This window comes from Gopherus evgoodei, chromosome 7, assembly GCF_007399415.2.
Source record: "Gopherus evgoodei ecotype Sinaloan lineage chromosome 7, rGopEvg1_v1.p, whole genome shotgun sequence".
Taxonomy (NCBI): domain Eukaryota; kingdom Metazoa; phylum Chordata; order Testudines; family Testudinidae; genus Gopherus; species Gopherus evgoodei.
In genome coordinates, this window is record NC_044328.1 from 41,023,065 (window position 1) to 41,264,775 (window position 241,711).

Consider the following 241,711-nt stretch of genomic DNA (forward strand, 5'->3'; position numbering starts at 1 on the left):
CTTCCTCTCCCTGAATCACTGATACACCCTGAAAAACAAGTTTTCCCACTAGCCATCAAAGTTCCATTCACTAGTTACATCTTTTAAATAAATTATTCAAACACAGGAGATGAGCTGAGCTACAATATTGGGGCAGGAGGGTATAGAAAAAGGGGAAAGGAGTAATCCCCTTCTGGGGTTTTGGTTCAGACCCAATTATTTACACACATGCAAACTACCCCGCTTCTCTGAAATATTTAGAGACTCTCCAAACTGTTCAGATAACCAAGGATTTTTGTTAGCTAAGAGAATGATTCATGGCTGGGGATATGGCCAAATATTAGCCAAGAGGGATTTTGAGTAGTTCCGATACATGAGTGCACACAAAGGTACCATCCATGCTCAAGTAGCTCAACACTATACACTCGGATACACATATAAGATTCTGCGCATAATTTCACAGCAGAGGAATAAGCTCCCCCCACAATTCCATTCAGCTGTACCTGTTATTTTCCTCCTTCATAATTTAAAACCAAAGGGAAAAATTACATTAGTCTCCAGTAAGCATCTTCAGCAGTGTCCTTTCAGGGAGAGGGAGGAGGTTGCAGGAGGATTTGATGGGACTTTGGGAAACTTTCAGGCATACAAAGGTATATTTGTAGAATGGTACTGCATAGGCTATGTTTGGTAAGGCAGCGCTTGGTTTCACCCCCTCTTTTGGGTAGGGACACGGCTAACTTAAAGAGATGAACAATCCCAGCGGATTTATTTTTTCAAACATGTCTAAGATCTAAATCTGAGAAAGGATTCTCTTATAGACTTTAAAAACTACATCTCCCCAGGAAATTTTGTTGTTGTTGTGGTCTGTTGCTGCTGCTGCTGAAAGGGAGTTTCTACCAAGGTGTGTGTAACATACAAAATATGTGTGGATCTGTCACATGCTGATAGATAGATGTACACACACACACACACACCCTGTCTTCCATTCACTTTTACACACTGCACAAAGTGGAAGTTCCAATACTGTTTGTTTGGGTTTTGACAGATTCTGTTTTAGTTATATCCTTTCTGGCACATATGTTTAAACTGATACATTTAGCAGTACATTATTTAAACTACTGTCCCTGTTTTTGCCAGGCTTATTGGCCGCACATTGGAAAGTGTTACACATCTGACCCATATGGTCTGCAGCAACTATTGTTAGAGAACATGAGTCTAAGGTAATAAAAAATGATCACACTGAGTTGTGTGGGGATTCCCATCCTCACCCCATCCCACCCCCATTTGGAAGGGCCATTCTTATTTCCTCAGTGCAAATTAGATGTTCCTCTGAGCAGGTGATAAGCCAGTGAGTATTCCAGTGCCAAAAGTACATTTCAGTAGTTGTCCATCCGAATGTTTCCTGCAGAAAGAACCTGATTGTCAGCCCTAGTTTGTTTGGGGTGGGAGAGGCAGGGGGGTTGTGTGTGAGAAACAGACACTAAGAGCTTTATATTTTTAAAGTGAACTGCTACCCATTGTTAAGTCTAAAGGTGAGTTTATACGTACAATTAAATATCACTTGCAAAAATATCTTGTCTATGTTCAGCGGCTACCTTTAAATTGCAGATCTCTACAATGACATGCTAGATCATGACAAAATGGATAAATGAGGTGTTTTGAACTGAACCTTTCCATCCAAGCTTTGGTACTTTGAGGAGATCACAAATAAAAGTGATATTTCCTTTATATCTATATAGCACCTTTCATCCCCAAACCACTTTACAAACTGCAGCTGATAGATGGAAGACCATTGAGCCTGCATTTTCCAGTGTAAAGTTTCCTTTTACTGACTTGGGGAAAAAAAACAAATCACACCTTAATTATTTTTGGATGAAGCTTTTGAAATGTCTTATTAAAAGAACCAAACAAGAATATGTAGGAGTAGACACGTGTGCCACATGAAATAAGACAACTTAGAGTTCTACAGCCTAGCCAGAGATCAGTCACTGAAATACAGCCATTCTGGCTGCTTAGCAGCACACAGCTGTTTAATTTCAGTTCACCTCAGTTTAATCAATGCTCACTACAGTTCAACATGCTAAAACCTGCATCATCTTTGCTCTCACCCCCAATTGATGCATGAAGGGAGAGATCCTGTGCTCCCCTCAAGTGGCCTCCTCCCAGCTTTTCATATGGGTTGAAGTCCTTACAGTTCTTGTTTACAAATGATCTAGTTGGTGTCTTCCCTCCAGTTAAAATACTTCTGTACAAGACTCAGCATCTCAGAGGACCCATCTCACAGTGTAGTGAGGCACTGCAGCTATGCTGCCTCAGTTTTCCCACCATGTTCTTCAGCTCACCCTGGCCAGAACGATGACTTAGGCCTCCAGACAAACAGCATTTGAGGGTTCAACCCCTCCCAGGGTAACAGAGTCCTTTAGAGAAAGGACAACAAAGGAATCTTCACCCAGCAGCCAGCTCCTTCCTTAAAGTCCCAGCTGCCACAGCCTGGTTCAACACTCACTAACAGGCACCTGGGCTCTGAGCCAATCACCAGTAAAGTCCAGGCCCATGCACCTGCAAAGGGCTCTGGCCAGCCATTCTCCTCAGGCAGTTTCTGGCTAAGCTTCTTACCCCAGGATAGGAACACACTGTTTTCACTTCTTCCTAATCAGCCCTTCACAGCTGGGCTTTCCTCCACTTAAATCCCACATCCTACACAGGTGTAGCAGGGCAGGACTAATTGAACAGGGCTGACTGGCTCCAGGCCTCCTGATCCTTAAAGGAGCAGGCTAGCCTGTTACAGCTTTCTATGGGATCCCCTGCATCAGGGATCGGCAACCTTTGGCACATGGCCTGCCAGGGTAAGCCCCCTGGTGGGCTGAGATGGTGTGTTTACCTGGCCCATCCACAGGTTTGGCCAATCACAGCTCCCACTGGCCACGGTTCACTGCTCCAGGCCAATTCGGGGGCATCAGGAAGCAGTGGCAAGCACATCCCTCGCCCGCACTGCTTCCTGCAGCCCCCATTGGCCTGGGACAGTGAACCGGGGCCAATCAGAGTCACGATCGGCCAAACCTGCCTACGCATCAAGTAAACAAACTGGCCCGGCCCGCCAGGGGGCTTATCCTAGTGGGCCGCGTGCCTAAGGTTGCCGATCCCTGCCCTGCATGTTCATTGAAATCATATGACGGGTACAGTGATTTAATGAATTAGCCTTTTATTCTTGGAACTCTGGGTTCAGACTCTGACTTACTGTATGACATACGTGAAAATGAGTTAGTTCAGCTCCAAGCCTGGACATCAAAAACCCTCCCAGTTGCGATTTAGCACAACAGCATTTAGAATTGGACCAGCACTGAGCAATTCAGGTCAGGACTTTGGTGGGGGATGGCTGAGCAGTGTAGGGTAAATTTGCACAATGGCTGCTTACTCTGTATTTAGCTTCCAACTCTATTATGAGACAATCGTGTTTTTTAAAAATTGTTCTCGCGCACCTGGAGCACGTTCAGACCAATTTGCTAATGTGTTCTAGTCAAACAGTAACACTGGCAAGGAGTGGAAGCAGACTAAATTGGAATTTTAGGAGAGCCATGAAGGAGAATGGTTTATGGAATGGCTGAGGGAATGATGAAAGAAGCAAATAAAGCTAACAATGCACAGTCCCCAATGCAGGCTCAGAATAAACTGCAAATGTTGGAGATAAGAAATTTGCAAGGAAAGGATCCTGCAGGGACTCCGTTCTCATGCACTTCAAACTGGCAGGAGCTGGGAACACTTAAAGTGGTGGTCTCAGCTCCCCTGGGAATATTAGAAGAGGAAAAATAGCCTGTGTGGTGTGTTTATCTACATTGAACACCTGCTATGGAGACTAAGTGGCTCAGGTAATGGGATTAAACCCTCTCATGTCCAGATCACCAGTGTGAATCTAGCATTACATGGTACAGACCAAAAGTTATTACAATCTGATGGCGGCTAGGTGATGTCACAAACAATGACAACACCTGGTACCTTTAATTACAATCTAAGGATAGAGGACAAGGCCTGACGACGATATAGGCTCCTAGAGTCAGTCCCACCAGGTCAGAGAGGAGACAGTTTTAGAGTAGTATAGCAAAGCTTCTGCTACTCTCCTACATGTTCTGTTGAAAAATGGGAGTCTGTCAACAAAGCAACTTAGCTAGTATTTAATTCACATACATAAAAATGGAATGAACTATAAGAATTGCTGGCCAATATGAGCAGCATTATTGGAGCTCAGCAGCAGATGGTTGGGGTGTTGGGATGAGGCCAGTGTACAAGGAGAGATTCAGTCAGAATTACAGAGGCCACAGCTAAGATTGCACATTCCAAGCAAGCTCTCCCTGAACCAAGAAAGATTTAGGGCCCAGACTTTCAATCTGATTTTCACTTTCCTCCCATTTACTTTGCAATTAATTTCAGTAAAAGCCTGCAGATCAGAAAGGAGATTTTAATCACAGTTTCTCAGTAAGAACCAGCTACTCTGCCCAAGAGTGAAACAAAAAGCCCCACCTTTTAGATTAACAGTTGCAGCAAAACAAACAAAAAAAATCTCTCCACAGCAAGAAGGTTGAAAATCCATCTTATTTCACAACTCAGGGTCTATCAACATAAGGAAATTAAAACATTTGGGTGTTTGAAAAAAGTTAAAATGATAACAGAAAATTACTAAAACAATTCTAATACAGAAATGAATCAGCAGGAACAGGAGGAAAAATATGGTAATACAACAGTATGTTACATTTCCTTTTTATTTTTATTTCACAGTGGTTAGATAAAGACATCAAAACAATAGTGTCTCCACTTATTCATATTATTTTACCAGCAATTTTTCCATTATTGCTTTTCTTCCAACACAGACTCTCTCTCTCTCTCTATTCATTAAGACAGGCTAAAAGCCATTTTTTAAAAATCAGAGCTATCAAATAAATCAATAATGCTAAACTCTGATTTGTATTCTGAGTCTGGTTGTTGGAGGATATAAAGCTCTGAAGTGGAATACTGCGGATATGAGTTGTAATCCCTTTTATATTGTTGCCCATTTGCAAGCAATAACAGATTTTGGACTTTGGACAGTTTCCAACTGGAAGAAAAGTTGGTGATACAGACTCAGGGGATTTTCTAGTGCAATTTATTTATTTACAAATGTACACAAGTCTTTTTTACCTTGAACAGTGCTGGCCAGAACTGCACAAAATGAATTTCATTTGCAGAAAACCCCATGAATACAAAGTCAAGCCCAATAGCTCCCTCCTCTCTCTCTCGGGCGCTGTCCCTACTTTCTGCACACTTGCTGACCCTTACTGCTGGCTCTGCATTTTACTTCTTACCTAGGAAATCTCTTTACACAAAGCCACTCTTCTTTGGCTGCATGGAGCTGCATGGGCTAATTCAGGATGGCTTTGGCATTATACCTCCCTCTGCGCTGATGCTTTGTACTCCAAATGAATCTCAGACAGGTATCAGTATCCAATATTCAATATCCACTGGAGCAGACTCTCCTGCTAGTCTTCCTCCACCAAGATGATGCTTAACCCTCACAATGTCTTTAAGAACTTTCTGAGAGTTTCTGCAGTAACCAGACCTGATGGGGCTTTTGAACCTGATCCTCTATGTTTAATACTATCTATGGAGTGTTTCCATCAATTGTTCGTACTATGCATTTAATTAACACCTCTATCCTGTTCTAGGTTAATGCATTAGAACATCCAAGTCACAGAAGATCACAGCATCACAGTTCATATTAGTTTTGAGATTTTTAATTTTTTTTTTTTTTTTTTTTTTTTTACAGTTAAGGTGTCACACCACTTACAAAAATGCACCACATATCACCAAACTAGTGGGACAGGATTAGGGGGAAGAGAGATGAAGAAAAGATACACTAAATAGAGAGAAACATATTGTAAAAAATGTATGTAATTGTCAGAGGAAAATATAAAATTAATTTTATGAAATAATTCTTTTAAAATATGCACATTTGCCTGCAACATTTCTGAGCTTTAGCTGCATATTACTGTTCTTTTACAGCTTCAAAGAGTCTGCATATTTGAGATATATATCTATATGTATTTTAATAACCCCCCTTCAGAACCTTGATGTCACCCTCACCGCACACACAGCCTTACCACAGGAGTTGTTCAGTATGTGTGTTGGGCTCCTGGCACTGCTTGTATTGTCCTTGGAAAATAAAGCATTAGCAGCATGGTTCAAAATGTGTTTAAACACTGGGAGGTTTGCAAACAGTTCAGAAAAACGAAGGCAGGTAACATTTTGGGCCTATAACTGAAATGTCTCCCTTTAATTGACAGAAATGCAGGCACAGCTTTATTACACAGCAGATCAGATTACATATGGAGGGGCTGCCTCTTGTGTCTAATATAGCTTCACAAAAGTAAATAACTGTCAGGCTATTATGAAACACGATAATAGGCTTATGCAGGGCTTTCCCAAACACTTTTTTCACATCATCAAAACCCAGGCAACAAAACATCAGTAGGGAGGGAGGGCAGGTTCTTGGGTAGTACACTGTGGTGGTGAGAGAGTGCTACTCATCCATGTCGATTCTAATGGGGCCACCTGTCAGGATATGGTTTGCCATGTGATTGGTTTCCTCCTCCTCTTCCTCCATCCCAGCTGACCTGCGCATTCGTCTCCGACACCCCTGGGCACAGCGAGACCTCTCCTCCAGCACGCCACACACAAGGATGCGGCAGTGCAAGAACACTTCCTGCAGGATTGTGAAAAGGGAGGGAGCTGGCAGTGTGAAGAACCATGGGGCTGGCTGTCACATAAGTAGTGTTGCCAGCTCTCACAATATTATGTGATTTTTTTTTAATGATTCCCATCATCCATCCCAAACTTGCAAACTATTGTCCTTCTCCAAGATGGACACCATCTCCCATTACTAAAGGGACTGAAGCCACAGGCCGCCCTCACTGCCATGTCCCTTTAACCTTTAGAGGAGAAAATGAGGCTGCTCCCAGCAAAAATAGCAGCCCTGTTTGTTTGTAGCCTAACTGAGCTCAGAGAAGATGGTGGCCCCTTTAATCACTGTGTAAGGGGCAGGCAGGGGAAAGAGAACATGAAGGTGCTGGGAATGAAACTGAAGGGGCAATACACATAAGGGAGAATTTGTCAGGAAACAACAGGAAATTATGAGGAATCAGAGGACTGGGGGGAGCATAAGGCAGAGGGAGAGAGTGCAGTGGAATGTGGCATGAGCCGGGAGGGCAAATGTGAGGAGTAGAAGACTGTGAGGGGATAGGGAAGGCAAACAGGTCAATGTAGAGTGAGGGGGGACAGGAGACTCTGGGGGACCATGGAAGGAGGATGTGAGTAGCAGCTGTAATTTCTAGACAGCAAGGAAGAGGGAGTGATGGAATGGCAGCTCCCTGTGCCCCAGATGATAGGAGAGGATGGTAGAGTCCCTCTGAGTAGTGAGCAGGACGTCCTGCATTTTTGTGCGTGCAGGTAAGGTTAAATTTTGAACCTGATACTGCCAAGAACAGCTAAATAAAATTCAAACAGGTGTAGACACAAAAATAAGATAGAACAGAATCTGCAGTTATACCTCACTAGGTAGGCCAACAATTATAGGAGCTATGAATCTTCATGCTTCAGGACTAAGCTAAGTGCTTTCTGCTGTTAGGAAGAAATTGAGCCATAGTATTGCACAACTGTCAAGGCTTTCCTCGACCCCCCCACTTTCCTGTAAAAGCACCTGATCTAGGCTCTTAAACAGTGGCTCTCAAACTTTTTTATTGGTGACCCCTTTGACATAAGTCTCTGAGTGTGACCCCCCCTTTATGAATTAAAAAACATTTTTTAACATGTTTAACACCATTATAAATGCTGGGGACAAAGCGGGGTTTGGGGTGGAGATTGACAGCTCGAGACCCCCCATGTAATAACCTCACAACCCCCTGAGAAGTCCCCCAGTCTGAGAACCCCTGCTCTTAAAGGAAAGAACATGCTAGATTAGGCAGACCATCAATCTGTTCTGGTATGGCAATTACTATCCCTGACTCTAGTATTACTGTAATACTACACGCACAAAGAATCAGCCCCCTGCAATGGTGACCTATGGGGGGTGGGGGCAAAGGGTCACATGACCCTCCCCAAAATGCTGGAGTGGGGCGAGGCCGGCAGCCAGGGAGATGAAGGGGCAGGGCCAGAGCCTCTCCTCTTCTGGCCATGCTGCCTGGTGCGGCATGCAGTGGTTGCACTCTCCCAGACAGCCTCTGGCCACGCTGCTTGCCAGGCAGGCAGCATGGCTGGAGGCTGCCTGGAAGGGTGCAGCTGCTGCATGCCGCACCAGGCAGTGGCCCAGGCCAACAGGCTGCCTGTGAGAGTGCATTAGTGTGTGGCTCCACACATGCCAGGAGGACTGGAGCAGACTCTCCCCACCCCCCGCCAGGAAACATGGGGTCGGTAGGGGACGGGGAGAATGCAGAGCCCCTGGGCTGGGGGCAGGGATGAGTCACATGGGGGGGGATCATGTGGGGAGTGGGGCAGGGAGGAGTCACCCCTTTAGTTGGTGCCCCCTTTGTGTCCCTCCCACTAGTCACTCCCCCATGGACAGTCTCCCAATCCAGTTAGGGGCTGGTTTAATGTCTGCCTGAGAAGTAATTTTGTTTTGAGCTCACCTTGTTGTCTTTACCCACAAACTTGAACACAGGGACCTGGAAGTGCTTAGTAAGATGATCCTTTGACGTGTATTGTTTCACGGAGTCATCAGAAACACAACTGAAGAAAGGAGAGGGAGAAGGTTTAATAGCTTTCACAGAGGTGGAAAAAAAAGTATTCCAACCATTGTAGTCATCTAGTTACCATCCATATTACTTTGTCTTTGGCCACAGCAGAACATTCAAGAATGAAGACAAAAAACAACTGTGGTGACTGATAGCATCGCCAGCACAGCTCTGCAGCAAAGGGAACTGGCAGAATGCGCACAACTAATAATGCTGCATATACCTACAACCAGAACATCTGCCAGAGAATTGCAATCAAGTTTATCCTCAGTTCACCTTTCTGGGCACCAGAGTCTGCAATGATCAATAAAGATGTACAGATTCAGATATTTGCTGAATTATTTTAAAAAATAGGTCATAATTAAAGGGACACTGAGAAGATAAAAATCATTTACTTTAAAAGAAAATGTCCTTATCTGTGTTACTAAAATTTCTTAGATCATTAAAAACAGCATTTTTCAAATCTAATGTACTTTTCACTATTTATGCTTTTGTTTACTTTTTGCATTTCTTCAGCATAGCCTGTGAAACTATACTGATCAACTTCTCCATGTCTAGCCAATTTCACATTCAGCATCTCATGCTCTAGGACAATATGTTTGTGTTAGGGTTCACAGGAAGCCAGAAAGGGAAGCTGATAACAGTATTAAAATATGTTAAGGACTGGTACAAAGAGATGGTGATCAATTGTTCTCCACGTCCACTGAAGGCAGGACAAGAAATAATAAGCTGAATCTGTTGCAAGGGGAATTGAGGTTAGATTCCTTTCTAACTATAAGGATAGTTAAGTACTGGAACAGGCTTCCCAGGGAGGTTGTGGAATCCCATCCCTGTCATGGGAGGCTTTTAAGAACAGGTTAAACAAAAACTGCTCAGGGACAGTGTAGCATACTTGGTCCTGCCTCAAGACTGGGGTCTGGACTAGAAGACCTCTTGAGGTCCCTTCCAGCCCTATATTTCTATGAACACTACAGGAGAACGGTTAATTGTTTTTACAGAACTTAAATTTGAAGCCTGAACTATACAACAGTTTAGAGCTAGATATAGAACTAACAAAAAAATTGTAATGGTTTTTATTTAATAGAAGTTCTTGTTGATTATTACAATGCCATGCCAATTTAAAAAGGCACAAATTCTACTCTGCTGTTGTACTGTATTACAACACAGCATGTCCTCTTCCACAAACTAATCTCAGGAATGTGGATTTCGCATGTTATAAAAGAGGTTGTGATGGAAATGGTGGAGGGTAGAGGAACAAAACTTGAAATACTATAGCCTGACTTTTAAACAGACAGCCACAGTAAACTATTTTGATGAATTGTTGAAAATGATTACACAGTATAGTGTATTCATTTAAGAAAAAGAAAAATAATTAACTCTGTTTACGCAGAAATTTTCATTTAAAAACCTTTGGGATAGTCAGCCAGTTAGGTTCCTCAGCCTGCAGAATGTTGCTCTCTTTAGCAGAGTTCTGCATAAACTGGATTCAATAGCATGCATTGCACTATATAACTGTTGGAACGATCAGTTTGTCGAATTGAGGAGGGGTGAAAAAAAAAGACAAATACAAATTAATAAAAATCAGTGTTATTTAGTCCATCGTTTGTTTTATTTCAGGCCGTTCTCAAAATATGATCTAAGTATCTGGTTTACAATATGAGTTTAGAACTCCTAGAACTGCCCATCTGAACTGCCCACTCCTAGAACTGCAATATTCAGATGTCCCCATGGTGGACAAACATCAGATGGTATTGGATTGTTTATTATAAAGTGGCTTTTAAACTCATAGCTCCTAATTGACTATGAAGGAGCCAATTTAAAGAGTTTTTCTTTATATGATAATAATGAAAGGGCCACCTTTAAAGAGTGTTATTAACAGATTTATACTGGAACCGTCTTAAATTATTTGAGCTGGGTTAAATCAAGCCCTTCTTAAAAGTCCTAGACTATGATTTGATTATAATGGACCCACTTTAAACCACAGGGTCTTGGATATACATACTGGAGAGCTATAATATTTGTTTTCTCTACAACCAGCTTGTTGCTTTTTTAGAGGCACACGCAATAGGGATACTAAAAACATACTTTAAATATAAGTTTAGGGCTGCCCTGCTGGTCTAGTGACAGGATGTTGTACTGCAACACACAAGGGGTCTGAGCAGGGTTGCAGGAACAATTTCTATGGGGGGGGGTGCTGAAAGCCATTGAACCAAACTATAAACCCCATATATGATGGAAACCACGTCAGGCCTGGGGGCGTGACAGCACCCCCAGAACCCTAGTTCCAACACCCATGAGTCTGAGTTAATCCCCCAGGATTCAGTCAGGTTGCACTCAGCCTCTGAAGGGAGACAGCCCCTTTCAGAAGTGAGGTGGTGGGCTCCAAAGTAAGGTACATTCAGCACTTGTCAGCTGGGGGATTTGGGGTGGTGGAAAATAAGTAAGGGAAGGATGCTCCCTAAAAATATTTCAAGTCCTTATACAGTATTTTATTTAAGAATTTCTAAGTCACAGTTGCCTTGCAGACCTGATGGTGGTTAATTAGCTAAACTAATTAAAAGGCTTGTCTTTTATCTTTAGGATTTTGTCTATGGGGGGATTAAGGGATGTTGGATTGAGTACTATTTTGAGCAAGAATGAGCATTTTTTAGCATGGGCGAATCACTGGTATAGTCTATGAAGTTTACTTTTTAATTGATGCAAAAGCAGCTAAAACAGTATGCAGTGTGCCAATGCAGAGTAATTTGATAGGGAATAGTAATCTTGACAGGACTATACAGACTGAAGTCAGAATGGTGTCTGTTCCACCACACTTAATGTCATATCTTTTCTGTAAAGTTTTGTTGTCCTGTAAAGTATAAAAATAGCAGAGGGGTTGTTGGTACCACCTTCCTATGAAGAGAAAATGCCAGTGAATGCTTACAGGAGGAACCCCCTGGACCCATCATAGTCAAGTGCAAATCTGCCGCTGTAATGGATTAGAGACCTCACCATTCAATTCTCCTTTCTCCCCATTCAGTTCATGTTCCTCCTTTTTCCAATACTGACCATTTTCAGTAATGTTCTCAAGTGTTGGTGATTAATGGATGTTTGGAGTCCCAAGAATACAAGTGCCCAAAGTCATTGCTAGGAGATCTGATAAACAAGTAATTCCATTATGATTTGGTGCATAAAGCACAGAAGTAGAAGTGCATAAGTGACTTAAGTGCAGCTGATGCATCAAGCACAGAGTACAAGAGCCAACATGTAGCTTACCATTGGTTACCGAGAGAGAAGCACTACACACTGCTGCAGTAATAATTCATTAAAGTTAGACAAATTGAAGTAAAACACAAACACAAAGCAAAAAAAACACCCAACCCAAATCCTCCCTGCTACTTTTAAAATATCAGCCTATGAAACTTTTGCCTCATTAATTGTCATGGTGGATGACTTATTTCTTCAACAGACAGGTTATTGCATAAACCACTGTTATCTTTGCAGGGTGATGGGCAGACACTAGATTAGACTTAACTAATTACCAGAGTCCCTGAACTAGTAGCTGAATGTGTGCATCCTGGATATTACTTTTACTGGACTTTGTCCCCTGAGTCATAGCATACAACAGTCACAATACTGTGAAATTTGCATTAGGATGTTGCAATGCCATTCTGACTGGCAACATCACGATGCAAACATCCTGAGACAACATCATGCGAACACTAAAATGATTCTAAACATGTCAGAACATATGACAATCCTGTCAAAGCTGGGACCATCTTATGAAACATCAGAACACTCAGCAAAGCTACTTGGAACCTCTTGTGCCACTATCATTATTAGATGTCCCATTACAGACCTCGGAGGTCTGCTCTAAGCTTTTTATTAACATTCCCCTGAGGACTTGGCCCACTGGCAATTGCCAGAAAATTGCTCCCATAATTAAGTGACCTGTAGCCCACTGTGTCTATAGTGATAGCCAGACAGACCATTAGGTGGCAGGTGTAAGATGTGAGATAAGCTCAGCAAAGCCACTAGAAGCTCCAGTCATGGCGGAACTTTTGGCTCATAGGGTAAAAATGACTGCTAATGGAATACAAAGAGATTTGGTTCCACAGGCTTAGCTGCGCAGAGAATAAACCCAGTCACAGTAAAGGGATTCAATTCATTGGTTAAGTAAGCTTTAGTGTTTGGTCACCAGCTGGCACACAAAGAGGGCCACATGGTTTTTCTACAGGAGCCAAGTTATAGAGACAGATACACAACAACAATATGGAACAGTTATTTATGCTGCCTTCCTTTTGGTCTCTCCAGACTTTTTACTATGTGGGTGGTTTTGCATTGGTAGCAATGGCTGTTGGCAATTACTCTGAACATGTCCTGACCAGTAGTCTAGATTTTTCCTGTCTGTGGAGGAGTGATGGTGTTTTCTGTTTCCTCTATGTGCCCTGTGACCCAGATGGCAAATAGTATTGGGGTTAAATATCAGACAAACAAGGGAAGTAAAACTGTGACACTTGCCCATCTTGAATTAAGTAGTACTTCAGGATCTCATCAATTTTTGAGGTGGGGGTGGCGAAGCAGCTCTCTACCAGTGTCTCTAGCCCACTCACGTGCACCATGGGCTCGATCCCAAAGTACAGCGAGTCGCGAAGCTTGAGGGTGGGGAGAGAATCCCTGTAGGGCTCGTCAAACTCTTTGTCTTTGAAGATCTCGAGGGTAAAGGGGAAGATGCCCCGGTTGCGGCTCATGATTTCCAGAGGGGAGTTCTTCAGGTTGGTGACGTAGCCCTCAGAGATGGTGTACTGACGGGGGAACTCACAGGTCACAGGGATCAGCAGCTTGCTGGTGCGGACGATGATGTCCCCATTACTGCCAGGTGTCTGCTTGGGCAAGCCGGTCACCATATTGGTAGCAATGATTTTATCATTTACTACCTGCAGCACAACAATGGGAGGTGGGAAGGGGAGGAAGATCATCACAATACGAAGCAACTGGAAACATCAGGGATCAAACAGGATCTTTATTTTTTAAAATCTGTTTGATTTTGGACACAAGAGTCAGAGACTGGGTTTGTCTTGCTATTCCTGCTCTAACAAACTGCAGCCAATAAACTTATACGCTGCAGCCACAGTCACCCTCATCTTTAGTAGGAGCCATGGACACTATCTGATTACAATGAGGCACTTGGATAGAAACATTATGCTTGGACATGCAGTGTCCCTGGACTGGAGCTCTGTATTACAGATGGAGGCCAAGGCCATTCAACTGGCTACACTATTCACGCTGCGATAGGTGTAGCCCTCTGGCTCCTGAGAAGTTGCCAGTAATGGGGACACCCCTCCTGTGTTCCCTTCTGACTGCATTTCTGCAAACGAGTCAGCTACTGGGTAACAGAGCATAAAAACTGGCCTTTCCCTCAAGGAACAAGGTCAAGCCCACTCAGAGGCCCTACTTGAACTGAATGTAGTAGTCTCAGTTCAGTCCTCGATACTGCCAAATGTACATTACTAGGACCTAGCCAATAAGGGAGAGGGAACCAACCCTCACACACAGAGTTTGGTGGCCCCTCTAGACCTGGGCTGAGGTTGTTTGCATGGCAGCAGGAAAAGATTCTCTCCCATAGAAGATATGCATATAGCCAGTATTTTCTGTATTTGTCTCCCACAAATGCACAGTATTCACAGAGGCGAAAGTAACTTAAAGGACTTAACAGTGCTCTGGAGTCCTTAGGAGGGGGAGGGGCCTCTACTGGAAGAAGTGTGGCCTCTACCGGAAGAGGTGGGACCTTTGGAGCCCCAGGCACTTTAAATCACCCTTGGAAGGGGCCCCAGCCTCTGGAGGAGCTTTAAAAGGCCCAAGGCTCAACTGCAGTAGCAGAGCTGGGAGCCTCTGGCCCTTTAAATCACCGCCAGAGCCCCACTGCCGCTACCCCAGGGCTTCAGCAATGGGGCTTAGGTGGTGATTTAAAGGGCCCTGAAGGGTAGCAGCAGTGGAAGCCCCGAGCCCTTTAAATTGCCACCTGAGCTGCGCTGCTGGAGCCCCGGGGTAGCAGTGGCAGCTGGGGGTTCAGGTGGTGATTTAAAGGGCCTGGGGTTCCAGCTGCCACTACCCCCTGGAGCCCTGCTGCCAGAGCCCTGGGGTAGCGGTGGCAGTGCTGCAGTGGCAAGTTAAAGAGCCTGTGGCGGTAGCCGTGGCCGAGCCCCTGGCCCTTTAAATAGCCACCTGAATCCCGACACCGCTACCCCAGGGCTCTGGGAGGCTCCGGGGATGATTTAAAGGGCCCGGGGTGGTAGTGGCTACTCGAGTCCTGAACCCTTTAATTCGTCCCCAGAGCCCTGCTGCCGGAGCCCTGGGGAGGAGGCAGCGGCGGGGCTCCGGCGGCTATTTAAGGGGTCTGGGGCTGTGGTACCGGGGTGTACTGGCTTACTTTCACCTCTGGGTATTCATCTTATAAAATGGCTACTAGGAGCTTAGAGATCAGACTGTCTGAGAGAGGTTCTACCTGTGCAATAAGAAACTTTATGAAATGCATCCGAACCAGATACCCACGCAGCTCAGTCAGTTAAGAGTTTGGATTCACGACTCACATGACACACCCAAAGTGGGAAGGGTACTAACATTTACTGAGGGCTCAATCCTGCAGCACTTCCCCATATCAGTTCTCTTAGTGACCTCAGTACAGCTACTCATGTCAATGAGGATTGGGCCCCAGCTGACCCTACGCTTATCCCCAGTCCATACACGCGTAACGAGAACAATGATGATGACAAAGCTGATAGTGATGAGCATACGTACATCTACAACAGTGCCACAGGACTTCAAAGAGAAGTTGATGTTGACATGAGTGCCATTGGATACTCCTTTGCAGGAAGCATTGCTGAGAGAAAGATCCAGCCCTCCAACCAGATCCTTGGGGATGCTCACCTCAATGGAGGTGGACTTGCACAGCACTGGAACTGCAAGAAACCCCCCCAGCACAATGATCAGCACAGCAAATCTGCCAAGTGAGGTAGAGAAGGCCTCTGCATACCATTACTGGTAAGGTGACCAGATGTCCTGTTTTTGAAGGGACACTCCCATTTTTGGGACTTTTTCTTATATAGGTGCCTATTGCCCCCCATCCCCTGTCCCATTTTTTTCACAGTTGCTACCCTAATTACTGGGAATGCAGGGGAGAGTACATGTCCTATTTGTGACCAGGCTGCCTTTCACTCCCATTCCAGTGTTTCCTTAAATGGCCTTTTATTGGCCTACAACAGTTTGTTTTGATCTCTCTGCCCAGACAGGGGAACTGTAGATTTCATATTTCAGCTTTTTAGATGCCCCAAAGAGCAGTTTTTCCTCTTCATGGGGCAAATCTGTACCCATGAGTCTGAGAGCTGCATTTAATGTGCATCTCCTGCATTGCTGGGATCCGGTAGAGGTCTTTGCCCTTTTGTTCAGTTATGATTATTCAATACAAGTGATTTTTACCCTACTGTTTTCCAGACTAACACTAAGCATTTTAGTCAAAGTATCGTATCACATTATCTTCCTCATCTCTTTTAATTTCAGAGTGTTTTAAGTTATTGTGGAATATAGTGAGGTTTTGCTCTTCCCCCCACATTTCATTTTATGTCCTGTCCACACCCCAAACTTCCTCACTGTTCCAATCCATGTTTACCCCCCAAATTCTCCACTTGGCACATTGGAATCAAGCAATTGAAACAATTTCCATCCTGGCTGGACCAGCAGCAGAAGACAGAATTGAAGAGACTGAAGTTTTTGTGGGAGGAGCTTAATTACTGTTTTTCAAATTACTCTTATTTAGTCAAGGCCTGGATGATATCATTAACAGTGTAATGTTCTGGCAAGACCCCTGCATGTTACTGGCAGGGATTTTGTAACAACCCAAACAGAGCCATCCTTGAAGAATCTATCTCAGGTAGTATACAAGTCCCAGAACATGCTATAACAAGACTTTGGGAGGGGTTAATTCATCCTGTATAGATGTCCAGCCAGAATGGATGTGTTTGGAAAGACCATTAGAATCAATATTTAATGTAATACATTTGGTAATGATTAGCAAACTCATTCTTTGTCATGCCAAGCCACTTGGACATCCGGGATTTGAAAAATTCAACTTGAACATTTTTGAGTTTGAACTCTATTAAAGAGAAACTGGGGAAAGATGAGCAGAGATGGAGCAGAGTGAAAACAGGCTAGAGAGAAACTGTTAAAAAGAAGTGTGTATAGGAGAAAATATTTTTATTAAAAAATAAATACTATATGTACACCCTATACATAGAGAACCCACTTAATTTTAGGAGAGGCTTTCTGCTTCTTATGCATAGCCCAGATTTCCCCACTTAGCTGGAAAAGATAGAGAATTTGGGAATTATTTAGTTTTAAGTTACAGGACAAAACATTCTGCAAATTCACTAATTTGGCAGACTCAGGCAACTCAGAAAAATAATTTAACACTTCCCACTCCACAAGGTTTGCCTCTCTAATTCCAAGCTACTTGGGTCTGGGATACAACTAGCATCATTGAAGTATAATTTTTTCCCCCGAGTGAACATTTATGCTGTACAAGCAGCAATATTTTTAACAGTCACCGAGTCATTATAGAGAATAACAGTTTTATTAAAAGCCATCATTTTTGGTGTGATGTGCCAAATAACAAGCAATGTTCCCAGAGCCATGTGCTCTCTAACTGCCATCACTAAGAGGGAAGCAGAATTAAATAAAAAGGAAATCTCAGAGCTCCTGCTCTGTTAGAAAGACAAGATGGTGAGAAATAATCAATAATCAAACAGCACAGGACAAAAGAAAGGACAAATCTTATTTTCAAGATTCTACAGGGACACTGTGAAACCATTTCCACGGTCTCCAGAAAGCTAACACTGTGTAGAAGTGATGAACTCAGCCTTACTTTAGGACTTTTATTAACACTATCAACTAACCCTTTGACAAATGAGGAAGCCAAATGCTTTTAAACTGAGATAGGCCAGAGCAAGAGAGTTTGGATCCAGGTTGCATTTCTTCAAAGTTCAGGAGCATTTGGATCCAGGGTTTTGGTTTAGACACATCTCTATTTTTTAATGCTGTTACTTTGACATACTAAGTGGAGAGGAGAAGAAAATCCTTACCACCTGAGTTCTGGGCTAGGGCGGTGCAGCTTCTGTGTATTCTAGACTAAGTGGGAATCCATGAATCCATAGAACACTTAAAACTAGAACAGGTTTCACTACTATCAATAAATCAGCTTTGGATCCAAATTAACTCATCCCTCACTGGTAGAAGACTAAAAAAAAACAACAAAAAAAAGCAATGCCAACAACTCATTACTGATGAGCAACCACAAAGTAATGGAAGAATGTAACTTTGCCTACATTAGAGACATTTTTCAAAAAACTTGTCCCAGTATTGACAGTACTGGTTCAATTTCACCAACGATAACAAATCTTGAGCCCTAAAGTAGATGAGCTGCTGGTGTTTGAAGCACTTGAGTCATCTAATTCAGCTCACAGGAGGTCTAATCCACATACTGCTTACAATGCTGGCAGCACTGTGTCCCAAGACCAGTGTTCCCATCAGCTTCATATAGTTGCATATAATAAAATTCATGTGGGTTCAGAGTGTAGGAGAGGGCTCAGGGCTGGGGCAGAGGGTTGAGGTGCAGGGTTCTGGCTGGGGCTGTGGGCTCTGGGATGGGGCCAGGGATGAGGGCCTCAGGGCTGGGGCAGAAGGTTGGGGTGAAGGGTTCTGGCTGGAGCTGTGGGCTCTGGGATGGGGCCAGGGATGAGGGGCTCAGGGCTGGGGCAGAGGATTGGGGTGCAGCGGTGTGAGGGTGCTGGCTGGGGTGAGGGCTCTAGGATGGGGCTGGGGATGAGGGGCTCAGGGCTGGGGCAGAGGGTTGGAGTTGCAGGCTCTGGGTTGGGTGCAGGGGGTGAGGGCTCTGACCGGCAGTGCAGGCTCTGGGGTGGGGGCGGATGAAGGGTTTGGGGTGCAGGAGGGTGCTCCAGAGCAATGGCAGTGAGAGAGGACTCCCCCAGCTCTCTTTCCCCAACCACTACCTGGGCTGGGGGAAGAGGTGCCTCTCCCCGCTGCAGCAGCTCCGGGGCTGGAGCTGCAGGATTGGTGCTCCTCCCCAGGCCCTGTCAGAGCCAAGCCAGGGATGGGTTCTGGTCAGAGAAGGGGAGACCCGGCAGGGCTGGACCATGGCAGAATTGGGGCCAGGAGAGGGGCGCTCCGGCAGGTAAGGGCCGCCCGTCCCCCAGCCAGTTGGGGGCTTTGGCTAGGTTGGGGCCAGGGGAGAGGCGGCCCGTACTTGCCACGTCCTCAGTGCCCCTCCCCCAGCCCCAACTCTGCCATGGCTGGACCTGCCAGGGCGCCCCTCCCCTGGCCTGGAATTGCCTTCCCTGGCCAGTTGGGGGTCAGGCTAGGTTGGGGCTAGGGGAGGGGCACAGCAGGTCCCTGGGTGGGTTCCCTGAGCACCTGCACAGCGCTAAATAGGCTACTGCGTGGCCGCACAGCTTACAAGGAATTTAGCCCAAGACTATGGCCTATCATGATGATCAATATTGTATCCCTGTTTCCTTGTGCTCCCTGAGTCTGTCTGTTTTTCTCTGTTGTAGTTAGAACATAAAGTCTTTGGGTGCTAGGGCCATTTTTTTGTACAGCACCTAGCACAATGAGGGTCCATGACTCGGTCTCCTAGAGGCTACCACAATACAAATAAATTTTAAATTATTACAATAGCTATCCCTAGTTGTACATAGGATTTGTGTATGTCCGGGAGGAAAAAAGCATTTCAATTTCAAACTGTAGCAGGAATAAATGGGAGGGGAAAATTACTTTAAAAATTATAAACATTTCTTTGACTCGACTCCCTTTTTAAAAAAATGGCAGATGATACAATACCATGAATTACGCTGAAAGGGATTGCTACATGTAGAACTATTGATATGATACAGACAAACTGCTTCAGGTTTCTGTGCAAGTCTTCCACAGTTCATTACATCACCATAAACTTGATTAGAGGTAATAAAAGCTTGTATTTCTGCAGTTATAGAAAGGTTCTGTTAAATATCTGCTTTACACCATAAACTACTGTATGTGACCATACATTTGATTGAATTTAATAAAGTAAGATTGCTTGTTCTTTAAAATGCTGAATTCCTCCACAAAATGCCCTTAACATCTGACACTAATTGGCCCCATTGTAAAATAGTAATCTCAGAAAAGGCACCATTTACCCCTTTAAACCCCCAACCTGCCTTCATGCTAAATACTTGACTCCACAACACATGTTCTCCAGCTGGTGAGGGTGGGTGAGCAGAGGCATTATGAGCACTGGTGACCCTTCTACATCATCCAAGAGCCTAGGAGTATCCCCTTCAAGATGCACTTTAGCTCCAATGGATTAAAGATCTAAGGGTGCTTCCCTACTTTACCTACATTGCCCTGGGTTAGCTCTCTAGCAAATGATCTTTATTGCCCTACCTTGGCAGCTGTGGTTGTCCTCTGACAGAACAAGCCCCCTTGGGCACTCGCATTGGTATGTGTCCTCCACTGCAATACAGGTGTGGCTGCAGCCTCCATTGTTATTGTGGCAACCTTCAATTTCTAAGAGACAAAGTGTTGGAATTATTAATAATGTTTGAAATATTAACATGGGGAATCATCAAACACCTATTTAACCATAAATTCCTGTATTAAATCCAAAGTTTTATGCAGTTCCTCTAAATATGCCTGAAAAAGCCTAAATAAGAAGTCATTTACTACATCCAAACAGTAACAAAATATTTATAAGCATTTGATCAAGATGCTTATAAATGACCAAACACAAAGGTGCTCAAACCAATATTGGTCGGCTACAACGTGTTCAGGCAGGTACTAGCAATAAACTTTTTATATCCTTTAACAAACAAGGATGTCAGCGCCAATTACTGACTTCAGCTAAAAAAAACAGTTTGAGACAATTCACCCTTATGTACAGTCTTAATCCAGATAAGATTTACAATCACCTTTTTTCCCAAGACCATTTCTCCCCTCCTTTTTGATGTCCAACAGTTTTCCCATTATACCTGGGTTCACACAGGCTTGAACACTGGTGCGTGGGCTGGGGAAGGGCTGTGTTAGCTCATTTTAAGACAGATTCTCTTTGATTTAAAAGCACCTGCAGTCACCCCAACTGGTTAGAAGTCTTCTTTTTAGAAACTTCCCCTTATCTTATTAGTTATTCTTTGACCCAGACATCCTCCCTACTTTATTCCTTCTGGCCTTACCACTTACTATTTCCAAGGCTTTCCCTTCTACTTGCTAGGCAGGGTCTTTCTTTACCACACATACATATTTCCTTAATCAATCTTCAGCTCACTTTAATTTTTTAATTTTATACTTATCCTATAGAGAGAAACACTAAATGTCAATTTTTCAGCTTGCAGAGTATATTTCTGGCTGTATAAAGAGCATTTTGATTAGTTTAGAGCTTTGGCAGTAAGAACTGGGTGAGATTTTACTTCAAGAAAATTTTGTGGAAACCAAAAAAAAAAAGGCATTTGTAATGTTAACAGTCACTCCAGTTTGTCAGATTTCACATTTGCTATTACTCTCTGAGTTTAACAGGGCATTAGTAGAAGCTAATTACATTTTCCCATGTTTGCTGACTAAAAATGTGGTTCAATTACATTTTAAAAGGTGTAAAACATGCACTGTATTGGATTTTTTTTAGTCTTTAGGAAAGAAGGGTCCTACTGAACCTATACTAAGTAGTGCATTTTTCTAGTATTTGTCTGGTGGGTCTGTAGAACTAAAGCATTCATGCAAAAACAGCTTAGAACATGTGTGTTTGCAAACGAAGTGTGCCTGATGAGGGCTTACCTCAGTTTACATCTGTATAATCCCACTGATTTTAATCTTTGCCATTTGGAAGGACCCTTTTGTTCTTACTGCGGAAAATCAGAGCCAGGTGAAGTTTGGGGTCACATAGAATCTTAAGGTTGGAAGGGACCTCAGGAGGTCATCTAGTCCAACCCCATGCTCAAAGCAGGACCAGTCCCCAGATTTTTACCTCAGTTCCCCCAAATGGCCCCCTCAAGGACTGAACTCACAACCCTGGGTTTAGCAGGCCAATGCGCAAACCACTGCAATTTAATGCGTGAAATCAGGGCACAAATTAGCCAGTACCTCCAAGAGAGAGAGGAACTATTCCTCACACATCTCAACAGAGTCTTAATTCTGAATCACAATGACAACATATTTAGTATCTATCTATTTCTCTGCTAATTGTTCCAACACACATATAGCTACTCTCTACAACTATGAGTGACGTTTAGGATTGTAGGAGAAGCTTCAACAGAGTAAAAAAAACAAACCAAAAAACCCCACAACTCTCAACTATAACTGGGACTAACTGATATTTTCCCATCTACCAATCCCATCCCTATTTCACCTTTTGCCAGATTATGGCAATACAAAATCCTGCTCATCCCCTACAAGTGTCCCTATTGCCCTGTCCCATGCCTCATCATTTTGTTTCCATTCCTTCATCATTGTATGGGGTGATGATCAGAGGATTATGCACAGAGTAGCTGACAGCTGTGATGGTAAGGACTCATCACTACATGATTTGCACTCAGGTCATGTTTCAAGGTTATCTCCATCCTTCCTTAAAAGCCACTTATGTCTGCTAACAACGAATAAAAAATGTGTTAACAAATACAAATGTATGTTTTTATTGGAAACAATACTGGAGGAGTGGGAAGGAGCCTCTTCACCACTCTCTTCTAAGTGTTTCAGGAGTAAAATTATTGGCAAGTACAACAGTAACACAAGTTAATTTCACACCAGCTGAAAAATACCATGACTGACCAAATACTGTGGGATAATATTTATGCAGGAAATAATGTAATAATTGATGTAACTTTATGGAAGTAGGACTGTAGAAGGTGCAATTCAGAGCTGTAATTCCATGCAGCTGCCTTCATCCCTTTGCCTTTTAACTCACCTTCACAGGTTTTACCATCCTTTCCCAGTGTGCGCCCGATTCCACATTCACAGCGATAAGAGTTCTTCAGATTCACACAAAACTCACTGCAACCTCCATTATCTTGTTCACATTCATTCTCATCTGCAGGAAGCAAATACTGTAATACACAATTTTGCAACACACAGCCTGTAAAATGGGTCTGATGAACAGGGCTGCTGGTAAGAAATTGGACTTTATTTTCTGGCCTAACTCACACGAGCTAGGTCTAGGAATCAATACTCCTATCACATAACAGGGGTCGTAACTACTGACTGCAGCCAATATCTCTTCTACTCTGAGTCTGCCTTAGGAAGAAGGCTGAATATGAAGGAAAGACATGTCACTGTTTGTACACAGAAACTGTTTCACGGGGAGGATGACAGTATTTGAGAGGGGATGGAAAAGGTAAAGGTTACCTTTGAATCCTTTGGCTGAGACCCAAGAATTCCTCCTAATTTTTCCCATTTTACAACTACCCCTGAAGCCTGTAATTTCTCTTCCCTTTTGAGCTGAAAGGCTCACTCTTCATAGGGAATCCTGGTTCTTTAGACTTGGTTTACTCTTTGCCTGCATGCAATGAATACATTAAAGGGGGGTATGTGTGACAATTTTTCTAAGTCTAGGTAAAATGACAAAGTTATCAGTCAGTCAAGCTTGGATTTTCTCCACATAGCTTGCTAGTTATTATTTACTAGCTGACAGAAGCTAAAAATAAGGAAAATGTAGTTTTAAGAGACAGTACAGAGATGAGTTCTTTTAGGTAATATTAGTCCTCATGTACCCCACACAAACAGTTTGTAACTGGTGCCATAATCTGCTTCCACAAGTGATACAAGCTTGATGTTCTTAGCTTAAGGAATAAGCTGCAACCCATCCTTTACCCTTGAAGGGAAATGTTGAGTGAATTTAGGAGGCACGGAGATACTGCTTTTCATAGAGATAAGGCATGTTGATCAATTTCTCTCTTTTTTTTTTAATGCTGTTGGTTGAAATTTAGTGCTTATGAAAATGAGGGATGATTGGGCAGGCTAGAGATAGACATAAAGCAGGAAAAGGCTGTGCTGAGTTATTTCAATGGCTCTGGTAAAGGCTGTACACCTTCAACGTTATCCAGCCAGAGACTCTGTAAATCTAATCTTGTAATTCCACAAAATTCTGCCCACAGACTTTAATCCTGTCTTGCTTCTAGTTCTGCTTATCAAAGCAGAGATGATCAACATGGTGATTTTATGAAGACAAGTGTCACTGAGGGGATGAGGTTGACAGACAGTAATTTCAGCTATGACAATCTGGGATTGACTCAAGGTCTCCAAGAGGTGAAAAGTGAGTGTGTAAATAGTATTATTAACCCACTAGGATAGGTTGGTCTATGGCAGGAAGCCTAAATCCTAACTCATAATTTAGTTTGCAGGTGAATGTATTTAATTTAAGAAAACTGAAAAGAATTGCAGGATCAGCAGTTCAGAATGGGGATTCAACATTATATAACATCTGTAGTGTATTGCATAAGTCAGTCTAGTTCAGTGCTAGACAGAATTCCCAGATGCTGCTGTTTAGTTGTGGAGCTGCATTCCCAGCCCACAAGTGGCTGGAGAAGAGGGAATATCCTCAGTGAGAAAACAGATATGGGTAATTTTAGTATTAAGGCCAGACTGACTGTGTTCAAAATAAATTTCAACTTAATCACACCAAAGGATATTCATTAGAAAGATGAATGAGTCATATGGCTTTGAAGACTCCAGGCAGAACAACTGCAAATATTACTGCTGAGAGGTGGTTGTGGCATCTGGTTATCATGCAGAGGAAGTGCAGTATGGAAATCCTAGACAGCCCTGCCCATAGATCCACATCCATTGCTGTCCTTGACAGAATGTTAAACTCCAAAATTTTTAGGCAAGGGTGAGAAATCAGTGAGTTGGGATTTCCATTTTCGCCATTGTCATGGGAGACTCATCAGTGAATAGGCCCAGTCCTGCAAGTCAATGAGAGTTCTCACACAGATGGCTTGCTTGATTAGGTCCAATAAATGTTTTTAATTAAATGAAGAAAAGAAAAGTAATGTAGGAGGTAAAGACAGCGGAGTCAATCCTGCAACAGGGACAGGAGTACTAAGACTCCTCAGCAAAAATTGAGTGTGTAATCAAATTGTGCATATATTTGTTGTATATTTCCTTCTGTTTTTTAGCGCTAGGAATAAATCTCTGAGAAGGCATCTTTGTGGCTTAAATATCTGCTCCCAGATGCTTATTACACACTTGAGGAACCACATGCAGTTCATGTCAGAGACCTCAGTGGCTCATGAGATTAGTAATGGGTGTACACAGACTTTCACTTTGAGATCACTGGTGAACTCCAACCCATGTCAGCAGGGATGAAGTTATTACCATCTTCTGACTGTTCAGTGACTTACGTGAAATGGCCTGATGGCCTCAGTTCAGGAGTGAAAGATATTTACAATGCAAAACCCACTCTGACAATTATCAGTGTCAGCAAAGAAACCAACGGTTCTCTCCTCTTTAGAGCTGATCTCCCACAGCTTCAGATTGAAAGCATATTGGCAAGGCTTTAAATTTGGGAAAACTTGCACGACTGTTCTGTGGACATATAAAGGGAATCAGTCTGCAGGGCTGTCAGTCCAGCATTTTTCTCCAGTGCTAAATTCAGTGGGAAAAAATAACACCTCTGTCTGACAGTGTGAAGGTCAAAAGAAAACACCAGCTATTTGATCAATCTTCTTCCACCAGGTATTTACCATGGATTTAAGTTTTAATTGACAAGTACACACCACATAGTCTATGGACACAAGAAATATTAAAAAGAAAAATCCATACATATTTTGCAGACTAATGACAATATTGGAAAAGACTCATTCATCATTCAACTTTCACATCCATCATTATACCTAATCCCTTCACCATAATCAGACCATAATGAAAAAGCCCGGGAGCAGAGACAGATCTCACCACTAGTCCTGAAGGCCAACAGACTCAGGTTCTAGTGGGCCAGAAGAGAAGGAAGTTCCCGGGCGAGGCCCCTCCACTGAAAAAGCACCAGCCTCAGGCCACCTAAGTCCGGCAACTCTTACCTCTTGGTCACAGATTATCAAGCATAGACTCTTTGCCTCCAAGCTACATTTGCAGAGACAGAAATGTAAAAATCCAACAGGTGATATGAAGATACTGAGCTCCAAGCCCTGGATAGGGCCCTGCAATGACAGGACGATTGTCAGCATCACCAATCTTAGCATGTAGCACTATGACAGTGAATGTAACTGTTTGGAGGACTGAGGAATCCCACAGAGCCATGAAGGAAAAGCCTCTCATGACAGACTATGAACCTATTGCTGAATATGAATGAGCAGTGACCTTCCAAAGCAAATCACCACTGACAGCAAAGTTGCTGCCCTCTGATTAGCCCTTCATTAAACTAACAGCTGGTCCACACAGAACACAAATTCACCCTCAGTAATTATATGGCCTCAGGGACCCCAGGATAATGGTCAGTTAGGTGCTGAGTCAATGGTGGAAAACTCCAAAGGTGAGATCACTGACCTGAAAACAATGTGGACTTGTTACAAGCAACAAGGGGTAAAATTAGTCCCAAACATATCTGTCTCTCCATCTTTTTTTAAAAGCAATTAACTGGGAGATGAATAACTAAAAGAACAGAAAGAAAACATCAATAACTTATATAGTCCCTTTCTCCAGCTGGTCTCTCCTTACATTTTCTATGCCCCTCTGTTTCTGCCCTTACCAAGACAGGTCTGTCCATCAGGTCCCAGAGTTGTCCCCAAGGAACACATGCAGTCTCCGGTATCCAAGCAGGAGCCATGGCAATCCACCACATCACAGATATCATAGAAATCTACAGAATGACAAGAGCACTGTTGATCTAGAGTACTGAGAATCTAGACAACTAGTTCTACCATTAGTGCTATGAGTTTCATGCCCTCAGCTAAGTTGATAAATTACAAGCCTGGTCTACATTAGAAAAACACTGGTCTTATTAAATTGATTTTGAATTGATCTGTTTAATCTAGTGCAGACTAATGGAGAGACATTTAAACTGGTTTAAAACTCATTTAATTTGGACTATCTTAATTTACCAATGCAAAACTAGTTTTGGTAATTTACAGACACAATTTAAACCGATTTAAGTGAGGGTTAAACCATTTTAAGTATGTCTACATTAGAGGTTGGCACTAGTTTAACTAGACAGATTTAAAGAAACAGTTGCAACTTTTCTAATATAAACAAGTCTACAGTTTATGCTGCATCAGTCTGACAAGTTTTTTGTGCAAGAAGAAAAGAAATCAGATATCTTCTCTCACAGGTATAAAGACATCTTCTAGCCCAAAGGAAGTTTTCCTGTTTTTTATTTATGTGTTTATATAAAAATTCAGGTTCCACATCTTCCTGTTTTTCCTGGAAGACTTTGTGGATGACTGAAGAACTAGTAGGTTTATGGGTTTGATTACATGGGGAAAACAGAGACTTTTTAAAGTTATAATTAAATAGTTGAAAGTGTCCCACAGGATCTGGAACTCACCCCAAATCATGGAGATTTCTGGATTCTGTTGTCAACTCAGACCTCAGCCCAGTTCTGTGAAAGTCATAGGTAGGGCCCTACCAAATTCATGGTTCATTTTGGTCAATTTCATGGTCATCGGATTTAAAAAATCATAAATTTCATGATTTCAGATATTTAAATCTGAAATTTCATGGTGTTGTAACTGTAGGGGTCCTGATTCAAAAGCAGGTAGTGGGGGGTGGGTGTTGCAAGGTTATTGTAGAGGGTGTCGTGGTATTGCCACCTTTACTTCTGCACTGCTGCTGGCAGCGGCACTGCCTTCAGAGCTGGGCAGTCAGAGAGTGGCAGCTGTTGGCTGGGAGCCCAGCTCTGAAAGTAGCACCACTGCCAGGAGTAGTGCAGAAGTAAGGATGGCATGGTATGGTATTGCTACCCTTATTTCTGTGCTGCTGCCTTCAGAGCTTGGCCCTCGGACAGCAGCCACCACTGTCTGGCTGCCCATTTCCACCCAGGCTTCTGCATTGCTGCCGATGGTGCTGCCTTCAGAACTGGGTGCCTGGCCAGCAGCTGCCACTTTCTGGCCAGCTTTGAAGGTAGCACAGAAGTAAGGGTGGCAATACCATGGCCCTCCTACAATAACCTTGCAACACACACAAACACACCCTGCAACCCTCTTTTGGGTTGGGACTCCCAGTTTGAGAAACGCTGGTCTACCCTGTGAAGTCTGTATAGTATAGGGTAAAAGTATACAAAAGGCCAGAATTCACGCTGGAGACCAGATTTCACCGTCCATGATGCGTTTTTCACGGCTGTGAATTTGTTAGGGCCCTAGTCATAGGAGCTGGGCTAGTGCTGTTTTCATAGCCTAGGCTTTCCTTATTCTCTTTAGGATACCTAATTTCTAGGCACAAGGAAACTCCTCCACTTTTCAACTGTTTTGCAGCATTGTCATTGTGGAGTCCTCACTTCAGATATCAACAGTGTGAAAGGCCAAACCCTCTGGCCCCAGAACTCTCCTTTACTTGAGAGCTGGCAAGAAGCCCTACCCATGGTTTCTGCTGCCAGCTCTCCTCCTGCTTGAGGATGGAAATACCATTCACAGATTGTTAGGCCAGAACAGACCACTATGATCATCTTGTCTATCGACCAGAAGGGACCACTGTGATCTAATCAATCACCTTCTGTATAACACAGGCCATAGAAGATTTCCTACCTAGAGTCTGAGCTCAGGGCTTGGGGAAAGGCACAGAAAGCAGCCTGTTTTGCATGGCCACTGTGGGCTGGCACCGTACTGCAGTGCTGTGACTAAGAGGCTAATGTTGGAGTGGCACTTGGACTGTTTGCTGTGTTGGAGTGATTTCTGGGGGCATTCCTGCCTCTCCAACATCAGTAGGATTCCCCACCCCAAGGCAAGGGGTGGGAGTGAGGAACTAACTACCAGAGAGGGAAAATCACCAACACAGTTGTCACTCAGAGAATCACAGAAAAGAATAAAGAGATAGTCAAAGAAAAGAAAGGACTCTCATGGTTACTTACGCCCACAGTACACATGGAAGCATACACTAGGCTTGGTTAAGCGGTAGACATAATACCCGCCGGGACATGCCTTAACATCAATCGTGGTGTTCCAGAGACAGCAGTTCCCCTTAAAACTCGCACAGGCTTGTCTTTGGACAATGCCATCCAACTCCCTAGGGTGGCTGCCGTTTAGCCAGATGGGAGCATGTGTCCCGCAGTGGTTCTCTGGGATGCAGAAGGTAGGCATGGCATCACCAGCCATGCCAGTGAAGCGGTACCACTCCCCATCAATGTGGCTATCGCATGTAGGCTGGTCACGGGAACCATTTATCTGGTGATCAGTGTTCCTCCAAGGCTCATTCAGGCTGATATAGGCAGAACAAGGGTCCAGGGCTGAGTCATATGAGAAGAGAGAAGAGGGAGAAACCAGTGATAATCAAACCATGTTTACTGACTAGTAACTGTAGAAACCAGAAAATAATTTCAAATTTTATTTTTCCGTTCCTGATATAGCAGAATCTTCTTAATGGACAGAGATCCCAGAGACACAGGATGTTGCTGGAAAAGTGATTGTCCATTTACCAGAAGCTCAGAGGAATGAAGTATTCTTAAAGATCAACTTAATTAATTCCTTTAAAAACAACCAACGTAAAGGACCATTCGAGCACTTAAAACACTATATGACAGTAAGAATGACTTGCAGAGTAAATACTGTATAATGGGTACCTCGAGCATAGCAGAATGAAGTGATGTGGAAAGTCAAGTTCTGACTGGTGACTAAGCTTGCAGGGAACACCATATGGATGATTTAAGTGGATCAGACACCCCATGAATCCCTTATTTAAGCATAATTGAAATGCCTTGCATAGCATCAGTTCTTTGGCATTCATCCACTTGCTGGGGCCACATAAGTGTCTGACCCATTGGAGTAGATTCTAATTCTCCCCCAGACTTCAGAAGGAGGAGGATCGAATTCCAAGTGGATTTTGAAGCATTTATAAAATTCATAAAAAGCATTCAACAATAGCACAGTTCACTTTTTGTCGAGTACTAGTTTTTTATGGCTAGAAGTCAGAAATCATCACTAGAAGTAGCTGTTAGAATGCAAGCAACAGATAGGTGGTGAACATATTCATGTTACAGTTTTACAAATGGAAAATATCTGCCTGTTACCTTGTGTATGGATCTGGCCCAGAACCTACACAAGAGTCATTAGAATCCAATGTAACTGTAAACCCTCCTCAGGCAGTTCAAACTACTGTCCTTAGATTTAGCTTTCCATCACCCTGCCCCTTGTGTAGCCTTGTACTGTATGCCGGTGCAAAGTGAGTGCAAAGGGTTACCATGCTGACTTGCTAGGGTTTTACACCCACTTTGCCTAGCGTAAATTAGTACACAAGGGGCAAAGCAGTGGAAAAACTCAGGTCTCTGGCATTTGAAGACCCACGTGGACTTGCCCCAGACTACCCCAAGAAACTTGTCCACACTATTCCTTCTGCCCTTTAACACTATCCCTCCTTTAACTCAAAACATTCATTATGGTTGGTCTGACCATCTTCAGCTGCCATCTGAAACAGCCTTCCTATCATGTCTCTTCATATCTCACCTCAAAACCTACTGAATGGAGTGCTCTGAATTGGGACATGCTGGAAACCAGCATCTATTGACTTAAGTGGGAGATGTGTGTGTGCAAAATATCTAAAATGGAAGAATACTGTGCCACTGAAAACACAAAAATATTCAGTGCATTTTCATCTTTCCTGTATTTAGTCTGTTTCTAGACTAGAAGATTGGAACTTACATTTTCACAATATATGAAGACCTGATTAAGTACCACTAACCACGACTCAATTTGTCCTCTGTAAGCAGAATATATGCTAATATTTTCCTGACTAAGGAGAATTCATTACCTTCAGTAGCATTAGACTAATAAAGCCAGTCATTCTGATTAAGTACATCCCAGCCAAGTAGAATACATGGTCTCTCTCTCTCTTTAATATAGTTCTTCCATATATTCTGTACTTTCTCTTTCTGCTATTTATTATTTAATTTAGTTCTAAAGAATGGCATGATGCAGTTTATATGAAAGAGGCCGTTCAAAATCAACTATTGTTTTTAATAAAATGTTCTAGATACTGTCTTTGTACAGTACTTATTATTGCTTCACTTGCTCTGAAATGGGAACTATAAGTGCTTTGAGAAATGGTTTAAAGATTGTCTAATTTACCTGTATCCTCTGTAAATACCTGTTTCCTTCACTGAAATGCTATCTTGCACCTTCCTATAATACAAGACTCTTAAAGGAATCTCTCACTAAACATCCTTACACCATCTGCAATCACAGACTTGTCTCATTTGGCTTTGAGTTCAGTATAACAGAAAAAAACCCAACACCCAGCTGCAGGAGGGGTGCAAAGCTGTGAGAGGAAGCTGTAGGAGATCAGGTTTGGATTATGGAGGATAATTTTTAAAGAAGCTTTGGTACCATTGTTTTTAAGTGATGAGCAGAAGAACTAACAGAAAACTTGCTATCCCACGTGTATTCCTTAGCCCTGACAAGGACTGCAAAGAGAAGCCCTCATCAGGAATCTCAGATCTCTGAAGAAACTCACTATGCATTTTCTTTTTTCCAGAGATGCCACTCTTTTAAAGCCAGTATTCCCAAAGAGATTATTTTACCTCCCAAACAAGAACAGACTTGGACCCCACTTATTTAAGGTGTCTCAATCCTTGTTTTCTTACCAGCAGGATGAACTCATTTCATGGAGGAACTAGGCTGTCCCTGTATCCAGAACAGATAGGACTGAAATAGCCTCTTTCACACTTACCTGGTCTTTCTCGTCAATGCTTTAGTTTCAATGACTTTCTTATCTGGGGTTTAGGATGGATTACTGTCCAAGATTAAAAACTCTGTGCTGGCAACAAAAAGGTGGCAAAGTGAGGAATTCCCTGTCCACTTCCCAATTTAGCAGCACTGAAGTTACATACAATGCAATTAGCTTCTAAATAGTGTCTTTCATAGATGGGCTAAGAAAACACTTGCCACAGAGAGCTCGTCATTAGCTGAACAGATAAGAAAGGTTTTAAAGGCAAGATTTAGAGAATGGAACAATGCAGGGACTTGGAGGGGGAGAAGGGGGAATTCCAGACTGAGGAAGCAGTTCAAGCGAAAGAACACCCCCCACCCAGACTGTGGGCAGTTTCAGGCAGGAGGAGACAATAGTGACTCAAATATTCCTTAGCCCCTAGAACACTGAAGACTAATACAGCTATTTGCAGACAAACAGCTGCACGACCCTGCAGCTACTGCCTCAGCAGGCACAGTGCTAATGCCAAAGGGTTCTTTCCGACACTGAAGCTAGTGGAAAATTTTTTGTTTGTGTTTTTTTGGGAAGGAAATTTAATTTTTTTTTTCACAAAAGATGTGAAAAAGTATTTCAATTTTTTAAAATCAAAACTGCAATATTTTTACATTTCATTTTCACCCTCATCCCTTCAAACTCCCCTTTCCATTAGCTTTGTAGAGTGCTTTTGGAAATAGCATGGCCAACTTAATGGTAGGAGAACATTAACTTTCATTTAAGCATTTCAATTTGTAACCTTATTGATACTATTGATTTTTGTTTGTGCACTTTAACTTGTATAATTACGTAGCTCATACTCTAATAAGCATTCATGAGTCTGACATCTGGAGAAAGGTCAATCCTGTACATTTTGTGCAAGTGTCAGTTTCTGCTCTGAGAAGTAGTAGTAATGGGATACTGTAGTTGTCTGAACTGAGCTGTATTGCTAGATCATGTGAGCAACTAGCACAGTACCTGCCCACCCTAAAGAGAGTTGCCACCATTAATGAACATTAAATTTCCCCTGCTTTTAACTACAAATAAGTGGAGATGTTGCCTGTTTAAGCAGCGTCCAAACACTTTAGGACGCTCTGTGTAGAACAGGAGGCAGTAAAACTCCTCAAGATCTTTTGAATACTGATTCCTGGATCTACCACTCTTTTATCCAAAAGGCACACAAGGCCTCCCAACCTAAACCCAAAAATACCATGCACACACATACTCCTAAAAGCAGCACCAGTTGTGGTTACTCACCCACTGAAGATATTGGCTGAAACTTGACATAGACACAGAAGGAGAAAAACAAGTACTGGAACATCCCACTTAACCAAGTAAAAGTTGCACCTGAACAAAAACTCCCTGAAACTGCCTGTTCCCCCTCTGTCTTGCCTCACTGTCCTTCTCTCTGACTGCCTCTCCTAATGGTTTGTGTGTTTTGACTCCAAGCTCTGGGAAGTGTGGTGGCGCTAGTGCTATTGGAGGGTTTATCGGAGGAAGACGCCGAGGGGATGCTGGGCAACTTCAGCCTTGACCTGCACAAAGCAGCACTGCCCTTTACTGACCAATCTTGTTTTTAAACTCATCCCTTATTGTTTTCTTGAACTGACACCTCTAGTATCTTATCTAAAGGGGAATTATAATGGAGGGGACACCCGGACATCCTGGAAGGCTGGAAGAGAAGGGCAGATTGGTGCTAGCTGTTATCTCGGCTCCTTCCAAAAGTCATATGACTTCATGATGCTCATGATGCTCCCCCCAGTTAATCGCAGACAACTGGAAAGTTTTAACTGGAGTGGGTGGTGGAGGGAAAGACGAAAACTAAACCTCTCCTGCAGAGACTGCCCAGGACGGAGCACTGCTGTACTGGGAACTTCAATCAAAGTGAAGAGAGGTGTCCCATGATGGACACCTTCCACTGGAGAGCAAATATCCTGACTCCCTGAGTCATGAGTTTTGTACAGAGTCTGCTCAGTGCACAAAAAACATGCTACTGATATAAGTAAGTGCAGACTGGGGACATGCTGCTTCATTCAACCACACAGCAACAGAGTGGGGGAAAAACATCCACTGACTAAACAGGAAATGGGCGGGGGGAGTACAGTTAACCCTCTGAAGACCGCTTTACTACCTGAAAGTACTATCAACAGGTTGTTAGTCGATATACCTACCATCTACCCTCTTTTTACACTGAAAGTACTTAAGCAAAAGTCATTTTATTTTTCAATGTGCCTTTTTTACCCGTTAATCAGTGGTTGAAGCCAAGTTGGGTGTCTGTGACCATGTGTTCTGCAGTTTGTGAGAAACAAATGTGGTAGCTTCCAGCGCAGCACCCAAAAGTCAGCTTCTTGCTACACTCACCAGAGAAGATGGCAACTTAATGAGCAGAAAGGGGAATGTTCTCTCATTCCTTGACAAGCCATAGCCTGGCAGGCCAGGGTAGTGGGTGTGCAACTCCCCCCCACAGCTTCCTCCATGGGGGACCGAGTCTCACAAAATGTAGGCGGTACCCTCGGCCCTTGGACAGACTCACCTGGAGCGCTGTCCCCCCTATCCCGCCACCGGCCGGCAGAACCAGCCCAAATCCTCCAGCGTCTGCAGGCCAGGCTATAGCTCTTACTGAAGGGGACGAATTAGCAGCCTAAGTAGCCCATTTTAAACACCTGTGGGACCTTTGTGCCACGTGCTTTGCAGCTCCCTGCTCCCGTCCCAGGCAAGCAGCAGGCCTTCATCAGGCGCTGAGAGGGCCCAGTGCCCCCTGCGATGCTCAGAGCCAAGGTGTCTGGTACAGCTCCACCCCATTCAGAGACCCAGTTTGAACTGACCAGCAGTGATGTATCACAGGATCCTTCGCATTATGTCTTAATCGGTTCCAATTGGCTCATGTCAGAGCCTCTTAAAGGTACAGTTATCCCCAGCTCGAGGATTAGGTGAGCACATATCTTACCCCAGAGTCCCTGTGCCAGGCTGTGCATTGGTACAGAGATGAATTTGACACCCTGAAACTATAGATTCAAATCCCAGCAGGGGTGATTCAGCCATTCCTCCTCCTGATGTACATAATCTGAAACCAGCAGAGTTTACTGGGGAAAGACGGAGGCAGATATCAGGGAAAAACTGGTATTGAATATCTATGCAGAGCAAGGAGGTACCCAAGACCCTATACGTGTTGTAGAAAAAAAACTTTTCCTCTTTCTCTTGGGGGAAAAATTGCCTTTACCGGTGATATATTACTGTATATTGCTTCCCTGGCTGCTCACATCCATCCCAGCAGTGGCTGTCTGTATTTCAGGGGTGAAGCAACTTCCATATTTATATAGTTTGTAAATGCTTTTGAGATTTGTTGGGATGAAAGTTGCTATATTAATAACTGCTACAGCCCCCCCCCCAAAAAATCGGGTTGCCAAATTTCTACTCACAAAACTGAACATCCTTGCCCTGCCCCGCCCCTTCTCCAAGGTCTTGCCCCCTGCTCATTCCATCCTCCCGGCCCTGTCGCTCGCTCCCCCCCCCGCAGTTGACTCACTCATTTTCACCAGCTGGCTCAGGGGGCTGGGATGCGGGAGGAGGTGAGTGCTATGGCTAGGGTGCAGGTTCCAGGTTGGGGCCAGAAAGTAGGAGTTCTGGGTGTGGGCTCCATGCTAACTCTGAGGCAGTGGGTTGAGATACAACAGGGGGTGAGAGCTCCAGCGGGGCTGCAGACTCTGGGGTGGGGCTTGGGACGAAGGGTATGGGGTGCAGAAGGGTGCTCCAGGCTGGGATTGAGGGGTTCAGAGGACAGGAGGGAGATCAGGGGTGTGGGAGGGGGTGCAGGTTCTGGTCAGCATTTATCTCAAGCAGCTCTCAGAAGTAGTGGCATGTCACACCTCTGGCTCCTATGCAGAGGGGTGGCCAGGTGGTTCTGCGAGCTGCCCCATCTGCAGGCATTGCCCCCGCAGCTCCCATTAGCTGCAGTTCCCTGGCCAATGGGAGCTGCAGAGCTGGCACTTGGGGCAGGGGCAGCATGCAGCTCCCCCAGCTTCCCCTATGTGTAGGAGTCAGAGTGGGGACATGCTGCTGCTTCTGGGAGCTGCACAGAGCTATGGGAGGCAGGGAGCCTGCCTTAGCCCCGCTGACAGGCGCCACCAAGGTCCCTTTTTGATTGGGCTTTCCAGTTGAAAACCGGACACCTGGCAACCCTACCATAAAAAAGGTAAAACTTTTAGTGCATGTTGTAATAGGAGTTGTGAGATAATGCATAACGTCTTGCAACAGATGGGGAAGAAAAAGTAAAATTCACCATCCAAAGCCAGGGAGCACTGAGACTTTCTCTTCCGGGAATGAAAATGATCATTGCTAAACTAAAATTGAAGGGAGAATATTGCAGCAAGTCACTACTATTACAGTTTGCCATTTACATTCAGAAGCTGATTCATACTTGAATTCAAGGGTAAACAAAACTGACAAGTTTGAATTGAAATTCCTATTTGTGTTATAAATGTGTATATATATTATTTCTCTGCATACAGTTTCATTGCCTTCTGCAGCTCTTTTGTGTAGCAGCTATATTAATTTTGATAGTAGCACTCTGGAAATTTTATGTGAGTGACTGATGACTGTTAGCAATCACATCTCACATTCATTCAACTCCAAAGACTAAAAGGTCCCAGGCATAGCCCCAAAATGGTCTGTCAGGGAACCCAAGACCAGGAGATTCCAGCCTTTTGGATGACAAAACTATACCGAACCCCTGACCTCTCCTCTCTATTCCAGGGATTCAGTTTAAAGGTTTAAAGATGCAATGTGCTAAATTTGATCCAAATCTACCTTTGAATTTCTTCTGAATATGCAGGAAAGATATGGAGCTCATGCAAGTTGTGAAAAAGCCACCACCTGCATAGAGCTCTTCTGTCAACATACTCAAACCTGCCACCCACTTCCTCTCCCCCACAGCCTGGTCCACATGTAATCATGGATAAGCTAGAATTGTGACCCCCGAACCAGGGAAGGTTTAGGTCCAAACTAGGCTTGCCTGGAGCTATTGGTATATGGAGGCTGAAATTCAAGGGAGGAAAGGAAAGTGAAAGTGAAAGGCACCAGTACCCTTATTGACAGGGGGGTTGGAGCTTGCTTAGGCATCCATCCAATAGTGATGAGCTGCAGAGTCCTATCAAGGCACTTCCATAAGATAGTATTTATTCAAAGCATTGTCAGTGCAGAGGGCATGCTGCTGAGTGGTGAGGTATTTCCTGCCCAGTACCAGTTCATGACAGTTCAGGGCAGAGGAAATGTCTGAGCCATTTGAAGTGTATCCAATTACACTATTTTGCAGGTACCAGCCAGTACTCACCAGTTAAGATGCAATGCATTTGATTTACTAACCCTATACAGCCAGCTCAGCCTCCTCCTCTATTTAGTCAGATCGGAAAGGCTGATGCAGCTTCTCTACATAGGCGCATTCTCTCATTGCACCATTTCACTATTTGCCAATGTTGACTTTAGGTAACTTTGCCAGAAAAGAGAGTTACCTTTTCTGTAACTGGTGTTCTTCAAGATGTGTTGCTCATGTCTATTCCACAATAGGTGTGCATGCTCGCCACGTGCACTGGTGCTGGAAGTTTTTCCCCTAGCAGTACCCGTAGGGGGGAGCGCCCCAGCAACCCCTGGAGTGGCACCTCCATGGCACTGTATAAGGGACGCTGCACGCTCCCCCCACCCTCAGTTCCTTCTTGCCAGACAACTCCGACATAGGGGAAGGAGGGTGGGATGTGGAATGGACATGAGCAACACATCTTGAAGAACAGCAGTTACGGAAAAGGTAACTGTCTTTTCTCTTCGAGCGATTGCTCGTGTATTCCACAATAGGTGATTCCAAGCTATATCTGTTGGAGGTGAGAAGGATTTCACAAACTCTCGAAATGGAGAATGGCCCTGCCAAACCCAGCATCCTACGTGGTCTGAGAGACAATCACATAATGTGAGGTGAAGGTGTGAACTGAAGACCACATGGCAGTTCTACAAATGTCCTGAATGGGTACATGGACCAAAAAGGCAGCTGACGAGGCCTGTGCCCTAGTCAAGCGTGTCTTCACAATTGGTGGTGGAGGGATTCCTGCCAAGCAAGGGTGAAAATAACTTACAGGACTTACCAGTAGTGCTGGAGTCCTGAGGGGGGCAGGCCTCAACCGGAAGAGGCGTGGCCTCAATCAGAAGAGGTGGTGCCTCTCAAGATTTAAAGGCCCTGGGGCACCAGCTGTGGCTGGGAGCCCCAGGGCCTTTAAATCAACGCTGGGCTCCCAGCTGCAGAGGTGGCTGGGAGCCCCTGGGGCTCAGGGGAAATTAAAGAGCCCAGGGCTCCTGCCACTGCGGAGCTCCAGACCCTTTAAATCCAGCCCCAGCCCAGCTGCTGGTGGGCTTTAAAGGGCTCTGGGCTGACCGCAGCCGCAGCAGCCCAGAGCCCTTTAAATCTGGCCCCATCCTGGCCGCTGGAGCCGCAGGTGGGATTTAAAGGACTCTGGGCTGATCGCAGCCGCGGCAGCCCAGAGCCCTTTAAATCTGGCCCCAGCACCACCTCTGGGTGAAGAGACCACTCGTGTTGAGAGGAGAAGTCCCTGCTCAAGCGATCTGCCCAAGTGTTCCGAGCACCCCGCAGATAGAAGGCCTGTAGGCAGATGTCGTGGACTATACAAAAGCCCCACAGCCTGAAGGCTTGTAGAACATCAAGGCCATGTTGTCCATGAGGACCCTGACCACCTGGCCCTCCAGGTGCAAGCAGAAGATCATGCACGCCAGCCGTACCGCCCTGAGCTCCTGGATATTTATGTGGAGGGGTTAACTCCTGAGCTGACCACAGACTTTGGGTCTGAACATTCCCCCCATAGGCTCCCCATCCCAGGTCCAACGCGTCAGACACCAGTTCCAGCTCTGCCCCTGAATGGGACCCCTTGGAGCATGATTCTCAGGGAGGACCACCACCATAGGGAGTGATCACTGGCTCGGGCACCGTGAGGACTTTGTTGATCCTGTCCCTGGCCTGGGAGAACTCCGAGGCCAATCAGAGCTGGAGGGGCCTCATCCTGAATCTGTTGACACGGACCAAGTACGTGCACACACATGACCCAAGAACTGGAGGCACGCTCTGGCTGTTGTCACCGGAAACCTTGTGACCATGTCAATGAGCCCCTTCAGGGTCTTGAACCTGTCTGGTGGGAGGGATGCTCTGGCTAACGAGGCATCCAGGACCGATTCGATAAACTCTATGCGTTGTACTGGGACTAATATGGACTTGGTATTGTTTACCAACAGGCCCAAAGCGGTGCACGTGGACAGAAGGAGCACCATATAACCCTGCACCTGTGACTGGGAGCTGCCCTTTACCAACCAGTTGTCTATATAGGGGAAGATCTGGACCCCCCTACTGCCTTGAGGTAAGCTGCCACCACTGACATACATTTCGTGAATATCCTGGGGGCACTGACAGGCCAAATAGGAGGACTGTAAATTGGTAGTATTCCTGCCCCACCGTGAAAAGAAGGAAGCATCTGTGCCCCTCGAATATACGAATGTGGAAGTACTCGTCCTGCAGAGTGAGGGCAGTGTACCTGTTCCCGAGATCCAGGGAGGGGATGATGGAGGCCAGGGAGACCACACGGAACTTGAGCTTCACCATGTACTGGTTCAGGCCTTGCAGGGCCAAGATGGGCCTGAGCCCCCACTTTAGCCTTCGGGATAAGGAAATAGTGGGAGTAGTACCCCTTGCCTTTGAACTCTCCTGGTACCACTTCCACCACTCCTAGGCCCAGGAGCCACCCCACCTCCTGCTCGAGCAGAGCCTCGTGCGAGGAATCCCCCAAGAGAGATGGGGGGGGTTGGGCTGGGAGGAAGTAAACTGGAGGGTGTAGCCCTGGGTGATGGTGTTGAGGACCCCTCGGTCCGAAGTCAGCCGCGACAACTCTAGGAGGAAAGCACACAACTGATTGGGGAAGGGAAACTTTTTTGAGGGTGGATCCCTGATGAGAACTGGCAGGGAACCCCATCAAAACTGCCCTTTCCCTGCTTGCTTGCCTTTGGACACAGGCTAGGGGGCAGGCCGAGACTGCTTCTGTGGGCACCTCTTATAGTCCCACGACTTCTTATAAGAAGTCTCGTATTTTGAATGGGTGGCCTGAGTGGGAGTCTGCTGCAGCTTGAACTTAGGTTTAGTCAGAGCCAGAACACAGAGACCCAGAGTCTGGAGAATCGTGCTGGAGTCTTTCAGGCCATGCAGCTTTGTATCCATTTGTTCCACAAACAGAGCTTTGCCATCAAATGGGAGGTCCTGCAGGGACATCTGCGCCTTGCTGGACAGCCCAGAGAACAGGAGTCATGATGCCCTTCTCATGGACATTGCGGAAGCCATGGACCACACAGCCAAGTCTGCTGCATCCAAAGCTGCCTGCAGGGTTGCCCTGGCTACCACGGTGCCCTCCTCCACCAGCGCTTTGAACTTCTTCCTGTTGCGCTCCTTGAATTTGGGCAGGGAGCCCCACAGATTGAACTCATACCAGCCCAGGACAGCCTGGTGGTTTGCCACCGTAACTGGAGGCTTGAGGATGAATAAATTTTTCTTCCAAATGAGTCTAGCCTCCTTGAATCTTTATTTTTTGGGGTAGGGGCTGGCTGGCCCTGCCATTCCTAGTTGACCGACTCGACCACCAGGGAGTTAGGAACAGGATGGGCGTATAAGTATTCATGCCCCTTGGCAGGTACAAAATACTAACGTTCCACTCTTGGAGATAGGGGCCAATGAGGCTGGGATTTGTCACAGGACATTTGAAATTTTTGCCACCCCTTCATGGAGAGGCAAGGCCACTCTGCCAGGTGCCGAGGAGGACAGTACATTAAACAGGGAGCCCGAGGGTTCCTCCATCTCCTCTGCTTGGAGGTGGAGACTTCATGCCACCCTTTTCAAGAGTTCTTGGTGGGCCCTAAAGTCCTCCTGTGGGACGGAGGAAGGAAGGGCCACAATTGCCTGATCCGGGGAGGGTGAGGAGGCTGGCATGGTACTTTGTGTGTACACTGGCACTGGAAGGTCCACCACCTGGTTGGTCTCCGGGCATGGTGCCGAGGATGTATGTCCCATCGACTCCTTCCTCGGAGATCTGGAGAGGGAGGCTGATGGTCCTTCTGAGGCTCTGGCCACTGAGCGAGCCCCCACCAGGGACTGTGTTGGGGGCCATGGTGCCCACTGATACCATTGGGCCAGCCATGGGGCCCGGTGCCACTGCACCTGCTGTGGCACCAGCAAAGCCGGCTGTTTGACCTGGCTGGCCTGGCCCATTAATGGACAACTCTGAAGGGAGGCTGGGCTGACAGATGACCTGCCGCTGTCCCTGGACCAGGAGAAGTGGCGGCGCCGGGAACGATGCCAACCACGGGACCATGATCCTGATGTGGAGGACCAGTACCATCGGTAACAGCTGCTCCACAATTGGCTCCGGCGGGTGGCCCTGCGATGGCAAGATGCCAGTGATCGACATGTGGGGTCCTGGTGCGGGACGATGAACAGGAAAGCCATCGATGTTTGTGCCATAACCGGCTGCGATAGCCCCTCCAGGATGAGGACCTTTGGCCTCATCTGTCTTGGTCCTGGTGTTCGCTCCTCAAGGCAGGGCGGTGCCCAGCCAGACAGCCTGGTGCGCGTTTAGGGTGATCCATGTGGACTTTGCCCTGAATGGACGCTGGACAGTGAACGGCATGGGGAACGTTCCCTCGACTGGTACCTAGCCAAGGGTGACTGCGGAGATTCCAACGGCGACTTGCCTCTGGAGCACAGGGCTGACATCGGTGGTGCTCCCGGTACCGGCACAGACATAACATCTCAGGCCACCTGCAGGACCTCTGGTGTGGAGGGTATCTGGACATCTGGGGAGGCCTGCTCCGAATGGGCCAGGCTACTCCGCTCAACTTGAATCGGAGGCCTAGAGGCCGGTGGGGATCAAGGACTGCCCAACATGGGTCTAGCCTCTGTCCCGGGTTTACTCCAGTGCCGCAGTGAAGGCCTCTTCCTAGCCTTCTTGGCGTGCCCTGTGGACAGGGAGTGGTGCCGACTAGTCGATGGCGCTGAAGGGTCGCCATGCACTGACACCATGGTGCCTGGTGCTAACTTGAAGCGGCACGCCGGAGCTGGGGTCAACACCGACTCCATCAGAATAGCCGGAGCCTAATGTCTCTCTCTCTCTTGGTCAGAGGCTTAAACGACTTGCAAATCTTACAGCAATTGCTGAGATGGGTTTCCCCCAAACAGCGTAAACAGTCCATGTGCAGATCACTCACTGTCATAGATTGCCTACAAGTGTCACACAACTTAAAACCTGTGGCTTAGGGCATGCCCCGGCCTGGACACTTTAGCTAAACTAAACAACTACCGGTACCATACATTGCATGAACAAGCAGTTCTGGGGATGAGCTACAGCAAAGCTGGAGCAGTACAGTTCCAAAGCACCTTGACTGGCAGAAAGAAGGAACTGAGGGTGTGGGGAGCACGCAGCGCCTCTTCTACTGCGCCATGGAGGCGCCACTCTGGGGGTCACTAGGGCGCTCCCCTACGGGTACTGCTAGGGGGAAAACTTCCAGCACCAGTGTATGTGGTGAGCCTGCACGCCTATTGTGGAATACACATGAGCAATCACTCGAAGAAGAACCATCCTTGTAACACATGAAAGTTAGATGGAAACACTACACCAGTGGCTGTTTGAGCTAATGAAATCTTTCACTGCAGAAATGATCCTGGAAGGCCTGAGAGCCCCTGGCTGGCAGAACGTGGAAGAAAAAGCAGATCAGCACTTCCTGATGCTGGGAAGCCACTGAAAGTCTGACACATGCTGTAAGATCCCCATCCGCAGTTAACTGGAGGATGTGTGCTACAGATAAGCCTGGACATGGTGCCAAGATTAATTGAGAGTGTGTCAAGGACTTCTACTTAGATAGCTCTTGTTTCTGTAAACAAGCTGTCCCAGGACAGAGCACTCACGCTCCACCTAGACTGAATTCACAAGATTTTAAACAGCTCTTCATTTGGCACTACTATGGAACTTAAACCACACACATGTGAAGAAAAAGTAATCTAAATTTAAAGGTCACATTAAGATTAAAAACAAAGTGTTGACGAGCCAGTGCAGTCAGCCCTGAGTTTAGGATGGTTAGGGGGGAGGGAGAGGGAGGAGGAGGATTATTCTATTCCCTATTTGGCAAATATTCTATTGGAAATTCAATTATACTAATTAGCACCTACACAGCATTAATCCATAAAGATCAAAGCACTTTACATGGTAAATTAAGCATTACCCCCAATTTACAGATGGGGAAATTGAGGCACAGAGAACTTGAACTTGCCCAAGATCACAAAGCTAGGCAACGGCATAACTGGGACTAGAACCTACTCCTATTTCAGTATCCTGCCCCGTGGATCATGCAGGCAAGGCTACAGACTGGTACCTGCCTCTAATGCTCTAGATTTGGAATCCAAAATTTGCCACCCTTCTTATGTACATCAAAGAATGCTGTGGTTTGGCCTTCTGCACTCAAGGTTATAAAACAAGGATGTCAGTGTGAGATCAGGAATGATTATTTAGGGTGAACTGGCTAGAATTTCCAGGATTCAGTGGCAACATTGTTTTATGGGAAATGCTTACCATTGCTCTTTTTTAAAAATTAAGTTTCTAGCTTGCTAGGGAGCAAAATTAATATTAAGGCCACTGGCATACACAGTCTAACCACAAACACAGCATGGCTTTCAACTCAAACAAAAATATAAAAAGTAAGATGATCAAATAGCTCAGTTAGTAGAGGAAATCTAGCTGCTTTACTTGATGGGGTGTAGTACAAGATATCTTGGGCCAACAGCTTCACGATTTCTTACCAGCCTAGGGCAGTTCTAGCATATTACAGAAGAGACACTGGAGTTTGTATGTTAGAGAAGTGTGAACTGCAAAGGCAGCTGCTTGTTATAAAATGGATGACTAACAGCTTGTCTATGGAACAACATCACTGCTACCTATAAGGAGAGGGGAAAGGTTAGAGGCAACTCTGGATGGACAGACCTTCAGGTTAGGGTCACCCAGGGCAATGCAGAACTTGAATACCACCTCTCTTGTCCAGGGAAGGGGTATAACACTCCACTCCTTAAAAACAAATTTTTAAAAAGAACAGTCACATATCTTGGAAGTGATAAGCACGGTGCCTATTGTCTCAGCAAATGAGAATGAACTTGGGAGACAAAAGAGCAGATGAACTAAGGCAACAGCTCCCATAATTACAGCTGCTTCCATCTTGCCCATGACAAATTATACTGGAGCTGGTGCATGCAGTGTTGCGTTAGGCAATGTTGCCTATGCTTAAATTGGTAACAACTAGAAATTTCATTACTACCTGTTTGGCTTTTAAATAGAAGAGAAATTACATGCAAAAAAAGTGCCAGGAGCTCTGAGTTTTTTGGCACTTCTCAGACTGTAACCTGGTAATAGAACCCTCCTCCATGAGTCAATCAGATGTGCATTTTGATGGGGCTAATGGGCAGGGAGAATTATTCAGATAAGGACAACTTGCTGGGAACTAAGACTTACAGGAACACCAGAACAGACAACCAGCCCAGTAGAAGATTGTAGAATCAGTAACTTCACCTCAATTCCTCCCTCCCTCGCTCTGACTCTCCTCTGGAATGATAGACGAAGTAGGGAAAAAATTCCTTCATAGTATTTCCTTGCCCTGTGACTAGGGATTTTAAGCTTTTAATGGCTACCAAAAGTAGGCCCAGAATACTTTTGGATGCCACTTCTGCCCAATTCTTTATGTAAAGTATGTTCCAGATGGGTGTGTCTAGAAAAGGGAAGGGACTAATCTAACAACAGTATTGGAACAAGTTGCTGTTACCGTACAATTAAACTTTATAAAAATTGACCGTAATTACAGATAGGTAAAAACAGACACTTGCAACATGGTTTTAAAACCTAAAAGGGGCTCTCTCTGTGTGTGTGTGCGCGCTAGCCAATAATTTATTCCACAATCAAAACAGGAGAAAATCCTCTGGACTGAGATTGTAACCAGGACAAACGAAATACCCTGCTAATTATCTTAAACAGCCATGAATAGCAGGTAAATGTTTGTGTCAAACAAACTGCAACACAGCCACTAAAGTCTTAAAAGAGTTCAAATCTCTGAATGCCCAAATCCAATGTAAAACCTTTACAATTAAAAATGCTGGGATAGCTTGAGATCTAAGGACAGAGATTGCTGCATTCCAGATGAGCTACACCCTGGATATATTGTTATGTTGGAATTCCAGCTTGCCAAGATGTCCCCTGATTTCCTCAACCTCTACAGAGGCTATGTCTAGACTACCCGCCGTATCGGCGGGTTAAAATCCATTGCTCGGGGATCGATATATCGCGTCTCATCTAGACGCGATATATCGATCCCCGAGTGCGCTTATATTGATTCCGGAACTCCACCAACCCCAACGGAGTTGCGGAATCGACAGGGGGAGCCGTGGACATCGATCCCGCGCGGAGAGGATGGGTGAGTAATCCGATCTTAGATATTCGACTTCAGCTACGTTATTCACGTAGCTGAAGTTGCGTATCTAAGATCGATTTCCCCCTGTAGTGTAGACCAGCCCAGAGACGTATACTGTTCACAACAAAGGTGGTAACATTTGCACAAAGCTTTTACAGAAGCACTGTTGATGGCTCTCATGTGTGACATAAGATGGTGACAGCTCCATTTGAGTCTGAACAGGAAGGCTGGTGTCTGCAACAAAATGGCCTCAAACGAGATAAGGTCAGAGAAATGCAATTTGAATTAAAAGAAACAAGGGGAAATTAGGAGTTCAGCTGCTGTCTGAGGGATGCTCCCCCCTCAACTGAGGAAAATAAACATTTTTAAGAACACTTGAGTTCAAAAACTGAATAGTTATTTATTGTTCCAGAAGTACATTGCTTTATACATATTTCATAAATGATACAGGATTTTACACATGTTCAGTTTTTTTTTTTTGTAAGTAAGGATTTTTCTCCATACCCCTCCCTCACCCCAAACACACAGCAAGGTTTCAGCTACAAGACTGTTCATTTTCTTTCCCTTTAAAACTCGGCACGCAAACAGGATAAAACAGGTAAAAAATAATCCACAATGTAATTAAAACAAAAAGACAGGGAAAATGTGGGGAGAGAAAAAAAAAATTAGAAACATGCATCCATTCGGTCCAACATGCCACCGAGTGAGGAGAGGCAGCAACAATCCCATCTGTTTTTCCATATCTGCAAGGCACCTGGCATCTTAATATTGGTTTGGTTTTTTTTCTTTATTTAAGCATGGTTCTCCAAAAACTGGAGCCTCTCGTCAAGACACAGTGAGAAAAAAGAATGAACTGTCAAGAGAAACCTCCATCTTTTCTGTGTATTATGTGTGGAGCTTACAAATCAGCTAGTTTCAGGCAATGTGTTGGTTTTCCAACCCCAATGTCTTTTTTAAAATAAGAATTGGAGATGCAATTATAGCCATCCCTAAGAAATCTTGACCCTTCATCAGAGCATTGGAAGCTAGCTAAATAAGGGAGTAGGCTAGCAAATCAAAGTGGAATTCTGCATCCTTTGCTACAGGAACCTTGGCCTTCGACAAAGCCTGTAGAAATAGTAGTGTACAACAAATGAGACCATTTATCCCATTACACAAGCAGTCGAACTTCATCAAATTTAATTATTCCCATTCTGAAACTGCTTGGTTAAGTAAGAGTCATGATTCTGAGTCAATTTCCTAATCCTTGAAACCTTCAAGGTTTGGTCATCCAGGTGGCTACCAGATTTGGGGTGGGAAAGACCTTCCTTCCTTAAGACTGAGTATAAAAACTCTCATGCAATGTTGCCATTATTTCTAGAAGTAGCTCTAGAGCACTGGGACACTTCACACTTGAAGAAGATATTAAGGAATAATCCAAAGTGTCCATTATCAAACACTTAGAACAAAGATAGTTCCATTTCTGATTTGGATAAAACTCATCAGTGTAACAAACAAGTAATGGAAGAAGTCAGTGAAGGGAATGGGGGTGGGCAGGAGAAACTCATGATTTTCAGTAGAAAGCAGTCTTGCAGTAACTTTACAAAAAAAGACATCAGGTCTGACCAGGACTGTGTTTTAATGGTGATGGGGCTCACCGTCTGTTCGCCAGCCATAGCTCCAGATGGCTTGGTTTTTTGGTGCGTTTTGTTATTGGAGTGTGTCAAAAATAAAAAAAGGAAAATTTAAAAGAGCTCAGCAGGCTGCTGGTGCATTATTGAGAGGCAGACCCTGCAAAGCTGGAAGAAGACAGCCCCCCAGCATTACATTCTCATTATGAAAACCCCCAATCCTGTATTTGTACACCATTTTCATCCAGATACAAATGCTTGCATGTGACAATATTTGCCAAGCCCTTTTTGAGGCTAACATTCCACAATGCCCGATCTTCAGATTTCAGAGATTTTTCCCCCACGGTCCTTTGTTTTAAATTAAAGGTAAAAACCCTCCACCCCCACACTACCTCCCAGCTTTCACCTGCAATGCTTTAATTAAAAAGGCAAGAGCTATGAACAGGTTTTTGTTTTTTTTTTGCTGGGATTCAGACATTCTTTGCTGATCAGTCTTTATCATCGATTTGCTGGACAGGCAGGTGAACCTGCAGTGGGTCTCGAAGTCTCTTAAGATCCAATTCTGCCTAAAAGTAAAGTATAAAGAACAGGTTTCTTAAACATCTTCATCAGTGCCTGCCCTCCAATCCCCAGGTGCCATAAGAGTAAATATCCAAAGAGAAAGTCTTAAAGTCATAGTCTGAGTATCAGCAACAGATATTCTGGTCATTCTAGTCACTTATTGAAGGCTTTCTACACCTAGAACACTACTTATCTGTTCTGGTATTCAACCATTATAAAATTAACTTAGAAGCTAGAATCCATTGAGACAAACTAGTGTCTTAAAAAAACAAAAACAAAAAACAATACAAAAGTCAAGGAACTACCATTGTGTAGTCTTTGCAAAATGACACGCAATAGTTAGAATCATTTCTGACCAAGGACTGTCATTTTTGTTGAGTTTTCCTAAACCACCTGTAACCTCCTTGGGACAGGTGGTGTGCCCTACAATTCTTTTAATAAATCCACCCTCTACACCAATGCTGTTATATAAATTAGTAGTAGCAGCAATAAAAGACATCTGCTTTTTCAAGTTGTCCTGATAGAGGACGATCTGGTACAGCCACAGAGTGAACTGCTCAGACTTGTAGGTTCACCAAGTGGTACAGTCACCCAGTACCACTCATGGAATTACATAAAAGAGTGGTAAAGAAAGCAAGAACCTATAATCATCAGGCCACATAATGAAAGTCATTGTAACTGTCCCACTGCCTTCTAAAAGCACCTCCCACCCCCATTCTAATCAGCAGAAAACAACTGGTGCCTACTATATAGGGCTCTTGATGATTAAGACACACCCAGGGAGACATGAACTGAGTGGATGAAGAGTCTTCATCCCTTAGTAGATCCATAATGTGTAGGTGGACAGAAACAGAGCAAGGAGGAAATCTAGACTCAGATTCTCTGAGGCATGAAGTGCTTCAACCATCTCTAAAAAGATGTAAGGTTTGGCAATAGTTTCTCAGAAGCCCTTACAGATACTTTTTCAGACTCCATCTTTGAACAGCAGTTGCATCTGTTTCCTTATGCATAGTGCATGCCAAAATACCAAATCCATCTAATAGGTTATTGATGGCTGTGACAAGAAAGTAGACTGGAAACCCAAATTAAGACAGAGACTATCATTCTACTTTTGCTTGAAATGTACGCATCAATAATGGTTAAAAACACAAGTGGGAGGTGAATTATTTTGTTTTTACTCTGGCAAAACCTTGAATTACCTGAGCAATTGCATCCTTGAGTTGATTGTATTTCTCTAAGTCAAAACGTGTCTTTTTGGCTCCTTTATGGAAAAATAATAAGTACTGTCTGTCTCTGGCATCTGGGTAAACATACTCCTGCAGAGAGAGAGAGAGAGAGAGAGAGAGAGAGAGAGAGAGAGAGAGAGAGAGAGAGAGAGAGACAGAGAGAGACAGAGAGAGACAGAGAGAGAGAGAGAGAGAAGCGGAGCCAGAGGATGAGAGGCAGAGATAAGAATTAAAATTCCAAACACAGGCTGCTACTAGCTCAGCATATATTATATGTGCTTTCTGGAGAGGAGGGGCTGAATTGTTACTGGTGATTGAAGTGTGGGTTTGTTTGCTAAATGTAATTAGCCACTCCACTTCTCCAACACTTACCTGTCTCTGAAACTTAATCCTGACTTGCAGTAGTCCCCCATATGCCCTAAATTTGGGACTCTTGAGAAGGAAGAGTTATGTGCGCCAAACCATCAAACTGTGGGGTTATTTTGGGATGCTGTCATATGCGCATGTGATGAGGTATGCTCCCCCACACTGGCCATGCGAGAGCTGAATTGGGCCCAATCAATTAATTAGGCTGCAAAGAGGAGCTTTAAGATACAGACAGGTAATTAGAGAGAAGTACACCAGCTAGGGTGACCAGATAGCAAGTGTAAAAAATTAGGACAGGGGATGATGGGTAATAGGTGCCTATATAAAAGAAAAAGCCCCCAAAATCTGGACTGTTCCCTATACAATCGGGACATCTGGTCACCCTATCACCAGGTCCACTGCCTAGTTCCTAGCCTGTTTGGAGGAGAAGGTCATCAGAAAAGTGACTATATTTTACAGAAATTGGAGTGATATATTGTCTATCTATATTCCACTCTTGGGGTGCATGTGCCCTATGTGCTGGATATTAGAGTCTTTTGGTCAGTAGTGTCTGTTGGGGCTTCATCTGTGCCTTCCATGTCCTTGGGCTCCTGTACTGAGAGCACAGTGCGGAGTGGGTGCAACTGCCACCAAGTTCCTTCACCACTGCAGAATCCAGATGGTAAAGACTCCATAGTAACAGGGAAGAAGGGCGGGTTGTGAAATACAGTGGCCAATGACACTTATCTTCAGATACCCTCAGCATGGAGGCGGTATCTGATATCACTTGGACAGTCAGTCTTTGACTCAATGGTAGAAAGGTAGCACAGGTTTGTTAATTGTGCCAAGAACATGTTATATGTACGTTTACAGTTGAATCTGAGTCCCAGAGACTTGTGCCTGACAGTCCAGGTTCACTCATCTGTAACTAAGGTCTTGGATGGGAGGGATGGGGAAAAGGTACTTCCCTGCACAGCAGTGTTGGGGTCTTTCTACTACTTTACTGGTGTAAGAACATCCTGAGGGACTACAAGGCATATCTATGTGATGTTTGCTTGGCACATACTGAATTCCACTAGCCTTGCCTGCAACTAAGATGTTGTCTGGCATGCTGCAACATGAAGGGGTAGGACGTCATGTGTCAGACATAGGCAAGTCCTTATGGCAGTATGAAGATCCTCCTGAAGATGACTGAGGCTGGACATGGCGTCAAATTGTCTTGTGTCAGTGGAGTACTGCCTTTATGATTTCTGTGTAGGTTTGATTTTTAGACAGAGGGCATCTTTTCTTTGATTTTTAGACAGAGGGCAATAAAATTTTGACTATAATAAATGGATCTTTCCAAGTCTGCGATATGTTTGGTGGGGTCCATGAGAGCTTCGTTAATGGGAAATGCCACAGGTCAAGATACAGGGAAATGAATTCCCAAAAGTTTGAGAGGATTTTTATACCTCAAGAGAATTGGCTGTTCTCTCATCAGGTCTTGAAAGCCCTTGTAGCCTTCTGGATGAGACTGTGCAGCTAGGACCACTGTCTCATTTGGGGATGAGAACAAAATACCCATGGCTATTGCCTGACCCTTAGTTTGAAGGTGTTCCTCTGTGGAAAATTACTCATGGCTCACAGGTTCGTGTACTGCAAGCTGAAACACACTAGGTTCCTGGCATGGAGGAGGCTCTTGTTCTAGGAGGTGGTGCGGAAGTGTGATGACCTGGGCAGTGAAGACTCCAGAGGTTCCAATAGGGCCACATAGGAACACTGTATGGGAAAGGGGCTGGGCGACGAAGAAAGGAATTATGACATATGCCTAATCTCAATCTCTCCCTGAAACCTAGACCTCTCGGATTCATAATTTTCATAAGAAAAAGCCCTTGGAGAATAAGTAGGGAAGCCCTCCCCATTGTGTTTAAGTCAAAGCATGAAAGTGACCATTTCTGGCCTAAGGGAGGAGACTGCTGAAGTTGGAGTGTTAGGTTGCGTAGTGATACTAGAAGACATCAGAGCCCCAGGGAGGTACTCTGTGCTAATGAGATAGAAGGTATTGGTACCATGGTAGGAACGCTTAGTCAAGTAGATGGCAGAGAATATTCTAGTTCCTCTGAGAGCTGAAGATCCTTCAGTACTGCATGCTTCCCTGGTATCCAGGGGACAGTGCTGCAAACTTCATTTCAGGAGAAGGTAATATCAGGATTGTGCTTTGTACAGAAGTGAGTAGCACTGAAATAGCTGTACTAGGGAACCTGGTACCATAATCACTAGTGCCAAAGACCCTTGATTCTGAGCTAATCCCAAATGCCCTGGGCCTTGATTTCAATTCTCAAGGCAGTGCCAGAGCTCAGATCAGGCCATAGAGCCTCCACTGAATGAGAAAAGTGAGATGACTTAGATCTCTTCTTACTGGGAACTCCTGTTGGTGATCTGTCCCTGCTTTCCCTTTTTGTCGCAGGGCTCGGATTTTACATTTCTAGCTGAGTCCTAAGAAGGCATGGTCTTCAAAGACGAAACATGGGAGCTAATCGATGGGGAAGTCACAGGGCACTAATGGACTGAGATGAAATTTATCCAGAAGATCTGCACTGCCTGGATTGAAGGCTGATTGTATGGAGCAGTCCAATGAACGTTTTCAAATGTGCTTTCCTAGCTTTTAAGATCCTTAGAAAAGGACTTGCACATCACCAACGTGTCAAGGACGTGTCCTTCCCTTAAAAAAAAAAAAAAAGAAAAAAAGACATCTTACGTGACCATCATTTATTGGAACGGCCACTTTGCAACTAGGGCAAGACTTAAAGGCAGGAGGCTTAAGGAGAGGACATTATTAAGTTCCAGTACTGGCAAACTCCTGATCAGAAAAGAAAAAAATAAAAATTAAGAAATTTATAAAAACTATCAACATGTTGCCAATTGGTAACTACCAAACTATCTCAACCTAATTAACTCTAATATGTACACAAATATTTACAGAAAAGTAAGAAAAGGATGAGTAAAGAGGTGTATACTGAGAAGCTCCATCTTGGAGCCCTGAGTGGCGAGAAGGAACCGGGGGGAGTTGGGTCCACTGCGCTTCGGTACCGTCTGTACAGGAGCACAGGAACACTCAAAGCACATGCATGGTCCTAGTGGACACTGCTGGCTGCAAGACTCTGACAGATCACATGGGGGGCACATGCACTTAATATGAAATACATATAGACAAGCATTTGAATAAGAACTGCAGATCTGCAAGCAGGTGAGTATGAATGGGTTTTCCTACAACCTTGTAGTGCTGAGAAAGGGGGCGCAGACAGGCAGAAGGGGCAAGGAAGTAGGTCAGACAGAGAGTGAGCTGGATGGGCACTACAACTATTATTGTACTTCTCATCCATCCCCTCAAAGTGCTGCTCCTATTGCTCCTAGAAATACATGGGAGATCATAGACATGAGAAATTACTCTACTTCCCAGATTAGAAAGAACTGGGTAGTAAAACCAGGAAAAGAACCAATCAAACACAGTCTTCTAGCTTTCCTCCTATGCTCTATAAGGTAAGGACTCTCTTTGATCTACAGGAATAAGGTTTCAGGCTGCCTTAATTCCAAGTTATTGAAAGCTAATCACATGCACAGAGAACACCTACTGATAGCTCTGTTTTATCATGGCAGACTAATACATGACCAGCAAGATATTGCCTCAGTTATGAGTAGCTAGTGCATATCCAGTAATAGATGAGGGTAATTTTCATGTTCATGCCATCAGTAGTGAATGGGGAAGTTTGGTGTGTGTCGGGGGAGAGAAATAAGGGTATCGTGAACGGGGGCAGGAAGGTGTCCAAAGGGCATGCTTTTCAAAGCTTTGCATAAGCTAAATCTGTCATTAAGACAATGACAACACAGAGGGCATGTCTTACCTGACGTGTCATTACGAAGTAAGCATACATTGCCATAGCACTACCATAGGTGATAAAGTAGGTGACTGGCTCCATAATGTCCCAAGAGTACTCCCACCATGTGAGTCGGGCCAAAATCCCAAACTGAGTGGCCATGTAGGCCAGTCCACCCCACAGAACCCAGGTGGTCCTCTTCTCGGCTTTTCTGCTGATTTCCATCCTGACCTGCTGGACACAAACAGTTTTGTATTCTCAATATCTTATGGGGTTGAGACAGTCATTCTGAGATCAGGTAAAACATAAAGGCATACTTTCTATGAAAGTGGTTAGAGTTTACAGATGCTTGATTTGAGTGTTATAGTTTATGCAGAAAGAGCTCAGGGAACAAAAAACTAACTAGCCTCTTTTGGGTCAACATCTCACATATTCACTTTGCTTATAGAAACTTAGCCACAGCACCACTTATATTCTTGTCAGAAACATGGATGACTGTGTACGTATATGATAGTCATCACTACGCTGCTGGTGTGTGCTTTGATCCACCATTTTCAGTCTTTGTCTTTTAATATGTTTTATACTAATAGCTGCTCTGGAGATTGTTACAACTACTTACGATATATCCTACTTTTACTGTATCAAAATATTGCGTAGAAACCAACATGGTTCAAAATATTTATTAGCCTGTCATGTTTGCTTTATTTGTGTTTTCTTCCTTTCTCTTATCAAATTAAAGAAATAAAATGGCTTAAAAATGAAAACACTTTTTGCAAGAATGTTGAGTCTCTGTGTCTGGGGCCAATTTGGGAAGCAACTATGTTTAAAAACATCCTGTCAAATATTTTTACAAATCATTTAATTTTATTTTATTTTCAGTTCTATGCAGTGAATACTATTTATTTCTATGAAGACAACAGAATGGCTTTCTACTCATTGATTGAGTCAGTCTTTATGTTTCAAATGGTTTTTAAAGCTTAATGTACAATTAGTGCCACCATTTAAGATAGACTTCATTATAACCATGAAAGTAAATTGGCTCAGTGGATAAGTAGATTTCCATGGGAGATTTCACATCTCACCTTTTCCAGGGGTGCTAGCTGCTCCTTGAGGTCTTCTAGCCGCCCAATCAACTCCTTTTCCTTGTTCAATTGGTGTTCCTCAATGCATAGAGTGGTGTACAGCTGCTGAACCAATGTCTTAACATCATTCAGCGTGGTTGCATCTTCATGGCTTAAGAGGTCTAAAGAAAAAGAAGACTGCTTTATGTGTCTTGATCCACATTGGTTATCATGTACTCTTCAAAACAGCTATGGGAATCCAGGGATTTGCATTAGTATCTATTTGGCTTGCACAGAAAATTTATGGAACAGTCTATTGGAGAGCTGCAGCAATCGAGTTTTGAGCAAAGTTATGAAACTTTCAACCAAGAAAGCTATGCTTCCACACTAGATGCACCTAAAAACTGATACCAACTGCTATACTGCTTTATACCCAAATATTCCAGCATAGCCAATTAACAGAATAGTCTTTATCCCAACACCAGATATGGAATGTTTATTAAAAATCAAGCAAGCCAGTAAAGGAGAGTCATATCTAATTAAACACTAACTAGTATATATTCCATGTAGAAAATCTCAATAATTTAAACATTAAGGTTGAGAAATCAAGCACTGTAAAGCCATGAAAAGCAATGTTAAAAGATTGGAAGCTTAATTTTAATTCTGCTTACTTGTATTATGGCTGCCTTAAAATATGTTATCCAGTGTTAATTTGTCAATACACGTTAGAACAGAGGTGGACAAACTATGGCTCGGGGGTTGCATCTGTCCCTCCAGACGTTTTAATCCAGTCCTCGAGCTCCCGTTGGGGATCAGGGTCGGGGGCTTATCCTGCTCTAGCTGGAGATCAGGATTGAGGGCTTGCCCCTCTCCACGCAGCTCCTGGAAGCAGTGGCATGTCTCCCCGCCGGCTCCTATCCGTAGGAGCAGCCAGGGGGGCTCCGCACACTGCCACCAAACCCAAGCGCTGCCAATGGGAGCTGCAGGGGCAGTGCGCAGAACTGCCTGGCCACACCTCCACGTAGGAACTGGATGGGGGACATACTGCCACTTCTGGGAGCTGCTTGAGGTAAGTGCCGCCCAGACCCTGCACCCCTAACCGCCTCCCGTGCCCCAACTCCCTGTCCCAGGCCTGATCCCCCTCCTACCCTTGAACCCCTCAGTCCCAGCCCCAGACCATCCTCCTGTACCCCCAACCTCTCATCCCCAGCCCCATCCCAGAGCCCACATCCCCATCTGGAGCCCTCAACCCCTCCTGCATCCCAAGCCCCAATTTTATGAGCATTCATAGCCTGCCATACAATTTCCATACCCAGATGTGGCCCTCAACCCAGGCGCTGACTCCATGGGTGCTCCAGGGCTGAAGCACCCATGGGGAAAAATTGGTGGGTGCAGAGCACCCACTGACAGCTCCCCGACCCGCCCCAGCTCACCTCTGCCTCCACTCCGCCTCCTCCCCTGAGAGGGCCGCCACGTCCTACTTCTCCTCCCTCCCTCCCAGCGCTTGCGCCGCAAAACAGCTGTTTTGCTTGGCAAGTCTGGGAGGGAGGGGGGAGGTGGAGGAACACAGTGCGTTTGGGGAAGAGGTGGGGCCAGGATGGGGATTTGGGGAGGGATCCAATAGGGGCAGGGAGGGGGTGCCCTTGGGCCAAAAAGTTTGCCCACACCGGAGTTAGATGAAACTTAATGGTGGGGATTGTTGGTGAATATTAATTTTACAGCTATCAGCTAATCAAGGAATTCTCCCTTGTTGAATGAGTCAGAGGTGGAAATTTCAATTTGCATAGCTGATCTTAGACACCATCTGAACCAGCACTACTAATGTCTATCCTACCACACAGCTGAGCTATGTAAATTTAGCAGGTCAAGTGTTAGGTCTAGTCATCATCATGTATTAGAGTTGCATGAACAGTTCTACACTGGGACAAAACTTCTCTCAATGCAGAAAAGTACGTAATGGTATATTTGATTTAACAATGGGAAAAATGAGAAGTTAATGGGCAGATTAACTTTGTATAGTGTCTTAAGACTGGTTGAGAAGAGCTTGGAGTCTCACTGGTGTGGCAAACCCAGGACAAATAGCTACCAAAGGAGGGATAGTAATTAGTCCCAGAGGGGCTAAAAGGCCTCACTATTCACTGAGGGGAGATAGCCATAGAGAAGTAAGGTTCAGCTGGAACAGGGGTTGCCAGGGAACTAATTAGGTTCAGCTGGCCCAAATTGCTGGAGACTTTTTTAAATCCTCCCAGGCAGGGGAGGAGTGAGAGAAGCAGCCAGCGAGTAGGTGCAGCAAGATTCTGAATTCTTCCAGCCAGGAAGACTTACACTCTCCCCAGAAGGGGAGAAAAACAGAGCAAGGGACTACCTGAGAAAAGGATCAGCCAGACCCTGCGCGACCTGGAAGGACTTTACTTTGCCCAAGCCTGTATCTCCAAGGAAAAAGGGGACTGAGCCAGCAGAGGAGAAACAGGTACTTTGCCACACTGGTTTATGGTCAGAAGACACGTTCAAATTCTCACTCTCATTCCTTGGACCAGTAGGGGGAATGTGAGGAGGGAGATTCAGTATTCAGAAAGGGGAAATGACCCCTTCTGGCTCATTAAAGAGGTGAGCAGATGGACTCCAAAGGGAATTCTCCATTGACTCATCTGCTCAGAGACCACTCTAATGTGTGAATTTAAATAGTTGGAGCTTTTGTTTTACACAGCCATGCTACAGGATGACTCAAACTTGTAGGCTAACAATCTAATTATACTGGAGAGGTATCTACGGTACTAATGCACCAGTTCCATACTCGAACTGCTTACTAGCACAGTGGGGATGAGGATGCCACTCCCTCTCTGTTCATATAAAACATGTCTGAGTATGGACACTTATCTCCAGACACCCATTTCATCATCTCATTTTCTATAGCGGGGTTCTCAGCCTTATTCTTGCTCTGGGCTGGGGGACCCTTAGGCATAGGCATAGTTTTATTTCTATTTTTGAGGGGGGCTGGCAAGGGCTGGTGGAGCTCTAGCCAGCTCTGCAAAGCGGGATCCAGGGAGGCAGCCCCATCTCCACCCCCTGACTCACTCAGGAGGCTACCTGGCCTGTCTGGGTTGGGGGGGGCGGGTCTTAACCAAAAATAAAAATTAAAGGAGGGGGACTCAGTTCAAAAAGTTTCAAAACCACTAAGGGTGCAGTCAGAGGAGTAGCTGGGGTCTGTGTGGGGGCAGGGGGTATCTCAAGGTGCAGGGAGGGAACAGCTAAGGGCTGTGTGCAGTGAAGGATGCAGCTCAGGGTGCAGGGAGGGGATAGGTAGGGGCTGTGTACGGGCAGAGGAGATAGCTAAGGGCTGTGTACAGGCAAGCAGGGAGGGAGAAGCTCCCAGTGCAGATCTCAGCTTCAGCAGGAGTGTGGGGAGGGGGGGCACTGGGGCTCCCAGCTTCAGCCTTGCACCACTCCCAGCTTGTGGGGAGAGGTTTGCGGGTTTCAGGGGGGCATGGGAGCAGCTTCAGCCCTGCGCTGCTCCCAGCTTCAGCCCCACAGGGGGCCCTTGGGCTTAGGGCTCCGGGTTTCAGCCACGGAGCCCTGCGGCCCCCCTGAAAGATCTCATGGAGCCCCAGATTTTTAAATGGTACAGCTTGAGCTTTGGGAACTGTATAGAGGAGATTAAGTAGTACATCAGTACTTTCTCAGTATAATTTGCTGTAATGTCCCAAAGAGCATGGCTGTCCATGATATCCTGACCAGATAACCAATTTTTGAAATCTGGAAGTGTTAGGGGTAAACAGAAACTCAGATTAGCCCTTTTTCCTGTGACTGACATTTCCTAAAGATCAGATAATTTATGGTCCCTACTGTAGCCCCTTAACTTGGCCTTTGGAACCCATAAAACGTACAGTCAATTCCTTGATTTTGGGGAAGATCCCAGGTCAAATTCACTGGTCTAACAGGCAGTGTTGTTCAGATTACTACTAATAGCAGAGAGGGAATTTGTGATGGCCCCATCACCATCTCCCTACAGATGATCTGACTCCTTTTGTCAAGTAGCTTCTGGACAAAAGCAGCAGCCACACAATCTAAAAGGCCATCAGGTCTACTGGTGTTGGGACTAATTAATGTTATGTAACAAAATATATATACACTGACCAGAATGCACAAAAAAGTATCTATTGTCTGAGAGCCTAGCAGTCTTCAAGCCTGATCTTATTTGGAAACTTATCCTTGCAACAACAACAAAATTTTTTTTTCTTTAAGTCTTGGCTGCAGGACACAGATCAACACAAGTAGCCATGGCTCCACTAAACCTGCAACAGGATGCTGAAGAAGAGAGGAGTATACTGGAAGATTGCCATTTCTTTCCTCCTCTTCTATATATAAAGTTATTGCTGCTTTTGGGGACACTCCAAAAAATCTTCTTGCTAACCTCCCAAATCCTCAGGTGAGTCCTATTCATGGCAAGGTGGCTAATGCCAACTCTACTTAATGAGATGTAATATATTTTGCTACTGTCTCATCTTGAAAAACATTGATTTCCCATCTCTCTTCATTTAGGGGTTTGCACCCAGGACCAGTGCTAGAGGAGCTAGCAAGAGCTATAGCTACCCTAACATTTGCCTTAGCCCCCTGGTAGCTACCCCAGTGCAAAGGTCAAATGTTATGCAGAATTAAGGGTGGCATGGTATGACACTGCCACTAGTACTTCTGCAGGTCTGCGCTCCTACTGGTGGCAGTGCTGCCTTCAAAGTTGGGTGCTGAATCAGCAGCCACCGCTCTCTTGCCACCCAGTTCTGAAGGCAGCGCTGCCACCAGCAGCACTGGAGAAGTAAGAGTTGCATATCGAGCATGGGGAAGGGGTGGAGGCATGGAAATAACAAACAGAGGGGGACAGAGCATGCAGGGAGAGAGACAGGGAGGAGCATGTATAAGGGAGAGGGATCACGGTGGGGGAGAGGGAAATCACCAACAGGAGCAAGGAGAAGCTGGGAGCAGTCCAGTCCCGCTGCCGTGGTTGTCCGAGGGCTCCTAGAGGCACGCTTGCTAGCACCGCTGAACTGTGCTACAGGGCAGCAGGCGGTGTGAGGTGTGTGGGGCTGAATCTTGAACTGTAGCAAGGGGCCAGAGCCCTCATGCTCCTCCCTGGCCCTGTGTGGGGGCAGGGAAGCCTCCATGCTCCTCTATGTGTGCCCACAAGATGTACAGCACAGCCCCCCCAATTTTCTGACTAGCCCAGCTCAGCCCCCGCACCAAGTGGCTGGTGCTGCCCCTATTTGCAACCCTTTATACACTCTGCTTAGTTTATTTTACTGAGGGTTAGCATCATTCAGCTGTCAACACAGCTTTGGTAACAGACTTTGCTGGTGAGATTTTGCTACCTCTACTGACCACATAGGTAATTGGGAACACTGTAGTTGCCACATTCACAAAACAAATCTCCACTACTTAAGTGCCTCGGAATGGTGGAAACGATTTGTATGTGACGGGTTCTTCCAAACCATATGACAGTAGTTTTAATAGAGATCACATTTTGGGTCTAAACTAAAGAGCTTAACTCCCCATATTAAAAGTTTAAAAAATACTAAAACAATTCCACTAGTTTTCTTCATTTATTCCTCTATTAGTAGGGGTGTTGCTTGAGAACAGGATGGATGTTTGTTTATAAATGTTTGATGCTATATACAAACATTGAAGTTAGGACTTCAAGTGGATGATTACACAATAGGAAAATTCACTTTAGAAAACCTGTTTTTACACAAGTGTCCTTCACCTTTGAAATGTCAATAGTTTGAGACTGAAGTAGCTCCTTAAATAACTAAGTGCAGAATTCGCTACTAAACATTTTTGAAATTATTTTTAAGATGCAACAAATTGGTTTTACCTCTCTTTGGTGGTCGAACATGGTATGTTAAGTCATTGATGACCAGTCTGAAGTCATCCAGCAGGAGGAGGTCTATGCCAGTTGAAGAGGCTACTCGCGTACCATCTGAAAGACAAATCACAGAGGGACTGATTAAGGATTGGGAAGAAAATATTCACCTGTTACTGCAGTTAAAGAAGAAGCTGACATTGTTACTTACAAAATTTCTGGATTAAGAAAGCGTTCAGGAACTCTAGTGATTTCCTAGTAGCCAGTACTCTGCCATACCATTTAAGATCTCCTGGTTTATATTCCCGACTTGGCAAGGACTGAGTCGGTTTCTGAATCATTTATAGAACTACTACTTTCTAGTAACTAAGACTTTCAGGAGCCAGTCATGTCTTGCTGTCTAACATGCTACCATGTTCTGCAATAGTACAGACATTCGATGCCCTGTACCTAATCATTTGAGCACTGCAAATCTGCAGATATCTGCTTTATATTTGCGGACCATGTTTGCAGACTGGATACAGATACAAATTTTGTATCCGTGCAGGGTTCTACTAATCATGCTGGCGTAAAATATGATTACTTCCACCCTCTCTGTACGAAGTGACAACAGCTTTGACACCTCCAACCCAGAGGGGTCCTCCTTTTTGGATTTCCTATCAAAGACTCTCTAGAGATATATCTAATTCTGTGTGTCATCATTTTGTGACCCCACAGTAAAAAACAGTTACCTACCTTTCATAACTGTTCCTCTTCAAGATGTGTTGTTTGCGTCCATTCCAAGTAGGCGTGTGCGTGATCGTTGCAAGGTTTTTCCCCTAATGGTACCCATTGAGTCAGCTGTGGAGCCCCCTGGAGTGGCACCTTCAAGGCTGTATATATAGGTCTCTGCTGACCTGCCACCTCTTCAATTCCTTCTTGCCAGATATTCCAACAGAGGAGAGGTGGGTGGGTCTTGTAATGGACATGAGCAACACATCTCAAAGAACAGTTACGAAAGGTAGGTAATCATTTTTTCTATAAGTGATTGCTCATGTCAATTCCAAATAGGTGACTCCCAAGCAGTTCCCCAAAGGAGGTGTTGGAGTTCACAGAGTTGCAGACTGGAGCACTGCTCTACCTAAAGCAGCATCATCCCTACCCTGCTATGTGATGGCGTAGTGCGACGTGAAGTTGTGGACAGACGACCACATCGCCACCCAGCAGATATCCTGAATGAGGACCTGCACCAGGAACACTGCAAATGAAGCCTACACTCTGTGGAGTGCACCATCAATGCTGGGGCCAGAATCTTTGCCAGGTCATAGCATGTCCTGATGCAGGCCGTGATCCAAGATGAAATTGGTTGGGATGATAGGAAGCCCTTTCATCCTTACAGTGATGGTGATGAAGAGCTGCATCAACAGCTTTGTACATTCGATGTAAAAAGCCAGTGCACGTCTAATGTCCAGGGAATGGAGCATACGTTCCCTGTCATTGGCATGCGGTTCCAGGAAGAACGCTGGCAGGAAAATGTCTTGTTTTGTATCAGCAGGAACTGCAACATTACTTTATAGGGAAAGGCAACTGGACCTTGCCCTTATAGAAAACTATATAAGGGCACTCAGAAGTTAACGCTTTGAACTCAGATTCCCTTCTAGATGAAGTTATGGCCACTAGGAAAGCAACCTTACAAGAGAGGAAGAGCAAAGAGCAGGTTGCTAGAGGCTCAAAGGGGGTCCGGGTCCCATGAGCCTGCAGAGGACCAGGCTGAGGTCCCACTAGGGTGGACCAGTTACTGCACCTGTCGGTATAGTCTGTCTAGCTCCCAATGGAAGTGTCCAACCATGGGGCTAAGAAATACTGATTGCCCTGCCGCACCCGGGTGGAAAGCAGAAATAGCATCTGGTGCACCTTAATTGCTGAGGCTGCCAGTCCTTGTTGCTTTAAGTAGTGTAAATAGTCCAGTACAAAGAGAACTGAAGATTGGAGTGGAGGGATATCCCTCTGAGAGGACCAAATAGAGAACCGTTTCCACTTGAGCAGATAAGTGGTATGAGTGGAGGGCTTTCTACTGCCCAAAAGAACCTCCCTAACTGAATGGGAGCACTGGAGCGCTAATGAGTTCAGCCATGGAGTTTCTGTGCTGTGAGGTGGAGACACTCCAGATTGGTATGCTGGAAGCAGTCCTGGTCCTGCTTGATGAGGTTCCACTGACAGGTCTAACAGTGTGAAGAACCAGTGTTGGCGGGGCTCCACCGGTGTTACAAGAATAAGGGATGCCTTGTCCTGCCGGACCTTGAGAAGGACTTTGTGGATAAGAGAAAAGGGTGGGAACGCGTACAGTCGTTATCCTGCCTATGAGAGGAGAAAAGTGTCCAAAATGGAGCTGGGGCTATGGTTCAGGAAGAAGCAAAACTGCTAGCATTTCCTGTTGCTCCGGATCATGAACAGATCGATATGTGGCCATGAAAGGACTTGCTGAGGTGATCGGCTAGTTCATATTGTGAGCCTGGCAGGTACGATGCCGCTAACTGTATCAAGTGGGCAATGCAGAAGTCCAACAGTTTGAGGGCTTCTTGGCGCAGGAGAAAAGAGCAAGCACCACCTGTTTGTTGATATAGAACGTTGCCGTGGTGTTGTCCATCAACACTGAAACACATTTGCCCTGAAGACAGACCTGAAATGTCTAGCAAGCTAGACGCACTGCTCATAGCTCCCTGACATTGATGTGCAGTGATAGTTCTGCCTGGGATCATAGACCTTGAGTCCTGAAGTCACCCAGGTGCGCCCCCAACCCCAGCATCAATGCATCTGTGACTAATGACAGTGACGGCTGTGGCTTGGAGAAAGGTACTCCCACACAGACCACTTGCGGCAGTAGGCACCACCAGAGGGACTGGAAGACCCAATGAGGGAGTGTGACCAGCCTGTCCAGCAGGTGCCAGCTCAGCCTCTACACCTCAGCCAGCCATGCTTGGAGAGGGCAGAGCTGCAGCCTTGCATGCTGCATTACGTAGGTGCAAGCCACCATATGACCCAGCAATCTTAGGCAATTCCTGGCTGTCGTGGTTGAGAACTGATGGAGACCTTCGATAATGTCATTCAGGGTCAGAAAATGAGACTGAAGAAGGGACGCCCTGGCTCAGATGGAGTCCAAGAGAGCCCCAGTGTATTCTATTCTCTCTGAGGGGGGGTCAGGGTCAATTTCGCCACATTGAGGATGAGACAGAGTCTGAGGAATGTTGTCTGCACCAGGTTCACATGCTCCTCCACCTGAGCTCGAGATCGCCCCTGATGAACCAGTATTCCAGGTATAGGAAGACTTGCACCTGGTGCCTGTGAAGAAAGGCCGCCATAACTGCCATGCACTTGGTGAACACCCGAGGAGCTGCTGACAGTCCAAATGGGAGGACTAAACTGACAGCGCTGGCAACTGACCACAAATTGCAGCAAGTGTCTGTGGGATGGGATTACGGAGACATGAAAATATGTGTCTTTCAAGTTGAGGGCAGCATACCAGTCCCCCAGATCCAAGGAAGGGATGATGGAAGCCAGGGAGACCATGCAGAACTTTAATTTCTTCATGAATCTGTTGAGATTTCGCAGGTCCAGAATAGGCTTGAGCCCACCCTTGGCCTTGGGGATTAGAAAATCACAGGAGTAGAACCCTCTGCCCCTGAATTCCAGAGGAACCTCCCTTCCTGCCCCAAATAGAAAGAGTGATTGCACCTCCTGCATAAGGAGTTGCTCATGAGAAGGGTTCCTGAAGAGGGACGGCGAAGGTGGGTGGGAGGGAACAGAATTGGAGAGAATATCCCAATTCCACCACGCTAAGGACACAGGGGTCTGAGGTGATTTGAGACCAGACATGGTAGAGATGGGATAGATGGCTCACGAAGGGAGGGAAAGGATCCAGGCATTCAGCTGGTGCTCTGTCCTCAGGTGCACCTTCAAAAGTTTGGCTTTGCGCCCAACTACCGTTTAGCCAAGCCCTAGCCCTGGCCAGAGGACGACTGCAATGGGCGCCTCCCGTTACTGCTGCCCTACTTTCTACTAAAATCTTGTCTAGCAGGGGCAACGTAGAATCGTGTGGCGGTCTGGGGTTTAAACAGCTTTCTTTGAGGGGTCAGTGTGTGAATCCCCAGGGACTTAAGGGCCACCTGTGAGTACTTAAGGCTATGTAGCCTTGAGTCAGCCTGCTCTGCAAACAGGGCCAAGCAATTGAAGGGCAGATCCTGGATTGTATTTTGGGCCTCTTGAGGTAGCGCAGACACCTGTGCTTCATAGTCACTGCTGTGGTTATAGTGCGGGAAGCTGAGTCAACGGAGTCCAGGGCGGCCTGTAGAGATGCCCTGGTCACTACCTTGTTCTCCTCCAGGAACACTGAGGATTTGGAGCATGAGTCCGTTGGGAGCAATTCCTGAAACTTCGCCAAAGTGTTTCGGGAATTATATATAAGCATAGTGGCTTAGGATCACATGCTGTTTAGCTTTCCGAAGCTTGAGTTCTCCGGTGGAGTATACTTTCCAACCGAAGAGGTCCAGCTTCTGGGCTTCCTTGGATTTAGGCATGGGCTCCAGTTGCCCCTGCTGCTCCTTATGGTTAGCTGTCTCCACCACCAGGGTCCCAGGCTGGGGGTGGGTAAACAGGTGCTTGTATCCTTTGGATGGCACAAAGTATCTCTGCTCTACTCCCTTGACTCTTAGTAGAATAGAGACAAGATGTGCCACAATACCTTGGCAGTGTTTTGGATAGCTTTAACAAGGGGCAAGGCTACCCTCGATGGCCCTTCTGGGGCCAAAATATCCACCATTGGGTCTGTGTCTTCCATGACTTCCTCCGTTTGCAAATTAAGGTTTTGGACCACCCTCCTAAGAAGATCCTGATGGGCTCTAATGTCCATGGCAGGCAATGTGGTAGATGTCCCCGCCACTGCCTCATCAGGGGAGGAAGAGGATGACCTCTTTGTTGGCATGGGGTCTTCCAGACCCTCCAGCTCATGGGGGGTGGGGGGGGAGAGGGAGGGAAGGGATGCTTGCTCCTACAGATTTTGCACCTGTTGACTTTCAACCAGGCACTTAAGACAGGAATTGCGTGGTCCCCCTTTGGACATAGGCTTAAGAAATGACCCACTCCACTTGAAGCCCTGAGACCGAAGCATGCCCCAGTCGTGGGGAAGGGGTTACTGCAGGGGTGACCCCCAACGTAAACCTAACTAACTTATACTAAAACTACAGCTAAGCTACATAACTGTTTACAAATAGACAAGACAGACAACCAGTAGGGAAGCACTTGCAAATGCAAGAATGAGAGCTGCTCCAATGACTGTCACTGGTGGTAAGAAGGCACCTATATACATGGCCACAAAGGCGCCACTCCACGGTCTCCACTGCCAACCAGACGAGTACCACTAGGGGAAAAACCTTACAATGATAATGCACACAGCAAGCACACACCTACTTGGAATAGATATGAGCAATCGCTAGAAGAATAACTTTTTTAAAGCTGTGGCCGTGCATACACCATGGGTGATCTAAGCACAGTACTTGAGTGTACTTTGCTCTATGAACACTTCTCCTCCTTGCAAATGGATTAGAGGGCTCCAGTTGTGTCACTAGCAGTCTCTCTAAATAATCAGTTTTTTTTAGTACACTCCTGCCATGCCTTCAGCCAAGACACTAGGGTAACCAAAACCAGGACTTACAGTGGCCACAAGGAAGCTTAGCTGAGCAACTGTACTTTGCATGATTAATAAAACTTGTTTGGAGGCAGGGCACAGGCTATCTACATGAGTTCATGAGGGAGCATCTCTATAAAGCAAAACCATTTGCTCGTTAAACAGAATTTCAACTAATCGAATACTTTAGATTGTAGGGTTTAAAAATATATTTAAAGAAAAAATACTCAACAGCTGCAGACCCTTCCTACTCTTCCTGGAATGATTTAATTTTGTGAAGACCATAGCAAGGAAAAAAAGTGACTCTTCTCGGACTTCTTTCAATAGAATGTCTCCATGGGTAGTCTCTCATACTAGGATCCTGGCGCCACTATCAAGCATGGATTTACAAAAAAGACCTAATTTTCACAGTGAGAAAATCTCAACACCTTTCTAGATATTTGGATCTAATAGACATGGAGAGGAAAAACAAGTTAAATAATAGATGTTTATATTTCTATTTTCAAGGTAGTTTTTTTAACTGCCCCATGGTACTTTGATTTATCTTTTTTGGTAAAAGAATTCTCATTCAGAGGTATTAATGTGCAACTCCTCTTTGCCACTTTGATACCCTCAGTCATTAAACTCCCAAATACCTACGCAACTTCTAAATATGAGGTTGTTTCAGCTGTTACATTCACGCAGTTACAGTAACTAATGCTGAAGCAAGGGCCAGTGTGCTCCTGCTCCACATAATTTTCATTACGAATCACTTTTTTGAGAGTGAGATACGAAGGTAAGATGGAAACTATAGGTATAGCAAGAAGAAGTTTCTAAGTTGAAACTTGGTGTTAGAAATGTCCCCTCTCCCTCCACATCACTGTCAAGCCTGTCAATGAAATATATGAGCATGCACTCAGAGAACTAATAGAATATTCTCCATGTTGGAGGCTGCACTTCCACTGGTAAATATGTTCAAGAAATTACTTTTAAAAAAGTTTAAGGTCTGAAAAGGTGCTATACTTGAATGGAATAAGGTGATATGGGTAGTCCATTTGTTTGCAAAAATAACCATACCTGGGGAGTAGATTGCGACCCGGTCAATTCCCCGGTCCTCTGCCTGCAGCTGTTGTAAGAACACTCCAACAGAGTCTGAGATAGGTTTAAGCGTGAACTGGCAACGCTCACGCCGGGATGGAAGATTCACAGAAATCACAGGTAATCCATTTTGGTAAACCACTGTCACATCTAGAGAAAAGAATATTAGACTCAAGACAGATCATTTCCAAATATGCAATATAAGGAAAAAAAATACCTTGTGTAACAATCTTGTATTTGTCCCATGAAGACATGGCAGGGATGGTTAAATATCAAAATGGAAGCTCCAGTTTTTAATTATTGTTTATTACTATACAGACAGCCTTATCAATCTTCGTGTTGAAGGATATCTGAAGTTCTCCCTCCCTACAAGTTAACAACATCTATTAACTTTCTGGTGCTTTGTTGGAAAGTCTTAAAGTGGAGTGTGATTCTTAGAGGTACGATGAAAGTGTAGCTATTGGACAAAAGTGCATGGTAATTGGCAGCAGCAGTGATAAAAATGTTCTCTAATCTAAGCACCAAACATTTGGTACTTTGCAAGACAAAAAAGATGGTCTTTCGGATTGTAATCTCTGAAATAAAGACAGATTACACACTAGGAGATCCAGCAAAAGGACATGCTTTAGATAAATTATGTTTTTACTCTGATTAATTAAATTTTTCCCTATTTGTGTTGAATGAACAAAATCAGCCTTAAGTAGGACCAATAAGAGGACAGTCAGAATTCTGAAGTCACAGAGACAATATTCCATCAGTTTTATAAGCTAGAAGGTATTCTGTCTAATGCTATATCACTCATACATAGAAATGAGAAGGAGAGAAAAGACAACACCTACACTGACAATTATTCCATAGGCTAAACTAGAGATAAAGGAATTTTCAATTTCTTAAGTGTTCTGGGGTGCATTTTCACACAGGTGCATGAGGATTTCTGTGCAAATCATATAATTCCTTGTCCCAAACGTAAGTTAAGCAAGTTATTTTATTATTTGCATGATCACAGCATCCACATTGTACTAGGGGCTGTCCACATATAAAAAGACAGTCCCTGCTCCAACAGCTTACGCTCTAAAATGAACAGATGGAATTAGAGAAGTATAAAATAAAGCTGCCTACCTACACATTATTAGTTGGTCAAGTTTTCCAAGTAACAGTTGCTGACTAAAAGTATGGGAATATAGAAGGTTAGCAGTATATATCTTTAAAAATATGCAAAACTTCATGCTCTTTGAATTTTTATGTTAGGAAAAAATGAAAATGTTATCTTTTGTTGATTGCATAGTATTCATCATGTCTGAAGATAAAATTCACGCACCTATAGTACAGTCTATCTAGTCCAACATTAGTTTAATAGTATCTCAGGCCTGCAAAAAAAACTGCACTTGTTTAACAAAATCATTTTCTAAATAAATTTAATTAAATTGGTGCAACTTCCTGGTGTTACTATTCTTAAATCAGTTTAAGGACTGCTAAAACAAAAACTGATTTAGCAGTGTCTACACAAGGGAGAGATGCACTGATTTAAGTGAAGTTATTTAGAAAGGGATCTAGTTAAATTGATGCAATTTCTACGTGTAGATCAGTATACAGACAGTTGTGCTGCGGACATGCCTTGCACTACTCTTCACAGGCTTGCTACAAAATGATCACCCTGCCTGTATTACTCATCCTTTCAAACAACTGGACTGAAACTGGGACCATGCCCCTTCAGAAATATCAGTAGGAGACATGCCAAAAACACCCATACAAACTGAACAGTGTATCATAAGTAAGTTGAGCAGAAAACTGCATACAATGGAAGGTTAATGTTGCATTAGCATGTGTGGAATTAAGACATGAAAGGAAGCCATGGAACTAAGTCTGAACAGCAACAATCTAGATTCAAGACAAACAAATACCTGTGAGTAAATGCAATGCATCGCACCTAGGTAAAGGGGCAAACAGAACTACAAATGCAAGAATTGCAGCTTCTAATGCTAAACTGCATCTTTAAGAAGTGTAATAAAGACTTAAGGCAAGGGGACAGTATGGCAACCAGAAGCACCTATAAGGCATGTTTAAATTCCATAACAAAGTTATGTATAACCTCAGTTTCATAGTTATCATGTGTGTTTGAGGAAACTGCATCTAAAGTGGAGGCCCATACATTGTAATTCAGTACAATGACAAGGTGTGCTCACCTACGGTGATAGTACAAAGTCAAGAAGAGCCCCCAAAATATTAAGGAACTAGTAGCTGTAATTGAATGCTGCCTCTGGGAAACAAAATCACAATACGCAACCAGAATACTGCAAAAACTTGATTAAATGAATATTCAGCTCCGAAAACAGTGAAGCATGAGGTTACAGAGAATAACTCAGACCTGTATACCATTTTGATTTATATCATTTGACATAAAATCTTAGGAGAAACAAAATGATGCAACATATCACAGGTTTTTCATCTCTGGAATGTTGTAACAGTATTATCCCTGAAAAATGTAGCATTTCTTTTTTGTTTTTGTTTTAAACATTGCACAAACCAAGGGCTGATTTGTAAGGTAACAAAACTGTTTCAGGAATTCAGAAAAAAGATTTTAGTCCTGACATTCTAGCAAAATGTCAACCATAATTTAACTATACCACGAATTCTCAACTGAAGTTGCATGATCTGGTTCTCAGGCTGGATACACAGAATTACTGTCAGAACACACCACCTTTCCTTCTCTTTAATGCTAGTTTGTGCTCTAGAGAACATAAGTTTACTTACCCAAGTTAACAGGTCATGTGGCTAAATTCCTTGTCCTTTGCTGAAGCTCATCATCGAGAGAAGCAGAGTTTGTGTCTTTCTATTCCAATAAGCAATTGGGAACCTCCATTTATAACTCCCAATGGTTTGAGATCTGTCTATGGATCAGAGCCTGCATTAAACTGCTAGGATTTCTATAGTAACATTTCTTTTGCTACTTTTTATTCAGCTCTCTGACTTACAGTGAACCTCATCAGGGTACTTGGAGATCTACAACTCAAATTTAAGAACACTCAATTTATACCATCACAGGTTCAATATTGTGTTTTATTTTATGTGGTTTGATGAAAAAATGCAGGTGGTTGTTGATGATGTAATCTATATGCAGAGTGTCAGTTGCTCAAAGTAAACTCGTATTACTTATGCAGCTGTAAAACAGTCCTGACTAGAATAAATACCACTTCCTAAAGTGTCAGGGTATCCATATTCTCCTGCATCAAAATTTGCACTTCACTGGAAGGAAGGGAAACATAATTTTGTTTTCTAAACCATTACACTTAGAGACAGCAAGGGAAAAACTGTAATTGCCTGTAGAAACGTATATGGTAAAGAGCTTATATATTGGTTAAAAGTTTATGCCTCAAAACATTGAATGTTTTTCAGCAAATTATTATTAATGACCTTCCTGGGCTCTCACACAATCATGGCAGAAGACCAAGATTATTTTCCCAAGCCAAAAGAAAAAAATTTGCTTTCACCTTTGGGAGATAGCTTATCAGAGACCTCTTAAGTTATTCAATATATGGTGCTTCTTATTGACTTTTCACATAATTCACACTCATATTTTCTGTTATACTCCACGCTGATAGCACAAACGGTTACATCAGAGACTGGAAATATTTTAATTTCAGATGATGCCCTAATCTCACATGTCTTAGACCTGACCCCTGTGTTGGGAAAGAATACTCCTTACAGAAAATATCCCTGAATTTTTGAGGTCCCAGTGTCTACATTATTGGGGTTTTTTTCCTGAAAGGATGGGGGGAACCAATGAGATCAATTTATTAAAACTAACTCAACTGCAAACACTATTCCTATCTTCTCTTTTAAGAATGTAAATTGGTATTAGGAGACACTAATTAAAAAACAACAAACCACACTGGAAAAGTGCAAAAAGCTGATGGCAATTTTCTAGAACTGATACAAGCAGATTTTTCTACTATGGAGAAATTAGCTCAGAAGGAATTCTGTGACAACTGGATGAAGTTAAATAGTTCATCCCCCCCCCAAATATTAAAATATTAATATTATGTTTTTTCAAAATATGAATTGATCCTGTGGCTGGTATGCATACAACATAATATAAAATCGTATACAAATGATATATAAGCCTGGAGACCATGAGAAAGTATGTGCTAGGCTCTAGTACAATGTAAAAAATGTTGGATTTTAAATGCTAGATTGATCACATAGCCTGTGAACCTTCTCCATTACTGGAAAGAATGAGGGGATGCTGTTTCAAATTGTCTCTACACTAGCAATTTTCTGATAACCTTCCACATTTGCAGTAGGACAAGTGTAGTTCCATTGTCTCTAGCACTGGTGGAAGTGTGTAAACTGACCATTGGCATTTTCATCACCATCTGCTCAAAGCAGATCTAGATGACAGTAATAAAAATCCTGCAAACAAATCTATACTAGCAGTACCCTCAATTGCTAGCACCAGTATAAGATTTCCCAAAAATTTCAAGTGTAGATGAAGCCACAGAAACAGTAATTCATTTCCTTAGGATGACTGGCTCAGTTAGACTGGACTGTGACTACACTGTGTCTTCTTCACAATACCTTATACAATGAACTTAAAAAAAAAAAAATTCTCAAACCTTATTTACAGCTGGAAAAGGCCCATAATTCAGCGGGATCATGGCTGATCCTCCTATCTTCCAGTAAAGGTCAGGCCTTGTCAAACCTTTACTACTGGGGGAAAAAGCCTCAGGTAAGAATGAAACTGAGGACCTCAATACTTCCAACCCAACAGATTCCAAGAAATAGAAACGTCAGGCCTCAGGGAATTGATAAGGGAAAAAGTCAAAGAGGTAGTTGTATAATGATACACTGCATACTGGTTGGCTATCTTTGTCAGACCCAGTCCTTTGTGGTATACCCTGTGTGGTATGTGACCCATAGGATTGGGAGGCATATGTAATCACTGAGTACAAAATGTTTATTTTAGCATGTCACTCTGGATTAATTTTAAACCAATACTCTAACTTGTATCATGCATTTAAAAGTAATGTCATGCATATACTATTTCATGTACACAATTTTCCTACTTTTTTTTTTTTTTAAATTGTAAACCGGTCAAAATTAATGAAAACGCCAAGGTTTTTGGAAAACCTCCAGTTCAGCAGCTAGAGTTGGGGGGGGGGGTAAGGGGAGGGACTGAACTTCATCCTTGCACGCTCTATCTGAAATTTTAACTTTGTAAATGTAAGCTTCAAAAATGCAGTGTGATGTGTTCCTTTGTTTTTTAAGAAAATGTGGTCAGTATTACCTTGGGAAGTGTATTCAGCATTAACATTAAAAAACACGGGCATGTCAAACTCATACTTAGGGTTGAACGTTTAACAAAATTACTTGAAGGAATAAAGTGAAATACCAAAGTACACTGTGAGAAAGACTAAATGATTCAGAATTCATCAAGTCATACACAAACTAGCCTAGATAATTGCATAATCTTATCAAAATTGCACCTGTCCATCCTTTTGTTCACCCTCCCCGGTTCATTTAAAACGTATTGTTATATCTGGTTCCTAAATTTAGCTTGTAAATGCTAGTCTTATTCTATATGTATTCACTGGCTACACTCAATGTTTAAGTTTGTATATGAAAAGCAGCAACTCTCACTAGCACACTGGGTCATCCTGTACAAGCACTGTCTACAGTTATCTTGAGCTATGTAGCCATAAAGCAGACATAGAAGTATAAGTAGAAGTCTTCTGTTTTCATTTTGTAACATGATTTTGGTGCACTAGGTCCTTCATTTCACTAGAGATTACCTTCTCTAGCAACAGATTCCCTTGCCTTATGTCACACACTGACACTATTGAAAAGCTCAGTATCTGAGACCTTTGACTGGGAAAAAAAAAAAAAAGAGGAAACCGCTTTAGTAATGAATAAATGATCAAAGCAAGGATTGAGTAACTAGTTGGTACAACTGCATTTTAAGTACGTTCACTGTTTATTAAATATTTGTCACATAAAAATACTGGGTACAGCATATAATTATAGCAGAAGACTACTTAGCATGAATTTTTGCTGGACAATTATATTCTTCCTTTCTTAAAGCTAGTTTTGTAAAAGTGGATATTAGAAAGGTAAACTATAGTTCTTTGCAAATGACACTTTCATCAAACTGTGACTGGTTTATCTTATATTTAGTTTATCCACCAATTTAATTAAGATTCCCAGATCTACACAAAGCTTTTGGGCTATTCATTCTCTCAGCAGGAAATATTTGCAATTTGGGCACTTGTTATACTGCATGTTTTCACTAACCTGCAGACCTATTCTGGGATATAAGACTACAAAATTGCTCTCCAAAGATTTTCTTCAAATGTACATATAAATGAAGATCTAGCACAAGGAACTTTGGCAATGACCCCTTTGAATTCTGATCCACTTACAATTTTTTGGGGGTGGCAAGAATGTATATTAATGCTTCTTTTAGCTTGACACTGCATGGCTGTATTGTGGGAGATTTCAGACACACTCCTGCGTGTCGTAATTACTTCTTTCACTGCATGCAAATGTAAAAAGAATGTAATATACACCCCCTATCCAGGGATTCTCAAACTCGGCGGGGGAGTCGCGAGGTTATTACATGGAGGATTACAAGCTGTCAGCCTCTACCCCAAACCCTGCTTTGTCTCCAGTATTTATAATGGTGTTAAATATATTTTAAAAAGTGTTTTTAATTTATGGGTGGGGAGTCACACTCAGAGGCTTGTCATGTGAAAGGGATCACCAGCACAAAAGTTTGAGAACCACTGCCCTGTACAGACTTGTATAACAATAAATCTAAATATGCTTGTCAAAGATTGTGACAATGTTTTTGTTCTGGATTGGTGGCCTGCTTAATAACATTAAATTAAAGTAACATTTATAAGGTGTGCCTGCATTTGCAGTTTGTAACATGTAAGTTTTTAATGTCAGTTTGTAAATTCTGATCTCTTGGAACTATCATTTCATCTCTTTTGGGGTAAAACGTGGCTGATCCTTTGCATTGCCTCCACAACTTTCCCAGACTCTGTTGACCTAGAAGTACACAGGTGGAGTGAGGCAAGGAGATGCTTTGCTGGACTGGTGTCCCCCTTCAGCTATTTCAAAAGCAGCACAGACTGGCTCTGGAGGGAGCTGGTATGAAAAGCTACGGCTTGTTTGGTGGGAGGAAAACGAAAGATATAGGAAGAGTAAAAGTAAAATTGTGCTATACTTGGGGCTCAGCAGCTATTTTGCAAAAGAAAGCCAAGGATTGGTTTAGTGGCACAGATAAATGGCATTCTGTAAGATGATGAGTGACCTTCAAGACTCCTTGTTCTCATGAGCAAATGAAGTGGACTGTGGACATGATGTATGGTTTCTGAGCATGAACATTTTATCAAGCCTTTTTGAAGTAAATGACCAATGTCTTCTCAAGTCAGGAAATGAAACTGATGATAAACAAAAAATCCTTCTATCTTCCTCCTTCCTTCCTAGGGGGAGGGTGCTACCGTGGTGAAACAGAACTAGGGAAAACTCAGGGAAAGAGAAGGAGCAGCTGCCCTAGAAGGATTATGTGCATGCATTTATCCAACCTTCAGCAAAAGATATAGGGGCAGTCCTTTTTTTTAATTTTACACAAGCGACTTTATGATCTGTATTTCATACTGCTGTTGTCTTAGCATTGCCATTTCGTCTCCGCCCCCACCCCAGTCCTTGGAGAGAAACTGGATGGCATCACAGGAAAAAACAGTCAGTCACACTGGGTGATCTGAGTTGGAAAGTATCAGAGGGTAGCAGGGTTAGTCTGGATCTGTAAAAAGCGACAAGAGTCCTCTGGCACCTTATAGACTAACAGACGGAGCATAAGCTTTTGTGGGTGAATACCCACTTCGTCAGACCTACTCACTTCGACAGACGTCTGATGAAGTGGGTATTCACCCACAAAAGCTCATGCTCCAATACTTCTGTTAGTCTATAAGGTGCCAGAGGACTCTGTCGCTTTGAGTTGGAAAGTCATTCAGAAACAAGACTAAAATTCTTTTCCAAAACTCACCATCAGAGGGCACTACTGTACTGCAATGCACCACTCTCAAGCTCTGCCATGGAAAAAGCCTCTGGTGCACCTAGAAAATCCAAACACAGCAAAGTGGAATGGTTAATAAAGGGCAAATGCTAGGTTATGACTGTCTCTCAGACTCTGACCCCACTACCACCTCCCTATTCTCTCTCCTAATGACATTTATCTAGGCATATCCTCCTATCTACCACAAGGCTGACAGCAAGTCAGGAGCATCTGTCAAGAGCAGCATCTTTTGTTGCCGTCTGTCATCCAGAAGGGATATACCCCCTCAGCCATGTTCACTTCTCATGGTTTCTGCCCACCAAATAGTGTAGTTAGAGAAAACTTTAAAGAGGCAGCTTAGATATCAATGTTTTTTGGCATAACAGCCACTTTAGCTTAAAACTGAATTTTTGAACATTAAATTTGAGAGAGGCACAGATAGAGAAGGCAAGAAAAAACATAAGGTAAAGAGCAGTATAAGTAGATAACACTTAGGAAAGACAGAAGGAACTGCAACATAATGGGTGAATAGAAAGAGTTATGATGAATTATAGGTTAGATCATTTTGTCCTTTCAGTATATAAATCAACAAAAACAGAGGAAAAGGTCATTTTTATTATGTTTCATACAAGCAAGTTTGTATACAACCACCTTACCAGAATCAGGGAAAAAGGGGCAAGACCACTGGGCTGAAAAAGACTGCCTTGCAGTTATCAGGAGAAAAGTACAGAAATGGATTAACTTACTTTTGTATGTACTGATGTTATTTACCCTCGGTAAGCCACATATATTAGTTTGTAGGGGAGAGCCTAGAGTCAGGCTGATTTAAGCACTTGTTTCCAGAAACACTGTATTCTAGGATAATCCCACTAGATGTGTTTAATAAATGCTTACTGGTAGATTACAGTACTAGCACAAACCTACAAAGTGCCCCCATTTTATCAACTAGATGGCATTAGTCAAGACTGGAGCAGCCTATATATTTAGTAGTTAGTACATTTAGATATTTCAGCGGTTTGTGACCATGTTTAATTGCAAATTATTTTTGTATTCCAAAGCCTGTATTCCAATTACAAGTGTACCTTTACTAAAAAGTCTTGCTTCAAGTGTTTGTTGGACAATTTTCTGCATTGATAAGAATTTTGTATCAAGAACTCAAAATGTGTTAGTTATTGCTGTAAATAAAAATCAGATTTAAAATTGGATTTTTTTGATAAAATGCTTTTTGAGGACAAAATCTATTTAAAAACAGTTTTAATTAAGATTCAATATAGCTCAAAGATATCATCATGGAATAGGAATTATAATTTCTTATTTCGATAGTATGAGACAATATATTCATGTAATATTTAAGAAAAAAGTTTTATAAATGAGTTCCAATAGTTCATGGATTAGGGACCCAATTTTATGGGGTTCTAAGGGCTTCTCTATAGATTATTTAGGTTACTCTTTCTATCTACCCAATGGGACTCACTGCTCAGGCTAGAAGATACCATCAGAGATGCTTAGTTTTGCAGTTCTCAAACTGTGGATTTGTGTCTCCAGAGATAACATGCTTCTTAACTGCAAAAATGTTTTAAAATAAATAATATATAGAGGTGAGAAATAACCCTATTGTCCCTCTGCAAATTTGCGTACACAGAGTCAATCCCTTATCTCTCTTAGCCCACGTCCAGACTAACCCGCGGCATCGGTGGGTTAAAATCGATTGCTCGGGGATTGATATATCGCGTCTAGTCTGGACGCGATGTATCTATCCCCGAGCATGCTTACATCGATTCCGGAACTCCATCAACCCGAACGGAGTTCCGGAATCGACACAGAGAGCCGCGGACATCTATGCCGCACCGTCCAGACGGGTGAGTACCTCGATTTTAGAAATTCAACTTCAGCTACGTTATTCCTGTAGCTGAAGTTGCGTATCTAAAATCGATTTTAATACCTAGTCTGGACGTGGCAAAGTTTCAGAAAGTTCAATGAACAGAAGATTGTTGGGGCCGGACTAGATCTGGACAAGGAGAAGTTTGGACATAAACCTGAGAAGGGAGGGACAAGCAGCAGAAACAAAAGTGAAACTGATTGAGCATCATATTCCAGAAGTCTTGAGGTGTTTCTGAGCGTAGCCTTCACTGATTTGAGATCTACCATACTATTCTCTCACTAGAAGGGAAAACATATAATAGCAGCAGGCCGTAAAAGAGACTCAGTTTGGGAATAAGAACCATTCAAGAAATATATGTTTGCTGATGTTTTAAAGAAAGTCACGCTCAGTGAACTGGTGGAAGTTACTTAAGCACTTGGATTCAGAGACTGCTGAAGTGATAAACTTCTTCTGCTCGTGCAGAAAGAATATTTTCTTCCTTTGGACTAATCCATTCCAAACTGAGAAAATGTTTGGGAACTGCAAAATCAGGAAAGCTTGTTTTTCTTTTCCAGATTATGAACAAACAGCAAAATGAAGGTGAGATGAAGCCAATCTTTTAAGTTTCTCATGTTGACCTGGCTAACAATCAATTTAATTTTTGTTTTTTTAAAAAAGGTATTTCATTGAACTATTTTTGTTAAAATAATTAAAAAAACCCACAAACCTGATTTTAAAAAACTTGAATGTTTAACTGTATTCAAATGTTTGTTTTGTTGAACTATTATATGTTTGTGGCTGAAGAAAAAATCCAGATGACATAACTTTGTTGTTTTAGTTAAATAAAACAATTTAAATATCTGTCAGGTGATGTTCTCCTCCTAATATAGCATGGTAAGAAAATCCTCCAAATATTAATGGTTAGCCTGTTGAATTGAAGATAGTTCACCTCTCACCTTCATAAATATCTGCTTCAATTACGTTTGGTGAATGAAATAACCAAACAATCATTCATTTTCTGATACAGCTGTAAAACAAATCTGACAAGTTTTCAAGTAAGTCACTTAAAAATATACAGAGTGTATACCTTCTAAAAATGAAACCTACATCTGTCTGTGAGTTGTGAAAACTATGTATTAAGGTTATAACAACCAACAAGAATGTATACAATTTATGTATAAATACATGATTAAAATCGAGTCTTCCTGACCAGTGATTTAAATCAAATCCACCCTGGTTAGGGGAATGTCAGTGGAATAAAAATTGCTTTCTCAGCAATTTAATTTCCCTTTTTCTTTTGAAAGCAGTTGCACAAATTTAATCCAGACCCTAATATCTCCTAGCCTAAAAATTGTGATATGCCCGCCTGCTGAGAACATTGAAAATTCTAAAAATCCAATGAAACTTGTATTGTATTTACATTATTTTCTCAGCTTTGAAAATGAAAATCAATATCAATGCAAGTCAGTTTCACTTTAGCTTGGGGTCAGTTGCATTTTGAACATCTCAGAACTGTTTGGATGGTGAACAAAAGAGAAACAGTCATTTAAAAAGTCTGTTTGAATTTAAAATAAATGAATTTAAACACTTCTACTGGGCTGGAAAAATCTCTCTTTTACAAAAGTCTACATTTTGGGCCAAATTTAAAATTACAATGTCCCTTTAACATTTGAAAATAGCAAGTCTGACTGAAAGCAAAGATGGTTAGGAATGAAGATCTGGGTATTTAATCTGACTGTGGGATCCCAAGAGGAATATTGAATGTCCACTGTTTGAGCTACCAAGCAAAACCAGCCCACTAAGTTATCAACATTGTTCAATTTACTTTGAAACAAACTGTCACCACTCCAGATGTCCTGGAAAATGGCGGTGTTCCCCTCTCTTTGCACTTCTGTTACACAGCAAAGGCTGTGTTAGCATTTGCACTGGAAATTCCAATTGTCAAAAGCTGTGCAGTTCATATGTAAACACACAAGGCTGTAAATATGACATATGATTGTCCCTAGTTCAAGAGAAACTAAGACCCTTTTGAATGAAGTTGAAATCACTAACTTCATGCTTACATTAATGCATCTAAATCTACACAAAGTCCAACAGCAGTCAGGTATGCACAGATAGTAAAGTTGTGATTTTTAAAAAAATTAAATGTTCTGAAGACAGTTCTGACATTGCTCGATATTTCATTTTTGTTTCACCCTATTTCAAGGCAGAACACCAAACCCTTTAAACTTAACACTTCTAATCCTTTCCCCCCTATCTGAAGCCACAATCTGTTAAGTAGAAACATCAGATACAGAATTACCATACTACCTGATTTTTGCAGGACATTCCTAAGTCTGACAGCTGTTCAAACAGTCCCAAAAATCCTTTAAGGCCTGTTTTATCACTACCACATAATTGTCATAATCATTCAAGTGTTCTTTCTTTAAAATCACACACATTGCCCTGGTATGACGTGATGACACGAAGCCAACTATCCCTCACAACGATGTCAAAAGTGGCAGTTGTGGAGATATTACACTAGGAGGCTTTTAAGTTTAGGAGGCAAGTATGCAGCAGGTGTTAGTCTAGAAACTTTCCTACTTTAATGCAAAATATTCTTCAAAACAAAGGAAGAGAGAAAAGAAATTATGCTGTGTATGTGCCGAATGGCTGTTGTAAGGCAAGGTTTAACCACTGACCATTACTCTAAGGTGGTCAAGCACTCATTTTCACACAACACAGATGACAAGGCACCAGATCTATTTTGTACCTACACATATTTAGGAAGTGCAGGCTTTGTAATTTCTGAATCATACATAATCAGTTTAGTTTTGAAACAAAGTTTTCAGTAACCCTATGGAAAGAATTTGGTTCTCACTTCACTTTATAGATTCATAGATTCCAAGGCTAGAAGGCACAACTGTAATAATCCATTCTGACTTCTTGTGTAACACATGCCAGAGAATTTCCCCAAAATAATTCCTAGAGCGTATCGTTTGGGAAAATATCCAACCCTGATTTAAAATGTCAGTGACAGATTCTAACAAGAATCTTGGTAAGTTGTTTCAAAGGTTGATTTTTAACCATGAGAGTAACTGACACTTTATTTCCAGTCTGAATTTGTCTGGCTTCAGCTTCTGGCCATTGGACGATGTTATACCTTTCTTTGTTAGATTAAAGAGCCCATTATTAAACGTATGTTCCCTATGTAGATATTTATAATCAAATCATCTCACCCTCTTCTTCGTTAAGCTAAATAGATTGAACTCTGAGTCTATCACTAAAGGCATGTTTTCTAATCCTTTAATCATTCTCATAACTCTTCTCTGAACCCTCTTCCATTTATCAACATCCAGGTTAAAATCACATATCACTTACATTCATCCCAAGATTCAGAATTGGGCCTCAGTATAATGAGGCATTGTCAACAGACATCCCATTCCACCCCAAAGCATACTATTCAACAGGTTTACAGGGCAACATGGCAGAAAAACGAAATTATGGACCAAAAGAGCGGTTCATTTCATGCTTCACTGATCATGTCTCACAATCATTTGAGGACACTTAGTTCATATCCAAACTCTCTAGTTTTAGTAAAGTGATACACAAGAATTATATCCAAGATCAAACTGTGGCACACATTTACTGTACATTTAATATGAAGAGAGAGACTAGAACTATGAATTCGCTTTTCATGTCCATTCAATCCTTGTCCTCTCTGTCTTCTCCAGAATGGATTTATTGTTTCACATCTCAGCGGGTATATCTACACAACATTTTGGATTGAACAGGAATGAGCCTTCTAGCCTGAGTCAACATACTTGGGCTAGGAGGACTCATGCTATGCTCTAAAAATAGCTGTACACATAGAAAGTTGTGCCTCAGGCTTTGAAGGCTATGGGTAGGTGTCAAACAGATAGTCAAGGGTTAATAGAACAGAAGTACTTCATGTCTCTTTTGCCTGTAAAGGGTTAAGTTCAGTGAGCCAGTCTGTCACCTGACCAGAGGACCAATCGGGGACAGGATACTTTCAAATCTTGAAGGAGGGAAGTTTTTGTGTGTGCTGTTAGATTTTGGTTGTTGTTCACTCTGGGGGCTCAGAGGGACCAGACGTGCAACCAGGTTTCTTTCCAATCTCTCCGATACAGGCTCTTATAAGTTCAGAATAGTGAGTACTAGGTAGATAAAGCGAGTTAGGCTTATGGTTGTTTTCTTTATTTGCAAATGTGTATTTGGCTGGAAGGAGTTCAAATTTGTATTTTGCTGAAAGGATTTTAATTTGTACTTGTATACTTAGGCTGGGAGGGTATTCCCAGTGTCTATAGCTGAAAGATCCTGTACCTATTCCATCTTAAATTTACAAAGATAATTTTTACTGTTTTTCCTTCTTTAATTAAAAGCTTTTCTTGTTTAAGAACCTGATTGTTTTTTTATTCTGGTGAGACCCCAGGGGACTGGGTCTGGATCCACCAGGGAATTGGTGGGGAGAAAGGAGGGAAGGGGGAGAGAAAGGTTAATTTCTCTCTGTGTTAGGATTACTTTCTCTCTCAGGGAGTCCGGGAGGGGGAGAGAGAAGGTGGGGGGAAGGTGGATTTTCCTCTCTGTTTTAAGATTCAAGGAGTTTGAATCACAGTGATCTTCCCGGGTAACCCAGGGAGGGGAAGTCTGGGAGAGGCAATGGTGAGGGAAAGGATTTACTTTCCTTGTGTTAAGATCCAGAGGGACTGGGTCTTGGGGGTCCCCGGGTAAGGTTTTGGGGGGACCAGAGTGTACCAGGCACTGGAATTCCTGGTTGGTGGCAGTGCTACAAGTACTAAGCTGGTAATTGAGCTTAGAGGAATTCATGCTGGTACCCCATCTTTTGGACGCTAAGGTTCAGAGTGGGGAATTATACCAAGACAGTAGGCTTCAGACTCCAACCTCCAGCCCAAGCCATGACTTCAAGGCACTGTCTATACAGCTATTTTTAAAAGCACTAGTGTGAGCCTCCTTACACCAAAGTTTGCTGATTCATGCTGGGAGGCTCTCTACTGCTCAGTCCAAAATGCTACGGAGACATACCCAGTGCTGCTTAGCAGCTCCATCCATTCAAGCAATGGAGGAAGTAGTAGTGCAGACTGGCTACCTGAATCTTTAATTACCAACTGTTTCGAGGCCTATTCTGAGCAGAGTTATATGATATAGTGATAAAAATGCCAGCATCTTGTCTACTTTTAATGCTTTCACCGGTGCTACAGCAATGGAGGATACACAGAAAAGCATCATTGGTGAGGAAGTCCATGACTACCAACACAGAGGTTAATTGGGAGAATGGTTTGTGTGTTGTGGAAAACGGCCCACTACAAACTGGATGGAAACCACTATCAACTATTTCACCTAGGCTAGCATAAGTATCCTGATGGTAATGATTTTTGGTTACTTATGCCTGGAACTTGATTTAAACCAGGGACCAAGATAAAGCGACAAAGAAATATGAGTTTCTTTTAAACTGACATTATTACAGATAAAAATATGCTCATTGACAATCTTGAAAGTTTCCCAGTTGCAAACTAAATAGCCACATTTGAGAGCCAATCTTCAGACCAGGTGATTAGAACTCTTGAATCACAATGTGAAAGGACAACACATTTTCTGAGGAAGAGAAAAATGTAAAAAAGGTTTAAATCAACGAGAGATTGTATTATTTATGATGCAAAATATTTTTTAAAACTTCAACATATTAGTGAATGCATACTGCAGTGCTCATGCCAGCAACCTATGAAGGAACCCTGTCAAATCTGAACTGGCCTGAAATTAGATTTGAGCCAATTAGTCTTTTCAACAGTACCAGCCATTTTTCTTCCATATCCAGTTTTTCCACTGTGTAAAACAGAATGCCCTTTGTTGGCTCTGACACTGGTTACCTCATGTCTACATCTAAAATTTTGCAGCGCTGGTTGTTACTGCTGTATTAGTACAGCTGTATAGGGCCAGCGCTGCAGAGTGGCCACACTTACAGCAACCAGCGCTGCAAGTGGTGTTAGATGCGGCCATACTGCAGCGCTGTTGGGCGGCTTCAAGGGGGGTTCGGGGAACGCGAGAGCAAACCGGGGAAGGAGACCAGCTTTGCCGCGGTTTGCTCTCGCGTTCCCCGAACCACCCTGCAAACTGCAGGGAAGGAGACCTGCTTGTTCGGGGAACGCGAGAGCAAACCGGGGAAGGAGACCAGCTTCGCCGCGGTTTGCTCTCGCGTTCCCCAAACCACCCTGCAAACCGCAGGGAAGGAGACCTGCTTGCTCGGGGTTCGGGGAACGCGAGAGCAAACCGGGGAAGGAAACCAGCTTCGCCGCGGTTTGCTCTCGCGTTCCCCGAACCACCCTGCAAACCGCAGGGAAGGAGACCTGCTTGTTCGGGGAACGCGAGAGCAAACTGGGGAAGGAGACCAGCTTCGCCGCGGTTTGCTCTCGCGTTCCCCGAACCACTCTGCAAACCGCAGGGAAGGAGACCTGCTTGTTCGGGGAACGCGAGAGCAAACCGGGGAAGGAGACCAGCTTGATTACCAGAGGCTTCCTCAGGTATGCTGGGATACCTGCTTATTCCACGGAGGTCAAGAAAAGCGCTGGTAAGTGTCTACACTTGATCACCAGTGCTGGATCCTCTACACCCGAAACAAAACGGGAGTACGGCCAACGCTGCAAACAGGGAGTTGCAGCGCTGGTGATGCCCTGCAGATGTGTACACCTCCTAAGTTGCAGCGCTGTAACCCCCTCACCAGCGCTGCAACTTTGTGATGTAGACAAGCCCTCAGAAGCTACTGGTTAGAATTCCTATGACAAGACAAAATTACTACTAATAGGGTGTTGTCTGGTCGTCTGTTCAGTCTCTGGCTTGTCCATTTGACTGCACCTGGAATGTGAAGTCCTATTTATTCCCATATGTTCCACTCCACACTATTATGTATGCTTTAAAAAAAAAAAAAGCTTCTCAGAGGTCTTTCATTCAGAGATCTTTCCTTCCTTCTCCCCTCTTAGCTCCCTCCCTGAACTCATGAATCCTTAGCTGTCCAGCAGGATTTCTCCTTAGGGTCATTTTGAAGAGTACAATTACTGACACTTTTACTTTCATTGCCAGATTTACATCAAGAAATAACTTTGTATGGCAGGTTTCTCAAACATTTTCCAACATGATCTTTAGAGACCCTCACAGTGTAAAAGTATTCCTTAACTACTTATGTATTTTAACACATTTTAGGCTATTACGTGTATATTTAAAAGTCTGCAACCCAATAAAATGCACAGCAGCAGCCTGATACCATAACATTAATTATTACAAGAGCAACATTCAAGCCTAAAGGATGCTGCCCTGTACTGTAAAGCCAAATGAGAGATCAAACATAAGATTCATGACCTTTCATTTCCTGGCTAACAAGGGCTAATTTTTCTTTGTACAGATTGCATCAGGGGCAAAATGGGTGGGGGAAGGAAAAAAAAAGAGGGATAATGGGGGAATTTTATTCATGCCCCACTTACGCCTACATGGCTGGAGAGTAACAGAAATATCCTGCTCCATTTGAGTGTCTGGGAGCCGTGCTATCAGAGATGCTCTGTTGAGAAGACCTCACTCTTGCAATTCATGTGTTCTCACCAACTTCAAAACCACACCCAAGAATCTGCATTGTTCACTGTGCACAGCTCCTGCTTCCCACAACAAAGTCCAATAGACTTAGATTTAATCAAATGGCTTAAGCTCATTTCTTGTTTGCCTAGCTTCCTATTCTTCCCTCCCCTAATTCAACTACCTACTGAATGACAGTTCTGCCCTGAAGAAATGTTTTAGTGTTTGACCTCCAAACAGATAAAGGTCCAAAGTGGTTGTCAAGGTAACTGAGGCATGTCTGAACAGCAATAAAAGTCTCTTAAATCCTTATGTTTTACCAGGACATAGAAGGCAGACACAAAGGGATAGTGCCAATAATATTTGAAGTAGTATTAAATCTTTTCCTCAAACGCCAAACAGCAAACTGTGTGAATGGTCTGGAGGTAGGTTTCTACTCAGCAAAAGAAGCTTCCCTTACAAACGTAGGGGTTACAGTCTGAGGTAGTTGAATAAGCCTTACACATTAGAGACATTTTGATATTTTCCCTTCCAATCCCCTTAATTGTGTTACCTCTATTCTATTACCTGTGTGCAGCTTCAGCTCACATTTACATTCCTTTCCTAGCAGATGTACAAAGGGTGAAGAGCTTAAGCCGTAGGTGGCTGCTATAAATATTTCCCTGTCAGTGTGTTTCCTTCACTCATCTTTTTAATAAAAGAAAGAGGTAACAAGCAAATTCCAGAGAAAGGAAATGTGTATGTGTGTATGGGGTGAGAGTGGGGGAGACAGAGTGTGTTTTAGGAAGACAGAGTGTTTGTCAGCATGCTGTCTTTTAAGTTCAGACAGCGGCAAGAGGCAACCAGACCTGAGGCAGGGGGAAGGGGAAACCCTGACATCAGCCCCTGGCCCCCCTCCCCTCAGCCTTTGCGTTCAACAACAGGAGCATTCCACATTGTTTACTTTGTGTCCCAGAGCAGATCAGCATAGTATGCAATGGCTGTCAGAAACAGCACTTTGAAATGGGAAGGGCATATGTTTCCAGGGCAGCTGAGTTCAAAACAATGAGCAGAATGATCACTTGAGGCATTACGGGACAGCTCCGGAGGCCAATTACAGTGCAGAAAGCAATCAAGTTTCTACACTAGCAATATTGCGCTGGAGCCTCTGTGCAAATACTTCGACGAAAGTCAAAAGGCTGATTTTTTTGCAGTGCTTCAACTGAGGAGTTTCTGTGCACAAAGTGGCTTGGCAGTGTGTACACGTCTGCAGTCTGAGCGCAAAAGCTGCTTTACTGTGCAGAAACTTGCCAGTACAGACAAGCCCTGACACTGTGTCAAGCTAACTACATCAATATTTACTCTACATCTCTTATAGAGGTGGAGTTAAGTCGATGTTGTGGGAGAGTTACATTGGTGGGAGTGAAATTTTAGTGTAGGCATTTACAGAGTTAGATCAACGTAAGGTGCATTGCGTGGACCTAACACTGTAGTGTAGATTAGGATTTAGGGAAGATGCTACCTATGTCAATGGGAAAGCTTCTCCCATTGGCGTAGGCATTCCACTTCTCCTAAACGCAGCAGCTATGTCAACAGGAGCAGCACTCTCTTCCACATAGTGCTGTCTACGCTGAGGATTACGCCGGTATAACCGTGTCGCTCAGGGGCGTGGATTTTCCACACCTCTGAGCAGCGCAGTTATACAGACAAATTTCTAGCGTAGGCCAAGCCGAGGTGGTTGTCAGGGATGGCACCCACATTTCTACTCTAAGCTGAACACACTCTACCTTTATCCAGGGCTGAAACAGAGTGGGGAAAAAGGTTCAAAGAAACATTTCCTTACATTTCCAGCATTGCCAACTCTTGCAATGTTATTGAAAGTCTCCATATTGGTGTGCTGGGTTGGATTTTTTTGGGAGGTGGGGTTAAAGACCCAGCTTCTGGAATCTAGTGATTAGGTGAGGCTCTCAGCCTTCATTTTGTTTTGTTTTTAAAGTATGTCTCTAACCCATATGGTAGCAAAGAAAGGCTTGAAAACAGTACCTGAATCTAACCTGAAGGCTCAAAAACCAGGAAGCAAATAAAAACACTTTAAAAAAAAATCATTTTACAAAGCAGTCTCTTCATTTTGGGCGGACCTGACTCATGATATTTTAGCACACGGGGTTGGCAATATTTCTATCACCTATTTCACCAACTTATGTGAATGTTCATTATGGAGAATACTGTCTTCTCCTTATCCTCAGATCAAGTGACATCATAACTATTTAGCTCTTTCAATAATTTCACCAGTTCTAGTCTTCACTAGTGCTAAAGTAACTACCATGATTTTGCACCCACTTACCTTTAATGCTATAAAAAAGTGCTGTACAAGATATAATATATAAAAGGAGAGAGAACAAGACAGCTGCAGTTAACGAGCACCCTGCAACTAGTGTGTTCACTTTTGGTGATCCAGAAATAGGTTACCAGAGTCATCTGATTCCATCAAGAATTACTTTTCCTTCTATTACTACTAGGCTGAAGATTTCCCCCCACCCCCTCTTCCCTTTTGCTTAGATAATTGTTAGAGATTCCAATTTATCTCCCTCTCCAAGGGAAGTTCAATAAGTCAGGATTCTAAATCTGGAAGGAATACGATTCTTCAAAGACACGAAAAAAAGTGAGCAGGCCATGTTTTAAGTGTAGTTTGCTCAAGTACAAAGAAAATCCCTTTGTAGATAGATGTATGGTTCCTTATCTAGAAGAAAAGCTTAATCACATTCCATCCCCAGGTCTAGTTAGGATTGGCCAGTTTTCCTTCATAAAGTTTCAGCAAGTTTTGAAAATTTAGCTCACAGAATAAATCTTCATTCTCCATTTTTAATTCATAGCATTCATCTACTAGGTGAGGTGTATACAAGAAAAAAAATCTTCACTGGTCCTATACACATGTTAAAACACAAAGGAAGCATCTGCCATTTGACTCATGAGATGCATGTCTGAGGATATTTTCTCCTAGAAACACTTGTCAGTAATGCAATACGTCCGTTTTCATGACTTTTCTGTTTCACCTCTGCTCCCTGCCAATGTTATGTGACTGTTTACAGAGCTGTAGTTCTGTAGGCAGCAGGGGACGCCTAAGAGAACAATCGAAGCGCACAAGAAATTGCTAACAAAGACTTATACAATAAAGATTTAAAACTACCAAAAAGGATCCAATCTAATCAGACAGTGGGCTAGAGGGCAAACTAAGTTGTACATGAATTTTTACTTTCCCCATTTCTACATAAATGAAGTGTCTGATGTTTCTCTGCACACCCCATCCGCACCTCTTCTATTATAGAAGAGGAGACCAAATAATGCTAACCCACTAGTCACTTTAGGTGCACATATGAGAGCTTGGGTGACAGCAGAAATTAAAAGAGTGAAAGACAGTATTTTTCAGTAGGAGCAAATTTTTATCAACATAATAAAGAAGGTACCAATATGCAACATCCCCTACTCCCCTCCCTTAAGGTTCACCCACTTTGTACCCAGGTGTGGAGCTTTCCCACAGGCATTCTTCTCCCCCCACCAGATCTTATATTTTTCCGTAGTGCTCTTTGCAAGGGGAGGAGACATGAACCTGGAGTTAACGCCTTGTGTAGAAGGGACAAAGCAGTAATCTGGACCTTGTTGTCTAGGTATGTGTAGAATTGCAGCACTGTAAGCTTTAAGTATGGAATATTTAACAACCCAGTGGTGGGTTATTAGAAACATCATACTCCTCCCCAGACAGCAGCTTTGAAATTCCAGATAGTGAGTCTGCAAGAAGAAAATGCTATGGATTTATAGCAGTCACAGTAGAACCAAAATCCTCAACACTAGATTTATTTTACTTCTCAAATTACAGACAGCTCTAGAACTTCGTGAACATATGGACTATTTAACTGGTCATGCCCTCAGCACTCCCAAGTGTTCTTCTGGAACAGAGATGCTCTTTGAAGCATTAAATATTGCAGGAGAACCAAGCACTAGAAGTTTTGCACAAGGATAATTTAATGTCTTTAGATAAGGTGGTTGTACAAACAAAACAACTCTTCTTATCTCAATAAGACCCCAATTCTCCTCTCCATTAAATGTAACTTTTGGATTTACAGTCTAACCAAGAGAGGATGTTGCTCCTACTACTAGAAATCAATTTGCTAATAAGTATGCCACCAAATACACTGCGCTGAAGAATACTAGTTCCACACAACTCCACTTTCACCAAGGTGAGAAACAAGGTTGCTATTTAACTGATTTCTTAGAAGAATAAATGGCTGGAAGCACCTATCTTCATAGTACAGTCACCAAATCATCAAATTAGAGCTATTTAGCTCAATATTCTGAAGTAATCAAAGACAGAGCTTCTGCACGACAAAACTGAATACAATATCACATAGATAAATGGAATAGGATGAAGTGGACAGTAGCTACTCAATAGAATTTCAGGAACAGATATAATCCAAGTGGATTATTTCAGCTGAGGTCAGCACTGTTTTCAGGCCAAACCTAATACTGTGTCAAGGGTAAACTTCCTGGGAGAAGAGACAGCATGCCGTAATAAGCTATTTCCTTAGACGACACATCTCACAAAGCTGCATGGGTGGACTGAGGTCAAGTTCTGATTACTGCTATTTGTTTATTTCTGTCATTCCCAGTCTTTCCCTTGCGTTAGAACAGGGGTTCCCAGCGCGGTGGCCGCAGGTGCCATGTGCCCGAACCCTGGCCAGTGGTCGAGCATCCATCGAAATGCCCTGATATGCCGCTGAAATTCGGCAGCATTTCGGTGGTGACGCCTCTGGATGACGCTGCTTGCCATTAACAAGCAGCGTCATCCAGAGGCGTTGCCAGTGAAATGCCTCCAAATTTTGGCAGCATTTTGGTGGATGCTTGACCGCCACTATGGTCCTTCGTCTGGCACCTGCCAGACGAAAAGGTTGGGGACCACTGCCTTAGGACAAGAGCTGAAGTGGGACTGGATATCTGCATGTGTATAAAAATATTGTTAGTCAAAGCTCATCTTTAGTCATATATACACATTTTTCTGAACATACTTTAACTCATTATATAAAGATATTCTGTCAACCTACCAAGAAAAGCAGATGGATATGTGTGTGTGTATTTTAGCAGTTGTCAAAGAAGATAGTTACTAGATGTAGGCAGCACCACTTAAGCTTCTTTGTCTCTGCAGAGTGGTCACCTTTAAGCATAATTTGTTTTTTGAAGTGTTGAAGTGTTAAAAGCACTTGGTTTCATTTTGTAATTACTTCAGTTAACAAAAGAAATGGCTTAATGCAGAACCTACTTTTTCTAACTCACTCTGAAATCAAAAAACCTACATGAACTGAAACCATGGGAACAAAGTTTAAATTATTTTGCTTGTAAAAAAATTATTAAAAAAGGTCATTGCAAATATTTGCAGTGGATTTACACTTCTAACCACCTGAAAAAGGTTTCCACTGGAAACCATGGCACAACTTTCTGACTATGACAAGAAAGCACAAAGAGTTCTGATATGCGAAGAGACCAAAACAACATTTAACAGTTCTTGGGGCTATGAAAACCCTACTTTGGATACCTCAAATTACTACTTATAGGCCACACATCAGATGTATATGTATTCCACAGTAGTTCACCAGATTTTATTCTACAGCACTTCAAACTTTCCTCCTTTACAATGAGGCTTTTGCATCAGGTCTGAATAGTAACATATTAATGTTCTATCAGTCACTTAAAAATGAATAAAATGCCAAAATCCTAGCAACTTAAACCAAACCAAACCCACTTTAAGCAGAAATGTAGGTAATAGAGTGCTTCAAGGTGCACCAGTGTTTCCATTCTACATTCTGCTATCAGAAACTTAAACTTGGCTGCTTTAAATGAAGTGATTTAGGGAAGACAGCTTGCTTAACAAATGTCAGCCCCATTCGATTGTGTCTTCTTCTTAAGCTAACATAATACTTGTGAAAGGTGCCAGGTTTACAGTTCTGTAGAGTTATGTTTTGTTTATCTAAATAAATGGCACAATATGGACAGCAGTGATGCAAGCTTCCCCAAGAACATGCAATAACCTGGAAGAACCACCTTCAAAATGAGAAGGCAGTTCCAGTTTTCATACCTGTGCAAAATGACCTGAGTCCAAGACTCAACAACCACCGTGGGTTACCTCTGACGGACTAACATGGAACTGGACTCAGACTACAAACTTATTTCACACAGGTCAAATTACCATTAGATAATAATGTTACTCACCATCCTAAACGCCAAATTAAATCTGAGTATTTAAAAACAAAAAGCTCCATATACCTATACAATCCCAGGAGCCATAAAAAAGCTATGCCTGCTTCATGATTTAATAGCCTCAATTGTTTACATTTTCAAAAGATAGAAAGCATTAAATTGTTTCTAGCTAGAGTTCAGTAGAAGTCCTAAACATGTCCAGGTTGAGAGATTTTACAGAGACTGCTTTTATTTCCACTGGGGGAGGAAAAAAAAACAAACAAAAAAATCACTGAAAAGGGAATTGTTGAAGTTCTGACTTTTTTTTAAAAAAGGAAAATTCATTTCAGCTTCTGCAGAACAGCTGTGAGAATATTTAACCATTGGGTGGGGAAGCATTTAAAAAGGAGCACTGAAACTACTGGAGGTGATATAAATGATTGTCAGATTGAGCAGCAAGTAATTCTTAAACATTACCTATCATGTAACAGTTTCAACTATGGTGGTTATTGGAGACCTGTATGTCTGAGTTGCCATTACCTACCTGAACAGGAGAGCTAACTCCTAAATTATCTGGAGTTGTAAATTATCCTCTTTCTAAGATTTATAAATAACTTCAGAAAGGATTAAGTTACATAATAAACAGTTGCATCTATTCCAAGAAACAAACTTTTTCCTTTAACAAAAACAATGACAGTTTATAACACTTGTTACCATGAAGAGTACTGAAATTTCTAATACAAGTAGTATTATTTAGTTACATGCATGTGGCCGTATTCCATTAAAGGAATAGAAAGCAGCTCATTTCTTTTGCACTGGATTAACACATGGTACATAAATTAGTAATCCTGAGATGTGGGATGACCTTTAAAAATTTAGAATCTTCCTCCTTTACTTAAAATCTCTCCAAAACGTAGGGCAGTAAATTTATAGACTGGACTTAGTTGCTTCAATACAGCTATGTAGGTTTCTCCTAGTTTTGATTAGATGTGCAGAGATTATTTCTCTCAGTCAAAGTTGTACAGCACTCTCCAACAGTTTTATTGCAGCATTTCACTTCATTCTACACAACGCCCACCAAACCCTATCTTTTTAGCGGGGTAAAAGTGGGTAAAAGTAGGTACTTAAGTAGCCAGTGTTTTTCCTTCCTTTTTTGTTTAAATCAAACCCAGATCCTTATGGTGATAATATTTAAAAAAACAACCTTAAAGAAAACAGTTAAAGTTAGATTTCAAACCTAACCCTCCTTCCATTAAAACTTATTGTTTCAGCTTTAAAATAACCTAACAGTAAAAAATTATCAGCCCTTCCAAAAAGAAGAGGCTACAACTGTGTTAATGCCCAGGACACCCAACACTCCCCACAGGCTGATGTGACTCTCAACCATAATCTAGACCAGAGGTAGGCAACCTGTGGCACGCGTGCCAAAGGTGGCATGCGAGCTGATTTTCAGTGGCATTTACACTGCCCAGGTCCTGGCCACCGGTCCGAGTAGCTCTGCATTTTAATTTTAATTTTAAATGAAGCTTCTTAAACATTTTAAAAACCTTATTTACTTTACATACAACAATAGTTTAGTTATATATTATAGACTTATAGGAAGAGACCTTCTAAAAAACATTAAAATGTATTACTGGCATGCAAAACCTTAAATTAAAGTGAATAAATGAAGCCTCTGCATATCACTTCTGAAAGGTTGCCGACCCCTGATTTAATTGTTCCAAAACCTCCTCTAATGACACCTCAATCTGGGACAGTTTCTCAGATTTGTCACCTAAAAAGAATAGCTCAGGTTTGGGAATATCCCTCACATCCTCAGCTATGAAGACCGATGAAAAGAATTAATTTAGCTTCTCTGTGATGGCTATATCATCCTTGAGTGCTCCCTCAGCATTTCGATTGTCCAGTGGCCCCACTTCCTACTTCCAATGTACTTAAAAATGTATTACTTTTTGAGTCTTTGGCTAGCTGTTCTTCAAATTCTTTTTTGGCCTTATTATATTTTTATACTTCATTTGCCAGAGTTTATGCTCCTTTCTTTCTATTCTCCTCACTAGGATTTAACTTCCACTTTTTAAAGGATGCCTTTTTGCCTCTCACCGCTTCTTTTACTTTGTTGTTTAGCCATGGCAGCACTTTTTTTAGTTCTATATGTTTTTTTAATTTGGGGAATACATTTAAGTTGAGCCTCTATTATGGTGTCTTAAAGTTTCCATGCATCTTGCAGGGATTTCACTTTTGGTGCTGTACCTTTTAATTTCTGTTTAACTAACCTACCTCATTTTTGTGTAGTTCCCCTTTCTGAAATTAAATGCTCAGCAGAAAAAAAAGTCTGCTATGTTAGAACATATGAAATACAACACTAATATTATAGAAAATGCCATGAATTTGGAAAGAGAAGTCATAAGGAAGAAGCTAGTATTGTGCTACACTACATAAGTAAGGATTACCGTTATTTGTATTATGATGGCTAGAAATCCCAGTTATGGACCAAGTCCCCATTGTGTTAAGCATTGTACAAGCAGAACTTAAGGTCTTTGGCGCTCTTTTTGTTCTAAGTATAAGATAAGAAGACAGACAGACTACAGGGGAGTACAAGGAAACAACAAAACAATATTGGCCAGCGTGACAGGCTGTGATTGTGCCCTGGCACAGTAATAACTTAATGAAATGTAATTAAGAATACAGAATCCCAGTCAACTAACACCTTCTCACTTTAGGTCATATTAGAATAGCTAGAGTACTGTACCTTACAATTTGGTTGCACTAACAGTGTGTGAGGAAAAAATGCATGCTTGCACTCTGGGAGATGACACTGGCTGAAAGTTGGATTGTTTCAGGAATATGCAAATCCACCAAATACAATAAAGAGAACTATTAGATATTTATGTCAATACTAGAGACTACAAAATTAACTCCTTGTCCAAAAGACAATTAACATAAATCCATCTAACAATCATAGAAGGTAGGGGAATAGACCAGGCTTGCAAAAGCAAATCCTTATGTTCAGGCGGGGCACAGTGTACTATATATGACTGCAGTGATCCATGCTGTTTCTGAATAACACAGGTGTGACTGACGATTAACAGTAATTCTAAATGCACTTTGGCTCAAGGAACACAAATTAATATACTCCCACTTCTGAAAGTTTATGTAACAAAAAACACCAGTAAAACGAATTTAAATTGGATTCAGAAACTAGATGGATTTGGTTTGCTGGATTCCCCTCAACACGGAAAATAAGATCCTTGAAACCAAGCCAGAACTTCTTTTGCTTTTTTAAAAGATAGTATGAAGTTATTATGAACAATGCCCCATTAGCGAAGGAAAAACAAAGGCTAGATAATGGGCAAGCTTTATAGAACCAATACAACCTAAAGGCCTTATGACATGGTTAAAATTTACTTAGCAATCACTAACACAACAGTAAAGAAAGGGAGGCAAAAGTGAACAGAAACCCACAGAAGGAGCATGATTTTAACTCAGGGGTTGGTTTTATTATGGTTCTGTTTCAAAGGCGATGGATTCTCTTCTGGTTGTATGCTATAAAGCAGGGGTTGGAAACCTTTCAGAAGTGGTGTGCCGAGTCTTCATTTATTCACTCTAATTTAAGGTTTCGCATGCCAGTCATACATTTTAACATTTTTAGAAGGTTGCCTACCCTTGTCTTAACTGATGGAACCGGTTACTTAGTCTGTGTGTTGCAACATGACCCAATGTTTATTTGGTGTTCCTCTTATAAAAGTTTTCCTGTAATTGGGATTACTGAGACGCAGGATGGCCTTTAACAGCTTAGTATCTTCCTCTTTCACCTTCCTCATGAATATAATAAGCTTCCAGACTGAGCTTTGCTCCATTACACTATATGGGTTCTACTGTAGTACCCATGTCCAAACAGCTATTCGAGTTAATGAGTACTGACCCAGGACAGGGATATGACCTTTTGTAACCCTAACCCAGGCAATTTGCTTAGGGCTAGCAAAAGATGACTAGTTTCTCACCATCACTCCTGCATGTCAGACCCTCCATACAATACCGTTTGCTATGAAAAGAAAAGGCTTAAGGCCTGGTATGGAAACTAGAACTGTGTGGGAAAAGGTAACTCCAGTTCAGAGGATTTTAATATCTTGAATGAATGCCAAAAATATTGAAATTCTCCACAAATCAAAAATGTGGCCATTTGCCTGGCATGGTGCACTGGAAGTTCTAAGGTCCCTAGGGTCCAGGGCCATTTGCTTGGTAGGGTGTCCCAGATGCATGGACCTTGGCAGCCCTGATGCTAAAGAACTGGAAGCCTGGGAGCTGATATTCCCAAGGCTCCCAGGCTCCTGACTCCCAGCCATCCCATCTAGGGGGCTGCCCACAAGCCCTGCTCCACAGCAACCCAGCGGGAAAGCAGCAGAGTAGCCTAGGAGCTTAGGTAAAGTTCCCATGCTGTCAACCAGGCAAGCTGCAGAGCTTATGGGTAGGTGGAACTGCCAGCAACCTTACCTAGTTTTAATCAAATCTTAGTCAAAATGGAACCATCCTTTCCTAACTTTCTGAATGTTTGACCAATCTGCATTCTAACGTGGAAATATGTTTCATTGGAGAACTTCAAACCAGTTCTAATGGAAATATTCTACCTAGATAAATTATTTTGGGGAGAGAAAGTAGTGAGCGTCATTAGACTTCCTTCTAGTCTACACAGTGTAACTCATATGACATTCACCTCAATCAGTGAGTGAAACTGTACACAAATTTGATAACAACGGGATAGATCTAGAGACTATTTGGTGAACAAAGAATATGTGCAACAGATTCATACCCATAAAGTGAAGCTTCCCACTCCCCAAGTCAGGAGCGCAGTCACAGGGAGCCATACGCCATCATGAGAAGCTGTACCCATCACTGGAGGGGAAGGTGGACAAACAAATACAAGTGGGAGGATCCCCAGCATTTACTGGCATGGGAGCATTTTGGAGGGGGGGAAAAATGAGGAGGAGGAAGAAGCATAGGGGCATAAGGCTCAGGCAAAAAGAAGAGACTGGACTTGGAATCTGAAAGGGACTGAAGGTGGGGAAAGGACAATGCCTGAAAGGCCAATGGTTAAGAGTAGAAACAGATTCTAAGGAGGGTGGGAATGGAATTTATTCTAAGTGTGAGACTGTGGAAGAGTTTCAGTGGGGAGAAGGGTTGAGGGACCTTGATTCGTGAAAAACTGTAGGATGAATTGATTTTAATTGTGGGTTGGAAAGCAAAATTGAGTTACAATTGGAATGACTTTATTGTCATTTCTGGGGACTTAATGATGTACACAGGGGCAATATGAATTATTTTTTTTAAATGGGGAAAGAAAATTGATCCTATGAGGAAACAAGTGGGGAGATTCATTCTGATCTGTTGAAAAGCAAAGATGGAGAATTTATTTTTAATCTACTAGTCCTTATTTCGTGGTAGTGACAGGTCCCCGTCAGCAAGCAGCAACCAGGAAAGTAATTCATTAGATGGCCTCACTATTAAAATTTTGGAAACCTCTGGTCTCATCCATTCTTTGCAAATAAAACCATCACAAATCATAATATTTATTGACAGTCACTGCTTGCCTCAATGGATCACTACCATAATGGATGTCAGGGGATGCGGGGCATAAATAGAAATCCCTCTATTCAACATTCACAACTGTCTACGGCATTTGCCAGGAATTCCATTTGTTTGAGAGTTGCTGACACAGTGAATTAAGTATTGCAGTCCAGAGAGCCATATTTCACATCACATTCTAAATGAGTACTAGCTACAGACTGATACTTTACCAAGGAAGGGCCCACACATGGTAAGGAAAGAGAAGAGATAAAGCAATGGTTTTAGTGCTGACCCACAACATGATTCAGCTAACCATATTTGAATCACATTCTACCCTTCAAGTTGAGAGAGACACTAATTTTTAAATTATTTTTTATACAGGCAGAGTACTTTGAAGAGTATTGTGAAGGTAGAGCATTAGCAATATCACTCAGTCATTGAGATGACATGACAGTCATACACAGTAAGGTTAAAATCTAAAAGAAGCCAAACATCCTGTTAGCAAAAAAGATACTTATATTGTACCGCTGACTGCACTAGTCTAATCCCTGTTCCAGTGCACACCATTCCACCACGTTTCTTAACTACTGAAATCTCTTTCAGAGAGTTATCACATGCATCCAACACAAGGTCATACCCAGCCAAGTCCCTAGACTTGTAGACTTATTGTATACAAAACTCCTTTTTCACTACTAGCTATTTCATTTGCCTTGAAAAAGGAACTGCACACACTGATAAATGAATAGTAAAAGGTCACTTAGCTTTTCTGTGGCTTTTGTAAATATCTCAGTACCAGTATTGGATCTATTAATGTCAAGAATTATTAGATAGTACAAAACAAGTTTTATGCCAGAGGAGTACATTAGATCTCATTTGGTTTGGTACACTTGACTAGCCATTTTCCATTACTAAAAATAAGAAATCTTAGCAACAAAGAACCTGAAATTGTTGATCAAGAAAGATCATGATAAAATTTTTAAAAGAAAAAATTTTTTTACATTCCCAAAGGATTTACTGTGAAGTTCACTTTTTCTTACTGGACTACAGAGACTTGATTTTTTATTTAAGATATGTAGCTATAGCAACAGATGTTATAAAAGAATTCTGTAACAGGTTAAATTACAGAGTTCCACCATTATTTATGACTTAGTTCAGTGGTTCTCAACAACAGATGAAAGCACTTGATGATTCATTGAGAGCTGCCAAGTCACATGATTTTAACTCTCCTTGTTTCCACCAGTTAAATTGTTTGCAATGAAAAGTTTCCCACTATTACATTTTCCCCTGCAAGCAATTGCTGCATGTCACTATTGGGATTCCCTCTGAGAACTTTTCATTTGACTTATCTAGAACAGCTCGCCCAGCTCTGGAAGAAAACTTCATTCAGTTCTCTGGAATCTGAAAAACTCAAGTTTGACACCAGATTTTGTCACTTGGGTTCCTATGTTTGGCAGTTAGCAAAACTAAGCTGCGTTGATCAGACTCAAGTGTAGGGGGTTGGCATAGGCCAGGCCTCAGCTACAGCTACAGACTTCTATGAACCCAAGTGGCAGGGATGGTAGCCAATTGCAATCTTGAATCAGGTGGAGGCTTCAATAGTAGGTAGGGGCCTAACTTGCTTCGGGTGCTTTAGTAAATCCCAGTAGTAAATTTTTTGATGCCTAAGTAAGTTTGTAAATCTGGTCTGTGGACCATAATATGCAAATATTTGAAAAAAAATCCTAATTAGTTTATGCCTGGTTCTATCTTGCCCCCTTAACGTGATTTAACCATGGGAAACCAGACAAAAATAGCCTCATGTGAACAAATAGCTCCCCACGGAACATCAGTGCAAGTCTGAAAATTGTTGAGATGACATAGTTTCATCTACTACTGCTGTTTCATGGGGAGGGACTGGTTCTACTGCTGTAACTTGAATGAGAAGTTATTTCTCTAGAGTTTTGTTTTTGTTTGTTATTGTTTCAGATCATTTATAGGGTCTCCTGTTTTCTGGTGACCAGAACCTTACTTAGACCTTTATCCTCCTGAAGAGAAGATGAAACAAGATTGTTAAGAGGATGTATAATTTTACAATAAGGTTTATGGGGAGACTTCCTTTTTTCTTTGGGTATCAGCATCTTTTTTGTAGATTTGCCAGTGAAAACATGAGAGGGCTGAGAGAGATCTTTCTGTAGGCTTTCTGAAGAAGGCAGTGTTTACTGTGCATTTTGGGGCTGAGTTTTGTTTTTCTGGGGAACACCTGCCTCCACTTGTGCTTCCATCTGTTACCTACTTCTGTATCTCTGAGGTTTGAGCTTGGGTCAGGAATATTGTCCACTGCTTGTGGGAAAAACCTCATCCAGGGAGGGAGATGTCTAGGAAAGTATTCACCCAATCATTGCTCTTTGCAAAAGATCCCAGTTCTAGTTCATCTGTCATTCTGGATAGCTACAGCCTTCTAGAACTTACCATCTGTATTGTTAGATCACTCAGAGATGATCACTAAATTGATACGAAATATACCACTGGCCAAAAAGGACAGGACTACAAATCACTGAACTCCATGTTGCACTGCTGTTAGATCATTTGTTTGAGACACAACTTGCTTTTTGATAGCCCCAGGAGAACTGGCAACATGATGGTATGTAATGGTTAGAACAGTTTACTGCAAGACTATCAGCTCTTTGTAATTAAATAAAGATTATAGTAATGTTGAAAACAAGGTAGCAATGTTTACAGCTAGGACTCCCCAAGACAAATTCCTAGAAACTACATTAGACCACATCAGCCTCAACTTTAAAACACTGCCTTGTATGTTTATCGCATTAACAAGAAAAAATCAAGATTGTGTTTAAGTCATTCATAGCTACCTGAAAAAGCCTGTTGTCAGAAAGTACTAAAACCAACACACATTCATTCAAATTGATGCAGCATTACTGGTAATACCAAGTAAAATAGGATTCTTAATCTAAAGAACCCACTATAGTTAGCCATCTTCAATGGAGGAAATTTCACGCCAACGTGATCACCTACACCCAGGTCCTGTTAAAAGAAAACTAATCATTCAGAACTCTCCAACAAATGGATTTACTTCAAATAAATTTCTGCTTAAATCGGTAGCCTCAGCCCCAGATGGTCACAGTAAATCATTAAGTAGGAAATTTCAGTACAGCAGTTTGCACCTTATTGTAGGAAATGCTGTGTTCGCACCTAGACTTACATTGGTGCACCTGTTTGTGGTCATAATTAGGTCAGTGTTGCCAAATTCTTACATAGCACCAGGCACTGCTACAGTTCTAATGACCAATCAGTGTAGGATAGAAAGAAATATATAAAATTATCATATCTGTGCCAGTGAATTTACAGGCATTGTGTCAGTCATGTTGGCAGTCGTGCACAAGATTGAAATGTGAACAAACAATCAGCATGATTCCTGAACAAAGGAAACAGGTTGGCTTATCAACTCCTTCCAATCCCCCCCAAATATACTTGTGAACTTTTCACTTCACTAATTTTTTGTACTGATTTGGCAGACTCCTAATTTCATAGGATCTCAGGTTAAGTCATCTGAACATAAAATAAAAGCGGTTTTCCCTAACTTTGCAAAAGTGCATTAACATTGAAGCAGAAAGAAAATCAGAAATATAATCTCCCCTCTAGAAGTATTTTCTGTTTTTAAAAACTGCATGCACATATCCACTCAGATAGAGAAGTCTGTAATTACTATAATTGAGGTAACTTTAGCTAGAGTTCAGATCATTACTGGCCACCCCAACAAAAACAGGGATCTTTTCTACAGGTTTAGGGAGGCTTAACATTGTCATCACATTTGAGAAGAGCCAGAGAACTATTTGAATTTTTACATATTTAAAGATCTGGACCAACCATCCTGGCAGAATGAAGTCTGTCAGTCACAAAACAGATATATACTGGAAAGCGGTTAATGAATGCTTCTCCGCAGATGTGCCTGACTAGTCCTACACTTTTTACAGAAAATGCCAGACTGCCAACTGTTTTTATTTGCAGTGATGATTCACTGTGGTAGGTATGTTAACCAACATCAGATCAAGACCACAAACTCATTTCATATACACCAGTGAATCTGAGTTACCCTTGAAACACTGATTAACCTTCTTTTGCTCCATAATTTTTCTTGCCCCAAAAGAGAAATGGACATAACCTGATTTAAAGGTGATCTGAAGTTTTATCTCCAAATCTTACTGTAAATTCGTTATTTAAGTCTGTTCTTTGCTGAAAGTGTTTCATAAGTTAATCGGTTAATAAGCTCCACTGCACAGCAAAAGCGTACTTAAATGAGACCACTCCAACTACTGCATAAAGCAGTAGAACGTCTGTCCTCAGAAAGATCCCCATCGATATAGTGCATATTGTATAGTTATGCAACATTGTTTATATTTTAGAAACAAAACCATCACCACAAAAACTGAACTCTTTTCCAATGAACTTTTAGAAGGGGTTTTAATGCTGCAAGATAACCAAATTCAGAGCTTCAGAATACGAGAAATCTTGGAAGTAGATTGCCTGGTGTGGTTGTAAAGTTAGACAATTCTGCTAACCATTCCAGCCAACGAAAATCCTTTCGATTGAGTTTGACCTTAAAAAAACAAAAAACATAACAAAAAACCCCACTATTTACATTGGATTCAACATTTCACTGGTCTCTGCAACAAATATTCACCTTAATAGGGCAGTCAAATGTATATATGAATGTGCCAGCTATCTGACACACAGTTTAGCAGCAATTACTAAACAAAGTGGAACAGCCAGCAAAGAGAAAGTCTCACTTGAGCTTTTTCATCTTCATCTACTGTAGCGATGAAACAAATCCTTCTGCATAGCTCTCAACTGCCTGAAGAGAAGAAATAACATTTACTTGTTTGCTAGGACAAATTAAGGTGCTACAATTCACTTCAACAGTGCATCCCCTTAAATACATGCACTGTTACTGTAACAGTAAGTACACAAAGCAGGGTTGAAAAGACAAATGTATGTGGTGGTGGGTTGGCGATTTTTTGCGGGGTGGGGGTGCAGAGGGGCACGCAAGCTTTTTTGATTAATGCAGCTTGACTGTTGATTTATGCAATGCTTTTCTCTTTTCCCACAGGGTGAAGATTCTTTATCCAGAATTGCATCCAGTGAACCCAGTGAGCAGCCAGCGGAAGCCACTAAATGATGATACTGTAGAGTGACTATTTTATTTCACCTGTTGGTTCAGATTGCACAAAGTTTTGACAATAAACTATTTAAGTGGAGCTTTGAAACAGGCAATCTGGGCTTTGGGACAAATGGAACATGAGCCCTCTGTTGTTCCCATTACATATGATGCATTTTCTTCATTGATTTAATGGATGAGAGAGAGATGATTCTCGATTTTGAACCAGCAGATCAGTTCATAGTATAATTTAAGGAAAAGCACACACTAAAAAGTCACACTGACCTCCTTCTACAAAGGAAGCAGCAGTAGGTCTACATGGCTTTTTTCCCCTGAAAGCAATATTCTTTTCCCACCGTCTCTTTAAACTTAATACCCAACTGAAGAAATGCCTGTACATCCTCATCTCAGGAATGCAGTCTCTTAATTCAAGGTAGGTTGTACCTGTGTCTGAATGTAAAAAATGATTTTTCAATCAGTGTGTATACTCTCAGCTTTTAGACATGATCAGCCAGCATCTCTTAACTACTCTTGCCTAACGTCAGTGTCATCACACACACAAAAATTCGAAAGAACTCATCCAGATTTTTATTCAGGGAGCTTTTAAATCAGAGTATGTATAATTGAAGTCTACTAGTTTTCACATGCTTCTCAGGATAAACCCAATCCTAAAATATGAAAAAGTGATATATGGCTGGATTATGCCACCTATTCAGCAGCCTCATGCACTTGGGTCAGTTGGAACTATTGACCTAACATTTTATTATTTAACCTCATAATGCAACCAAAAGGACAAATATCCTGAAATAAAGGAAGTTTAGTATCATCTATAGTTTTGATCCAATAGATTATCAAAGTCAATTTTAAAATGCTTCTCAACAAGACTCAAACCACCATATTGCAGACCTGCATATTTAAACTTGCCCTGAATTACTGCTGAGGAGCTAACAATTAAAAAAAGCCATCAGCTGTCAGGAGCAGACATCAGATCACGAGTTACTGGAGTTTTTGAACTGTTTCCTTTCCCACTAATATATTAATTAGCTGTATATGCTCCAGCAGTAGGTCATTTCCCCTTACAATTACAGGAGTCCACGGCAGGCAGGCTGCCTACTGAAATTGCAATGAACAATTTTACCCCATGTTAAGCTTTCACATTCCACAGACACAAGGCACACTGTCTTAAGTTTCAATAACCCTAATTGGCTAAATCGGATTTACCATAGGACAGAAACGTATGCCCATTACTCACGTTCCCAAGTTCCTAATTTGTGCTACTGACCTTCTGCATTTAGTCATCAATACAGCACAGCCTGCTGTGTATTATCAAATTAAAGAGATATGTACAGCAAGTTACCCCTGGGCTAAAGTACAGGCTTTTGTAACTAACCATTTTCATTAACTGTCCTGACTTTTTGTCACAATAGTCTAGTGCTCTTTACTACCACTGAGGGGACAACCACTATAACCTCTTTAGAGCACTAAGACTCAGGAAAAATAGGCCACAGTGCTGCAAACTTCACTCGTTTCTTGGCTAACTGACAAAAGAGAAAATAAGACTAATCAGTGGTTCAAGTGAAAATAGCCCAGTGTTTTTAATCAATCACTTAAATAAATTTGGCTCAGATATAGTTAGAAAATTTAAGTGCTTTACTGCCTGGCTAAATACAGTTAAGGTAGTTTAAATTAATACTTACTGAGGAAAATTTAATCTTTAAGATCACCACTGTACACTATGCATCAAAATTTTCACTCATACTGAAGCTCTTTTCTAATTTCTTGTGTAGACAAGCAGCTAACTGAAAGAGCTATTGCTAAACAAGTCTCCACGTGGACAGTTCAAGATGGGGAACTATTCCAGAATAGCCATTGCACTTAAATTCACACCCTACATTAACATGAAATAATTTTCAAGTGTAGACAAGTAATACTTTATAATAAGTGTTAATATCAGTGCAATTATTTGTGTTTTCACAGTACTTTTTCATCCAAAGATGTCAATGCAGGTTGATACCAGATTAAATTTCTATAAGAGGGACTTCTATGCAGGACTGAAGTAAAGGAAAACAGACTAGAAAAAATTTAAGTTAATTTTAAAGTTAAAAAGTGAAAAACACAAGTAATTTATATTCATCAATAAGATCTAGACATAAAAAGACAGCTCCTCACTCAACCGCCCAGCCTCCTACTCAATACTTCAGTGATGTCACATCTTTAACCCTGATTAGCCATGAAAATTAATGTGAACACTCTTGTCAAACCAGAGAAACATACACTGGTCTGAAATTATGTTCATACCTGCACTAGTGCTAAAAATGCCCTACTAAACAGAGGAAGCAGTTTTCTAATAGTAGCAAGCAGATTGTTATCTGACCTTCAAGAGAATGGAGAAGGAATATTGATCTTAAAAGCAAGATCAGGGAAAAAACCTTGATCCCTGAAAGTCCTGTCCCCCCCAGCTGTCATTAAGTGAAATGAGAAGCTGGATAGCAAGTGAGGGCTCTTAAATATGAAACAGCAAAAGATACCAGGTAACAGCCCAAATTGCATCTGAATTTGTAGAGGAAGGGTAAGGGAAAGAGAGTTGTATGACAGAAAATATGAGAAGAGTATCTCCAGGATTGAGTTGGCCATTTCTCCACTTTATCATTTATGCACATTGATGGTGTCTTAAGAGTTACATACAAAGGGCAAAGCAAATGTCATTGATTTAGAAAAAAATATTGAGACTTGTGGAAAAATCAGTCAAATGGATGCAAAGAAAAGAGATGGTCAAATTTTGGCTATGCCAACATTTAATTCTCCTTTCAAAAAAAATCTTGCACTTTAGACTGCAAATTAAACATCCCTTTTATTTAGTGACGATATGGGAAATGAAAGGCAGGGAGATAGGGAAAAGAACCCAAAATACTGACAATATGTATTTGTTTTGCATTCTCCATGTTGGAAAAGTAAACTTAGCTGACTCCATTTTCTAAAACTACCTCTGGATTGGACGGGTATTTTCCTTCACCAAGATTTCAGGTCATTTCTGGCCTTGGAATCTATGAAAATAGCAAGTTGTTGCTACAGGACAATGTGGAACACATATGGAAGACCCATATCTTTTTTAATTGGTTATAAAAGGCTGAATGAACCCACATGGAAGCACATCACACTGCAACTAGATCACCTGGATTGGCTGTTAATCCTTTAGTTATGTGATAAAGTTACTGAAAAAAATTGTGAGTGTGACTATAAAGTTACTTTCCAAGCCCAGCTTTGATTATAGACCATTCTGGCAGACCAGTGGCATAAGCAGTGGGGGGCAGGGAGGAGGGAAAAATCACATTTTTCGTTTTGTGATGTCTCTTAGGAACCGGACTGAACTATGCATTCTCATATCACTAAGCTATTACAAGGCAACCATCAACTGCACCCTCAGAATGCATTTCAACATGTAACCTAGGGATTAAACACTCCATAGTTCATTACCATTTCCTAGATTTATGCAGCTCTTATCCTTGAATTAAGTACAGCCGCAAACATAACACTCCTTTGGAGAAAGTGTTAAACAGATACCTTCTTACCCACCCTCATGACATTTTAACAGCAGCAAGCTGAAAGCCTAGTGTATTGACTAAATCCTTTTTCTATTAAAATAATTTAGTGTCAAAAGCTGTGAGATCTAGGAATTTATGATGGCTACTCTGTTTGCTCTTACAGTCACTGTTGGTGCTAGTATCTAACATGTTAAGTGCTTAATATAAACTCTATCCCCACCTCTCCCTTCCCAAATGCAAGTTTCAGCTACTATTAGAATTCTAGGTCAGCGAGTCAGTCACACTGGACCGTACTTAAAAAGGAGATAAATTCCCAGGACATATTGTGACTGCAGGACTTCCTTTCCTCGCACTTCACCTTCTTTGAGCCCACATGCTGGCATAAAATATTTCAGGGCCTATGGGTAAAAAGGCTATTCTAGCTATCATTTCAGCATTGAATATAATTTAATAGAGGTGTGCATAAAGAGACATATATTATTCTGGGGGGGCTAAGGATGGAAAAGGTTCCAAATGGAAGTTAACATTTCATTTAAACCTTGCCTAAAAGAGGTTTACCACCTCTTGGTTGTATACTGTTCATATATGCCATCTACACTAGGCTGTACATAAAGTTCCAGCAATCTTCTCACAACCTCAACTCCTGCCAATCTCAAGGACCAACTACCCACTCAATTGTCAAGCATTCTGTTGGCACCTTGCTCAGACTCTTAATCCTAACACTGATTATCACTCAGCTGCTTTCAATGTCATGTCATCCCACTGTGCCCAACAAACTCCAGAGATCCCATGCTGTGCTGGTGAACTTGCCAGGAAGATGGTTACTCTCTGTCTAAAAAAAAAAAAAGGCAAGAAAACAGAAGACAAGAGAACAGTATTCAAAATTACACAATTTAAATTCTGACAACTTTTTTATTATATGACAAAGGGAGAAAACCCCAGAGATTAAAATTTGTTTTATTTGCAAAGATGATTTCAGTTTGGCCTTTATTTAAAGGCAGAAACAGTTAACCAATGGTTTCTCAATTTTCCTTTCTTGACAATTAGATAGGATTGAAAGATTACACAACACAAAACTTAATCTCAGAAGGATGAACAACTACCCAAGTAAACAATGAATTAATTAATAATATAAGGACGGCAGATCTAATGGTAATAGCAAGAGTAATGAGAATCAGCACACCTGGATTCTATATCCACATGATGGCACCTCACTGTGACACAGACAAACCACTTAATCTTATTATGCCTCATTTTTCTTACACATTCCCCATTTACCATTCTCAGAGGAGGACAGCGGTGTCTAACGTTTATTAAGCATTTTGAGATCCTTGAGAAGTATAAATGTAAATCAGTCGCCAAGAACACCATCAGCATAGGTGCAAGTTTTCTGTAATCCCAAGAGAATGACAGAAGATGCATTAGGACTGAACTAAACTTTTAACACTAAGAGATCTCTCCAGCTCGGGGACGAGGTCCAGTGGTAAACTTTGTTCTGCCCATACGGGGTCCACTGGGGTCATCAACTTGAGATTTTAATCAAGACTCTAGTGATGGTTGTTTTTCCTAAAAACGCTAGCTCCTGGAGTCAGGTGATTACATGAGCGTCTCTGTATTTTTTCCTAAACAAGTAAGTTTCTCAGTGACGATTACAGAGAAAAGTTTGAAAATATGATGCCACTTCCACAGCTGCCCTTGGCTTGGAATGGCAAACTGCACACACTGGGAGCTGAGGGACACCATGCCTGCAGACACTCCAAGTAAACAAAACATCCTGACCGGCCAGTGGCTTACCCTGACAGGCCGGCATCCAAAATTTGCCCACCCCTGAAATATAGGGTTGGCTTATGAAAGTGTCATACAGTTCCTACTATTTTTAACCTAACCATCTTGAGCGGTTGGCTTATATACGAATGGGCTAATGAACAAAGTATGTATGGTATATTACCACTAAAACCAGAAATACACATACTTAAATCATTGCTTCCTCTTGAGCTATTTATTGCCTATTATAGTAGCTATGTGATATCATAGCCAACTCTACCATTCAAATAATATTACTTGTAATAAGTTTCCTGGATATCATTGTGTGTGCACAGTAATTTTTTACTTCTAGCAGTTTTTACTATCATCTAGTAGTAGTGCTTGTTACAGACCTATAAATAAATAAAGCAACAGGGAATCCCAGTAATGCTTAGGCCTGCATGATTTTATCTTGTAATAAGAGTGATTCAATACCAAGTTTGTATTTCAATCCAATGCCTATTACACCTTGCTTGCCACCACATAAAAAACAAAACAGACAAACACAAACCCCGCCTTTTCCTATGACAGTCCTGCCCCCTTCCCGTCCCCATTCCACCCATTTTCCCCAAGTCCATGCCCTGCCTCCTCCCCTGAGCGCACCATGTCCCCACTCCTCCCCCACCTGCCCAGAAACTCCTAAGCAGACCAAAACAGCTGTTAGGCAGCAGGGAGGGAAGGGAAGCGCTGGGAGGGAGGTGGAGGAGCAGGGGTGCAGCATGCTTGGGGTGGGGTAGAAGGCGGCTTAGGGGGAGCTTGGCTGCTGGTGGGTGTGGAGTATCCACTAATTTTTCCTCATGGGTGCCCGAACCCTGGATAACCCACAGAGATGGCGCCTATGCCCATGGCTAGCCTGTGGCCAGCTGCCTCAGGCTAAGGGGCTTGGGTTAAGGGGCTGTGTAATTATGGTATTTGGGCTCGGGCTGGAGCCTGGGCACTGGGACCCTGCAAGGTGGGAGAGACCCAGAAGTCAGACTGCAGCCTGAGCCTGAACGTCTACACCACAATTAAACAGCCCCTTTGCCTTAGTCCTGCAAGTCAGCTGGCACCGCGGAGTCTAACTGCAGTGTAGACATAATAAGGGTCTATGCAAAGAGAAATACATGATAACATTTTGCACCTAGCCCCTTTAGCTAGCTCTACTTTCTTTGCTTCTCCATTCCCACAGTCCTCCACACAATGAAATTCAGCTAACCAGGATGAAATTTTGAGAGGTGACTGACAAAGCACATTACTCAATGCTATCCAGCCCTATAAACTGAGCTTGACAAGAGAAACCACAATCAGAGCCCACTTTGAAAACGCAATTCTCCATTGTTGTTCACTCTCATTCCATTGGAAGATACAGATATAGACCTTCATCAGTTCTGATTATTTGCAGCAAGAGGAAGTGCTGTTATGACAGCTGCATATGATACTTCAGTTAGCACCCACAAGCTGATCCTTGGACATCACATTCCAGTGTATGGTGGAGAGAACTGTTTTATATTAGCTACAAAATAAACACAGGATGGGGGTGATAGCTTAGTGGTTTGAGCATTTGCCTGGTAAACCCAGGGTTGTGAGTTCAATCCTTGACAGGACCACTTAGGGATCTGGAGCAAAAATCAGTACTTGGTCCTGCTAGTGAAGGCAGGGGGCTGGACTCAATGTCCTCTCCAGTTCTAGGAGATAGGTACATCTCCAATTATTATTTTTATCAACTCTTCATTCAAATCCCTTTTTCCATGCTTGGGGAAAGAGGTGGCAAGGGTTTGAAAATGCTAACTCCTTGAAGCTTGTGCATAATTTATCGAGTTAGTTTTACTCTGCAGCAGTGTCCTAATGTCCTGGCTTTCAGCTACAATAGAATCATAGAACTGGAAGGACCTCTAGTCCAGTCCCCCGCACTAAAGGCAGGACTAAGTATTATTTAGACCATCCCTGACAAATGTTTGTCCAACCTGCTCTTAAAAATCCCCAATGATGGAGATTCCACAACCTCCCAAGGCAATTTATTCCATTGCTTAACCACTCTGACAGTTAGGAAGTTTTTCCTAATGTTCAACCTAAACATCTGCAGAGACACACAGAGTTAAGTATCAGAGGGGTAGCCGTGTTAACACAGAGTTAGGTGTCCCACATCTATTCAGTGACACATGAAGGGTTTAGGCAGCCCTTTATGTTCAATTTTAGCATTAACTGATGAGTTGGAATCCTCCATGAGACAGCCAGAATGTTTGCTCCTTTTTGAGCGGTTTAACTGACGGCTTGTTGCTAGGTATTGAAAGGAATATTCCAGAAAGAGGAAGTTGTTTATGGTATTAGGGAAAACAAATTCACCCACAAAACTGAATATAGCACTTTTACTTTCAACACCATAATAAATCAGTCCATATATTCAGTTATTTAATGTTGTCATGTTTGATGTTACTGGCTTTAAGTTGTTCCTGAATGCTGGTTCCACACATACAATTTGAAAATATGCACGTTTTTCCAGAGACGTCCAAAGCAGAGTGTGGGGGCAAGGATGGGTGGGGCACAAGTTTTACATCTTTCCCTGGCCATCTCATCTTATGCAGTCATAAGTCATTTGCATGCTGTCCCTGCTTGGAATTTCATACTGTGATAATATACCATTCATTCCACTGGAGCATGACTGAGTCAGCTACAGTCCAAATGCCTCACACTACAACTTTAATATCAACTTGAGGGGTTTTTTTGGTGAAGAGGGCATGTTAATAGGAAAGAATTGCCAAAAGTCACAAGTTCCAACTCATGCCTTTGGAAACCCTTCAGTGCTCCCAGACTTCTAGAGGAAGGGGCTAGGCTAGCTAATTTCATAAGTTTCTTCCCACTTACAGCACAAATGCTATTAAAAGAATTCTGATTACACACATTTTGTCCAATATAGCCTCCAACAAAGTAGCAAGTTACATTTGTCCACATACTTTCGTAAACACTTGAGTTTTTCTGATAATCACTATTTATTGGTGACAGTTGCAACACCAGTTGGCAGTCAACTCAAGGCAGCATGCTCTTAAGATGGTCATCCCAGCAGCTGGAAATTCCTTCACCTTACATGATTTGCCACAACTGAGTCACTTTCAAATACGTTGAGAAGAGTAGGAAAGTTTGATTCATTTTCACCACAGACTATGTAGAATATCAGAGAGGAGGCCGTGTTTGTCTGGATTTGTAAAAGTATCAAAGAGTCCTGTGGCATCTTATAGACTAACAGACGTATTGGAGCATGAGCTTTCGTGGGTGAATACCCACTTCGTCAGATGCATGTAGTGGAAATTTCTAGGGGCAGGTATATATATGCAAGCAAGAAGCGGGCTAGAGATAACGAGGTTAGTTCAATCAGGGAGGATGTGGCCCTCTTCTGGCAGTTGAGGTGTGAAAACCAAGGGAGGAGAAACTGCTTTTGTAGTTAGCTAGCCATTCACAGTCTTTGTTTGATTCTGAGCTTCCACCCTACCATCAACCTCAGCCTGGACCAATCTACACGGCAGGTCCACTTCCTAGACACCATGGTGCAAATAAGTGATGGTCACGTTAACACCACCCTATACCGAAAACCTATCGACCGCTATGCCTACCTTCATGCCTCCAGCTTCCATCCCGGGCACACCACATGATCCGTTGTCTACGGCCAAGCACTGAGGTACAACCGCATCTGCTCCAACCTCTCAGACAGAGACGAACGCCTACAAAATCTTCACCAAGCATTCTCAAATGGCACATGTGCCATAGGTTGCCTACCCCTGACCTAGACAAACATTGCTAACAATGACAGGCCCATTTAGATAATGAGCGTGGACAAAAAGCAATGTTAAATAATGACAGAGTTCAGTTACTCATAGGAGGACAGATTATATTATGAATATATTTCCTTTCCCTCCCTACCACTACTCATTACTACAACAGCTTTTTGGAAGAGGCTTTGAGTGCATGCAAAAAAAAGTAATCACAGGCTGTTCAAAAAAAGAGAGAAATTGCAGGCACAGTTGTGCACAGCTGGAGGAGTAGTGTGGCAGAGGAATAGCAATTGTAGCAGTGACCAAGAGATGATAAACTTCTTTTCCATGTGGTAACTTCAAAGATAGCTTCTGTGTGACTGTTCATTGGTGAGGGACCAAGAGATTTATGGATTATAAAGACAATCTTCATATGGATGGTGAGAGGGGAAAGATTTTGACCAGGTCTTTTTCTTGGCTTGCTAAGAAGGGAAGTAGTAAGATTATGTACTCAATCTCAACTTTCACATTTCCTGACTGAAATTCTTACTCTGCCAACGCAATATTGCCTTAAATTTAGCATTTAATTTTTTAGTTTAAAAAAAAAATTCTATTCCATTTGAGTTCTTAGACCAACCTATCAATATGGCATCTGAAGAAAAGCCCCCAGTTCTGTAACAGCACTATCCAATCTTGAAGAATTTACAGTGGTCTAAGTGTGCTGGGTCTGTTATCAAAAGGGAGTTTCCTTACCTCATAACTAAATGTAGGGATTGGAAACTTGATATATTTGTAATGCTCTTGCTTCCTTTGTGGGGACAGAAACATGTCTACTATTGGACAACAGAAATATGGATATTAAGATGAAATTATCCGTCTGTTCACTGGGAATGGACTGTAGTTGCATCAGTCTGCTTGAGGCCAGTCAAGGATATACCCAGGGAGGCGAAGCCACAGAGTTTGCCATGCCAAGATAGTAAATAGCAGTATTTTCATATCTAAGAATTAAACAAACATATGAAGCCAAAAATGTTTCCATCTTAAAATGTATAGTGTTCTTATGCCATCTCGCATAGCATTTTTAAAGCTACAGCATATATATGTGTGAGAGAGAGAGAGATATCTATATACAGATCTATATATATGCCCATTCACAGTAAGCATGCAATTTAAGCATTTCTGGTGCAGTTCTATCCTAAAAGGTTACTAAAAATGGCATTGTGGTGTTCCATATTAGTTGTCTCAGATGTCCATCTCACATTTGCTCAGTTTGTGAATATAAGATGTCTTCTGGCTCACAAACTAGTCCTGGGCTCTGAGTCAAGATTTTGGTGGGCGTTTTTGTTGTTTTTTTGTTTTAAAATCTCATGGATCATTACCAGATTATGCCCTCACTGAAACCTGTGCATTCCCATTAGGCTTAAGTGAGTTTACAAAGAAATCAAAAAGGGCAAGATCTGAAGGAATGAGATTTCATAGGTATAACTGAGCTGCAGAACATTTGTAAATGGTTTAACAAGGGGAGATGCGGCAGCTGGGGGTGCAGGACAACCTGAGTCACAAAACCCAGGCTGAATTTGTGGAACTAGCAACTAGAAAAGATTTTTGTTTGCAAATTAAGCCCTGGTCTATACTACAAAATTTACTTTGGTATAACTTATGTTGCTCAGAGGTGTACAAAATCCACACCCCTGAGCTATGTAGTTATACTGACCTAAGCGCGGATGTAGACAGAGCTATGGTGGAAAGAGCTCTCCCACCAACATAGCTACTGCTTCTTGTGAAGGTGGAGCTATTAACCTGATGGGAGAGCTTTCTCCTGTTGGCTCAGGCAAGGGTGGGGAACCTCCAGCCCGCTGCTTCATTTCATAAAACTGCAGCAAGGCTCTCCTCTACAGGACAGAAGCCCCAGGCCACAGCCACTCTGCTGGGGCTGGAGCTGCAAGTGCTGGTTCACTCTGCTGCGGAGCGAAGCTAGGGTTGCCAGATGGTTAAGAGTCCGGTCAGCTCTGTGCAGTTCCCAGAAGTGACTGCATGTCCCTGCAGCCTCTAGAAGCAGGGCAACCAGAGAAGCTCCGTGCGCTGCCCCTGCAGCTCCCATTAGCTGGGAATTGTGGCCAATGGGAGCTGGAGGGCTGCAGGTGCAGGCAGTGCACATCTCCCAGAGCCCCCTGGTCCCTCCACCTAGGGGTCGGACATGTTGTCCTCTTCTGGGAGCAGTGCTGAGGCAGGACAGGCAGGGAGCCTGTCTTAGCCCCACTGTGCCACCAACCAGGAGCTGCCTGAGGTAAGCGTCGCCCAGCCAGAAACTGCACCCCAAATCCCTGCCCCAGGTCGGAACCCTCCCCACACCTAAACTCCCTCTCAGAGCCTGCACCGCCAAACCTCCTCCCGCCCCCCAACCCCCTGCCCCATTCCTGAGTCTGTTCCCGCACTCCAAACCCCTTGGCTCTAGCCCAGAGCCCCTTTTTGTATCCCAAACCCCTCAATCCCCAGCCCCATCCCAGAGTCCATACCCCCAGCCAGAGCCCTCACCCTCTCCCACACTCCAACCCCTGCCAAGAGTCCCCTCCCGCACCCATAAGCTTTTATTTCTGGCCCCACTCCAGAGCCTAGGAGAAGCCCCAAGCCTTCACGCTCCACCGCAGGGCAATCTTTGGACCGTGAATGATTTTTTTCTGTGGGTCAATAGTCCATAATAGAAAAAGGGTTCCCCACCCTTGGCTTAGAGCATATTTACCAGAAGCACTGCAGCTGCACTGCTGTAAAAATTTGTAGTGCAGACCTGCTCTAAATATATTTGGTAAGGAAATCTGTGAGACACACTGACTATGCCACTTTTACAGAGTCCCTTTTCAGTGTAGAACTAATACTTTAAGGCAGCATAAGTGCATTACTCTGTGACCCCTCCCCTAGTCTACTCTCTGGTCCCATGGTATTACTCCAATTTTTCGGCAGTTTAAGTCAGTCTAAACCTTTAGATAGTCTTGAAGTGTTTTTAGCAGATCTAAATAATTTGGAGTGGGTAGGGTGAGAGGGGGAAATGGAGAGAGGATTGACTGCAAGGCTAGGAAATTACTACTTAATCTCTGCAAGTTACCAGCATTGTAGTTTGGACAGTTGTGTTGGGAACGGACAATGATTTAATTAATCTTTTTATTTTTCCTTCTCTTGCACCCCAACTCAGCTTTGACAGTTTTGCACAGAAAATGTTTGCTAATCTGGATCATGATATTCTGATATCCACTGTAACGGAGGACAAAAATTTTGATTGCTACTTTCACTCATAACTGTAGCATTCACATTTTAGGCTGAAATTTTCTGTGTTTGGTCTCTTCTTGAAGGGGACTTTTTGAAAATCTGAGCAAAATCTCAGCTGAAAAATGGCTGAAGGAAAGGTTACACACATGCTGCTATTCAAAAATATTTTTGCCACTCTCATACAAGGATATTATGTAAAGATGGCTGATAATGTATAAATCTACATGTGGCACAACTAGCCCTTACTAAGTTCTTCGACTGGTTTAAAAATGGTTTTAAATAAAAGAAACATTTAAATTGTTCACTGAACATGCACTTGAAAATGAAAGCTTTCTGTGCAAGCTTAGCTGCAGTGTGCATATGTGGACAGTATGAGAAGTAAATACTTTTCATACCTGGTTAAATGCCTGTCATTCTCCTTCCTGCAATCAATCAATATTCTCGTGCTGGAGTATTAAAATTTCATTCTTTTTAAATTTTGCTGATGGAAGCAAGCAAGCTCAGCCATCTGTTTCTGCCTCCTTGTAATGTATATTTTTATTTTTTAAACAGCTCAGCAGCAGCAGAGGAACCAGGAAAGGTTTTGCTATTCAAACTACATGAATTCTACTGCACACTTTGGTGTGATGGAGGGAGGAGTTGGAGAAAAGGGGGGGATGGAGAGAACAGAGGCCAACTCCCTCTGTTCATTCGAAAGGCAGATTTAAAATATTTTTTCCTTTTTTTTTTTTTTTTTTTTTTAAAGAAGGAAAGGAAAAAAATCACCCCAGAGACAAATCTGATAGAGGATAACACATTGTAGCTTTCAGTCAATACAGACAACAACCCTGCAGCAGCAGCACCAAGGTTACTAGTGGAACTTGGAAAGCCCTTCCAGTACAACTGCCAATGTTTGTTACTGCTGTTTGCTTTCCTGGCTGTGTGATGTACATGGAAGGCAGGGAGATACTCTTGCTGGGTCATGAAATTCCCTCTCCTTACTGAAGCAGCAAGGTTAGGGAAGAGCGTGATGCTGTCCAGAATCCCCGCTCCCCTGACAATAGCAAGGTTCTAATATTATGCAGGTGTCAGTCGGGCATAGCAGCAAAATTAAGCTTTAAAATAAGCTCATTATTAAATACTGTCCTCCTTTCTTTCCCCCCACCCTTCCTACTGTAACTATCAGCTTTAGGAATTACCTTTGGTGCAGGGAACTCCCATACCATCCCTAGAAACACAAGGCAGTTCTGCAGTCTCATTTCCAGCATGCTGTCACGTGCAGGTTTCCCCAGACACTTGGAAATTATTGAGTCTGTTCTTCCCTCGCATGCTTGTCAGTCACGATTAAAATCTATACACATACACGAATGCAGCATGGGGTTTTTCAGATGAGCAAGGACATTTTGGAGATCTAATCTTTTCATTTAATCTTGCAATCACTTTCCATGGTTCCATGTCCGAGTTTGTACACTGCAGGCTATTGGTAGGCATTAATTGCATTTACATCTCAACCTCTTAAATTGTTCCACAGGAAACCAAATTTGAGCTCTTTATTTCTCCAAATATTCCAAAATAAGCCCCTCTCTCAAGTAAGTAGTTTGAATACCAATTTAATAAAATTAGAGCAGAAATGTTAACATTGACATCTTCCCCGCCTTCCACTCCTCATTTCATTCTTCTTCAGAAAGCATGCACTTTTATTTAGACATAAATCTTTTCAATAATTGCATTAGATACTACAAGTTACTCCTGAACGAAGTATTCTGCTTCCAACTATGGCCAACAGATGCCAAACTACTGCTTCCAAACCAAATTGTTATGAAATAATAAAGCATGTTACAGAAGACAAAATTAGTCTGCAGCACAGACTAGTGCACTGATGGGTGCCATGTTCTCTCCACACATGACATTAAGCAGCAGAGTTAATTATGTAAAACAGCAAGAGCGAGAAGACTTTCTGAGCTAGTGAGTGCGCTTAGCTTCTAGAACAGGGGTAGGCAACCTGTGGCATGCATGCCAAAGGCAGCACGCAAGCTGATTTTCAGTGGCATTCACATTGCCCGGGTCCTGGCCACAGGTTCAGGGGCTCTGCAATTTAATTTAAATTTTAAATAAAGCTTCTTAAACATTTTTAAAACCTTATTTACTTTACATACAACAATAGTTTAGTTAATATATTATAAACTTATAGAAAGAGACCTTCTAAAAACGTTAAAATTGTATTACTGGCACAGGAAACCTTAAATTAGAGTGAATAAATGAAGACTCGGCACACCAGTTCTGAAAGGTTGCCAATCCCTGCTTTATAGCATACAACCAGAAGAGAATCCATCGCCTTTGAAACAGAACCATAATAAAGCTCTATGACAGACCGTAAACATCTTTAAAAGATTTACAACATACCCCTCCAGTTCAGTGGTCCTGTTTCTAAGTACATGGTTGTTAACGATTACAAATGCATATAGCACTTTTTATCTTTGAAGTTCCAAAGCTTCACTAAGCATCCTTGAACTCCAGACAAATCTGCTGCAGGTATTGTGTTACTCAATTAAATTGTGATTTTGGCTTGAGTGAGTAATGTTTTATAGTAGGCTGAGGAAGGAGATCTTTGATTTTGATGCGAAAAAAATGGCTTAATGTCCTCTGACATCTTGAACTCTTACCTGGTCATATGCAAACAGAATGCTTAATCTCCATCTTTTCATTTTAGGTGCATCTTGCCAGTTTCTAATAAGAAGCCAAACTGCTACATGATCTGACCAGGAAATAGAGCTTTGTTATGCTGATGTTGCTGTATGAAGTAAAGAGCTAGAGATCTTAGAATATCTGTTCTCGCATATATTCTATGGCAGTGGTTCTCAACAAGGGTTATGCGTACCCTGGCGTATGCAAAGGTCTGCCAGGGGGTACATCAACTCATCTAGATATTTGCCTACTTGTACAACAGACTACAGGCAATCCTTGATTTTACAATGTTCGGTTTATGATGAACTGCACTTACGTTTCTGAATTGACCCCCTGATTTGACTTATAACAATTGGTTTCGACTTTACAATGCTCAATCCCACAATGGAGTGTGTTGATGTTCCGAGTTACGACATTTTGACTTACAGGACTTGGTTCCTGTAAATTGCGTTGTAAGTCCAGGGACTGCCTGTACATAAAAAGCTGTAGCGAAGTCAGTACAAACTAAAATTTCATATAGCCAGTGACTTGTTTATACTGCTCTATACACTGAAGTGCAAGTACAATCTTTATATTCCAATGAATGTATTTTATAATTATATGGTAAAAATGAGAAAGCAATTTTTCAATAATAGCACACTGACATTTTTGTATTTTTATGTCTGACTTTGTAAGCAAGTAGATTTTCAGTGAGGTGTAACTTGGGGATATGCAAGACAAATCAGACTCCTGAAAGGGGTACAGTAGTCTGGAAAGGTTGAGAGACACTGTTCTATGGGGTACTGAAAATGAGTCGTTTCTTCTCTTGGGATTAAGACACCTCCAGAAATCACAGAAACCATGTTTAAACATTAGAGAGATTATTCTGTTTGGTTTTCTATACTTTATTTTATTGCTGTCTCACCTAACCTCATGTCCAGACACAATATAATTGCCTCCAATAATAATATTCCCTCTCTAAAATCTTCTAGTATGTGAAAGTATTTCCTGAAAAAAAAGCATATCACCTTGATATAGGGCGTAAGTATTTCCTAAAATTAGTATTCTATCACCAGTTCTACAGGTAAGTAGTAGACATCTGCTTTCATTACCTCTACATTTATCCTTTAATTGGAAAGATACATTTGACAACAATGATTGCTTTTACTTGATTTTCCTGGAGAAATGTAAAGCATGCAAAGCATGTGGAACCAGTGACCTTTGATGTATTTTTTATGTTCCTCCTTAAGATGACTTTCTTGTACAAAGCATATATCTGAGACTTCAGCTTTGATAGCTTGAAAAGCTTTTCTCTTTTTAAAACTATTAAAAGCACTGGTATGTATGGTGTAGAATTTAACTGTATTACCCAGGATAAAATATATAAATGTTAGCTGGTAGATAATATTCTTTAAAGAAAAAGAAAAGTCAAATATCATCTAAAGCCCCAATTCAAATTGGATTTTTTTACCTTTTTTTTAAAAAAAAAAATATAAGTAATATTTTTAAATTCAAAGTGCATTTGTGCCATTGGTAGGTTTCTGCACTCAAACAAAAATATTCTCCTGCATAAAATATCAATTTTCATTCTTAAATCGAAATTTGTTTGGGTCTGAAGATGGGTTGGGATAATGAAAACAAAACTTCTCCCAAGGTTTTAACTTTTTGAGCTCTCTTCTCCCCACTTTCCCTTTACAAACTGTCCTGTCCACCCCCCCATCATTTTACAAACATATAAAATTAACACCCTCAACATAAATAACCAATTAAACTTTAGAGCATTATCCTTAGTTTCCACAATCCCTTCCCTATCTTCTCTCCCTTAAATCCTTCACACCTCAAAAATATACTGAAACAAAAAAACCAAACAAATCACTTCCCCTACACAATGTGGAGATTCCCAAATGCATGTGACTAATCAGCCCACTCCTCTCATATGGTGAACTCCCTCTGGGGGGACCTCAATACCCACAGCCTCTGTGAAGCTAGGGCACTGTATTTTTTTTTTTTAATAAAGAATAGTATCTGTGATAGAATTACACTAAGTCATATTTCAGGCATTACATCCTATTTTAGCATGCAGCTGCACCTCTCCTCCAAATCATACAGCTAGCACATTTGTAATCCTTGTTTCTGTTCCCCATTATATTCTGGGACTTAAATAATACCCTTTTAGAGTAGTTCAGAGTACTTCATAAACAAAGCAGACACTCTGTTACCTGCTCCATCATTTTCCTTCCTCTTTTTAACATTCATCTTGAATGCCCATCTCCTTATGAATCTTTCTCAACTTCACTCTTCTATTTTTGGGTGATCCCTTTTTCTCCTAGGTTTAACTAATTGCCAATTTTTATTTTGGCTTTCTGATTCAATGTCTGCGTCCTCATCCAAGTCTGGATTGCCTTCTACCCGTTTTAATCTTTCAAAACTCCCAATAACCTCCTCCTTTTTCTTTGCCTGTACCATGTGGGTGGACAGGAACTTAAGTGCATCCCTTATGCTGATAGTTTACTTTAGGAAAAAAACAGGTAATTGGTTGATTTATCAAAGCAGAATAAGTGAGATAAAAGCATAGTTCAGATGCAAGAACCAATGAAAACATTTGTACCCTGTGTTGACAATAATTAGTGACTTGCTTTTGGATGTTAAAGTCTCTCCTAGGAGGCAAGCTCTTCAGAGAAAGCTTCAGAAGTTGTCCAACCCTAACTGAGTCCTTTGGTATTGTCCGGTACCTCAACGGAAGCAGGATACCCCAAATTACCTTAAATCTTCAGCTTTCCATGGAAACAGATTATAACTCACTCTTAATTTCAACATGACAGTCTTAAAAAAAAAAAAAAAAAAAAAAAAAAAAAAAAAAAAAAAAAAAGGGCAATCAGAAGCTCTTTCTCCAGTATACTCAAGACCCTGTACGGTTCCATTTTTTTGTTTGTTTGTTCCCAAAGCATTTATTGTTCCCCAGAAACTGAATTTTCAAATGAAAGACCTTAGTGTAATAAGAAACAGCAAGAACTCAACACATTGGAATGTACATGTGATTAATTAGCACATCATGGGAAATCTTTGCTACATTAACTACTGCACCTACTTTGAATAATAGAAGGCTGGTAATAAGCCAGTTTTAAGGTTTATCATTCTATGTATTTATAGGTAAAGAAATGCAAAGACTTACAAAACTTTTCTGAGAGACCATATAAAAGTCATAGCATGCATTTTAGAAAAACAAACAATTTCTTTAGCACCAAGCTTAACATGGTAAGCATTCTGGTTCATTATTCCCAGCGTTATGTACTAGAATCTAATATCTTTGTACAGTGCATAACTGAATGGAAAGAAGAAAAAGAATAGGTTTCCAAGAGAGAGAGGACAAGATCCCCCTGAAGAATTAATGCTCCAACTACATGTCTGCTTGCAGCTATTATCCTTTCATCCTAGCTATTAGATATCCCGAAGGGAGGTACTGAAACTTATATTCAAGTGCATATATTCTGATGAACCAACTATGGACATTAGTTGTTACCACAAAAGTCAAGTTACATTCCTGGTAACGTTGGCATGTTAAATCAATAACCAGCATTGTGATTTTTGTTGAAAGCTAGGCTAGTCTTTCACCCATTCATTGTTGCCAATTGAAGAGTTGGAGCCTCCAGAAGCATTCATAGCACATTTCAGTACAAATTCAGTTATGACCACTGTACAAAGAAATTAATTCAGCGTTTACAATTTGTTTCACTGTGGTGACACTAAAACAGCATATCCATTCCACTGCTGTGAGGGATATCCTAAAACAGCCACAGGTTTGTGCATTTCAATTGGCTGGGCAAGGTGGCTCAAGGTCAAAGATACTTGAGCCACTGAGGCATCCTTTTCATTTTTAAAGCATGGTTATAGTCAGAAAGGGGGCTAAATATGGGACATTTTCCTACTCCTTATAAATCTTCATTTTGACTTGTACATTTGACTGGAGGTCTAAGAAGACTGGTACCACCTCAATTTCAAAGTAGTGAAAAAATCAAGATATGTACAAAACAACATAGACCTAACTAAGAACAAAATTATTGAGTTGAAATGGTAGTATTTTATTGTTAATGCTCAAGGTAAAATGCTGCTTTGTAATTCTGCATTTACGTTAGCTTTAAAGGGTAAAATAAAAGGATTGATGGTTTTTTGCCTAGGTTATTGACAAAATGGAATGGAGGAGACATGCAATACTGGGGTGCTATTTTTACCATGTCATTTTTATAGTCGATCACATTTTAAAAGGGGACTTTCACCCTGGGTAAAAAGGAAAACAAAATAGTATTTACATTAAAAGCAATGTACAGAGGCAGTAGCTTTCTGAACTCCAACTTCTATTTTTGTTTTAATGATAGTCCCATCACTAAAAGAGAACTAAACTTAGAGAGGTCTTAATTTAAAATAATTTCAAATGCGCTCAGCCATTGTCTTGCACTCTTTACATTGAAGATTAGTACAAAGCTCAAATGCCACGGTGGATAAAAATCAATTATTTAAAACAGGGATCCCCAACGCAGTGCACACAGGCGCTATGGCGTCCACAGGGGCATCTAAATGCACCTGTGTCCTGGCCAGCAGTGAAGCATCCACTGAAATGCTGCCGAATTTCTGCGACATTTCAGCAGTGACGCCTCTCGATGATGCCGCTTGTCAGCGGAAAGCGGAGTCATCGAGAGGCATTGCTGTCAAATTTCTGCGGCGACACCTCTCAATGATACCACTTGCCACCAACAAGCAACGTCATCAAGAGGCATTGCTGACGAAATGCCGCGGAAATTTGGTGGCATTTCGGTGGATGCTCCACTGCCGCCATGGTCCTTCATCTGGCGCCCACCAGACGAAAAGGTTGCGGATCACGGATTTAAAATAAAACAGATTTTTTATTTAAATCAGATTTTTTTTGATAAAATGCTTTTTGAGGAAAAAAGTCAATCTAAAGATACCTTAATTAAAACTCATCATGGAATAGGGATTATAGGGAATAGGGATTATAAATTCTAATTCTATAGTATGAGACAATATATTCGTATAATGTTTAAGAAAAGTTCTGTAAATAAATTCCAGAAGTTCATGGATTAGGGACCCAATTTTATGGGGTTTCAGGGTCTTCTGTATAGATTTAGATTAATCTTTCTATCTACCTACTGGGATTTAGAGCTCAGTCTAGAAGGTGCCATCAGAGGTGCTAAGTTTTGCAATTCTCAAACTGTGGATTTGTGTCTCCAGAGATAACATGCTTGTTAAACAGCAAAAATATTTTTAAATAAACAATATATAGAGGTGAGAAATAAGATCTTAACCCTACTGTCCTTCTGCAAATTTGTGTACACAGAGTCAATCCCTGTGCTCTCTGTAAAAGTGCAAAGTTTCAAAAAGTTCAATGAATAGAAGATTGTTGGGAGCGGAAGGAGAAGAAGTCTGGAGATTAATGTGAGAAGGGAGGGACAGGCAGTAGAAACAAAAGTGAAACTGTTTGAGCAGCATATTCCAGAAGTCTTCAAGTCTTTCTGAGTGAAGGCTTCATTGATTTGAGATCTACCATACCATTCTCTCACTAGAAGGGAAAACCTATAATGGCAGCATATCGTAAAGAGAGACCTAGTTTGGGAATATTTTAATGAAGTTCCTCTACCTGTGGGTAAGACAGGCAGATGTGCAAAATGCAAATAGTGCAACAAAGAAATGCAAAGCCTGGTTGCCCAAACGAAACTTCATCATGAGAAATGTTCTCTCTCAGGAGGAAGCTGCGTTGAAGATGATGAAAGGAAGATTTCTAAACATGCAGGATCATCAGGTTGGTAAACTTTTTAATTTCATTTTATTTCTTTCGTAAAGGCTGCCTTTCTTCCTTCTGAACTATTCTTGAATTCTCATGTTTGTTGTTATTCGAGAGTACTATCATTTTAGATGCAGTTGTGATAAAAAATAAATAGCTGAAATAAGCCGATCTCCCTTTTACAATTTCACCTTTAAAGTACACCTCTACCTCGATATAACAGTCCTCGGGAGCCAAAAAAATCTTACTGAGTTATAGGTGAAACCACATTATATCAAACTTGCTTTGATCCACCGGAATGTGCAGCCCTGTTCCCCCCAGAGCACTGCTTTACCATGTTATATCAGGTAGCGTTATATCAAGGTAGAGATGTAGTACTGAGTGTCAGTGAATGCAATGAGTAATACTAAATGAGCAGTATGGGAATAATAATTAAATAACGGCATTGACTTATTTTGTTTAGGAGAATCCATCCTCAACATACAGGATTCTGAAGACTATCCACCTTCAAGATCACCATCATTTTCTATAGTTTCAGAGAGTTATCTGCCAATGATAGCATTTCAGCCACATCATATACTGTGGCTATGTGACAAACATCATCTGTAGCAAAAAGAAAAAAAAATCTCCATCATCCAGAAATAACCATAGATAAGTTTGTGATAAGAACCAGTAGATTACAAAAAGAGGTAATTGATGAAAAAATTGTCCAGTTTATTTATGCAACAAACTCTCCTCTCCATATGATTGAGAACATGCACTTCATTAATATGGTTCAATCATAAAGACCAGGCTACAGTCTACTCAACAGAGCAGATGTCGCAGGCAAATTGCTGGATAAAGTGTATGAAAGAGAAATTGAGCAGTGTGCAAAAGGTATAGAGCAGGAGTGACCAACCTGTGACTCCGGAGCCACATGTGGCTCTTCAGAAGTTAATATGCAGCTCCTTGCATAGGCACCGACTCCCGGGCTGGAGTTACAAGTACCAACTTTCCAATGTGCCAGGGGGTGCTCACTGTTCAACCCCTGGCTCTGCCACAGGCCCTGCCCCCACTCCACCCCTTTCTATCCCCTCCCCTAAGCCTGCTGTGCCCGTGCTCCTGTCCACCCCCAGAGCTGCCTGCATGCCATGAAACAGCTGATCAGGAGGTGTGGGGAAGGAGAGGGAGGTGCTGATCAGCAGGGCTCCTGGTGGGTGGGAGGTGCTGGGAACCAGGGGCAGGGCGGTTGCTGATGGGAGGCTGCTGACATATTACTGTGGCTCTTTGGAAATGGACATTGGTAAATTCTGACTCCTTCTCAGGTTCAAGTTGGCCATCTCTGGTTTAGAGGGTAAAATTGTTAACCTGAGTCTTGATGGGTGGAGTCATGTCCACAATGATCTTGTTGTATATGCTTGTGTGAAAACAGAAGAAGGGAATTGATATATCAGGAAATGCACACACAGCAGAATACTTACAAGTAGCAGCAGGAAAACCTATAACAAACTGAAAAAAAAATCAAAGGTCTAGTACGCAGCTTGGTCACAGACAATGCTACAAATATATCCAAGATGAGAAGAAATTATTTAGAAGAGAGTTCCAAGCTAATAACATACAGTTGCAGGGCTCATTTGATGCCCCTCCTAGCCAATGCCTTTGGTGTTCCAGAAATAAAGGCTAATGTTGTTGAAATGGCAAAATACTTCCGTAACAACCACTTTGCAGCAGCTGCTCTGAAAAAAGTAGGAGGAACCAGGCTAACTCTCCCATCAGATGTGCGATGGAACTCAAGTAGTGGGCTGTTTTGAGCCCTGTATCAAGAACTGACCTAATCTGAAGACAGTTTGTGAACAAAATAGTGAAAAAACAGATGGCACTGTCACAGTCAAAGTTCTGAACACTGGGCTTAAGAGAAATGTTGAACACATGCTGAGTACCCTGAAGCCTATTTCTGTAGCCTTGAACAAAATGCAAGGAAATAGCTGTTTTATTGCTGACGCTATTGACATTTGGAGGGAACTGACTGAGAACTTAAAAAGAGAAATATGTAATGACAGAGTTAAATTACAAGTGTTAAAAAAACAAATGGGACAAGCACTATCTCCAGCTCATTTTCTTGCACATATTCTCAATACTCGGTACCATGGTCAAACCTTAACTGCTGAAGAAGAGGAGTTGGCTATGACATGGACATCCAGCAATCATCCCTCCATTATGCTAACTGTAATAAACTTCAGAGCTAAGGGTGAACCATTCAAGAAATATATGTTTGCTGATGATGTTTTAAAGAAAGTCACACCAGTGAACTGGTGGAAGTCACTTAAGCACTTGGATTCAAAGACTGCTGAAGTGATAATCTCGCTTTTAATAGCAGTAGCTTCTTCTGCCAGTGTAGAAAGAATATTTTCTTCCTTTGGACTAATTCATTCCAAACTGAGAAATCATTTGGGACCTGAAAAACCAGGAAAGCTTGTTTTTCTTTTCCAGATTATGAACAAGCAGGAAAATGAAGGTGAAGATGACTGAGTTAGCTGCAGAAGCCAATATTTTAAGTTTCTCATGTTGACCTGGCTAACAGTCAGGTCAACAGTCCGCTTTAATTTTTTTTTTTTAATATTTCATTTAACTATTTTAGTTAACAATTTTAACAAAACAATGACGAATGTTTAACTACACATTTTAACAAAACAAGCATATGGATTTCTGAATTATGTTTGCTCTCCCATTCAGAAAGAAAAATATTAGCCAATCTCTGAATGGGACAGGAGATCAATTTTCAATTGTCTACCACTGAGCAGAACTTCACAAGAATTAAACTCCCGCCCCCAAAGAAACACGAATAGCACTGGCATTTTTACCATCATTGCAGAAACAGCAGTCAAGGAATGGAAGAATATATTTCCACATAACAATCCTCTACAACCCCCTCAGTTAGTCTAATCAATACAAAAAAAAAAAGTGATCATAATGACTCCAGCCTTACTGAGACTATATATGTTAATGGTTTGCCTTTGGGGCTCTCTATATGGGGACATAATTTTGGTTAACATTCGTTTACTTACAAACTTGAACAGTCAATATAGAGGGGTCTGTTTGTAAGTCTGAACATTCAGCTCTCCTCTTAAGACAAAATGGGGATGTAAGCTACTTACCTCTAACTAATTCTCACTTCTCAGAAAGAAATTAGAATCCCTCTCTTGGATCCAAGCTTTAAATTGGGTGGGTGGGGGGGGGAGGACCTGGCTGAACTCCCTTCTTACTTTACTGTTCTCTACTGGTAAACTACGTAAGTATGAGGTGACACACACTTATCCACAGTATATTAAGCAACAGTATTAGTCAACTGATTTGTTGTTTTCCCCCAAAACTGTATAGACTCTAGCAAGCACAAAACCACTCTCAACTCTCTGGGGAGAAGGGAAATGGAAATATATTACAGATAAGTATTTTTCCTCTGAAAGGCAAGCAGTAATAATAGATCCTCACTTTCAGACTGAAATTCCAGTAATATTTAGTAACACTAAGATGTAAACACTTGTTACAATATAAACAAGTATTTATAATGTAATGCAATTAGCATGGTATGCAACAGTAACAAAAATTAGATTTCTTTAAATGTAGAGAGGATTAAGACCACTCAAAAAGACAACACAGAAAAAAAAAATTACTTATGGAAATATCATGAAAAGTTAAATCTATGGGGGCATGAGATCCAGGCTACTCCCAACTCAGAAACAAGTTCTTTAATACTAATGGGCCAAACCTGGATTCATGCCGTGATGCTGAGTCGACACAATAATGCTTTGACAAAGTATCTGAAGAACTCAGATAGCTGCCCTGCAAATCTCCTGGATAGGAACCAAACTGAGGCTGGCTACCATGCCTCTGACCTCATGCGCCTTAATATGCCCTTGAAGGTTCAGGCCTGCTAAGGAAAAAACAATGAGAGATTTTATCAGACAGCTATTTCTATATGTTCTTGGAAATATCCTGACCTAATGTATTAGGCGGGGTTGTCAAAGAAGCCCAAGGACATTAGGTGCCTAAATCCAAAAAGGGATTCAGTAGAATCTGGATGCCTAACTCATTTATAGATCCCCAACCTTACTGTCCGAACAAAAAGCAGGATGAATGTTCAATTAATTTTACTTCACGTGAAGTAAGAGTTAAGGATCTTTTCCACATGTAACTGAGATTGTGCTAGGTGAGTAATTAACTGGTCAGACCTTTAAAACATAGGAGTTCAGCCAGATTCAGACACAGGGAGCACAGATACGAGAACGAAGATCTATTATATTACTACTTGCCTTGTTTTCCCCTCGCCCCTAGTTGCTTCTCACCACAGCTAAGCGGTTTCTAAAAACTTGGCATGAAACTTAGTCCCCTAATCCTAGTGACTTGCCATGCTTAAAATTTTGTTAGTGTTTAAACCGCACATTACAAGAAGTATTCTATTTTCCTATGTGATGCACCAGATACTGTTAAACATGTTTTAAGCAGTTCTAGTCAAATGAAGGCATTTCCTCTTTTTAAGAGCTGAAAAACAAAATTTAAATACACAGGGGTCACAAAAGTTATGCCTTTAATAACAACACAATCTGTTATACTACATATGGGTATTGACAATCTGCAAGGGAGGGGGGAGGCATTTCACTATTCCACAATGAATTCTGAGTCATAAGTGTTAGCAAAACCTCAGGGTGCACCTCAGCTGAATACCACTTAATGAGACCAAGTGGAAAGATCACTGGAAAATGTCACAGGCACTCATGTTGGAGAAGAAAGTAATTGCACACAAATCCCATCCTCATGCGCACACACAGAGAAAGGACTTTCCTCGCAAAGGCAACCACAAATGTTCTTCACTAACTACTCTTTAGAGACCTCCTACTTAAGGCAAGTGATAGACTTATGGAGGAGAACAATATCCTAAACTTCACTTATACCTAGAACCAAACTTCTGAAGTTCGTGAACCTTTTGTCACATACACACCATTAACTCCAGCAGCATCTACCAATATTTACTTTTTGCTTTGAGGTGGTCATGTAAATGAAAAATTCAACTCCAATCCTTGGAGATTAATTTCCCGCTTAATATAGCAAAGCAAACTCATGCCACAGCACATAATTCAAAGATCATTCCAAAAATCAAATAATATTTTGTTAAGAAGCTCTAAGTTCCCATTTAGCACACCCACAGAGAACCAATAAAGATTACCAGTAAGATCAGGGATGCACTATTATGGGCTCAAACTTCTCACCTTCTTTTTAAAAGGTAATTTTAAAATGTTAAGTGATTAGTCAAGAAAATAGTTTCATTGCCACAGGACTTACAGCAGGGCAGGAGAATATTTAAAGTTATAAAACAGTAAGCAAGAATTTTATGTTTGAAGTAGACACTTTTCTGTGTGTAGTTACTATCAACTGTATCGCTTGCCAAAATATCCTGAAGTATAAAGCAAACAACAGCTTCAAAAGAACTGTTATTCCAATACATGAAAACCATCTTTTAAAAAAGCTACACAATCACTGTGTAAGGTTCAAGAAAATTTAAGTAGAACAAAATGCCTAAATTAAGGGTTTCTCCTGCCAGCCCAGTAGAATCTTCTTTGGAGGAAGCAAAGTGGTACAGAGTTTGTAATACCAACTCTCCAGGGAAAGTAGGCTGAGGAACCACTGACTATCTCAGATGGGAAGAAGAGACAAAATATGCAGAGCAGCAAGTGAAAGGAGGTAGAGAAATCAGAGCATTTGTTTTTTCAAGGGGTTCATAAGGATTTTTTGTTTTGTTTTGTATTTCATTTTTTGGGGGGGATGGGAGGGCTAAGGTGAAACAGACTGTCAGGAGCTGCTGCTCTTTTGCAGTAGGTGAACAGAAAAACTGGGGAAAAACAGTACACAACTGTCAGTTCTCCTTTAAAAAAAAAAAGGGATAAGGCAAGCCAAGAATTCATTACAAAGGCAAGAGGAGAGCTCTGAATCCATTGAGTCAAGGTCCCCGAAACTGTTTGATCAGAAGGAGCCCAGAATTTATTAACTGATGTAGGAGGTGTCAATTTATTATGTTTTGGGTAGCAAATTAGATTGGTGAGAGTGTGAAGAAGTGGCAACTTAAATTTAATAGATTTGACTAGAGGAAATTGGTGGTGGGGATTTGGCATTTTTAATTCAGGTTGCACTAAGGTAAACAGTTGCATAAGTAGGTGCTGAAACTTTTCCAACCCTGCACCCAGAAGCAACAAAAATGACAGCAACAGAGTCATCAGCAACATATCAGTTTTGTACCTAATTTGTCTCATCTCATTCTGGAACCAAAAACTTTACATCAATACCTGTCTTGAATTAGATACCCCATATGAACTTACTCACAGTACCTCCCTACCCAAGAAGGCAGGTTTCATCTAGATGATGACTGTTCATCCATAGTTTGCTCTCCTATAAAGAGTTTATCCAACTAGAAGAAAATCCAGCAAATTATATTTTAAAATTAGTTCTGTCTTAAAAGGCTACATTACACCCTCTCTTAAGTCTTGCTTGTTGAAAGTCACTAAATACCTTTCTCCTCCCAAGGAAGAGAATAAATTGTGTAGTTCTGCAACTACGTTCAGTCCCGTATCAGAAACGTAAGGTCCTCAATAGGTCATGTAGTCCAGCCCCCTGCTCTGAGTCAGGACCAAGCATACCTAGATAACCTGTGACATGTGTTTGTCTAATCTGCTCTTAAAAACCTCCAGTGATGGGGATTCCACAACTTTCCTTGGAAGTCTATTTCAAACCTTAATTACCCTTATAGCAAGAAAGTTTTTTGTAATACCTAACCTAGATATCCCTGTTCCTATCAATTAGAACAGGAGTGGCCCATCTGCAGCTCTTCAGAAGTTAATATGTGGCTAATTGTATAGCACCAATTCTGGGGCTGGAGCTATAGGTGCCAACTTTCCAATGTGCCGGGGGATGCTCACTGCTCAACCCCCGGCTCTGCCCTTTCTCCACTCCTTCCTGCACCCTCCCCTGAGCCTGCAGTGCCCTCCCTACTCCTCAAACCTCCTGCAAGCCATGAAACAGCTGATTGGCAGGTGCGGGGAGGGAGGGGTAGGCGCTGATCAGCAGGGTGCGGGAACTGATGCAGGGCTGCTGATGTATTACTGTGGCTCTTTGGTAATGTACATTAGTAAATTCTGGCTCTTTCTCTGGCTCAACCTGGCCACTCCTCAATTAGAAGCAACACTAGCTCCTAGTACACCCATTGTAGTTAAACAACAGACGCACTGAACTGGGGATTTTGAAATTCAAAATCCAGCTCTTACTGGAAACTATAAACTGAAGTATTACCCAAAGATTTTTTTCTGTTTCTGAGAGTACATTTACAGCACTGTGCAAGGGCGTCAACTGCTATTTGTTTAGTGAAGTACTAGGCGTGAATTTCATTTTTACAGTTTGGTTTCCTATCAATTTTTCGTAGACACTGTTATTTCAACAGTATTGAATACAAGTTTTTCTCCTTATCCCCTCTGCAAGACTTCCTTTTCCTTTCTCTATTTTGGTGGCATCCGATAGAGCAAGACCTGTAAGTTATTCAAAAAACACACACTTATGACAGCAGGAAATGCATACTTTGCTTCTTATAATTGCTGGCAGTTATGGTTAGAATGGTCTTAACCCCACTTTCTAAAGCCATGAACTCAAGAGCACTGAAGTTGAACACAAATAACAGGCAAGAAGTTAAAGATTTGCCCACTGTCTTAGGGAGACATGGAACAATTCAAGTTGTGGTGGTTTTATTTTGTTAAAAAACACCCCACAAAACACCCCAATTCTTTGTGGATAACTTTTTATTCCCTGTAAGCATGAGAAGCTTCCCACAAAGCATTTAATTCTGAAGAGGGAAACAAAGTCTACCTTGCTCTGAGGCATGTTATCTTATGGGTCCTGATGCAGCCTGCTGGGCTTCTATTGTGGATGTACTCCCACATCCTGGTCAGACCAGCCATATTAAGGAAATGTATTGTGTTTCCTCTGCACAAGTGGAACATTTTTTAAAACACAGCCACCTTGAATTACTATGATTAAGTAGCCTAGAAAACAAAATTGGGAATTCTTCCAGTTTTTCCTTTAAAGAAAATTTGCCCCAAGGAAAAGTTGTAGTGATTTTATTACAAAGTTTGTGATATTTAGTGTTTTCTTGGAGCCTGGAGTCAAATAATTACATGAACATCTGAACTTTCATTTGAATAAAGTTTCTATCCCTCTGGGCTGCACAGGAAGAAAAATGGAAAACTTGACCACTCAAGGCTCAAAAACAAGCCAAAAACCACCACAAATTATTTTTAAAATAATGATTTTTAAGCCAATCTATTTTTCAGTGCTTGCATTTGGCAGTACTGAAGTGGGCTGTATGGCTGAAATATATTTCCTACAGTGCAGAGATGTGTTTCCTAACTCTCAAGAGATGAGATAGGAGGACCAAGACTATACAAATGATGAATCATGAGACTTGGATTAGGGAAATTTAGGACTAGAGATGAAGGAAAATTCTGCATCAGAGGTATAGCAAAGAAGGCCTCAACTGAATTACTGTTGGCTCTCAACACTATACTAGGTGCTTTTTGTTGTTGTTTTGACAGGGTAGAGGCGTAATGTCAAACACACACACAAGAATGTATTATCTGCTTGTACTTTTCTTCGAAGCCTATACATATGCTCCTGCTAGACCACAAAGGCCTGGTCTACACTTTAAATTCAGGTAGACATAGCTACGATGCTCATAGGTGGGAAATGTTGGCTCCATAGTTATGCCATCCTAACTTTTGGCGTAGACACAGTTAAGCTGATAGAAAAACGTTTCCATCAATCTAACTACCACTGCCTGGGGAGGTGGTATTTCCATAGCAATGGGGAAAAACCATTTTTTTCCTCTACAGGCTGCATCTACGCTACGGGATTATTGTACAATGCCGAAGCTATGTCACTATAGTCAGTCAGTCAGTCAGTCAGTCAATGTAGTGTACATATGGCTCTGAAGGTTTCCAAAGCTCTTTTTCCCCCTATTAGGAACATTACAGTTCTATTCATGTTTAAAAACTATGATAGGTGATATCTATTAGGGAAACTAAAGCTGCAAAAACCCACAAATAAGCCCCATCCAGTAACATGAAGGATACACTGCTTTTAGGATGTTCAACTGAAAATTATGGCTGTCGTATAAAGCTATAGCAATACTGGGAGTAGAATTATTTCAGCAGAATTGAGTAACATCACTTTATTCTGTTTTGTGTCAAATATTTTTTTAATGCTTATAAGTCAGGAATGGATACCACTAACAATAGCCCAAAATAGTGCAGGCATTCCCCTCTTACCCACAGCTATACAAAGACTCCAACTCTTCTGTACAGCCATTAGCATCCTGTCCTTGGTCTTTTGAACCAGGATGCGACATTAACATCCACTGGGCACTTGGCTATTTAAATGGAAATAATTTTGCTCTTCGCCAAGCTGTGCTTAAATGGCAATTTTCAGGTGTAAGGTCTCAACCTACATTTCTCCTCCTCCTCCTCTAGGGATGGAGTTAGGGCACGATTAGTAAGGACCGGATTTTGTCACAGCATAATTCACGGCATAATCATAGTAAAAATTATTTCACACTATGACCATCTTGTGGACCCTGCTACCATGCATCAACAGTTTGTTAGTTCATTTTGATCTAGGCTTTTTTTAAACAGGCCTGGATCAAAGTTAACTAACGATCACAGAACCTGTGAATTTGTCATTTATGTGGACCCTACTGCTGCACATTAACAGTTGATTAGTTTGTTTTGATCTAGTCTCATTTCAAAGAGGAATATATTAAAGCAAACCAATGAACTATTAATGAGCAGCTGTAGGATCCATAAAATTGGCAAAATTTATAGGTTCCTTTACAGTGGTGACCATCATGATAATTGTATCCTTAATTGTTACATTACATATTTGAAGCCAGCTGAGTCCTAGGTTGCCACACTCATGTAGGAGACAGAGTTTAATTTTCAGTCTCACACCAAATTGACACGGACTAGCAGTGCTAAGAGGGTGCTGAGCTCCAGTTGGTAGTGAGAGGAACACCTAGGAAAAGGAACAGTGAAACACCTGAGTACAATTCACGTGAATTCCGAAAGTCAAAGGCCTGGTCTACATGACAGGGTTAGGTCAAATTTAGCCACATTAGGTTGATTTAAAAAACGACCACGTCCACACAACCAACCCCGTTCCATCGACCTAAAAGGGCTCTTAAAATTGACTTCTGTACTCCTCCCTGACGAGGGGAGTAGTGCTAAAATCGACTTTGCTGGGTTGAATTTGGGGTAGTGCAGATACAAATTGACGGTATTGGCCTCTGGGAGCAATCCCAGAGTGCTCCATTGTGACTGCTCTGGACAGCACTTTGAACTCCGATGCACTAGCCAGGTACACAGGAAAAGCCCCGGGAATTTTGAATTTCATTTCCTGTTTGGTCAGCGTGGCAAACTCAGCAGCACAGGTAACCATGCAATCCCCCCAGAATCGTAGAATGTTTCCACACTCCCCGTATCATCTCTGTCCCTGAGATTACTGCAGATTAGAAGGCCAAAAAAAATGCACTCGCAATGACATGTTTTCTGAGCTCATGCAGTCCTGGCACAGTTTAATGCACGGAGGCATTCAGTGGCAGAGGCCAGGAAAGAATTAAGAGAGCACAAAGAACAGAGGCAGAACGCGATGCTGATGCTAACATGGGAGCAAACAGACATGATGAAGTGTCTGCTGGAGTTGCAGGAAAGTGAACAAGAGCACAGATCCCCGCTGCATCCACTGTATAACCGCCTACCCTCCTCCCCATGTTCCATAGCCTCCTCACCCAGATGCCCAAGAATGCAGGGGAGAGGGTCCGGGCACTCAGCCACTCCACTCCAGAGGATGGCCCAAGCAACAGAAGGCTGCCATTCAAACAGTTTGATTTTCAGTGTGGCTGCAATAAGCAATGAGACCTTGTCCCTTCCTCCTCCCGCATCCCACCCAGACTATCTTGTCTGTTATCTCATTTAAAAAAAAAAATTAAGAAAGAAAGAATGCATGGTTTCAAAACAACAGTTACTTTATTTCAAAGGGGGGAGGGTGATTGGCTTACAGGGAATTAAAATCAACAAAGAGGGCAGGTTTGCATCAAGGGAACACACACAACTGTCATACCGAAGCCTGGCCAGTCATGAAACTGGTTTTCAAAGCCTCTCTGATGCACGATGCGCCTTGCTGTGCTCTTCTAATCGCACTGGTGTCTGGTGCGAAATGATTGTCTGCCATTGCTTTCACGGAAAGAGGGGCGACTGACGACACGTACCCAAAACCACCTGCGACAATGTTTTTGCACCATCAAGCACTGGGAGCTTAACCCAGAATTCCAATGGGCAGCAGAGACTGCAGGAACTGTGAGATAGCTACCCACAGTGCACTGCTCTGTAAGTCGATGCTAGCCACGGTAGTGAGGACACACTCCACCGTCTTAATGTGCTTAGTGTGGACATACACAATCGACTGTATAAAATCTATTTCTAAAAAAAAAAACCAACTTAATTTTGTAGTGTAGGCATACCCAAAAAGAGCAACACCAACAGCTCCAGAGAGTCTCCATCCAAGACAACGTATTTGTTGCTGAGTCTTAGAAGGAATTAGGAGAGACCCTTTACTTGATGACGGGTTTGTCAACACTTAGAGTGGCACAGCTGCACCAATGCAGCACTGTAACACTTGGTGAAAATGCTACCTACACCCAGACGAGGGCTTCTGCCTTTGACATAGCTACCACCTCTTGGGGAGGTGGAGTACCTACACTGATGGGAGATGCCCTCCCGTCTACATAGTGCTGTCTACACTGGGGGTTAAGTCAGTAGAACTGTGTCACTCAGGCATGTGGATCTTCCACACTCCCTGAGTGAAGCAGTTACACTGACATAAGTTGGCAGTGTAGACTAAGCCGGAAAGACCCCACCAATTCAATCAAATTGCAAACTTTGCATTTGCACAAATGAATGTTTAATACTGGACTGCATTGCTAACACTGCTCTTTCATCCCAGTGTATGACAACATTTTACAGACATTATGTGTAGCTATATTATTACATGGAGGTTTTCAGCAGATTTATTAAGATACTGTGTAGGGGCCAGATTTGACCGGTCTGACAAGGACACCCCAAGAAGCCTTTGAAAAGTTTTTCAACTCTAAAAAACAAGTCCAAGATTTCAGAGTAACGATGATTCTAGGTGCCTCCATTTTTGCTTAGCCCTGACATCTTCAAGAGGCCTGCTTTACACAGTTGTGCAATTTCTGAAAGTCAGACGCCCTCCTTTACAATACCCCAGAAGTTGGATGCACCAAAACGGAGACGCCCAAAAATCACTACGGAAAAGGATAAATGGACACAAATCAGATATTAGGAATGGCAATATACAAAACCTGTAGGAGAACACTTCAACCTCCCTGGCCACACTACAACAGACCTTAAGGTGGCCATCCTGCAGCAAAAAAACTTCAGGACCAGACTTCAAAGAGAAACTGCTAAGCTTCAGTTCATCTGCAAATTTGACACGATCAGCTCAGGATTAAAAAAAAAAGACTGTGAATGGCTTGCCAACTACAGAACCAGTTTCTCCTCCCTTGGTTTTCACACCTCAACTGCTAGAACAGGGTCTCATCCTCCCTGATTGAATTAACCTCGTTATCTCTAGCTTGCTTGCATATATGTACCTGCCCCTGGAAATTTCCACTGCATGCATCTGACGAAGTGGGTATTCACCCACGAAAGCTCATGCTCCAAAACGTCTGTTAGTCTATAAGGTGCCATAGGACTCTTGGCTGCTTTTACAGATCCAGACTAACACGGCTCCCCCTCTGATACCAAAAATCACTAGTTACTCTTGAAAATCTTGGCCCTAGTCTTTTTGACTTTCCAATTGCTCAAACGTTACAGTACTCTGAGAAAGAGAGAATGGATTTGTTTCTAAGAGCCAGGCTCAATTCTGGCAAAGGTCAAAAAACAGCTTTCAACTTATCTGGCTGCCTTGTCAAGATCCTTCTGCCTCTTTTGTCATCATATTCTTTGTTTCAGTTTCATGGATGCATAGATATCAAGGACAAAAGGGACCACTGTGATCTTGTTTGACCTCCTGTATAACACAGGACATTTAACGTCTCCGAAATAGCCCCTAGAACACATCTTGTAGGAAAACATCTGATGTTGATTCAAAAATTGCCAGTAATGGAGACTCCAAAACTCCTGGTAAACCATGTCAATGCTTAATTACTCTTACTTAAAAATGTACTCCTTATTTCCAGTCTGAATTTGTCTGGCTTCAACTTCCAGCCATTGGTTTGTGTTATACCTTTATCTGCTAGATTAATGAGCCTATTATCAAATATTCATTCCCATATAGGTACTTCTAGACTTTTAGGTACCAGCGTCTGGCTTGCTGTCTTCCTAAACTGTATTTGGGAGATCTCGGGGACAGGTGCTAGTCCACAGATCGGTCATTGAGAAACACTGTTCTAGACTATAATCAATTCTCCCCTTAACTTTAAGATAAGCAGACTGAACTCCCTGAGTCACTACAAGGCACGTTTTCTAATCCTTTAATCATTCTCGTGGCTATTCTATGAACCCTCTATAAATTTATCAACATCCTTCTTTTGTGGACACCAGAACTGGACACACTATTCCAGCAGAGGTCACACCAGTGCCAAATACATAGGTAAATATCTTTTCCACTCTTGCTCGAGATTCCCGTTTACGCATCCAAGGATTGCATTAGCCCTTTTGGCCACAGCATCATACTGGTAGATGTTGAAATGATTATCTACTCTCATCCCCATATCCTTTCCAGAGACAGTTTCCCAGGATAGAGATCCCCATCCCATAAGTAAGGGATACATTCTGTGTTCCTAGATTATATATTTATGTTTAGGCATATTAAAATGCAGTGATGTGAGAAGGTTCTGAAACCCATCTGCTTAAGCTTCAGAGCCCAAGCTCTGGCCTGAGTCACATCTTCAAAGTGCTGCCTACACAGCTATTTTTAGAGTGCCAGCACAAGCCCCACTAGCCTGAGTCTGTTGAGCAAGGATGGGAGGCTCATTCCTGTGAGCTACAACATTTAGTAGACATACTCCTGTGTAAAAATTATACACATTGTCTGTTCTCTTGGTACTAAAGGAGATAAATGCATCGAGCAAATACACTAAAGTAAGTAGTGTTGTAGTACAACCTCTGGCACTCAAATATAAGTCCACAGGGGTAATTCAAGATCTCAACTCTAGACAAAAGACAACTATAAGAGAGAGTTTTAGAAAATCCCTCTCCCTCCACAAATTTGTGCATGACAATCTTTGGTCGGGCCAACATCACTTATCCAAGGCACAAACAGTCTGGAAGAGTTCATATACTACAATTTCCCTCAAACCTATAAAACTAACCAGCGGTGTTGTTCAATTGACAGTTTGAGGTACAGTCCTCACTTTCCAAGCACTAAAAACAGACAAGAACACACAACACATTTATGATTAATCCTACATGTTTTGCAATAGACAAACTGATTAATTTTGATTCCTTAATGAGGACTTTTTGTTTTATATGATTATCAACCTACTAAAAATAGCATGCATCTCTTAACTACACTTAATCTTATGTTCTAAATTTGTTGAAGCACCTAGACAGACAAATGTGTAATATACGTGTCACCATCTTTATTCATCTGTGACCAGCTCTGTTTACTGTATTCATGTTCAAAAGGAAGCGAGTGGGGGGAGGGTAGATGCACATGCATGTGGAAACACTATATTCATTAAATTACTGTATCATGTTCACTTACATACTCTAGTCATCAGCCAATATTATGCACTTTATGGGAAACTAATCTCAACTTTCTACTTTTACACACATGCCTCTTACTTCCACTATCAGATGAGCCTCTTTAACAGTCAAACAAAGCCATGCAAGGCAAGCTGCTACAGAGCATAACTACAAACTAATACAATTGAGCAAGGTTGTGGTGCTCAGTGTAATAAATGGCAGGGACTTGCTCATCACAGCAGGTTGGCTGGAATGCATTAGAACACTGACAGTTCCAACAGTTGTGGAAGCAAAAGTGTTACTTTCAGAAATATGAATGGTCACTGTACTAGGTCATGAAAGTTAAAGGTATTGGCAAGTGATCACACACTCTTCTTCTGAGGAAAGAAACTTCAGAGATGTGCAAGTGCTCAATAGTTTCAAAAGCAAAGATTTGACTTCAACAATTTTCACTTTGAGCAAAAATATGTTTTAATAAATTATGTATCTGGTTCCTATTGAGCATTGCAAGTAACCATAGTGAAAATCTAAAAGCTAGATGAGGGAAGACTATTAAAATTCCTGTTATTTGCTGGAGCATCTGATGTTTATTAATTTTTTTGTAGAGTACTACATTAAACTTAGGGTTTTGAGCCTGCTAAATATCACTGAAAAGTTATGTTTATTTCAATTGTCCACTATTATACCAGTCAGCTCTGTGTTCTTGGGGAACCAGGGCACAGTATCCAGCCTGTCTGACTCATGAAAGATAACGCACCCCTCCCCGCCCAGTCTCTGCTTAAACCAAAAGCCATCAGAGAAAAGACTTGCAGAGAGCAATGAAGGGCGGATGGGAGACGCACCTAAACCCCTCCTGACAAGGGTGACAAGATTAAGACATCTCCATAAGCATACAGAATTAAGAACAGAGACAACTCAGCCTCATCTGCATGAAAGACGGGACAGGGAGACATCTCAATGTGCATACAGCAGGGGTCAGCAACCTTTCAGAAGTGGTGTGCTGAGTCTTCATTTATTCACTCTAATTCAAGGTTTCGCGTGCCAGTAATACATTTTAATGTTTTTAGAAGGTCTCTTTCTGTAAGTCTAATATATAACTAAACTATTGTTGTATGCAAAGTAAATAAGGTTTTTAAAATGTTTAAGAAGCTTTATTTAAAATTAAATTAAAATGCAGAGCCCCCCGGACCGTTGGCCAGGACCTGGGCAGTGTGAGTGACACTGAAAATCAGCTTGCGTGCCACCTTCAGCACGCGTACCATAGGTTGCCTACCCCTGGCATACAGCATGGAGAACAGAGAACCACACTGAACTCTGGGACTAGAAAAGCAGGGAAACATGGCATCATGGGGGATCTCTGCTCCAAATGCTAATTAACCTATGCCTGCACACACCCAGCTCAGCAATTATCAGACCAATTCTAGTAATGAATCCTTGATTGATATCCAGAATACTGAAGCAGCCTAGTTGCATTGTGAGCTTCCTTGAAGAAAACACCACCCATAGCCAAGACTGATCAGCTCCTATTGCCTTGCACAGGGATCAGCAAACTTTGACACACAGCACGCCAGGCTAAGCACCTTGGCAGGCCAGGCTGTTTACCTACCGCGCCCGCAGGTTCGGCCAATCACGGCTCCCACTGGCAGCAGTTCACTGCTCCAGGCCAATGGAGGCTATGGGAAGCCACAGCCAGCACATCCCTTGGCCCGCACCGCTTCCCGCAGTCCCCATTGACCTGGGACAGTGAACCACAGCCATTGGGAGTTGCGATCGGCCAAACCTGCAGACGCGGCAGGTAAACCAACTGGCCTGGCCTGCCAGGTTGCTTATCCTGGCGAGCCATGTGCCAAAGGTTGCCGATCCCTAGTTTAGCCTAAATAAACTGATGACTCAAGGGTTTTACCAATAAACAAATCTAGTATTCTCCCTTGAAGCATTAGGGATTTTTGTAGAGGAAAATACACTCACCCTCCAGTCAGTGTTCTGATGCATAGACCCAAACTCTGCATCAGTTCTGCATCTCCTGACTGATCGTGCTGGGGGCTCTGCCTGTCTCCTGCCCTCAGCTATCACCATCAGCTGGGAACCCTGACCAGTCCAAGCTTCAGGGAGCAGTGAGATCCCCTTCCTTCTCTCTGTTTTCCTTTCTAGCTTAGGTATTAACCTTTAATAATGTAGGTTATGTTGGGTTAGCCCTCCTTGTGTAGTTATCACTATTACTCAATAAATAACTTTTATGGTTAAGCTGGTTGCTTCTCTCTCTCTTGCTGAGCTTTACTCTTTTGTGTTTTTAGCTTCCCCCTATTTACTCTACAGTGAAGCTTCTTTTACCTAAGCTAAAGACCCCTGCAGTGCCAATAATACAGTGGGGTTGCTCATCAAGTAGGTTACTACCAGTACAATTGTGATGTGAGACTGGGGATAGGGACATGCTGAATCTGGGACGCATAAGGGTGACAGCTTAAAAGTGTTGCTTCACCCAGTCCATTGAGCCCAGGGGCATATAAGAGGTCAGCTTGCAAGTGCTGATTGACCCAGTCCCCTCAGACTTGCTCTGTTAGTGTGTGTGCGCGCGCGGGGTTCTGGAGCCAGAGGAACCCAGCCTTAGGAAAGCTAGATCCTGCAGGATAGCGTCATTGGAAAGGGACTTGCATAAGGGAGGAGTAGAGTTCCATGTGAAAACACACGTGACATAAGCAGTACATTGACAGAATTACAGAACACCCCCCACAGCCCCACCCTCCAGAAGAGTAACCTAAATAAATGAGCATACCCCAAAGTAATGGGCAAATCTGGTAACAACTATTACTTACCCTTTCTAAAAAGGAAGGAAAAATCAGTAGTTTGCATTTTCTTTTTTGAGAATCATTTCAGAGACAACTTTAAGCAGGATCCTACTTCCATCTCAAATAACATTATTGCCACCACAGGCATTCATGGGAAGGAATACATTCTTCCTTGCATTCTTTTCTGGAAGATCCTCAGGTATAATGTGTATTTTGTAATTAAGTTTTATCTGCAATATTCATAGGTGTTTCTGTTAAACTACTGCACTGGGGCACCCAATTTAACTGGAAGGTTCCAACACTAGCATCAGACATCTGGCAGAAATTAAATACATACAAACAATCATTTGAGAAACTTGAAAATGATTTCTGTGCTTTACAGCCCAACTTCACAAAACACAGAGAGGCTCTAACTAATACCAAGATCATCTAGCAAATAGAGTTCCAAAGCACCACGTGATGGGGTGTCTACCCCACACAGGACTGGAAGGGGTTAAGGTGGCCAAATAGGCCTATTAACTGCACAGGCTGCACCTGGAGGAGAAGCCAAAGAGGGCTGGAACCTAATTGCTGATGGTATCCAGCTGAGGAGGTACAGGTGGAGCCTATATAAGCCAGGAACAGAGCAGAAGGAAGGAAGGTTTGGAGCTGGTACACGTAAGAAAGGCAGGGAACCAGGAGTTGCAAGAAGCAGCCCAGGGTAGGAGTAGTGAGGGCTAGGAGAGTAAAGCTCACAACTGCTAAGGTAAGTATTAGCGTTGTCAACTGTCTAATCGCACAAACACCCCTTGCCACAATCCCTTCCCTGTCCCTTCCTCAAGGACATGCCCCTGCCCTGCCCTGCCCCTCCGAGGCCCTGACCCGCACCCACTCCAGCCCCCCTCCCTGCATCGGTCGCTCTCCCCAACCCTCACTTTCACAGGGCTGGGGCAGGGAGTTGGGGAGTAGGAGAGGGTGTGGGATGGAGTTTGGGTGCAGGAGGCAGCTCAGGGTGTGGACTCTGGGAGGGACTTTGGGTGGGGGAAGGGCCTAGTGCAGGGGGTTTGGGTGCAGGAGGAAGTTCAGGGTGCAGTCTCCAGCTGGGTGGCACTTACTTCAAGTGGCTCCCCGAAGCAGTGGCATGTCTGATAGTGGCTCCTAGGTTCAGAGGCAGCCAAGAAGCTCTGTGCATTGCCCCTGCCTGAAGGCCCCATCCCCGCAGCTCCCACTTCCCATGGTTCCCAGTTCCTGGCAAATGAGAACTGTGAAGGTGGCACTCGGGGCAGTGCACAGAAACCCCCTGGTCACACCTCCATCTAGAAGCCACTGCTGGACATGCCGGATGCTTCTGCGAGCGGTGCAAAGCCTGGGCAGCTAGGGAGCCTGCTTTAGTCCTGCTGTGCCACCGGACTTTTAGCATCCTCAAATCTCCCAGAATAGATTTACCCAAGCTGGGAGGGTTTGCAACCCTATTGAGGGTCCCTGGACTGGAATCCAGAGTAGTGGGCAGACCCAGGTTCCCCTACTGGCCACTGGGGAAGTGACACCATCAGGGCAGTGCTGGAGAAGACTGCCTGAGACTATTTGTGTAGAAGGAGTTTAGGAGAAATCTTGTAGTGACCTGGCTGCAGGGCCAAGCCACAAGCAGGAAGCTGCAGCTCCAGGAGTGAGATGGGCCACGGGGTGAAAGAGAGACAGTGCCAAAGGAGGGTAGTGCCTGGAAAGAACTAATCCCTAGGAGCCACCAGGAGGAGGTGCCACATGCAATGAGTGTACCTTATGACACACCAAGAATTGCAAGGTGTACCCTGCACAAGGGCATTGCCCCAATTTACAAGTTACACTAGCCAGTAAAGCACAAGACAGATACCAACTTACATTTGGTTAGAACGAGGAACTCACTATTTTTTTATTTTTTAAAGAAATCCAAAGTTATTTAGGCATGTCAGGTGGTGTCTTTACATTACAGTTTTCAGGAATGTGACAATTCACAAAAAATTAAACCATGTCTGCACTAGTTTCAGTATAGTGTTCAATTACATGTGTCCTTAACTCAGAAAAGGTTTTAAAAGCCAGAACTTTCTGAAATAAGCCCACATAAAATAATATTGCACTAAAATGTATTTTCTAACAGCACTGTTCCTTGACAAAATTTATACTGTAAATCTGTATACATGCCATTAGGAAGGATGATGAGGGAATATGTGATTTCTTCCAATACAAATTGTCTCACAAGTGACAGCAGTGAGATCCACAAATACTAGTAATTCTTTTATTCTGAGAGGTAATTCTGCTGTTAGTAGTAATAGTCCCATTCCTCCAAACAGCAATTGTTTATATCCTTTTTATGCATGCTTATTTGAAAGAGAATATTCTTTCTATAATGGCATTTTCTAGGACAGAAGAGTTATTACCTCAGCCAATCAAAAATCTCCAGATCCTGTTAACTGTACAAAATGTATTTTGGACATTTTTTCAGAAAATGGCTTCTAAGTTCACACACATCCATTTCAACATAGAAATACTATTTGTATGTGTTAAATTCTATGCGCCAAATAAACAATGAATGTACAGAGTACTAAAATGAGACCTTCTAAACACTGGGGGATCCTGGATACAGAAACCAGGTTCATGAGCTTGTGATTACTATATTGTGTGTCCAGAATTACCAGACACAGTAACCAAAATAACAGCTTGTGGACAAGCGTTACTTACATTTGAAATTCTACAAAGGGAATGTGCTTACACACAAAGAGCAGACTCAAGCCTCACAACATACATCATCAAAAGCAGTTCCTGTTTCCTATGTTAAATAATTTTCCAACAGCTCATGAACTAAAACAAAACTGTTCTTACAGCTCGGAAGTTGTTAGCAAATTCTATTAAAACTGCAAACAGGACTGATGCAGTATAAAGCATGTATCTAAGGGCTTGGCTACACTTGCAAGTTAGAGCTCACTAAAGCAGCCCTGGGTACCTTAACTCACAACCCATCCACACTGGCAAGGCAGTTAGAGCGCTCTGACTCCATGGCTAGAGCACTCCTGGTAATCCACTCTGCGAGAAGCATAACGCTTGGTGCGCCTCGGATGAAACACCTGGACATCAGTGAGAACAAGGTATTGCATTACTGAGCTTTGATCAGCCTCTGGAAACGTCTCATAATCCCCTTAAGTCAAGTGGCCACTCTTATCATTCTTTTGGAATCGCTGCAGGAATGCGGCTAACAAAGCAAACCATTAATGTGGAATGCTGTGTGAGAGAGAGAGGGGCAGGGGGACCTGCTGCTCTCTGAACTTACAAGACAGCATGCTGACATGCTCTCAGACCTCCAAAAACCCACTCACTCTGGTACTCGCCATCCCTCACCATTTGAAAAGCACGTTGCATCCATTTGCATGCTGGGATAGCTACCACAATGCACTGTTCTCTGTGGCTACTGCAAGTGCCACAAATGTGGCCACGCCAGTGTGCTAGCAGCTGTCAATGGGGACAGATTGCAGCACTTTCCCTACTGCACTCTATGAAGGCTGGTTTAACTCAAAGCACTCTACATTTGCAAGTATAGCATATGCAAGCCCTACAATTGTCAATTCTATGCTTAGAATTTAAACTGAGCAAAACAGCAGGGGGCAATTTGATCAAACAGATTCCCCCTTCTCCGCCACCACCCCCAACCTCATCATCCCCACATCCCTAAATCTTCTGGGCTAAAAGCATCCCAGGCTACCATTAACCAAACTGTTTGCAAGTGGAAAACCATCAGCCACTTGCATATATTTCAGTCTATTTACTCCACATAGCTTTGAAGTTTTCTGCCGTGGAATTTACTAGTTTCTGAAACATCAGAGTCAAACTCAAAAGCTAAATATATCAAGTTTCTTTGTGCATTACTCAAAGTCTTCCATACCCATCCTAGACTGAAGGAAAAGTAGAGAATGCAGCAACAGCGAGCAGGACAGGAAAACTGATGAGGTGCAGTTGAGATAGTAAAATCCACAAACTAGACACAATGAAGCCCACTCCACTAAATCATATCCTTTCAAGGCAAATAAAAGTGTTGTGCTAATTCTGAACAATTGTAGCAGCGTCTTTAGGAAACAAACATTACTACAAATGTATAAATATCAAGAAGTCACAGAAGCTAGACTGTTACCCTAACATTAGCACTCCTCTGCACTTCAATGTGTTGGATAAGCTGGGTTCAGTTTTACATTTGGGTCCATGGACTAGAAATACTGCAAAGATAATGTGCTGAGCCCCTGTGGAATGCATCAACCAACATAACCCCTTCCAACTAGTTTTGGGCAACATACATACTCTGAAGCATGTGCCTTCTAATTTTTATGAGGAAGAGTTCAGCAGAGGTTCATTGATGTTTAAAACAATTGCCTCAGACTCTTGAAATGCTAAGGCCTTGGCTACACTGGTACTTTACAGCGCTGCAACTTTCTTGCTCAGGGGTGTGAAAAAACAACCCCCTGAGCGCAGCTAGTTACAGCACTGTAAAGCGCCAGTGTAAACAGTGCTACAGCGCTGGGAGCGCGGCTCGAGCGCTGTAAGCTAATCCCCACGGGGAGGTGGAGTACCTGAAGCACTGGGAGAGCTCTCTCCCAGCGCTAGTGCTGCAACCACACTCGCACTTCAAAGCGCTGCCGCGGGAATGCTTCTATGGCAGCACTTTGAAGTTGCAAGTGTAGCCATACCCTAAGAGCCACAGATAAATGAAAGCTGTCCAAACTTGGAGATCTCTGGACTTTCTTTTATTAACTATCAGCCATGGTACCCCCGACTACAAGGAAAAGCTCCAACTCCAGTGCGAGTGAAATCCCACCATATTCTCTTCTCTTTGGGGACATCTGTTGGAATCCAAGGCTGCTAGTTTCAAGTTCAGCAAAGGAAGCCAAGTCAGCATTTTTAAAGTGTGATTTCTGTACCTGGGGGGTGTACAATGTAACCCTCCATATTCCTCATCATATATAATTTTGATATTACATATAAAGCATGCCTTGTAAGGCATCAGGGGAATGGTTATGACCTGCTGAAAATCATTTCTCTATCCAGACTGGAGAGAGTGAAGGGGGTACAGTGGTCCCACAGTCACAGGCTGCACCCCTCACATGGGATCCCATCACATACAGCTTCGACTCATCAGGAAGCATTTCTGAAGGTTTAATGAAAGCCACCATCCTGCATCAAAAGTGAGAACAGTTTAGAAAAATTAGTAGATATGTAAATAAGGAAGCAACTGGGTCTGAGATAGAAGTGATCATAGAATTAGAAGGAACCACAAGGGTCATCTAAACCATCCAACACAGATGGCTATCCAGCCTCCTTTTGAAAACTTCCAGTGAAGAAGCTCCCGAGGCAGTATATTCAATTGGCCTAGTCGTCTTACAGTCAGGAAGTTCTTCCTGAGATTTCATCTAAATGTGCTATGCTATGCTCTTGTTCTGCTCTCTGTAGCAAAAGAGAACAACTTTTCTCCATCTTTTTCATGGCAGTCTTTCAAGTATCTGAAGACTGCTATCATAACCCCCCTTAATTTCCTCTTTTCCAACCTAAACATACCCAGTTCTTTCAGCCTGTGTGTTATATCAGCCAGGCAAGGTACTAATAAACTTCAACAGGACTTTATCTTTGAAGTGGAAACCTCTTTACCAAGCTGCTGCTGCACACTCTGCCTCCTCAACTCCTCCCTCCTCCTTCCCGTTTCCTGTCCTTTCAGACTCCCAACAGCCAGTGCTCCTGGTTCTAGTAATTTCAAGCAATGTCTAAACACCACATACCCTCCTCTCAAGAAACTCTCCCAATTAGAATAAACGTTGTTCTAACCACAGGAACAAATAGGAAACAAGACACTATACTATTGGCAGAAGTATTACACTGAAAATATTGTAGATACTACATAAGTCTCTGGTCCAGACAGGTGGTCGTCTGGGTCTGACAGGCTGTCTCTCAAGCCTTGGTTCCAATGCAGTGTCTTGTGTTGATACTATGGTGAAGTTATCCAATGCAGACTGAGTGGCATAATCTCTTTTTGGTGCACAGGCAGGTGCAAGATAAGAAGCATTGCATACCCACCCATCAGAAAGTCAATAGGTGTAAGGTCCTTTCTTCTCTATGATTTTAAGAGGAGCTGTGAATTTATGGTCCCCTTTGCGTAAAATTCCAGGTTTTCATATTCTAACGAAGGAACCACACTCAAACTTTGGTTCCTTAGCACCCCGCCACGTGCCTGTGAAAGCCATATACTTTGCTTGGTTCTGTTCAACTGCTTTTCCTCACATCATCCTCGGTTGGGGCCTCACGCTGTGCCTTTAACAATCCAGCAGTGTTCAGTTTAGTATTCATCTGTTTCCCATGCAGTAACTTTACAGGTGATCTTTGCCTTGTGGCATGTCGTGTAGCCCGGTATGCTTGCAAAAAATCAGTAGTGAAGGGTATCCACAATCACCCTTCCAGTTTAGCCGTTTGCAAACTCTTTCAAACTTCTGTTAAGCCATTTGATTTCCCCATTGGCTTGAGGGTAATATAGGGATGGACCTTCTGTGTACAATGTTCCTCTCTGCTAGAAAAGTTTCCAACTCTAGGGAAATAAATTGACTATTATTATCTGAAACCAGTTCTTTGGGGTTACCTTCCCTGCTAAAAACTGAAGAGAGCAACTTAATTATTGTAGCAGAAGAAATTTGCGATGTAAACGTTACCTTAGGTGTTTACTGAAATAGTCTATTAAAGTGATGGCATAATGACAGTCAATTGGAGCAGTATCAAAGGGTCCTACAATGTCAATCACCACTTTTTCCCATGCAGATTAAGGAAGAGGAACAGGCTGTAATGGAGAGGAACCTGTCACTGCTGTCTTATCATGCATTTGGCAAGTGACACAGGATTTTATAGTGCTTCAGTTTGAGAGTCCATCCCTGGCCACCAATACAGATCCCGTAGTCATTGTTTGGTTCTGACAATTCCTTGATGAGTATCGTGTGCCAGGTATATGAGTTTTGACTGTAATTCTTCGGGCACAAGAAGCTGGTGTGTACCTCGTAGCTCACAGCCATCGAGCAAAGAAAGTTCATCCCGAACTCTAAAATAAGGCAGCAAAACTGGGTTAAGGTTTTTAGGGTTACTGGGCCAACTCTTAGTCAGAAATTCCCGTAGTTTTTGTTGAACTGGACACACTGAACAAGCAGCTTGAAATTGTTTTCTTTTAACTGCAGTAAGAGTGCTTGTAATAAGCACAACTACTACATCCTCATTCTCCGGTGGACCATCCGGTGAAGGCAAAGGCAGGTGAGAGGGGCAATCAGCTACCACATATTTGTTTCCAGGCTTATATTCCAGTTCATAATTGAAAAAGAGTAGTCTTGCAGACCATCTAGCAATACAATATCCTGCTCTTCCCAGTCCTTTCGTGGTGAGCAACGTCGTCAAAGGGCTATGGTGGGCGCGCATCTTGGACGTATGGCCCCACAGGTAAGTTCTCCATTTTCAGTAGCACAGATACAAGCGTTTCTTTTTCGACTGTAGAATATTTTCTCTCAGCATTACTTAGTGTCCCTGAAGCAAATGCAACAGTCTTCTCTGTGTTGTCCTCATGAATTTGTGTGAGGACAGCCTCAAATCCATAATCAGAAGCATCAGTAGTTACAATTGTGGGCAATGCAAGATTGAGTAGTGCAAGTCTTTCACCATTTCGAAACTAGCTTGTGCTTCCATTGTCTACACTTAGGTTGAACTTCTCTGTAGTAATTCTAACAGTTCAATGTCAGAAGCATAATTGGGAATTAATTTTGCATACCAGGAGGTAAGACCCAAGAAGGAACGTAACGTTTGCAAATCTGTTGGAGGAGCAGCATTTGAAATTGCCAGGATATGATCTGAATCAGGTTTTAGTCCAGCTGGTGAAATTGTATGACCCAGAAAGGAGAGTTCAGTTTGTCTAAATTTGCATTTAAACTTCAACAGGACTTTAAAAATAAAGTGGAAACCTCTTTACCAAGCTGCTGCTGAGCCCTCTGTAACTCTCACTCTGCCTCCTCAACTCCTCCCCTTTCAGACTCCCAACAGCCAGTGCTCCCAGTTCTAATAATTTCAAGCAACATCTAAACACCACACTTAGCTCATATGGCTTGCATTCCATCCCTTTGATCATCTTTGTCCCTCACCTCTGGATCCTTTCCAGTTTCTCTACATCCTTTCCATACACTGGTGACCAAAACTGGACACAGTACTTCAGCTAAGGCCTAACCAGCACTGAGTAAAGCAGTACAAATCTCCTCCCGTGACTTGCATGTTATGCCTCTATTAATGCAACCTAAAATTGCATTTTCTTCTTTTTGCAACTGCATCACATTGCTGACTCATATTGAGGTTGTGATCCACCATAACTTCCACATCCTACTCAGCAGTGCTGCTGCCAGTACAGTTTTTCCCCCATTCTGTATTTTTGCATTTGGTTTTTCTTCCCTTAGTGTAACATCTTACAGTTGTCTTTGTTGAATTTCATTTTGTCGTCTATAGCCCAGTTCTCCAATTTATCTAGATCCCGCTGAATTTTAACTCTATCCTCCAAAGTGTTGGCAACCCACCCCCAAGCTTTGTGTCATCTGCAAATTAGATCAGGGTGCTCTCTAGTCCTACATCCAGGTCATTAATAAAGATGTCTAACACCAGACCCAGAACAGATCCCCGTGGAACCCCAATTGAGATCTCCCTCCAATCCGACATAATTCCATTAATAGTTACTCTGCGGTTATTTAACCAATTACGTATCCACTTAATGGTCATTCTGCTGAGTCCACATTTCTCCAGCTTACTTTTTATAATGTCATGTGAGACTGTGTCAAAAGCCTTGCTGAAGTCCAAGTATACTGTGTTCATTTCATTCCCCTCATCCACCAAATCAGTTATTCTGTCAAAGAAAGGAATCAAGCTGGTTTGGCATGATTTGTTCTTTTTAAATCCATGCTGGCTGCTAGTGATTACCCCTTCACCCTCCAGATATTTGCAAATTAAATATTTTATACATTGCTCTAGTAGCTTCCCAGGTATCTAAGTTAGGTTGACTGGTCTATAGTTCTCCGGCTCCTCCTTTTTCCCGGTTAGCCCTTCACCAGTCTTCAGGAACAAACTCTTTCGTCCATGAGTTTGTAAATATTATTGCCAGTGGCTCCAAGATTTCTTCTCCTGATTCCTTCAGTACCCTTGGTGAACAGCCTCTGGCCCTGCTGATTTGAACTCATTCTGACATGTTCTTTATTTATCTTTATCTACATCCCTTCCCCTTTATTGTCTATGGTATCTTCACTAGCCCTCCAGTCATGTTATTTTTTGGTGAGAAGACTGAAGAAAAGTAAAGTAATCATTGAACGGCTCTACTTTCCTATCATCTTCCATTACTAGCTAATCTTCTCCATTAAGCAGCAGACCCCCATAGTCCTTGATCTTTTTTATCTAACATATCTGAAAAAAAACTTTGTTGTCTCTAACATTTCTTGCCAGCTGTAACTCATTCTTTGCCTTGGCTCTCCTGATTATGTCCCTACATGCTCACGCTATTCCCGTGTATACTTTCTTGGTGACATACCCCTCCTTCCATTTCCTATATGTATCCATCCCTTTTGGTTTTTAGATAGCTAAAAAAGCTTCTTGTGTAGTCAACTGGTGAAGCAGAGATGTGAAAAAGTGACCATTATTTCTTAGGGCTAGTCTACACAGTGCAGCAATGCTTACCACAAAGGTGTAAACTCTGAAGCGCTCTGAAGCGTTGCGCTATAAAAGTCTCATGTAGACCCTGCTGATGAGCTCTAAAAAGGTACCTAGTGTGCATTAACGTAGTACTGTTTCAACTGGGACTACATCAATGCGCACTAGGTACCTTTCAGAGTTCATCAACAGGATCTGCACAGATCTGTTAGAGCACAACGCTTCAGAGCACTTTACATATTACACCCCAGATTACATTACGATGGTGCACATTGTTATACCATATAGACAAGCCCTGAGTGCTGCATAAGTACAAGAACATAATGAATCATGTTCAAAATCAACTTACAAGTGATAAAACTGATTTAGAGAAATATGTCTGAATTATGAATTCAGACAAGCAAGCAGGTAATTTACATAATATCCATCAGCACAGAAACTCATCACACTTTAGCTTACTTGACATTGTCACCATTTGTTAATAACTGGACAATTTTTTAAGTGAGATGGTAGAGGGTCATCTAAGACAATGCTATAGAATGCACGTAGGAAACTTGGTTAGTCAGAGTTATCAAAACTTTCACAACTGCTCAAGTTACATTCTTGGTACTAAAATATTTGACATACTTAAGTTCCCTTCCATCACCAATCCTCCCTTCCTTGCTGATTATACAGATTCCAGCAAAATAGATTCAGCTATAGATGGCACATTAATTCTTCACAGCCACCTGCTCAACCTCCATTACCCTGCAAGTCTTCAAACAGAAACTAGTGGTACGTATGGCAAAACTAGCTCTAAGAACTAAGGCTGAAGAGCCTGCTCTAACAGATAGCATTACTATACAACATTTATCTATAGCCATATTAAGGCAACAAGAAGCAATTAATGAATCAATAACCACAGGCAGCTGTATCTCAAACCCAATAGATGTAATCTATTACACTTAGATTTAACCAGTGGATTAGGACAAATAGAGAAGGCAATATTCTGAGTCTGGCCTGAGTTTCTAGAATTATTCCTTCCAAGCTGAACATCCTTTTTCAAAAAATCAACCTCAGGACTTCCTTCCTTTTGTCTGCTAGAACAGTGGTTTTCAATATGTAGTCCATGGACCCCTGGGGGTCCACAGACTATGTTTTAGATTTTCCGCACCTACATTTGAAATTTTGTAGGGGTACGCAAACAAAAAAAAGAGGTTGAAGACTAGTGTGTTACAGGGTGGGGCTTTTTGTTTAAAAAAACAAAACAAGAAACAAAAAAAAACCTCACTGCCCCTAGAAGTATTTTGTGTTGCTTCCAAGCACCAAAAACAATCCATCATGAAGCAGTCCCAAGATTGAGGTGTCAGTAGAGATGGTTTTGGAACAAACTGATACATTAAACAGCAATAAGTCACCAGGACCAGATGGTGTTCACTCAAGAATTCTGAACAAACTCATCTGAAACTGCAAAACTAACAACTGTGAAACGTAACCTACTGCTTAAATCAGCCTCTATACTAGATGACTCAATGATACCTAATGTAACATCAATTTTTAAAGCAGTTTCCAGAGGCAATACTGGCAACTACTTTCAGCACCGGTCAAATTCTCTGAAGGTGGCAAGAAGCATGTGGACAAAGATCCTGTCGATACAGTGTAACTGGACTTTCAGAAAACCTTTGATAAGGTCCCACATCAAAGGCTCTTAATCAAAGTAAGCAATCATCGGATAATTGGGAAGGTCCTCTCAGAGATAAGTTACTAGTTAAAAGATAGGAAACAAAGGGAAGGAATATGTGTCCATTTTTTACAGTAGAGAGAGAAAGAGAGGCATCTCCGAGGAATCTGTACTGGGACAACTGCTGTTCAACAAATTCATCAATGATCTGGATAGTTAAGTCCAAAGCTGACTGAAGAATTACAAAGGGATCTCACAAAACTGGGTGACTTAGCAAGAAAATGTCTATGTCAATGGCTTGTAAATAATATAATGACAAACAAAAGTCAGATGATGAAAAGGTGAGGTCTAAACAGGAAAGGGGATTTTTACAATTGCTGTTTAAAACTATATTTTCTGTGTCCCCTGAAGTGGTGGGAGGAGGGGGTTAACACCTACTTAACTGTTCTAGCATCTTCATAGTGGAACCTTTGTCAGAGTTTCAACATAGTTTCTATACAATTAATTATGCTCACAATAAATTACTTGGACATCCCAGTGGCCCTTCAACCATGCTAGATTCTACATTTCTACTATCTCTACAGTAAAAAAAAAAAAAAAAAAAATGAAATTTTCAGTTCCTATCTCACAAGTATGTTTTCATGCTTCAGAAACTATTTTTCTAGGCAGCAGGTGCTATCTTCTCTTTTCAAAAGCTAACCTAGTCCCTGGAGGCCTTATAGCTTTGTGCATGTCATTTTACTATTGCTTTTTTTTTTAAATCACACATTTGCATGCTGGTTGTATTTGGATTTACCTCATTGGTTACATGAGTGGACATGCCTCCCCATAGTTAGATTTGTAATAATTCTACCTGTACATTTTACTTAAGCTCATTTTCTTTGAAGAAAGATGCAAGATTAACTTTTCCTTTTTAAATGTTATAAAACTAAAAAACATTTGACCAAGGTAAACACCAGTGAAAGCCACCAACAAATACAACTGTCAAAGCTTCCACTCAGATTTTCTTCAGAATGCAGCATTTGTGTACCATTCCATATGGATTAACTCCTCCCCCTCACTTTTTAAAAAAAAATCCTTCCCATCTGTTAAAAGTGAAGTTTCGTGTTTATTTCAGTTATAGGGTTTAGTCACCTGTTAATAGACAGAAAAGAAATAGATCTAGCGGTGCAGCTTAACAAGGAAGGATTCAGCGTCACCATGGATGCTGCTTAATAGCCTAGCTTCACATTCATCTCAACAGTCTCAACAAAATGCAATTCCAACATACTTTTTAATTGAAGAATGACTCTTCTGCTCCATCCCTATCTGACAACCCCATGTGACTTACACTTCAGATAATACATTCACAGATTGCACAGTATATCAATTATGGGTTATTTCAAGAGTTATTGACATATGGTAGTATCCGTCTCAGTTATTTGACCTTTGGTTCTGTGCCCACATCCTGCCAAGTCCCAACCAAAATGAAATGATGGACAAATCTTTTGTGTATATTCAGTGAAGTCACCATTTTGCCCCCTTCATGATGACACTTACTGTAGCACACTTGGAGCAGAAAGGATATTTTCCTCCATAAGAACGGCCGTACCAGATCAGACCAAAAGGTCCATCTAGCCCAGTATCTGTCTACCGACATTGGCCAATGCCAGGTGCCCCAGAGGGAGTGAACCTAACAGGCAATGATCGAGTGATCTCTCTCCTGCCATCCATCTCCATCCTCTAATGAACAGAAGCTAGGGACACCATTCTTTACCCATCCTGGCTAATAGCCATTTATGGACTTACTCACCATGAATTTATCCAGTTCTCTTTTAAACACTGTTATAGTCCTAGCCTTCACAACCTCCTCAGGTAAGGAGTTCCACAAGTTGACAATGCGCTGCGTTAAGAACTTCCTTTTATTTGTTTTAAACCAGCTGCCTATTAATTTCATTTGGTGACCCCTAGTTCTTGAATTATGGGAAAAAGTAAATAACTTTTCCTTATCCACTTTTTCCACGTCAATCATGATTTTATATACCTCTATTATATCTCCCCTTGGTCTCCTCTTTTCCAAGCTGAAGAGTCCTAGCCTCTTTAATCTTTCCTCGTATGGGACCCTCTCCAAACCGCTAATCATTTTAGTTGCCCTTTTCTGAACCTTCTCTAGTGCTAGAATATCTTTTTGAGGTAAGGAAACCACATCTGTACACAGATGTGGGAGTACCATGGATTTATATAAGGGCAATAAGATAGAGAATAAGATGGAGACTATCCCCTTTTTAATGATTGCTAACATCCTGTTTGTTTTTTGACCGCCTCTGCACACTGCGTGTGTAGAACTGATAAATGAAATTGTTTAATTGTTCACTTTATTAATGTAACTTCTGTTCACCATTCACTACACTTGCCTACACCGTAACTTCTGTTCCATATTGTAATTCAAATCCCATTTTACAACACTCCATTTTGTAAAAGCTTCCTCCAACCTTCATTTTTGCACACCCTGCTGTAATCTTATTAGTTTAGTTTAGATGTGTGAATGAGGTATGTGTGGATGACGGAATCAACTTCCAGCCCCAGCCTGTCCTGATGAGAGAAAGTTCAAATACCAACGGCTGAAGACCTAGACAACAGCCCTAAACAAAGTAAGAAGCATCCACCCTAAAGAGAAAAGGACAACAGAACAACAGAAGGAAGATCACAGCCAGGTTCAAGGCTGAAAGTCACGCCTGTAATTGATGGGTGATCAATCTAAACCCAGAGGCAGCGTGACAGAGCAAGACCTATAGACTTTGAATCCAAACTAAAAACCTATTAAAAAAAAGGGTGAGATGAGAGACTCTGGGTAACATTCTACTGCCAACATGGAAGGACATCAGTGCCTGCCCAACAGAGACCCAGTTTGTCCTTGTGCCTGGCTTTCCTGGCCAGTTAACCACCACAAGCTACAAACCCAAGCTACAAAATCAACCTATGAACTTAAGCTATCTTCAGGACTGGTAACTATGCAGCAGCTGCAGAACATCTGATGGGTGTGTGTGTGAGAGAATGTATAGGTATTAGGTATAATGTGTGTGTATAAGAATTAAGATATTAGTTATTAGTCATAAATCAAATTGTTATAATAAATGTGGCATCTTTGTCTTGTCCCCTTTAATAAGATCCTGCTGGTTTTTACTGGTCTAATATAATTGGTACAACACGTGGACATCTTCAGAGAACTATCCACGATGACTCCAAGATCTTTTTCCTGATCCATTGTAGCTAAATTAACCCCCATTGTATTGTATGTACAGTTGGGGTTATTTTTTCCCCAATGTGCATTACTTTACATTTATCCACATTAAATTTCATTTGCCATTTTGTTGCCCAATCACTTAGTTTTGTGAGATCTTTTTGAAGTTCTTCATAATCTGCTTTGGTCTTAACTGTCTTGAGTAATTTAGTATCATGTGCAAACTTTGCCACCTCACTTAACCCCTTTCTCCAGATCATTTATGAATAAATTGAATAGGATTGGTCCTAGAACTGCCGCTTGGGGAACACCACTAGTTACCCCTCTCCATTCTGAGAATTTACTATTAATTCGTACTCTTGGTTTCCTGTGTTTTAACCAGTTCTCAATCCATGAAAGGACCTTCCCTTTTATCCCATGACAGTTTAATTTACGTAAGAGCCTTTGGTGAGGGACCTTGTCAAAGGTTTTCTGGAAATCTAAGTACACTATGTCCACTGGATCCTCCTTGTCCACATGTTTGTTGACCCCTTCAAAGAACTCTAATAGATTAGTAAGATACGACTTCCCTTTACAGAAACCATGTTGACTATTCCTCAGCAGTTTATGTTTTTCTATGTGTCTGACAATTTTATTTTTAACTATTGTTTCGACTAATTTGACCAGTACCAACGTTGGACTTACTGATCTGTTATTGCCGGGATCACCTCTAGTCATTGGGTACCAAAGCCGATTTAAAGGACAGGTTACAAACCTTAGTTCATAGTTCCGCAACTTCACATTTGAGTTCTTTCAGAATTCTTGGGTGAATGCTATCTGGTCTGTTAATGTGAAGTTTATCAATTAATTCCAAAACCTCCTCTAGTGACACTTCAATCTGTGACAGTTCCTCAGATTTGTCACCTACAAAAGCCAGCTCAGGTTTGGCAATCTCCCTAACATCCTCAGCCGTGAAGACTGAAGCAAAGAATCCATTTAGTTTCTCCGCAATTATGACTTTATCATCTTTAAGCGCTCCTTTTGTATTTCGATCGTCAAGGGGCCCCACTGGTTGTTTAGCAGGCTTCCTGCTTCTGATGTACTTAAACATTTTGTTACTATTTTTGGAGTTCTTGGCTAGTCGTTTCTTCAAACTCCTCTTCGGCTTTTCTTATTACACTCTTGCACTTAAGGTGGCAGTGTTTGTGCTTCTTTCTATTTGCCTAACTAGGATTTGACTTCCTTTAAAAAGTGGAAGTTTTTTTATCTCTCACTGCTTCTTTTACATGGTTGTTAAGCTATGGTGGCTCTTTATTGTTTCTTAATTTGGGGTATACAAGCTAAGAGGTCCTGCTATAAACCAATGTCAGTTGAGCAATCCCTTACATTTTTCAAGAGCCCCGGTAGTTACTCCAACAGGAGAGTCCCACACAAAGAACCAAAAAGTTATTCCTAACCTGGGTCTCCCAGAAAGTAGCAATACCTACAAGACAGGATGGGGTGAATAAAAAATTGCTAGTAAAAATAAAACTGCTTCACATGCAGGTGTGAGGGTGGAAGGTTGTCTAAATTCCAAATTGAAGTCCCCTGCAAATTAATGCATTTCTATGAAGCCAAACTCACTTCCACCTACCAGCTCTGTCACCCAGACAAGGCTGACTGTCATGATTCTTGTTGAAAAAAATTTGGATAAGTGTCAATGAAACTTAAGGAAAAGTGATTCCAGTTGCTTCATGTAGGAGTTGTTTACCTAAGCAGTGTAGTTACTATCCTAAACTGAGAGAATATGCAGTATTAGTGCTATTTCCATCAATATATAGAGACAAAAGAAAAACTGCTATTATTAAAGAGATGAGTTAAGTTTCTATGGCATCCATTTATCTACTCAACTTTTTTTTAGCTGGGTAGACCACTACTAGATTCAATGTTAGTTCGTAGTGACAAAGTAATCCACGTTTTGTAGTCAAGTTAATGCTTTCCAAATGAAAAGAAAACTTCCTGTATTTTGATCCATTTATGATTTGTGTATACTGTCCACATGGCCTTAAAAGTCTAATTTCTGGACTTGTGTGGCTGCATGTATTGTCATTACAAAAAAAAGTCTAGGCTATTTAGCATCATTGTTGTGCCTAGTAGTTGGACCCAAGGAGCCTGCAATCTAAATTACAGATAATAGAAAGCTAATTTTAAAAAATCCTGTGTATATAAACTGTCCCTTAAGTGGTATCCAAGATTTTCATGCACACACTGTGCTTTGTTTTAGGTTTGCTGTGCAAAACTCTTGATATTGGCTTTTTTTTTAATTAAGGAAAAAGGTGCACTGAAATACTTGTTTGTTTTGGAGACCAAGAATTAAACTGACTTTGTAAATAAGGGCTTGTCTACATCAGAAAGTTGCAGCGCTGGTGAGGGAGTTACAGCGCTGCAACTTAGGAGGTGTACACATCTGCAGGGCATCACCAGCGCTGCAACTCCCTGTTTGCAGCGCTGGCCGTACTCCCGTTTTGTCTCAGGTGTAGAGGATCCAGCGCTGGTAATCAAGTGTAGACACTTACCAGCGCTTTTCTTGACCTCCGTGGAATAAGCAGGTATCCCAGCATACCTGAGGATACCTCTCTGGTAATCAAGAAAACTCCTCTGCCCTGTGCTCACCTGACCCCTCCTTTAAATGCCCCGGGAAATTTCAAAAATCACCTTCCTGTTTGCTCAGCCAGGCGTGGAGTGCAATTAATCAATCATTCAGCGACCATGCCTCCACGCACCAAACGAGCCCCAGCATGGACCAATGCAGAGCTGCAGGATCTAATTAGTGTGTGGGGAGATGAGGCTGTTCAAACACAGCTGCGCTCCAGAAGGAGAAACTATGATACCTATGGTCAGATATCGCAGTCCATGATGAGAAGGGGCCACGAACGGGACGCCTTGTAATGCAGAGTCAAAATTAAGGAGCTGAGGAGTGCATACTGCAAAGCCCGTGAGGGAAACTGACGCTCAGGAGCTGCCCCCACAACCTGCAGGTTTTACAAGGAGCTGGGTGCCATACTTGGGTGTGACCCCACCGTGAATCCTAGGAGCACGATGGAGAGTTCAGAGCAGGGAGAAGTGGGGGATGGTGTAGAGGATGAATACAGTGATGCTACTGGCGTGGAGGGACACACCCCGGAGTCTCAGGACACAGGCAGCCAGGAGCTCTTCTCCAGCCCTGAGGAGACTAGCCAGTCACAGCAGCTGGAAGCGGACGTTGATGAGGAAGCTGAGGATCGTGCTCGTGGTAAGTAGATTGCAATGTTTTGGGAGAGGAGGATTTTCGTTATGGCTGCCTGCATGCATGCCTAAACGTGGAATAGCCCATTGATGTGATCTATGACATCTGTGTAATCTGCCTCGGTAATCTCTTGAAAAGTTGCAGCTAGAGCTTGGGCAATGTGCTTTCTCAAGTTTACAGGGAGAGCCACCGTGGTCCCTGTCCCGGTCAGGCTAACTCGTCCGATCCACTGTGCAGCGAGGGGTGGGGGGACCATGGCTGCACACAGGCAAGCTGCATAGGGGCCAGGGCGGTATCCACATTCCTGTAGAAGACTCTCCCTCTCTTCCTTGGTAACACGCAGCAGTGATATGTCTGGCATTACGAAAGCCTGTGGATAGTTTAGGGATAATTGAGGGCAGGGAGCTAGATTCACGGCTCCCCAGCCCAAGGCGCTCTGTTTCCCCTCCCCCAATCCCCCCCCGCCCTTCCCAGCACGTAGGCATCCACGCGGTGTGCTCTGTTCTTCCCCCAGCCCCCCCTTCCAAGCAGGCACCCTGCCCCGCGGTGTGCTCTGTTCTTCCCCCAGCCCCCCTTCCAAGCAGGCACCCTGCCCCGCGGTGTGCTCTGTTCTTCCCCCAGCCAGCAGTCCAAGCAGGCACCCTGCCCCGCGGTGTGCTCTGTTCTTCCCCCAGCCAGCAGTCCAAGCAGGCACCCTGCCCTGCGGTGTGCTCTGTTCTTCCCCCAGCTCCCCTTCCAAGCAGGCACTCTGCCCCATGGTGTGCTCTGTTCTTCCCCCAGCCCCCCTTCCAAGCAGGAACCAAGGCATCCCACTAACATGGGAGAAATTTTAGCAAAAGTACTCACCCCATTGCTCGACATGACTTAGCTTTCTTGACCTCTACAGTGTTATGTGAGGTATGTGAGAGGGATGCTACCTAAAGTTTCAAATGTCCTTCAAAATTTGATAATAAACAATGATGCCCCTGTGTATTACATGTCTCTATCTCTATTTTTTCTAGGGAACTCGAGTAATGCAGCTGTATCACCGGCCTCACGTAGATTACAGAACTTGAGGCGCAATCCTAGGAAATCAAAAGAGGAATTGATCAAGACTGTTCTGAACCACTACAACAGGGAAAGTAGGAAGACTGAGGAATGGAGAAATACTGTACATGAATGGAGGCAGAGAGAAAGCAGGAGACAGGAATTGTCTGCCAAAAAAATAGCCAGGCAGATGATGAGACTCCTGTCTCGCCAAACCAAGTCTTTTGAGTCTCTTGTAGCCATGCAGACAAATATATACCGTGATAACCCACAGCCTTCCCAAAGCACTCTTCCTTGTCCCCCTGTGTATCCTCAAAACAGCTTTCTGCAGCAGCCAGTTCCTTATTATCACCAGCTGCCCCCAACACCTATAAGATCACCTACTAACCAAGATATCTATAATTCTTACCCAGTGCACTCCACCCCCATCATTCTGCAGCAAAGTAATGGTGACTTGCATCAGACAGTGACAAGTGAGTAAAATAGGACATAGTAAAACCTCTGAATGTACTGTGAACCACCCATACCCCCTTGCATGTTTTTTACTGTATGACAAATAAAAGGTTTTGGTTTGTATTTCTTTCAATATGTTTAATTGGTGCTAGAAATGGTAAATTATACACAGCAAGGTAAAGCAAAGCACAACACATGCATCAAACATTACTGCTGGCTCTCAGCATCAAATTGCTCCCTTATAGCATCCCTAATCCTTGAAGCCCTTTCCTGGGCCTCCCTATTAGCCCTGCTCTCTGGCTGAGCAAACTCATTCTCCAAGCGTCTAACCTCGGAGGTCCATTCCTCACTGAACCTTTCACCCTTCCCTTCACAAATATTATGGAGGGTGCAGCACGCGGCTATAACAGCGGTTATGCTGCTTTCCATCAAATCTAGCTTCCCATAGAGACTGCGCCAGCGAGCTTTCAAACGGCCAAAAGCACGCTCCACAGTCATTCTACACCGGCTCAACCTGTAGTTGAACCGTTCCTTGCTCCTGTCAAGCTTCCCTGTATATGGTTTCATGAGCCATGGCATTAATGGGTAAGCGGGGTCTCCCAGAATCACAATGGGCATTTCCACGTCCCCTACTGTTATCTTGTGATCTGGGAAAAAGGTCCCGGCCCTAAGCCTCCTGAACAGGGCACTGTTCCTAAATATGCGTGCATCGTGCACCTTTCCAGGCCATCCAGAGTAAATGTCAGTGAAATGCCCACGGTGATCCACAAGCGCTTGCAGAACCACGGAGAAGTACCCCTTGCGATTAATATACTCCGATGCCAGGTGGGGTGGAGAGATAATAGGAATATGCGTCCCATCTACTGCCCCTCCACAGTTAGGGAACCCCATTTCTGCAAAGCCATCTAAAATGTCCTGCACGTTCCCAAGAGTCACGGTTCTTCTTGTCAGTGTTCGATTAATGGCCCTGCAAACTTGCATCAGCACCATTCCAACGATAGACTTTCCCACTCCGAACTGGTTCGCCACCGATCGGAAACAGTCTGGAGTTGCCAGCTTCCAGACTGCAATAGCCACCCGCTTCTCCACAGAAAGGGCATCTCTAAATCTCGTGTTCATGCGCCGCAGGTTGGGGGCGAGATCATCACAAAGTGCCATGAAAGTGGCTTTCCTCATACGAAAGTTCTGCAGCCACTGCTCGTCATCCCATGATTGCAGGACGATGTGATCCCACCAGTCAGTGCTGGTTTCCCGAGCCCAAACGCGCCGGTCCACGGAGTAGAGCACGTCTGTTACTGCCACTAGCAATGTACTGTCTGCACATTGATGCGATTCACTATCATCTTCTGACTCCTCAATGTCACTCTCACTCACATTTAGCAGCTGAAGGAATAGCTCCACAGCCAGGCGAGATGTGCTGGCAATAGTCATTGTAAGGTATTCAGTAGCTGAGGATCCATTCTTGAAAGATAATGCAGAAAAAGCGCTGTAGAGTCACAATGCTGCCACAGTGCTCCGCATGTGTACCAAAGCAATGCTGGCCATTGGAACAGGAACAGGAAGCGGAAAGACAATCACACTTCCTTCCCCTTCCCACAAGCCCCAGCGCCGCTGTGGGACGAGGTGCTCTGTGGGATAGCCGCCCACAATGCATCACTCCCAACAGCGCTGCAGTGTGGCCACATCTAACAGCACTTGCAGCGCTGCTAGCTGTAAGTGTGGACACTCTGCAGCGCTGGCCCTATACAGCTGTACTAATACGGCTGTAACAACCAGCGCGGCAAAATTTTAGAGGTAGACATGGCCTCAGAAAGAGAATCTTAGTCCAACCGACTCTATAGGTTTCTAAAACAAAGACTCCTTAAAAGTAATTTGTACTTTGTTATTTCAAGGAAGGATTTATAGGTGCTGCTTTTTCTCACCACATTTTCAGTGAATGCTAAATCAGGGTGTATATTTTTCTCACACACCCTATTTCCACAAACAGGTCAATTTGGTTGTAACAAATGCAGGTTCTTCGGTTGAAAACTCCTAGTAAGACTCACACACACACACACACTCACTAGACTTGAGCAATAGAATTGCCTTTTTGCCAAGGTGGTAAACAGATTAAAAAAAAACACTATTCATATGTAGTCCCTGAAGCCAGCCACAGACTAACCCGTTCTGCCAGATCACACAGGAATGAACTGCTGAGTACATATGACAACCCAGATTCCTGATAAGGGTGTGGTAAGCCACACAAGGTCCACATTTCACACAAAACATGAGTCCTGCAGCTCTACATGTGGTTTTATGGGTTACTAGGTGGAACTTCCCAGATAAATTAGGGCAACACAGAAGGTTTAGGCATTTACTCAAACCCTTATCCAAAAACATTTAACGATTACTAGTTGCTCAGATAAACACTTACACAGTCTGAAAATGCCATCGTTTGGGGTTTTTTCCCCCCTCACCAGACTAAAGTTAGCCTGTTCTTCTAGATGTATGCATTCTAGTCAACATGCTACTGCAACAATCCTTACAAAACACTTATAAGTAATTAAATAAATGAAGATATACCTATCTCATAGAACTGGAAGGGACCCTGAAAGGTCATTGAGTCCAGCCCCCTGCCTTCACTACCAGGACCAAGTACTGATTTTGCCTGAGATCCTTAAGTGGCCCCCTCAAGGATTGAACTCACAATGCTGGGTTTAGCAGGCCACTGCTCAAACCACTGAGCTATCCCTCTCCCCATACTTCTTGCCTATACTAATTTTTTCAATGAAGTTGACAGCTAGAAGTGAAACCGTTATGAAAGTACACTCACAATGCTATTATTTACAAGTTTGCTGCTGTTTTCTTTATTTGCTGAGTTATAAAACTGGGGGAAGGAGGAAGAGTCCCTCAGAGAATTGTCCTGGTGAAACTAAGTGGAATAGCCAAGTCCCCACACTTCTCCCTAGGAGGCAAACCGGATTGCTTCAGGAAGAAACAAAAGTTCCCAACATTCAGAGCACTGGTCCAATTGATGCTTGTAACAAGTCAAGAGTGGTAAGAAGTTAAAATATAAGCAACAGCTGGTCTTCCACCTTTTTAGATTTGCCTGTGAAAGCTAGTTAAACATTTTCTTTTCAATTTTGTCTACTTGCTTGCGCAAGACCTAGAGCAGCAGTTCTCAAACTATGGGTCAAACTCCATTTTAATGGGGTTGTCAGGGCTGGAAGACCTGTTGGGGCTTGGGGCTGAAGCCAAAGTCTGAGGCCCACTGGCCCAAGGCTTCAACATCCCCCAGGGTGGCAGGGCTTTGGGGGTTTGGCCCCTCTACCCGGGGTGGTGGAGCTTGGGCTTTGGTTTCCCTTCCTAGTATCATGTAGTAAATCTGGTTGTCAGAAGGGGGCTGTGGTGCAATGAAGTTTGAGAAACCCTGACCTTGAGGTTGGGGTCTTAACCTAAACAGAGGACACTGAATAAACAGCATGCTCAGCCTGTGAAGAGGAAGAACCGCACATAATTCAAGATTAACCCAAGGAGATTAAATAGTGAGGGATTCATGGTCTTAGAATGAGTTGCACCAAGTCCTCAGCCAAAAATAGAGCAGTTGCAAGTTGGGCTAGCAGGGAAAGTGTTTGCTTGACTCATGTCTTTACAATATGAAAGATCCTCAGGATAAGCAACATAAAATGTAAAAAAAACAAGCCCACTACCCACCAAAAATCCTTACTTCACAAATCAAAGCACAAATCTGTTGTATATGAAAGACGGGTTTATATTTTATCTGTACTAATTCACAGAAGCTGGTTTAAGAGAAAAAACAGAAGGCTTTATAAAATGTTAATTGGCATCCACATACAGGTAAGAGGTTCCTCTAATACTCAATAGAAAAAAATTATTCTACAGTTGTTTCTCAGCTTGCCCATTTTAAAAATAGTCTGCGGAGCAGTTTTCAATCTACTTTACTATTTATAATCCTGGGGTTTTTTTTGAAACATGAAAAAATGCATTCATATGTTTGGAGTTAATGGCAGGCTATTTGCAATTCTAGCCTGAAGCAAAAGAAGTAGGGTGATTCAGGCAGCTACTGTATATTGTACGTACAGTACAGGCAAGCAAGATTTTTATGCATCTTTCAAGTGGGCTTCCCCTGTGCTTTCCAGAAGAAAGACCTGGTATTCTAGTAACGTCTGGTCAAAGGCAACAGAGGTAGCTCCCTCCAGATCACAATGCCATTCCTTCAGTGTGGTGGAAAAGCACAAGTGCTTTTTCGCCCCTTAAGTTACACATTCTTCCTCTGCAATGCTCCTCGCTCTTGCCAGCTGGTGACTGCAATTATCCCTCAGATCTCTCAAGTGCACAAGCCCAAGCCCACCAACGTTTAATGTTGAATATTTAACGAAGACTGTCCAGCTGTGCACCATTATCAGGGTATGTCTACACTATGGGATTATTCCGATTTTACATAAACCGGTTTTGTAAAACAGATTGTATAAAGTAGAGTACGTGCAGCCACACTAAGCACAATAATTCGGCGGTGTGCGTCCATGTACCGAGGCTAGCGTTGATTTCTGGAGTGTCGCACTGTGGGTAGCTATCCCGTAGCTATCCCATAGTTCCTGCAGTCTCCCCCACCTATTGGAATTCTGGGTTGAGATCCCAATGCATGATGGTGCAAAAACAGTGTCGCGGGTGATTCTGGGTAAATGTCGTCACTCATTCCTTCCTCCAGGAAAGCAACGGCAGACAATCATTTCGTGCCCTTTTTCCCTGGAAGATGCCATAGCATGGCAACCATGGAGCCCATTTTGCCTTTTGTCACTGTCACCGTATGTGTACTGGATGCCGCTCACAGAAGCGGTACTGCAACGCTACACAGCAGCATTCATTTGCCTTTGCAAGGTAGCAGAGATGGTTATCAGTTCTTCTGTACCGTCTGCCATGCCAGTGTAAATTGGCGATGAGATGATGGTTATCAGTTGTTCTGTACTGTCTGCTGCTGTCATGGGTGCCCCTGGCTGGTCTTCGCTGAGGTTGGCCGGGGGCACAAAGACAAAAATGGGAATGACTCCCCTAATCATTCCCTCCTTTATGTTTTATCTAAAAATTGAGTCAGTCCTGCCTAGAATATGGGGTAAGTGTACTAGAGAACCAGTGTACCAGAGAGCACAGCCACTCCGTGTCAGATCCCGCAGAAATGAGCAGCTGCATGCCATTCTAGGGGGTGCCCCTGCAACAACCCGACCCATTGCTTCCCTCCTCCCCCAACCCTCCTGGGCTACCATTGCAGTGTCCCCCCATTTGTGTGATGAAGTAATAAAGAATGCAGGAGTAAGAAACACTGACTTTTTAGTGAGATAAAATGAGGGGAAGGCAGCCTCCAGCTACTATGATAGCCCAGGCAGAATATTAAACAGTGGAGGGGAGAAGAGCCCAGCATCCTGCTGCTATGATAGTCCAGGCAGTACAGAATATTTTCTTTAGACATGAAAGGGGGGCGCTGATGGAGCTCAGCCCCCAGTTGCTATGATGAGGATGGTTAACAGCCGTTCTGTACCATCTGCTGGGAATGACCGGGAATCTTTCCTATTTTTACCCAGGCGCCCCCAGCCGACCTCACCTGAGGCCAGCCAGGAGCACTCACGGGATGACGATGACAAGGATGGCTACCAGTCCTTCTGCACTGTACCGTCTGCCACTGGGGAAGAGAGCGGAGAGGCTGCTGCTGTTCAGTGCCACAGCACCATGTCTACCAGCAGCATGCAGTAGACATATGGTGACATTGAAAAAAGTCAACAATTTTTTCCCCCTTTTCTTTCATGAGGAGGAGGGGGCATAAATTGATGAGATATACCCTGGACCACCCCAGACAATATGTTTGACCCTACAGGCATTGGGAGCTCAGCCAAGAATGCAAATACTTTTCGGAGACTGTGGGGAATATGGGATACCTGGAGTCCTCAGTACCCCCTCCCTCTCTCCATGAGTGTCCATTTGATTCTTTGGCTTTCTGTTACGCTTGTCACACAGCACTGTGCTGTGGACTCTGTATCATAGCCTGGAGATTTTTTTCAAATGCTTTGGCATTTCGTCTTCTGTAACGGAGCTCTGATAGAACAGATTTGTCTCCCCATACAGCGATCAGATCCAGTATCTCCCGTACAGTCCATGCTGGAGCTCTTTTTGGATTTGGGACTGCATCGCCACCTGTGCTGATCAGAGCTCCATGCTGGCCAAACAGGAAATGAAATTCAAAAGTTTGCGGGGCTTTTCTTGTCTGCCTGGCCAGTGCATCTGAGTTCAGATTGCTTTCCAGAGCGGTCACAGTGGTGTACTATGGGATACCGCCCGGAGGCCAATACCGTCGATTTGCGGCCACACTAACCCTAATCCGACATGGCAATACCGATTTCAGCGCTACTCCTCTTGTCGGGAGGAGTACAGAAGCCGGTTTAAAGAGCCCTTTATATCTATATAAAGGGCCTCGTTGTGCAGACAGGTGCAGAGTTAAATCGGTTTAACACCGCTGAATTTGGTTTAAACGTGTAGTGTAGACCAGACCTCTCACACCTACCATTTTCAAGCACATCCACAGGAGGGTGGAAGAGAAAGAGAACCCCTCAAGTGTTAACAACCTCCCACAAAGGTGGTCAGATGAGGAAGAAAGAGACCTGTCTTCCTCATTTGGAGTTAAAAATCAGAACAAAAAAAGACAGGTGACGAAAGTGATTAGAGGCATGGAAAAAACTTCCATATGAGGAGACACTAAAAAACTGGGCCTGTTTAAATATGAAGAGGAGATGAATAAGCAGATACATGAGATACATACAAAATTAAATAATGAATAGTATAGACATGGTAAAATCAGGCACTGCTATTTACTCAGTCAACATATGAGCAAAGAGATGCTCAATTAAACTGAAAGGTAATTTTAGAATAGAAACTTTTACACAATTAGCCTATGGAGATTATTGCCAAACTATAGCTTAGGCATTTATATAGATGAGGACATCAGCAACATCAGACAGGATTATAAAAGGGTCAGAAGTTTGGAAAGGATACAAACTCTGTTGCTTCACAGCATGCAACCGTCTCTGAAGGAGGATGAGGAAGAGGCTACGCTGATAGCTAGATCATTCAATTACTCATACTTCAGGCTTCTTGCAACTTTTTCTGAACAGCAGCGGCTCCAGGAACCAGAGCTCCAAGCATGTGCCCGGGGCAGCAAGCCGTACGGCGTGCCTTGCCAGTCCCTGCGAGAGTGGCAGTCAGGCAGCTTTTGACAGCTTGCCTGCGGGAGGTCCGCCAGTCCTGCGGATTCGGTGGCAATTCGGCGGTGGGTACGCTGAAGCCACGGGACCAGCAGACCTCCTGCAGGCAAGCTGCCAAATCCGCGGGACCGGTGACCTCTCACAGGCAAGCTGCTGAAGGCTGCCTGCCTGCTGTGCTTGGAGCAGTGAAAAAAACTAGAGCCGCCCCTGCCTCTGAAGCATTTAATACTGGCCACCTTTGCAGATAGGATCCCATACTAGATAGAACATGGGTCTGACTTGATATGGCAGTTTTTATGTAACTAAGTATTTGCATGTCTATTTGGCTCTAGTCTCGCAGTAACACAAACCTGTATTCATTTAACTCAATATGGCCTTTCTAAATGTTGTATTACAAATAAAAAGTTTGTGGATATGCATTTTTGTTGCTGTTGTTGAATTATCCTTAAAGCAGTGTGTGATCACTAATTCAGGAAAATAAACTACTGACTCATCTCTGACATCCTGTACTGTATATGCATGTGTAGAACATACGAAGGACACTCACATGAAATCTTTTCTTTAATGCTTAATAGTATTAAATAACTTGGCTCATTTTTGCATACTACCTGCAAGCTATTGAAGTCACCAAGGAGCTCTATCCTAAATTATCCCTGTGATCCTTAGTTTGTGTGTGCTCTATGAGCCAGCAATATTATTTATTGATATCATTACTGTATGGTACCTTTTTGAACTGCAGATACAATCAACAGATCTATGCAGTTTGCAATCCAATCAGTTATGATCTTAGGAGTTACTGTTTTCTCCCTCCTTTTCACCCTCTAAACACAAGGTACTATATAATCCCAAATTTAACTGTACTGCTCAAAAATTAGTTTTAGAATGTATTTTGTTTAAAAGCTTAAAGATCCAAGAACTAGAGTGTTGATTTTAGGTGAGATCCTGCACTAACATAAGTCATCAATGACATCAATTATAATATAATGGAGGTTCTTGGTAGTGATAAATACCCACGTCAGATAGACTGTATCAAAGCAATTTGTTAGAAGCTGTGTTATATCCCGATAAAGAGGAATTTTAGAAAGCCTAACAGTTGACTGCTGCCGGAACTGCAGCACTGAATTTCTTTGGGGGCTCTGTACAGCTTCCAAGTAGAGAGTGGAGAGGGATGGAAAGTCTGTATGAAAAAAATGATTATAGCTTCTCTCTGCCAGGGTTGCCCTCAGCCCCCATCTGCGAACACATGCTTACTCATGCTGAAAGCCTGCAGCATATTACTAACGTCAGAATCATTCTGTATAGTTTCACTGCCAACTGTATACAAAAGGATACACACGTACCTAGTAACTTTGCTTTATTACAAGCTGGAGTGCCACATTTTTCAAGGTTAGCATACACCTCTCCTTCAGTCTCCTATTGCTCTTAAAAAGCGTGCATTCTTGGCCTATTGGTTTTGACAGCCACGGGGGTAGTCATGGGATGTCACAGATAAATTTCAGAGGCTCACATCTTCCATCCATTCTTTTATGATTAGATAAAACAGGAAGTTTCAAAACTTTCCTCAACATGGGTCAGAAAAAGGAGCAGGTTGAGAACCCCTGTTCTACTGCAAAATGAAGATTGGGAGCAGTAATACTACATTGCCTACTCCTTCCCAGCCATGAATTTTTAGCAAAAAATCAGTTCATATTATTAATGGTCATTGTTACTTCTTGGCTCAAGATCTTAAAACATTGGTTCATTAAGAGGATCACATTAGTCCTCTTAGCTACATAATAAACATCTCCACATTTAAAAAGTGTAGCTCGGAATTAATCTTTAAAATTTGATGAACTAGGATGATCCAGTTGTTTGTTTCATTATAATCTATAATCTGGATTTTCACCCAGTAGCCACACACTGCAATTTTACCATCAGCACCCTGGTGCCTTTATATATTATTTATCAAGTGGCAGCTTTATGCATAGGCAGCTGCATAGGGACCCAGTCATCCAGTGGCTCTGCACATATATATGACCCATAGCTGGGTGAAACAGCCTTTGGCACAAGTCAGAAGAGATTGGACAGATCCTTATATATCCTGCTTCAGAGAGGATATTCCATATTTATTTTTTTATTTATTTGAGTATTTACAAGATATCTGACCACTTCTTAAATCCCTATACACTAATGGGCAGAATAGATTAGTGCTTCAGCTGTACTGGTGCAACTGGCACTTCCAGCAAGTTCCACAATACTCCAGAAATGGCTCCACTGACCTCTCTGGTCAAGGTTTTGCACTCCAGAGTGGATATGTATCACAAGTCAACTTTCAAATATTTACATTTTAAATATATAAACTCTACACATAAAATTGTTATTTATAACGTGTGTGTCTTAATCAGTACATATTTTAAATGTTTACATATTTAACAAGCATAAGACAGCTGGACAGCAGTGTGAAGTGTACTTACAAAGTAGTGCTACTAAGACTTCTGTGAATCGATGGGGTGCACTGTCTGCACTCAGAACAAAATGGTTACCATGGACACTTTGAACCAGTGCAATTTGTACTGACTGAGGGCTTGTCTACATCAGAAAGTTGCAGCGCTGGTGAGGGAGTTACAGCGCTGCAACTTTGAAGGTGTACATATCTGCAGGGCATCACCAGCGCTGCAACCCCCTGTTTGCAGCGCTGGCCGTACTCCCGTTTTGTCTCGGGTGTAGAGGATCCAGCGCTGGTGATCCAGCGCTGGTAATCCAATGTAGACACTTACCAGCGCTTTTCTTGACCTCCGTGGAAGGAGGAAGCCTCTGGTAATCAAGCTGGTCTCCTTTCCCGGTTTGCTCTCTCGTTCCCGGAACCCCGAGCAAGCAGGTCTCCTTCCCTGCGGTTTGCTGGGTGGCTCCGGGAACGCGAGAGCAAACCGCGGCGAAGCGGGTCTCCTTTCCCGGTTTGCTCTCTCGTTCCCGGAACCCCGAGCAAGCAGGTCTCCTTCCCTGCGGTTTGCTGGGTGGCTCCGGGAACGCGAGAGCAAACCGCGGCGAAGCTGGTCTCCTTCCCTGGTTTGCTCTCGCGTTCCCGGAACCCCGAGCAAGCAGGTCTCCTTCCCTGCGGTTTGCTGGGTGGCTCCGGGAACGCGAGAGCAAACCGCGGCGAAGCGGGTCTTCTTTCCCGGTTTGCTCTCGCGTTCCCGGAACCCCCCTTGAAGCCGCCCAACAGCGCTGCAGTGTGGCCACATCTAACACCACTTGCAGCGCTGGTTGCTGTAAGTGTGGCCACTCTGCAGCCCTGGCCCTATACAGCTGTACTAATACAGCTGTAACAACCAGCGCTGCAAAATTTTAGATGTAGACATGGCCTGAATCACATCATGCCTCCCTCTAACAGACAAAGCTTAAGAACTCAAGCCCTTAAACAAAAAAACAAACAAAAACACATACACACACACAATATAGCTCTTGATTTCTGCCAACAAATGGAAGGAGGGAAAAAAAAAAAACAGAGAGATGCATCTCTTCTTAAAGTGATAACAGCATCAACAGCTTCTTGTGTACCAGACACCCAAACCTTCCCGTGTGTGTGCACCATTGTTGGTGGAACTGATATGCCACCCAAATCCACTTTGCTCTCTGTTGAGTAGCACACTGGCAGCAGCGCACGCTTCCAGTGTTAAAGTTAATTAATGTATACTTAGGAATGAGAAGAGATGGCCGAGGATGATGGCTGCTCAGCCAATCCAGAGTCACTCACACAGCATAGTGCTTGTGCTTCTGGTTGGAAGAAGCTCTCTGCAGATATTTAGAGGCCTGCAGCTCTTAAAGGGTGAAATAATGGTGATAAAAGTAATGAGGAAATCGAATCCCTGGGGCCCTTTCTATGTCAAGTATAGAAAAGAAACTGTTATTCTCTGTCCTGAGGGCAGGTATTGTATGAGTGCTATCAGTTATGACCTACTTAAGGCAGTTTTCTACAGGGGAACTCCAGAATTAAAGTGTTTGATGCACTGTGTTTCAGTTCAGGAAAACTAAATCCTGATGGATGACTTCATAAGGATTAGATACTTCAAAAACAAAACCAAGCTGTTGTTGAACAGAACTCCTCCATAATAATCACCTAACATTTGCCCGCTGACTGTCATCCATGATGCTGTTTGACTGTTCCATGCAAGGGGGATTGATTTAAACCAGTGATTCAAAATCAGGAAGCAGGAAATGTTTATTTAAATAATCAATTTTAATCTTGTTTTGCATTTGTACATTGTAGTTATTTTCCTAAGGAGAAGTTGGTTCTCATTTGGTTGATATAACCATTAAATCATGTTGATTTGCAAAGTGGATTGCCAACTTTGGTTGGATGAATTCCTGGAGATTTCATCACACAACAATCTTAATTCATGGAGACTCCAGGACAATCCTGGAGCATTGGCAACCCTATCTGCAACTTCTTTACACAAAATTTGCTTTTGGTTAGCAAAAGCCAGCACAATACGTTTTATCTTGATACACTAAATTAAGCAATGATCTAGCTTAATGTACACTCGTCCAGATTCTTAATTTTTATTTTTATTAAGTTAGAAAATGGTAAATGGCACTGATTAATTTTTTTATTCAAGGTGTCAAGCTGCATCTGGATGACACTGTAATTCAATTAAAAATGCACAAAAATATTTATTTTCAAATAAGACTCCCTTAAGTGTGCTGAATACATAACAAATAAAAGTTTTAACCAATATTGAGTTTAAAACACATTTTTTAAACAAAAAGTATCTGTAGTTAATTAATTGAAATATAATATAATTGAACTCTTCCAATCTATAAATAAAAACAATGTTGAGAGAATCACCTCTACTAGTTCTAAAATCTTGGAGGACAAGGTGACCAGAAACAAACTCCTTTTTCAACTCTCAATTGATTTCTCAACTTTGAATGAATTAGTCAATGCGCTGAACTAATTCAAAAACATGAAAGAGGCTTAAGTTCTCAAACACTGGTTAGAATTTCAATAAACCCTAGTTCCAGTTTGCATAGCTAGTGATATGTACCAACTGATTGGTTTGACTTTGCTTAAAATTTTGCCTGAATATTTTTACTTTTTAATTTAAATTTTAATAGATCAGACCACAATATAGGTTGGCATAAATATTTAAAATGTGAAGTTATTTTTAAAGAAAGATGAATTAAAATCAAATTTAAATATTTTTGTTAACTTTAATCTACCCTGGTTCAGTGACGCTTCATGATAAGAACTATCAGAGGGGTAGCCGTGTTAGTCTGGATCTGTAAAAGCAGCAAAGAGTCCTGTGGTACCTTATAGACTAACAGACGTATTGGAGCATGAGCTTTCGTAGGTGAGTACCCACTTCATCGGATGTGACATGCATCTGACGAAGTAGGTATTCACCCACGAAAGCTCATGCTCCAATACGTCTGTTAGTCTATAAGGTGCCACAGGACTCTTTGCTGCTTTTATATGATAAGATGGATTGCTGGGGGAGGAATGTTTTAAAACACAAAAACAGGTAAAGATAGAGCATTCCTAATTGAAGGAAAAAGAGGAAGAGTGTCTACCATGAAGGACAAGCTGGCTGCCTTTTCGTGATGAAGAAGGAGATGTGCTTACTCGTGTATCTGAAGTGATGGTGGGGGGACTGGGCTGAGGGCTTGATACATGTGTACACAAATAAGTCAATTAAAATTTGAAGTTAAGCTCAAAGAACATTCAGGCTATCCCTGTTCACAGAACTGAGACAGGATTACAGAGGGCAGGATTTTGGCAGACAAAATTAAGTGTTATGCAAGCCCACCCAAAAAAAAAACAACGGATGGCTAAATCATCTTACTAATATATTCAGCCCTCACCAAGGTAGGGACAGACCCAAGTGTTGCTTACCTTGGGCATTTATCATATCATGGATGCATCCTCTAATGCTGAGACAGAGCAGAGAGGTTGTGCCAGAATTCCAAACAGCAACACAAGGAGGTGGAACCCAATTGCTACCTTTCCTTGTCAGTGTCTACCCTACCCAAGCCCAGAACTTGATAAGTCAGTACTAGCAAGTGACTAGAATCCTGCTCTCCACCAATTAGAAGCCAGTCTCACCACAAAAACTCAATATGCCAGGTAAGACGCATTCTTCAAAGCATTCTCCTTACCCCATATACCAGTTAAGGGACACCTGCTCACTTCAGAACCAATGAAGAACAACCAGTAGGTAACCACTCTCTAGCCAATCATGCAAAATATCACGTGACCAAACATAGACAACTGTTAGTATCACCCTGCCTGTCATCACTGCTCCTGTAACAGCTGAAAGGTACGGCATTCAGGTAGAGAAGGCATCATGGTATGCTGGGGACATCAAAGCAGCATTCTGAGTTGAGAAGCACTTGGCCAGGACTAGGATGCAGAAGGACTGGTGATTTACATTTTAAGAGAACAGTGCTAGACAAACTCACACAAAATGGATAAAAGCAAGCATATATCCTGAACTGGAAAAATACAGCCAACATATTAAAACCATTATGTCCATATCAGAACATCTCAATCTTATATTTATAGGAACAATAGATCACCAGGAAAGACATTCATACAGAACCATCATTAAGTTACATTCCCTTTCCTTTAATTTATACTTCCGATCTTCAGAGACTCCTCCCTTTCCTCCTACCCCAAAAACATTCAACTTCCCAATAAAGTTTTTAAAAAGTTAATATAAATGGTTGGGTATAAACAAAATTTGAAAAATGGCAAGGGGTCATGATATAGCAATGTACAGTCAATATAGAACATACTGCTGAAAACTTAATTCTGTAATAAGAGTCTTCTGACAGTGGCCAATGCCAGGTGCCCCAGAGGGAATGAACAGAACAGGTAATCATCAAGTGATCCAAACCGTATCGCCCATTCCCAGCTGCATATCTTGACATTAACTGAAACGTTTTATTGTAAATTAGTTGTAATATCAGTAAGTTAATTACTTAAAATGAAAACATTGGCTCAGCACAAGAAATTTAACTCCTTTGCTGATGCATTCATAAAACAGCAGTATTTCTGAAGTGCCAATGTATCAATGGCTCTAAAGCAGTTTAAGCAGAACCACAGAATCTCTCAACTGATTTACTGTCTGCAATACTTAGGAAATGACTGCGTTGATGAACAGATTTGTCTTGGATTTTGACTAGTAATTTTCCTTCACTAAGCCTAAAGATACTCAGATAAGGTCCCAGAAGTTTCATGCTGGGAACTGCGCAGAGGCACACAACAATCAGTAACAGAAAGCCTCTCATAACTCAGTGACTACCAGCCATTTTTCAAGAAGCTGAACTGACTACTGGCCAGTCCCTGACCTACGGAAGGGTTAGTTGAGGAAGAATTTGGATCAGACTCCCTCTCTCACCACACCCCCGCCTCCCCGCCTCCAGATATTTGGAGGATTGTGGGCAGGAGAGAGAGAGAGAGAGAGAGAGAGAGAGCATGCTCATTCTCTCATCATAGGATTATTTTGTATACTACAAAGTGATTGGCACACTAGTGCAGAAAATAAAATTAAACACGCTAGCTCCTAAGTGGAAACATGATTCATCAACAACAGGGGAAATTTTCAATTAATTACTTTTTTATTAGACAACCTATATGGGTAGCTCTGTTTGCCTGTGCTGAGTAAATGGGGCTGCTCACTTGGATGCTTAGAGAGAAACCAGACACTACTTCACAGACAAGTGTGACTATTTCCACACGAACATTTACACCAAAAGTAAATCAAATTAATTCATTTTAACAGGGATTAAACTAGATAACTTGGAAATTGAGTGAGGGGAAAATAACTGATTTAATTGCTTTCAGTGAGCTAAATTTTCTAAATATAAGAACAAGACTGATGGACTATTGTTTAAATATTACTGATTATAGTAAATATTTCTGGATTTTCAAATTACAAAACCAGATTTTCCATTTTTAAAACGATAAGTCAGAAAGCTCAAGCTCCAACTCCAGTTTATATTTAGAATTTTATATTTTTAATTTCTTTCCAGTAGGAAAACAAACATCTTCCACCAAGAAAGTTAGTATGTCCACAGCTAACAAGTTCATACTTAACAGGTGTATCTGTCATTTAATTGTCAAACACAAAATTGATCTCACTTTAATACAGATATCGATGTAAATTATCATGTAGCTTTCCCATAAAACCACAATGATGCTTCATAATTGCAGTTCTGAGAAGACATCCCTAAAAAATGGTACACTACATCACACAAAAATGTCAATCCAGAGTAATTCTGTTTTACAGATGCTGCCAAATCAAATAAATTACATTAAAATTACTGTGAACAGAACTATTTAAGAGTGAAATATTATGTAACAACTTCAATTCAAAGGTCTTGTGCATTGTATGAAGTGATAGATTGTTTCGTTTTATGAGAGAAAGAAAAGCTCGTGTTACATTCTGAAAACAAAAACTATTTACCCATTCAGAAAAGCACTACCTGAAAAGCTGTATTCCCAGTTCTGGACTAGTTTAGATCATCATGATTGTCCATTTTTCCAGTGCTGCTTATCTGAATAATTACTGAAGCAATGCTTCAGTTTCCTCCCAACCCAAGCTTGCCATGAATGAACTTGCAGTATGACTGGAGATACTAAAGATCCATCTTAAACTATAAACCCTATCTCCCTTGCCTGCCCACTCACTTTTATATTGGCTCAAACAGTTCTCCTATAGATGAGTACAATGTTGCTCTCTAGGGCTAGGCTTCTTAATATATGATCATAGAATATCATGGTTGGAAGTGATCTCAGGAGGTCATCTAGTCCAACCTACAGCTCAAAGCAGAGCTAATCCCTGAACAGATTTTTTGAAGTAACCCCTAAATGGTCCCCTCAAGGACTGAACTCACAACCCTGGGTTTAGGAAGCCAATGCTCAAACCACTAAACTATCCCTCCTCCCAATATGTAGAAGTAAACATGAGCTATTAAGGGACACCATATTGGGTTAAAAGTAGTATTTCCTACCTCAAAGCAGCCAAGTGACCTCCAGACTAAAACTCCTGGTATTAAACTCATCTGTAACCTTCATTATTGTACATTCAATCTACCGTGGCTGCCAACATAAGCATCTAGGTGTTCACCTAATGTTTTCTCCGATGGCAAGCGAGGGCAAGGCTATCTTATAGATCAAGTACCTGGAAATGTCCCATATATCACTCCCTCTGCTGTTTCAACACTTCAATGATGTGTGACATTCATTAAGTTTAAGGGACAGACAAACAAACAGTACTGCATCTTTTTTTGCAAGTCAGTCATACAAGCACAACAACATATCTGGAAATTACAGCAGGAAGGTAATGTTCCTCCCTGTAGTTCTTGAATTCATTGATGAATTTTTAGTAATACACATATGTATACAAGTCTTGCTCACAAGGATACAGACTAACTTGATTCTCTTGCAACCACTCAACTCATTCAAATTTAATAGGAATGCAGTTGTGTATTAATTTCCAAAACTGCAAACTGCTGAAAGAATTAAATCCAACAGAACTCCAGGTATTACAGTTTGTACCATTAAAAAAAAATGAATCTCTGACTGGGGCTAACACTCTTTTCAGCAACAAGCCCTTATGAGCTCACAGGATGTGTCTAGGCAGTTAGACACCTGCAGCTGGTCAGGCTCACAGGGCTTGAGGGCTGCTTTAACTGCAGTGCAGATGTTGGGGATCCTCTGGGACCCTCATACCTTTCAGGGTCCTAGATCCCAGGTTCCAGCCCAAGCATCTACACAGCAATTGAACAGCCCCTTAGCCCAAGTCAGGTGGCACTGACTAGCTGTGGGTTTTTAATTGCAGTGCAGACATACCATTAGTATAGCAGATGCTGTTACAAATTTTGAACACACTATGGTCTGTCATGTGAAGAAAATCTCTAACTCCCACTTTTTCTTCTGCAGAAAGCCAAGAGGATTTCCCAAACATGATAAATGAGAGCATTTCCACTCCAAAAAAGGAACAGGCTTTTTGCTGTGCAATATCAGCATTTTTCTGTTCACCATCATCTAAGGAGAAAGTAAGTTATTCTTCCATTCCCTCTTCCTCACCAAAAAATAAGTTATTTTATATATATCCATATACACATATATATATATATACATATACACATATATATATATATACACACATACACATACACATATATATATATATACATACACATACACATATATATATATATATCCATCCAGCTACTACAGCCCAGGCAAGATTCTTCCTGCTTAACAAAAGCACCTTATAATAGGTTTATTCAAGTTCGATGCACAGGCTACATTCCAGTTCTGTCTCAAACCAGAACACACGGCTGGGACATGGGAGATCAGACTGTACAGAGACCTTTAAATCACTTGTCCTCTATAAAGTTGCTTATCATCACATACAATCTGTACATTGATTCATTCTCATCTGCAGTCCTCCAAACCTCAAAGGCAAGCTTCTGGCCTCTGGATGGTTCTCTAGCAGTAACATGGGATAGCTCAGAAGTTTGAGCATTGGCCTGCTAAACCCAGGGTTGTGAGCTCAAGCCTTGAGGGGGCCATATGGGAATGGGGGTAAAAATTTATATGGGGATTGGCCCTGCTTTGAGCAGGGGGTTGGACTAGATGACCTCCTGAGGTCCCTTCCAACTCTGATATTCTATATAAACTACATGCATATCTTGAGGATTTTAAGAGAACGGGGGAAAATGTCAGAACTAATTGCTCATCTGTCATCATGACTACACCTGCACTCAAGAGCTAAGGGTGCAGTTTACAGCTCATGTTGACATTCCTGCACTAACTGCTAAAAATAGTAGTGTAACCATGGTAGCATGGGCAGGGCAGCAGCAACATGGAGTAAGGCAGGTTTGCAGGGGGTGGGGTGGTCCAGAGCTAGTGCCACCACTGCTGCTACCGTAGCTACACTTTAAAAAAAAAAAAAAAAGGCTGGAAAACACACCTCTAGCTCCAAGTGTTGACATAGCCTAAGAGAAGGCATTATATACTTAAAGCTTTCCCATTTTTGGAGGTACTTTGCCAGGCAGAGTGCATTCCATTCTGAGTCAAACAGCAAATAAGAATGAGATTGATATGTTATGGGAAAAGCACTAAATAGGGTTCAGTGCTCCATTTAATAGAATAATTTAAAAATCCCTCTAAAAATAGTTGTCAACTGATCTTTGAAATTCAAAATATACCTTGGAATTGGCCATTCTGATTAAAGCTCACTGTTTGCACTTTGACTCGTAGTATGAATATTTATTACTTTTGGTACTTTGCAGATTAGGACTAAGAAAAATGCACAATAGGAACTTTTTCTGGTAGCAGGAAGTGAGGATTTTAGCATACACTTAGTAATTTCACAAATACTCTATATGAGGTACCAGGAGACAAGAAAAAACTCCATTTGAAGTTATCCCAGGAGAGCAAACATTTGTGAAAAAAGTGGAAGGAAACCTCTGCAACATTTCCATGAGTCATTAGCACATTGGCAGTTTTTCACTGAGTGTAATGAGGTGGGAGAAGGTAACAGGTTTAAATGCTGAATTTCTGTTTTACTCTATCTTGCTTCTTTTGGATTTCAAGTTTTTCTTAAGACCTAAGAAACCCCTCCTGAATATGAGATTTGTTATTTTAGTTCTCAAGTTAAGATTCCCTTTATCAGTGTTACAAACACACCTACAGGCCCCAGTCATGGATAACGGTTTGAACTGTACTATATACATCTTAAAAGACATAGAACACTGACTCTGTACCAGGGGATAGCTCAGTGGTTTGAGCAATTGGCCTGCTAAGACCAGGGTTGTGAGTTCAATCCTTGAGGGGGGCCACTTAGGGATCTGGAGCAAAAATCAGTACTTGATCCTGCTAGTGAAGGCAGGGGGCTGAACTCAATGACCTTTTGAGGTCCCTTCCAGTTCTAGGAGATAGATGTGTAAGTTCAACACAAGAAAGAGGTTTACAAGATGGAGGGAACACAAGGAACAGAGATGAGACTGTCTGATAAGCAGAAGACACAGTACACCAACCTTTAGCAAACAAGCTTTCAGTGTAGAGATTGTGTCTCCTACTGAAACTAAATGAACTAGAGTCTCCATTCTATCATCATCAGGTCAACAAGAAGCCAGAATGGTGGCTGAAGATGTTATAAATAAAAATGAAGAAAACTGTTAAATCCTGTCTTAGAGTCTCACAATGGTGCAAGCTACCTATTCCCTTTTAAAATTAATATGATTAGGGGGTCATACTGCGTTATCTCAAAAACAAACAAACCTACCTTACATTTTTTACACAGAAGTAAAGAAACAGAAAAAATGTGGCCAGCTCAGAGCCTTGGTGAATATTAGACTACCAGCCAGGAGAAAGAGGACAGGGGCAACATAGGACTTGCTCCTCTGGCCAGCGTTTGAAAGATAGAGGATGGACTGGAAGTATTAGAGATAATACTCAGCATCTGGAAGAGAGGATGCAGTTTGCACTGCTTCCTGGCAACTCTGTGTGGCCATTTGCCATTTCTCAGCTCCAGGGTATGTGCAGACTTAGCCAAGATGATAAATTTGTGGTAGATATGGCAATTTCCCACATACCCTTGGGAGACCTACCTGAGTTATGTTGAGTACCTTTGGGGCCCATTGTATTGCATGCAAAGTTTATGTATTATTGTGGGCTGAGATTGGATGTAACCTCTGTTGGGGGAAGGAGGAGGTGTGATGTGTGGCCTGGGAGTTCAAAGGACTATATTGAAAATGTGCCAGATAAGAATGGACTTTTGAGACAGTAAGTATGAAGTGGATTTCATGAGGAACACCAAGGGAGAGGAACACCAAGGGAGAGGTTAATGTAAATTCCCCACCCCGAGATATGCAAAAACCTAGACTTTTGAAACTATGCTCTGAGGAGTGGGTCATTGTCCAGTCTCTGGGAACAGGTAGCCATCAAAGCCAGCGTTATGAAAACAAAATGCTGAACTGCCCAGCCTGGATTCTAGTTCTGAATCTGAAACAGTTATGAACTTGTCACTATAAGGAAAACCCAGTTGTGGGTTTTGAAGGACTGACACCGACCAGAGCTTGAGACTGGAGTTGGGGGTGATCTCTAGCAAGCTTTTTAGCATGCATAAGCAGCAAAGAGTCCTGTGGCACCTTATAGACTAACAGACATATTGGAGCATGAACTTTTGTGGGTAAATACCCACAAAAGCTCATGCTCCAATACGTCTGTTAGTCTATAAGGTGCCACAGGACTCCTTTGCTGCTTTTACAGATCCACACTAACACGGCTACCTCTCCGATACTTAGCATGCACAGGTTCTTTTATTGTTTTTAATATGTTTTCTCCAATATGTTTACCCTGTATTACAAGACGCCATGTACAAATGACCGTCATTCAGCATCAAGTTTTTAATGCCTATCAGGGATGCAAAAAGAACATCTGTTCACCTTCCCTGGGGGAATAGGGCCTGCAATTGTTTGTTACGCAGGAAGTGTGCATAGCACTGGTTCCAAAGCAAGTACAGCACACAGGTCAGTCTGCCAAGTCTCAGCTAAAAGTGCTCTCAGAAAAGTGACAGTTATGTCACTGTCCAAGATGGACACTGATAAGCTCAAACACATTAAGACCCAAACAGCTTATTTAAGCATATTTTAACATCTCCTTTCCAATAACCATATCACTTCAGCTTTATTTGTGTGACTGACCTCCCCAGACCACTTCAAGCCTTGCACTAATAATCCTAGAGAAGCACTACAGACATACTGCATTTAACAAGTGACACTATACTGTCAGTCTAAGGCTTAGCAACTGTACCTGTGTACAGAAGTACATCCAAAGCCCTCCTTAAATGGAGCACACAACTGCAATCCTTAAATCAAATTCAAAATTGTCATTATCCAACTTATCGACTTTATAAGGCTGGGAATTACCTCGCTGCATGGCAGCCCCTGGCCCTCCATAAAAATTAATACAAGCGATCTACCAAGACAAGCTCAAATACTCCGAATTTCTGAAGTCCTACTTATCAAGGTGGAGCTATGCTACTTTAATTATTCCTAAAAGCTGCCACAGAAATTTAAGGACATTATAATTCACCCTTTTCATGAAGAGGGGGAAAGTACTTTATATTTTACAAGAGGCAACAAGCCAGTGTGACATCATCTACTATTGGAGAATTATTTCATGTCATACTGGAACACTATATTTTTTCAGCTTTATTAATAGGATGCAATATGAGACAATAACAGGGGAAAATAAAGGGCTGCCAAAACTTTAATAGGAAAAAAGGATGAGCCACTTTCTTCTCAATACTAAGGACTGATATGTTCTAGAGGGTCTAAAAACGTTTAGTTTGCTGAAAAACCATGTAGCTAAACACTGTTTAATATTCCAGCAATACCCAAGGTGGTTTATTTGCCAAAAATATTCCTATGATTGTAACAGTTACCCCATACACTCCTACATTACCATCTTTCAGTATCAGAAATATAGCAATCATTCAGGTACGTGAACCAGCCCAAAGGTAGTGCTTTCTGTCTTATGAAGTTTCTATATCTAAAATGAGAGTGCTGCAAAAGCAGCCTTCAGCTTGGTGGAAGATGGTGAGGAGTAATGGAGGGAGAGATGCTGAACAAAACACCCAGAAAGGTGGTGACTGAAACATAGCGGAAACTAAAGAGGAATAATCATGGGATGGAGCAAACCAAGGATGGACAGTTTAGGGAGGTGCAATTCCTTTCAGGTTTGGGAGCACAAGACTATCATATAGCCTTGTACATGGTCTGGACAGAGAGATATTAGACCAGGTGTGGGCAAACTACTGCCCACCAGCCATTTTAAGCCAGCCCTTGAGCTCCCACTGGGAGCTCCAGCCAAGGGAGCAGGGTCGGGGGCTGCTCCACGCAGCTCCCAGAAGCAGCCGCATGGCCCCTCTCGCACACTCCAATAGGAGCTGCAGGGGCAGTGCCTGCGGACGGGGCAGTGAGCAGAGCTGCCTGGCCGTGCCTCTGCATAGGACATGCCGTTGCTTCTGGGAGCCGCTTGAGATAAGCGCTGCCCGGAGCCCACACCCTGAAGCCTCTCCCCATGCCCCAATCCCCTCCCTACCCTCCAAACCCCTCCGTCCGAGCCCAGAGCTCCCTCCTACACCACAAACTCCTCATCCCCAGCCCCACTCCAGAGCCTGCACACTCAGAGTCCTCACCTGCCCGCCCCCACACTCCCCAGTCCTAGCCCAGAGCCCCCTCCTGCACCCTGAACTCATTTCTGGCTGCACCCCAGAGCTTGCACCCTCAACCAGAGCCCTCACCCACACCTCAAACCTAATTTTCTGAGCATTCATGACCCATCATACAATTTATATTCCCAGATGTGGCCTTCAGGCCAAAAAGTCTGCCCACCATAGCAGTAGAAGACAAGACTAAAAGCAAGTTATCTGGCCCTTTTCACACTCAAAGCCGTCTGTCCCCTTGTGTCCCATACACTATTTGGTACAAGTCAAACAATATATAATAAAAATGTAACTTTAGTCCAAGGTTTTTAGCTTGCCACTGATACCGTTTTACCAAAAAAGCCGACCCATGTTAGATGTCCACTCGTTCACCAGGACTAGAAATGGTTCAACACTCAGCCTATGGGATACTGAGCCCTTCAAAACCATGGCAGCATATCCTATGAGGCAGCAGACACATTTTGCCTTGCATGTGATCACAGATCCTAGCAAGTGCCCCCTCCTGGCCTCCTACTGGGACTGCTTTGAGATGAATCCAAGCCTGATGCTCTGGATCCCCAGGTGTTTCAAGCTTCTGGAGAATCAACAAGCTGTAGTACAGTTTCCTCCCTTGGCCTGTCTGACACATCTTCTGGGCACTGACTTTGTCTGCTACTTCTTCTCAGAAATGGAACTCCTCAGCCCACCTGCCTTCAGCACCCAGGACCAGCACTGACCCTTGCAAGATACCCCAGTTACTTAAACAGACCCTGTCCCAGAACTCCATCCCTAAGGTGTGAAGCTTCTGGTTTATAGTTTAATTCTCTCAGGGGCACATAGCAGTTGTGAAGTTAATGCATACTCACATTCTGCACAGAGTCTAACTCAATTTACTCTTTGATACTTAATCATATAAAGCACAAGAGTACAAATCATCCAAAATAAATGCTACCTGCATGTCACTTTCTATCTCACCCTTCCTTTGGAAGTCCTTAGGGATCATAAATATCCAGCAAGTTGTCTCTAGAAGGTGTTCCCTGCCTCATGATGGCCATCACATGGGGAGTAGTCTCTTCCTCATAGACTTGAGAAGATAACCCAGAACAGAACAATTTCTGCCCTTTTTAAAACTTTCACCCCTGTGTCAAGTGCCACCCTTGTAAGCTTTCCTACATAAGCATAGGTGCTGACTCTGTGGGTGCTCCAGGGCTAGAGCACCCGTGGAGAAAAATTAGTGGGTGCTCAGCATCCACCAGCAGCTAAGCCTGCCCCTGCCCCCCCCCCCCCCAGCAGCCCCACTGATCACTCCTCCCACTCCATCCCAGGGCCTCCTGCCCACTGAACAGCTGTTTCACGGCGTGCAGGTCAGCTCTGGGATGGAGAAGGAGGAGCAAGGAAGAGGTGCACTCGGGGCTGCAGTGAAGGTGTGGGGAGGGGATGAGCATCCCTCAGGTAGAGAGGAAGTCAGTGCCTATGCACATAAGTACAAACCCCTGCCAGATAACTCTGTTGCCAAGGTGACTTCCCCGCCCCCGCTAAACTTGTTCTTCTGGGCAGGGACCAATCCTCTGTCTAAAGTGACTAGATGTCCAACAATTGAGTACTTAGAATGAGCTACTCTCTACTTGACCTGAAGTAGAGGTTAGTGAATCTTGAAAGTTTGTCTCTTTCATCAACAGAAATTGGTCCAAGAAAATATATTACCTCACCCACTTAGCCGTGGTCTACACTATGAGTTTAGGTTGAATTTAGCAGCGTTAGATCGATTTAACCCTGCACCCGTTCACACGACCAAGCCATTTTTGTCAACTTAAAGGGCTCTTAAAATCAATTTCTGTACTCCTCCCCAACGAGGGGATTAGCACTGAAATCGACCCTGCTGGGTCGAATATGGAGTAGCATGGACGCAATTTGACAGTATTGGCCTCTGGGAGCTATCCCAGAGTGCTCCACTGGGACTGCTCTGAACAGCGCTCTCAACTCAGATGCACTGGCCAGGTAGACAAGAAAAGCCCCGTGAACTTTTGAATTTAATTTCCTGTTTGGCCAGTGTGGCGAACTGATCAGCACAGATGACCATGCAGAGCTCATCAGCACCGGTGACCATGGAGCCCTAGAATCAGAAAAGAGCTCTAGCATGGACCAAACGAGAGGTACTGCATCTGATGGTTATCTGAGACGACAAATCCATGCCATCTTAAATCTGTTCCAAAAGATGAAATGCCAGAATATTTGAAAAAATCTCCAGGGACATGAAGGACAGAGGTTATAACAGGGACCCGAAGCAGTGACACGTGAAGCTCAAGTAGCTCAGGCAAGCCTACCAAAGAACCAGAGAGGCAAATGGCCACTCTGGGTCAGAGCCCCAGACATGCTGCTTCTATGATCAGCTGCATGCCACTGTAGGGGGTGCCCCTACAACTACCCCACCCCTGTGCTTCCCTCCTCCCTCATCCCTCCTGGGTTACCTTGACAGTTATCCCCCCATTTGTGTGATGAATTAATAAAGAACGCATGAATTTGAAACAACAATGATTTTATTGCCTCTGCAAGCAGAGATCAAAGGGGGGAGGTGAGGGCAGTTGGCTTACAGGGAAGTACAGTGAACCAAGGGGATAGGTTTTCATCAAGGAGAAACAAACATAACTGTCACACTGTAGCCTGGCCAGTCATGAAACTGGTTTTCAAAGCTTCTCTGATGCACAGCGCACCGTGCTGTGCTCTTCTAACCGCTCTGGTGTCTGGCTGCGTGTAATCAGCAGCCAGGTGATTTGCCTCAACCTCCCACCCTGCCATAAATGTCTCCCCCTTACTCTCACAGACATTGTGGAGCACACAGCAAGCACTAACAACAATGGGAAGACTGGTTTCACTAAGGTCTAAGTGAATCAGTAAACTGCGCCAGCAAGCTTCTAAATATCCAATGGCACATTCTACCACCATTATGCATTTGCTCAGCCTATAATTGAACTGCTCCTTACTACTGTTCAGGCTTCATGAGCCATGGGAGCAAGGAGTAGGCTGGGGTAGGTGCAACTGCGCGATGCTTCCGACTGGGAAAGCAGCCTGAGGCAGAAGCATCCAGCTGGCATAATATTCCAGGCAGGACTGAATCTCCATTAGAGGAAACTTAAAGAAGAGAATGACCTGGAGTCATTCCCATTTTTGTCCAGGCGCCCCGACTGACCTCACCAAGGCCAGCCAGAAGCACCCATGTCTACCCAGGAACTTCGACCACCTAACTGAGGTCGGCCAGGAACACCCACAGGACGACGTTAGCCTTGGTACTGTGGACACACACACCGCCGACGTAATGTGGTTAGTGGGGATACACACAAAATCGATTGTATCAAATCTATTTCTAAAAAATTGACGTCTATTAAAATCGACCTAATTTCATAGTGTAGACATACCCTTAGAGACCCTCTCCTACCCTCTATTGGTATTTTTTTTGCCAGAAGCTTTTGGAATCTCAAATCAATATGGGGGAAAACAGACCATGGATAAGGCAAAAAACTGCACACTCAAAATGGATGTTTCCAGCCTGAACAGAGAGTTCATAAGCTCACAGAGAATTCATAAATTACACAGATCCTCAAAATCATTACATATGCAGCCAATTATGTTTGGCAGCACTTAGAGGTCAAAGGGCAATGCTGACTAGCTTCAAGAAGTGTCCATTTTCAGTTCACCTTAGCCAGGAATGGCCAAGATGCAAGGAATCAGACAAGGGACACAGCTTTCACTTTGGGGGAAGGGGGCAGGACAGCTTTCTGATACCAAACAGTTCAGCTAACTTCTTCCATTCTCCCCAACCAAGAGCAACTAGTTAGACCAGTAGTCTAATAACTTATCCCTAATGAATAATGACTAACACTTATTTGTACTGAAGGATGGTACTCCTTATCATACTAGTTATCTCAGGAAGTGCAGCAGAAAACCGCTTTTCTGATGCAGATAATTTTTTCTGCATTAGCAACGTTTAGCTGCTCCAATTGTCAGAAATGGGTCATTCTTCTAAAGCAGGCCAGGCAAAAGAGGTCTCTAGAAACAGTCCAACACCAGAACCCATCTGGAGACATTATAGAAGTGTTGTGTTCAGGATTTTAGCTTGGATGACAAATTGTGGTCACAGTGTGCTCACCCCAAGATGAAAAGGAGACAAAGAAACGTGATGAGCTCTACAGTATTTTTACATCTCATCTGACAGTCATGCTTCTTAAGAAAGGTCTTCACTGCTCTTGGTTTGAATTTTTAGTTATGATATGGGATATTCCAGGAGAGTAGGGCTCTGAAGAGCTGAGAAAATTGTGATCTTTGGGAATAAGCTATTTCAGCCTTAATGTGGGGGTGGAGAAGAGAATGTAGACAAGAGGAGTCCTTCCCTGAGAGTCTGGCAAACCAAGCAGTGCCACAGATTATTCCTGCAGGTAGTCATTAGTAGAATGATGTCACAAAAATTCCAGATCCGCACAATCCAGGGAAACTATTGGAATCCCGCTAAGCAACAATGTTTGAACAGTTATTGCTACAATTGTTTCAGCCATAGAATGGAGAGCATCATTGGGCACACGCTATACGTAAACCTATCAGTTTAATGAAAGGCAAAGGAAAGCTTCTAGAATAAGAACATTTAAACTCTTTCTAGGAACAAAGGGGTTATCATCAGACTTTGGTTTCGACGGGTACACTCACCATTACATTGATAATGAATATGTACGAGCAATACTGAACAACCTGCACTGAAATCCTAGACGAACTCAGACTGCTGATAAACTTAAGTAACCATAGTCTTTCCTCTAAAACTTGGGGGGCCGGGGGAAAGAGGGGAAGAGAGAAAAATCAAAAAGTTTGAATATTTTTATATTATATATATATATATATATATATATATATATATATATATATATATATATATATATATATATATATATATATATATATATATATATATATATATATATATATATATATATATATATATAGGTAGCCCATCCAAAATTTTGTTGCATTACTAGAAGTGTTAGCTTAGGGACAGTTGCAATAATTTCTCCTTGTTTAAAAAAAAAAAAAATCAATGGGCAATTACTACTGTATTATGTCCAGAACCCCTTGAGTTCACCACCATCTGAACACGGCACAGATGGAGAATATGAATTAAAGTTCTTTCAGGAATCCAGCCCAATTCTATTTGTCTCAATGGCATATAAGAATTCACCACACTGTTCCCCCCCGCCCCCATCTCTACATAGGAGGAAATCATGAAGATTAGGCATTCAGAACCAGTAGGCAGCACAAATGTAGATTATATTTTAAGAGCTTTAGTAAATTACTCATGTTTGAAAATATTTGTAATTTACTTCTGTATACAGCTCTTCACACAAGACAGCTCTCCAACCACATTCCTGGATCACATAACCATTAAAATCTTACCCACCACACCCATACCATTCTGAAAAAAAAGTCAGCTGCAACACAGAATCAGATCACAGGTTTCACTGCATGTTCCCTTGCTTCACAGTAATCCTTATTTTCAGAAGCAACCATTTAGAAAAAAATCTCTCTCTGACATTACTCAGTGGGCTTTATCAACCTGCCTTTCTCAGGCCATGTCTACATCTAAAATTTTGCAGCGCTGGTTGTTACAGCTGTATTAGTACAGCTGTATAGGGCCAGCGCTGCAGAGTGGCCACACTTACAGCAACCAGCGCTGCAAGTGGTATTAGATGTGGCCACACTGCAGCGCTGTTGGGCGGCTTCAAGGGGGGTTCCGGGACGAGAGAGCAAACCGGGAAAGGAAACCAGCTTCCCCGCGGTTTGCTCTCTCGGTCCCAGAGCCACCCAGCAAACCGCAGGGAAGGAGACCTGCTTGCTCGGGGTTCCGGGACCGAGAGAGCAAACCGGGAACGCCGCGGTTTGCTCTCTCGGTCCCGGAGCCAGCCAGCAAACCGCAGGGAAGGAGACCTGCTTGCTCGGGGTTCCGGGACCGAGAGAGCAAACCGGGAACGCCGCGGTTTGCTCTCTCGGTCCCGGAGCCAGCCAGCAAACCGCAGGGAAGGAGACCTGCTTGCTCGGGGTTCCGGGACCAAGAGAGCAAACCGCGGCGAAGCTGGTTTCCTTTCCCGGTTTGCTCTCTCGGTCCCGGAACCCCGAGCAAGCAGGTCTCCTTCCCTGCGGTTTGCTGGGTGGCTCCGGGACCGAGAGAGCAAACCGGGAAAGGAAACCAGCTTGATTACCAGAGGCTTCCTCCTTCCACGGAGGTCAAGAAAAGCGCTGGTAACTGTCTACATTGGATTACCAGCGCTGGATCACCAGCGCTGGATCCTCTACACCCGAGACAAAACGGGAGTACGGCCAGCGCTGCAAACAGGGAGTTGCAGCGCTGGTGGTGCCCTGCAGATGTGTACACCTTCAAAGTTGCAGCGCTGTAACTCCCTCACCAGCGCTGCAACTTTCTGATGTAGATAAGCCCTCAGTGATCTAAACAGCAGACAAGCAGGAAGCCCTGGCCCTAACAGACAATATTTGCTGAAAGATAAAGACCTTGATAAATTAGTTGTTAAGATCACACATCTTATTACCACCCATCAAATTCCTCAGACCAATAGTGTCAACTCTAATAGCTACTATAATGGCCAATACCTGCAAAAAAGTGAAGTACCTGACTCATTCACACTCCGCTCCAATTGTTTTAAATGGTACAGTTTAAACAGCAGGTTTTGTAGTACTATACCACATGTTGTAACATTCCACCTCAAGCCATCCAATAGGACATTGTCAGGCTTTTCCTCTCCCTCTCCTACTACTTCCAGTCCTTCCTTCCCACTTCTTCTGAGCAACTCTTCCCATCACTCTCTCTCTGTATCTGTCACATAACTTACCCCTATCTCAATTTTCAATCACTTTCCTCATCAATTTTGATCCTGGCTTTCCACATCTTCACACTTATCTTTGGCTGATTATCCATTATCCATCATTGCCTCCAAACCTTTTTCAGTCACTACTTTCCAGGACAGAATCCCCCATCCTGCAAGTATGGCCTACATTTTTTGATCCTAGATGTATGACTTCACATTTGGCCATATTAAAATGTATTTTGTTTGCTTGTGCCCAGTTTACCAAGTAATTCAGATCACTCTGTCCACTTAATTATTTACCTGCATGCTCTCTCTCCTCGGTTCTCAAAAAAAAAAAAAAATCAATCAATCAATCATCCATTGACCTCACTTACTTCCCAGCTCTTCACTTTTAAGATTCAGTGAGCCATAGACAACTGTTGTCTTGAGTTCTTTAGCTCCAATTCTATTTTCTGTTCTTTCCACTCTGTCTTCCACATTTTTCATTCCATTGAAATCACTCTTCAAAAATATAACCAAGTCTATGCAGCCAAAAATGTTGGGTCCAGGGCTCCACCCTTATCCTCTTTAACCTCTCTACTGTTTTTGACACGGTTTTAAATTCATTCCCTACATCTTAGCTACCTTGCTCTTGTGTGATACTAACCTCTACTACAGGGGCGGGCAAACTTTTTGGCCTGAGGGCCACAGCAGTTTCAGAAATTGTATTGAGGGCCGGTTAGGGGAAGCTGTGCCTCCCCAAACAGCCAGGCATGGCCTGGCCCCTATCTGCTCCTGCCCCCCTTCTTGTTCCCTGATGCCCCCCTCCCCAAGGACCCCTACCCCATCCACACAAAACCCACTTCCTGTCCCCTGACCACCCCCAGAACCTCCAACCCTGATTGCCCCCCACCGCTCCATCCACCCCCCCTTCCTGACTGCCCCCCTGAGATCCCAGCCCTATCTAACCCCCCTGTTCCCTGTCCTCTGACTGCCCCAACCCCATCCACACCCCTGCCCCCTGACCACCACCCTGAACTCCTCCCCACCTCCTTACTGCACTGCCTAGACCACCGGTGGCCACCCAGCTGGAGACAGCCACGCAATGCGCAGCACAGAGCACTGGGTCAGGCTCCAGCTCTGCAGCTGCACTGCCCCAGGAGCTCGCAGCCCTGCCACCCAGAGCATTGGGCCAGGAGCTCAGGGACCAGCCCACGGGCCATAGTTTGCCCACCTCTGCTCAATTAACTATTCAGAAAATCCTCCTCGCGGTCTCTCCCAATGCCCTTGGAGGTACTACAGAGCTCTCTGCCCTACGTCTTGCAATTTTACACCCTCTTTGGGTGATCTCACCCACAAAGTCATTAGCTTTCTTGAAAGTCCACTTCTATCATATCTTCAGGGAATTTACCAACTGAAAATAGCAATCATGAGCTCTAACTGGGAACAGCTTATATATTTTATAAAAACCTCAAACTTTATGTTACCAAGACTCGACCAGTCACAGTATCAACTGTGTATATACTGAGCACCTTCTTCCTCTGCCTGAAGATTATAAACTCACTGGGGAGGGATCTGGCATACTTTTCTGCTTGAAGAACACATACTCAGGGCTGGATTAATGCAAGGACGATGTGGGGCTACAACCCGGGGCCTCAGATTTCAAGAGGCTCCTCAAAATATATAATTTATTGCACTGTTTTTCAATTGGCAGCCCTTAGGCCAGATCTGGCCCTCATGGGACTTCTATTTGGCCGATCACTGGCCATCAGTTGTTCCTTCATGCTGCCTAAGAAGCAACAGCCAATCTGAGTTCCTGAGGAAGCAGCACAGCTCTCTCCACAGCCCCTCAGGAGCCAAACCTATTCTCACAGGAAAGGAGGGGGAAGAGTGGTCCCTGCTCACAAGAGGAGAGGAGGGGGAGCAAAGAGAGCCCTGCTGCTCATGGTAGTTTCCCTCCCTCTTCCTTCCTCTCCTCCTCTGAGCAGGAATGGCTCCTCCATTCTTCACTCACCACATCTTCTCCCAGGCTGGGTGCTACAGGGAGGGAGGGGGATGAACAACTCCTGGAGCTACCTACCCCTCCTGCACAGGAGAACCAACTGCAATGCCTCTCCCCCGCCTGGGACTGGGTAGGTGAAGAACCCCAAGAAGAGCAGAGGTGAGATGGAGGGGAAATAAAGCTGATGAGGGCTGAGCAGATGGAGGTGGGCTAAAAGGCAGAACTGATGGGGACTGGCCAGATGCACTTCAGTTTATTTTTCCTTCTGTTTACTGTCATGCCATTAATTTAATTTTTTCACTTACATTCTGACACATTGAAACTGGACTATGTCGATACATTTCAACTTAGTGGTACACTTTTAATCAGGTGCTTAATCAGATACAGTAACTCCTCACTTAAAGTCATCCCAGTTAACTTTGTTTCATTATATTGCTGATCAATTAGGGAATATACTCATTTAAAGTTGTGCAATGCTCCACTCTTAGGTTGTTTGGCTACCTGCTTTCTCCATAGCTGGCTGTCTCCCTATGCTCCCCCTCCTACCTACCCCCAGCGCCTCCCACCCGCCAGCAGACCCCACGGATCAGCACCTTCCACTCCTCCCCTGCCTCCTGCCCATGGCAATCAGCTAACTTGTGGTGTTTTGGAGGCAGGAGGGAGGAGCGAGGAACGAGGACTCAGTGCACAGGCTGCTCCTCCTCCCTCCCCTGCCTCCTGAATTCCACAAGCCAGCTGATTGCCCTGGGTAGGAGGCAGGGGGAAAGGAGGGGAAGCCTGCGCCAAGTACTCGCTCCTCCCTCCTAAAACACTACAAGCCAGCTGATTGCTCCGGGCAGGAGGGAGAAGCGAGGACTCGGTGCGTCTCCCGCCTCCCTCCTCTGCCTCCCAAACTCGACAATCAGCTGGCCTGCTACGTTTTGGGGGGTTAGGGGGAAGGAGGAGCCAGGACACAGAGTGAGAAGTAAAGGGGGAGAAGAGGCAGGTAAAGGGTGGGGGCTTGGGGGAAAGGGATGGAGTGGGCAGGCTGAGGGTTGAGCCCCCACCCTGGTGCTTGCAGAGTAGGGGAAGCTGCCCTGGAACCTAACCCACCCTATTTACATTAATTCTTATGGGGAAATCCCATTCGTTTAACATCGTTTCACTTAAAGTTGCACTTTTCAGGAACATAACTACAACGCTAAGTGAGGAGTTACTGTACTTACACAACGTGAAGAAATCAGTAATTGTTGTGCTCCACTAGTTTTACTTGATTGTGGGCTGTGCAGTACTTTTCCAAAAAAACAGACAATGCAACCAAGTGTCAACGTTTCAGGCAGTAACAAAGGGAAATTAGAGGTCCATTCTTCTCATAAGTTTAATTTTAATTTAATATGACAACAGAATTAAAGCAGCATGCTATGGCATTACAGTTCATTTGTATAATTTTGTTTGCAAGATGTTGTTGGACTATTGCCTATCAGCATGCTTAACCTTTTATCTTCAGATTAATAAATCTAACCCAGTACACTTGGTCTTGAAAGGCTGGTGTCAGGCCCTCACTAGAGAGCAAATATCTAAAGAGCCCTTTGGCCCTAGAGAGTGCTCTGTGTCTTATAAGGCCTGTTAGAAAATGTAATTGAATATAACTGGTATAGCTAATTAGTAATAAGCATAGAGATGCAATGGTTTAATTGCCTACCAGGTACGAGCCAAATTTAAAATGGCTGTGTTAATTTCAACGTTCATTCAGCTTTAAATTGGTATATCATATTTAAAAAACAGAACCAAAATAACAGGTAATTTAACAACAGAGTGTTTTGGCATTGGGCCTGGGCGATGGTAAAAGAGCAGATGGAAGGAACTGAATTTGCAAAGAAGGACTCCCACAACTATAACAGCCCCGGTCCCTATCAAACTTTATGCAGTCCTACACATCATATTACTGGTGCGATTGGAAATACCCACGACACTAGTCTGCAACTCCTCACTGCACGGATTCTAGTTGATTGGTACACCGATCAACTATACCACATCATATATTTGTGGTGCTTTGTACTCTTCTTACAATCCTCAACCCTACAACTTCTTGTGACTGTCAGATTATAACAGGGGTAGGCAACCTATGGCACGCATGCCGAAGGCAGCACACGAGCTGATTTTCAGTGGCACTCACACTGCCTGGTTCCTGGCCACTGATCCGGGGGGGGGGGTCTGCATTTTAATTTAATTTTAAATTAAACTTGTTAAACATTTTGAAAACCTTATTTACTTTACATCCATCAATAGTTTAGTTATATATTATAGACTTATAGAAAGAGACCTTCTAAAAATGTTAAAATGTATTACTGGTACGCGAAACTTTAAATTAGAGTGAATAAATGAAGACTCGGCTCACTACTTCTGAAAGGTTGCCGACCCCTGGATTATAATATAGCCCATTAGATTATGGCAGTAATATCATGTACACAATTTTTTATATCACAGACTGGATCCACTGTAAAAGTCCAGACTCACTGCAACATTAAGGAGGACCTGTGAAGAAGACACTAAAACCCATTTAATTCTCCACGGTAGCAACTGCCCCCAACCAACCAGAATGAAGGGACATAGGGATTTAATGCATAAGTGAAAGTCATGCTTCAGGGCCCACAGGCAGAGTTGCCAAAACCATACCATATATCCAAATAAGACATCACAACTACAGGGAAAAAAAATCCACTACAAACACCTAGCCAGCCAAAAGTGTTCAGGCAAAGTCCTCCCTCTCCTCTACAATTACAGAGGAGAGAGTTCTGAAAGACTGGTTTTTATTCTATGCCCTCTGGGCCTGCTCATAACTCCAGCAGTAGTCTGGCAGCTCAGATATCACAATGAGACATTGTGGAGTATCACAGATGAGCACATGGAACCCAGACAGGTGGTAGGATTTTGTTTGTTTTTAAACTTGTTTGTTGGTTGAATGCTACTCTTAGCCTGGTCAGTAGGAAGATTCAGCACATAGATTTCAGTCACCTTTGCAATAAATTCACCTTTAGAAAACTTAATAGGAAATACAATTTCAACGAACTGCCTTTTTGGAGCCAGAGTAACATGGAGAGAGTCGATATTTAAACAACAAATAATTGGTCATGCCACACAAGTAGCTTCATCTTACCCAATTTGGGCTTAGTTAAGATGCTATAAGATCTTGTATTTACAATGTCGTAAGCACGGTGTTTTCTGTGTTTTATACAGGACCAAGTACACTTAATAGTTAACACAAAGTATTAATAGAAATATGGCATATTTGGAAAGAGAAATGCATTAACTACTAGAGTTATATCAATTTTTGGAATCAAGCCAGCAGGAATATTCATTAAATGCAACCCAGTCTCTCCCTGCTCTGATGACTCATGCCCCAAATCAAAGTTTATGAGAGGAGCTGGTCTTACAAACAAGTAACATATAAAGCTAGGGGAAAGCTGCAATACTTAAACAAAACTTCAATACTTTGAAAACATATTAATTTTTGTATGTCACTTGAAATTTATAATTAATGATCCATAAGGTGTTCTATTGGTAAGAATGTCCAATTCTGAACTGAAGTCATGCATTAATTACAACTTTCCACTAAAGCAGCAAATCCACAGGTATCATTATAGACAGATTTATAACAGAACTGTGGTCAGGTAAGAACTGCGAGAAGATTTCATGGTTGAGTATTCTGTACACTCAGTCTGAACTGAGGAATACCACGGTATTTTTAGCAATTCTTTTTCACTCATTTGTGTAGAAATAATCCTTGATAACTTGAAAAATGAAAAACTTCCTTCCATACCAATTTATTTTTTAGCTCTCACATTCATTAATTTCATATTATGCACACTCGTGTGCTGTTAGTAATTTGTTTTCAAGTGAAGACAAATATAGTTAATAGGCTTTTTCAAACAGACATAAGCAAAATTTGTATTTTACAAAAATCTTGACTAAGTCTCTAAACAAAGTCCACTAATTTGCTTATAGCACTAATGTACCCATTTTTTCCTTCTACCCCCAAAAAGCTCATCTATTTGTGAATTACATGTCCTTAACTGACGGCCCAACTAGCTGTGAGGATCAAACCCACATACTAATATGTACTTGAGCAACAGAAAAGAAGTTAGAGCAGTTGCCAGGAGTTATCCAAACAGAGACTGCCACCTACTGTATACACAGGATGATTGTTCAAAGATCTTGAAAGGAAAATAATGAAACAAAAAATTGCTGTCTGTATGTTCTCCCCTCACTGTGTTTATGATTTTAATCACAAATTTAGTATGTTTGTGTGTTACTCAATATATGTCAGAGAAAACTCAATATACATCTTTTAAAACCAGGAAAAAATTAATTATACAAAAATCTAAAAATTAAACTAAACCTCCCCCACTATTGATTACAGCTACCAATAACATTTAGACCAGTGGGTCTCAAACTTTTTTTTACTGGTGACCTCTTTCACATAGCAAGACTCTGAGTGCAATCCCCCCTAATAAATTAAACACACTTTTAAATATATTTAACACCATTATAAATGCTGGAGGCAAGGGGGTTTGGGGTGGAGGTTGACAGCTCATGGCCCCCCATGTAATAACCTCGTGACCCCCTGAGGGGTCCCAACACCCAGTTTGAGAACCCCTGATTTGGATGTTCTAATACTTCTATGAAGACATCACCAGATTCATACCAATCAAAAGCTACTTTATATTCCAAGGCCAGTTTGAGAACATCATCCAGGAACTGACTGCTAACAGAGTATAATCAAACATCTCACTAGATTAGGATGCCACAGAGATTTATTCTTCTCCTTCAGCTTGATTACAGATCTCAAAAATATCCCTTGTATACATCTGATAACAAGCTTTCCTTAAAGAGCTATTTTGTAGTTTTACCATTTATTTAAATATATCGTAAACTTCCTAAACCCAGTGTAAACTAGTATCATTCTGAAAAGTAGCAATGAAGAAAATACGGCATTCATTTTTAAAAATCCTATACATCATTTGACAAGTGAATTGTCTGTCATCTGTTTTACCACAATACTTACTATCCTGTTACTTAACAACTGTACAAAGATTTCCTATTCGGATAGCTGTATGTAGATTATTTGCCACTTATCCAAATAACAAGTCTGCCAGTGGAGGGAAAGGGAAGTTTGACAGGGTTTGTTTAATGATGATGGCAGAGAAGTAGTGGGATCATGTACCAAATTTTCAGATTGTAACTTGCAAGTGTAAAATGAGATCGAAAAGTTATCCTTTTTCAGCTAGAAGGTACAAGAGCCTCTTTTTTATTAATACTTCTACTTTGACTCATACTTTCTTAGTTTCTTATCTGTACATCATTACATTTGAATTTAACCTTCATTTTAGACAGTGATCTGTAGAGGAAGATACAAATGCAGACCTTCTACAATCAAGGCACTTTTAATTCAAACTTCACGTGAATTAGCCATCACTACAGCAGAGAGCAGATATGCAACAACATAATGCTAAGAATGTTGAACAGTTGCTTTACTGAGCTGTAAGAGCACACTGCTGGCTTTGCACACCTTCCACCTTCATACCTTGCATATATTTTATTTGCTCAGTTTAATTGAAACATAGGTTGGTTTCCTAGTCCCCAAAAAAAATTATAAACAGGGGTTTAGAAGATTTTTAAAACAATGGATATTAGTGGATATTAGTAAATGAAAGGATGTTGTTGGGACATTTAAAAATGTATCACAGTTTATATAACATTAGAAAACAAAATAAAACAAGTTCAGCACAACTGTGGGAAAGCTCATGTCAATATTGCTGATTTTTTTTTGTTATGTATCATTAACACAACTGAGATGCGTTTCTAAAGGTCAAAGGAAGGCTGACCATACTATAGTTTAACTCCTTCACCTCTGCATTCTTTGTTGCCATATGCAAAAAGGGATATCAATTCAGCATCAACTTTGACACTACGCATGACTCATCTTAGCCTTGATTATTCCCTCATCCACAACCTACACACTATCTTCCTCATTCCTATCCCCAAGGATCATTTTTCTGCCCTATGTTCAGCAGATTAAGCATTACAGACAAATACATATTTAAGAGGAAGTGTCAGTTAAACCAACCAGCCTGTATTAGCTTGCTTTCAGTATACAACTTTGCTCCGAGGGAAGGCGGGAGACCAGCTTCTTACAACTATGCTACATCACTGGCTAGGGGCCAACGCGCAGGATTGTGGACAATGCCGAAGACAGACACTCTGCTGACCGCCGAGAAGGAAGCCCCAGTGCCACTCCTCAGCACTTCTAAATGCAATTAGAACAAAAGCAGGCCCGTGTCACTTATGGTTGCCCCCCTCTCTCTTGCTAGCTCACGGGATGTCTCCACAGACAAAGCCCTAACCAGAAGGAGCTCTCATCATCACGAGGGTCCCCCCTGCGGCGTCCCCCGAACCTTTCCCCTCTGCCAGGCAATACGAGACCGGGAATCAAGGTCCACCCGGGACCCGCTGACAGGAGAGGAGGTGAAATGGACAGTGCAGCGCTTCTCCCCAGTCACTGCAGCAGCACCTCCTCCCACAGCCCCTCCTGGGCCGGCGGAGCGCGCTCTCCCGTCAGACACACGCCTAAGGCACCGAGACCCTTCTCGGGATCCCGCCGGGGAAGCCCAAGCTGACCGAGCAGGGCTCCCCGCGGGGCTGTGGACGGGCCAGAGCCCCCGCCCCGGGAAGTGCCTGTGTGTCTATGGAAGCTGCCGGCTCCGCCCGCCGAGGGACCCGAGTTCCCCTGCCTGCCGCGCCGGCTCCGCGAGAGGCTGAACGTGGCCGGGCTGCTCCCCTGGAGCCCGCAGCCAGTGCGGAGCTGCTGCTGCCGCACGGGAAGAAAGCGACTGCGGCGGCCCACGGGGGCTGTTGCGGTCCCTGCGCTCCCGCCTCCCCGCTGTGCTGCCCGCACATCTCCCAGCCCCGCTGCAGCTCCTGAAGGGCACAGCCCAGCCGCCTGCCGCCCTCACCGTCCTGTGCTGCTGGCGGTGCCTGCCCAGCCCGGGGAAGCAGCCGGCGGCTGTCAGCGCCCCTCCGCCGCCGCTCCGCGAGAGGAGAAGCAGCAGCGATCTCCTCACGGCAGCCGCCATCTCTCAAGTGGAAGCAGCCCAGCCGGCCCCCGCCCCACTCAGGCAGGCTGCACCGCGGGGCTGCCAGAGGCCGGGGCAGGCGTGCAACCACCAGCCAATCAACGGGCTTCCCCCCCGAGCTGGGGCGGGGCTAATGTTCGTCTAGCTCCCTTCTGCGAGGAAACTGATGAGAGGCGGGACTATAGGATGTCAATCAGCGGGGACGGTTAGTAAGGGGTGGCCGCGAGGCCGGAAACAGCGCGGGGAGTTTAACAGCTCGGGGGCGGGCTCCTGTACAGCGGGCAGGCGGCACAGCGTGGATAGTGCAGAAAAATTGGTTTGTAATTTGGGTTGCCAATTTTGGTTGGAGATATTCCTGGAGATTTTATCACATGCCATAATCTTTACAATTTCTGGAGACTCCAGGCCAATCCTGGAGGAGTGGCAACTATCTGTAGTAGACCAGAAAAGGACCCTGGTATACCTGGAAATCTCTTGGACCCCAGCTGGGGGACCAGGTATCCGGCTCTCGACTGGAACATTTGGTCAAAAAGGGACCCAGGCGTCTCCAGTCACCACCGCCAACTGGGCCATTCGGGTTGGTGGGGCTGTGGAGCCAAGGCAGGCTAGTCCCCGCCTGTCCTGGCACCGTGCTGTGCCCTGGGAGCAGCCAGCAGCTCTGGCTCCTGGGGGGGCATAGGGCTCTTCGCACTGCTCCTGCCCTGAGTACTGGCTCCATACGCTCATTGGCCAGGAACCAGCCAATGGGAGCTGGAGGGGGGCCGGGCAGTGCCTGCAGCGGGTGAAAGCAGCATGCGGAGCCTTCTGCCCTCCCCACAACACACACCTACTAGTAGCGGACCTGCTGGCCGCTTCCAAGTGAGCGCACCGCGGTGTCAGGACAGGCAGTCAGCCTGCCTTAGCTCTGTGCTGCTGACTGGGAGCTGCCCAAGGTAAGCCCGTGCTCCAACCCTCTGCCCCAGCCGTGAGGCTCCCCAGACCTGGAGCCACCTCCTGCACCCCAAAGCCGTCATACCTGGCCCTAGCCCAGAGCCTGCCCCCCAGCCCAGAGCACTCACACCCATAGGCCCCAACCCCCACCCCTGAGCCCCCCCCAAACTCGGAGCCCTCTCCTGCATTATGCCTTGCCCCAGCTCAGAGCCCTCACCTCCCCCCTGCACACCAACCGCCAGCCCCAGCCCAGAGCCCCCTCCCACACCCTGAACTCCTCATCTCTGGCCCTATCCCAGAGCCCTCACCCCCTCGTGCACTCCAACTGCCTGCCTCAACCCTAGGACCGGTGCTAGGGTTTCTCACACTGTAGGCGTATGGCCATTTCGCTTCCCCCCAGGCTGATCCCGTGGCTCCGGTGGAGCTGCCGCAGTCATTCCTGCGGAGGGTCTGTTGGTCCATGGCTCTGGTGGAGCTGCAGCTGCTGCAGGCATGCTTGCGGGAGGTCCACTGGAGCCGCGTGAGCAGCCAACCATCCACAGGCATGCCTGCGGCAGGTCAACCGGAGCCGCCGCCCGCCCGCCCAGCAAAATGCAGCCCCCCGAATAATCCTGGCACCCTAGGCAATTGCCTAGGCTGCCTAAATGGTAGCGCCGGCCCTGCTCAACCCACAGCCCTCTCCCACACTCTGAATCCCTTGGCCCCAGCCTGGAGCCCCCTCCTGCACCCCAAACTCCTGGGATCCCAGTAAACCTATGTACCCTGGTGCCCTCTGCCAGCTGGCATCAAGAGGTCCTTGGGTCAAGAGACTTTGAACTGATTTGCAATCAAACAATGCAAATCCTATCCTCAATATTATTTCTAGGCTCCTTTTCAAGACCGTGGAGTGAGGAAGGCTGTTACTAAGCTCTTCTTCTTTTACACACACATACACACACAGCTCGGGGAGGACACCACCAAGAGCATCTTCAGCTCAGCCTCCTCCCAGACTTCGGAATGAGAGAGTGTCTGTAGATTCTTCACTTCTACCCCACTTCTCCAACATCCAAGAGCATTTCTGCTGAGAAGTTCTCCAATCCACATAAGCCTCCATGATTAACCTACTTTGATCATCTTTTTTCTCTGCCCACAAGCCTGAGAGAGGTCTCTGGAAAAGGCATTGGAACAATACTCTTTCCAAAGTAGCTTTCTCCTATTCCTTGTGCCAGTTCCCACAGTGCATTCTGGGATGTTCCTATGTGGTGCTGGCAGCAGCAAAAAGCAGCAACAGATGCTGGCTTCTAAGCAGAGGCAGCTGCAGGCATTCCTTGGGGAGGGAAGAGGGCTGTGTGGCCTTTTTCTGTGCAAAATGTAAAGAGAAAGGTCTCTCGTTAAACCCACACAACTTTAAAAACTATTTTTTAAAGCAAGGTCTGGCTGGGCCAATGGGTTTCCTAGGGGATTCCTAGGAACACATGGAGAGCAGGAGGAGGGGGCATGGCACAGGATAAAAGGTACTGCAAGGGGGCTAAACAGGAGGGAAAAGGCCCCTCCAGCATGGAGGGGTATAGAAGGGAGGGATTCAACACACGTTGACAGACTGTATGCCCAGGCAAAGGATCAATCTACTGGTCAGGGTAACAGTAGAGCACAGGAGAAGCTTCACAATAGGACCTGTGCTTCAACTGCAAGGGGAGGAGGGGGAAAGCTACAATACGGACATATTCAGGCCTGTGTCTGGCAAGCTAGATTTGTCATGACATAGATATGAAATGTAATGATGGCCTTCAAATGGTGAAATCACAAACAGGAGCATCGTGTCATGATGACATATGAGGATACCACAACTCAAGCACATGAAATGTCAGTGTGTCTGCATGCTGCCACAATAGGACATAAGGATGTTACATCTCAGAGTTGTGAATTCTCAACATAATTTCACTCCACTACCACATGGAGTGATGATCTTGCAGCTCAGAGCTATAAAAATGCAAACCAGCTTATCATATTTGCACTTGATATCATGAAATCATACCTTGAAGCACAAAAATTCAATGCATAACATCACAGATGAATGTGGTTGTCACAGTGTAGTAGAAATGCACCATCATTGGACACATCAAAGCTCAAAATGATGAAATCATGACATAGCTACATCACAAAGCCATATAACAGCATCACCGCTCAAATGAAGTCAACAGTATGACTGTGATATGAGGACATCACATGAATGGATGTAATGATGTAGCTAGAGTGATGAAATTACTCTAGCTACATCATGACAATACTGTGTCATTACCTGATGGTAGAACCAGATGACAACAGAGATCAATATGATGAATTGGGAATGCAATAAAATTGCACAACTATGTGACGTTACAATATCATAGACCGATGAGGCAATAAAGTCAAAGGGCAGCAGTATCATGGCATAGTCTAACAATATCATAGCTTAATATGATGAGATCATGACAGCATCATTGTGATAAGTAATATTGTAGCTTAAAGCATGAAGTTATGCAACATGACATTGCAAATAAAAATTAAATCACAACACAACATCAATGTATTTTGACAGAGTATTGCTTTGCTGTGTGAAAATATTTTGACTTCATCTCAGAGTTGCAATGCAGCAGCATCAGGGTATGACATGACATCACAACTCAGAGCAATGAAGTCAAAATGTAACATCATTTTGTTGTTAGACAACATGCTGCTACAGAGGCCTACAGCTATTCTTCAGTGATCTTGTGAGCCCTGCAGAATGCAAAAGAGTTCCATTGAAACTGGTAATTGGAATGTTCCTGCAAAATTTGGGATGGTTAGCAACATCAGGGTTTTGACGGGGGGCAAGATATATGTAAATATATTAATTAAATCTTGCTATGAATGAAGATTTTGATGTATGTGGGGTTAATATGATGAAATGTGTAAGAAATTCCTTGAAAGGTCATTTACTTTGATTATTTTTCTTAGAAGGGACTTCCTGTCTATGGATTATTACAGTAACTCTGATAGTTCCTTTTTTAATTCTGTAAATGGAATGTTCTGGAAAGCAAATAAGAGCATTAATTTTGATTTTGAATGTGGCCCCAGAATTGCTGTATTAAGCGATGGGCGTTCAAAAATATATATTTTTAATGTACAAATAGTTCCCACACATACCAATATTCTTATGGCTCTGAATAAAATAAAGCGTTTGGCTCAAAAGTAGATGGGATCATGTATTTTTTGAAGTCCAAAGCACAAGATGATTGGTTTCCTGATGAAAATTTATTGGAGTGTTCATTCTGCATGGACGATTTATTGTAAAACTCTGGAATTTCTCTCAGTCTGTTTATGCGAGATGCCAGGAGCTGGATCACAACAACATCAGCTGCAGGCAGCTTATTGCTATGTTTTGAAATCTGCCATGGTGCTGGACAACTACCTTTCTGATTTCTCCCCACTCCATCCTTACTCCCAGTTTTAATATGCCTTTCTCTGTATGTTAATTTTTTCCCCATTTAAAGTCTTTTTATGTTCACAGAGTGCAGTAAGCTTTTTTTGGTACACTTTGGCACAGCCATAAACATCTATTAGTCTATGAATGAGTATTAAGACATTCAGCATCCTTATTCCACTTCCTAACCACATGAACATACCAGATTGGGCTTTCATGAACTGGTACTACCTGGAACAGACTTTCCTCAACAATTGAATTCTGTACTGGGCTTCATATGATACAGAAACTGAGAACTAGGCTTCCCCCAACTTGAAGTAGTCAGAATGGGCATTTTTTTAACCAGAACTTCTGATTTTTTTTACCTCATGGGTAAAAAGTAAATGACAGAGAGATAGTTGGACAAAGTATAGCCCCTTGAAGTGAATTATAAGAAAATGCTTAAAGGTGTTAAGGCTGCTGTGAGCCTCAAAAAATCACTGGATTTTATAGATTCCAAATATTATTTAGGGCTGTTGTGCAAGACAGACAACTGCTAAAAATACAGACCAGAGTCTGTTGGTGAATGGCATAGATAAGATTTTGCTTTTACATCCCTCCGGTCTCTGTGCCATCATCTCTCTGAATCCTACTGCATCTCTACCCCGATATAATGCGACCTGATATAACACGAATTCAGATATAACACGGTAAAGCAGTCCTCTGGGGGGACGGGGCTGCGCACTCTGCTGGATCGAAGCAAGTTCGTGATAACGCGGTTTCACTTACAACGCGGTAAGATTTTTTGGCTCCCGAGGACAGCGTTATATCGAGGTAGAGGTGTACTTTCACAGGCTCTCTAGATCTCAGTACTATTACAGCAAGGTTTCTCAAACAGGGGTCACCCGCTTGTGTAAGGAAAGCCCTTGGCAGGCCGGGCCGGTGTGTTTACCTGCCCCATCTGCAGGTCCGGCCAATCGCAGCTCCCACTGGCCGCAGATTGCTGCTCCGGGCCAATGGGAGCTGCTGGAAGCGGCGGCCAGTAAGTCCCTCGGCCCAGGCCATTTTCACGTTGTTTTTGCATGACCTCAGTACATCCACCGCCCACAACAGTTGGAAATCCCACGCTGAGCCTATTGATGCTCCTCAGTGCTCCTAGCCCAGTCCTCATGCTAGCTGCAACTGCTCCTTTACAAACATAAAATCATGGTGTCAACAGATACCCTAGAGATAAGTGATTTTGCAGGGTCGAAATTTCAAATGTGAACATCTAAAAAGTATGTCCATATCCCACTCTTAGATTGGTACTTGGATATTTAAATGCCTGATTTTGCAAGTTCTGGACAATCTATTGCAGCACCCACATCTGGAAGTTGGGTTTTAACTCTAATATAAAAAATAAATTTCAACAACTCTTTTTTAAATGTTTTCAATATAGCAAAGAGAAAATATTGAAAAATAACATAGGAACTTGCTATCACAGCTGCCTGATGCTATAAATTAGAAGACAAGTAATTTACCTCCCACTTGAATGCACGACAAGCATGAGGCTTCTATTATTTTTACTCTAAGAAAAGATCTGATTTATAAACACCCAGGATAGTGGTTAACATAATTTAATCTATCTTGCAACATTATTTAAAGTCTCCTTCCTTTTTACTGCATTCAGATATATCTTGATATTGCATTCTTGGATTCTAACCTGTAAGATTAGCGTGGACTAACTTCTGGTTAGTATCAGTACAGTAAAATAGCAGCTCTTACTTAGAAACACCAATACTTAACATCATAATAATGGAAGTTTTAAAGGATCACAGGTTGCCTAGGCCCAAAATGTAGACCCAGTGTTACTACCTACTCTTCCATGGAATAAATACTCTCCTGTGGCGCCACTATCCCCTTTGGCATAGAAAGGTGCAAACGGGCGGCTCCAGGCCCCAGCGCGCCAAGCGTGTGCTTGGGGCAGCAAGCCGCGGACGGCGCTCTGCTGGCACCGGGGGTGGCAGGCAGGCTGCCTCCGGCGGCTTGCCTGTGGAGGGTCTGCTGGTCCTGCGGCTTCGGTGGACCTCCCGCAGGTGTGCAAACCCTCGGCAGGCAAACTGCCGGAGGCAGCCTGCCTGCAGTGCTTGGGGCCGCAAAATCCCTAGAGCCGCCCCTGGGTGCAAATTGAATCATTCTCTGAAAATCACTTGTTCCTCAAGAAAAGAAAGCAAGGTCAAAGAAATACAATAAGTAATTTTTTGAAGAGGACTTAGCTCGAAGAGAAATGCACAGAATTCAGTACAACATAGATGGGTAAAATCCATAAAGATTGGCAATAAGAGTATGTGGATGAATCCTGAGATACCATCAGAAACAAAGAACTGGCTGTGAAAATATTTAACTTGAGAGAAAATTGTTATCTCAGAGCCCTAATTTTCACATACATTTCTATATAGGTTTTTACCTTTTTTGACTAATTTATTTAACATGATCCTAAGGATTATTATACTGACAAAAGGGACCACAGCATATAATAAGCAGCCTTTGCAAAAAAGTATTTGGACCTGTCTTTTACCAGTCATGTTTTGCTCACTGTGTCCTGCCTCTTTTTGCATAGAAAATTGACAGATGCACAGAATGGGCTTTAAAATAATGATAATATTTTGCATGTACATAGGCCCTGCTTCTGTAGTTGATTCCATGTGAACAGACTTGCACACACACACAGCCCTAGAGCTTCACTCACACAGAGTCAGTGGCAGGACTGGGTCCATAATACCTTTCTTCTAGAAAGCTCAGAGCACTTTAAACCCATTATTTGATTAATATTCACAATTTTCCTGTTGTGAGGTAAAAAGTGTTAGACCAAATTTTTTTACAGAAATGTTAAACTGAGAGAATAATGACATGCCCAAAGTCAAAGTGACACACACAGCAAATTAATGATGGAGCCAGCTGAGTCCCTGGTTCCTAGTCTAATGTACTAGCAAGTACATTCTACCTCATATGACCTACTCATCCCATTTGTTATTAAGGAGAGACTTAAAGAGACTTGCTTCTACATCTTTTCACTGTTCTAGAATAGTGTTGAACAGCAGCCTGGAATGTGATTCCAGTGTTTTGTCTATCCTGTTTAATATAAGACAGAACTATGACAATCTGATTCTATGGTGGCATCCAGATGTACCACTGGAAAGATAATAATTATGGATCAGAATTCAAATGACCTAGATAGTAAATCTGTATGAAGAATAAATCGTTGATGCCCTTTACTGATACTTTTTCAAGCTTTCTTCAGTAGATATACTGTTGAATATAAACAGAAGTTTTGCAGAACACTTCACTGGTGTATTTGAAGAACAATCCTCCTGGAAAATATTCATTGTGGTTCAGGAGCTGTTCAGAAATCTATGCCAGTGATAACTCTGTCTTTATGAAATGGCAGTTTCATTAAAACTCCAGTTCAATGATGAAGTCCCTTTTCATTCTAGATTCCGCAAATGCCTCTTTTATCTACATTCTTGTTCAATAATTGCTTTCTCAAAGGGGGGTTCAAAAGTACTCTCTCTCTCTCACACAGTTCTAGTTCATTAAAGACTGTCATAGTTCCCAGTTCTTGGACTTCAAATATGTACTATACATCACAAGATCATTCCTCAGTAATTTCAAATTCCCATATAACTGTGTTCTCATCATCTTTATTCAGCAAAGGTTTCCTCAGATTCCTCAGTGTTCTGCAAAGCCCCATCCAGCTTTGGTTCCCATGCCTTCCCTGAGTCACCCTGAGACAGGGCCCAGTTTGCTAGTGCCACACAGCTGCAGTTTAGTAATGTCTTCCTGAGGTACGTCCTTGTCCTCAGATACCTCTCTGGAGTCCTGCAATGCCTATTCAGGCGCAGTCAAAAACATGGCCAATTCAAATTTTAAATGTAATGCCCTGATTTTTAGACATTTTGGCATTTGGCATTCCTACAGACATTGACAGGAAATGCAACTGCTTTTGGAAGGGCTGAACTGAGTGTGACAGGAACGGACTTCACAACAGGAAAGGAGTTGGAAAAAAGATGGACAGCCTGATACCATGCAAAGGCTAAGAGGCTTAAAACACAAGATGAGAAGGGATGAAAAGACCAATTATTAATTAACAAATGTATACTGTGCTTTAGGATAGTCATTAAAGTTCATAGAAATGGAAATAAAACTGCCAAACAGTGAGATCATAGACTCATAGACTCATAGGTCAGAAGGGACCAATCTGATCATCTAGTCTGACCTCCTGCACAAGGCAGGCCACAGAACCCCACCCATCCAATTTTATAACAACCCCTATCCCAGGATCGAGTTATTGAAATCTTCAAAACTGGTTTGAAGACCTCAAGCTGCAGAGAAACCACCAGCAAGCGACCCGTGCCCCACGCTGCAGGGGAAGGCGAAAAACCTCCAGGGCCCCTGCCAATCCGCCCTGGAGGAAAATTCCTTCCCGACCCCAAATATGGCGATCAGCTAAACCCTGAGCATGTGGGCAAGACTCACCAGCCAGCACCCAAGAAGGAATTCTCTGCAGTAACTCAGTTCCCATGCCATCCAACATCTCCCCGCAGATCATTGAGCAGACCTATCTGGTGGTAATCCAAGATCAATTGCCCAAATTAACAATCCTATCATAACATCCCCTCCATATACTTATCAAGTTTTGTCTTAAAGCCAGGAAAGTCTTTTGCCCCCACTACTTCCCTCGGAAGGCTGTTCCAGAACTTCACTCCCCTAATGGTTAGAAACCTTCGTCTAATTTCAAGTCTAAACTTCCTAATATCCAGTTTATACCCATTCGTCCTCGTGCCTACATTAGTACTAAACTTAAATAATTCCTCTCCCTCCCTAACGTTAACCCCCCTGATATATTTATATAGAGAAAGCATATCCCCCCGCAGCCTTCTTTTGGCCAGGCTAAACAAGCCAAGCTCTTTGAGTCTCCTTTCATAAGGCAGTTTTTCCATTCCTCGGATCATCCTTGTAGCCCGTCTCTGAACCTGTTCCAGTTTGAATTCATCCTTCTTAAACATGGGACACCAGAACTGCACACAGTATTCCAGATGGGGTCTCACCAACACCTTGTATAACGGTACTAACACCTCCTTATCCTTGCAGGAAATACCCCGCCTGATGCATCCCAAAATCGCATTTGCTTTTTTAACAGCCGTATCACATTGGCGACTCATAGTCATCCTGCTATCAACCAGCACCCCAAGGTCCTTCTCCTCCTCCGTCGCTTCCAACTGATGCGCCCCCAACGTATATCCAAAATTCTTATTATTAGTTCCTAAATGCATAACCTTGCACTTTTCACTATTGTATTTCATCCTGTTTCTATTACTCCAGTTTACAAGGTGGTTCAGATCTTCCTGAATAGTATCCCTGTCCTTCTCCGTGTTAGCAATACCCCTCAGCTTCGTGTCATCCGCAAACTTTATTAGCACATTCCCGCTCTTTGTGCCAAGGTCAGTAATAAAAAGGTTAAATAAGATCGGTCCCAAAACCGATCCTTGAGGGACTCCACTAGTGACCTCCTTCCAGCCTGACAATTCACCTTTCAATACGACCCTCTGGAGTCTCCCCTTTAACCAGTTCCTTATCCAACTTACAACTTTCATATTCATTCCCATCTTTTCCAATTTGACTAACAGTTCCCCGTGCGGAACCGTGTCGAACGCCTTACTGAAATCTAGGTAAATTATATCTACCGCATTTCCTTTATCTAAGTAATCCGTCACCTTCTCAAAGAAGGAGATCAGATTGGTTTGGCACGATCTACCTTTAGTAAATCCGTGTTGCAATTCGTCCCAATTACCATTGACCTCTATGTCCTTGACTACTTTCTCCCTTAAAATTTTTTCCAAGACCTTGCATACTACAGACGTCAAGCTAACAGGCCTATAATTACCCGGATCACTTTTATTCCCTTTCTTAAAAATAGGAACTACATTAGCAATCCTCCAATCATACGGCACAACCCCCGAGTTTACCGATTGCTTAAAAATTTTCGCTAACGGGCTCGCAATTTCACGCGCCAGTTCCTTTAATATCCTCGGATGGAGATTGTCCGGGCCCTCTGACTTCGTCCCATCGAGCTGTTCAAGTACGGCCTCTACCTCAGTTGCGGTAATATCCACTTCCATATCCACATTCCCGTTTATCATCCCTCCATCATCCCAAGGTTCACTAGTCTTATTAAAAACTGAAGCAAAGTACTTGTTTAGATGTTGGGCCATGCCTAGGTTATCCTTGATCTCCATTCCATCCTCAGTGTATAGCGGCCCCACTTCTTCTTTCTTTGTTTTCTTCTTATTTATGTGGCTGAAGAACCTTTTACTATTGGTTTTGATTCCCTTTGCAAGGTCCAGTTCAATGCGGCTTTTAGCCTTCCTCACTTTATCCCTACATGTTCTGACCTCACCAAGGTAGCTTTCCTTACTGATCCTGCCTTTCTTCCACTCCCTGTAAGCTGTCTGCTTTTGTCTAATCCCCTCTCTGAGTTGTTTGCTCATCCAGTTTGGCCTACGACTCCTGCCCATGGTTTTTTTCCCCTTTCTCGGGATGCAGGCTTCCGACAGTCTCCGCAGCTGCGACTTAAAGTAATTCCAGGCCTCCTCCGCATTCAAATCCACTAATTCCTCCGTCCAATCCACTTCCCTAACTAATTTCCTTAACTCTTTAAAATTAGCCCTCGAGAAGTCAAAAACCCTAATCCCAGATCTACATTTGTTTATCCTTCCATCTAGTTTGAACTGAATCAGACATTTCTAATGATTGGCACCAAAGGGTTTATCTGGAGAACTGCGGGGGCTAACTGAGTCAGGATGCTGGTAATGAGGTACACGGCCATTTCCTTCTAAGTGAAGTCCATCTCCGGTTGGCAGGGGCCAAAAGTCATCACCATCTAATGACTATTCAGTAATGAATTGTGAAATGAGTGTGGTGGCCTCACTCTAGTTCGTATCAGAAAAATGTCACAAGTGAGGATGCTTTCAGCTCCTTTCCCAGAGCTTTATTGCCATCTCTCTGCCAGTTTCAACCTCTAAGGTTGCATTTGCCTACCTCTGTTTTTAATAGCACATGTGCCCCCCTCAGAACTTATACTCAAATGGCATTTTCACCCTCCTGTATTCTTTCTTTTCAGTAAGGACAGGTGTATTTTATGTTAGTTGGGAGTCTGGCTGAAGAGGTAGCTAAAATACTTCACAGGTTATGATTCTCTTTTATTATTATGCAGGTTTACCCTTTCAAAAATAAATAAATAACTGACTTCACTATGAACCAATGTTCTATGTGTGCTCCAAAGGAAGGAGAGTATAAACAGTTCTGGTAGTATACTTATTCCTGCTAAACCACTTTCTGAAGAAATTTTAATAACTGGTAGCCTACTTCCAGAAATGGAATTTGTTCACTTGACACAAATTCCCGATTGAAAATTGTGTAAGTTTTGCCTTTAACATGACTTGTCAACCTCTCACCAAATTCCCTGAACTGTAGCAATATGAGCCAGTTCTCCCAACAGTTACATCATGTTACAAATCTGAAACTTGAGAAAGTTTTCAACTTTTTGGATCAAATTAAAGAGGCAGTGTACTGCAGTGCATCGGGCACAGGGTTTGGAGCCTTGAGACCTGGTTCCATTGCCAACTCAGCCACAGATTTACTGCGTGACACGGGATAAATCACCTAAACTCTAGTTCCATTTCCTGTGGACTATCTCTCTTCCCATTCATGATCACATCCACATGGTTCTCTCTCTCCCCATTCACGATCACATAATGCTTCTAGCCAGGGCCAGTGCAAGGATATTTTGCGTCCTAGGCGCAACTTCCATCTTGCATCCCCCCCTCCGTGCCCCCACCCTGAGGCGCCCCCTCCCACCCCCGTGGCAGCTCCCCCCCTCCGCTCTGAGGTGCCCCCTTGCGGCAGCTCCACACCCCCCACTCTCCGCCCTGAGGCACCCGTCCCACCCCAGCTCACTCCTGCTCTGAGCACGAGCACCCCGAGCACGCAATCGCTGCTTCACTTCTCCCGCCTCCCAGGCTTGTGGTGCCAATCAGCTTAGGAGCTGCAAGCAGGGCCGGCTCCAGGCCCCAGCGCGCCAAGCGCGTGCTTGGGGTGGCATACCGCAGGGGGTGCTCTGCCAGTTGCCGGGAGGGTGGCAGGCGGCTCTGGTGGACCTCCTGCAGGCGTCCCTGCGGAAGGTCTGCTGGTCCCGCGGCTCTGGTGGAGCATCCGCAGGCACGCCTGCAGGAGGTCCACCGGAGCTGCGGGACCGGCGAGCGGCAGAGCGCCCCCCTGCGGTGTGCCACCGTGCTTGGGGCGGCAAAATGGCTAGAGCCGGCCCTGGCCACAAGCATGGGAGTGGGGAGAAGTGAAGCAGCCACGGCATGCTCGAGGAGGAGGCGGGGCAGGGGTGAGCTGGGGCGGGGAGTTTCCCTGCATGCCGCCCTCCCCACTTGCTGCAGGCGGTCCTCCCCGGAATCTCCTGCCACAGCTCCCTCTGCCTAAATGCTAGCGGCGACTGCAGCGGCCAAAGATCCGGCCACCACGGTCGCTGCTGAGGAAAATGGCACCCCCCAAATCCCAGCGCCCTAGGCGACTGCCTAGGTCACCTAAATGGTTGCACTGGCCCTGCCTCTAGCAATTACACATGTGGAAAAAATAATATTAAGAAAGCATTTATGAATTTTGGCTGCTTTCAGTATGATAAGTGTTTTGTCTGTTTTTCAACTTAATTACACTGCTTTTACTCTTCTCTTCATCTACCACTCCTGTCTATTCTGTTTCTCTCAGCTGGAAATTAGGGGACAGCCAGCAATATCTGATGAGCCAGCCCCACAAAGACCACCCACAACTGTTCCAATGTCTTATAGTCCCATTTTAAACTTCTAGAATCTCTACTTTCTGGCCTGAACCATCGGACGCATGGTGGGGTGGGGGGCATTCTGGACCCAGAAGGGTGGTATGTGCTTTTTACGGTGAACCCTTGCTGAACTGGATTAATAATTTCTAGGGCTGTCAAGTGGTTTAATAAATTAACCGCAGTGTTAAAACAATAAATACTATTTATTTAAATATTTTTGTGTTTTCTACATTTTCAAATATATTCATTTCAGTTACAACACAGAATACAAAGTGTATAGTGCGAGCTTTATATTTATTTTTATTACAAATATTTGTACTGTAAAAAACAAAAGAGATAGCCTTTTCAATTCACCTAATACAAGTGCTGTAGTGCAATCTCTTTATCATGAAAGTTGAACTTACAAATGTAGAATTATGGACAAAAATTACTGCATTAAAAAATAAAACAATGTAGAACTTTAGAGCGTACAAGTTCACTCAGTTCTATTTCTTGTTCAGCCAATCTCTCAGACAAACAAGTTTGTTGACATTTGCAGAAAATAATGCTGCCTGCATCTAGTTTGCAAGGTCACCTGAAAGTGAGAACAGGTGTTCGCATGGCCAGGCCAGCTCCAGGCACCAGCCGAGCAAGCTCGTGCTTGGGACGGCAGATTCCAAGGGTCGGCATTCCCACAATTTTTTTCCCCCTTTGCTGCTCTGGCCGCCCTAGAGGGGACAGCAGTGCAGAAGAGGGGAGCACACTGCTGGGAGCAGTGCCAGGTCTGTAGCAAGCCTGGCAGGGTTTTTTCCCCCCTTTTGCTACTCTGGCCACCCTGCAGGTTTTTCTTTTTTTCCTTCGCCACTCCAGCTGGCCCAAAGGTTTGTTTCTCCCTTTCACACCCTTTGCCACTCCGGCCACCCTGCAGGGTTTTTTTGGTTGTTTTTTCCCCTCCTTTGCTGCTCTGGCCAGCCCGCAGGTTTGTTCCCGCCCCCACCCCACTTTGCTGCTCTGTCCGCCCCGCAGGGGTTATTTTGGTTTTTTTTTCCCCCCTTCACCGCTCCAGCCAACCCACAGGTTTGTTTTTTGTTTCCACCCTGGCCTTCGCTGCTCTGGGCACCCTGCAGGGGTTTTTTTTGTTTGTTTTTTGTTTGGGGTGGCAAAAAAGCCAGAGCTGGCCCTGTGCATGGCACTGTTGCAGCTGGCATCACAAGATATTTACATGCCAGGTGTGCTAAAGATTCATATGTCCCATCAGGCTTCATCCATCATTCTAGAGGGCATGCGTCTATGCTGCTGACAGGTTCTGCTCGATAATCCAAAGCAGTGCATACCAATGCATGTTCATTTTCATCATTTGAGTCAGATGCCACCAGCAGAAGATTGATTTCCTTTTTTGGTGGTTTGGGTTCTGTAGTTTCTGCATTGGAGTGTTGCTCTTTCAAGAAATCTGAAAGCATGCTCCACACCTCATCTCTCTCAGATTTTGGAAGGCACTTCAGATTCTTAAACCTTGGGTCAAATGCTGTCATATCTTTAGAAATCTCACATTGGTACTGTACCTATTGGGTTTCTGGGAAGTGGGCGGGCAGAAGGTTAAGGATCCCCCCGAGCCTAAGGGGAGGATCCACAGGTCCTCAAAAATCCAACTGATTCCAGGGGACAACTAATAAAAGAACAGGGACAGGAGTGAGGTCAAAGGGTCGTAAGAAGGGAGCCTGACAGGGACACTGAGCAGAGAACCCCAGACAATGCCCACTGTTTCTCGAAGGCATCAAGGGAGCCAGTGGATGCTGCCCAGAGGAACTCCGCCCGGATATGTGAACGGACTAAGGATCGGAAACAAGCCCCACAGTCACTGGAGTCTCCATCGGCCAACCTCCTCTCCCTGGTAGTGTAGATGGCCATTTTAGCCAGGGCAAGGAGGAGGTTGACCAGGAGGTCCCGCGACTTTGTGGGCCACGGATAGGGAGTGCGTAGAGAAGGAGGTGAGGGGAAAAGTGCAGCCAGAAACCTAACAGGATATTGGTGAGGAGCCAGTATAGGGGCTGCAACCTGGCGCACTCTAAGTAAACGTGCGCCAGGGTCTCCCTCACGCTGCAGAAGGGGCAGGTGTCTGGGACGGGTAAACTGCGCCAAATACATGCCCGTGCTCACGGCTCCATGAAGGAGCCTCCAACTGATATCCTCGGCGGGCCTCAGGACCAGGGTAGAGTAGAGGCTGGCCCACCGGGGCTCCTCACCCTCCAGAGGTGGCAGGATATCCCGCCATTTCGTATTGGGGCGGGACACGATGGTGAGGAAGTGAAGGGTGTGGAGCACAAGCGTGTAGAGATGCTTCCTTGGCGCGGTTTGCAAGTGGACCGGCTGCAGGTCGTGCAGCCGGCTTGCGGAGAAGGGGCGGGGGGGCCGGTCGGGTCCACGGGGCAGGGGCCCGATGAAAAGGTCCGGAGGGCTTGGGGTGGTAGGTGGGCAGGCGGGGCATGCCCTCTCGTAGGACCTGGTCGAGGTAGGCCCGAGCAGTGGGAAGCAAAGCGGCCTCCACCTCCTGTAGTATGCGCCGGGGAGTACAAGGTCTGGAGAGCCCCATGCGTTCAGCGAGCTTCAGGGGGTCCAGCCAGTCTACCCGGTCGTAGTCCAGGAGGTCTCCAACCCTGGTAGCTTCTGCCAGGACCAAACCTCTGGTGCACCATGGGAGACTCCGCCACCTGCACACGGAGCTCGGGATTGTGTAGCAGGGGCTCCGCGAGGAGATCTGTCCCCTCGGTGGCCGCCACAGACCTGGTCATGGAGAACAGCTTCCAGGTCCAGAGGAGGTCCTGGTAGAAGACCGGCAGCCCGGAGAGGTCTCGCAGAAGACCCCTCGGATCGAGATAAAAGGAGCTGCCGGTCGTATCGGAGTCCTCAGAAGCGGCGTAGGAAGGCGTGCGCCAGTGCTCTCCATGCCGGACTATCCGCACCATAAAGAAGCCTCTGCAGTGCCTGGAGGCAGAAGATGTGAACCTGAGTGCGCAGGCACTTCAGGCCCTGCCCTCCCTCCTCCAGGGGCAGGTGGAGTACCCCTGCAGGGACCCAGTGCAGTCCTGGCCAAAAGAACTCCAGAACTACCCTCCGGAGGTCGGCCAGGAAACCCGGGGCCAGGACCAGGGCCTTGAGCTGGTACCAGAGCATGGACAGGACTAGCTGATTGAGCATCAGTGCCCTCCCTCGAAGGGAAAGGCACCGGAGGAGTCCCATCCACTTCCGGAGCCGCTCCGCCACCCTGCCCTGCAAACCTTGCCAGTTCTCCAGCGGAGACAGATGCGTGGCGGAAAGGTAAACACTGAGATAGAGCAGTGGACCCACACTCCATTGGATGGCCTGAAGCGCAGGTGGGAGGGAGCCCGCCTGCCACCCGTCCCCGACTACCAGGCCAGAGCTCTTGACCCAGTTGACCCGGGCGGAGGAGGCCACCGAGTACACCACCTGGCAAGCCTCCACCCGTGCCAGGTCACCCGGGTCCTGGACCACGAGGAGCACATAGTCGGTGTACGCCGACAGGACCAGCCGCAGCTCCGGCTCCTGAAGCACCAACCCTGTCAACCTCCTGCAGAGGAGACAGAGCAAGGGCTCGATGGCCAGAGCATACAGCTGGCCCAAGAGGGGGCACCCCTGCCGCATTCCTTGCCCGAAGCTGACCGGCTCGGTCAGGGTCCAGTTGAGCCTGACCAGACACTCTGCAGAAGCTTACAGCACCTGGAGAAAACCCACAAACTGGGACCTGAAGCCTAAAGCTCTCAGAGTGCCCAAGAGATACCTGTGGTCCACCCTGTTGAACGGCTTATCCTGATCCAGGGACAGGAGGGCGAACGACAGACCATCCCTGCACCCAAGCTCCAGGAGATCCCGGGCCAGATAGAGGTTATCCAAGATGCTATGGCCCAGGACGGTGTAGGTTTGGTCTGGGTGGATCACGTCCTCCAGCATGGCTCCCAGCCACAGCGAGATGGCCTTGGCTACAATTTTGTAGTCCGTGCTGAGGAGCAAGACGGGATGCCAATTCCGTAAATTGCGGAGGTCCCCCTTCTTCAGCAATAAGGCGAGCATGGCTCACCTGCATGAGAGAGAGAGAGGACCCCACTCTGCAAGGACTCGGACCAGACGGTGACCAGGTCCGGGCTGAGGACGTCCCAGAACACGCTTTAGAACTCCATGGTCTGTCCATCCATGCCTGCAGACTTGTTGGTGGGCATGCAATGGAGGGCTTCCAAGAACTTGGCCAGAGAGAGAGAGAGGCAGCTCTAGCCGGTCCCGGTCGCCCGCGCTGAGCGTCGGGAGCCCATCCCAGAGCACTCTGCGAGTGGCAGGATCGGTCGGATCCAAGGACAAAAGGTGAGCGTTGAAGGTCCGGGCCCTCTCACACATCTCCGCTGGAGCCGTGAGGGGGGTGCTGTCCTCTGCCAGAAGGCAGGTGATGTGCTTCTTGGCCCCCCTTGTCTCCAGGGCGCAGAAGAAGCAGGAGCCGTGATCCATCTCTCAAAGGAAGCGGATGCGGGATCGAACAAAGGCGCCCCGAGCCCGATGGTCCTCGAGGACCCGGAGCTCCTCCTGCTTCTCCCAGCACACTCTGCAAAGAGATGGATCCTCGGGGCTGGCGGCCAGACGCCTCTCCAGCTCTGAGACCTTCTGTTCCAGCTGCTCTATCGCCGCATCCCTCCGTCGGCTGGCGCCCCGGGTGTAGTCACGGCAGAAGAGCCGGGCGCGCACCTTCCCCACAACCCACCACCACTGCACTGAGGGAAAGGCATGCCGCTGCCCTCGCCAGGCCAGCCAGAACTCCCAGAAGGACGCCATGAAGCCCGCATCCTCCAGCAAGCTGTTGTTAAAATGCCAATAGGCCGGCCCCGGCCTCTCCACACAGAGAGAGGCTGTCACGTTTACCAACTTTTCACCCACATCATGTTTTGGAGGGTGGGCGTTTAATACATTCTAACAGTATTATTGGCTCTCTTTTATGGCATAACTCAATCAACAGAAAATAATACTGCTGCTGTTTGCTTTCCATGGCAGTCTTTTCAAAGTGTAAGCACTCACACAGCCCATCAGGAACAGACGGCATTATTGCATTCTGTATTTATTCCTCTGCAACACTCTTTTGCCAACTTGTAGTATTGTTTGTTGGTTATGGCAATGCAATACTTTCTCTGTAAGATGAATGAAAAATTAAGCATCATATGCTGTGACAAAATGGGAATTTTCTGTAATATTTTTCTGAAACCTAAGCCTATGTTTGGCTCAGTTTCCCTCTGTACCTTGCATTGCTACCCATTTGCAAAAGGGTTAACACTGCTCCTGGAACAACACAGGAGATATGAGGTATGTGTTTGTCACCTAGCTGTCTGAGTGGAATGAAAGGGTCCTTAAAGAACAGATTGAAACTGATCCACATCGACAGAGGATCGGGAAAGAGAAGGAGAACCTCCAATGAGGTTCCTATCAACACCTAACAGATCCCAGCAGGTGAAACATGTGAACTTAGCTGGAGAACAAAGGGGGAACTCAGGTGGCTGGAGTAAGGCCTGTCTGCCCTTTTGAGGGACATAGCAGGTCTTATCTGGGTGTAGGACAAAGGGAAGAAGACAGAGCCAGAAAGGGATCCATAACAACTTGGCTGGCTTATTGCACTGGCTTGGCCAGGATAGACTATGGCTTAACCTTTCCCGCTCTTTGCTAACCCAAGAGCTTTCAGCTTCTGTATGCCAGGTGACTAATACATCCTACTCTGTTTTGAAAAGGTTTATTGCTGTTGCTGCAAATACTGAATGAGAACACTGTGCCCTGAATGTACAAACCTCCCACAGGACTCTGGATCAGCTGGGTTTGCTGCATGGAACCACAGAGAAAGATGGGGCCCAATCTCTGAGTCATGGAGGTCCTTCCCTGTGGAACTGGCCCACTAAAGGGATCACTCCTAGGGGGCTAGTTACAAGCTAGGGCATAGACCACACCTTGTGGATCTGTGACAGACATAGCAAGAAGTGTGGTTATACCAGATACTTATATACCTTGAGTGCATTGAGAGGCACATGGCTCAAAACCAAGCACCTTTAACCATCAAAGAGGTATCGGTTATAACTGCATCTCTCCAAGGTTGTTGTTGTTTTACAGAAATGTTTCAAAATATTTAATATAATTATATAGTTAATGAGTCTTAACACACATGGTTACAACTAGAGCTGGCAGAATACTGGAAAAATGTACATGTAAATAACGATTTGAGCAGAAAAGTGCCAACGTTTGCAGTGAATATTATTTGTAATAAATTATTCAACCAGCTCTTATAATAGATTCATGGACAGTCGGAATCTTCGGCACTCAGATTCCATCTTTGATAATACCTTATTACATTTAATGAGTTTTGTCACACTGTATTCCACAGCATAGCATACATAATATAAATAAGAACAAGCAAACAAGCTGTTTATAGCGTGTAGAGAGATTATCTGTATCTTGCCTGATTGGTTATTGTAATATCCTAAAATAAAGTTAGTCACCAAGTGGATTCATTAAAATGACACTTGAAGAGAGTAGAAACATCCTACTTACTCTATAGCTGTGACTGAACTGAAAGCCTGACTCTCACTTGGATGAAAGAAGATGCTGTTTCAATGAAACTCTCTTGTTTCAATTAGGTCTATGAACCCAGACTGCTGAGTTGTTTCTGCACCTGGCCTTAACTTGTATGGCCAATAATAAATGATTCCTTGTATATTTGCCAGGAGTTATATTTTCAATGTATTGTACATTGATCTCACTCTGCAACACCAATGATTATCAATAGAGGTCTAAAACCCCTTGTATGAAGTGTCTTCTGAATCTTCATTGCTAATTAATTGAATTTCAGGACCAAATCTTTACTATCCTCCCTGCAAAGCAATTTCGGTGCAAAACAGCAATGTATTCTGCCCTGATTCACATACCATAACCAGAAAAAACAAAACTCCAAACTAAGGTTCCAAGAAACTGTGAGAAGCTGTGATGTTGTGGCAAACTGGGAATGTTCTTAATGTTTTCTCTGAATACTGTTAGTGCCTCAGTGTCCCCTATGCAGTTCTTAAGTATCTAGGTGGTGGAATAAGGGTGTGTGATTGCTACAGAGCAAAGTGCCAGGGCACCTAAATGCCTGGCACTGTCTCCTAGCAGCTGATGACCTGGGCCCCTACTCTGCAAAGGTGCCAACTGAAGGTGTTGGAGACAAAGATCAGGTGACCTTCTGGCCCAGGAAAAGAAGCTGAGCGGAGGAGGGGCTGGAGGGGCTTTTGGTCTAGAGCTGGCTGGGGACGAGGAGGGAAGTGCAGACATGGGTGTCTGGCTCACTGCCCCCAAGAATGGACCCAGCCAAGGGGTCCGGTTTGTGGTACCTACAAGCTCTGTTTTAGACCGTGGTCCTGTCATCGAATAAACCTCTGTTTTACTGGTTGGCTGAGAGTCACACCTGACTGCAAAGTGGGGGTGCAGGACCCCGCAGCTTCCCCAGGACCCCGCTGGGGCGGGCTCGCTGTGGGAAGCACATGGAGAGGCAGAGGATGCTGAATGCTCCAAGGAGAGACCCAGGAGGTGAGGACATGTGAGCTTCTTGCCCTGAAAAAGTCTGCACCAAGGGAGAGGAGGCTCCCCAAAGTCCTGACTGGCTTTGTGAGGAGCAGTTCCAGACCATCACCCGGGGACTCCGTGACAGATGTACAAAGCAGAAAAGACACAGCTTTATTGTCAAATATCAACATATTGGGATTTAATTGCTGGCACTTAATACAATAAACAATTTTTTTGTCCCCTGGGGGTTTTAGTGTTTGTATCACAGCCTTGATGTTCAACATACAGGAAGAAAAAGTATATACATATATGTAAGCAAAAGAGAACTGATATTTAATATAATAGATTAGGTGGATCTCTATTGCTGCTATTTAGTATTCAAATAAGCACCTAAAGATTAAGCACAAGGAGAAGGAGGAAAGAGGTTGAGAGAAGGGGGAGAGAGAAATCGAGGTGGATTAAAAAAGAGGAAAGTGGAAAAATAGAAGTGACACAGTTAATCCTTACTCTTTGGGGAATTCTGCACCACTGCACATGTGCAGAATTCCTGTTCCCTGCAGATTTTTTTTTCTCCACAGAAAATACATTCTGCCAGAGAGGTGCTGCAGTTATCTTTCACTCACCAGGGGCTGCTATGGCTCCAGAACAGAGGCATCCAACTCACCAGCTGTAACAGTCAGCAGCCAATAGAGAGGAGAAATTGTTCCTCACAGTACCCTGCCCACAGGGCCAAGTGAGAAGATATGGTATATCGGGGGGGGGGGTATGGACAGAGAGGGGTCACATAGACTGGTATTCAGAAGGGCTAGTGAGGGGGACAGGCTGGGGCAGGGACTGAATGGGAGTGGGGGTGCAGGGCCACATGAGGATGGGGCCATGGTGGTGTGTGGCCACATGGGGGTGGAGGGTGGCTGACTGGGAGTGCAGGGACACATGGGGATGGGGTGGATGAGTGGGGGCGCAATCCCACATGGGAATGGGTGTGGGAGGTGCATGAGGCAGGGAGTGGCTGAGTGGGGGTGCAGGGACACATAGGGATTGGGAGGGGAGGTGGCTGAGTGGGGGTGCAGTGATATCTGGGGATGGGGTGCATTTGGATGGGGGTACAGGGACACATGAGGATAAGGGGAAGGGGGTGCAGGAACACATAGGGACAGGGGTAGATGTGCCTGACTGAATGGGAGAGTCTAGGGATCAGCCAGAGTCAACATAAGGAAGTTGTCCAACTCCCTAACAATCCCTCTCTCACCCCCAAAAGACTGTTCCATACTTCTCCCACCCACACCCAACAACCCTCCAGGTTCACTCCCAAGATCCCTCCCAGCAATAATTTTCCTTTTCCTCAGCTCCTCCGTTATCTCTGACTCCCCCAAGCCTTTGCACTGCTTCTGAGGGGTGTGGGAAATATGTTTCTGTATTTTAGTTTAAATGAATTATTACTCAAAGTTCTGTATTAATATGCCTAGTAAGGAATCAATTTGTTAAACATTTCCTCAATCTTTTTTGTTGTCTGTATTTTTACAGACATACTTGTTGACAGGTATTTTGAAATAAATTTCCAACATAATTGAAGCTGGAGTGATTGTACTGTTTTTTTTTCCTAAACAAAGTATGCAGAATTAAAGTAGTGTAGGAGAGCCACAGACTGGGCTGATTGGCTCATAGGCTTCCAGATAAAGGACATCTCTGTAGCTGACACTATCTCGAAGAGACAGGTGATATTTATATTGTTAAAAAGGAAAGACTATTTAGAAAAAGAACAATGGTCTAATTAACCATAGAAAAATAAATCAATAGATAAATTACACATTTATGGCACTAAAGATTTTAATCACCTGGGGTCAGATCTGAGCAATCCACTGTCAGCTATCCTCATGCAAACACTGAAGGCTGCATTATGCTCACAATACATGTCTGTCTTAGCCTTCTAGCTCATCATGATGAATGTCTTCACTCTTCATCTTGTGTCACAACACACTTCTCTCATGTATTACTGAAACTCAAAATTCATCTTTTCAATGCTATTTAGGTATAGATAAAAATCCCAATTGTTATCAAAGAAAGTAGTTCTTAAGAATTCAATTCGTTAGCAGAAAGCAAACTGCTTCCACACAATTTGTGATTAGCAGTTAAACAGAACTCTGTTTATTTTATTAGCAACACCAATTGTCTTCTCAGTGAAGACCATTTATTAATACAGATCCACTGCTGAAAGTGATGGTAATCTGGAAAACACAAACCAACAAAAAATGAGGATGCTCTCATTTGAAGCTGACACTTCTCATTGTGTCTTTAATGTGTACAGATATTTGCCACACATCTGGTAAAGATCTATCTCATGCTGTAAAAATTTAAAAATCCCGCAGCAGCTAAAAATGACCAGTTCTCAGAATTACAGAAGTAAAAGAAGGAGGGAAAAATAGAATAGAGCAGATATCCCTTTCCCTGCCACAAGCGCAGATTATAACCCCCCACCTAGGGGCCCTACCAGACATCAAGCTGATACTACACTGGATTTTGTATGGTTAAGTCACAACCTTAACATGATTAAACCATGATAGGACTCTTGAAGTTATTAAAATGTGCCTATTTAACAATCTCTATCTTTTTGTTTTTTTCACATTTCAGTAAAACAGATAATGTGTGATTACAAGAGTAAATCAGCAGCAAGCTTAAATATCCATATCACTGATAGCATTGTAGATAAGGAAGGAAGGAAACCTCTCTCACTTCCTCATTAGCTCACCGTCTAATCTATAGATACAGACTGCCCTGTTATGCTTCTTAATTTCTCCATATTAGCCTTATGACTGAATTATTTTCTTTGTGTATATACATGTGTATTTAGTGGTTGTGAAAGGCACTAGACTGAGCACCCTAGAGAATATTTATTTCTTCATTTATTTTGATGTATTCAGACATATGAGAAAAGCATGCCTATCCATAGATCTAATGCACTCTTGGCAATATTTAAACTGACAATTATTGATCCACAGAAGAGGCAAAATATGGATAGCAACAGCACCCATATTCCCTTGCCAAGGTATCTGCAGGGATGCTGTTCTGGAGGGACCGCCTCTAGGATGGAGAAGGATATTTCAGTCTAAAGTCTATTCATCTTTGGTCTGTTCTCAAAGGCTACCAACATAGCATTTGGGGATAAAATTGGTATGAAAGAAGCTATAAAATAAAGCTGAGGTGGACTGGCTTTCTTAAATTACCCATTACAGGTGCCAACTTGTCCAAAAAGTTTGTCATAAGTTTGTCCACTCACTTCAAGACTGGAAAATCTGTCACCAGATCAGTCCAAATTAGGGTGACCAGACAGCGAGTGTGAAAAATTGGAACGGGGGTGGGGGATAATAGGAGCTGAAGGGTATGGTTGTGTTTATTTTAAATAAAATGTGGTTTACAGGGTGCTTATGCATAGGGAAGCATGCTGTGGCTCACCGGCCTAGCAACATTCTGGAGAAGGCCACAGGGAGTGGTGTGAGCTCGGCATGTGAACTGGAGCACTATGAGCATGTGATAAACAACCCCATATAAGGGTTTGTTTAACTCTGATTGGTTAAGGTTCTTGTTATGTAAGTTGTTATATAACTTGTTATATAAGCACCATGTGCTATAAAGTAGCAAGGGGAGGGGCTCCTTGCTGGAGGGACTCTGCCTGATTCTTTGTACCAGGGGCTCTCTTTGTGCACATGTTGAATAAAGCTTTATTGAATTGAATCACATTGGATCGAAGTCCCATGATTTCTACCCAGCATCAGACTCACTGGGAACCACCAAATCCCAACAGAGCCTAAATAAGAAAAAGACCCAAATATCAGGATGGTCTCTATAAAATCAAGACATCTGATCACCCTAGTCCAAATATTTATTTGTAGCGCATTAGGAGCCTGATTCTACTGCTATTGAAGTCAACAAGAATCTTTCTGTTGACCTCAGAAGGAATTGATTCAGCCACTATAGCTGATCTCATGTATTTAAAATACTTTTTTGTTTAGAACAAAAGTTAAGTAATACATTTTTATATGGTAACTCACTGCCCTCAGCATGAGGGAGTCTTGGGGTATCAGCTCCCTAATGCTACCAGCCTGTTAGCCACTGAAGTGCTCTCTGGGCTATGTCAGACCTGACTTAAGGTTAAGCCTTACAGGTTAACAACAGGTGCACTGCAGTACTTGAATCCCTTTGAAGTGTTCCCCAGCCCCTGAGACTGGCTACTCACAAAAATCCCAGATCCTCTCACCGCAAAGGTGCAGTATACTCCAGTTTATCAATTTTACCTTAAATCAGAGGTGGGCAAACTACGGCCCGCGGGCCACATCTGGCCCCGTGGGACCCTCCTGCCTGGCCCCTGAGCTCCTGATCCAGGAGGCTACCCCCAACCCCGCCCTGCTGTTCCCCCTCCCCTTCCCCCCTCCCCCGCAGCCTCAGCTTACTCCAATGCCAGCAGAAGGCTCTGGCCAGTGGAGCTGTAAGCTCCTGGGGCAGTGCAGCTGCAGAGCCTGGCCTGACCTCATGCTCCAGGCAGCGCAGTAATGGGGCAGGAAGCAGGGGGGGTGGATAGAGGGCAGAGGAGTTTGGGGGAGTTGCAGGGGGTGGGGGGGTGGATAGGGGTCGGGGCAGTCAGAGGGTGTGGAACGGGGGGGTTGAATGGGGGCAGGGATCTGAGGAGGGGTTGGATGGAACGGTGGGGGGCAGTCGGGGGCAGGGGTTCCCAGGGCAGTCAGGGAACAGGGGCAAGGGGTGGTTGGATGAGGAAGGGGTTCCGGGGTGCAGCCAGGAAGGATGGGGGATTGGATGGGGCAGCAGGGGGCAGCTAGGGAATAGGGAAGGGTGGGTCGGATGTGGCAGGAGTCCTAGGATGGGGCAGATAGAGAGTATCATGACCCCCTCCCCTAACGGGCCCTGCATACAATTTCTGAAACCCGATGCGGCCCTCAGGCCAAAAAGTTTGCCTGCCCCTGCCTTAAATCATTGCTTCTGTAAAATCACACAGAATTGGGACAAATGAAAAACAGAAGTAGTTTTATTTAAGAAAGAATGGAGTGTTAACTAGAAACAAGAGAAAGTGGTGGAAATGAATGGTTACAATACAAAACATAATTATAAAATGTAAATCTGGGTGTGCATTTATTAAAAGTTACCTTTCCTAGCTAATAAAGTAGGTTTCTCTCCCAAAGTTCAGTATGTTGCAGAGTTGGCTGGCTTCATGGGAACCAGGATTAAATTTTTTTGAGAACATATCCGCTCCCCCAAGTTGTCTCCTCAGTGAAAGGAAGCAGAGGGTCTTTCCTCCTCCTCTGTTATACTAAAACAGACTTTTGTCAACCTTTCCTCCGCATCCTCTACCATTTAGGTATGAGCTTGAGGATTCTGAGTATTTTGCAAAGCTTGGCAGCATCCACACTAGGGTAACCAGACAGGTGTGACAAATCGGGACAAGGGGGTGGGGTGTAATAGGAGCCTATACTAAAAAAAAAAAAAGCCCCAAATATCGGGACTGTCCATATAAAATCAGGACATCTGGTCACCCTAATCCACACATACAATTCTCCTGAAGGAAGATTTCTTATCTGCAAGAGGGGATTGTCTCTCCTGCTGAAAATCCAAGGAAGAGGAAATTTGTGGAGAGTCCCTGGGTGGTGTGGTTTGTCTCCATTTCCCTTCTCCATCTGAACAATGGAGAATAGTTCAGAAGCCCCAGATAAGCTACAGATGCCATGAGAGTCACATGGATCTTAAGGGATCCACAAGCAGCACAGTTCCATTTACTGTAGTACCTCAGAGTTACGAATATTTCGGGAATGGAGGTTGTAACTCTGAAATGTTTGTAACTCTGAATGAAACATTATGGTTGTTCTTTCAAAAATTTGCAACTGAACATTGACCTAAGACAGCTTTGAAATTTACTATGCTGAAGAAGAATGCTGCTTTTCACCATCTCAGTTTAAATGAAACAAGCACAGAAACAGTTACCTTGTTAAATCTTTTTTTTAAACTTTTCCTTTTTTTTTTTTTAGTAGTTTTCATTTAACACAGTACTGTGCTGTATTTGGTTTGTTTTTTTTTTGTGGGGATGAGGAGGGGTGTCTCTGCTGCTGCCTGATTTGTTTGTCACAGGATAGAGATGGATGGCAGGCGAGAGATCACTTATTATTGCATTCTTCCAGTTCCAAATGAAGTGTGTGGTTGACCAGTCCATTTGTAATTCTGAGGTTCTACTGTACATGAAGACCCTGTGGCTCTTCACCAGCTCCAGGGATCCCAGCATTGTCTTTGGCTCCCTGGCAGTATGACTCCATTGATAGATAAAATTTTCCCTCTGTCAAATATTCCCGAAATTCTCTTTCACCAGTTAACAGTTAAAAGTTAACACAGCCTCTGACTGAAGTAATTTTTTAGTGAATTTAGTGCTGGTTTCTGGGAAAGGTCACTCCTGGGCCCTGCCTTTGACTTATACCTGGCACACTGATTCCCCATGTTGGAGGTCCTAGACAACCCTTTGCAGATCCACAGTTGAGAGGGGCAGTGCCACAGATAGCTTATCATCCATACACACAAGGCAGCCTCTGGATCCCAGGGGAACAATCCCCCTATGATTATAGTTTCCACTGGAAGCAGTGCAATAAAATCCCTTTAGAACAAGAATATCTGATAAGAAAACGTTGGCTTGTTTGTAATGGAAAGTTAGTTCTTAGAAATTCTTCTGTCTTGGGCTAATACTGGACTTGGAAAGTAACACCTTTTTGTCAAACTAAGTCTGAACAATACTTCTCTCCCTTCCCACTCCCAGTGCACAAACCCAAGAGGAAGTGTGGACTGTCTACAGATATAGCTAACCAGAAGGGCCCAGTCCTTATCTAGTGTAAAATCGATGTAACAGCATTGAATTAAATGGAGCTACATTGCTTTACACCAGTTTTAGATCTGGATCTTAAGTTTTTACCACCTCCTTGCTTATGTCCAATTTCTGGGACTGCCTCCCAATAGTGGGTTGGTCATAGTGAGTATTATTACAGCTGAACAACACAAGAAGTTTCTCAGGGAAACTGGTTTGAAACACAATTGCTCTGTTTGGATTCAAAAGTAACCACGCAAGTCAATCACCCAGCTGGTTTTATTCCATTTGACATTCTCAGAAAAACATCTGGAACATGAATCCCCTTAGCCCTTACTCTTTGTTTATATTCTTTTTAACAGTAACTTTTTGAGCTGTTGAAATGAACTTCCACATCAATTATTAATTTTGCTGACAAGCATGCCTTTCCAATGGATTTTTAATACAGATGCATTCCAATTATCTGAATGATTTGAGCAACATCAGATTAATTTGGATAACTGGGAATTCCTACAATCAGGAGTCAATCTACTGGAAGAACCCTGGAGTTTGTTGATTAGGGAAATTGTATGCTGAGGAGTCTATACCAGTGTTCAAGTAACTGAGATCCCACTATGTCTTAGTTTGCTTTATTTAAAATAAGTGGATGCTATACATATTTTGGAACTTTTGAAATAATGCAATTATTGACTGAGTTACACAGTTAAGAGATGGAGGATCAGAGCCTCAGCTAGGGTAAATAAGCATAACTCCACTGAAGTCAAAGGAGCTATACCAATTAACACCAGCAGAGTACCAGACCAAGCACCTTTAAGGTGTATTGTGCAATGATCAAATATGACAGATAATAGATTAGTCTGACTAGTCAATGAGGGCACTGAGCTATGCTGGCAGCGCTGACCTTGCTTATGATTCAAGACCCCCAGTTCACTCAAAATAGAATGATCTAAAAGCAGTAACAAATGTCACATGTTGTGCAGCTGTTCAGGAATCCCTCCACTTCTAATCTGGTTGGCCATAGTACGAGGCTTATTGCACTAGTGGCACATGAGTATCCTGGCCCATGTTTTCTGGTTTACATTGACTGTATCTTAGGGAGGTTTTTTTTAAACACACATAAGTACAGTTGGCAGCAATGGCTCCTTTCAGAGCAGTTCTGGCTATTGTACAGCTACAATACAATGATTTTTCAAAAGCTTATATACTCAATACATTGCTTTATTTTCCCATTGGGATATGCAGTATCTTGAAACTGCACAGGATCCTTAATCTCTGAACTTTTATTTCTGTTGAAAATTGACTTTGCACATGTCTTTATGACACAAGAACTGTATGACACTTGTTATTTAAGTCCTTCCATTGCATAAACATCCACTTACACTCTTTCAAGAGAGTGCAGCATATCTTGTCATACACAGCCCTAAAGAAAGTTTTACCAAACTAGAGTCACAGCAGTTGCTTTTCAAAGTTAATAATCTTATCCATTTTTGTTTGATTTAAATTGACTGAATTATATTTATGCCCTTAATAAGCACATTTTTAAATTGAAATGATTTTAAAGCTGAAAGATATAAACATAAGAAGCATTTGAAAGCAAGGCTGGTATGGCTAAAATTAGCCCCCACCCCACCCCAACAATGAATTATCTTTTGGATCGCAGATGCAAATTTGCACATGATTCAGCATGCATGTCATATTTTCCCTTCACTGTGTCATACCATTCCTGTGACCATGAAAGTCACTGAGGGCTCAATCTTCAGAAGTATCTAATAAGCGCTGGGTGAAGCAGCAGAGGGAGAAGCCTATAAAGGAGTGTTTTGCTGCTCCCCTATCTTGGGGCTGGTTCTGTATTGCCCTCGTCCCTCGTGCTGGCATAGTTTAGAGCAGCGCTTCTTTAACCTATGGCAGCTGGCTTTGGCTTGTAGAGGCTGGTGTGCTAGCTGGAGATTATCAGTGCACAGCAGCACTCTGGCTTTGGCCCATTCTTCCTGGCTTCCTACACTGTAGGCTGGAATGGAGATGGTGTAAGAACTCACTATTCCAGCTCTAGACAACTTAGAGATTTCCTTTAACTGGGGTAACCCCCCAACTGGCTGATTATGTCAACTTTCTGGCCCCTTTGTTCTACCAGAGTGGTGTAAAGAGGCCACAGTTGGGACAAGGATGTGGCCATCTAAGTGCAAGATAGTTGTAAATGTCACTATGTTTGTTTCTCAGCTCTAACCATTCCATATTATCCCTATCTGGGAAACTATTTCTCCCCTCTCTATTTTCTTTTTGGTTTGCATAATAATTTGCTACAACAAATAAAAAAGCTGCCCACTCAGCTCCAGGCCCCACCCCCACTCCACCCCTTTCCCCAAGGTCCCTTTATCCAAGGCCCCACCCCTGCCCCACCTCTTCTTGTCCCTGCTCTACCCCTGCCCCTCTTCTTCCCTGCCTTTTTACTCCCCCTCCCCTGAGTGCACCCTGTCCCTGCTCCTCCTCTCCCTCCCAGCACCTCCTGAACAGGCTGTTCCCTACATGCAGGAGGTGCTGGGAGGGAGGGGAAGGGATTGATCAGCAGGGCCCGTGGACCCCTGGAGTACCAGCATGGACCCCCAAGGGTCTGCAGACCCCAGTTTGAGAAATGCTGAACTATATTATTCTCAGGTTTCAGTAAATTTTATCTGAACTAGGTTCCATCCTTCATTTTGAGAGTGTGAAAAGGATTTTCAGGCACCATGGAAGATGGTTTGAATTTGTCATTTTTAAATAGGAAAACAGAGTAGCAGCCCTGTTAGTCTGTAACCGCAAAAAGAACAGGAGTACTTGTGGCATCTTAGAGACTAACAAATTTATTTGAGCATAAGCTTTCATGGGCTACAGCCCACTTCATTGGATACATGTAGTGGAACATACAGTAGGAAGATATATGTATACACAGAGAACATGAAACAATGGGTGTTACCATACCCACTATAAAGAGAGTGATCAGTTAAGATGAGCTATTATCAGCAGGAGAGAAAAAAGAACTGTTTGTAGTGGTAATGAAAATGGTTCCAGCAATTGACAAGGAGATGTGAGGAACTGTGTGGGGGTGGAGAGGGAAATAAGCATGGGGAAATAGTTTTACTTTGTGTAATGGCCCATCCACTCCCAGTCTTTATTCAAGCCTAATTTGATGGAGTTCAATTTGCAAATTAATTCCAATTCAGCACTCTCTCATTGGAGTCTGTTTTTGAAGTTTTTTTGTTGTAATATTGCGACTTTTAGGACTGTAATCAAGTGGCCAGGGAGATTGAAGTGTTCTCCAACTGGTTTTTGAATGTTGGCCAAACTAGACAGTCTCTAGGTAAAGCAACCCCTTCCTATAGCCAAATCAGATGTCAAGAATTATAACATTCAAAAGTGCTCACATCTTTGTATATGCTTTCAAGCTGCGAAAGTGCAAGGAAGTGTTGCTAAGTGGTTAGAGCAGGAGACTATGGTGTAGTTGTGGATCTGCCGCTAACTTAATATGATATATTTTTAATACATTAATGCCTAGAGACCCTGACTGGAGACTGGGTGCTCGATGCTGTATACTTTTTTAATAAAAAGACAACCCGTGTCCCAAAAACGCAGTTTTAGCATCTGGTGAGAGACAACAGGGGGAGAGAACAGATAGACAGATGGAGGATGAGGTAACAGATAAATGATTGTGTTTGGCAGCAGCAATCTAGGAATATCAGTTGCTAACCATTGACTTGAACTGGAGTTGTGGGTGCCCAGCATTTCTCAAACATCTGACCCAGCCTACTTCAAATAGGCATCCAAAATCAATGGCCACTTTTGAAAATGTCAGCTTTTGTGTCTCTCTACTTCACTTTTTTTTATCTGCAAAATGAAGTTACAGTACTAAATCTGAGCTACTTCACAAGTGTGTAGTGAATCTTAATTACTGTAATGCTGGGAAAGAGAGGTCAAGGTCCTCAGATGAAAGCTGCTACGTAAGGGCAAAGTATCGTTGTTACTGCAGCTCTGGTAGGTGGTATAGTGATAATATAATTCCTCACAGAGAGGTGAATAAAACAATCCAAGCAATTTCTTCAGTAAGAGAGAAGGCATATATTTCATTATGTCTCTATTTTACTGAAGAATGCATTCAAAAATGGCTTTTGCTTACTTTATATTGTCATTATTTTTTATTTAGTTCCCATTCTCACAAACAATTAGTTCTATGTCATAACAGAATAATCTGTATATAGATGCTCAATATATGTTACTATTTGTAATTAGAAAACCTCTACAGAGACAGATTTCATATTGGCCACAGTATTTTGTATTTTATTCAGACCAGTAAATAGTGGTATAAATATAGCTATCTCACCTACATCGCAAACAGAGTACTTCTTACTTCTGTTTGTCTCGCTTTCTCTATAAAGACATCTGTTAACCTGTGTGGAAAGGTCTAGCCACATGGGACCTTGAATTCCTGTTTCTGTGTTATCCTTGTTACTCTGTCTATCCTCTTGTCCAGAGACAGTGTAACTATGGAGGTAGGTGTGTTCATACACAAATAAGCGACACCCTTCTGTGCTGTAGCATAGGTGTTACTAAGAAAAACATTATTGTCTACATTAAACCATTTATCAAGAGACAGTTAAGAAACAAGCTCTTGGAGTCAAGAGCCACATAGAGATTCTGCAGTGAGTGAAACTCTGCTTTTATTGCCCTAATTAATACCACCAAATGAGCAGATTGTGCAGTTATGATCCGAAAAGTCACCATGAAAATAATAGATATAGGTGCCCCATATTTACTTTCTGTATCAAGTCTGCTTAGTTTAAAAGTCAAACAAGATTCACCAGAAGAAATGCAGCCACACCTGCTAAGGTGCCCCAAATAGAATCTTTAAAAGGTAGGGAGATTTTAGTTACAATAAGGTTGTAAAGGGATACTGAAATGCTGAAATGTCCAGTGAAGTCACAGGGAGAGGAAAAAGAGCTAGGAGCTTTAACGGGGAACGTTATCTACCTAAAACAGACTGAAGGCATGATTGACACATTGTGTCAAATCCAAATCCTTGGAGTCAGTGAAGTGACACTGGGGGTGGATTTGGCCCTGTGGATTTTAATTTTTAGTTTGGCTTAAGCTACTTGCACCATATTGTTTTGAGACTCCTGCAGTACATCTTACTGATTCCCAGGAGAACTGTCTCAGTTTTGAAAGTGAGGTTTAGAAAAGAGAAAGGCAGGAAACCCAGACAAGGGCAAACTGGTTGCTATCATTTCCTTCTAGGTTTTATTGTCCCCCTTTCCCTCCCCCCTTTTTAGAAGTATGGTACATATTGGGTCCATCTCTTCACATCTGTGATCAACTCTAGGCAAAGGCTATAGGAAGGGGTTGCTTTTGTGCTGCCTGGGGACTGTATTTAAATTTTATGTTCCAGTATGTATAAAAGAACATAGGCAGGTGAACACTGAAATTCAGAAATGCACACAAGGTGAAAAATGAAATGACCATAAATAGCTGCTTTTCTACAAAATTCTCATTTTGTACTGTGTCAAGATGGAGCCGTACCAAAAAAGTTGATGTTGATGCCCTGTGAGTGAACTAAAGACTGGCAGGAAGCTTTATTTTTAGTATCTTAAAGTTAAAGCTGTCATCTTTTAATTTCTTGACTTTTATGGGTTTAGGTCAGATTTATTTTTTTAAAAAATTATTTCCTTTTTTAATATGCAAACACAATTATCCTAGAGACTATGTATGAAGTAAGGTTCTTCATCAGTTCATAAAGTATTAGCAGCAATTTTGTGTATACCTGCATTTCTATAATGAGTCAAATATTATTATCAGTATCCCACTGAATGTTATTTTATCATATGGCATGGCACTTTCAATGGTCTAGTCTGATGTCAATGTACAGAGATCTGACTGTGTAATTCTCATCCTTTTGAAAGGAGTTCATGTGGCCAAGACTTCCGCCTACTGCCTTGCTCACAGAGGTGAGGCTGTATTCCTTGTCTCTCCACTACATTGGGCAAAAATACTTTGTCTAGATGAGTCACCAATGGTTTACATTGCTATTGGGGTTGTCAGTGAAATCAGATGAGCATTTGGACTTATAACAGGTTATTATGGACCTTTGATGATTCACCCTGTTAGCAGGTGTTGAAATTGTGAAGGGAGATGCTGTTTGATTCCTGCTGCCTCACTTTGGCAGGTATGGTTTGTTAAGCCCATCCAGGTAGTTGATGACCAAAGCCCTTCCCTCGGAGCTAAATTTGGGTGTGAGTGGGTGGGGTAGAGATTTAGATTGAGGTTTACATTTTTGTTGCTATTTGAGTTACTAACAAAACAAATCTCAGAAAGGAGGGTAGCTTAGATTAAAAACAAACAGTGTGCACAGATTTTGTTCAGAGGAGGGTGGGAATCCCAGCTGCTTCCAAGATCATTATCTTGTTACTGAAAGTCTGTGTGAAAAAATAAAGACTACATACAAAAACAACCAGTGCATGGGGTCAGTCTTGAACTGGAAGACAAGACATGGCTCATAGCTCTGATACAGGATTACATCCTAAACAAAGAGAGAGACAGTAAAAACTCAAAGCAATAGCAGAAGCTTCAATCTGGGAAATAAAGGGAAACAACATAAGGAGGAAAACAGCAGGAGAAAACAAAGCTCCAATGCAACCATCCCCCCATGGTGAGACATAAATCTGAGATGTCAGGAGAACAGGCTCTACCATCCCACTTTGTGGAGTTGAACAGCCAGAATTAGTCACAGATGGGTCAAGCTTCCTCCTTTAAAATTCCATGGCAGGACTCCAACTGCCCTCGGTGGGAGTTGGATAAGCCCTTTAATAAAATGATGTTTTTATGTAGGAGGTATTTGAAATTATATGTTAAAATCATTCTGCATTAGTGCCTTTATGTAGGCCAATTATGGGCCAAATTCTGGCAGGTCACATCTAAGCCCACCAGAGGGACCATGTGACAGATGCTGGGTGACCCAGTGTTGATATCCTCCACAATCAGCTCAGAGGGAGCTGCAGAGATAGGGTTGCCAGGTGTCCAGTTTTTGACTGGAAAGTCATGTTGAATGGGGACCTGTACTGTGTTTGGTCAGATGTACTGACCAGACACCAAAAGTCTGGTTACTGTGGGTAGTGAGGGAGGTACCAGTTCATCAGCCCGCACCAGCCTCTGCTCATTAAGGGCCACCTCCTACCAGCATCTCATGGGCAGGCAGGCTGGCTCCATGTCAGGGGCTGTGGCTCCCATCTCAGCCCCAGAGCAGAAGAAGCCCAGCTGGGGTGGGGGAAGGAGATGGAGATGATTGAGTGATGAGGGAGAGGGAGAGCAGTGAGCAATGGGGAGAGGAGCGAGCGGGGGTGGGGCCTGGATAAGAGACAGAGCAGGGGGTAGGAACTTGAGGGAAGAGGTGGGGCAGAAGCAGGGCCTCAGGAGACAGGCAGAACTGGGGCAGGATCCAAGCGGAAGGGGTGGAACGAGGCAGGGGCTCAAGGGGTAGAAGCGGAGCCTTGGGTATGTTCTGTCACTCCTGGTGTAGTATCCAGTTTTCAGAAATTAGATAGTTAGCAACCCTATGCAGAGATGTGTGGCCCAGTAGTTGATATGTGGTTTATATCTATATGCACTCTGGTCTAGCAGAGGGTTTACACAGAGCTATGCACATCTTAGCTCAGACAGTCTGTTGGGGGCAAAGGATGCTATATGTGACTGTGGTTGGCTTGCAACATAGGTGTCTTCAGCTGCTAGCATCCCCTTGCAGCAGTATAAGGAGCTACACAGGCATAGCTCTGTCCCCCACTATGCTGTCACACCTGACTACATTTGTCACATCCTTGCCAAGGATCACCAGCCAGGTCCTCAATAGTTTCTGTCCCCTTTAGGATAATAGGGAGGTGGAAGTTCCATGGTTCCTGTAGAAACTAATCAGCCTAGTTCCCCTGGGTTTCAGAGTTTCTTCTCTAAAAGTCCTTGGTTCAGGTAGATAAGAGAACCTAGGCCTACTCATTCCACTGGGATACAGCTCAGGACCCTTGTTTGGAAAAGTCAGAACCAGTCCTGTATTGTTCCCTGAGCTACTTCCTACCTCTGTCATCATCCCCAGATTCTTGCCCTGCTTCTCCCTCTTTGGTGGGTTGTTCTGTCTGGCAGCTTCTCATTAGCCTGGTGGAGGGATCCTCTCTTGTTTCTCTAACAGCTGTCCCACCCTCCTGCCTTGCAGTCCGTTTACCCTCACAGCTGCTGTAGGGCTGCCAATCAGCTCTGGCTGAGCAGGCAATTGCTCTGTTATTCATTTGGCTGCTGCACCATCATGGGGTTCATAGACCCCAGGACACAGCCATAATAGAGAAGCATAATAACGTTGCTCTTACAGAACCTTGGCCCTGATTCTCAGCTGCGTTGCAACCACTTTGCACTACCCTGCCTGTACAAACAAGCTATAAACGTGGTATATCTGACAAGTGGAGGATTTCCCTTGCGCAGGAGAATCCTCCAATGGCATCAGGTGACCAGAGGAGCTCATACATCACCCCTTCTCCTGGGCCCCTGCTATAAAAGTCAGAATGGAAGAACCCGGCATTTGTTGGCTGCACCCCAACACTTTCCAGTTGCTGGAACAGCCTTTGGGTGTTAGTGGAAGCTAGCATACAGTAAAATGGTCCTGAGGCTGCTCAACTTTGAGACTAACCTAGTGGTTGGCTAGGTCGAGGATTTTGGGTTGCAGGGGAGAGAAGGGAGGAAGGACTGAAATAAAAGTAGCCTGACTGTAGCACAGATGCAGCTGGGGTCTAGCCCTATTTATACATCCTTTCTGAGGCATGTGCAGAAGGACATATATCACTTTACTCTCCACTGACATGCAGCCATCTCTGGCATGGAGTGGGGCAGATCTTTAACAGCAGAAGGGTCCATTTTTTGTGAAATCTGAACTTGATTTTTAAAATGTTTTTATTAATTGTATTATTTCAGAAATGGGCCCAGGGCTGACGCTTGACTTTATACTGGCACTGATTTCCACAACTAATTACTACTACTACTACTGTTACAATACAGTATTATATTATAGATACAATATTACATATTGCTGTACCTTACATGCATGCATAGAACACTGCATCGAATACTATGTCCTTAACTGAAATAATCATTCACCAAAGACACAGCATTTTCATCAAAAATCAGTCAGAAATATAGGACTAGCACTCGTTGCAGAACTCTAAAACAGGCTATTTAAAAATGGACTCTCTTTTCTGAAAAGTATGTGCACCAGTTGTGAGGGTTTTGCCATCATTCACCAAGTATGATTAAAGTGGGAAAGGGGTCTAGAATCTAATAAATGATGATGCAAGTTTACCTTCAGAGTTCCTAAAATAGGTTCCCTTAATAGGTATTTCTTATTTGTGCTAACTTGGATTCTTTCCAATCAACAGCCATGAAGATGTGGAGATTATAATGATTAAAGAGCAGCAGCTAATCATTAGAGCTAGCTCAGCACCTACTATAAGACCTTCACCTGCTATGGACAGTCATAACAACATTTAAAAAAATTTATTCAAGCTCTTTCATAGAGATAACAATGACAAATTTAGAAAAGGCAAGAAGCCTGTCGGGGCGGCTCTAGCTTTTTTGCCGCCCCAAGCACGGCAGGCAGGCTGCCTTCGGTGGCTTGCCTGTGGGAGGTCCGCCGGTCCCACGACTTCGGTGTACCCGCCGCCGAATTGCCGCCGAATCCACAGGACCAGCGGACCTCCCACAGGCAAGCCACCAAAGGTTGGCTGACTGCCACCCTCGCAGGGACTGGCAGGGCGCCCCCCACGGCTTGCCGCCCCAGGCATGCACTTGGAGCACTGGTGCCTGGAGCTGCCGCTGAAGCCTGCATGTTATTCCACAATTGCTTGACATTTCATTGAATAGCATCAGACTTTAGCTGCATCTTGCTGCATCTTTGCTGCACTACCACACATCTTCAAGGCCCGGGAGAATAGACTGAAGAGGACCTCCCTCCCCTCCACATGACATTGTATCTATTTGCATGTATGCTTAGTATTTGCTGGGGGGGGGTTGTATTATGTTTTTCAATAACTGAAACACATTTAAAGATTTAAGCAGTTTCTCGAAATATAGACCAAATTACATAAAATCTCCTAAAATTTCCAACATAAAGACAATCATAAGCGTGCAAATCCTCCTCTCACAGGGATAATCAAAACAATATAAAACTGAGGCACTGTAGATATATCCGTATCCCACTAATGTTCACAAACAAATCTTCAAAGGTAACAAAAAAGCTTTGTTTAGTGGACAAAGATTGAAAAGAATAACACAGGACATTAGGTAAAGTTACATATGGTGATAATTAAAGAAAATTAAAAAGAAAATAAATACTCCAAAACAGTAAGTTCCAGCAAAGAATAGGAGACGATCAGAGACAACACCAGTTGTTACAACACACTTTCAGAAGTTTATTGGACACGGCAGAAGGGATTTTCCATGGTATACTCAATCTACCAGGCAAAACACATGCATGGGATACTCACTCTCATATTATGGTTTGGCCTTATTAACAAGCAAGGGAATTAAGACAACAGAGTCCAATCCAAGCTTTCTACCCAAGAATGGATGCTTCACTAAACCTGCCCCTTAGGCCTTCTCTGACAGACCTAAGATTACGCATTCAGTGCAGATGCATTGTAAAGCCTGATTCTTTGGTTTTCATTCTCTCCAGTTGGTAGGCACTCTTTCCAAGCTTGTCATTGTTGTTAAGTATGGTAGGGCTGGACCATCTTCAGCCCCTTGCTCCAGTAGAGGTTATTAACAGTTTCCTGCTTTGTTCACATGGGGTTTATCAATCCTATCACACAGTGCATTTTGTAGAGAGCAATCTCCAGTCTAACTATTCCTTTTATAATATTCATATTACATTGCATGGGTATTTCAAGATTGTAATACCTCACAATGTGGATTACAGAATTAGTTAGAGTCTCACCCACACCAACATATTTATAACTTTGCAGCAGCACATTGTAATATGAGATGGCATCATTTTTAAACAGCATATTGACTGCTATGTAACGAGAGATTACTATAACGGTATGAAGGACACCAGGTGCTAAACAATCATCATCATAATAAATAATGAGTGTGGTACTCCTAAGTAGCACATATTGAGTCAGCCGTACAATCTTCCTCCAAGTTCTGTGAGTCCACCAGCTAGGTTAGTAAATTTAGTTTCTTTCCCCCTCCCTCTGCCCCCCCCTCCCCCGGCCCTGTGAATGTGCCAGCTCCTTCAAAACCACAAGTGACCTCCATGACACACTTTGTTTTAGCAGAATATAACCTAGATAAATTAAGTTAGGTCCCATGTTGTGTTCTTACTTCTTTAATAACAAAGGGTATGTCTACACTACAGGATTATTCTGATTTTACATAAACTGGTTTTATAAAACAGATTGTATAAAGTCGAGTGCACGCGGCCACACTAAGCACATTAATTCGGTGGTGTGCGTCCATGGTCCGAGGCTAGCGTCGATTTCTGGAGCGTTGCACTGTGGGTAGCTATTCCGTAGCTATCCCATAGTTCCCACAGTCTCCCCCACTCCTTGGAATTCTGGGTTGAGATCCCAGTGCCTGATGGGGCAAAAATCATTGTCGCGGGTGGTTCTGGATAAATGTTATCACTCATTCCTTCCTCCAGGAAAGCAACGGCAGACAATCATTTAGCGCCCTTTTTCCCTGGATTGGTCTGGCAGACGCCATAGCACGGCAACCATGGAGCCCTTTCAGCTTTTTTTTACTGTCACCGTATGTGTACTGGATGCCACTGACAGAGGCGATACTGCAGCGCTACACAGCAGCATTCATTTGCTTTTGCATGATAGCAGAGACGGTTATCAGTCGTTCTGTACCATCTGCTGCCATTGTAAATTGGCAATGAGATGACGGTTATCTGTCATTCTGTACCATCTGCTGCTATCATGGGTGCCTCTGGCTGAGGTCGGCCGGGGGTGCAAAGGCAAAACTGGGAATGACTCCCCGAGTCAATCCCTCCTTTATGGTATCTAAAAATAGAGTCAGTCCTGCCTAGAATATGGGGCAAATGTACTAGAGAACCAGTGTATCAGAGAACCAGAGAGCACAGCCGCTACGTGTCAGATCCCGCAGAAATGATGAGCTGCATGCCATTCACGGGGGGTGTCCCTGCAACAACCCCACCTGTTGCTTCCCTCCTCCCCAACTTTCCTGGGCTACCGTGGCAGTGTCCCCCCCATTTGTGTCATGAAGTTATAAAGAATGCAGGAATAAGAAACAGTGACTTGTTAGTGAGATAAAATGAGGGGGAGGCAGCCTCCAGCTGCTATGATAGTCCAGGCAGGACATTAAGCGGTGTGGGGGAGAGGAGCCCAGCATCCCACTGCTATGATAGTCCAGGCAGTACAGAATCTTTTCTTTACACATGAAAGGGAGGGGGCTGATTGAAGCTCAGCCCCCAGTTGCTATGATGAGGACAGTTACCAGCCGTTCTGTACCATCTACTGGGAATGACCAGTAATCATTCCTATTTTTACCAAGGTGCCCCCCACGGCCAGTCTCACCTGAGGCCGGCCAGGAGTACTCAGCAGCTATCAAGCATATTGTACCGTCTACCACCGGGGAGGGAAGAGGAGCGGATACTGCTCTTTACTGCCACAGCATCGCGTCTACCAGCAGCATTCAGTACACACAGCGTGACATTAAAAAAAGTCAAGAAACAATTTTTTTCCCTTTTCTTTCACGTGTGGGGGGGGAGGGAGTAAATTGACGAGCTATACCCTGAACCACACCGGACAATGTGTTTGAACCTACAGGCATTGGGAGCTCAGCCAAGAATGCAAATACTTTTTGGAGACTGCTGTGGACTGTGGGATAGCTGGAGTCCTCAGTACCCATTCCCTCCCTCCATGAGCATCCATTTGATTCTTTGGCTTTCCGTTACGCTTGTCACGCAGCACTGTGTAGCCTGGAGATTTTTTTCAAACGCTTTGGCATTTCGTCTTCTGTAACGGAGCTCTGATAGAACAGATTCGTCTCCACATACAGCGATCAGATCCTGTATCTCCCGTACGATCCATGCTGGAGCTCTTTTTGGATTTGGGACTTTGGATGTAACTTTACCTAGTTTGCAAACAGGAAATGCAATTCAAAAGTTCGCGGGGATTTTCCTGTTTACCTGGCCAGTGCATCCGAGTTTGGATTGCTGTCCAGAGCGGTCACAATGGTGCACTGTGGGATACCGCCCGGAGGCCAATACCGTCGATTTGCGGCCACACTAACCCTAATCCGATATGGTAATACTGATTTTAGCGCTACTCCTCTTGTCGGGGAGGAGTACAGAAATCGATTTAAAGAGCCCTTTATATCGATATAAAGGGCCTCGTAGTGTGGACGAGTGCGGGGTTAAATCAGTTTAACGCTGCTAAAATCGGTTTAAAGGCGTAGTGTAGACCATGCCAAAGAATCACCATCACCTATTCAAAGCAGAAGTCAGGATACAAGGCCAGATCCTGCTGCTCTTGACAGTATTTCAGACCTTCGTCATGGACTTCAAGGAGACCAGGATTTAGTCGATAATCCTGTTTTATGGACGGAAACTGCAGATTAACACTTCTAGGAGTTTCAGAATAAGGATACTGGTGCTCAAGGATTCACAAACTACTGAAATTGTTCCCAGAAGGGCATTACTACAGGATGTTTACCTCGAGGAATTTCATACCAGATGTTAGTATAATGAACTCCAACCTTCCTTTTTGGCAGCATATCCTTTCCCATCACCCCCAAAAAGTTTCCAAGTTTCCTGATTCAGCTTTTTCTGCTGACCCTAAAATGCCTTTGCAAGGAATCTCATCTAGTTGGTATATTCATTCACTTTATTTTGAAGGAATTGGTTATCCTTGTAAAAGGCAGAGTCCATTACAAGAGGTTTCAAGGACAGATATAGTCATACACTTTAAGGTCAGAAGGGTCTGCCAGATCATCCAGTGGAGCTCTTGTCTATCACAGGCCACTAAATTCCACCCAGTCACCCCCACACCAAGCCCAGAATTTAGACCAGAATATTACAGCTCTCAGGAGACTAAACTATTGTGTGCCACAGGCAGAAAACAGGAGGGACTGATGTGTACCAGTGCCCAATATTTTCTTCTCCATATGGTGCTGCCTTAAGGAGAAGGACTTAATTCTTTCATCTAGAGCCTTAAGAGTCTTCTGAGGAACATCATGTATATTATGGATCAGATATATGCCTTGTTTGTAGGCCTGCTTAACATCTAGGAGCCTGGCATCTCAAAATTACGGGTTCACTTTTGTGGAAGGAACTCTAGTGGAATTCCCCATATAAGGCTGCAGTCCTTTAGAGCTGAATTTAAAAAAGGAAATCCTTACAAGAGAAGAAGACTTGTTTTTTGGCTTTCTGTTAGCAGCAGACCTTTAGCTGTCTTTTCACGGCCATCACAGAAAAAAAAAATTTCACATGAAGTTTAAGAGTATAAAATCTTGAAGGAATGGAAGAGAACTCAGGAGATAATAATTGAACAGCAGCTCATTCACACCTGTCACCAGCAGCTGTTTACATTTTATTATCATCACCTGATTCATTTTTTGATACTGTGAGTGATCTACATTATGGCCCACAGCGATATCAGTATAATTCTCTAGGAGGCGCTTTCTTCTCTGGGCTACAATGCCGTGCACCAATAGGCTGATTGTGTTTAGATTCCTGTATGATAACCATCACCATGGTATCTAATCCCCTTCTTCATATCTGAGCTTTGTTTCTGGCTAGGACTTGAACCCCAGTGAACTATGTAAAAGACAGCTGTGCTAACCATTACACAACTATCATGCCTTGGACTCAATGCTGACAGTAAAGAACTGAGTTCCTGTGGAAACATATGTGCCCCTTTTTGAGGTGCTAACTCTTAGGTCTGATTTTAAATCACAGTCCCTTCTGCCAGATCGGTGGTTGTGTAGGTGAAAGCTAAAAATCCCATGGCTCTTTAGTCTTTTCTGATATAGTTTAAAATTCTATTCTATAAATTCTATAAATTTATATAGGTATTAAAAATGGAGCTGAGAAAATGGGTTGATAACCTGTTTTCCATCAGCAAGACTTGTGTCAAAAGTACTGCATAGAAAAGGTGAGCTTTGAATGGCAGAGCAGACGATAAATAAGATCCAAGAATAAAGACAATGAGAATCCTCTTGGATGATATCCAAAGACTAGGCAAGGAGAGATCACCCAGAAGACTATATCCATCTGAGGGATTTCATAGGAAGAAAAAAAAAGCGAAGTTAGCCAACAGAGAAGCATAGCCCTCCAATCAGCATTTGAACTAGTCACTTTTATAAAGCTCTGAATGTATAAATAAAGGTGTCAGCACCATAAATCCATCTGCTGTCAACACTGAGAACTTTTTAAATTGCTCTAATTAAACATTGAATTATTCATTTTGACAAGAGGCAGCTTTAAAAGACTTTGATTGCTAAATAAAATATAGATTGCCAAATTCAGAGCTGGTTTAACTGATCAGACTTCAGCAGAGTTATGCCACAGATGAATTTGGCCCAGAGTATTTAGCCTAATCCTTTGCATGAATATACTTTGCTTCATGGTGCTAATGAAATGCTCATCTTGCTTAGGAAATTAATGCAATGCACAATTATGAGGCTGGAGTGCAAATGTTATGTTTCCAGATGGGCAAGAGGCACTTGGAACCTATGAATTAAAGGAGTATATTGAGGAGGATTTCACTTTCACTCTGTTGAACCCTTGGCTCTAACCCTTTCTGCTTGATGATCTCAGAACAGATAAAAAACGTGGAGCATTAGTGTCAGGGTCAGGACATAGGCAGTTGAGCCTAGTGGCAAGTATAGAGCAGGGGGACTGGTCCTCACACCAGCCAGGGTCCAGAACCAGAAGGACAGGAGCCCAGGTCAGGAACAAAGAGTCTGATACCAGGAATCAGGTCAACTCAGGAAGCCAGGAAGTCAGGATCAGAACACTAGCCAGAGCTCAGGAACCACGTGTCAGAAGGGGTCAGGACCAGAAGATGAGCTAGTAGCAGTGGGGTGAGCAGACCAAAGCAGGACAGAGGCCAATTGTATAAATGGTCTTCCTGTTGCTCATTCTAGCTTAAGTGAGGCAAAGAATCCAAACAGGAGTTTTGGTGTTCCACCAATTGGGATTCAAGGGTGGAGCCACCCATCTGAGCTGGATTTTAAGGATTCCTGGTCCTAGTTGCTGCTCATCAGCTGGAGGACTTGAGTGTGATGACCTTACAGGACCCTTCCAGATTTGGGTTTGAGACCCATGGGTCATGACAATTAGCTATTAGATACATTAGTAAATCAAACCAAAATATGAACCACTTCATCATGAAAATGTAGATAAATTGGAAAATCCATCAGCAAAATATTCAGTAGTGAAATATTTTTGCTTGAAATTGCTTTGGAATAATTGTTGCTAGCACAGACATTACAATAGGACCAAATCCTCAGGATTAGGAAGGCTCCCTAGTCCCCAGAAAGGAGCTCTGTAACAGCCTGAGTGTGGTTAGATCAGCCCAGTGAGGCAGGTCAGGTATCTGTTGGATAGTCAGGTCCCCTGCAAGCCTGAAAAGGGGCAGAAAGCTCATACAAATTAACTCCCTGTTCCCACCACTAGGCCTCCATTGCTTTTGCCCCCTCTTCCCTTTGCTGAGGTTGCAGAAGCTACCCTTGCCTAGAGGCAGAGATAGAGTATATGGTGCCATCTGAAGCAGTATTTAGCCAGAGATCCTCAAACAGCAATGATTTTGGTGGGAGTTGCAGGAAATTGAGGGGGTTGCAGGAAGCTCTGATGCCCCCTACTCCTGACTGGCAGGTAGGATTTTGGGTTAATGGGCCCAGTTCCTGACTGACAGCTCAATTTCTGAGCTGTTGCCTGACTTTGATGCCCACAGATATGAAATGATCTTTGTAATGGCCCCATTTTCCCCTCAAATACATGAATGCAGCTATAGCTGATGTCAATGAGCTCCATGTCAATGCCTCTCCCCCATTATCTGTGGGCAGAATTGGACCCAAAGTATTTTGCCTGAGGAGTGATGACAAGAAGATGATTGTGTAATAGAGTGTCAGAATCCATGAAGCAGCAAGGAAGTTTACATGTATATTCTGGTGTTAGAATCCTACAAACATATGTACAGCT

General features: G+C 43.1%; 2 protein-coding genes across 4 annotated transcripts; both read right to left on the minus strand.

Moving 5' to 3' along the window:
* Positions 1-5,953: 5,953 nt before the first annotated feature.
* OIT3 (oncoprotein induced transcript 3) lies at positions 5,954-32,937 on the minus strand. The gene is made up of 9 exons (XM_030569931.1): positions 32,874-32,937; positions 28,795-29,169; positions 26,482-26,592; positions 22,708-22,830; positions 20,202-20,324; positions 15,510-15,670; positions 13,233-13,648; positions 8,628-8,727; positions 5,954-6,709 (listed from the first exon to the last, which is right to left on the minus strand). Exons 1-9 carry the CDS (start codon positions 32,935-32,937, stop codon positions 6,527-6,529), a joined length of 1,656 nt encoding a protein of 551 aa, XP_030425791.1. The 3' UTR covers positions 5,954-6,526.
* A 12,584-nt stretch (positions 32,938-45,521) lies between these two features.
* Positions 45,522-196,930, minus strand: MCU (mitochondrial calcium uniporter). Of its 3 annotated transcripts, none has more exons than XM_030569549.1 (8): positions 196,762-196,930; positions 74,438-74,507; positions 66,370-66,540; positions 59,667-59,771; positions 53,825-53,985; positions 52,770-52,976; positions 48,517-48,633; positions 45,522-47,322 (listed from the first exon to the last, which is right to left on the minus strand). In XM_030569549.1, exons 1-8 carry the CDS (start codon positions 196,879-196,881, stop codon positions 47,245-47,247), a joined length of 1,029 nt encoding a protein of 342 aa, XP_030425409.1. In that variant the 5' UTR covers positions 196,882-196,930; the 3' UTR covers positions 45,522-47,244. The 3 variants fall into 3 exon arrangements, with proteins under 3 accessions (XP_030425409.1, XP_030425410.1, XP_030425411.1); XM_030569550.1 differs by having other exon boundaries at positions 52,770-52,973; positions 196,762-196,929; XM_030569551.1 differs by lacking the exon at positions 196,762-196,930 and adding an exon at positions 174,720-174,791.
* Positions 196,931-241,711: the final 44,781 nt, after the last annotated feature.

What these genes read in the sequence shown, in the direction of transcription:
- MCU (XM_030569549.1), bottom strand. Translation starts at nt 196,881, where the DNA reads ATGGCGGCTGCCGTGAGGAGATCGCTGCTGCTTCTCCTCTCGCGGAGC. An exon ending in GGTCGCAATCTACTCCCCAG is followed by an intron (nt 59,772 to 66,369) that starts GTATGGTTATTT and finishes TTTGTCTTTCAG; the next exon opens with ATGGTACGCGAGTAGCCTCT. An exon ending in AGCTAGCACCCCTGGAAAAG is followed by an intron (nt 52,977 to 53,824) that starts GTGAGATGTGAA and finishes GTTTGTGTCCAG; the next exon opens with CAGGTCAGGATGGAAATCAG.
- OIT3 (XM_030569931.1), bottom strand. Translation starts at nt 32,937, where the DNA reads ATGTTCCAGTACTTGTTTTTCTCCTTCTGTGTCTATGTCAAGTTTCAG. An exon ending in TGATGGACAGACCTGTCTTG is followed by an intron (nt 22,831 to 26,481) that starts GTAAGGGCAGAA and finishes TGCTTCCTGCAG; the next exon opens with ATGAGAATGAATGTGAACAA. An exon ending in TACTACTTAATTCAAGATGG is followed by an intron (nt 8,728 to 13,232) that starts GCAAGTGTCACA and finishes TCCTTTCTTCAG; the next exon opens with TTGTGTTTCTGATGACTCCG.